The sequence below is a fragment of the Haliotis rufescens genome, unplaced genomic scaffold, assembly GCF_023055435.1.
Source record: "Haliotis rufescens isolate VD_foot unplaced genomic scaffold, xgHalRufe1.0.p SCAF_29, whole genome shotgun sequence".
NCBI lineage: Eukaryota > Metazoa > Mollusca > Gastropoda > Lepetellida > Haliotidae > Haliotis > Haliotis rufescens.
This window is the reverse complement of record NW_025963990.1, coordinates 2,731,305-3,019,662: the sequence shown is the minus strand read 5'-3', so window position 1 is coordinate 3,019,662 and position 288,358 is coordinate 2,731,305. Positions and strand designations below refer to the sequence as shown.

Sequence of the window (288,358 nt, the reverse complement as noted above, 5' to 3'; positions counted from 1 at the left end):
TATTAGTGAAGTAAACATCCAAGGGAGACAACTCTTGTGGTTTTTTTATTCCGTCAGCCCAGGAAAATGCAGTGAAAAAGATGAGCGAGCAGTACACAAGACACAGCCTACCCCCCTTTCAGAATGTAATATTCTTACATATATATTCAATTTGAAAAATATAGTTCACCTTTACTCTAAAATTCATGAATAAATCGGAACTGCAATGTAGAGCTTCACATATACCCTGTCGAAATATTAGTCCGCTGAGCCGTTTTAACTTAATTTTACAGGATATTATCATCAGGATAATTCTAGGGTTGGTCCTTTTGCCCCTAAATTTGAAAAAAGTCCCGCATTTTTAAATACAATGGGGCATTTTAACATTGTGCTGTATGGGCAAGTGTGGTTGTACCTCTGGAAAATTTGAAATTTTCACATAAAGGGTCCATGTCAGAAAATTCCTGGAGTGAACCATGTATCATTATTTTTTTAATTCAATACGATGAACAAATCCAAGACACATTCAGTCCTCCTACACATTTCCATAATGATTAAGCCCTCCAAGCCTTGTGGTTATACTGAAGAAGATTCTTAAATAATCAAACTGTGAATTTTTACCACTTAAAAAAGTGTTGTTTTTTCTATTCTACTGGCATGAATTTGAATTCTATTATGCAATTAACACACATCATATTTCAGATTTCTAGACGTAGTGGTACTTTTTAAAAACTGTTTATTTCTAGACGTAGTGGTACTTTTTAAAAACTGTTTATTTCTAGACGTAGTGGTACTTTTTAAAAACTGTTTATTTCTAGACGTAGTGGTACTTTTTAAAAACTGTTTATTTCTAGACGTAGTGGTACTTTTTAAAAACTGTTTATGCAGTTAAAAGTACATAGACGAAAGGACACAAACCAAGGGATAAAAAAAAACTTTATTTCTTTTATTTCCGTATGTACATATGTCCAAATATTGCTATTTACAACGTCGATCTAAACACATCTTTTATATAGATACTCGTGTTGATCTCTCCGACTTAGTATTATTAGGTCAAATGTATGTGATCATATCTACGTATTTCTCAGGAACATGATGCGATGACGGTTATCAATGTAACGGTCGAATATTAAGAGTTCTAAATACAATGTAAACTAGAGAGTAAAGTAAAATGACATTCAGAAAAATAAGAATAAAAGCAAGAAAAATATGGCAACACAGGCCAGGCTAAAATAAGTGATTATTTTAGATTTAAATTGTGTGTACATATTTTCATTTGCCGATTTTATTAAAAGATTAGAAAGATTATTTATCCAAGGCAAGAAAAATCCAACCCAACCCAACCCAGTAAAATGTTTGCTTATTTTCATTATGCTTTGTTAATATATTAAGTTTTGTTTCAATGAGGAATGTGTTATTTCAAAAGAGGAAAGTCCTCTTCGCCAAATATACCCGATGAACACAATTGATTTGTAGTGAGGTTGTGTATTTGTATACACAGGAATGGATACACGTATTATAAATGGAAATATGAACATAAATTAAACATAAATAGTGAAGTTTTGTGTGCATTTGTGCGAGTGTGCGTATATGCATATGTATGTTTGTTTTCCTAAAACAATTTAAACACTTACATTAAACAACAAAACTTATAGTACAGGTAACAACAAATATGAAAATGAGACAACCACCTGATTCTACTGAGGCGCTAAGAAAGCAGTATTTCAGGCAGGAAAATATCAGTTGAGTTCCGATCCTTCTATTTCCATACTTCCTTTGTTCTCGGTACGTTTGGCATTCAGAGTTCTAATTAATCAGGCCACACATACTTCTGTTTTGTTTCACGTCGCGGTAGAAGTATTCCAGTTAAATCATTTCGTGATTCGTCATTTTGGACCAATCGTGTTGACCATTATCTTTCCTCACAGAGACACGTGGCTATCTCTGCATGCACATTTCAACAAAGTGAGTGAGTGAGTATGGTTTTACGCCGCTTTTAGCAATATTCCAGCAATATCACGGCGGGGGACGCCAGAAATGGGCTTCACACATTGTACCCATGTCGGGAATCGAACCCGGGTCTTCGGCGTGACGAGTTAACGCTTTAACCACTAGGCTACCCGACAGCCCTACATTCCAACATACGTAGAAATAGGCACGGCAACTGTTAACCGAGCTAAACATATAATTGCACTACAAAGGTAGAGAAGCTTCCGGTTCCATCATGAGCCATCACAAGTCACAGCACCATCTATGTACACATGTCTACACTTGACTTCGTCACAGGACACGTGACTTAATAGTGACATCCGGTCTTCGTGATGCTTGTTTTTGCCAGCTTGACGTGCACTATGATAATTTCACTGTTGACCGACGATTCAAGTTCAAGTGTTGCTATTAACAAGGTCGTGAGTAATGTTCTATCCTGTTAGATGAAAGTGTTTCTCTGCGTCCACCATCATCCACGAGACGTCTATTTAGCAAGAACTGTCCATGTGATACCCCTATCACAGAATGACACACTTTCTACCGGAAGGTTTCCGCTTTGGTGGGTCCAAGGCGGTCAGGATCGCCTCGTCAAAAACATTCTTCAATCCACGCTGCCAGAATAAAAAAAGTAATGATAAATCTCAAATGATGGGACAGCAGAAGAATCTATTTTTCAACGCTGATTAAATTTCATTTTTTAACAATACAAATGCGAATATTATTGCAACGGACTGGTTCGCCTATCATGCGCTCCCTGCACTGAACAAGAGGTGAGCAAGTAGCCCAGTCGTATACGCCGCCGGATTGCGCTGTTTTGGATTGCGTCGATGTAGCACGCCAGAAACCTGAGATCGTGGGTTCGAATCCCGGTTCGCAAGTTTCACCACTGGTAAATGGGACCGGACTAATAGTTTGGTATGAATCAGATAGCTTCCACCAGAACATAACTAGAATCACGCTAATTGTTCCCGTATGTTGTATAGTGAGTGAGTTGGGTTTAACTCCGCCTTTAACAGTATTCGAGTTATTTCACCTCGTGTTAGCTTAATGTGGTAGGAAAGCCCGAAGTGATGCAGGTCTCAGACGTTTACCACTTCGGTGAAACCCACGAGCACGGGTATGGTGCTGACAAACCTAGAAACATAATCGGGGCGAACCGGGATTCGAACCCACAATCATAGGTTTCTGGCGTGCCTAAGGGACGCAACTCTGCACAGCGAATCGCGGCGCCTTAGACGACTGGGCGACCCGTGCCCCCTTATGTTTTATAATGATATGGAGGCGCACAGATCATGTTTCTAGGTTTGTCAGCACCATACCCGTGCTCGCGGGTTTCACCAAAGTTGTAAACGTCTGAGACCTGCATTATTTTGGGCTTTCCTCCCACATCACGCTGACACGTGACATATCTCAAACTATTATGCAAAGCAGTGTTTAAACAAACCCCCTCGCTGACTAATATTTCCCCAGCTGACTTTGATATGCACAGTAAGAGGTCTGAACTTTGGTTCACGTCAAACGAGAGACTGTCGTGGATTTTCCGTGTTTTGTACATGACAAGGGTAGGTAACTCTAATAACAACTGACTGACGTGAGATCCGGTTTATCAATAACTGCATGAAGAGCACAGCTATCTGCGCGTACCACCTGTCGAACCAGTACAAGGGAAATGCATTGTTTTATATAACTGAGTGAGTGAGTATGGTTTTACACCGCTTTTAGCAATATTCCAGAAAATATCACGGCGGGGGACACCAGAAATGGGCTTCACACATTGTACCCATGTTGGGAATCGAACCCGGGTCTTCGGTGTGACGAGCGAGCGCTTTAACCACTAGGCTACCCGACCGCCCCAATGGAGTAATATAGGTAATATAGCGCAAAACGTGCAAAATGTGCACACCGAGTTTTATGTTTATAAACTTCCATAAACCAGTGTTCGAAATACCTGCCTGCCCGACCGTCCGAGACGGGTTGATTTCAACTCGGGCTGCCAGATTTTCAAATCCCCCTGCCCGACGGTCGGGTTATATTTCATATGTGAAAATATTCTAAATATTTCCCAATGATAAGCATTAATTCACATGTAAAGATGAATGATAAAATGTAACCAAAAAGAAACCCCGTTAGCTTATCCTGAGAAACATATGATCATAGTGGGCAGACAGGTTTTGGTCAGGGCTGGCAAGTATTTCAGCTAGCAAGTCCTGTGGTCTGGCTGAAAGTTTGGGGAGTTTCATACCCTGCATAAACACAATAAATATTGAAGTTAGAGGAAAATGCATTGCTTTATATAACAAGTTATGTGACCAAGAATGTGTTTTCTCACAAACCAAATTAAACAAAGTCGCAACGATTTCGTTTCCTACACACCACGCTTATCAAATCATAGAAAAAGTTCACCTGTGTAAGGGCAGAGCACTCTACGTATTTGGCAGCCTTCACGTTCTTTGCGAGTTGTCTCCCCTGTTCAAATGTGACGGGTCGCTCCTTCCTCTTGGCTAGTTTGTTGATGGTCTCCAGGTCACCTCGGAGATCTGTCTTTGTCCCCACTATAAGGAACGGCGTTTCCCTAGAGTGGTGCATTATATCGGGGATCCACTGGAATAGAATGAGTGAGTGAGTGAGTTTGGTTTTACGCCGCTTTTAGCAATATTCCAGCAATATCACGGCGGGGGACACCAGAAATGCGCTTCACACATCGTACCCATGTCGGGATTCGAACCCGGGTCTTCGGCGTGACGAGAAAATAGAACGAGGAGACGTTCGTATCATAATGACGTTTCAAGCAGTAAATAGTGTCATATTTAGAAGTAAAGCGAGAATGATTCTCGTTGTAGATATATGTCTTCAGAGTGAAATCCAGGAGCAGGATACTGGTGAATTTAGCTTAGATTCGAACTCACAATCAGCGGATCCTGGTAACTAACAAGGTCACCTGTACGATCTGTTTAGACACTAACCCTGTGATTTCTAGGAACACCGTAGGTATTGTGATTTTTGTTTAGATAAAATAATGTCAATGTGAAAGCATATGGATTCGGGGGCACCCCAAATCAACTTTGTAAGTGGTAGGAGGAAAAAAATGTATGGTGGGTTTAACGTCGAAAGGTAATATGAAACAAGAAACAAAATAAGCTAATTCGTCGTATACAAAAGAAAAGGGCGGTCGGGTAGCCTAGTGGTTAAAGCTCTAGCTCGTCATGCCGAAGACCCGGGTTCGATTCCCGACACGGGTCAAATGCGTGAAGCCCATTTCTGGTGTCCCCCGCCGTGATATTGCTGGAATATTGCTAAAAAGGCGGCGTAAAACCATACTCACTCTCACACACAAAAGGAAAACTCGTCCTCGTGTTAATAATGACAGCTCACCTTTTCTTTGATGTTGGTGTATGATGAAGGGGAGACAACTGAGAAACAGAGTAGGAACACGTCTGTGTTTGTGTAGCTGAGGGGGCGGAGTCGGTCGTAGTCCTCCTGCCCCGCCGTGTCGAACAACCCCAGCGTGTAGGGCTCTCCCCCGATAATCACAGTCACCGCATAGTTGTCAAATACCTGGGAAACAAACAAAGAAAAACACAGTGTCAAACCTGTATTCATTTCAAATGTGTTGTAACTGTAACATAAATCAACAATGATGTGTTTTTTATATTTGTTCAACGCCAAACTCCATATCCCAGCTTAGTGACTGTTGCCTGTAAATAATCGAGTCTGGGACAGACAATCCAGTGAATAATACTTTGAGCAACCTCCCGCGCCGTCGGGGAACGACGACGCGCAATCAACTTTACCACGTAAAACATTCCACCCGTAAAGATCCGGGTTAGATTAAGTCTTCAGCAGTATGGCAAGTATGCTTGTCGTAAGAGGCAACTAACGGGATCGGGTGGTCAGGCTCCCTGACTTGGTTGATGCATGTCATCGTGTCCCAATTGCGTGGATCGATGCTCATGATGTCAATCACTGGATTGTCTGGTCCAGACTCGATTATTTACAGACCGCCGTCATATAGCTGGAATATTGCTGAATGCGGCGTTAAACAACAAACGAAACACAATCCATCCAGTGCCAACGTACAAGCACAAACATATTCTGACCCAAATCCCCGCGGGTATGAATGAAAGCCAATGCGAAACGCTAAGGGAGAGTTCTATGAAGACAATGACCTACAATGACGTAGATATAAGTATGAATACATTTAATCATCTATTGTGCATCTGTATCCCAGGTTATTATTTAAGCCTACAATGAATTGAATATCAATTCAAAAGAATCCATATGTCATACAATAGATTCTATCAACTCAAGAACAGTTAAGACCATGTCTGCACATTATAGGGTAGTCTGTCTCTCAGTCCCTGAAAAACAAAACATATTTGGCTATTCGCCCAGCCCTCAATGTAATGCTATGGCCCGAAATGAAGCAAGTCTAGATTTCCCACATCTCACTGGAGTCCTTTCAATATAAATGGAGTTGTTTGTTTCTATGAAAATTATATATTTTAAGAGACTGCATTTGGGTAAGTATTTGGGGGCATAGTTGGGAAGAGACCACTCACGTATATACAGGAGTACGGGTGTTTTCCACCCCACCCCACCCCACTCACCGTCGCAGGTAATCCTGTTAGATGTATTCGGTGTACAGCATACAAGTATTTCACACCTCATCCCAATCACCTTATAACCCCGCCCAGGGGCACGGGTGGCCCAGTCGTCTAAGGCGCCGCGATTCGCTGTGCAGAGTTGCGTCCCTTGGGCACGCCTGAAACCTTTGATTGTGGGTTCGAATCCCGGTTCGCCCCGATTATGTTTCTAGGTTTGTCAGCACCATACCCGTGCTCGTGGGTTTCACCGAAGTGGTAAACGTCTGAGACATGCATCACTTCGGGCTTCCTCCCACATTAAGCTGACACGCCGCGATATAACTGGAATCCTGTTAAAAGCGGCGTTAAACCCAACACACTCACTCACTGTAACCCCAGCCCACTCACCACGGGCAGGTAATCCTGTGGAGACCTATGTGTAGTACAGAATACAAGTGTTTCCAACCACATCACCCCCACTCCATCCCACCCCACTCACCGTGGGCAGGTAATCAGGGAACGTATGTGTAGTACAGTATACAAGTGTTTCCCACCACGTCACCACCTCCCCACCCCTCCCCCTACCCCCACCCCTCCCCCACCCCTCCCCACTCACCGTGGGCAGGTAATCAGGGAACGTATGTGTAGTACAGCATACAAGTGTTTCCCACCACGTCACCCCCACCCCACCCCACCCCTCCCCACTCATCGTGGGCACGTAATCAGGGAACGTATGTGTAGTACAGTATACAAATGTTTTCCACCACATCACCCCCACCCCACCCCACCCCTCCCCACTCACCGTGGGCAGGTAATCAGGGAACGTATGTGTAGTACAGCATACAAGTGTTTCCCACCACGTCACCCCCACCCCACCCCACCCCTCCCCACTCATCGTGGGCACGTAATCAGGGAACGTATGTGTAGTACAGTATACAAATGTTTTCCACCACATCACCCCCACCCCACCCCACCCCTCCCCACTCATCGTGGGCACGTAATCAGGGAACGTATGTGTAGTACAGCATACAAGTGTTTCCCACCACATCACCCCCTCCCCACCCCTCCCCACTCACCGTGGCCACGTAATCAGGGAACGTATGTGTAGTACAGTATACAAATGTTTCCCACCACATCACCCCACCCCCACCCCTCCCCACTCACCGTGGGCACGTAATCAGGGAACGTATGTGTAGTACAGTATACAAGTGTTTCCCACCACATCACCCCCTCCCCACCCCACCCCTCCCCACTCACCGTGGGCAGGTAATCAGGGAACGTATGTGTAGTACAGTATACAAGCGTTTCCCACCACGTCACCCCCACCCCTCCCCACTCACCGTAGGCACGTAATCAGGGAACGTATTTGTAGTACAGTATACAAGCGTTTCCCACCACGTCACCCCCTCCCCACCCCTCCCCACTCACCGTAGGCACGTAATCAGGGAACGTATTTGTAGTACAGTATACAAGTGTTTCCCACCACATCACCCCCACTCCATCCCACCCCACTCACCGTGGGCACGTAATCAGGGAACGTATGTGTAGTACAGTATACAAGCGTTTCCCACCACGTCACCCCCACCCCACCCCACTCACCGTGGGCACGTAATCAGGGAACGTATGTGTAGTACAGTATACAAGTGTTTCCCACCACGTCACCCCACCCCACCCCCACCCCTCCCCACTCACCGTGGGCACGTAATCCTGAGGGAAGGTGTTTGTGGTATACGAGTACAGCATACAGGTCTTCCCCACGGCCCCGTCCCCTCCCCACTCACCGTGGGCACGTAATCCTGAGGGAAGGTGTTTGTGGTATACGAGTACAGCATACAGGTCTTCCCCACGGCCCCGTCCCCTCCCCACTCACCGTGGGCACGTAATCCTGAGGGAAGGTGTTTGTGGTATACGAGTACAGCATACAGGTCTTCCCCACGGCCCCGTCCCCGATCACAACACACTTCAGGGTCTGCATCGTCATTATCAGTTTTCACTCTGAAACAAAGCAGTTTACTTTTTAAATATATTTCCTTTAATCACAACAAATACTGTTACACAGACTATGATTACTACAGCATAGATACCCGAGCAACAAATAAACTACTTGCTACATGGTAAATTATTAATTTAATAACAGGCTATTTATATTGCGCATATTTCCACACCACTCAGGGGAATGCTCAAAGCGGTATTATTACCCCGGTCACTCGATCATTGTGCTCTCAAGAATCATTCTCAGCTCCCTGGGGAGTATACAGCCTAAGCTGCCTGTTAGGCGCTAGAAGGTTAACATCCTACCGGGTACCCATTCACTGCTGGGTGAACAGAGGCACATTTCGAACAAAGTCACTTGCCTAAGGAGACACCACATGTGGTACATGTGTTTCTGTGTGGGGCAGGACCGAAGCCCTGGAAACTCTCAGGAGTCAAGCTGCCGAAACGCGGACTCCGACGTTGCTTAACTTCATGCGAATTGTGACTTGTGCGCTGTGCACAGGACCACTGGCCACCATATGCCATTGACGTGTATAAACGCTTGCAAATACATTGCAAGTGAATCCGTGGCATTTCATTGGCTCACTAAGCAACGTTTGGCGTGATTTTTTCATAAACCGAAAAGAATAGGCCGGGCCCACTAACAGACTACTGTTTCCTGACTGATTGATGATAGAATGGTCGGGGATTTTGTTGGGTTATTGCGCTGAACGGTGTCATTTACGATGTCACTAACGAAGTTAGTGTTGTTGTCTACGTTAAGCATTGTCTTAATGCTTAAATAAGCAGTAGGTTATTGTTATCGGCGTGTTTATATATAAAAAATAACTTTTTAATGTTTTGTTTGTGTTTTTTTGTTCTGAACAAAACGATACCGGGGTGCACATCGGCTTTAACGTTTATACCTCCATAAGCGAGAAAAAAATATTGATGTCAATTCTTAATTCAAATAGTGCGTAATGTTTAGATTACAAGAACTCTGACTGACCAGGAACGGTCCATTTAGCCTTTCCTGTTCAACCTAAATGTTGGCCTGAAATCTCACATTCAGTCCGGTTATATTACACTGCTATTCCCCGTATCCGTTCTCGTCTTTAAGCTGATCACTGTCTGTGTCGGACCGCCTCCGTGGTCTAGTGGTAGAGCGTCCGCCCGGAGAGCGGAAGTTCCGGGGTTCGAACCCCGGCCGCGTCATACCTAAAGACGTTAAAGGTGAGGTGAAATGGAGTTTAACGTCGCGTCCAAGATTATTGCACTTATATAGCGACGTGCATGCACGTGTGTGTGTGTGTGTGTGTGTGTTTGTGGCTGCTTGTACAAGACCGGACTGATGCCGATTTATAGTGCTAGCCCACTGAGATACCAGTGTTTAACATGAATGCCCAACTCAGACACAGTATACTGACTCCGAGCCGACAAGTCCTTGCTTTAACCCCTTAATGCCGAGCGCCAGACAGGGTAACAACAAGTACCATCTTTTAACGTCTTTTGGTATGACGCGGCCGGGGATCGAACCCCGGACTTTCCGCTCTCCGGGCGGACGCTCTACCACTAGACCACGGAGGCGGTCAAAATACGTTAAAAGATGGTACTTGTTGTTACCCTGTCTGGCGCTCGGCATTAAGAGGCTCGGAGTCAGTATACTGTGTCTGAGTGGGGTGTTCATGTCATGCGGCATGGTTTCCCAGTGAGCTAGCACATGTACTTCAGTCCGGACTAGTACAAGCAGCCACACAAACACACACACACACACGTCGTTATATAAGTGCAATAATCTTGGACGCGACGTTAAACACCATTTCACCTCACCACACTGTCTGTGTCAGCGTAACTCCCTTGACAGCCTGAGCCAAGCCTATACAGCCCACCGTAATTTTAATACAGAGCTCCGACCTGTTACAAGCCTGTCGACGTAACTCACCTTGACTGCTCACACCTCGTTTATGATAAAAAACACATGAGAATAAGTTGCGTAAGTTCATAAGCGGTAATTCATAGCCGAAAAGGTATACATTTTTCACGCCTCACCTGGATATATTAAAAGCAAAATTCAATTAGTACCGTGTTGTCCTGATCGAAAGAATGTAAGACCGTCCACAATGTGTAATGCGCCCTTTCTCCACAGCAAAGACTGAGTCATTGAACAGACATATACGCGTTGAGTATTGTGCAAGTGTTAGCCGAGGCCCGAGCTCTGTTTGCTCAGTGACTAAGCTGCTCTGCGACACGTTGTATATCAATATAAACACAAACCTTGTCGTGCAATAGTCTATATATGTACATGTCCACACGTACAGTGAAACTGTTAACATGAACGTTTCAGACCATGCATGTGGTGAGGGATTGGATGGGTGGTTGAGTGAGCGAGCTCTGTTTAACGACGCTTTGAACAGTACTTAAATGACAACCTTTAGTCCGTTATATCCCTGTCCTGTCTAGCCAACCTCTGCGGTGTAGTGGATATAACCCAGAGCGAAATGGCGGTGTTTCGATTCCCAGCCGGTCATACTAAAAAAACGTTTTCTTTACAGAATTGGAATTTATTTATTTTATTGGAATATTGCTGAGTGCGGCGTTAAACAACCAACAAACAAACTACGATGTGCAGGTTTTTAAAAAATAATAAATATCCTTGGAAATCCAAGACTGAGGAGGTGTTACGTGTGTATCAAGGGTACGAACGCACTAAATTATGCCCCACTTCAGTACAACTTTCAATAGGAACGCTGTAGCCCTTGTACAGAGACGAGGAGGGGCGTACCCCAAACTGCATATCGGAGTTCAGAGGATTCAGCATACAAAGTTACGAACAGTGAAATATGTCATCGCGTGTGTAGAACTATGTACAGTAAAGTACGTTTATAACGAACACGCTTATAACGAACTGACCGATATAACCAACTTATTTTTTAGTCCCGACCATTTGTTGTATAAATGCTGTATATATGCCTATAACGAACTACGGTTATTACGAACTAAAATTAGTGGTCCCTTTGAGTTCGTTATAACCGTAGTTTACGGTAATATGTAAACTACGGTTATAACGAACTCAGAGTTTAAAAGAACATACTGCTACAAAAATATATATTAATAGTCGATAATAGCATTACTGATTAAACAAATTATGCAAGTTGTTGCACAGAATATAAAATATTGTGAAAGTAGGGAAGGTGGAAAGCTCTACGGGTGGAAGACTTCAGTTGTACAAAGGATTCCAATGATTCGAATCCTATATTATATACACGTTTGTCATTTGAAAAGACGTGACATTTATTTCAACTCATCTTATATTGTGAGTGAGTGAGTGTGGTTTAACACCGGTTTTAGTAACAAACAAGCAACATCACGGAGGGGGACACCAGAAATGGGCTTCACAACTATGAGAATCGAACCCGGGTCTTCGGTCTGGCGAGCAAATGATTATCTCTTGCATTAATTTTCTCGATCGAGTCTGCGCCATCCGAATCGAATGATCAAATGATGCCATTCACGCATGAATAGCGATTATATAATACATGTTCAGCTTACGCCCTGAAGCATGGAATAACGCTGAAAAACATGTCTACTCATTATAACTGAGACCCGTGAAGATCCGGGGTAGAAAAGGCCTTCAGCAACCCATGCTTGCCGTAAAAAGCGACTATGCTTGTCATAAAAGGCGACTAACGGGATCGGATGGTCATGCTCGCTGACTTGGTTGATGCATGTCACCGATCCCAATTGTATGGATTGATGCTCATGATGTCCATAACCTGATTGTCTGGTCTGGACTCGATTATTTACAGCTGGAATATTGCTGAGTGCGGTGTTAAACAACAAATAAACAAACAAACAATATAACTGAACAGGCTTAAATCTGAAAGGGAAAGAACCATTCCATCCACGTTACTAACACTGTCATTAAGTGTGAAGTTAAATCACTCTTCAACCAATCAGCATCAAGCATTCTTTAACATCATCGTAGAATACACAATGAATGCTCCCCAGCTGAAGCAGCCAGCAATCACCATATCAAATCTTTAACTCAGAAACGATACCTCTCTGTACTGATTTTCAATTAGAGTGCAGCCTGCAGTTGGGAGCGTTCATTGTATAGTACTCCCCCGTGTTGTCCATTGTAATGCGTGTCCGTCGTCATGTTAGAAATACCAATGGGTGCAGCATGTCGTGTCGTGTCTTTCACAAGGACTGAAGAGGGTGCACAGAATATGTTGTGCTTTCTTTGGCGGATATTGAATTGTTCCTGTTAATCCTAGAGGGTGAGTTGGGCGTTGCTCCGTGGGTAATGCTTCACGAATGTGCGGGGGCGGATCCATGAATTTAAAGGGGGTGGGGGTGGGGGTGGGGGATGGGTGGGGGTTCACTTGGGCCATTTGTAACTTCAGTGGGGATGGGGGTCCACCCAAAAAGCCTACCCCCCAAATCACGAATACTTTATGTAAACTATATTTGTTATTTTTTCTTTAACAACCAAATGAACATGCTATCATGGTAGGCAATGGGTATACAAAATGTATTCAAAATGTCATTAGATGCAAAACAGTGTTGGTCGGGGTTGGGGTGTACATGTGGCCACCCCCTGTGTATGTTCGTCCGTCGCAAGAAGAGGTACACTGTGTATACAAGCCTGGTAAGTGTTGTATAACCGACATCTTAGTAACTCTTACTCTCTCAGTACACATATTGTATCTAATTCTACAGCCGTCCCCGAATATGTCGAATACTCGACCAGAACAAAACCAGTACTTATTCCCCAGGGATTAACTTCTGATATAACGAAATGGAATGTAAAGTTTAATAGTCGACCAGAACAAAACCAATACTTATTCCCCAGGGCTTAACTTCTGATATAACGAAATGGAATGTATAGTTTAATACTCGACCAGAACAAAACCAGTACTTACTACCCAGGGCTTCACTTCTGATATAACGAAATGGAATGTATAATTTAATACTCGACCAGAACAAAACCAGTACTTATTCTCCAGGGCTTAACTTCTGATATAACGAAATGGAATGTATAATTTAATACTCGACCAGAACAAAACCAGTACTTACTACCCAGGGCTTCACTTCTGATATAACGAAATGGAATGTATAGTTTAACAGTCAACAAAACCAGTGCTTATTCCCCAGGGCTTCACTTCTGATATAACGAAATGGAATGTATAGTTTAATAGTCGACCAGAACAAAACCAATACTTATTCCCCAGGGCTTCACTTCTGATATAACGAAATGGAATGTATAATTTAGTACTCGACCAGAACAAAACCAGTACTTATTCTCCAGGGCTTCACTTCTGATATAACGAAATGGAATGTATAGTTTAATAGTCGACCAGAACAAAACCAATACTTATTCCCCAGGGCTTCACTTCTGATATAACGAAATGGAATGTATAGTTTAATACTCGACCAGAACAAAACCAGCGCTTATTCCCCAGGGCTTAACTTCTGATATAACGAAATGGAATGTATAGTTTAATAGTCGACCAGAACAAAACCAATACTTATTCCCCAGGGCTTCACTTCTGATATAACGAAATGGAATGTATAATTTAGTACTCGACCAGAACAAAACCAACACTTACTCCCGAGGAGGGTTGAACTTCGGATAAAACGAAACGAGATACATAGTGAATAGTCGGCTAGAACAAAACCAATACTTACTGCTGCGAAGGGGTAAACCACGTTTATAAGGAGCTACTTTTGAACGTCCATTAGAGTGCGATACTCCCGGCGCTGGTAGTATTTCGAGCTGTCGTTCCTGTGACTTACTATACCGACGCCTAATCGTCATGCAGAAAAACAATTAAAATAAAAGTGATCGGCAGAACAAAGCTATACTGAGCTCGGACGCACCGTAGCAACGGTCCAGTCAGCTGTACTGTTGTTTATGTGTTTGTTTATTTGTATAACGCCGCAATATGACTACATGACGACTGTCTGTAAATAATGAACCAGACAATCCAGTGATTGACTTCATGGGCATAGATCCACGGAATTGGGATACGATGACATGCATCAACCAAGTCAGCGATCCTTACCACCCGTTCTCGTTAGTCGCCTCTTACGATAAGCATAGTCACCTTTTACGGCAAGCATGGGTTGCTGAAGACCTATTCTAACCCGGATCTCCACATCCAGCTGTACTGTATGATATCTTATACAAGTGAGTGAGTATTGTTTTACGACGCGTTTGGCAATATTCCAGCAATATCACGGCGGGGGACACCAGAAATGGGCTTCATACATTGTACACATGTGGGGAATCGAACCGGATCTACGGCGTGACGAGCGAACAGTTTAACCACTAGGCTACCCCACCGCCCCTTATATGAAAGTCACGCGAGTAACGAATTCGCATGATGAATATTAACTGGTATTTCACTCCAAAAGAAACCTAAAAATCAATATAACTTACGTCAGAAACGAACTGGTCAAACTGTTCACTGACATCGGAGTGACACGCAAAATATCACAGGAGCTCCGGGAGGTTGTGGTGGCGGTCTTAAGTCTCTGTTCGAGGTAAACCCCCTACCACCATCTCCATTCCTTTATAAAAACCGTTATACAATGTGGTGCTTATATTTACTCACCTCAAGTCAAACCGAGACCTTCAAGTCACTGTTCCCCCCAGTGTTGTCTTTGTGCGAAGACTGTCGGGGAAGAATTATAGGACTTAAAGCGTAACACTTCCTGATTTAAAACCTGTGTTGCTATGGAAATGATCACAACTAGCGATAACTTCCTTTATCGTGCCAGGCAAGCTGTTAAAGGGTATTTTGAGTTGTCACACGCGGAGGGGAGTGTTGATGAGGTATCAACGGCATATACTAACACTGTAAACACAACATCCAACGACCGTTCCTGTTTCCAAGGTGACGTTTTTCGCATAACATGATTTACGTATATTCTGTTTCCCAGGTTTTCAACTAAGGGAGTTTGCCTAATGAGTGTGTACAACTAACACCGATGTCTTCCCCTCCCCCAACATCGACTATCCAGTGTGATATACCTCAGTTCTATAGTCAGTCGTACCCGGGCCCCGTTCCTCAAAGCGATCTTAGCACTACGATGATCGTAAACCTATGTTAAAGTAAGGGACTTACGATCACCTGAGTGCTAAGATCGCTTTGAGGAACGGGGCCCAGGGAGTCTATATATTTTTGTTTGTTGTTTACCACCAGACTCAGCGATATTCCAGCTATATGACGGCGATCTGTAAATAATCCAGTCTGGACCAGACAATCCAGTGATTGACATCATGAGCATCGATCCACGCAATTGGGATACGATGACATGTATCAACCAAGTCGGCGAGCCTGACCACCCGATTCTGTTAGTCGCCTCTTACGACAAGCAAAGTCACCTTTTGCGGCAAGCATGGGTTGGTGAAGACCTTTTCTACCCCGAATCTTCACGGGTCGAGTCTATATAGACAGTATAGTACAGTCTTTGTATAGTTTCCCTGGTGATACCTTCGCGCACTTCGCTAAAACATCTTAGGTTTGATCCTGATTCGACTGACACGATGCTAAATATAGCCGTCCAACCAAGTTTAACTCATGGGCGAGAGATATTTTGTGCTGAAATATTCATAGGTGAAATTGGGAGGGTGACGTCACGTCTCAAATGAACGTGTGGTAGAGAATAGATCCAGTATATTGAACAGAATGTAGATTTAATACACTGGACAACCGAGGATGTGACTCATCATTGCGAAAACAAATGAAAAAAGAGCATTATGCTTCAGACTGTCGAAACAAATATCTTGTCTGCCAAGACTCAAAGTTTTATTTTAAAAGTATCAAGTTCTGCAGCTATAACTGAAAACATATCGAATCTCGAGACAAAATCAAAGGCCTTATACATATACACTGACGGGCAAAAGAAGGTATAAACCTATGTTTGATGGTTGCTAAAAATGAAACCAAAATAAGAAATAGATATTCCATGGCAATGTATTTGATACGGGTATCTTAGTTGTGCTTTTACCTCAAGTTTGCAAAGTTTCGACGAATGTTTTCAGCTTGTGGTCCTCGGTACTTAAAATAGAATCACGAAATATCGCGATGATTATCTAACGTAGATAGCTGCATGCGTGCTCATGTACTTATAGAGTGAAAACAAGTCTTTCCGTCGATAAAGAATATTACTTACAGTAATGATAAATGTTGCAAAGTGCTCTTTTCAAGAAACGAATATTTTCTTAGCGATAAACATCATCACCAGTTTTGATCACGTGGTTACAATTCGATTGACTTTGGCAGTTTGGTGACTTCGAGCGACTCTATTCAGCAGCCCGAATTGTAACCATGTTATAAAAACTCAATAATGATGATGATGATGACTATAGTGACGTTTTGATAACGTCTGTAATGTTTTGATCAAACCCAATTTCCAAGTTGGTTGGTTTGTTCTATCGTCAGTCGTACCAAAGAGTCTATATATTTTTGTTTGTTGGTTGTTTAACGCCACACTCAGCAATATTCCAGCTATATGACGGCGGTCTGTAAAATAATCGAGTCTGGACCAGACCGTCCAATGATTGATATCATGAGCATCGATCTACGCAACAATTTCCAAGTGTATACTTTCTTTTGCCCAGCTAGAATTCTTCAGACTGTGGCTTTTTAACAACACTCATTTGCACACTACAAATACTGTTTAGGGCGTATTCGGAGGCTGAGCGTCCAAATCTCTAAAACTGAGTTCATACAATTAGAATTTCACAATAGTCTACCGTGTCAGGCAATCGTTTTAAAGATTCGTGACATCTCACCAGTATTATCGTACTACACGAAATAGATATATTAGGATTAACGAAAGGTATTATTATATATGGAGCTAATCTGCCTCGTTTATAAGATTATATTACATCAATAGTATCATTACATTACATCAATCGTATTATTACCTATGTGAGCGTGACTAATTTTAGTTCGTTATAACCGTAGTTCGTTATAAGCATATGTATAGCATATATACACCAGAGGCCGGGCCAAAAAATAAGTTCGTCACATCCGTCAGTTCGTTATAAGCGTGTTCGTTATAAACGTAGTTTACTCTCTCTCTCTGTGTGTGTGTGTGTGTGTGTGTGTGTGTGTGTGTGTGTGTACATATAGTGTCGTAGGAATAAGTTTGATTGTAGTTTGTTTTTCTTACCCATATATATTTACTGTTGTTGTTTATTCTAATAACAATATTAGTAGTTGTAGAATTATTATAAAAATAATAATTATAGTTTTCATTATAATTATATATTTAATGTCATTTGATTCACACTGTTATAAAAGAAACATAGGAAGCCGGTAAAGGAATTCTGGTCTTTGTAAATAATGATTGATGTATTGTTGAGTTGACGTTAAATCACTCACTCGCTGAGTCAAATGACCCAATCCTTTCAACTGCAGTACTACGCTAACGTACATATGCAAATTGAAGTCGTCGATATGCACACGCTAGTCTGCCTTGCGTGTTCTTAACAGATAGCAAAGCTAGAACCATATCTTCCCAAGGCAAGGGAATTAATTGACTATAAAAGTCCAGTTTACACAAGAAAGGCTAGACTCGTATTTGAGGGGGTAAAATGTCAGCCCGTCTTCCAATGAATACCAACTCGAATCACATGACCTACCGCAGCTACAAATCAATGTCGTTTTGTACTCAATATGCATAAGGGGGTGCGACATGAATACACTGAATAGAACTATCTAGCAATATTCAAAACCCTTTCATACGTCTTTAAAGAAAAAGAAATAATTTATTAAATACTGTAAACATTTGTTTCCTTAGCTTTTTTCATCACTTTGAAATAGGCGTGAGAAAAAACATACAACTTTCAAAATGTAATATTTGTTGAACTATTGGACGTTTCTACTAGGGCTGGGACGGGTAACTCGGGTACCCGGGTCGGGTGGGTCCTGAGTAGGACCCGGGTAACCACAGGACTACTCGGACCCGTGGTTTGTCAAGTGATATATATTGTTTGATGACAAAAAATATCTAAAACTCCACTATAAGTCACTAATAAATATCCCATTTCTTTCTGACAATGCACCCTTTCCTTCTGACTTTTATATGTTTGAATAAAGATAAAAATACATACATTAAACTTCAGTTTATGCATGAGCAGATCGTCTTACACGTGTATCTGAAAACATTTTGACAGGGCTAAGGTAAAACTTTTCCAAATCGGACAGTTTGTACTTATTTCTAAATATCTACAGTGAGTACCCGGGTAGGGTCGGGTAATAGGGTGGTGGGTACCCGGGTAGTAAATTTGGACACGTTCCAGCCCTTTAGTTTCTACCTGTTCAGCTGTCGCTATCATCTGCTATGTTAGATTTTAAACTGTTTAACAAACGCCGTTGAGTTTAGGTTTGGGTGGATTAAGCACATACGTCATATCTATGACATCTTATTAGTTCCATAATACCTCTTACCTTTACCGCGCAGTTCAATGTAATCCTGGTCGGCCAACGTGACACCACCTTCGTTAATGTTGCCAAGTCGCCCACAACACAATTTATATACCAAAGCTCCGGTTGTCTATATTTAGAAAAACTATTTTTAGTCGCCGGTACATCTAAGGGAGACAACCCGTACATAGGTTAACGAGGTCGTGCTTATTGAATTGATAAACTGCGTCGATGGGTTTTGAGCGCGATTAAATTTCATGACTAAGATGACGAATAACGAACAGGCATACTACAAAGAAATTGAGCAATTTAGTTGGTTATATTTGTGTCTACACTTGTAGCAGTAGGATGTAACACTTCTTACACACACACACACACACACACACACACACACACACACACACACACACACACACACATATATATATATATATATATATATATATATAATGTTACACTTACTATATATATAATGAATTCGAAATGTGGCTTCTACAAATAACCATGTTATTGATGCAATTGAAATAAGTTGATCCACTTCAGCATTCATACATTTAGCTGTTGGGCCTCTTTTCATAACCCGCACATTCGGTTAGGCAAGTTAAACTATCGTAGCGCTACGACTTTGTAACCGCCATACTTTCACATGGACGAAAATTACGACATGGACGTAAATGCTTTAATTACATAGCTTTCGCCTTCGTAGCTTAAATACACTCTTCGAAAAAAGAAACGCGTAGGTGTTTTGAGAATTTCAATTTTCCCAGCAATCGTCATAAAGACAATTCTTATGTTTTAATCCCGTTAATCATGTCATGTTTGTTGTGCATTGCGCGCAACACATCTTAAATGTTTTTTTTGTAAACGTTTATCAGCAAAAATGCAAAGGATGCACGGAAATCGCTTTCAAAGTTTTCAGCACAATGCACGTGCAAAGTGTTGGAAACAAGAGTAGATACGGTGGCCTATAAGGAACATGGAGTCTGTTTTTCAATATGTTGATGTTTCACTTACTTTTATCGTAACCTTTCGCAAATTAACACGAATTGTCATACAAATATGTGATAAATCATGTATAAAAACAACCAAAAACATGGAAAATGTACTTTCAAGTAGCTATTGAGTTGCTGAAATGTGAAGCGAAAATGTCAAAAACTAAAATGGAAATGTCAAAAACCAAAACGAAAGTGTCAAAAACTAAAATGAAAACACAGAAAACTATTTCCACCGCGGTGTAAATATTATCACCGCGGTGGAAATAGCTTTCTGTATTTTCATTTTAGTTTTTGACATTTTCGCTTTTGTTTTTGACATTTTTATTTTAGTTTTTGACATTTTCGTTTCACTTTTCAGCGATTCAATATCTTCTTTACACATGTTTTATCACATAGTTGTAAGAAAAATCGTGTTAATTTGCAAATTAATTTGCTGACGTGAACGGAGATCGAAAAATGCCAAGATTAACTTCAGCTGACCGAAATATCGCCATTGGACGTTTGGAAGCAGGGGAGTCCCAGTCTGCCGTTGCAAGACACTTCAACGTTCACCAAAGCACCATATCTCGACTATGGGATCGATATACCCGCACTAATTCGACTCAAGATCATCCCAGAAGTGGAAGACCAAGAGTGACCACCCCTGCTCAGGATCGGTACATCCGGTTGCATCACCTTCGGAATCGATTTGCCACAGCAACGGACACTGCAGGACAAGTGCCTGGTATGCGAAGAATTTCCGACCAAACCATCAGAAATCGTCTGTGGGAAGTGGGAATTCGAGCGAGACGAACAAAAGTTGGATCTGTCTTGCGACGTCTACACCGTCAACGACGTGTCCGGTGGTGCAACAGAGTACAGGCATGGGATCTCAGGAGCTGGCGACGCGTCTGGCTCAGCGATGAGTCACGTTGTCTTCTTTAACGACAGGATGGAAGACAACGTGTATACCGACGTCGACATGAACGTTTTGCGCCGAATTGCGTTCGACAGGTGGACCGATTTGGTGGAGGGAGTGTCATGGTGTGGGAAGCCATATCCTACACATATCCTTTGGACCGCCAGAGGGAGCTGTTCCAACATGACAACGCTCGGCCCAACACAGCACGTGCAACAGTTAATTTCCTTGTTAATGAGAACATCAATGTTCTTCCATGGCCGTCCAAATCGCCTGATCTCAACCCGATTGAACATTTGTGAGACGAACTTGATCGACGCGTCCGTCAACGTCACGAGCGTCCCCACACACTAGCACAACTCGCCAACGCCTTACAGGAGGAATGGCGATGTATTCCCCACGAAAAAATCCGACGACTTGTGCAATCTGTGCCAAGGTGTCGAGCAGTGCCGGCTGCAAGAGGTGGTGTGACCAGGTACTGACCATGACGCCCCCTTGTGGCTACACATGTGGAATGACTGAACTGAATTAATGCTGACAATGACGACCATGCTTTTGTCCACCTCTGTGTCTAATTTCATTTGATTGTGTTCACACATATTCTGTGTACATATGAAGATACCTTTACATCCGCTTAATAAATATCCTTAATTTTTAACTATGCGTTTCTTTTTTTGAAAGTGTACTTTAACATGGACTTACGACAGTGGTGACCACTATACTTTAACATGAACTTACGACGTCCTAGCTCCCATTCTTAAACATGGACTTACGACAGTGGTGACCACTATACTTTAACATGGACTTACAACTTCGTAACTCCCATACTTTAACATAGACTTACAACTTCGTAACTCCCATACTTTAACATAGTCCTTAATGCGACTGTTGTAAGCGCCACGATCAACCCCGTGTCCACCAATACGCTGCATGCGTACAAATCATACTGAATCTCAACAAATCATGTCATGTGTCTACCAATCATACCACCTATATATCAATCCTTCCGCGTGTCTATCAATCATACCACCTGTCTACCAATCACACCGCCTGTCTACCAATCATACCGCCTGTCTACCAATCACACCGCCTGTCTACAAATCATACCGCCTGAATACCAATCATACCGCCTGTCTACCAAGCATACCGACTGTCTATCAATCAAACTGACTGTCTACCAATCATACCGACTGTCAATCAATCATACCGGCTGTCTATCAATCATACCGACTGTTAGCCAATCATACCGACTGTCAACCAATCATACCGGCTGTCAACAAATCATACCTACTGTCTACCAATCATACCTCCTGTCTATCAGTCTCACCGCCTGTCTACCAATCATACCTCCTGTCTATCAATCTCGCCGCCTGTCTAGCAATCATACCGCCTGTCTACCAATCATACCTCCTGTCTACCAATCATACCGCCTGTCTAGCAATCTCACTGTCTGTCTACCAATCACACCGCCTGTCTACCAATCATACCTCCTGTCTACCAATCATACCGCCTGTCTAGCAATCTCACTGTCTGTCTACCAATCACACCGCCTGTCTACCAATCATACCGCCTGTCTACCAATCACACCGCCTGTCTACCAATCATACCTCCTGTCTACTAATCTCACCGCCTGTCTACCAATCATACCGCCTGTCTACCAATCTCACCGCCTGTCTACCAATCTCACCGCCTGTCTACCAATCTCACCACCTGTCTAGCAATCTCACCGACTGTCAACCAATCATACCGCCTGTCTATCAATCATACCGACTGTCAACCAATCATACCGCCTATCTATCAATCTCATCGCCTCTCTACCAATATTATCGCGTGTCTATCCATCAGAGGGAATCCGCGGAGGGTAATAAAAAAACAATGCACATATTTGGGGAGTGTCATGTGAAATGGACATTTTATAATATTAAGTGCTTGTACATTTTGTCTTTTCTGGGAGTTTTTTAAAACAAAGTACATGCAAGGACATGGGGAGGGTCATCCAAAAAAATAAAAGCATTAGAGGAGGGTCATTATTTCCAGTACATTAGTTAATTAAAAAACCTATAAATGTCCCTTTTCAACTGTAAATTATGACGTCAAACACTGAGTGCACAAAATCAAAATTATAACCTCCATCACCCCAATCATCTCAGCATCGTATAACCTCATATTTAATGCAGTTTGACGGGTTGCGAAATATGGTGAGGTTAGTAAAGTGGTTGAGGAGTTTTTCGGAATTTTTGTGCCATGTTTCAACATCAAGCGAATTAAGGCAAATTTTGATTACGCACCCATATAGCCATCTTCCCGAGGCAAGGGACTTAACTGTTAAAACTCCAGTTTCCTCTGGACTTTAAAAGTCAGTTAACTCCCTTGCCTCGGGAGGATGCCATGTCACCTACACGTAACTAGTTTAGAATCAGACAGCCAATTTAAAAAAGAAAGAAATCAGGTCAGAGTGGTCAGAGAGATTTACTTTTCCCCACTATACAGTTATTGGCGTAAGACTACTGACGTTTAGTCCGCAACGGAAGTTTTTTGTTCAAGTATTGCAGTATTGCCTATTTTTATCGACCGTGTGTCATGGCGATTTAGCATGGTGCTGGAAACAAAACGGCAGTACAGTTTGTCGTTCTGGTTGTGATGCTGGTTGATTTTTGTATATGAAATGTTTAAGGGTCATGTGTGATTGATAAAACTACCAGCCCGCATATGGATACAAACAACCCTACCTCCAAACCCCCACCATGAACAAACGGATCGGGTTGTCAGGATGGGTGCCTTGGATGATGTCATCGTATCCCTTGGTCTGGATCGTCTGGTCCAGACTCGATTCTTTACAGGCCTCTCTCATTCAGCTGGAATATTGCTGAGTGCGGTGTTCAACAACAAACAAGAGACTAGATGCGAAAACGTAGTTACGTACTGAGACCCGTGAAGATTCCGGGGTAGAATAGGTCTTCAGCAACCCATACTTGCCGTAAAAGGCGACCATGCTTGTCGTAAAAAGGCGACTAACGGGATCGGGTGGTAAGGCTCGCTGAATTGGTTGATGCATGTCATCGATCCCAATTGCGTGGATCGATGCTCATGATATTAATCACTGGATTGTGTGGTCCAGACTCGATTATTTACAGACCGCCGTCATACAGCTGGAATGCGGCGTTAAACAACAAACCAACCAACCAACCAAAAGTTACGTACTGTTCCGTTTTTACTATAGAACATCCCCTGGTCGCCAATACATGGCTACGACTCACGCTTTCCACTAAAGTACGATGTTGATCTTGCGCGACTGAGGGTGTAAATTACAGACATTAGTATACATTTTTCTACCCCCTTCTTCCCAAACCTTTTTACACCTTCAAGTGGCTGCACACACCTTTCAACAGTTTCAGTTGTCACCTAATGTCAGCTTCACCAGTGAGCAACACCGGAACTCAAATGTGAGTGGGTCGGGTTTAACGCGCTTTTAACAGTATTCCAGTTATATCGCGGCGTGTCAGCTTAATGTGGGAGGAAAGCCCGAAGAGTTGCAGGTCTCAGACGTTTACCACTTCGGTGAAACCCACGAGCATGGGTATGGTGCTGACAAACCTAGAAACATAATTGGGGCGAACCGGGATTCGAACCCACAATCATAGGTTTCTGGCGTGCCCAAGGGACGCAACTCTGCACAGCGAATTGCGGCGCCTTAGACGACTGGGCCACCCGCGCCCCCTCCGGAACTAAAAAACAATCAGAGATAATCTGACATTGGAAGCCTGTTCCTCCTAATGTCTGAGAGGGCGCTCGTTACAATTTAAAAACTTCGTTATAGCTACAGACTGAAAATGCTAGAACAGTTAACTACTACAAATCAAAGAATGTATGTGGTTGTGCTGACAATCTTGAAATTTGACTATGGTACCCGTTTCAAATTATCCATTCCCGCCTCGGGTTAGGATGCAGTGATTTAAATGCACACATATATCACAGACATACTCCTGAAGACTATGAACGGCATTTAGAAGCGATGCACATAAGGAAGAGAATGTATTGATGTCTCTTTATTATGAGGATCAGAACATTTCGCAGTATAAACTTACTCTTTCATTAGGCGAATATTCAAGATTCTACTACAGTTGCGTAGATCGATGCTCATAATGTCAATCACTGGATTCTCTGGTCCAGACACGATTATTTACAGACCGCCGTCTTATGGCTGGAATATTGCCGATTGCGGCGTTAAACAACAAACAGCAACATGATTCTACTTCCTGGTCCTACACATTACTTCTTTAGTGCTTTAAACAATATTTTGTTCTCTTCAAATTGGATGGTCAACAGGTGCAATGTCTATTTAAAGACCTCACCGATACAAACATATTTATATAATATATCACAACACACAGTGGATGACAAAAGGTTAAACATCAAATATATATAAATGGAGAAAAACATACTTTAAAGGCTTTCAAAGCGCTTTGTTTTGAAAACATATGCATGATTCTATTAGTCTAATATTTGTATCAGATGACAGAGTTATATTTCCAAACAATACGGTTTTAATAACCTTTTATATAGAAACAATTTACTTCTTTTCATGTCGTAACTATGGCAATCTTCGTAATAATATGTACTACTACATGTGTTTTAAACATATTCATTTCATAATGAAATGGATTTGCAAACAAGCCAATGGCTTATCTTAATGCTGCTCAAATACAAAAAAGTATTAATTACTAAAACATACTCATTCAATACTATCAGTTAAGCAATAAGTAATCATCAGTAGATAATTGAAGTATAAGACCATATTGATTAATTTAATCTACATGGTTCGGAGATAAATGCACGTATTGATTGAATTATATATATGTTTTCCTGTACATAATTTTCAACATTACTATATAAAGCTGTTTTTATATCATATCTATGTGTATAATACATATTATTTCTTATAATTGCTTAATTTGGACACACAAAAAGGTAATGAATACTCTTTTCATAAAAAGCGCCACAAGTGCGGGATGGGCCATTTGAAATGAATCAGTTTTATGTGAATTTAGATCACTTCAACCTAATCTGAGTCATGAAAGGGTATGACTTTGAATTAGTGAAAATGGAATTGCTAACACATCTACCATACCATATCATGCTATTATACATTCGGTTCACTTGCCATGCTATTTTACAATCTGTTCACTTGTTATTGTATCTAAAAGATTTTTGCACATTTACATCAATCGATTAATTGTCTTTAGCATATATAATGGGAGGGTTTCTCGGCAGGATAAAGCCAACGGATAAAAACGATATCCGTTGGGGTCATATGCGGATAGAGATGCAAATATCAAAGGTCAAGTAGGGACTACTTTCACTGTTTATAAACAAACATGGCGTAGCTATTGTCATTCGGCGATCGAGTCAGCATTAACAATCGGGAATCTGGATGAACTACATGGATAATTGCTAAAACACTATGGCTAAATACAATGTTTATTCCAAATGCAGGATATTTACCCTCCCCAAACACACTCGCGTGATAACCCCTATGTACGTGTGATATGCCGGTATGTGGAGGTATAGTACGGTGGCCCATAAGGGACATGGAGTCTGTTTTTCAATATTTTGATGTTTAACTTACTTTTATCGTAACCTTTTGCAAATTAACACAATTTGCCATACAAATATGTGATAAATCATGTATAAAAACATCCGAAAACATGGAAAATGTACTTTTAAGTAGCTATTGAGTCGCTGAAATGTAAAGTGAAAATGTCAAAAACTAAAATGGAAATGTCAAAAACCAAAACGAAAAAGTCAAAAACTAAAATGAAAATGTCAAAAACACAAAACGAAAATGTCAAAAACTAAAATGAATACACAGAAAACTATTTCCACCGCGGTGGAAATAGTTTTCTGTATTTTCATTTTAGTTTTTGACATTTTCGTTTCGTTTTTCAGCGATTCAAAATCTTCTTTACACATGATTTATCACATATTTGTAAGACAAATCGTGTTAATTTGCAAAAGGTTACGATAAATGTAAGTGAAATATCAAAATATGGAAAAACAGACTCCATGTCCCTTATGGGCCACCGTAGTATAGGGAGCTAGGAAACATCCGTAGGAGGTGAGGCTTGGCTCTTGGAATGTGGGAGGATGGGCCACTCAGAACTTGACAATAACTATTTTAGAACTAATGTTGTGACTGGTTTTAACTTTGATATTTTAGCTTTCTGTGAAACCTTGTTAAGGAATAATGAAGTGATTAATATTCCAGGATTTACATGGTATGGGCATAACAGAAAATTACTACATGCTAGGGCTAAAAGGGGGTCTGGTGGAGCGGGGGTACTTGTTAGTAATAAGTTTTTAGTAAACCATCCTCTGACTAAACCATACAGCTGAAGTGATTGATACCAAGACTTGATATAACATGTGGTGTGCTGTAACAAATAAGCTATCTTCACATTGTCTCTTTGTTTGGGTATCTTACCTACCACCCTAGGGTTCAGCTAGATACATAGATCCTGATATATTTTTCACTCATTTACTCGAAGATGTATACACATACCAGGATGAGGGAGTGAGTGAGTGAGTTGGGTTTAACGCCGCTTTTAACATTATTCCAGTTATATCGTGGCGTGTCAGCTTAATGTGGGAGGAAAACCCGAAGAGTTGCAGGTCTTAGACGTTTACCACTTCGGTGAAACCCACGAGCACGGGTACGGCGCTGACAAACCTAGAAACATAATTGGGGCGAACCGGGATTCGAACCCACAATCATAGGTTTCTGGCGTGTCCAAGGGACGCAACTCTGCACAGCGAATCGCGGCGCCTTTGACGACTGGGCCACCCGTGCCCCCCATACCAGGATGATTCAAAACTAGTACTAATAGGAGGTTGGAATGCCCGATGTTCAGATTCCTCTACCTATATAGAAAATGTAGATGTAATCCCTGATCGCGAGGTTGTAGACTTTGTGTCAAACTCTCATAGCGAGACTGTGATAGACTTCCTTGCAGATGGAAATATGTGTATGCTAAATGACAGAGTTAGTGAAAATCAGTTTACATCAGTCTCGAGTAAATCAGCGCAGTGTCGTGTTAATGTCAATAATTACTAAACAGCCCCATTCTCAGTGACTTTAGGTGTGAAATAAGGTTGTAAATTATCTCCAGCTTTGTTTTCTATTGATATCAATGACTTTGTTGAGCAGGTTAATCAACTACAGTGTGGCGTACAAATAGAAGACACAATGTTGTCACTGCTACTATATGCAGGTGATATCGCCTTAATTGCACCAAATGAAGACTCGCTACAGAAAATGTAAAATGTTTTGTCAGAGTGGTGTCATAAAATGGAGATTATCAAATAATCCAAGCAAAACAAAGATCATTCTTTTCAGACTCTTTTGATGATCTGTCAATGATTTTCAGTTTTATAAGTGTGGTGATATTAATTTGTGTCTCACAAACAGCTATAGACATCTTGGACTGTGGATATTTAATTATTTTAATATGAAAAATCAGTTAAGGAACTGTGTAAAGCTGCTAGTAGATCCCTGTCTGCTGTTTACCTGAAGTTTAACAGTGCTGGTGGATCATATGATGTGTATACAACTCTATATTCTGCCCTAGTTGAACCGATACTGTTTTATGCTGCAGGTGTGTGGGGTGTTAATGTACACAGAGAAATTCGGTTCATCCAGAATAAGGCATGTAGCTATTTCCTTGGAACTGGTAAAAATTCAAGTAAAAATCTAGCAACTGGAGGTGACATGGGATGAATAACTCACAGTTTAAAAATCTCTCCAGCGATGATCAACTAAATTACCTGATGCAAGCGGGAATTTTACAACCGCTTCTAGCGAGAACATACTAATATACAAAAGAAGACAAAGTGTAGGTTAATCTATTCACCCTCCACCAGCCCTTAATACCCTACAGTATTTGTATAACTTTATATGCAATTCCTTTGTGCTATTTTATGTTTTATAACATGTTTTATAACTTTGTATATAATATGTCTCATAGGCCTTATGGCCGGACATTTGCACTAAATTGTTTTTTAAATGTATGTTTTATTAAAAAAATGTGCGTGACACATAAATAAACTATCTTCTTCTTTTTCTTCTTTATATGTTCTGATAATACAGGTCCTTGAATGCCTCAGTATTTCATTGATCAATTAGATTTTTTCTTGTATAAAGAAATCAGTCAAGCTTGCAACAATAGATGAAGGGGCTGATAAATTTGAACCGCAATAGAATGAATAATACCGATTTACAACTAAATACAGGGAGTCGATATGTAACCAAAGTCATGGTCCTGTTGTAACAAACTTCAACATTCCCCAGTAACACTATCAAAGACACCATCACCCATTACCGTCCGAGAGACAGTTCTCAGCTTTATCTTGTGGGATCAATCGCTTTTAACATGTATAAGAATAAACTCACTTTAAGGCATTTGGTAAGTCAAAACTGGGCGCCCTGATGTTTTTAGGTCTCACGGCATCATAACTGTGCTCGTGCATTTCAGCGATAAATATGATTTGTTACCTAGATGTTATCAAAATAAGCCAAATAGTACCAAAATAAGTGTGTAAACAATTATCTACGTTTTTTATTGAACACATTATATGCACTGTGAATTGTAAATAATCTACCACACCAAGCGCGAATAAGCGTTATACATGTGTTGATAAACCTCACTGACGCAATTAATCAAATATATATTTGTTATGGGCAAATACCTGACTGTTTGATTGGCAAATACCTATCTTGTATATATTTTTTGTAGATATGAAACATTCTAATTAATTGTGGATACACTGGGAACACATACATAAAGCGAAAACTCGACAGATGAATTGGTGCCTTGATATGCAACAAAAAGGAATCTTGTTTATTTCCAAGCCACCCTGATAATCGTTTACGTCTACTACGCGTACATGCATGGTGGGAGGCAAGATCAAAGACGCCGCCCAGCATTTTATGAGTCAAAATACAGTGTCGTCCGTTTCGCTTTGAACCACCATCCCACCCTGTCGGTAAGAGTTATCTAAGATAACTCTGTAAAGTCTACCGCGGTGACAGTGTCGACTGATTGTGTGATAGATGGGAAAATGTTCATTGTATATCGTATATTGTTATTTTTAACAGTCCTGTTATTTGCGGATATTACCGACAGTAAGTCTACCGTTACATTTCTTATATATGCTAAAGAGTAAGGTTTGTGGAAATATGTACTAGAAACATGTATAAGACATCTCTTGTGTATCAGATGATGGTTGGCCTTTAAATGTTATAACTTTAGATCGCGAGGGCGAAACATTAAAGTGTTTTATGATACACGAGGGTTGGGGGACACTGGCTGGGTTACACCAAAACATGCGGTTTGAAATTTGTTTTTTAACGATATTTATTCCCACTTCGTACAGTGAAAGGGGATTGATAAACAGGCAGAGCCTGTATAAATATCTCTCCCCAACAACATTCAAACAAGCAGCAGTAGTACATATATATGTTATACAGTAGTACAGGCTTGATATTAAGTCACATGTGGTACATCAAGGGTAAACGGTTGTTAGTGAGATATATATAAGGGTGCATGTTTAGACAAATCTTTTGCTTATAGAGAAGATAAGATGTACAGAGTCGACGATATTTAGCAGTATTTCTTTGTCTAGGCTGACGTTACCAAACAGGACGAATCGTAGGTCATGTCCATTAACATATGTCACATAATAATAGCTTTCAGATCTAATCTCAGTATAATTTGGGAAAGTAAATAGGTAGTGCAAAGCACTTTCATTGAAAAAATACACATGAACATTCAGCACTATCGCTAATATTTTTTTCAAATTTGTGACCTTTCGGATCACTACATCCTAGTCTTAACTTACAGTGGATTATCTGATTTACGCGTGCTTCTCTCAAAGTAGAATCTAGTAAATTCCAGGCGGAGCTCGAGACTGCAGAAGGTAAAAATGATTTTTTAAATAATTCATTTCGGCAATTAGGCTCATAGTATTCGTTAGTGTTTCATAATGTGGACGATCCAAGGTTTTTACAGGTACCATATCACATAAATAATTTGGCGCTGTCCCATTTTTCATTTTATAAAAAACGCATAATTTATGAAAGTGTGGTCTTTCAGCCAAGGAGGATAGACCGGTTCCGTTATATAATGTTGTATGCCCCTCACGTCACCACATACGGGCCTCAGTCCATCTAGATGAAACATTTCTAGGGACAATTTTTGACCCTTGGTGCAATATGAAATCAGTCACTGACATGATATACATTTTCTCATTAAATGTCCATTTTATTCCGACTTTAAGATATGATTTATGGTTGAGAATTATAAAGTCTGATCCTACATCTATTTTATTCTCTCCTACGGACCAAACAGTGTTCTTAATGAATTGTAACACGTATATAAAACCTCTTGCCGCACTTATTTAAAAAAATGTTTGCACGTAGGCATTCTGAAAATTGTATTTTTTTTATTGGGTTTCGCAATCCTATAATTTATCATTCTATTATATAAATAATGATTTTCATTGTTCATTGTGTCTCATAGGCCTTTTATGGCCTGATGTTGTTTGTATTTTATGCAAGTTTTTTTATGTCTAATGTGTACACATAAAACATGTCACACATAAATAAAATCTTTTCTTCTTAAAGAACATAATAATGTATAAATAACTGTATAGGAGATCATGGTGAAACAAACTGAATTAGCTTTAAATCATAGCACATGCATTCATAGTGTTTTTTAATAAAGTATTACTTGAACATTACGTTTATAAATTTTCAAATCTTATTAAGTTATTATAAAGAAACCTAACATGCCCATTAAGAGATTTGATGTTAAAACAAACTGTTACAGATTGTAATTTCATCGCTCTTCATTGGAAGGATTAATGGGATGAGTAATGAGTTCAAATATATTCCGATGTAAGAGTTTAAACGTTCTGATTAACAATAATGCTCTAAATTGACTAACCAGGTACAGGCTTTTAGTGGCAACTATTTGCGACTCCAGCTGGAGATGTTGCTATACTGGCAGGAAATATAAGGCATATCTCTGTAATGCCCTGGTCGGACTAGGCGATAAGTCACGGAACGTGATATTTTAGAAAGTGTAGTTCCATGAGTTTTGTACAACACGGGATTTTTAAAGGACGGCCTCAGCTGATTAACTTTTTCACATACTCTTGTCACTATACCGATGCAGTTAAAACACACAACAATGTTTGTGTAGCACTCTTTCAGTATAAAACATTCAGGACACCTGCAAGTTTAGACAGTTGCCAGGCTTTTCACTTCCATTGAAAAGTATTCTTCTGAAAAGAGCTTTTTGAAGCCCAGAGTAAGATCATCCGGACGACCACTGCACAATGTTGATTGTGTACGAGGTACCACGTGGTCTGGCCTTCTTACCTTATTAAGAATATGGTCGACACTTTTAGAAGGTGTATGCATGTTACCCAGTCGCGAGCTGGGCGGTATGGAACTGGGAGTTGAGCACACAGTACCTAGTGAAGAGCCCACAATAAAACGTTGCGACCTTGTGTTTTTAATTCAACACTTATCCGATCGAACACCTACTTCTACGGGGGCGGTCGGGTAGCCTAGTGGTTAAAGCGTTCGCTCGTCACGTCGAAGACCCGGGTTCGATTCCCGACATGGGTACAATGTGTGAAGCTTATTTCTGGTGTCCCCCGCCGTGATATTGCTGGAATATTGCTAAAAGCGGCGTAAAATCAAACTAAAAAAACACCTAGTACTACGGAGGATGTAAGTTGTTGGCTACCTTTTCCTTACTGTAACATTAACTGAACGCAGGTAAAATATATTTAATCGTCGCACATGCATTCATAACGTTTGCTAATAAGGTATTATTAGTGTTCCGTTAATGTTAACAGAATGGAACTCGACGAATTTCCTTACACTTTCTGGACGCTCACCAATTAATCAATTTTAATGAATTTTTAGTCGTTTTTCCGTCCATTGCCCATACACGAAAAAAACGACGTTTTCGTGTTTGCAGTGAAAGACCAACTCATTATATAAAGTGGGCGTCCAAACTGGAGCTGCAACATAAGAGGCAAACTCATTATACCATGAAGTAATTCTACCCAACTGCAGGTAAAACGTTAGAGACTAACTCCTTATAGAAGTGGCGCCTTTCAATTGGCTCTGAAACATTAAAAGATTAACTAATTATAGAAGTGGCGCGTCCCAAATGGATCTGAAACATTAAAAGACAAACTTCTTAAAGAAGTGGCGCGTCTCTCCTGGGGCTTAAACGTTACACACCAACTGATTATACCAGAAGGTGCTCATAAAAAACAGGATTTTGAACGTCTGAATGGGATCTGAAACATTAAAAGACTAAATCATCATCATAGGAGGTGGCGCATTTCAAAATATAGTCTTGATTTTGTTTTCTCAATGATCATTTAGTTTGTTTGTTTGTTTGTTTGTTTCTTAATTTAACGCCGCACTCAGCAACAATCCTCCAGCTAAATATAACGGCGATCTGGACCAGACAATCCAGTGATTGACATCATGAGCATCGATCCACGCAATTGAGAGACGATGACATGAATCAGCCCAGCTAGCGAGCCTGACCACCCGATCCCGTTAGTCGCCTCTTATGACAAATATCGTCGCAAGCATGGGTTGATGAAGATCTATTCTTTTCCCGGATCTTCACGGGTCGATTCTTTGGTAGTGACACGCTTATCTACAAGATTTAATTGCCGGAACGGGTACGCACAACAGATGTCCATAACTCGAAATCTTTGCACTGACTATTGTGCTAAGTTAATGGTCAAACGAAGTTATGAGCTTTATAATGACTGTCAAAGAAGAGCAAAAGCGATCAGACTTCCAGACGACCTCAGCTGACACTACAACTGCCTTTCTACGGTAACTGGGGTATCATTGGGTGTGGACAGCACCCGCAACTCATTCTTACACTTCACCATGAATGCGGAAGGTTATACTTTCCCCACTACTCGGAACATTCTGACCAGCAAAATACACCCCTATATCTACTGACCACATTCTTCACAGAGAAAGTCCAGCATAGCATGGCTTTCTCAGAATGGAGCCCACGTGACCACGGACAGTTGCAATGTGTAACCCATGTCCAGGCACCTTGGTCGTCTGGGTATAACCTACAATTGTAGAAGGACATGTTTACATTCAGTCAAAGTCACCGTCACTACAGAAACTATACGGTGTTAAAGAAGCGCCGAGTTTAAACCGAATTACTGAAAACATAATCTGCTTAGTCTAAGTGATGCGTCTCAAACTGGATATGAATCATAAAAAAAAAAGTTGAACTCATTATAGCAGGAAGTGGTTCGTCTCTTCTGGAGCTCAAACATTAGAGAGTATCACATTAAACTAGGAGGTGGCGCATCTCAACTGGAGCTAAAATATTAGAGTCCAACGCATTGCTACTGGAGATACCTCAACTAGAGCTACAACATTAGAGAACATCACATAATAAGAGATGTCTCAACTGGAGCTGAAACTTCAGAGACCAACCCATTATATGAAGTGGTGTGCCACAACTGGAGCTGAAACATCAGAGAACATCACATAATAACAGATGTCTGAGCTGAAGCTGAAACATGAGAGACTAACTCATTATATGAAGTGGTGCGTCACAACTGAAACTGAAAAATGAGAGACCAACTCATTATTATACAAAGTGATGCGTCTTAGCTGAAGCTAAAAAGGATAGACTCATATAAGAAATGGGGCGTCTCAACTGGTACTGACACATTATAAAAATTCATTTCAATAACCATGAAATTGAAATTGAAAATGATAATGTCTGTGTCTGCATCTTCTGAGATATCTAGATGGATCTGAACTTGAGCTAAAACATAAAAAGTATAACTCATTTTAGTAGGAAGTAGCGTCTAATGGAACTAATACATTAAAAACCTAACTCGTTATTGTAGGAAGTGGAATAACACAACTCAAGCTAAAACTTTGAGGTGAAGTGATCATGATTTCACGCATCTGAGCTGGAGCTAAAACATCAAAAGATGTTCAAGTTATATAGTGATGGTACCAGGTGTTCGCGAAAAATGTCTAAGGCTGATCAAGGTGTGCTGTAGGCTTCACCATCAGTTAAATGTCGCCACCATTTTCCACGGGACCCACGTTTGCTCGAAGGTGATGATTTGCACGAATTTTAGCACTTTTGCACATATGAATATTCAATACGAGTAAATGACAACACGTAGCAAGATATGATTTTACGCATGTTATAAACAAGGATCATGCTTGTAAATACAAAATCACTTTTGAATTATGTATTTTGGCAACATCGGGCATTGAGTTAGCAGGTCATATTGCAGAAATGAGACACGCGAGACGGCCGTGACACACTGTAAACAACTATGACAGTAATCTGATTTCGGTTAGTGCAGAACGAATTCTACCATTATTTACATTGAAGTACAATCTGGTGGAAATTGTTGTCCTCTCTCACAATTTCTGAAATATTTTGACGGATTGAAATTTAAATCTTAATTAATATAAGAAAATTATTGGTTATTCACTGGTAGCGGAAGTTTACTGATATACATTTTAGTGAAAGAATATAACTGTTAAAAACGATTATAAATGACAAGACATTTTAATTAATTTACTTGAAATGATAGCAAGATTTCTTATGAACTCAGACTAAAATGGTCAGGTAATGATATTAATTATAATCTAATCAAGTAATTAATAATTATTCAAAGCAGTTATTTAACTGATGCCGTATAAAAGGCAGATTAATATGATTTAAAAACACGCTATGTTTGATGGTACAAATTCCACCTAGTATAAACGTAGCTTGTTGGCTCTTTCTATAGGACATAATAATATTTCTTTTTAAATAATATATTTAAAAAAGATAGTGTTGAAAGTGATTACCAGTATCATAAGGCATGAAACTTATTTCAAGATACAAAAAAAATGTAAAAACAAAAGCAGTATGTCTTTGTCACACCTGATCAGGCATTATCCAGAGTGCCTGATCAATTCAGATACAGAATAATTTATATAATTCTTAAAACATTTCATATATAACTGTGATGAATATTGAAATGAATTTAACCCAAAATTTAATTCTTTACCATGATTTGAGGAGATTGTCAATATTTGATAATTGAGCAAAATCTAGTGTTTATTAAGAATATTGGTTATTTATATATTGTTCAAGATTTGGTTTTAATTATGAGCTTCATATTTACTTCATGGTGATTTTGTTGGCTTCAGGACATTTTCATTTGGGGCTTTTATTTTTTGAAATGCCTTTACCCAATTTTAGAACATCTTAATTACATAGTAGATGGCAATCAGTCAGTATCCTTAAAAAGGAACTGTTCTGAATCCCTGTCTGTGTGTATTTTCATTATTTAAGGACAAGTCATGTTCACACTATAAATATCTAATGAACTCAAGGTGTCCAGCTACCTAATATTTGCATTTAAATGTATGTTGTTTCATGCATAAGTAATACATGTCACTTCACATGAGATTTGTAAAATGAAATCTATATTATTTGGTGTTATGTCCTATAGGCATGTTGTTTCTGGTGCAATAAAACATTTCATTCTTCCTTATCAGTAACAGGAATGATTTCAACAGGTACTTTAGTTGATTATAGCTTTGAACTCTTTGACATCCAGAAACTCTTCCTTATTTAGATATTTCTTTTACTTGATGTACGTGTTCCGTTGTTAACAGTAATAATTCTTGGATTCATGACAAATCTTTTGAATAAAATACCATATATGAATTTTAATTTGTGTTGTATATTTTATCCATGATGGGAAGTACTGGAGACCCTGTCTTCAGATACTTTTGCCATTGCAGGTTTCCCTTTTCTGGAACATGGATCCGATTGATTTGCCATGGCAGTTACAGGTGCTCATTTATCCTCTCACTGTTTTCCACTGTTCTCACATACATACCTGAATAAAGTTCAATATTCTGGCGTCTAAGGCGCCGCGATTCGCTGTGCAGAGTTGCGTCCCTTGGGCACGCCAGAAACCTATGATTGTGGGTTCGAATCCCGGTTCTCCCCAATTATGTTTCTAGGTTTGTCAGCACCATACCCGTGCTCGTGGGTTTCACCGAAGTGGTAAACGCCTGAGACCTTCATCACTTCGGGCTTTCCTCCCACATTAAGCTGACACGCCGTGATATAACTGGAATAATGTTAAAAGCGGCGTTAAACCCAACTCACCACTCACTCACTCCAATATTCTGGAATATTTAGTGACCTTGGCAAACAGATAGGGAAAAACACTTTTAAAACTCTTGAAGAGGGAAAGTTTACTAACATCTGCTACAGACTTGGGGCTGAATATCAGCCTCTGAGCAGGTCTAGATTATTCCTGGGCCCACTTGCACAAAGCGATCTTAGCACTACAACTATGGTAAGCCTATGTTAAAGGATGGGAGTTACAATCATCTTAGCGCTAAGATCGCTTTGTGCAAGTATGCCCTGGTGACATATGCCCAACCCCATGTTCAAGATGCCCAAATAAAATATATGTTATGATTCATTTTTTATTTAATAAAAACCAATGTAGCAATGAGGGGAAATAATGTACTGCTTTGATTTTATCAACCATTCTTTATGTTTATTCATTTAAAAGACCCACTAACTATCTTTCAGGTTATATTGGTTTACTCAGAGCACCAGACAAAAAACGTGGGCAATGTAACTGTTGACAAGCTATTTATAGATATCCACATGATTTGCAACTTGTGCTTGTGTTTACGGTTTCCAACACTTTCTGTACAATTACGATGGAGAGTAAATACAAAATTTAGTTACCCCGCCCTCGGATGAATAATATATTATTGACATGCTATATATTGATAATATATTATGGTCTACTTGACACGAGTGCTTTGTAGTAGTGCATACTTCTAACTTTCAGCCATGGTGACTTCCTCATTGACCGATAGGCGATACACCATTACATCGGACATATGACTCATTCTCATCTCCCCATATGCAATTTGACAACTAAATTAGAACCTAAAAACAGATAATATATAACCCTCTTAAGATATTTTTGACATACGACTTTTAACAAAACATTCTGAGCCAAATTCATCGTAGCGCAAAGTTTCGCCGCCTGTGACGCCATAGCGAATAGCCAGTGGTTGTTCCCCTAGAACGAGGACGGCAGCTTGGGGCGGGCCTTATCTGTCGGGACTGGATCGGTGTATGGGGATGGAACCACATCTAAACACGGCTACAACCGGCGCTGGTCTCTAAACCTTATAGAAATCAAATTTGACCCAGAAATGACTTAAAAATTTTAATAAGGCTTAGGACTGTTGAAAAAAATTGTCTGCCCCAACAATTTAAAAAAATAAGTTAATCTCAAAGTTTTAAATTTGCTGAAGACCTATTCTTTCCCGGAATGTTCACGGGTCAGCTCAGTTGAGAAAAGGGTGTGTGTGTGGGTGGGGTGGGGGTGGGGGGGGGTGGGGTGGGGGGGGGGGGGGGGGGTCAAAATTCGGTTTCTAAAATCTTTGAATGTATGTAGATGTCGGACAGTTGGTTTAGCAAAATCTCACCTTGTGAACATTTGTAGATAAGGAAAAAGTGACACCAAACCGAACTTCTTCTTATTTAGACACTGGTAATACTTTTGCTGCTGCTAACAACGGACCAAACGACTACCCTCGTCGGAGTACGACTGCTGAATCGGCGGAGCTAAACTCGTTTTATTGCAATTAATACTAAGTTTTATTGACAGAAAAAAACATAGATGGAGCGTCAGTGAATGGTTAAAACGGTCATTTATGTTCTAAATCGTTGGTGTTTTCGACTACAAAATTATTATTAATCACGACAGGAAGACCAATGATGGGTTTCACACATTTGTTTGTTTGTTGTTTAACGCCACGCAAAGCGTTAGTCGCCTCTTACGACAAGCATAGTCGCCTTTGACGACAAGCAGGGGTTGCTGAAGACCTATTCTACCCCGGATTTCCACGGGTCGTTTCACACATTACCCAAATTCGGGTGCAGGAGCCGGATTTTCGTCACAGGAGCGAAAGTTTTAACAATATGGTTTCTCCATACAACACCAGTGATATAAACAACAGAAAACAGTTTCGTTGCCCTTATAACAGCTTCTTCAACACAATTATGTAGTACTTATATATCATTTCTAAAATCCACCCGTACGAACAAGTCGTATATCATTTATCAGTTTCTTTGGGTTAAGGTCAATATATTGAAAATCCTTGTTTCGGATACAGTGCATTTCGCATTGTGGATCATTTGTGATAGCACAACAAATACGGAACTAGAATGTCAGTTGAACTAATAGTGCACTGGCTGTAACTATTTTGTATATGTAAAAATATCAACAGTTTTCCCAAGGTGTACACAGGCACAAACACACACACACACACACACACACACACCGATGATTGTGCTAAAATAAATTAACAACGATAATATTGTCCAACGCCTCCACACATCATCTGCATACAGACAGTATTTGCTGCGAATCTGAATTTAGAATCACTAGTTTTTATGTACATGCTGTATGCTTACATTTAACAGTATGCTTTAAATTCATTGACAACATGGGACAATGACCCCCCTCCACACACACACACACACACACACACACACACACACACACACACAGTGACTGAGAAACGCTCTAGCGGGCCTGGTGCCCATGACATGTGCTGTTTTGTATCTAATATAACATCGCCTCAGCTGTAAAATCGTTACAGCTACAGCGATTATACTTTTACATAGATATATGTTCACCGACATATTGTTTAATTACATATTTCTGCACTTACCTTGTTCAACGTCCTCTCCAGGGTGAAAACATACGGCAGGGCAGGGAAATCTTCATAATTCACATATTATACCAAAGTTTAAAAAGCAGCGTTCACTGCAGAGAGTGATAAAGTAAGCGTCGTCTGCTTCGATCCATTGAGTCTGGTTCACGCGCATGAAAAACTCGTGCAACGGAAGTGTTTTCCGATTGGCTGAACTTGGAACCCTGATATCACGTGACTATTCTGGTGAACACCTGCGTGAAATATACAACACTTCTGACCTGATTTGACATTTGTTGATATAAATAATCTTAACCGACCAAGCCATTGGCGGTGGGGTTTGTCCAGCGAGGTTAAAGCGTTGACTCGTCACACCAATTCACCACCTGGGTACACCATGTTGAGCCGATTTTGACGCTCCTCTCCGCATTATGGCTTGAATTTTGTTCCTCTAAATTTCGTAATTTTACAAGCATTAATCATAACAGAATAGATTTATAATACAATGGATAGTCGAGCATGAGGTGCCGAGCGCCTTAACAATTTAATGCATTTTAATCATTATAGTAATGATGGATAAAAATATTTAAGAATTATGAACAATATGTACAAAGAACTACACGGGCAAAAAAGATATTAACAGGGTCAAAAGAAAGAACACCGAGTTTGTTTTTTTATATAATGTAAAATTAAAACAACGGTTGTTAAATTTGATGATGTCTATTTCACCATCACTCATTCCTGCAACAATTTGTGAAATGTTATCTGTGGCCTGTTAATGCTGTGTAAAATTATATTGGTTCAATGTAGACTTGGGTAGGAAATGAACTTGCAACCCCATGACCCCTAACATGTTTGAAATGTTATTAATTTATGCCGAAAAGAGCAAATTTATTGATACTTCTTAGATACACATCAACAGTTGTGTATTATGCGATTATTTTTTTAAATTTTTAAAAGTTCTAAATCAAATTATATTTGAAAAAATAAAACCATGTATGGATATTTTCATGAATCTGACGAAGCGCCAGTATTTTTGGTATGATATCGTGAACTTGAGATATTTTTGATTGAAAATCAACGATATGCTAAAATCCACTGAGAGGTATAGTTTGTTTTGCTCCTTAGTATATATTTGGAATGCAACAAGTGGTGTAGCTTTTACGTGGCACATCAAGCGCTTTCACTTTGTGTGGAAATAATTTTATGTGTGGAAATAAATTTATGAGTTGACTGGATATCGTTGTGTTTATTTGTTGCTTTAGTTTTTAGGATATATGAGTTTGTTGACAATGATCAAAATGGGATTTTTATCAAAGAAGTTATTAATGTTCCCAGAAAATGCTTGAAAAGAATAATTATGCTTCAGACGTCTTTGTAAAAACCATATTGTCTGCCAAAGCAACTAAAAAAAAACATAATTATAAAGCTCAATTATTTAGCCACCCAGAATTAATTAAAAATATATCTGGTTTTGCAACCAATATCTGGTTTTGTAGCTGAAGAATGAAGAAATATCTAGCCTCCAAACTGAATATTAATATGGTCGGTCCCTAAGGATGTATATAGCATGTGTTTTAAAACTCCTGGAGACAAAACTCCTGGGTTAGTCACTACGTTCCAGTTTCAAGAATCCAATGGATAATGGAGGGGGTTGGCGGTCGGGTAGCCTGATGGTGGTTAAAGCTGTGCACGTCACACCGAAGCCCCGGGTTCGTTTCCCCACATGGGTACAGACCGCAAAGATCCGGGGTAGAATAGGTCTTCAGCAACCCATGTTTGCTGTAAAAGGCGACTATGCTTGTCGTAAGAGGCGACTAACGGGATCGGGTGGTCAGGCTCGTTGATTTGGTTGATGCATGTCATTGTATCCCAATTGCGTAGATCGATGCTCATGATGTCAATCACTTGATTGTCTGGTCCAGCCTCGATTTGTTTCAGACTGCCGTCATGTAGCTGGAATATTGCTGAGTGTAGCGTTAAACAACAAACAAACAAACAAACAAACTCACGTTGGTGCAAAGCCCATTTCTGGTGTACCCCTGTGTGATATTGCTGGAATATTGCTAAAAGCGGCGTAAAACCGAACTCACTCACTCAGAAGATATGGCGAAAAGGAGAATCCAGCTTAAGTTAGGGAACGGTGCCAGTATTGATAAACAGTTTTATAATGATATATGCAAATACTAGTATACTGCCATATGCACAAAGCTCTGAAGCTCGACTGTTTTTGCTGGACTATTTTCAAAATAATAAAACAATAAAAAACAAAATTAACACGAAAATGCCGAACTTAGTAACAGAAGTTCCAATACAACAAAACAACATGCATATTCCTGAGACACACATACTGGGATTATAAGCAGTAACTTTGAGGTCATGATGATGCATTCAAAAATAATGAATAAATAAATCAGGGTTTTACCGGGGGCAAAATATTGCGCACTGTACGCATAACAATTATGAATGGACGCAAATATTACCCATTGGACACACAGGAATGTAGATGTTGGAATGATTAAATTGAAACTATAAGTTTGATTTGTATGACATGTATGTTCTGATAAGAAATACAATCAATGTTCGGATATCTATGTCAGATTTCTTTACTCAGTCATTAAATTTCGTTTCAAACAAGAAAATCCCTTTCCGAAAGAGGCAAAATACACACATAATTTTTTTATATTTATTTTTATTTTTTATTTTTATTTATTTATTTATTTATTTATTTATTTATTTATTTATTTATTTATTTATTTATTTATTTATTTATTTTTTTGGTGGTGGTGGGGGGGGGGGGGGGGGGGGGGGGACTCTCCATAACATAGGCCTCGGTAAGTCCCTGCAACACCATTGCTGGGATGATGGATCAAAGTCGCTGTCTTTCTGCATTACACGTTCATCACTTCAGGGTATTGCATGATATGGATGCCCGTTCCCGTGTTTTGTCAGGTGAACAATTGACTTGCTTTTGCATGCGCCTGTTACGGGTGCCCCCGGTGGGGCAGGATACGATCACCTTTTCGCGAACACCTGGTATCATTACTATTTGATAGTGATTCATGAGTATAGTGATCATGATATTGTCGGAATCGTAAATTGGAATCTGCTTTTAACAGAGAATTCTTATGAATATGGAAAGGATTCTGTCGCCTTTATCTATTATTGATACTTAAAGGATAAAAGTCGTATTCAGATAGATTGTCAGGTGAAGTGGGTCTTCCGGTGAGACTTGATTGATTGAATTATGACTGTTTCTTGATTAACGCTACAATCAGCAATATACAAGCTCTATAACAGTGAGTGAGTGAGTCTGGACCAGACAATCCAGTAATCGAATTTGTGAACACGCCGTCGGAGTACGATGACACGCAATGAACCAAGTAGTCGAGCCTGACCACCCGATCCATTTAGTCGACTATACGACCACCATAGGTAAATGGGGACCTATTCTAACCCGGCAACCCACCGAGCGTTGTGAGGGGTAGGATGAAAGGGGAGGAAACAGCTTCAGGTGTGTGGTTGTTATGGGGTAGCAATGCTACAGGCAAAAACGTTTGGGTGTTTGGGTGTACAGGTATGTATATATGTATACTGTTGTCGTCATTTAAATGTTTGCTGCCGGAGTGAAGAGGTTTTTCCAAAGCGTTCACACACCCTCAACATGTGTGCATGGGGATCTTTACGTAAGGGTGTATAGATAACAGGGTTTATTTGGTGACTGATTGTTGATGCAAATCACAAATTCAACATGGCTGTCATTACGACCATGTATAAAAGAAGATTGGAATTCTCTTTGAGACATTTTTTTCTGTGAATGTTTCAAAGCATACAATTTCCTACTTCGAAAAGGATAAGTAAACACGATACTCGACAAATTGTATAGAGGACATTCAATGGACAATTTACGATTGGAGTTAAAACTTTGGGAAAATCCTCCCCGGTTTTCGGGGGAGGGGGTGGGTGGATTTTCAAATATTTTAAGGTCCTCGGATTCATCAGTTCAAAGAGGAAAGCAGGTCGACCAAAGCCTAATATTGGTCCTCTAGAAGATCCGACAACGACGGGAGTCGCCGGTGGCCCAGTCGTCACAGACGCCGCAATTCGCGTCCATTGGGTACAGAAACCTAAGATCATGGGTTTAATTTGTCAGCACTATACCCGTGGGTTTCACCAAAGTGGTAAACGTCGGAGTCCTGCATTTCTGACCAAGGACGCTACTCTGCGCAGCGAATTGCGGCGTCTAAGAAGACTGGGGCACCCTGCCACCTTATGAAATAGAAGAGTGAGTGAGTGAGTATGGTTTTACCGACCGCCCTGAAATAGAAGAAGAAAATATATATATGATATGAATGATATACAATATACAACAGCATAGAGGAGCTCATTAACTATATGAAGGTGTTACACGATGTTCTAGAGAACCTGTAAAAAAAATCACGAGGTGGTGATATATATCTCCTCTATATCTTCATGGATGGCCGTGAAGATTCCGGGGTAGAATAGGTCTTCAGCAACCCATGCTTGCCGTAAACGGTGACTAGGCTTGTCGTAAAAGGCGACTAACGGGATCGGGTGGTCAGGCTCGCTGACATTGTTGACGCATGTCGTCGATGCTAATTGCGTGGATCGATGCTCATGATATTAATCACTGGATTGTCTGGTCCAGACTCGATTATTTACAGACCGCCGTCATATAGCTGGAATATTGCTGAGTGCGGCGTTAAACAACAAACCAACCAAGCCAAACAACCATGGATGGCATTTCTGTATACCTACGCTAACTGACATGCGAGCCCTTGAGATATAGAGGATGTGATATATGTAAATAATACAGAAACGTTCTCTTATAAATGGCAATCTTGGACACTTTGGGACACAGTGGTAAATGTAATAATATAGTGATCTTTCTTTAAGAATTCAAGAGACAAAAAAAGGAAATCAAATTATTCTCTTATTAATATTTATTAAAAATGTTATGCCACTTCTGGATGGGAATATATTGCAAAAATTCAAAGTTAGTAAAGTGTATATAGAATCGTAGGATGTTTGTGTTATGCTATTCGTGATAGTTAAAAAAGGTAAGATATATGTGGTATGCATGTTTATACTTTACAGAGAATATTTCTTCTGATATTCAGGAGTAGAATACATAGGAAATACATACATATACAGATATACAAACTGTTATAGGAGATTTATGAAAGAATTCTCCTGAGTAGATCCCATGGTGTGTAGTGACACTAGACCACTGATCATACCAAATGACTAGGATTACCAAAAGCAACAAACTGATTAATTAATTAACCCACAACAAATTCAAGATAAGATTAGAGGGAAATAAGTGTTAAGTCAATGTGTAAACCCAGGTTGTACTAGAAAATGTACCACGACGTATCAACTGGATTCCGATGGTGAGTGAGTGAGTGAGTGAGTTTGGTTTTACGCCGCTTTTAGCAATATTCCAGCAATATCATGGCGGGGGACACCAGAAATGGGCTTCACACATTGTACCCATGTCGGGATTCGAACCCGGGTCTTCGGCGTGACGAGCGAACGCTTTAACCACTAGGCTACCAAACCGCCCCTGACATTAGAAAGTGTAGAACAGTGGCGTATTAAGAGGATAGTCTTATCAAACATAAATGCAGATAAACCATTTTAAGATGTGAAAAACACCATGTTTGAATACGCCCATATGCTTGGAATATGTGTTGCCAACAAGAGATGTATGAAAGAACGGACACACTTCGATAGAACAGAGGGGGGCACGGGTGGCCCAGTCGTCTAAGGCGCCGCGATTCGCTGTGTAGAGTTGCGTCCCTTGGGCACGCCAGAAACCTATGATTGTGGCATCGAATCCCGGTTCGCCCCGATTATGTTTCTAGGTTTGTCAGCACCATACCCGTGCTCGTGGGTTTCACCGAAGTGGTAAACGTCTGAGACCTGCATCACTTCGGGCTTTCCTCCCACATTAAGCTGACACGCCGCGATATAACTGGAATACTGTTAAAAGCGGCGTTAAACCCAACTCACTCACTCACTCACTCACTCGTGCCAGAAACCAATGATCATGGGTTCGAATCAATATTCAAACAAATTATGATTCAAAATTTGTCAGCAATAGCTCTGCATAGCGAATACAGGTGCCTTAGGCGACTGGGTCACCTGTGCCTCCTTTTATGGATATAATAGTACTTATACAAAATATGATTTTCAATTTCTAGCACATAGTTATTAGCGACAGCCAGGCTACATGTGTGCCTCTCAACTACACCTTCCTGCCGCAGGAGTTGAAGAAACTCGGCTATGCTACCCACATGGTTGGCAAGTACGTCCACAAAAGCCCCAACAACATGAACACGATACAGCCTGCCCACTGTCCAGATCGACCCGTGAAGATCCGGGGTAGAATAGGTCTTCAGCAACCCATGCTTGTCGTAAAAGGCGACTATAGCTGTCGTTAGAGGTGACTAACGGGATCGTATGGTCAGGCTCATTGAAACCAGATCTGAGTTCTCGCTGCCGCTAAACAAAGATCTGAGGACATCCCATTACGGGTCACGTCAGAACGACCTTTTGCGAACTTGGACCGACTGAAATGACTAACAAGAAGTCGACATCAGCCAATTAGAAAGCAGCTTTCTCGAGCTTTACGACACTCGTTTCAACCTGGCGACTTCCATTTCAGACTACGCTTGAAAAATATGATGACACAGTTTTCGATTAAAATTTTGAAAACTGAACAAACGAACATTCCGGAATGTCTAATATACGGTTGAGATTGTATGGCAGTGCTTCCAACATACTGTTCAACGCCTCCTCCGTTCCAACGTTTATCCCACTGAAGCGAGGGATATACGATAAATTCGACGGAATCAGTCGTACCGGTTGTAACTGTCGTTCGGAATACCCCGTGTTAACGTTTTCGAGGTTGCATGATTAGAAAACATTTTCCGACAGTCATGATCTGGTAAGCGAAGCTCTGATTGGTCGGATGAAAGGTCGTTCTGGCGTGACCCGTAATGGAATGTCCTCAGATCTTTGTTTAGCGATAGCAAGAACTAAGATCTAATTTTAATGAGATTGGGTTGATGCATGTCATCGTATCCCAATAACGTGGATCGATGCTCATGATGCCAATCACTGAATTATCTGGTCTAATCTCGATGATTTAGAGACCGCCGTCATACAGCTGGAATATTCCTGAGTGCGGCGTTAAACAACAAGCAAAGAAAACAATGTTCAGATCTCTGCTTCATGTTTGTCGAAAGAATATCTTAATAAATCCTTTCTGGCAAAAAGGACGTATTCCAGGAGTTTCTACGATTCATACAGTCCAGGACGCCACTGTAAGAATTGGTCACTAGTAAACTGTGCTTGTCGCAAGGGGCGACTTTATGATCGGTGGTGGTGGTGGTGGTGTGTGTGTGTGTGTGTGTGTGTGTGTGTGTGTGTGTGTGTGATTGCGCTTCATTTACCCCGACGGCATCGGTGGTTGCTCACAATTTCAATCACTGGTTTGTCTAGTCCACACTCGCTTATTGACATGATGCCGCCGTATAGCTAGATTATTGCTGAGCGCAGCACACATAAACGCTCACGCACGCACACGCACACACAGACCAAGAAATAGATTTCGATATTGTTACATGCATAATATCAAGGGCTTATAAAGTACATATGATAAGTCAATAAATAAGCCAGCTTGACTGAACACTGATCACGGATGTTACGCTCTTCGCCAAACTACAACACGTTCCAACCCTTAACGCACTGTATGTCCTGTTCCAGATGGCACCTGGGGTTCTGCAAGTGGGAGTGCACACCAACGTACAGAGGGTTTGACACGTTCTTCGGCTACTACAACGCACAGGAGGGCTACTTCAACCACAGCTTAGGCAAGTACACAACTACGTGCACTACAAACCCCGACGTGAGAATACATCCCCAGGAACCTCTGCTTGTCGTAAGAGGCGATTTTATTGATGAGTCGTCAGGCACCTGGATGATACCGGACAAGCGTATCCTGCTTCATTGGTGCTCACAATATCAATCACTGAATTGGCGCTTCGTGAGTGAGTGAGTGAGTTGGGTTTAACGCCGCTTTTAACAGTATTCCAGTCATATCGCGGCGTGTCAGCTTAATGTGGGAGGAAAGCCCGAAGTGATGCAGGTCTCAGTCTTTTACCTCTTCGGTGAAACCCACGAGCATGGGTATGGTGCTGACAAACCTAGAAACATAATTGGGGCGAACCGGGATTCGATCCAACAATCATAGGTTTCTGGCGTGCCCAAGGGACGCAACTCTGCACAGCGAATCGCGGCGCCTTAGACGACTGGGGCACCCGTGCCCACGAATTGGCGCTTCGAGACTCGATTATTATTTACAGGCCGTCGTCATAAAGTTGAAATATCGCTGAGTGGGCATATAACACCAAACAACCAACACATAAACTACAAGGCTGATGATGCAGTAATCACACCTGTTCATCATAGGGCTCAATGTGTAGATGCAACATTTAAAAACTATGTTCATATTTATAATTTGTTTTTGTTCATTTGTTTGTTTACAGGTGGCTATTTAGACTACAGAGACAACAAACTTCCTGCTTGGGACTACAAAGGAGAATATTCAGCTGTAACTTATTTTTGTTATTTTTGTTTCATGACAGCAAACACACCTATTACAAAACATAAACGTTTATTTTTACCAAATGCCTATCTCTGTACAGAAAAACACCAAATAGCATACAAGAACCTGGCTTACCCATAACCTGAAGGGATCGGTGAAGAATAGGTCTTCAGCAAGCCATTCTTGTCGTAAAAGGCGACTATGCGTGTCGTAAGAGACGGGATCAGGTGGTCAGGCTCACTGACTTGGTTGATGCATGTCATCGTATCCCAATTGCGTAGATCGATGCTCATGATGTCTATCACTGGATTGTCGGACTTGATTTTTTTTACAAACCGCTGTCATATAGCTGAAATATTGCTGAGTGCGGCATTGAACAACACACAAACATAACCTGAAGGAACATTAACAAACTGAAGCACCTAACAAAGATAACTTGAGCGATTAAGAATTTGTTCAAGGGGTAGTTGTTCTACTCAGTAGGATACAGTAAACTACGGTTATAACGAACTCAAAGGGACTACTAATTTTAGTTCGTTATAACCGTAGTTCGTTATAAGAACATATACAGCATGACTACAGCAAGTAGTCGGGGCCAAAAAGTAAGTTCGTTATATCCGTAAGTTCGTTATAAGCGTGGTCGTTATAACCGTAGTTTACTGTAGTTTGTAAATTTCCAACGTTTCGAAAGTTGACGCATTTCTGCACAAATCTGAGGCGCCACACTTCCCTCAGGTGTTGTTTGGTTCGGTTTTATATCGTTTCTTGATTTATCAGAACTATACCCCTGCTCGTGAATTTCACCAAAGGGGCAAACGTCTAAGGTCTGCATCACTTTGAGCTTTCCAAGGCGTGTCAGAAACCTATGATTGTGGGTTCGAATCCCGGTTCGCCCCAATTATGTTTCTAGGTTTGTCAGCAAAATACCCGTGGTCGTGGGTTTCACCGATGTGGTAAACGTCTGAGAACTGCATCACTTCGGGCTTTCCTCCCACATTAATCTGACACGCCGTGATATAACTGAAATACGGTTCAAAGCGGCATTAAACCCAACTCACTCACTTCAGGCGAACCACAAACAATTCCCTGTATGCGCACATACATCTTTAAACCGCTATATATTGGAATTCCAGGTTAAAATTGATCCCAGTAACATTTGCTTATTCCAAGAGGCCACTTACAGGATCAGAATCGTGAAGATCCGGGGTAGAATAGGTCTTCAGCAACCCATGCTTGCCGTAAAAGGTGACTATGCTTGTCGTAAGAGGCGACTCACGGGACTGGGTGGTCAGGCTTGCTGACTTGGTTGATGCATGTCATCGCATCCCAATTGCGTGGACCGATGCTCATGATGTCAATCACTGGATTGTCTGGTCCAGACTCGCTTAGTTACAGACCGCGGTCATATAGCTGGAGTATTTCGGAGTGTGGCGTTAAACAACAAACAACAACAACAACAACTTAAAGGATCGGGTGTCCAGACTCGGTGACTTGGCTGATCCTCCCTTGCAAACAGAACGTATTGTAGGAGAACTAGATTGTCGCCTTTCCACCAAGAATCACCTGTGGAGAATCCGAACAAGAATGGTCCCCAGTAACCTGTGCCGAACGTAAGTTTATTTTGTATTTTGTTATTTGACGCCTGAATCAGCAATATTCCAGCTATATGACGGCGATCTGTAAAAAGATCCAGTGTGACCAGACAATCCAGTGATTGACATCATGAGCATCGATCTACGCATTTGGGATACGATGACATGCATCAACCAAGTCAACGAGCCTCCCGTTAGTCGTGTTTTACAAGCATGGGTTGCCGAAGACCAGTTCTAACCCGGATCTTCACGAGGTCTGGTCGTAAGATGCAACTTCAATGAGTGTTTTGTTTGTTTGTTTGTTTGTTGTTTAACGCCGCACTCAGCAGTATTCCAGCTATATGACGGCGGTCTGTAAAATTATCGAGTCTGGACCAGACAATCCAGTGATTGACATCATGAGCATCGATCCACGCAATTGGGATCGATGACATGTATCAACCAAGTCAGCGAGCCTGACCACCCGATCCCGTTGGTCGCCTTTTACGACAAGCATAGTCACCTTTTATGGCAAGTATGGGTTGCTGAAGACCTATTCTACCCCGGCGTCTTCACGGGTCTGCGACTTAGTGGATCGGGTGGTGACATGGTTTGTTGCGTTTCATCGTACCCCGGCGGCGTGATCGTGGCTCATAATAACAACCACTTGATAAATCGAGTGACTGATAGTGTAATCTACTATTACAAGAAACAAATTGCCGTCACTGCATGCCTGTGTTTCAGTATACATTCGCCCAGAAAGCTGTTGACATCATCCACCAACACAATGTCTCCCAGCCGCTGTTTATGTACCTGCCCTATCAGAGCGTACACGATCCAATGGAGGTAGGGTCACCTTTCAAACTATGGAACTGTGTGTGTTTTGTTACAAAAAGAAACGTACATATTTTCATGTACATAAGCAATATATGACAAACATTCATTGACTGTTTTGTTTACACGTTTCTGAAGGCTACAATAGAATATAACTTCCAAATCTAGAATGCTACCATTTTCATTTATATGACAGTTATTTTGAGCATAAGCCCATCGGTATATGAACATCTTTGAATCTAGTATACTATTTGTGTTTAGTTGCAGACATAACGTACATACTATGCGCAATTTATTTGTAATATATTTGACAATTTCATTCAATGATTCATTTCCGAAGGAAACAAATGATTGCTACCCCATCACTGAATATGACAGTTATCTGGAGCATTAAGCACTTAGCCTCGTGACAACGTTCTCGTTCTATTTAGGTTCCCGTAGAGTACTTCAACATGTACCCTAATGTGATGAACCAAGGTCGCAGGACGTACTCAGGTATTTTAGTATCCTTTAAATTGTAGTTCCACATTCATCCACCAGGGGCGGTCGGGTAGCCTGGTGGTTAAAGCGTTCCCTCGTCACGCGGAGACCCGGGTTCGATTCCCGACATGGGTACAATGTGTGAAGCCCATTTCTGGTGTCCCCCGCCGTGATATTGCTGGAATATTGCTAAAAGCGGCGTAAAACCATACTCACTCACTCACTCACCCACCAGCATGATATCATGACGTAACCAAACAGTTGCAGCTAGCTATATATATGTTCTACATTTCCATTTAAAGTTGGCAAAAACATTATGGATAACAACGTCGTTATTACACTGTAATAGCGACCTTTTGGTGTAAACATCCTAATACTCTTATCACGCAATACTGAATAATGAACTTGGTACTGCATTTTATATATGAAGGGGGTGGGGGGCACGGGTGCCCCAGTCGTCTAAGGCGCCGCGATTCGCTGTGCAGAGTTGCGTCCCTTGGGCACGCCAGAAACCTTTGATTGTGGGTTCGAATCCCGGTTCGCCCTGATTATGTTTCTAGGTTTGTCAGCACCATACCCGTGCTCGTGGGTTTCAGCGAAGTGGTAAACGTCTGAGACCTGCATCACTTCGGGCTTTCCTCCCACATTAAGCTGACACGCCGCGATATAACTGGAATACTGTTAAAAGTGGCGTTAAACCCAACTCACTCACTCACTATATGTGAGGGATTAACGGTAACAGCTGTTATCCTACATGGGAGGGATAACATGAGTAGGTGAACCATAACAACATAAGGATACTATTGTAACATCATTATGGACAGAGAACATACATCGAGGAAACCAATAGAACCAGCATGGTATGCATTACACACGTGACAGTAATAATCTGTTAACGAATGCTATTTACTACCTGCAAATCATATATTGTTTAGGTAATGACATGGCTTCTCTCTAGGAATGGTGACGGCCCTCGACGATGCAGTTGGGAACGTGACAATGGCACTTAAAAAGAAGGGCCTGTTTGAAAACACACTCATTCTCTTTACCGCTGACGTAAGGAACGTCATCTTCCTCTGTGACTGAACATTATAAATAAAGACAAATACATGGTCGAGAAAACCATCATAAATCCTCATGATAAGGACATCAAAAGAGTTTTATGGCGACGTAAGTTGGCCAAACATTAATAATAATGACGCGAATTTGATTTTTTCTCAGGTAAGGTTGAATTTTTATATTCTTTGTTTTGAAAACAATACTGACGAGGGAGTAACATTTCTTATTCCTTCCAACCAAGATTACCAGTAAACACAGCTGGGCACACATTGGACTCGGCCCTTTAATTCGATGTAATGGGTCAAGCATGAATTACACAGTCTCAGGGAATTTGGTAATAAAAATGACTGACGCAGGATTTGAAGTAACACGCCGATATCCGAGAAACATGTTGGTAGCCTTAACACGGGTATTATAAGTTACAGTTTGTACAGACCCATCTGATTTAATAACTTTGTTGCATGTTGTTATACCCCAATTATGTGTCACCCCAGAACGGCGGCCCTATAACAAGTTATGCCAACAACTGGCCTCTGAGAGGAGGCAAGCACACGATCTGGGAGGGGGGCACGAGGGGGGCATCCTTCATGTATGGCACCGGCTTGAAAAAAACAAAGACAACTTACAATGGGTTTGTACATGTTTTATCTGATCAGCAGACTTCAAATGTTGGAAATTTGTCATTTTTTTTAAGACGTCTGATGTTGATCTTAACGATTTCTTACCAGTTGACACTCAAAGATATATATGCCTAAAGAAGATCAATCTCATTAAAATCAGACCTCAGTTCTCGCTACCGCTAAACAAAGATCTGAAGACACCCCATTCACGTCTGAACGACCTTTCATCCGACCAATCAGAGCATCGCTTACCAGATTATGAAAATGACAGTCAGAATGTGATTTTTGATCATGCGGCCTCGAAAACTTTAACTCCGAACGATAGTTACGGGTTTAAGGACTGTATCCATACAATCTAGACCATCTGTTAGCCATTCCAGAATGTTCTTTTTGTTCAGGTTTCAAATTTGTAATCGATAATTTGTCAAAATACGTTTCGAAGCGTAGTCGCCAATTTGAATTAGTGCCGTAAAGCACGAGAAAGCTGCTTTCTGATTGGTCATTCCATTGGTCGGTCAAAGTTTGCGCAAGGTCGATCTGACGTGACCCGTAATGAGATGTCCTCAGATCTTTGTTTAGCGGTAGCGAGAACTGAGATCTGATTTTAATGAGATTGAAAGAAGATATAACAAATTTTAAAGAGCACCTGTGTTATTACAGAATGATGCATGCTGTAGACTGGAAGCCAACATTGGTGACAGCAGCTGGTGGCTCTCCTGGTAATAAAGATTGCCTGTTTGGAGAGCGTCTTACCCACCAATACATGTTTAAATTTCCTTGACACCGAATAAGTGCGCAGCCGTATTAGCCTTTTTAATACCCAATAATACTCTTTGTGTTGGTTAAACATGTAACGAGAAAAATGTAATTTCAGTTAAAATATTCAAACCCTTCTTACCAATTATAATATTACGTCATACAAAGGTCAGGACGTCATTTAACAGCTGAAAGATTTTTATAACAATATTGAATGCCACAATGCCGTTTCAGAATCAATGTCGAATAGTAAGACAATATAGTATAACACTATGTTTTCTAGAAATGTCAATTGACGGTATAAGTCACTGGGAATCGATCAGGAATGGGCTTCCTTCGTCAAGGACCGAGTTTATCTACAATCTTGACAACTTTGAGCCAGCAATTGAGGGACATGCTGGAATCAGGTAACTGAGTCTGATATAAGGTCACAGATAAGTTTTAACGACCTGATATATTTTGAGTTTATAAGTCATACTTTGTGGAATTAATTGGGTAAAAACTGAATCAATCACAAGAAACTAGCCAATACTCCTGGATACTGACCATTTTTTGGTTACAAATAGTTATAAACATTCGGACATGACAGGAAGTACTCATGCATGGAACCGACTTTTGGGATTTTTGTTTTCGAAAGGATATGTTTTCAGATTGTGCGTTAAAACCTACACTTTATTTTTCAGAACATCGAGCATGTCCATTGAACGTTGTTGTTGTTTTTTCTTTTTGTACCCCCAAAATCTGAATATATAATGGCCGACTCCTATGGGTTTTTTCACAGGGTTGGAGACTACAAGCTGATAATGGGCTACCCAGGTGGACCCGATGGCTGGCCCGAGCCTATGAACAGAACAGAGAGGGATATTTATATAACCACCATATATGTTGAAGGAGATAGTCCAGTTCATCTGTACAATATACGTGGTGGGTGAAGTAACTATATCTACATATTAAAAATCATACATATTTCAAAAGACTTGTCAAAATATAATTATAATGAAACTTTGCTTAATTGATGTTACAATTTAAGCATACAGATGCACCCATTCTGCACATTCAGTCATAATTAACTATCACACACTTCTCCATCTCAGACGATCCAACTGAGCATAACGACCTGGCACAGAAGATGCCGGACATTGTTAACAAACTAAAAGCCCGGATGGATGACTACCGGAAGCAGATGGTCCCCGCTGATTACCCTCCGCCTGATCCAGCTGCAAATCCAAAGAATTTTGGGAACGCATGGACACCAGGATGGTGCTGAGCTTACATCTACCCTTTTCGCGGTCACCTGGGTCCATTTGCACAAAGCGATCTTAGCGCTACAATTATTGTAAATCCTTAAGATCGCGATCTTAGGCTTCGGCTTCAATCGTCATCCACTTGCACAAAGCGATTGTAGGCTAAGATCATTGTAAGCTACAATCGAAAGTTACAATTGGACCGTCCAATCTTAAGACTTACGATCACCTTAGCGCTAAGATCACTTTGAGGAACGGGGCCCTGGTGTCATCAGTAATTTTCAGTGATCCATTCCTATAATTTTCATAACTATATTGCCGTTTAGGCAGATAATCGAGACTGGTTATTCTCTGGCGTTGACGTTTTGAACTAAGATGTCATTTCATATGTAGGAAACAAATTTGATTTGTGTAATAATGCGTCCATTGAAGTTAGTGGTGCGAAGGAATCCTTTGAACAATAAATTCATCGTCATAAGCAACAGTTTGTTTGATAAGGTTCAAAAGGAAGAGTACACGTATTGCATGTAAGACATTCTTTGGTGTACAAACAAATACACGTAACAATACTATAACGGTAACGCTATTTTTCAGAGCACTATCATTTGCAGAAGCCCGCGGTCTTCCATTAACTGGCCTACATGTTTCGTAGTCGAATTTAATAATAAGGATTGACTCTAGGATTGTTCGGTTCTTTGTCAATCCTTGAATAAATATTCGTCTTTGCTAATCAGTACAAACCATGATAAATTCCAGAATCTGTCCATGTTTATTTATCATGCAATGTTACATAGAAAACATATTACACTTTAGTACAAGTATTATTGTTATGTAATAATGTTTGCAGTGTACTATAAGCCTGTGGCTTCATGGGTACCGAAATAAATAAATATAATATAAGTTGTAATGTTTCACTTGATACCTTTACTAATGTGGGCGGTGGTGTAGCCTATTGGTCTAAGCGTGGGGGCAGTTGGGTAGCCTAGTGGTTAAAGCGTTCGCTCGTCACGCCGAAGACTCAGGTTCGATTCCAGACATGGGTACAATGTGTGAAGCCCATTTCTGGTGTTCCCTGCCGGGATATTGCTGGGATATTGCTAAAAGCGGCGTAAAACCATACTCACTCACTCACTCACTCACTCACTCACTCACACACTCACTCACTCTCGCGTACGTCTCGCCGATGACCCGGGTTCGATTCCCCCATTGGTAGAATGTGTTAAGTCCATTTCTTGTGATATTGCTGGAATATTGCTAAAAGCGGGTTCATTGTTAAAGAAACTACCCTCATGTATGGCAGAGAACCTGCAGGCGACAAGACACACACACACACACACACACACACACAACGCCATTCTCACTGGAACCACGCTGAGGTATGGCTGAAAATCTTTGTTTTAGCTGCAGATGACACGAGAGAGCTGCTCATGTGATGGATGATTGTGTGGCTTTAACTCAATATATCGAATGTATACAGTTGTTAACGGTTATCCTCCTTAAGTGTTCTATGCAGTCAATCGTAGAATGCTGATAGACTGATGTTTTCATTAGAACAGGTTTTTGTGTGATTTCATTACGTAATTTTGGACTGTATGAAAATGCAATTAACATGTAAAATCAGATACTTTGGTCAAAGCGACATAATAAAATATCACCATAAAATATGTCCTTCCTAAGCATTTGTAATAGTTTTCTGTTACATTAATTTTGCCTTTGTTAATAATGTTGTAACACAAAGGAAGGTGACTTTCCTTACATCAGCTATAAACAGAATTAACGTGTTTACAAATAAAAGCAACAACACCCTTTCCATCGTTAATAGAAATCTCCCATCACAAACACATGCAAAGGCAGTTGTTCACCTGAAAAAAACACGGGACCATATGGTACAAGTAGAAATAGGGAATTGCATCGGATATCATTTTCGTCAGTGATTCGTCAAATTTGGAAATGTCCTCCACATACCCTCTACCTTAAAACTTCTTAAAAGCTTTACTGAAGTTCCAGTGTCACTTCCAAACTGCACCATCAAAGAAGGAGTTAATAATTATCATTTAGAAGACAATCATACGGAAGCCTTTTAGGGCCATTTGGTTTTTTTAATTTATTTCGATACAAATTTCAAGATACTAAGTTGAAATTTCAAGATACAGAAGTTAAAATTTCAAGATATTAAGTTGAAATTTTAAGATAATAAGTTGAAATTTCAAGATAATAAATTTCTGTATCTTGAAATTTCAACTTAGTATCTTGAAATTTCAACTTCTGTATCTTGAAATTTCAACTTAGATTCTTGAAATTTCAACTTCTGTATCTTGAAATTTCAACTTCTGTATCTTGAAATTTCGACTTAGATTCTTGAAATTTCAACTTCTTTTTCTTGAAATTTCAAGGTAGTATCTTGAAATTTCAACTTCTGTATCTTAAAATTTCAAGGTAGTATCGGAATTTCTTTCCTTAAAAACAAATGGCCCTAAAAGGCTTCCGTACAAACAAGCTGGGCTTGAGATAGTCTAACTGCAGATTAGATACTTACTATTTATATTTTTAAACGATGGCTTTAGTGCAAATGTAAAAGTTGATGACCTGGTCGCATGTTCATTGTTATCCCACCTATCCCCAACAGCGATTTCACAACTGCTTGTTTTGCTTCACTTTCGTTAATCCCATCTAGTTATCTTCAAACCTTCATACTACACAGTGTAGACATATCAACCTGTTATATATGCTTATATGTATCTGAACTTCCATGAACCTATTCTCTATTTATCTCGAAAAGTAACCTAATCGTTAAAAACGTCCGATTCCCCATATGGGTAAAATGTGTGAAACCCAATTCTGGTGTCCCCAGCCATGATATTGCTAGAATATGGCTAAACGCGACAAGAAGTAGTCTTTAAGTAACGTATCGAGTAATGAAGTAGTTGTAAATAACAGTCCTCATGTTCTACGACATTCTGCCAAATCAAATAAACGCGACAAAACTCCAATGTAGGTGCAAACCCATGGAAGCACCTCTGGCTTCCGACCAATATGGCGGCGGTCACGTGATTTTATTAGATAGTTTATCAACGTAAATAATATACAACTCTTTTCTATCGGTGCCTTTTTAAAAAGTCATTCCGTTGCCGTTTTAATACATGTCATTTAGGAGTTTTTTCAATTCCAAATCTAGTCACACACACTGACGCATTGGGCAGAAAACGTCCTCTAAAGTTGACCAGTTTCCTGGCCGACTCTAACTGCAATTTGACAACGCAAAAGCGTCACTGTCAGCTGTCCCCGGACCAAGGCCAAAGACTTCAAGTACAAAGGTATGACGTCATCATCGCCAGTTCTGACGTCATACGTTTTAAGTCGTCAGGTTAAGCTGTAAGCTGGGCCCCGTCTCTAATATCACAATATACGGTAAGCTGGTTCCCGGCTCCCTATGCGCGTCGTCAACTTGCGCCTAGCTAGGAGCCGGTACAGGCCCAATTTCATTAAAATCAGATCTTAGTTCTCGCTAGCGGTAGCGAGAACTAAGATCTGATTTTAATGAGATTGGTACAGGCCAAAATAAAAAACACTCAGCGTGTTTATTTGACGTCACATCCGGTGATTTGCAAAAATGGCTACGCTAATGCCGATACAGGGGAGGGAGGGACACACCTGTGAAAACACCTGTGAAAAGCGTGTCATCTTGCGTTTGCTGTGGCGGGCAAAATCTGATGGCGGACAATTTTATAGAGTGGAAAATAGACAAACAAAATCAACTGACAACAGTCTCGCTAATCTTTTGGAGCGCTAAGGCAGATTAAAAGTGGTTCATGGGTTGAATTCTAAGTGAAGACAGAAAATATTTTAAAAAATTGTATTTCTGCAATTCGATGATTTTGTTTGCGTTTGTATATTCACATAAAACTAAAACAATTAGATCCTGCCCTCTAAATGGTTAAAAGAGCTGCATTGTTGACATATTTATTTACAAGAATTCACTTCTATATTTTGGAGCACCTTTAGAATACGGTACTGAATTCTAAAGGTAGGCCGAAGATTTTATAGATTTTCGGGCAACGAGGTCCATTTACACCTTGTCCAGAATGAAGGCTTACAAAATTCCTAAAAATGTTATGAAGTAGAGAAACTGACACAGGCTAATTTCCCCTTGGATGATAGAGGGACTTATATGTCCCTCCTCTTCAACCCTCACTTTGAAGTCGAATAAAATTCAAACTGCAGCAGTCACAGAGATACTTCACAGTTTTGAATACGGTGGGAAATTCCCTGTTTGGTCATGTCATCCACTGGCATTTTTGGCCAAGCAAAATTACTGAAAATGAGGTGCATAGTAAATGTCGACATTTTTTTTACACATTTCTAAATTACCACTCACGGCGTTATTTACAGCATGTTTTGAAATAATAAGTTCGGCTATTCACTCGGCGAAATGAATTTCAAAATAGCATAGCATCACCGGTATCTGTCTTTGATCAAATCCTCAATGATCATTCCAAAACGTCGCCGATAGCCTTAGAATCGTTTACTATAGTATGATTTGTAACACTTTGAAACGGAATGTCACCTTCATACTGCTGTCACTCTTGTACAACGTTGTACAAAGTTAGAAGTGATGACTGGGTGAATGAATAGAAACCATCCATTATAATTCTGCCCATGTGTTGAGTAATGGACTTATTTCGTTGGTATTAATAATTGTATTGCATTTGAATGTTGTTTAAAAATATATAGCTAGAAAATATCAACATCGGCCATGGTTAATTGCTATTCTATTCCAATTTCAATATTTTCAACAGAGGTTATATCATTTTAAACTTAATCATCCAATGAATATATTGCAACCACATACGAGTCGTACAACACATTTCTATTTTGTCAGAAGAGTCACATCATATTTATTACGAGTTATTCTTTATTCCTTAAATGGAACACCAACCCTCTTAAAAATAAACTTTTTCGACGTCATGGAATGGACAGACAAAGTTAGGAATATTTTCAATGCGACATTTATACTGTATGGGTGGCTCTACATATGTCGACATATATAAACTTCCTACATGCGTATCTCGTTCAAATACCTGAGAATATTTTATTCGCTCAAAGTTTTCTGACAAGTGTATAATAAATATTTTTCTCGCATAGCACAATTTGGGGGTGTATTCGAAAACCTGCGGAATGTTCATGCACAGAATACGCTAGACTATGTTTACTATCATTTCTCTTACATATCGATATCATGTACGTAAAATATATGAAGAAGATAATTTTGGAAATTTAATTTCCTACAATAAATTACAATTTAAAGTTTGAAGGTCTTTCCTGCACCCGATGATGGCACATCTAACAAAATGACTCGGTTGACTAAATTATTCTGTGCGCTCTTTTATAGACGGATCCAAGTTTAGTGTCTGCGGGTGGAATGACGAAATCGTTCTTTAAATTGGTGGCTCGGATTATGTATGAGCTACAAAGGAAAATGACAATGAATTCGTACCTTTTAAGTGGAAAACATCATATAAATACTTTCCTTTGGTCCCCAGAGGTATGTTACATATTAAATTTTACTTGATTTATATTAGTAGAAAAGTTATCACAGCCTATCAGTGTGGCTGTAAATGCGCTAATCACTTTCCCTCACTACTCAATTAAGTAATTATCACGGAACTGCAAGCGATAATCCCCCCCCCTAAACTAATTGTCCTGTTAATCCCTAATCCACAATGAGTTGACACGGAGGTCATCTCGCTAATGCATGAGCTTTGTGTGGGTAACAAGAAAATATACAACCAAATGCGATCAGAAGAGTGTCATGAAGAACGTGCGGTGGGCACGTGACACGCAAGTGGGATTTGGTTCAATAGAGAATATTTCCTTGTCCCTTCATTTTCTACTGTACGTGAACTGTTCCTTCATTCAGTCATTGCATAATACATACATAATTATGTTTATATTTACCCGGTCTATTTATTAAATCTCTTCACTTTTCACACACGCCCCGTTTGAACATACAAAAATATACTTGCACGTCAGCTTTCACACCAAACATTTTATAAATTCTAGTGATGTTATCCTCAGTATCAGTTTACCAACTCCAAATCTTTGTAAAGAGGAAGCTTCATTTTCCTCTTTGAAAGTGCGTCCTTCATAGTTGTTATCCTTAACAAAATTACAGTTGTTTTTTTAAATGAAAAATGCCATACTCCTTTAGTTTGGGTATTACTTTTTAGTTTGAGAGTTTGTTTAATTACCTTCATATTTTTGGGTTAGTTTATATAAATACATTTTCACATATTAGGGCAACGAGTTTTATTACTTTCCTATTTTAGGGCTAGTTTTATCCAATGTAGGCCTAATATTACCAAACAAGCTTAAGGTGCACGCCGACTAGCAACATGTAGAGTCCCTCTTGTCCAATATCCCGCAGTGAGATGTTTTCAAAACATCCGCAGCATACTGTAACCATTTGATTTCTATTTTGTGTAAAAAAAATAAATCAGCCACCATCTGCTTGAAAAGACATAACTCAGCCTCCATAAAAAGTCTCATACAGAGTATCTAGTGAGCAAAGCCATAATCTTTCACAAAGACATCACCATGAGAGACAATACATATCTGTAAGCCTAATTGATTAATAATCATTTCAAATCTTTCCTGGTCAGACGCTCTACCCATTCCACTAGACCACGGCGGCGGTAAGGACTATGGAGATGTATATGGTATGACGCGACCGGGGATCGCGACCGGGGATCGAACCCCGACCTTCCGCTCTGAGGTCAGACACTCTACCCATTCCACTAGACAACGGCGGCGGTAAGGACTATGGAGATAGACATGTATTTGGTATCACGCGACCGGGGATCGAACCCCGACCTTCCGTTCTGAGGTCAGACGCTCTATCTATTCCACTAGACGACGGCGGCGGTAAGGACCATGGAGATAGACATGTATTTGGTATCACGCGACCGGGGATCGAACCCCGACCTTCCGCTCTGAGGTCAGACGCTCTATCTATCCACTAGACCACGGCGGCGGTAAGGACCATGGAGATAGACATGTATTATGTATGACGCGACCGGCCGGGGATCGAACCCCGACCTTCCGCTCTGAGGTCAGACGCTCTATCTATTCCACTAGACGACGGCGGCGGTAAGGACCATGGAGATAGACATGTATTTGGTATCACGCGACCGGGGATCGAACCCCGACCTTCCGCTCTGAGGTCAGACGCTCTATCTATCCACTAGACCACGGCGGCGGTAAGGTGAGTGAGTGAGTGTGGGGGGGGGGGGGACACCAGAAATGGGCTTCACACATTGTACCCATGTCGGGAATCGAACCCGGGTCTTCGGCGTGACGAGCGAACGCTTTAACCACTAGGCTACCCGACCGCCCCGCGGCGGTAAGGACTATGGAGATAGACATGTATCTGGTATGACGTGACCGGGGATCGAACCCCGACCTTCCGCTCTGAGGTCAGACGCTCTATCTATCCACTAGACGACGGCGGCGGTAAGGACCATGGAGATAGACATGTATTATGTATGACGCGACCGGCCGGGGATCGAACCCCGACCTTCCGCTCTGAGGTCAGACGCTCTATCTATTCCACTAGACGACGGCGGCGGTAAGGACTATGAAGATAGACATGTATCTGGTATGACGTGACCGGGGATCGAACCCCGACCTTTCTCTCTGAGGTCAGACGCTCTATCTATCCACTAGACCACGGCGGCGGTAAGGACTATGGAGATAGACATGTATTATGTATGACGCGACCGGCCGGGGATCGAACCCCGACCTTCCGCTCTGAGGTCAGACGCTCTATCTATTCCACTAGACGACGGCGGCGGTAAGGACTATGAAGATAGACATGTATCTGGTATGACGTGACCGGGGATCGAACCCCGACCTTTCTCTCTGAGGTCAGACGCTCTATCTATCCACTAGACCACGGCGGCGGTAAGGACTATGGAGATAGACATGTATTATGTATGACGCGACCGGCCGGGGATCGAACCCCGACCTTCCGCTCTGAGGTCAGACGCTCTATCTATTCCACTAGACGACGGCGGCGGTAAGGACTATGAAGATAGACATGTATCTGGTATGACGTGACCGGGGATCGAACCCCGACCTTTCTCTCTGAGGTCAGACGCGCTATCTATTCCACTAAACCACGGCGGCAGTAAGGACTATGGAGATAGACATGTATTATGTATGACGCGACCGGCCGGGGATCGAACCCCGACCTTCCGCTCTGCAGTCAGACGCGCTATCCATTCCACTAGACCACGGCAGCAGTAAGGACTATGGAGATAGACATGTATTTGGTATCAGAGGCCTTATGACCAACACTACACATGTTACATACCAGTTCTTGTGCACTTGTTCAGGAGAAACAAATCTATACAATATCACATAACATCTAAGATCCGTGAAGACCCGGGTAAGAATTGGTCTTCATAAGAGGCGACTTACGGGATCCGGTGGTCAGACTAGAGAATTATTTTCAGCAACCCATGCTTGTCGTAAGAGGCGACTAACGGGATCCGGTGGTCAGACTCGCGGACTTAATTGATGCATGTTATCGTATCTTATTTGCCTAGATCCATGCCAGTCACTGGATTGTCTGGTCCAGACTCGATTATTTACAGACCGCCGCCATAGAGCTGGAATATTGCTTACAACTTATTTGAAGAAGAATAACGATTATCTACCCTCCATGAAACAATGTTGAATGTTACAATATTAACTCACGACAGATAATCTGTATTTTTTCATACTTCGTAGGTTATTATCTAAACGTCAGTTTATAGAAAACTATAATACACTGATGGAAATAAGCAAGGGAACGGTATTCAGAGAAGCACCCGTTTGATGTGTCATCCTGTTTACTTCATCCTCAGTTGCGATGGATGCGATGCTGATGAGCATTGTCTTATAGTTGAGTGAGTGAGTGAGTGAGTATGTATGGTTAGTGAGTGAGTGAGTGAGTGAGTGAGTGAGTGAGTGAGTTAGTGAGTGAGTGAGTATGTATGTCGAGTGAGTGAATATGGTTTTACCCCGCTTTTAGCAATATTCCAGCATCATCACGGCGGGGGACACCAGAAATTGGCTTCACACATTGTACCCATGTGGGAATTGAACCCGGGTCTTCGGCGTGACGAGCAAACGGGTTGACCACTGGGATACCCCACCTCGTCTGTAATACAGACCCTGAAACAAATATATCCAACAATGCCCATGCAAGTCTATAATATTGGGCAAGTCTAGAATACTGCAGTATCAGTATCTGAAAATGAAGAAAGCCATGGCTCCTTTTGATTCTATTTTATAACTACAATTTAACAACTATTTTTTATTGTAAAATATGTTCATTTCAGACTAGAGGCGAGCCTACCCACCGCCCTGACGTTATAAGCAGCTGCTTCTACTCATATGATGATGGGGATGGTATGTTTTGTTTGCACACTGTGCTGTCGAGCCAAGTTTGTTTGTTGTTTAATGCCGCTCACAGCAATATTAGAGCTATATGAGGGCCGTCTGTAAATAATCTGGACCAGACAATCCAGAGATTGACATCATGAGCATTACGCAATTGGGGTGCGATGACATGCATCAACCAAGTCAGCGAGCCTGAACACCCGATCCCATTAGTCGCCTCTTATGACAAGCATGTCACCTTTTACGGCAAGCATGGGTTGCTGAAGACCTATTCTGCTATTCACATGCATATGATGATGGGGATGTCATGTTTTATTTGCAGGTTGCACTGTCAAGCCATGAGAATACATTGTATCCATAGTAATAATCTCACTCCAGTTGTGAGCATCTATATATTCATGGTAATGACGCGGTTGAGGATGGTCATGATGTTGCTGTTACTGTTGCTGATGCTGACGATGTCGATGATAACGTGGATGTGCGTTGATGAATAACTAATGAAGTACCCCAGTGTGTTGTGTTGTAGTTTTGTATGGTGTTATGAGAGACTGAGCTTGATTTAACAGGCTTTTAACAGCATTCCAGTTATATCAGCTTAATGTGGGAGGAAAGCCCGAAGTGATGCAGGTCTCAGGCGTTCACCACTTTGGTTAAACCCAAGGTGTTATAAAGCTAGAAACATAATTGGGGCGAACCGGGATTCGAACCCACAATCATAGGTTTCTGGCGTGCCAAAGGGACGCAACTCTGCACAGCCAATCACAGCGCCTTAGATGACTGGGTTACCCGTGCCCGTCTTAATCATGAAATCTCTTTGGAACAGCATTGAACTTCTGAAGAATGTTTTACTGCAAATAATAGTCTAAATCATACTTGCTGGCTGTGAGTTTGTTTATACACACAGAGTAACAAAAACAAAGTCATTTGAAAAATTGGCACTTTATTGCTCAATCATCATGGCAACACATTCAATAATTCAGACAATACACCACCCTCTCTGTTAACATGCATCCATGAGCCTCTCGTTCTTCCACATCCTCACTAACTCACACACGCACATGCAAAGTTCAGAATATCAACAGCAAACTGCAAACTGTCACATTCGGACAAAATAATCTAAAATAGATGACATCCATACAAATATAGAATTGTGGTCAGTTTTATAACATTGTCAAACACAGGCATGGCTGACCAAACCACATCTGATCTCTGGGTTGGGTCAAAGTACTTGTTTACTTGCTGTAGTTAGTTAATGTAACTTCTTTCATTTGTTTGTCCCACTTTCTCAATTCTTTCATGAAGTACCAACACCTCGATGCAGCTCTTCCTCAGCAAAATCCTTGACTGGAACTGAGAGAGATGGTCTAATGCTGTTTGGAACTGTATCTCGGTCACACCTCAGTTGTCAACTTAATGTAAGACATGTCATACTTTGAATCAACACACGAGCACTGGCAAGATACTGAAAACAAAAGCTCCTAATCATGGTGCTTCCTCCTCTTTAGAAAAATAGTTCAAAATTTAAACCAGAAATCAAACATTAGTTATCTTTTAAGTAATGCGTTAAGATCTTAAATAGGCAACTTAATCCAAATATATAACAGATTACGAAACTTGAAGACAAGACATCTGAATGTATAAACAAAGCTTACTATTTTGATAACATGAAGTAATTCTCTATTTTATGATCAATTCCAAAGGCAGGAAGTATTCTATAATCCAAGGCATTGGTACTCCATCAGAAAGACTGGTTCAACACAAACATCATAAATAGGAGACAACCCATACTCACTGTCTAGGACACGTGGTAATGATGTCTGACTGATCAAAACAGACAAAGCTCAGCATGGCGCAAGGGAGATAACTGGCAAAACAGGGGAAGTAACTGGAGCCGATTTTGCATAATGCCGCTACTAACGTTGGATTGTTCATGTTGGGCATCAAAACCTTTTTTACACAGATAACAAAAGTTACCTAACTTTGAGAGAATGAAAATGATATAGATTACAGCTGTAATTCAAAATTACTGCAGGCTTTTCAGACCTACATTTAATGAGCAACACCATCTCAAGACATTAATGAAAAGAAAAAGATGTACATAGGAAAGAAAATGGTGATTAGCAATTTTGAAATTCAGAAAAATTGACTCACAAAGTAATGATAAAGGATGTAAATGAACATCTTGGAGCATTCAACCTGAAAGTATGTATCAACATGTTCACACTTATGTAATCTGACATTTATACTTGACATGGTATTGGTGAACCGAAACGTGCTCAAGTCTGTTTCATACAATAGACATTTCTGCAGTAAAGTACAAGTAGTATTTCAATGAATTAGGATTACAATGAATCAACAAAATAACAGTTCCATCACAGCAGGAAGTAGCTTGTCAAGCCATGAGACTGACATAAACAGGCAATCAAACTAGGAAGTATCCATACTTGGACCTTGTGGCAGCCTGATACAAGTTGCTCCTAGCAACAAGCTGGGGGACCTTGTGGCAGCCTGATACAAGTTGCTCCTAGCAACAAGCTGGGGGACCTTGTGGCAGCCTGATACAAGTTGCTCCTAGCAACAAGCTGGGGGACCTTGTGGCAGCCTGATACAAGTTGCTCCTAGCAACAAGCTGGGGGACCTTGTGGCAGCCTGATACAAGTTGCTCCTAGCAACCAGCTGGGGGACCTTGTGGCAGCCTGATACAAGTTGCTCCTAGCAACAAGCTGGGGGACCTTGTGGCAGCCTGATACAAGTTGCTCCTAGCAACAAGCTGGGGGACCTTGTGGCAGCCTGATACAAGTTGCTCCTAGCAACAAGCTGGGGGACCTTGTGGCAGCCCGATACAAGTTGCTCCTAGCAACCAGCTGGGGGTCCTTGTGGCAGCCTGATACAAGTTGCTCCTAGCAACAAGCTGGGGGACCTTGTGGCAGCCTGATACAAGTTGCTCCTAGCAACAAGCTGGAGGACCTTGTGCAGCCTGATACAAGTTGCTCCTAGCAACAAGCTGGGGGACCTTGTGGCAGCCTGATACAAGTTGCTCCTAGCAACAAGCTGGGGGACCTTGTGGCAGCCTGATACAAGTTGCTCCTAGCAACAAGCTGGGGGTCCTTGTGGCAGCCTGATACAAGTTGCTCCTAGCAACAAGCTGGGGGACCTTGTGGCAGCCTGATACAAGTTGCTCCTAGCAACAAGCTGGGGGACCTTGTGGCAGCCTGATACAAGTTGCTCCCAGCAACAAGCTGGGGGGTCCTCCTGACTGGGGACAGTTCCTACATAGGTAAGAGTGCATGTCTATCGTTTTGCTTAAAGCTTCTTTCCATCTGCATCTCAACTGCAGACTGAGTGAGTGAGTGAGTGAGTTAAAGTTTAACGTCACATCGGCAATATTTCAGCCATATCGTGACGAAACAAAACTGCACACTGAAAACATGACTCTAAATATGCAGAACTTGTTACCGGAATCCTGATTCTTCAAAGGACATAGATTCAGTTACGCCTGTCGTATCATAATCAAAAGCTGTTATCTTACCCATATTATGCACTTCTAAGCAGTACAGCTAAAACCAATTTAATTTAGACTTCAGTGAAACAGACCTAGCTTTTAGCAAATATAAATCACAATGTGTGACAGAAGGCATCAACACAGCAAGGGTTAAAAAATATTTACGCTCTGCAATTCACCCATAGTGTCACATCGATTCAGTATTTTTTCTGATATTAATCCTTGTTCAACATGCTTACAGTATCATGTATTACAGATCATAGATGCTAGTATTCAGGAATACTGGTTAGGTGTTCTTTATCTTCCTAGAGCCAACTATATCAAAAGTATCCATCGTAATGTGACGTCCACTGTTCAGACATTCCAAAATAGAAAAGTAACTCGACTAGTTACATATACACCTGAAAAAAAGTTAAGCACTGCTTACTATACTCCTACTAAAAAAGAGTTAAAGAAAATCCAATGTTTTCAAATGATTATAGCTCATGTCATAGCCATGACACATTAACCATAGTCATATAAAACAATCAGGTGTTCCTTAACTTCTTTTGAGTACTATATATATTTCAACATGAAACAGCCATGTCTGTATATCAGACCCTGTAATAAATTTCCAGAGTTAAATCCTCATATTAGCAAAAGTAAAACTGATTATGTTATGCACTTTGTAGCTATTCCATGGCAACAGATTTACTTAAGTTTGGAATATATGACAAAGACTGGCTGGTGATTAACTTTTTTCAAGGTGTATATTTTTAAAATAAATATTATTGCAATGTTACATAAGACCGCAACCACATCTTTTAACCCTTGCAGTATCAATGGCCGATAACATGACATGTATACTGTGTATGTCATTGAACTCCAACAATACAATCCTGACATCATTCAGGCAAGAGATGCTGTACATTATGCATAGTTTAATTGGAAACATCTTTGTTGGAGATAGGAGTGTTGTGACAGCAGAGATTCTGCTCCTAGCTACTGGGTGAGGTGGAATCTTCATGGAACGTGTGTTGACACACACAGCAGCCCAGGAACTGGCTCAAGGTACTTACAAGCTGGTAGAATGACACCATTAAGAATTAATCAATAACATAATATTTAAGATATGACGGAGTCTTCTAATAAACATTTTGAAAATGTAATTTCCGCTCAAAGTGAATTAATATATGAGCTGCTACAATGATGTACATTTGGCAACATCCTGAGTGGACTACTTTATCTGTTGAATGCTGATTCTATTAAGATGTTTGTGAGATGAGATATTGGCCAAAAGACAGTAAGAATCCATTTAAATAGATACCCTGTAGGCAGTTCTATGTAAATGGACACACACTGCCTTCAATAAATCCATTACCGACATTATCATCCATGAAAGTCTGAACTCTCGATATTCTTGACATCACAAACCAAACAACACGTTCCGAGTCTGTTTGTTTTGCTGTATATTTTGTCTGAGTCAAATGTGTCGTGTCTGGAGACACAGCAGAATTCTTGTCTTCATATTTCAGCGAATGCGTTAAGCTATTACCGATGGGATTTCATTCACGTAACACCCAAATTCATTCAAGTATAACATTGTTACATAAATATCTAGATCGTTAAATTCGGTGCAATATGTTGGATTGAATTAAGTCAAGTTATTGCTATGATAGCAGCTTGATGGAACAGAGAATACTCTCTCTGAATAGCAAAGCCTAAAGTTTAAATTGTGTTTTACTGGTAACTACATAATAATTAAAAAACAACAAATCTCACTTCGGTCAACTTATGTGAAGCAGAGAACCTGTATAAAAGCCATGTATCCGGTTTGGATAATTATGCGATAACAATAAAAGTATGTTAAGAAATGCAGAAACTATTCAGGTTATCCTGGGCTTCATAAAGACTTAACATTGTGATCCCTGACAAATTCAGTTAAAATTCATCGTGCTTAAGTACTTGTTTTCTCTGGAACAATATTTTCACTAAAGAAACCAACACGCAATTAAAATAACAAAGGCACAAGCACCTTCTCAATATTAGATTGAAGAAAGAATGTATTGACTTGGGACACTGGCCGCCTCCAGGACACATGGCAAAGAGAGGCCTCGAGTTGCATCATCGCTGTCATGTTGCATCTCACCAAGCAGCAGAAGCGGTCCATGACGCACCAACGTCGTTTTCAACTATCGACTTTCTTCAGATTTCTTTCCTCTTTGTTACTTTCCCTGTTGTGCAGCACCCTCTGACGATGGAAAATAGTATTTAGTATCACAGATATTTGCTTCAGGTTTGGACTATGTGTTGGCTGGGACGACCCGATCACAGCGTTGGAGGAATCCTGACCGGGTCCATCCTTCACCAAGCATATTCCATCACCAACAGGCAGATAGTCAGTGGTGTCCACCCGATCTACTTTCAATGGGGTACAGAAGTCTGTTGCTGAACAGTCACATCAGCCAATCAGTTGTTGAGGCACCAGCATTGGAGTTGGCGTCATCTGAATCAATCCACTATATACTAGCACACCAGTTAGTCACCATTCTCGTTCAATATCTGTGCCAAGACTGAAATCTGGAGGACAATTTTGCAAGTAACAAGCAATGAGGATATCATCTCAAATCTTGACTGGGCTGTGTCCAGCTTTGCAAACAGCAGGTCCAACATTGCAACAATCTCGGCAACAGAAAGTAAAGGAAAGACCACATTTCATAGCACCAATGTTCAGTCCACATTCTCGATCTCGCCAGCGTTGACCCGTGTGGGGTCAGCATGGACCGTGAAGCCAAGGATGCTCTTGTCAATCTTCTGCATCTTGCCCTTCTTCTTCTTGTTCTTGTTGCGGGCTGCCGACTCAGCATCATTGTTGTTGCTGGACCGGACCTCCTTCGGGTTGACTGCAGGTGCTGGGCCCCAAATACTGTCCTGTAAATAACAGGTATAATACTGTCCTGTAAATAACAGGTATAATACTGTCCTGTCAATAACAGGTATAATACTGTCCTGTAATAAAATGCTCTTCTCTTTATAAATTCAAAGGCCTTTTAGCAGACATTGAAGGCAATCATGTAAACCTAAGCATAAAAGCTCTTCATCCTTACTGGTCATATTGTCATCCCTGTTGTCAGGGTACCCACCCCCTCCCAGTGTCAGGGTACCCACCCCCTCCTGGTGTCAGATACACCCCTGGTGTCAGGGTACCCACCCCCTCCTGGTGTCAGATACATACCTGGTGTCAGTGCTACAAGCCAGGTACCCACCCCCTCCTAGTGTCAGGGTACCCACCCCCTCCTGGTGTCAGATACATCCCTGGTGTCAGTGCTACCCAGCCCCTCCTGGTGTCAGGGTACCCACCCCCTCCTGGTGTCAGGGTACCCACCCCTCCTGGTGTCAGATACATCCCTGGTGTCAGGCTACCCAGCCCCTCCTGGTGTCAGGGTACCCACCCCCTCCTAGTGTCAGGGTACCCACCCCCTCCTAGTGTCAGGGTACCCACCCCTTCTGGTGTCAGATACATCCCTGGTGTCAGGGTACCCACCCCCTCCTAGTGTCAGGGTACCCACCCCTCCTGGTGTCAGATACATCCCTGGTGTCAGGGTACCCACCCCCTCCTGGTGTCAGATACATCCCTGGTGTCAGGGTACCCACCCTCCTGGTGTCAGATACATCCCTGGTGTCAGGGTACCCACCCTCCTGGTGTCAGATACATCCCTGGTGTCAGAGCTACAAGCCAGGTACCCCCCTCCCCCCTCCTGGTGTCAGTGCTACAAGCCAGGTCCAACCCCTCCTGGTGTCAGTGCTACAAGCCAGGTACCCCCCTCCCCTTCCTTGTGTCAGTGCTACAAGTCAGGTACCCCCCCTCCCCTTCCTGGTGTCAGAGCTACAAGCCAGGTACCCCTCCTCCTGGTGTCAGTGCTACAAGCCAGGTACCCACCCCCTCCCTGGTGTCAGTGCTACAAGCCAGGTACCCCCCCTCCTGGTGTCAGTGCTACAAGTCAGGTACCCCCCCTCCCCTTCCTGGTGTCAGAGCTACAAGCCAGGTACCCCCCCTCCTGGTGTCAGAGCTACAAGTCAGGTACCCCCCCTCCCCTTCCTTGTGTCAGTGCTACAAGCCAGGTACCCCCCCTCCCCTTCCTGGTGTCAGTGCTACAAGCCAGGTACCCCCCCTCCTGGTGTCAGAGCTACAAGCCAGGTACCCCTCCTCCCTGGTGTCAGTGCTACGAGCCAGGTACCCCCCTCCCCACCCCTTCCTGGTGTCAGTGCTACAAGCCAGGCCCCCCCCCCTTCCTGGTGTCAGTGCTACAAGCCAGGTAACCCCCCTCCCCACCCCTTCCTGGTGTCAGTGCTACAAGCCCGGTACCACCCCTTCCTGGTGTCAGTGCTACAAGCCAGGTACCCCCCTTCCTGGTGTCAGTGCTACAAGCCAGGTACCCCCCTTCCTGGTGTCAGAGCTACAAGCCAGGTACCCACCCCCTCCTAGTGTCAGATACATCCCTGTTATCAGGGTACCCACCCCCTCCTGTTGTAAGATACATCCCTGTTATCAGGGTACCCACCCCTCCTGTTGTAAGATACATCCCTGTTATCAGGGTACCCACCCCCTCCTGGTGTCAGATACATCCCTGTTATCAGGGTACCCACCCCCTCCTGGTGTCAGTGCTACAAGTCAGGTACCCACCTCCTCCTGTTGTCTCTCTAGTCTGGCCTTCTGCTTATACTGGCTCCGTTTCTCCAGGAACTGCCGACCAAACTCCTTTGCAGCACCAGACTCACCAAGGTACGACCTCACATAATCATGGACCTGTGGCACAAAATATCTAACAGTATATACAAGTGAGTCATTAAGAGACTTAGATCTGTTATAACAGGAGTTGTCTGCCAAATTGAGTCTCATACCAAATCAGACCTTCATTAATGAAACAATAATAGACACACATTGTGAGTGTTTAATGCTGCAATCAGCAATATTTCAGCTATAGACGGGTCTGTAAATAATCAAGTCTGAACCACAGTCCAGTGATTGACATCATGAGCATCAATCCACACAATTGGGATACAATGACATGCATCAACCAAGTCAGCGGGCCTGACCACCCAATTCTAATTGTCGCTTCTTACGACAAGCATGGCTGCCTTTTACTGCAAGCATGGACATTGTGAGTGAGTTGGGTTCAACATCCCCAGGAATACTATTTCAGTCACATGGCATACTTAAACTAATGAATGTCCTTATGTTGTTTAACACACTCAATATACCAGCTCTATCATGGCGGCCTCAAATAATCGAGTCATCGCATCACAATACAGAGATTTGTAGGACCTGGTGGATCCAATCAGCTGATCCCACCATGTACCAGTAACCATGGTAACGGATACAAAGTAGGACTTGTATCAATGTTTATGATAATAGGGAAGAGAATGTATGGATGTCAACTTTTTATCATGAGGAACACAACATTTAGGAGTACATGCTTACTCCTTCATCAGGTGAATGATACTGCATCGTCTCAAGTCTTTGAAAGGCATTTAGAAGTGATACACATAAGGAAGAGAACTTATGGATGTCAACTTCTTTAATATTTATTTATGATAACGGACCACAATTCCTACCTCATATGGAGAATCAACCTCTTGCAGGAAGGCAATGAATGTTGGAACTGAAAAATAGAATTGTTGAATAAACAATTGTAAAAACTGATATTCCAAAACACATCCTTCATTGTAAGCAACAGATCCTACAAGTTGCTCGTTACAAGAACTTCGGAGGGGATCCCAGTCTGGTTTTGTTCATACTTCTCACAATTCAAAACCCGAAATTGAAACTAAGAGAGTGAACATGATTCCAGCCATAATTGAAAGAGGAAGGGAAAGAACAATGAGTGAGTGAGTGAGTTAATATTTAACGCCCCCTCGGCAATATTTCGTTAAGTTATACGTTAAGAATACATATATTTAGATTAAATCGATGTACAGTAAAATAACTGGACTATCACAGATTAATATTTAAAACTAGCATACAACCAAAAACAGATATCACTCTATGTAACGATACACCAGCTGAAGGTGGATCCCCATGCTAGGGTCCATGGGGACTTACAGTACCTTTGCTGCCTGCATGGACCCCAGCCGGATTTACACCATCCTTCAGGCTATTGATCTCCAACAACTGAAGGTAGATCACCATGCTAGGGTCCATGGGGACTTACAGTACCTTTGCTGCCTGCATGGACCCCAGCCGGATTTACACCATCCCTTCAGATATCACTCTATGTAACGATACACCAGCTGAAGGTGGATCCCCTTGCTAGGGTCCATGGGGACTTACAGTACCTTTGCTACCTGCGTGGACCCCAGCCGGATTTACACCATCCCTTCAGATTTCACTACATGTAACGATACACCAGCTGAAGGTGGATCACCATGCTAGGGTCCATGGGGACTTACAGTACCTTTGCTGCCTGCATGGACCCCAGCCGGATTTACACCATCCCTTCAGATATCACTGTATGTAACGATACACCAGCTGAAGGTGGATCCCCGTGCTAGGGTCCATGGGGACTCACAGTACCTTTGCTACCTGCATGGACCCCAGCCGGATTTACATCATCCCTTAAGGTGTTGGCGATTATTGTCAAATTTAGCCACAGTTAAATTAACACATATTCTACGATAAAAATGTGACAGAGAAAAATGACTTTGAATGACAAGATACAGGCAGTAGACATTTATAATCTCAATGAAAGATACCAGCATAGATGATGACTGAGGTGAACCTGGTATATGAACCCTTTATAACATTATCCTGGGCAGACTAAGGTACAGAACTCTACAGTGAATTGCCTTGCTTTATACCACTGAGTGAGTGAGTGAGTGAGTGAGTGAGTGAGTGAGTGAGTGAGTGGTTTAAAGCCCCTTTTAGCAATATTCCAGCAATATCACAGGGGGAGACACCAGAATTGGGCTTCACATATAGTCCCCATGTGGGGAAATCGAACCCGGTTATTCAGTGTGAACAGCGATCGCTTTAACCAGTGGGCTACCTCACCGCCCCATCTTTAAGAGTGAGGTGTATTTTTTATTGCTTTCAGTTTCACCAGCAGTTCACTTAAATAATGTCATGTCAACTGAAAGTGTGAGGAAAAGAGCAAAAGACACAGAAGGTAGATGTGTCCCGCTTCGGTAAATGCCATGAGCAGGGATCAGATTCAAGGTGGACCTGGAATATGAGCCTGCAATTAGCGGATCCTGGCATGACAAAGGGACGTAACTCTCATGTCACTCATTCCCCAGATTAACATAGGCAAGTTTTCACTTGACCTACCATCCACTGATGATGCGAGTCCTGCGAGTGCCTTCTCACACCACTGAGTGAAATCGTCAACAGGCCTTGCTAACTGAAACATCTTGTGCACAGCATCCTGCAACACAAATTATTTCTCATATCAAACAACTATAACAATAACCATAATAAAACCATATCAGGATAAGAATAAAATGCACAAAATATTCAAATTTCTGTGATATCAAATGTAAAGATGTACAAAAACATTTGAAATTTCTTGCACTTCCGGTAAGTACATCAGAAACTAATGTACACTTCGTGGAGAGGGTCAAACTGCTTTCTAATACAGACGCCTTGAGTGAGTGGGTATGGTTTTACGCTACTTTTAGCAATATTCCTGCAGTATCACGGTGGGAGACACCAGAAATGGACTTCATACATTCTACTCCTGTGGGAATTCGAACCCGGGTCTTTAGCGTGACGAGCGCACCCTTTAACCACAAGGCTACCCACTACAGATGTCTTGAGTGAGTGAGTATGGTTTTACGCCGCTTTTAGCAGTATTCCAGCAGTGTCATGGCGGGGGACACCAGGAATGGGCTTCACACATTGTACCCATGTCGGGAATCGAACCAGGGTCTTCGGCGTGATGAGCGAACGCTTTAACCACAAGGCTACCCCACTAGAGAGGCCTGTAGGGTGATTGAGCTATGCTTAAAGTCACTTAGAACACCATGAACACAATGGGTCCTAATATGGATTCCAGCAGAAAATCAGCACAACAAGTTGTGCACCTGTGCCCCACAGATCTCTTGAGTGAGTGAGTGAGTGAGTATGGTTTTACGCCACTTTTAGCAATATTCCAGCAATATCAGGGCTGGAGACACCAGAAATGGGCTTCACACATTGTACCCATGTCAGGAATCGAACCCAGGTCTTCGGCGTGACAAACGAACGCTTTAACCACTAGGCTACCCAACTGCCCCCATATCTCTTGAAGAGAAACTAGACTTTGTGGATCATTATAGACAGGAGAAGATTACAGTGAAGATGTAAATATAAAGTGCTAGCCTTCATACACGTTGTGAATGCTCAAAGTGCTAGTGTTAGCACATATAATACTCAGATTAGCTGAGATTTGAACATGTCCAAAGTTTAATGCTCAGAGGTAGTCAGTTTCACAATTCTGGGGAGGCAACACTGAAAGATTTTTCATATTTTGTGAGTTTGTAGTGTTTAATTGATAAGGGTGTTGATTTTCTGAGCCCCGAGACCCAGGGGCTTGTCCTCAGCCCGGAACTTGATGATCAATGGTGGTGTTAGGCCATGCGGTCTCTTATACATGAGGCGGAGTACTTTGAACACTGTCTGGCCTAACCCTTCAGCCAGAGAAGTGACATCACGACTGGTGTAGTGTGGGAATATTTTGCTTACCTCCTCTTTCTTTGGTTTTGTCTGTCTGTTGCGGTTTGCAGTAGCGGCGGCAGCTGCTGCTGCTGCCGCTGCAGCTGCAGATGCATTAGTCGTTGCATTATTGTTTTGTTGGTTTCGTTTCTTGCCCCCTAACGCAGGAAACTCACCACTGAAAAAGTGTGGACTTGAGTGAGACACATGGAAAGTAAATACACATACCTCCACACACTAAACAACTGAAGAGACCTATCGTCAAAACTGTGCAGGGTCTATGGTTTTGTTATGTTCAAAGAATGAAACAAAAATGTAGAAATAGAGGATTGTTTTGTTGGTCAGATTCACATCAAAATTATTGAATACACTCGCTCACATCACATGAAGTGATCTACACCCCTAGATCAACATACAGGTCCCCAATCCATAGTTGTGAGTCTTTGGTAAATCCTATAGACGTACGATAGTCGATAGTCCTAGCACTACAAACATTGGACTTGGGGCTCAGGTCATTTAGTAAGGAAGGAGTATGGTCTTACGCCGCTTTTAGCAATATTCCAGCAATATTACACCAGGGGACACCAGAAATTGGCTTCACTCATAGTACCCATGTCGGGAATCGAACCAGGGCCTTCGGCGTGACGAGCGAACGCTTTAACCACTAGGCTACCCCACTGCCTCTAGGTCATTAAGTACACATACATTTGTCTTGTGCATCTATCATTCTGTAAGCACGATCAGGAGCTGCTATTTCTCACCAACCTTTCTTTCTCTTTGGTTGCTGCCCTTCCTGAAGATATCACAGCCTCATCCCAGAACCCCAGGCCCCCCCCTGACTTGTCCGTCTTCCACACAGCGTTCCCCCCCCACCCCGTGGACTGAGCACCATTGCTGGCCACGTTGCTCCACATGCTAGGTGTAGCCATGGTGGCAGCTGTATTCTGGGGAGAGAGGAAGCAGGTCTCAGTATCATCTGACAAACAAACTTGTTTAATTTTCTTTGACTTCTCTTCAGTCCTGAGAGTATCATTCAGGGCTCCAGCATTCTTTGGGACATTTTCTTTTCAACATGTTATCATTCACTTTGGGTTCTGATAGTTTTCTTTGGGTTTTCAATATATTTAAACTCCCTTGCAGGGATAGAATTATACTTTGAAAGTCTACTCGCCCAAATAGTGACAACATGGAGGAACATCACCAAAATGTTCGAAATTCTACCAGCCCTTAGGATGCCTTTAACATTAATGAAACTGACCTTGGCTAGTGGGCTAGAGCCAACGTCTATCCCTGCCTTGGGTCCATTTGGGTAATTTAATACTGATGAGTGAACCTTTAAAAAACATCATTCTGATTAAGTCACTAATTTGCATCTGTCTAGAGATTTACCAGGGTTATATATTTTGGGAGTCTAGAGAACTCACAACCTGTCACTGTAGGAGTCCCAGGATAAAAAATGGGGGTACTCGAGAAAAAGTGAAATATCAAATAATGAAATTAGAAGCATTCATTCCCAAACACGCAGACAGTTTGTGTCCCAGTGATGCAGAAGGTTCGTCTCCTGCATCCATTTTCAATAGTTATGCACTTAGGACGAAGAATCACTGTGATTCCATGTGATGCCCCAAGGATGTCACATATTGCATAACCTCATACCAGCGGTACATGTCTGTCTAAGTTACAATAAACCAGACGTAGTATTTCTTGGCGTTATTCACCACAGTAGAGTTCATATATACATGATGTCTGCAGTCAATCAGTAAAAGATATGTAAAGAAAAGGCTACACTGGGGAATTACGCGCAGAGTCGGATCCTATTGAGTTTTTGGCTGATCAACTACTGTATTACAATTGAAGAAACATTTTGATGTAGATTCTGACACTGTTATTAAGCTTGTGGTAAGTTGAGTGTGAAGACCCGGGGTAGAATAGGTCTTCAGCAACCCATGCCTACCGTAAAAGGCAACTATGCTTGTCGTAAGAGGCGACTAACAGGATCAGTTGGTCAGGTTGGTTGATGCATGTCATCGATTGTTTGTTTGCTGTTTAACGCTGCACTCAGCAATATTCCATTTATATGACGGTGGTCTTTTAATAAAAGAGTCTGGACCAGACAACCCAATTTTTTAGATCATGAGCATCAATCTATGCAATTACCATACGATGACATGCATCAACCAAGTCAGCGAGCCTTATCACCTGATCCCATTTGTCACCTCTTACGGCAAGCATGGGTCGCTGAAGACCTATTTTACCCCGGATCTTCACAGGTGCATGTCATCATATCCCAATTGCGCGGATCTGTGTTCATGATATCAATCACTCGATTGTCTGGTCCAGACTCGATTATAGCATGGGTTGCTGAAGACCTATTCAAACCTGGATCTTCACAGATGCATGTCATCATATCCCAATTGCGTGGATCTATGTTAATGATGTTAATCACTGGATTGTCTGGTCCAGACTCCATTATTTACAGACCACCGTCATGTAGCTGGAATATTGTTGAATGAGGCGTTAAACAACACAACAAACAAACAACAAGATATCACAGGACACAAAGCCATGTCACACATCCGATTGTCATCTAAGTCGTCTCTTAGGACAAACAGAGTACTAGTGACCTATTCAGACCTGTCTCTCTAGGAGGTAGTGACCTATTCAGACCTGTCTCTCTAGGAGGTAGTGACCTATTCAGACCTGTCTCTCTAGGAGGTAGTGACCTATTCAGACCTGTCTCTCTAGGAGGTAGTGACCTATTCAGACCTGTCTCTCTAGGAGGTAGTGACCTATTCAGACCTGTCTCTCTAGGAGGTAGTGACCTATTCAGACCTGTCTCTCTAGGAGGTAGTGACCTATTCAGACCTGTCTCTCCAGGAGGTAGTGACCTATTCAGACCAGTCTCTCTAGGAGGTAGTGACCTATTCAGACCTGTCTCTCTAGGAGGTAGTGACCTATTCAGACCTGTCTCTCTAGGAGGTAGTGACCTTTTCAGACCTGCCTCTCTAGGAGGTAGTGACCTATTCAGACCTGTCTCTCTAGGAGGTAGTGACCTTTTCAGACCTGTCTCTCTAGGAGGTAGTGACCTATTCAGACCTGTCTCTCTGGGAGGTAGTGACCTAGTCAGACCTGTCTCTCTAGGAGGTACAGTACCATGTGGATTGTGATGCTGCATACCTTGGGCGGAGTGGGCTGAACTTGTTTGGCTTTCTTCTTGTTTTGGTCTAACTGTTTGGCTTTCTGTTCCTCCTGAATGTCCAGCAGTGACTTCAGTGTGTTCGTTGCAGCCTGGTTCACCGTCCTGTAACAGTGTCATCATACAGTGGAGGATCTCTCAGATACTAAGGCCATGAAATAAGAGACAGACGTAGCAGGAACACTCTGTGGAACCAACGAGAATGGGGATGGTGCTGACAACCCAGGGGTGATGAGATGTAATGTGACTATTAGCCTTGTGCCTAGTGCTGGGGTAGTATACTCCCCAGGGAGATGAGAATGGGGATGGTGCTGACAACCCTGGGGTGATGAGGTGGTGATGAGATGTAATGTGACTATTAGCCTTGTGCCTAGTGCTTGGGTAGTATACTCCCCAGGGAGATGAGAATGACAATCACATGCACACTGATTCACTGACCAGGGGAATAATATAAGGGCAACGCTATTTTCCAGGGCATAATCATTTGCAGAAGCCTGAGGTCTTTTATTAACGGCCCGACGAAGAAGGGCAGGTGAATATGCTGGCTGTGCTGTTTAACAGTGTGGTTTTGCACAATATCTATACATACTGGGTGTTGAGAAGGGGGCGACTTACATTTGTGCTCCCCATGACTTCTGCTGTTGCTGTTGTTGCTGCTGCTGCTGTTGTTGGATGGCGAACATTTGCTGCCTCTGAATCTCAAGTTGGCGCTGAAACATAAAATATATGTCTGAAATAAAATTCATAATTTCCTTACAGTTATGCCACCTAGACAATCAAATCATATCATGAGGTCTTTGTTTAAGACAATATTAAGTCACCAATACTTCAAACATTTCAATCCATCACTATCTCTCACTTCCCCTCAATGTCACTGACTAACACTGTCATCCTTAAATACTGACATCCTACCAATTCCCCACAAATGACACTCCCATTCTATCAGCCACCACTGGTCAACTCACTTCTCTCTCCTGCATGTCTCTCCTCCTCCTGCTGTATCTCTGCCAGGGACTTCCTCACACTGTCATCCTTAAATACTGACATCCTACCAATTCCCCACAAATAACACTCCCATTCTATCAGCCACCACTGGTCAACTCACTTCTCTCTCCTGCATCTGTCTCTCCTCCTCCTGCTGTATCTCTGCCAGGGACTTCCTCACACTGTCATCCTTAAATACTGACATCCTACCAATTCCCCACAAATAACACTCCCATTCTATCAGCCACCACTGGTCAACTCACTTCTCTCTCCTGCATCTGTCTCTCCTCCTCCTGCTGTATCTCTGCCAGGGACTTCCCTTCATTCGCCTCCCTCTGCTGCAGCTGACTTGCCCACTGCGCAGTGGCAGGAAGCTGACACAAAACAGGCAAATCAAAATCAAGTCAATATTTCAAGCAATCTCCAGTGTTTGTCCATCATATTACACTGCAGTCAGTAGCACTCCTACTATAACATGGTAACTTGTATATAATCAGTCTGGACCAGGCAAACCAGTGATTGACAGCATGAGCAACGATCTATATCATCAGGGTGTGGTAACATACAATCCATCAAATCAAAAAGCCTGACAACCTTGTTATTTTTAACAACAAGCATGTGGCACAGGGGATCTTAACCCAGACAGGCTCCACAGAATCCACACAGGGATATTTGTCTGTTTGTTTGTTGTTTAACACCACACTCAGCAATATTCCAGCTAGATGAAGGCGGTCTGTAAATAATCGAGTCTGGACCAGACATTCTAGTGATTGATATCATGACCTTTGATCCACGCAACTGGGATTTGGTGACATGCATCAACCAAGACAGCGAGTATGACCACCCAATCCCGTGAGTCGTCTCTTACAACAAGCATAGTCGCCTCTTACAACAAGCATAGTCGCCTGTTATGACGAGCATGAAGACCTGTTCTACCCCAGATCTTCACGGGTCCACACAGGGATAGCAAGTAAAACTTGCATCCAAATTTCCTGTGAACTAATATGAGCTCTGATCAGTCAGATGACTCCAAAGAATCTTATATGGTATCAGTTCGTGTACCTGCATTCGAGCCAACTGTTCTTGTTGTTGTTGCTGGAGACGTCTTAGTGCCTCTTGTTGAAGTTTCTGTTGTTCCTGACGCTGCATCTCCTACAACAAAAAGTAACCAAATATAAATTATGCTAAAAGACTTTGTCAATACTCCTGATTTTCTAAACATCCAATCTGAAGCTGTCATAATCCTTGCTTATCAACTTACAGGTTTGAAATTTGACTTAAAGTTTTCCAATGCAAAATTTATATTTTATTTATAAATAATAGCAACTATTGAAACTATTGTCTGAAGTATTGACAAGTGAGTGAGTGAGTGAGTGAGTGAGTGAGTGAGTGAGTGCTGTTTAATGCTGCAGCCTGTAAATAATGAGTGAAGGCAGGACAGACCACAGACTTATAGTATGAGCTTCAGCCCAGGGCATCGCATAGTGAGTGAGTGAGTGAGTGAGTGAGTGAGTGAGTGAGTGAGCGAGCGAGCGAGTGGGTGGGTGTGGTATTTTCCACCACTTTTAGCAATATTCCAGCATCACACATTGTACCCATGTGGGGAATTGAACCCGGGTCTTTGGCGTGCAGAACAAACGCTTTAACAACTAGGCTAACCGATCAACCAAGCCACTGAGGCTCCACCTGATCCAATTGTCGCCTCTACAACAAGCACTAGAGAGCAGGCAACCAGTGTTAACCCAGACCCCCAGGAGAGATCTGACACCGAGGTGTACCTGTTGTCTGAGCATCGGGTAAATGACTCCGTCACTATCGACCAAGCCACTGAGGCCCCACCTGATCCAACTGTCGCCTCTACAACAAGCACTAGAGAGCAGGCAACCAGTGTTAACCCAGACCCCCCAGGAGAGATCTAACACCGAGGTGTACCTGTTGTCTGAGCATCGGGTAAATGACGCCGTCACTATCGACCAAGCCACTGAGGCCCCACCTGATCCAATTGTCGCCTCTACAACAAGCACTAGAGAGCAGGCAACCAGTGTAGAGAGCAGGCAACCAGTGTTAACCCAGACCCCCCAGGAGAGATCTAACACCGAGGTGTACCTGTTGTCTGAGCATCTCTCTCTGTCGCTCCTCCTCCCGCTGCTGCTCCTGCTGCATCTCCTCCTGTTGTCTCTGTACTTCCTGCTGCCGCAACATCTCCTGCACACAAGAGTAGCGTCATATAACACACTTTTACTAACTTTTAACACTTATAAGTTGTTTGTTTTGTTTGTTGTTTAACACCACACAATATTCCAGCTATATGATGGCGGTCTGGAACAGACAATCATGTGATCGATATTGGAGCAACTATCAACACCAACGGCATCATGGCAGGCAATCAATCAAGTCACCAAGTCTGACCACACGATCCATTTGGTCGCCTCTTACAATCATCATAGGTTGCTTGGGACCTATCCCAACCAGGAATGCTCATGGGGAAACTATTTTTTGTACTTTCAAGAACATTTTAAGTTTTTAAGAAAATGTCTTACTCTAAAAACTCCATCTGCACCTACATCAAAGATCACGACCAGTCTTCCAGTGTCATCTCCAATTGAAGATAACTTATTCATCAATGGCAACCCATGCGATGATCCATTGGAAAGTAAATCAAAATTGGGAACATTATAATTCTTCTCAAAACAGTTGAAAAAAAAAAGTGAGTGAGTATGGTTTTATGCCGCTTGTAGCAATAATTCAGCAAGATCACGGCTGGGGACACCAGAAATGGGCTTCACATCTCAAACAGTTAAAAACCTGGCCTATTGTGCTGACATATACCACTCAATGTTTGATAGAGATAATCAGATATGTGCCATCTAAATATACACTTGACATATCATGAAAGTGAGTTTTGTGTATCATGGAAAGATAAAGTCCCCAATAAAAGGTGGAGAAGGTTGTCATTACAATACTGTAAGACGACAGATCAGTGCTAAAGTACCCACAAGAAGGTGGAGTAGGTTGTCATGACAATACTGTAAGACGACAGATCAGTGTACCCAATAGAAGGTGGAGTAGGTTGTCATGACAATACTGTAAGAAGACAGATCAGTACTAAAGTCCCCAATAGAAGGTGGAGTAGGTTGTCATGACAATACTGTAAGACGACAGATCAGTGCTAAAGTCCCCAATAGAAGGTGGAGTAGGTTGTCATTACAATACTGTAAGACGACATATCAGTGCTAAAGTACCCACTAAAAGGTGGAGTAGGTTGTCATTACAATACTGTAAGACGACAGATCAGTGCTTGTTGTTTTACCCTGCAGTTTGACAAAGGTACCCACCTGTTTCTTGTGTTCTTCCTCCAGCTGTTGTCTGTGTGTCTCCTCTTGTCGCCTCCTCTCTTCCTCTATCATTCTCTTCCTTTCTTCTTCCTGCTTCCTACGAGCTTCTTCTTCTCTCTGGACAACAAGCTCTTCTTCTCGGCGACGCTGCTCTTCTCGCATTCTCTCTTCTTCTCGTTTACGTTCTTCCTCCATTTGTCGTCTCATTTCTTCTTCCTCCCGACGACGGATTTCTTCCATACGCTATATGGAAAGTAAGGACTCTTTTCAAACCATTTTTATTAAGACATTTTAATTCAGAATTTCGCACAACAGATCTTTTCAATGCTGAGGACATCATTCACACAAAGCAAATACATCTCATTTCATGCCAAATGTTTCCTCAACGTCAAGGACAATATGGACGTGTCTTCACAATCTACATCAAGTTATCAGATCTCTTGGCAAGACCTTGTTCTTGGACACTTCAGTAATTATGGAGCTGGTGATAGCTATTCTAACACAAGGAACCCATATACTTCTTAGCATCTAATGAATGGTGTTCCAAATATTCGCCTGGGCAGTTCAGCATTTATGTCATGTCAGATACATGCTGTGCATGCAAGAAACATCTTCGAGAGGCATTTAGAAGTTGGAGGACTAAATAAGGATAAAATATATGGATGAACAACTTTATTACAATTAGATAACGATGCCTGATAACGGTGTTAGAACCTACACTGAAATGTTGCTCCTAATTGTAATAAAGAAGTTGTTCATCCATATATCTTCTCCTTACTTTGCGCAAGCAAGGCTCGCCTACCTTCAGCTCGACCTGTCTCTGTCTCTCCAGCTCCTTCTTCTCTCGTATCATCTTCTCCCTCTCTATGGCTATCTCCTCCTGCTGTCTCTTCAGCTCTTCCTGAGTTCTCTGCATCTCTATCTGACGACGTCTTTCTTCTTCCTCCTCCTGCTTCCGGCGAATTTCTTCTGCTTTCTGTTGCTGGTTTAGACAGAATAAGGTTACGACACTGGATGATAAGGGAGAACTGTCAGCGAGCCCTTGTGTTACGACACTGGATGATAAGGGAGAACTGTCAGTGAGCCCTTGTGTTACGACACTGGATGATAAGGGAGAACTGTCAGTGAGCCCTTGTGTTACGACACTGGATGATAAGGGAGAACTGTCAGTGAGCCCTTGTGTTACGACACTGGATGATAAGGGAGAACTGTCAGTGAGCCCTTGTGGACAAATAATCGCCACAACAGTGTATGTGAGATGGGTTAACTCACTTTGAACAGTATTTCTGTTCCATCACAGCATGTCAGAGTAATATGGGAGGAATACAGGTCTTCAATGTCTACCACGTTAACCCATGAAACCCAAGTGAGTATGGTTTTACGCCGCTTTTAGCAATATCCCAGCAATATCACGGCGGGGGACACCAGAAATCGGCTTCACGCATTGTACCCATGTCGGGAATCGAACCCGGGTCTTCGGCGTGGTGAGCAAACGCTTTAACCACTAGGCTACCCGACCACCCCATTAAACCCAAGAGCAAGGGTATGGTACGGAGAAACCAAGGTCATAGTCAGGGTGAATCATGGGATACCAGCACACTAAGGGACACAACTCTGCACAGTGACCTGCAGAGCCTTAGACAACTGGGTGCTGTTGTACAAAACAATCTTAGCACTTTGTAAGGCTGTGTTAGGTATGGGAGTTACGATCACCTTAGCGCTAAGATAGCTTTGTACAATGGCACCCTGGACTACCCGTGCCGACTCTGCCATAAGAAATCATTAAACCTGGCTCATGCAAATATGTCTAACTGTCTAGGCGGACATGAGGGGCCACACATTCTACAGTCAGTCGAAACATGAGATAAGTCTGTCAGGCAAAAAAGTGTTAAATACCATTACTTCAACCTGAAACCCAAAGAAAACCAAATTGTCTGAACTGACAGTGGATGGTAGTTTAAACAGAGGCTACTGTAACAACATTCTAAGTCATGCATCAAAGGATGAACATTTTCATAAGCAGTAACCATAGCAGCACTGCAACAGGTCCGGTTTTGATGGCAATTTTGAGCAAGAACTGACTACTTTTGAAAGTTACAAGTTATAACATAGACACAGCATGACCCTTCACACACATGGTGAATACTCACAGCTTGCAGTTTTTCCAGTTGCTGCTGGTTCACAGTGTTGGGTGACATGTCACTGGGCGGCGTCTCCAGGTCCCACACACTGCTGGGCTGAGACCAAGCAACTGCAACATACACAGAGCTACAGATAAGCAGCGTATTGGCGTAAAATACCAAACAAAATATTCAAAAAACGATTACTTTCAATTAACTTGCGTACAGAAACACATGCATTAAAGGAAAAACTCAAAATATAAAAAACAGCACGCGTAAATACCCAAAGAACCGTTTTCAGCATGGGTACAATGGAGCTAATTTCCGAAACACAATTACGAGCTAATTTACTTTCCGAGTCAAGCGTTATTTACATTAATAAATCAAAAATGTTTACTCATTTTGGGAAAAACCCAATAGAGTGATGAATAGATGAGTGAAAAAATATAGATTACCCAGTGAAAAATGTAATAACCCAATTAAAATGGAAACCTTGGAGTCCTTGTGACTTTTACCCTTGATCTTAAATGGCGGGTCAACACCTGGTTTTAGAGGACTTACCTTGTCCTGGAGGGTGCCCCTCCCCTTCTGCAGCAGGGCCAGGCTGGGGCATGTGATATGCTGGGTGGGAGGTAGTAGGGGTGCCCTCTGCTGTCTGCGGCCTGGAACACAGTGGTAGCTTCCACATCATCTCTGCACAGACTCATAGCACTACCCCGTTATTGGGATGGGCAGTCTTTTTGTTTGCTTGTTGTTTAATGACACACTCTATATTCCAGCTTTCTAACGGTCTCCCTAAAGTACCTAAAGTAATCTAGTCTGGGCCAGACAATCAAGTGATTGATATTGTGAGGAGTGATCCATGCCCTCGGGGTACAATAACATCCAATCAACCATATCACCGAGCACCGGATCTCATGGGTGGCCTCTTACAACCAGCAGAAGTTGCAGGGGACCTATTTCACCAGGATTCACCACAGGGTGGATGGTCAGTCAAATCAGCAACAACTTTGTATGCCACCACAGTGCCTAACCTCACAATATCACCGAGCGCCGGATCTCATGGCTGGCCTCTTACCACCAGCAGAAGTTGCAGGGGACCTATTTCACCAGGATTCACCCCAGGGTGGATGGTCAGTCAAATCAGCAACAACTTTGTATGCCACCACAGTGCCTAACCTCACAATATCACCGAGCGCCGGATCTCATGGCTGGCCTCTTACCACCAGCAGAAGTTGCAGGGGACCTATTTCACCAGGATTCACCCCAGGGTGGATGGTCAGTCAAATCAGCAACAACTTTGTATGCCACCAGTGCCTAACCACACAATATTAAATATAAATTGAGAATACAGTAATCTACAATAATAAGGAACTCAAAGGGACCACTAATTTTAGTTCATAATAACCGGTTCGTTATAAGCATATATACAGCATGTATACAACAAATGGCCAGGACTAAAAATAAGTTTGTTATATCCGTCAGTTCGTTATAAGCGTGTTCGTTATAAACGTAGTTTACTGTATACGTTAATAATTGACATAGCGGAACTGGGGGACACTACAAGGTAGGGCTGCTTGAATCAACAAAACAAATGAAAAATGTAGATTGTATTTCGCATGTAACATACATTTCTCTCTGGTACAAAAGGGTTCAAATTCCAATGGCTCATTGGTTAATTTCAAAGTACCACGGACTCAAAGACCTAGGTATACCCCTACTGCCGACAGAGCACTTTTGTATGACTCCATACTTCTGTCTTAAAGCACAAACACTAATTCAACTCACTGTGGGGACAGCCTGTTCTGTTGTTGTTGTTGTTGCTGTTGTTGTTGTTGCTGCTGTAGTTGTTGTAGCTGCTGAAGTTGCTGCATAAACATAGGTTGTGTCTGCATCAACATCTGCATCACCATCTGTTGCTGCTGTGGTGGAGACATGTTCTTGAATGAATCCTGTTCTTGCATCTGTGTCATCATCTGGACCTGCATCTGTCTGCAATAATCAACACTCATCTTGCACTTGAAACACCTCAGGGTCCTTAGACGCAAACTATTGCCTCCTTATACTCCTCTACCAAAACATATTGAGAATGGACATAAATACTTTATACTGCAAGTCCTGGGTTTAGCTGTTTGAATCCTAAAAGAATTTCACAATTGTTGATGGAATGTTACATATAACATTCCTATTCTGGTAAGAAATACTCAAATTTCAGAGTGGCAATAGCTTCTGAGTTGAGCTATGATTTCACATCAGTTTTGTTTGTTTGTTTGTTGTTTAAAGCCGCAATCAGCAATATTCCAGCTATATGACGGCGGTTTGTAAACAAACAAATCTGGACCAGACAATCCAGTGATTGACATCATGAGCATCGATCCACGCAACTGGGATACGATGACATGCATCAACCAAGTCAGCGAGCCTGACCACCCGATGCGGTCAGTCGTCCCTTACAACAGTAGTCACCTTTTACGACAAGCATGGGTTGCTAAGATAATGAAGCCTGGGCCAGTGGTTAATGGGTTGAACAAAGAAGCATGCCGTGAGTGCAGGAATACACACTGCCTATTTGATCCACACAGTTCATCAGCCAGGATGGGGTTCTGCCCTAGAACAAAAACTGTTATTCAAATATTCCTGGTACTCTGTGAGATTTCGGTCTCCCCTTACCTCATGAGCATCTGTTGTTGCATGAGCTGTTGAAGGAGAAACTGTTGAGGTATGATTCCAAGCAGGTCCTGAGGGGGTGGAGGAGTGGGCGTTGGCTGCTGTGGGGGCGGGGTCTGTTTTACGGGGGCTTCAGTATTGGCAGCTGTTACTGGGATGTTCTGGCAATGAAACATGGAGTAACAATGAATGTGGAGGAGGAAATTGATTTATTTTTTAACATATTGTAGCTTGAAAGGGGTTGAATATTTTTCTATTCAAGGAAATATAATTTCTTCCTTCTACATTGTTCAAAGACACTAAAAATTACTAAAATACACCATTTGTTTTGTTCATAGTTTATTCACTGTTTTCGGTAAATAATGACTTTGACATGTACGATCACAGCACAAGGAATGTGAAAGTCCATGTTCATAGTTTATTCACTGTTTTTAGTAAATATTGACTTTCACATGTACGATCACAACACAAGGAATGTGAAAGTCCATCTTACCAGTAATGGAGGTGGTGTTGGGCCAGCTAGGAATGGAACTCGGCCCCATCTCTTGATCAGCTCTCCTGAAATCGTACAAATAACAGTGAGGTGAAATGGGTCCCCAATCAAAATTGCGCAACAAAATCGAAATCCAGTTCATAAACTGTCTTGATAATTGATTTGACTGTCTTGACTGGGTGCTGCCATTTCGTTTGAAGCAAATGCAATTATGAGGACCAATCTGATTGGTCCATAGGAGAGACTTAGAAGGGACATAACTTGTAATAGCCACTGGTGGCGCTACGATCGAGCTTAAGAATTCCACCCTAGTTCGGCAAGATAGGAAACTGGACTTTTAAAGTCAGCAATGTCTCTCTCAGGAAAATGACTTATACAGTGACGCGCATGCATGTGTCAGTGTCTGTGTGTGGCGGCTTGTACCAGTCCGGACTAATACCAGTTTACTAGTGCAAGCCCATTGAGATACGATGCCGGAGTTTTAACATGAATCCCCCACTAGACTACGAGCCGACCAGTCCTTCTTTTATGCCCTTAATACCAAGCATCAGGCATGGTAACAACAAGCACCATCTTTTAACATCCTTGGGCTGTATCCACTAGCCCATGGACGTGCTTCTAACAATAACAGTTTACTGTAAATCTCTCCGTTCATAAAGGAAGTTGAATAAGTTGGATGAATGTTACTTTAGAATGCATTTTTCAGTCTTAGAGCTCGATATGCCGATGACAATGACCTAAATCAAGGTTCCAACTTACTCGGATTTTAGAAAGCAAAACTTGTAATGGCATGGTTAAAAATAGCATGAAATACTCATATCCCCCACCAATATGACATGTCCAGTTGTGTGCAAGGCATTAGACCACAGAAAACGAGCACTACCACCATTTTTAGTCGAAGTCAAAGTCGTTGCTATGGAAGCCTTGAAAAGAATGTTTTTAACAAAAAATATAACTATCAAAAGGCACCAGTTCACCACCAGACCTATTTACGTGCCAAGTTTGGTGAATCATATTGTACGGTTTTCAAGACCTGCTCCGGAAAGCAGCGCTACCGCCATTTTCAGTATAAGTCAAAGTTGTTGCCATGGAAACTCGAAAAATACATTTTAAAAAAATCCCAAACTATCAAAAGGTTCTCCACTAGACCTATCTATGTGACAAGATTGGTTAAGATATATGTCATGTTTTTTTAGTTCTGCTCCGGAAACGAAACGTGACAGACAGACGGAAGGATGGATTGGCGGAAGGACAGATGGACAGCACCCATTCCTATATCCCCCTTCCACTTCATGGCAGGGGTAATAGGTTTGGGGAGCCTCAAGGGCACACAGAAAAAGCCAAACCAGTGATAACTGTACTTTTGCCAAAATAAACATGGCAAACACATGGAAACTTATGAACACATGAACACACTTATTGTAGGATACACAAAGTAAAGGAAGGGGGCAAACATTCTCAATTATAACTGCTTCATATCTAACCTTGGGAAAAAGATATCCACCAAGTTCAAAGATGGATCAATAGTATACATCTCGTTGGCACACTTTCATTCCAAGTGGCACAGTTAAGCGAGGTGAAATGGGGTTTAACGCCGCATCCAAGATTATTGCACTTAAAAAGCAACCTGCATGCATGTGTGCGTGCGTGCGTGCGTCCGTGTTGCTGCTTGTACTGGTTCAGACTGATGCTGATTTTAGAATGCTTGCACACTGAGATACCATGCCGCAGTTTAACATGAATACCCCTCTCAGACACAACATACTGACTCCGAGCCGACCAGCCCTTGCTTTAGCCCTTTAATGCCGAGCGCCAGACAGGGTAACAATTGGTACCATCTTTTAATGTCTTTGGGTATGACACAACCGGGGATCGAACCCAGGACTTCCAGCTCTCCAGGCGGCCGCTCTACCACTAGACCATGGAGGCGGTCCGGCACACCTAAACATCGTTATGAGCATGAACAAAATGGTGATGGAACTTGTACATACCTAGCTGCTGGAATCGTTCATCACATCCCCTTTTAACCAGAAGACTCATTGTAAAGTAACCAGCACTGAACCACTGGGCCATCTCCTCTGGGTTAAAAGGACCTGAAAAAGTGGAGTGCGTGGGTGAGTGGGTGAGTGAGTGAGTGAGTTGATGAGTAAAATCTGATTTCAGGGTCTGCACACAATACATGTTATCTCTTCATCTTACAAACTAGTAATGTACTTAATCTCCAGTGTTTGTGAGCCTGGTAAGTTTAAGTAGAGCTCAGAAACTTCAAGGAAACACTATTGCAGCAGGAAGGCATCTATCTCAAAGAGACAAACCAGCAATGGAGACTCCCATATGTTAGTCAACATGGCGCTAAGATCACTTTGTCAAGCGGAGCCCGACTGATTACTTTGGAAACATTGCGGTAACTTGACTCTGTTTTAGGCACCTTATCTGACAAGCAAGGGTACTAGGATCTTTCCTAATAAAGGAGGCCCCTTATTATATATAACACACTAAAAGTTATTTGAGTCTGTGTCAAAAGCTTTTGAGTATTCAAGCCCTAAACTTTCACTTGACATCATTTTTAGTAGATCTCAGTGTTATTATATGGACTTAAGCAAAGCTTACAGGACCAAAAGACATTTTACTAGAACTATTACTGGAGCTTTGAACTACTGTATTCGACATAATAAGCGCCCCGCTCTAATTAGCGCCCCAGCGATATAAGATAATATATTGGCTAGTGAACAATCCTAATTAGCACCCCTTCCGATTGATCAATGTACATAAGACTTGTTTATTCGCGTATAATACCCAGCCGTGTGTTATATGCACTTTTAATTTTGGGCAATTATATTCTTGAAAAAAATATGTCGTACATAAACATTTCAGGCTGTCTTCATAAATCACAAAATTTATCTTTCAACTCTTTTTTTGTCACCAAAATAATATTCTAATAAGAGCCCCCTATTTCTAATTTTGAGAGCACCCTGGGCGCTTATTACGTTGAATACGGTATTGGCTTAAGTAACAGACTGGCATTACTCCAGTGCTCAAAGTCATGGATTTAACCTGTACCACTCAACATTTGGTAAGGACCACACCTTGGACTTCAGATAACTATTTTAGGCCTTGGCAGGGGAATCTAAATATTCTAACAATGCCTCCTAAGAGATATGTTTCGTGTCATGTCCCTTGTGATGTCCTTGTGGGTATATGTGTACCTTGGACATCTCCTTGGGGATCCCTGTAAAACCACTTGAGGGACTCTTCATGACTAAGTGGGACACCTTGAGTCCGAGGGTCCATGGGACCTCTCTGTAACCTGTTCTCTTCATCCTGATCAGAAAACAGCATTTTTATCTCATGGATATTCTACCTTCCATGATTATCATCAACCTTCTTCCACTCAACAAAGTTTATGGTGAATGTGTTTACCAAGTTTCATAAAGATTTCTCTAATAATTTTCAAGTTCTGCTCCAGACATGAAACCCGCTGCTTTCATTCAGTTTAGGGACCAAGTCCAATTTATAAAATTCATATAAAAGAAAAGACAATTTTGGGGGAATCATAAATAGCTAAAGGCACATATACACCATACGGTGAATGTGTGTACCAAGTTTAGTGAAGTTATGTCTGATGGTTTCCGAGTTCTACTCCGGAACCTCCAGAAACCACACATTTAACCACATCAAATCCACATCAAACCCAGATTACTTTGGCACCAACGCCCACATGGCATCAAACCCACATTACTTTGGCACCAACGGCCACATGGCATCACACCTACATCACATTGGCACAAACGCCCACATGGCATCAAACCCACATCACATTGGCACCAACGGCCACATGGCATCACACCCACATCACATTGGCACCAACGCCCACTTGGCATCATACACACATCACACTGGTATCAACGCCCACATGGCATCACACCCACATCACATTGGCATCAACGCCCACATGGCATCACACCCACATTACACTGGCACCAAAGCCCACATGGCACCAACGCCCACATGGCATCACACCCACATCACATTGGCACCAACGCCCACATGGCATCACACCCACATCACATTGGCACCAACGCCCACTTGGCATCAAACCTACATCACATTGACACCAACGCCCACTTGGCATCAAAAACCGAAATCAACAAGCCAATATATCACCCCTTCTCTCCCACCTGGCACGACAAAGGCCGACACAAGGGCAACACGCTAGGAAGATTCACACACACGTCTCCCCACATATTTTGTACCTCAGCTGTCATTTCGGCTACCATGTTCTCAGCGGCCTCCTTTAATCTATCCAAGGGATCACTGTCCGCTGTTGGCAGGCCACCCTTAACTTTCTTGACAGGTACACTCACTTGGTTCACACTCATAGTGTTTAATGTCTGTTCAACTGGAGCACTGTTTGAGTCATTAAGACTTTGTGACACATCCCCAAACTGCACAGATTTTGAGGGATCTATTCTCTTAGGTTCCTGATTGGATTTGACAGCAGGCTGTGGAGACTGAGACTGGCTGTTGCCATGGTTACTAGCACTTTCTTGTTTGACCTCGGGAGCACTTGTTGAGCGCTGATTCTTCTTATCCTGAAAGTTCAGAAATGTCTGGTGACAATGATGCTAATAAATCATACATCCAGGATCATGTGATTTGAAGTGCCAATATATTCCTTCTAGATCACGAAAGATATTCTTGTCTTTGAATAGCATTAAGAAGTCAAACACATAAGGAAGAGAATTTATGGATGCCAACTTCTTTATTATGAGGAACGGTGAGTTGTGTTTTAATGCCGATTTGAAGAGTATATACGGTAATAATAAGCTGGATAATCAAAGAAGTCAAACAACAGGCGTACCCTTCTCTGTTCTCGAGGTGGTTCCTTGCCCTGAGGAGGCAAGTCTGTGTTAGGCTGTGACGGTGACTGATTGGTGTTCTGTACATCAGAGTGCGGACTCTCTCCATTTCTAAAGCCCTGCAAACAACTGTATCATGACAACCTGACATGCACAAATATCAACAAGGTCAGTTTTGTTGGTTTGTTTTTTAATTCCACACTCAGCAATAGTCCAGCTATATAACATTGGTCTTTAAATAATAGAGTCTGGACCAGACAATCCAGTGATTGACATCATGAGCATCGATCTTGCAATTGGGATATGACATACATCAACCAAGTCAGCGAGTCTGACCACCCAACCATTAAGTCGCCTCTTAGGACAAGCATAGTCGCTTTTTACGGCAAGCATGGGTTGCTGAAGACCTGTTCTAACCCGAATCTTCATGGGTCAACAAGGTCAGCGGTCAAACTTAATGGTGGTCAAGAGACCCTTTAAATATTGCAAAATTTATACATATAAATATTTAACCTGTTCAAAGAAACTCATAAAACAGCGTGACTGCAGTAAGCTTAATAATCTGAGGAAAATGAAATTGAATTGACATCCTACCTTCGGATGAGAAGTAACAAATGCCCCACTGGCATCGAACGTTCCCAGCTCTTCCATATCATCATCACCAGGAACACTCCATTCAGGCAAATCTACATGAACAAGTCCGCATAAACACAACTCTGTGAAAGTGCCATGGTAATATACATGTGGGGGATGTTTGATGGGTGGGTGGGTGTGTGGGTGGGTGAGTGAGTGAGTGGGTGAGATGAACACCACGAGTTATGTAACAGTATGTTGGCTTTCTGAGGAGGGTAATGCAGATCTTCAATGTATACTGAACAAAAAAAGTAAAGGATCATGAATATTTTCATGAAATGTTCATGAAATTGTGTGCTCAGATTTCACTACAAAAAGCACTATATCCCAAAACATATTCATGATCCACAACTTTTCTTGCTCAGTATATTCAGACAGGGTTTGAGTAAGATATGGCTTAGGTATTTGAACAACTGGCTTTCAACCCTCCAAGCAGACCGTTTTCAGACCAGTGTCCTAATCCTTATTTTAAACTAATCCTCACTCTAATCATTTATTTCAGCACGACTGAGTCATGAGGGACCTATACTGTTAAAGAGTCCTTCATCATGCTGATTGGTAGGAGTCTAAATATTCCGATTTTCAGAATATGTAGAATTATTACCAAGACACACACAAGTCTACAATGTCTATCTCACACTTCCATGTTCTGATACTGACAAATGAATACTTATGAGTGTGTTCAGAATGTTCTGCAACTTGCAGACCTTACCCAACACAATTAACGACAAGCTCATGATGCATGACAAGAGATTATGTGGGCAACACCACATCGAAGCAACTCTTGAAAACTCAATGGGAAAACTGATGGGAGTCAGGACAAGTTCATGTGGACTCTCCCCCTGTTTCTGCAGCAGGGTACAACTTTGTACAAGACATCAAACAACCATACTTTCATAAGGTCTAACATTCTTTGTGCTTGCTTTACGGATCTGCCAAACAAAGAGGGAGGGAGGGAGAAACTAACGGTCAAGATCACTTTGACAACAAAATTTGTACAGGACTAAAACAGAAAAAATGTTTAACGACATACATCTCCACTGGTGCTATAAACTGTCCTCAGTGCATATGGTTGTCATGGTAATGATAAACCCTAATCAACTGTCAGCCCATCCAAAACCAAAATCAAAATCTGGAAAAAAAAGAAGAAAGAATTCTTGCCTAATGGACATGTGACCAACTATCAATAACCGGTACTGACGTAAAAGTAGTGGTGTCCACGGCTCCGGTCCATAAACCAATGCTACCACAAGCTACAACAGTCATACATCTAAGGTCAAGTGTGGGTTTTCTGATGAGTGGTGTGCTCAGGTCACTTTGAGTCACAGGCCAGTTGCAGAACCTTCTGAACACGATGATGTGCAACAGGGTAACTCATACAAACACAGAAAGTGAAACAGACACTTTCCTGGTATATTGCCTAAAAGTATAAATGCCTCACAGATTACACCGATATTTCAAAGTAAATATTACATCTATTTATTTCATCATATACAACTCAAAAGAAGTAAAAGAACACCTGATTCTTTTATATTACTATCTGAAACTGCCAGTCCATCACAGATTAACCATAGCAACATGAAAGAATCGTGTGTTGCTTAACTTCTTTTGAGTAGTATATAAGGAAAATCCAATTAAACGAAGTTGTCCTTGCATTACCAAAGTAGAATTGAGAAGAACGTGTAATCTGAACATTTATAAGTTTGGGCATGACCATGTTTGGTTGGTTGAGTGTTGACTGTACCATCCGTGTCCCATGATTCACTACTCCTACTGCGTCTGTACAGCTGGTGCTTAACATCGGCATCCGAAAGTGTTCGGTCTTTATTGGGACCATTTTGTCTCCGCTCACCATCAAATCCACCTCGACCAATAGGTTCTCTCCAGTTGGTCCGTGTGCCTAAAAACATAAAATGCCAACTCAAAAGAACTGTCAGGACTGATTTTTCTTAAGTCTTTTTTGTTGTTTAATGCCACACTCAGCAATATTCCAGCTATATGATGGCAGTCTATAAATAATCAAGTCTACACCAAACAATCCAGTGATTGACATTATGAGCATGGATCCACACAATTGGGATACGATGACATGCATCAACCAAGTCAGCGAGCCTGACCACCCGATGCTGTTAGTCACCTCTTACAAAAAGCATAGTCGACTTTTGTGGCAATGATGGGTTGCTGAAGACCTATTTTACCCGACCTTCAGTGTTCGAGTTTCGTTAGGAAAAAGCATTCTTGATCATCCAGTGTATTTTATCGATACTACTCTAGGAAGAAGTTAAAGTACACCCACTTTTGTCACGACAGATTACCTATAATCATAGGAAATATTCAGGTGAAATTTAACTTCGAGTAGAATATATTCTATTATGAAAAAAACAATCAAATCATTTGAGGTGAAATGGGTTTTTTTTCAAAATAATTGCATGGAGGTGGTCCGTTCTAATATAAGAGCATATTCATCTGTTGGCCAACTTACTCCATCTTTCTTTCTGTGGCCCTGCCCTTCGCCAGTCTCCTGCATCATCTTCATGTGTCTCTTCTTTCTCTCGCCAATTATCACTGCTCAGCGATCGAGAGAACTGAGGGTGTCGCCCCCCTGCTTGGACGTCCTCAATAGTACGGGTGGAGAAGCTTCGGTCATACTTTTTACCACTGGAAAACGCAATGCACATGAAATAGATATTTTACAGTTGCTGATGTTAATTTCCGTGATAGCGTGACACTGTGTCATCAGTTTTCTACGACAACCTTACCAAACAGGTCACACGGAAAGGAAACTTGAACAAAAGTTTCCTCATCATGAAACCTGAGAAGCAACAGTCAGAGAAGGTAGTCACCTTTATTGTATGACTAAGGTAGTAGGGATGAGTAAAACTGGCAGTTTTTGTGACGACTCGGTTGACTTATGGAATTCAACTTCTTTATTATTTCAATGCGACACTTCGGTAGGTGCTGAAACCGTTATCACTTGGTGGATAAAGGTACCTAAACCTGCGAGTAGATTTTTTGTGTATTTCGTTTTCAATGGCGTCACCAGTAGTCTGATGGCAAATGGCAGTAAAGTCAATCTTCCTAATGGTAAAAGTTGTAGACAATACGGAAATGTCACGATTCTTTCCTGAATCTTACTATGTTCGGACAAGCTGACTCAAGGTAATTTCAATTCCTGAAGAATATGTTGGTGAAGGTGTCAATGATTCAGCAGTAATTACTGATTATGATCTTGTTGCTAGGTACTCTGAAATAATCTTAATGTTCACAACATGTTTGATATTTGGATTACTAGTGACCTTGACGAAATTATCCCAAAATATATTCCAACTAAGTCTGGCCAAGAGATAATATCCCAAGTTCAGTAACAACTATCCAAAAGTCAAATCAAAAATGGCCTTAACCATTTCTACATATAGAACATTTTGACACTTCCAACTTGGCAACCATAACGGCTGTTCTTAAAATGTCATCATCTGCATCAAAAACACAGTCAGCTGTCGGCATCAGGCTTACACTTCTTCCCATCCATCTTTGTTCTGACCCCGCGATCTCCCAAAACCACCGCCGTTCTCTGCTTGGTCAAAGGGCTGAGTTCTTGGAGGGAAACCATCGCCTCGTCCCCGCCCTGAAAAAGTGCCATCTTCGTAAGAATGACACAACCATCATGAATTACTTCACACTTATATCTACAGTATCTGGTGATGGATATTTGAACACTGTACATGGAGATGAATTTCTGAAGTACTTTAAACACATCATGGAAAATCTCAAAGTAAGGTCTTAATTCCAGCCTTGAGTGAGTGAGTGAGTTGGGTTTAACACCGCTTTTAATATTATTCCAGTTATGTCACGGTGTGTCAGCTTAAAGTGGGAGGAAATCCTGAAGTGATGCAGGTCTCGGACGTTTACCACTTCAGTAAAACCCACAAGCACGGGTATGATGCCGACAAACCTAGAAACATAATCGGGGCGAACCAGGATTCCAACCCACAATCATAGGTTTCTGACATGCCCAAGGGACGCAACTCTGCACAGTGAATCGCAGAGCCTTAGACGACTGGGCCACTCGTGCCCCTTCCAGTCTTAAATAACACAGAATTCATAAACAGGTATTCTCACTAACTGAAGCCAAACAGTTCTCACAGAGGGCTGAAACGATACACCAAGGCACTGCCATATCAAGCTCGGGATCATGATGTCTCTCATTCTAGATCGATATATCTAGTCTTCGATAAATGGTTTCAATAATATCTGCACATCAGATGGTTCACAAACTACTTCTGACTAACATTTCAGCAATATTCATTATTCAATCTGATCATGTATTTGTGTTGTCATAAAACCTATCTAAAAAAGATCCTGTGAAAAGATTTGACCTTTGTTTGCCTTGTTCGGTCACGAGTATGTCATCTTAGCCAAGGGTACTCTGGCAAGGATCACGTTGTTCACAACACAGTGATACATATATTGCGACGTTAGTGCATTGTTTCAACCCCTGTGGTCACCAGGTGATTGTTGGGTGCCTACCTCTGCCTCTCCCCCGGTCTCCACCCCCTCTGCCCCCTCGGACTGGCTGCCCCCCTCGACCCATGGACCGGAGCACTGTTGTACTGTTCACAGACTGAGACATCAACCTCTGTAAAAGGAAACAGAAACTTGTGATAATTCATGTCCAGGGTGACCAAGGGTTCTCATAATAGCTGAGCAGTCAGTTCAAAAAACTCTCCTGAAACAGCCTCATACCAATTTTCAGTTGATCTTTGTTTTAGCATGTGGACAATTATTAGCTGAGGATGCGGGACAAAAGGAAATGTTGCCAGATTCTGACATTGACTAGCATTTTATCCTTAAAGACTTTACATAGAAAAATGTATATTCCTCTTTGATCCTACCTGCAAAATGTCAATGAGAAACTTAGGTGAGGTAAGGTGCAACGAGTATGCACGTCTATGTGTGTTTGTGTGTGTGGCTGCTTGAACTAGTCCGAACTGATGCCCATTTATAGTGCTAGCCCACTAAGATACCATGCCGCAGTATAACATGAATACCCCACTTAGACACAGTTTACTGACTCCGAGCCGACACAGTCCTTGTTTTAGCCCCTAAATGCCGAGCGCCAGACAGGGTAACAACAAGTACCATCTTTTAAAGTCTTTTGGTACGACGCGGCCAGGGATCAAACCCTGGTCCTTCCTTTAGCTCATATCTCTGTACACAATCCGGTGATTGATATTGTGAGCAATGATCCACGACGTCCTGGTACAATGACACACTATTTAACTCACCTAGACTACCCAATCCATCAAGTGGCGTCTTTATGACCAACATAGGTTGCTGGGAACATTCTCACCTGGAATCCACCCATGGCACTTAAAATGAATAATACTAAACAAGTCCTCAAAAGCATTTTAATCCCTTACCTGTTCTTCCTCAGTTAGAGAAATTAGAGCTAGTGGTTTCTGCGCCTCTTCAACGTAGACTGGCGGGAAGTTGACAAGGTCTTCAGGGGCTTTGTAATTACTGTGAAAGAGGGCTAGCATCTCCTCCCGCCCATATCTGTATTCTGCTAGCTTGAATTTGCCCCCTAACCCAGGTGTGGGCGGGGGAGATGCAACACTGTTCCCGCCAGACAGCTGTCGGAGCCTGGGGAACACGAGCAAGGCATTTTAACAATATTCTACATCCATCATTATGAATGGCTCTCAAGAGTAGTGACACGGTGGAAGTTAGTGTGTCAACACTATACACTGGCTGGTTATACACTGGCTATCGATATAGATCATGGAGATCGCTAATCACTAACTATGTATCAATCAATTATCAATAAATATCAGAGAAGTAACTTTTAAGCAAATATGCAAGAAAAAAAGGGGTGGGGTGGGGTGGGGTGGTGAAACAGCATTTAAGTCATATCACCTGGACTTTTACGCTTAATTTCACACATTGTAATATACAGCCTCAGCTATATCACACAATACACATCTACAGTGAGGAATTGAGTCTTATTTTGACTCTGGTTCAGCAATATTCTGCAGCTGTTTCATAATCTGACAGTGTTGTAGCTAGGTGCTCATTCAAAGTCAGCACACACCATCAAACACCTCGCCCCTCATTAATACGCCATGCATATATTACTTATCTTCAATAAATACTCTTCCTCTTTGTCATTCATATATTAAACATAACAAATTTTGTTTTAGACACTGTTCTTATTTAACGTGTTCAACAATGCATGGTAGCTTGAACACGGTTTAATACAATCGTCATTGTACATATCATGGTTCCAGTAACTTGAAACTTCTGTTTTCAAGGCCACACTTTATTTTTTCAGTTGCTCTACGGATCCGCTAACCCTAACTTTTTGTTGAAATGGACAAAAGAAAAATTCAGAATCTTTTCTATATCCTGCCAATAAGATGAATGTTCCACCATAAAAATATTTTCCAAGCAAGGATCCAAAGAAGTCAACATCAAGGAAACATTGGGAGTGAAAATAAGGTTTGTTGTTCATGACACGATACATCTTCCCTGGCAAGAGCGTCCACTAGCCTTTTAAATCAAAGTCTTGTTTCCACCTTTGCCACATCAAGCCCACTTTCCTGTGCTAAATATGATTGGACTATCGCATATATCGATAGGTTTCTCCTTATTACCGACAGGTATTTTCCCATAAAAATTCCGTAAAGCAATTAAAAAAATGTGGCCTTACAGAGATAAACCCCTTTGTGTATGTACTTACCATTCAGGGCCAAATTTGAGAGTATCTGCCATTTTAATATTTGTTGAATAGCTGAAAAAAATAAAGAAAATAAGACATAATCAAATCATCAGATACAGAAATATTATTTACATAAAATCTGAGGAATTGGGAAAATTTTAATTCAATTTTAACTTTCATTTGCTGCTGACATGGGGCCAAATATCGGCCTCTGAACAGATCTAAATAAATCAATGTAACCTTCAACCCAACACAAACAATATATCTGTGCACTGAATTTGAAATAAATGGAGACCCCTGGCATCTGAAAATGACAGATAATACTTGTAACATGATATACAGGGGATATACCAGCATTTTTCTATTGATTTGGTTGTTTAAAGTGACAACTGTACCAACAACAAATAAGATAAATAAGCATTATTATGGATGGGGATTTCCTTGATTGAGTGAAGTAAATTGGATGTGTAAAGTACATTCCATATGTATGCAACCACAACTACAGCCGAATTGTACTTAATTATTCAAACAGCCATACTTTTTGAGCATCCCATGGGATATGCAGGGTACATTATGTGCGTAAATTTTCGATTTTTATGTCAAGGACATGATATTATGCATCTGGTAAAACCCTGAATAAACCTACATCAGTAAAGCAGGGGTTTATCTACATCAGCTCAGTGGCGACAGTAAAAATTCTCCATTCCTCAGTCCAATCTTTTAACAATATCACACTGTTTTCCCAAGTTGCCTGCCAAAGGCCCTCAAGTTTGGAATCCTAGATAAATCTGTATAGAGTGAGGTATCGCTGCCTCCACAACAATCTTTAGTAATAGTATTTCATTATTGCCTCTAGTTTCAGTCTTTACATGGGGAATGGGTCCATACCAAATGTTAAGTTTCATGGAAAACAAAGCATTGCAGTTTTACAACACATTTTCACAATGAACCAATATCAAAATGAACTAGAAAATGAGTAATGAATGACTTGAATTTTACACAATGAATCAAAATCCAGTCTGACGAGAAAACATTTTAATCACTGAGCTACTTAACACCCCAGAAAATATAAGGAAGTAATACTGGTTTACTGCCTAGCCAACAAGTCAGAACATGATATTTTAAGAGACAAAAGCTGAGTTCAGTACACCAAAACTGGGTTTGTATTAAAAGTAACAAGAAAAGAGCGTTATCACTATCCCCCGCCATGGGGCACATTGGAGTATTGTTTGTTCATACAGTACTTATAGAAGTGATTAATATGGAAGTAAATCCTAACTATCATAAAAAAAAACAGGAGTCCTAAGTTTTTGAGAAAATGTGTCCCCATTGAGAAGCGGACGGCCAAACATTCCTTTATCACCCATCCCACTTCGGATAATAAAAGCAATCAAAGAGGTTGAGTGATATTGTTTGTCTTTTGTCTGTTGTTTAATGCCGCACTCAGAAATGTTACAGCCATATGGCGGCTTTCTGTAACTAATCAAGTCTGGACGAGACAATCTGGTGATTGACATCATGAGCATCAATCTTCACAATTGGGATAAAATGACATGCATCAACCAGGTCAGCAAGCCTGACCACCAACCATGTTAGTCGCCTTAAGTCATACAACAAGCAGTGTCGCCTCTTATGGCAAGCATGGGTTGCTGAAGACCTCTTTTCCACCCGGATCTTCACGGGTGTTGATGGGTATTCACATGATGTAGCCACTAGTATGACACGGCTACTTCACGTAATTGTTCATAGTGAATCGTTTGTGTCAAATATAGGACTTTGTCCCAATGGTAGATTTTTTTCAGAAACAGAATAAACATGAGAGAATATAAGATGCCTTTACACATATATCATTCATATATTCACAGCAAGATACACATGAAAAAGGGCATTACTACCTGTCATTGATAAACACTCAATTATTCATGATATAGAACATGAGAAACCTAAACAAGTGTTTAACATGATAGATCTTATTCTCATGGGGTTATCAATGCAAATGAAATTATTTCCTTCGTTAATCAAATACCTTATCATTAAAGTGACTTACAAAGAAGTACATGAAGAAGCTTATCTTTAAATCTAAATAAAATTTGGAGAAATAGTTGAATATGATTATTATATTCTTCATAACAAATCAATATCTTTGAGAAGCAACACCATCCTTGTGTCTGTATGGAAATAAGTTCATCATTATAGTAGTTTTGTTTGTTTGTTGTTTTAACGCCGCTCTCAGCAATATTCCAGTTATATGACGGTGGTTTGTAAACAATCGTGTCTCGACCAGACAATCCAGTGATTGACATCATGAGCATCGATCCACGCAATTAGGATACGATGACATGCATCAACCAAGTCAGGGAGCCTGACCACCTGATCCCGTTAGTTGTCTCTTACGACAAGCATAGTCGCCTTTCACGGCAAGCATGGGTTGCTCTAGACCTATTCTACCCCGGATCTTCACGGGTACATTGAAGTAGTCCTTCCCTCTTTATCAACAATTGTAAACTGATACTGAAACAAACATAAAAGTGTGGTCACATTTGCCAGGCTTCAGGAAGATGGATCACAGTGTTTCCTTCCCTGTAATATTATCAACATATTTTCTCTCTTCAAAAGGTGGGATTTTTTTTTAAGTTCTTATTTTCTTAAATTCAGAGGCATTTTAATAATTAATGACTAAAACATTGACGTCTTTTCCTTATTGATCCTGTAATGAGGAAGTCATATTAGTAATAAATACTAAGGAATACTGCAGTCTTGGCGTCAAAATGTCAGCCTCTCTGCAGGTCTAGATATATTCCTGATAGGATATTTTGTATCATGTTGATAAGACCTTCTATTATATTATGACCAAATACTTTTTAAAGAATCTTCAGGAGAAAATCAGTCAATGTCCTGGAAAATAAATCCCATGAGAAAACTGCAACATTGCCAATATTGCCCAAAAGGCCGAGTCAGATGGTCTCATAGTAAAGCTGTCCTAAGGGCTAGTAGAATTTCAGACCATGGAGGTGTGGGTGGGGGGCATCCTTTCACGTTATCACTTTTCAAGCTGGTAATATGTCTCAAGTTGCATCACTTATAACATACAGCAATGCTGCAAAGTCAACACAAATCTTTTACAAACATCTAGGCTAACAGACGACCATGTGGTCAGTCATTTCATCTCATCTTGAACATTATTGAACCCTATAGCTAACAAGTCACATCAAAATAAGTTGCATTGCTTGGATTTGTATCTGATACTCGATGAAAGTACTTTGACATCAGTGTTCAACAAATATGCTAACCCACAAAACAAACAACTTGTAACTGTAAGTGCAGGACTATCTCAAATGCTCCCATTAATTCATGATATTTGCATAACTTGATAAAATTTAGTATGTTAGATTGACAACATAATATTAATCAATATTTGACTTCAAGTGTTCAAGCTATAGTGGGATTATTTCAACTTAATGTGATATTATTAGCTCATTGGGAATGCATCTTACTTTTCCTTTCTTAGGACTAGTTTGTTGGTTTAAATATACATACAACACATACATGACATATGCCGTAGATAAGAAAATCTTTTACATTTTCTTACAGTAACACAAAGGCTTGTAACTTACAACGGACTCCAGTGTCCTTATATAGTACAGGTTCAGACTACTCCACTGTGTATGTCCACATTAAATGTGAATCTATTTATCTTAATTGACATGACTGTGGGTTTGAAGTACTCAGTGTATTTAGCTGTACACTGTACTGTGGTTAATCGGTGACATACATGCAATAAAACCCATCGACATGATTAAGTGAATCATTTCTTTACTTAACAGATACCTGATCAGATATTATGAGGCAGGTTCTCTTAATGCGGTCATTTGACCCAAACACAGCTGACAACAGCCATTAACACAAACAAAACATTCAAAATTACATGGAACCATCTCCTGAAGGCTGAGGTGATATCGTGTGGTGATGTCGTGTCTGACAACTATGCCATCCATTATCCTACAGCAGTCTCTTTAGAAGACAGATTATTGGAAAGGTAAGTTTTGTAAGTAATTGTGTCATTTTGTCATTGAATTGCAAAACAATTAACTTATTCACAAGTAAATATTCAGTATTCATAGTCTGTCACACTACATCACAAATATAACAATACTTTACATAGGTACTTTGAAACTGGATGTGAGTTAAATGCACCAATAACATGTCAGTATGCAACCTTGCGAGATTATTGTTTCGCGTGCATGGCAAATTCTTAGGGAGTGAAATTGTGAAGACACATGATGCGCAAAAATATTCATATTACTACATCAATACCCTATTCATGTGTCATAGAGCATCGGTGCATAAGGTGGAAAGACCAACATAATTTGACATTTACAATGAGCAATAACTGTCAATCGATAAGGATGTGCAATAAGTAAAATATTTACACTTACAGATGGTAAGTAGGCCTATGCAAATCGTCGTGGTTTGTAACGGTACCAGATGTCAAGCGACAAACGGGCATAAAACATTGATGGAATGCGGTTATACGGTGTTTAATTAATAAATTGATATTGTCAGACATAGAAACAATGATTATAAGACCCCAAGATTGTGCCAGCAAAGTTACCTTGCCAATTTTACCAGCTTGCACACGAAAGCACACAACCAGATTATTGGAAACGTAAGTTTTGTAAATAATTGTGTCATTTGTCAAGTAAATATTCAGTATTCATAGTCTGTCACACTACACCACACGTAAACCATCAAGGAAACTGGGAGCCTGTCATGTTAGACCATCAAGGAAACTGGCAGCCTGTCATGTTAGACCATCAAGGAAACTGGGAGCTTGTCATGTTAGACCATCAAGGAAACTAGGAGCCTGTCATGTTAGACCATCAAGGAAACTGGGAGCCTGTCATGTTAGACCATCAGGGAAACAAGAAGCCTGTCATGTTAGACCATCAAGGAAACTAGGAGCCTGTCATGTTAGACCATCAGGGAAACAAGAAGCCTGTCATGTTAGACCATCAAGGAAACTGGGAGCCTATCATGTTAGACCATCAAGGAAACTGGGAGCCTGTCATGTTAGACCATCAGGGAAACAAGAAGCCTGTCATGTTAGACCATCAAGGAAACTGGGAGCCTATCATGTTAGACCATCAAGGAAACTGGGAGCCTATCATGTTAGACCATCAAGGAAACTGGGAGCCTATCATGTTAGACCATCAAGGAAACTGGGAGCCTATCATGTTAGACCATCAAGGAAACTGGGAACCTGTAATGTTAGACCATCAAGGAAACTTGGAGCCTATCATGTTAGACCATCAAGGAAACTGGGAGCCTATCATGTTAGACCATCAAGGAAACTGGGAACCTGTCACGTTAGACCATCAAGGAAACTGGGAGCCTGTAATGTTAGACCATCAAGGAAACTGGGAGCCTATCATGTTAGACCATCAAGGAAACTGGGAACCTGTCACGTTAGACCATCAAGGAAACTGGGAACCTGTCATGTTAGACCATCTCATGTTAGACCATCAAGGAAACTTGAAGCCTGTCATGTTAGACCATCAAGGAAACTGGGAGCCCATCATGTTAGACCATCAAGGAAACGGGGAACCTGTCACGTAAACTATCACAACTCCCCTACTGTAACATAAAATTACTACAGTCACGGGGTTAAGATTGCTTTGTGGAACACCCTGCTAGGTTAGACCCTAGAGAACAAATTAAAAAATGAATCCAACTCAAGTCTGGAGTGCTTTGGCAAGTCTAGATTGCCTCAGCTCCGGACATTCAGCATTGTTCTGGGCTCCATTTGGATTATATTTTGTATTTTGTAGATATATATTTTTGAAAAAGATCTCTGGGACTAAATGTTAGACGACTGCAAGGCTTACCCCGTAATATCCCCACCAAAACTTGAGTAGTATGTGGTATTACTAAAAACACTGTATCAGAAGGAAATCCACTGATTGACATCATGAGCATTGATCCACGCAACTGGGATATGAACTGGGATTTGATGACCTGCATCCACCAAGTCAGCGAGCCTGACCACCCGACCATGCTTGGCCACCTATTGTACTGCATCGTGCACCCACTGACCTCAGCCCATGTCCTTATTTCTGATTTGTTTGTTTGTTTGTTTACTCTGCACTCAGCTACATGACCACAACCTGAAGATAATCAAGTCAGGACCAGACAATCCAATGATTGATATTGTAAGCAATAGGGCTGGGACGAGTCCAAATTTACTACCCGGGTACCCACATCCCTATTACCCGACCCTACCCGGGTACCCGCTGTTGGTGTCAAGAGATAGGTACAAAATGTCCGATTTGGAATAGTTTGACAGTAGCCCTGGCAGAATATATTTAGATACACATATAAAATGATGTGGTCAAGCATACACTGAAGTTGCCTGAAGTTTTAGCTTTGTTCAAACATGTATAAGTCAGAAGGGACGTGCTCATAGTCATGAAGAAATGCGAACATTAGAGACTTAAAATTGTTGTGTAACCATGTAGTTATAAAGTGAAATTTTGTCAATAAACAATATATCACAGGGCTAACTACAGGTCCGGGTAGTCCTGCGGGTACCCGGGTCCTACTCGGTACCCACCCGACCCGAGTACCCGAGTTACCCATCCCTGCCCTATAACAACAGGTCCGGGTAGTCTTGTGGGTACTCGGGTCCTACTCAGTACCCACCCGACCCGAGTACCCGAGTTACCTGTCCCAGCCCTAGTAAGCAACAATACACATGGCCGGTGTATAATGAAACACAATCAACTAAACCACCAAGTATGACCACCCATCCCGTGTGCTCGCCTCTTACGAACAGTTCTAACCCAGTAACCCCAGATAATGATTGATATTATGAGCAGCGATCCATGCAGGCTTGGTACATGGGAAGTACATCAGTTTAATGAGTGAGGAAAGCCTGAAGTGATGCAAGTCATAGACCTGTTCAACAAGCATTGCTGGAAAGCATCTTGATCAACCAAGTCTTATTGTTGGGATCAATTACATAGATAACACAAATAATCACATATACCGGCAATGACAAGAAATCTCTACTAGTAGCCGAGTCCATTGTACGATTCCGACCATATCTTAAGCATGTGTATATGAGTCACTATCAAATAGTGATGAATCCAGGTTTATCCACTGGCACCCATCACAAACACATGAAAAGGCAAGTCAATTGTACGATTCCGACCATATCTTAAGCATGTGTATATGAGTCACTATCAAATAGTGATGAATCCAGGTTTATCCACTGGCACCCATCACAAACACACGAAAAGGCAAGTCCATTGTACGATTCCGACTATATCTTAAGCATTTGTATATGAGTCACTATCAAATAGTGATGAATCCAGGTTTATCCACTGGCACCCATCACAAACACACGAAAAGGCAAGTCCATTGTACAATTCCGACCATATCTTAAGCATTTGTATATGAGTCACTATCAAATAGTGATGAATCCAGGTTTATCCACTGGCACCCATCACAAACACACGAAAAGGCAAGTCCATTGTACAATTCCGACCATATCTTAAGCATTTGTATATGAGTCACTATCAAATAGTGATGAATCCAGGTTTATCCACTGGCACCCATCACAAACACACGAAAAGGCAAGTCCATTGTACGATTCCGACCATATCTTAAGCATTTGTATATGAGTCACTATCAAATAGTGATGAATCCAGGTTTATCCACTGGCACCCATCACAAACACACGAAAAGGCAAGTCCATTGTACAATTCCGACCATATCTTAAGCATTTGTATATGAGTCACTATCAAATAGTGATGAATCCAGGTTTATCCACTGGCACCCATCACAAACACACGAAAAGGTAAGTCAATTGTACGATTCCGACCATATCTTAAGCATTTGTATATGAGTCACTATCAAATAGTGATGAATCCAGGTTTATCCACTGGCACCCATCACAAACACACGAAAAGGCAAGTCAATTGACAAAACACGCAAACATATGGTACAAGTCAAATACATAAAATATCGTGTGTTTCAGGAACAGTTCATCATGTGGATGCTAATAAAATCTCCAGCATAACCCCTTTCTTTATCCCATCGATATGTTAACATGCCATTGAAATACTCACAGACAATCCAGTGACTGATACAAATAATGACTTATGCAATCAGTGTTTGTTTTTTAATGACGCACTCAGCAATATTCCAGCTGTATGATGGGAGTCTGTAAATAATCCAGTTTGAACCAGACAATCCAGTGATTGATATGAATAACGACCCATGCCATCATTGTTTGTTGTTTAACACCGCACTCAGCAGTATTCCACTATATGACAGCATGCCTTGAAATAGTTGCCTCTGGACCAGACAATCCAGTGATTGATATGAATAACGACCCATGCCATCATTGTTTGTTGTTTAACACCGCACTCAGCAGTATTCCACTATATGACAGCATGCCTTGAAATAGTTGCCTCTGGACCAGACAATCCAGTGATTGATATGAATAATGACTTATGCAATCATTGTTTGTTGTTTAACGCCACACTCAGCAATATTCCAGCTGTATGATGGGAGTCTGTAAATAATCCAGTTTGGACCAGATAATCCAGTGACTGATATGAATAACGACCCATGCAATCATTGTTTGTAGTTTAACGCATATAATATAATAATTAGATGCACAGCAAGGGCTTTTATAAGTTATCATTGTGTAACATTTATATAACATTTCATATAATTATAGTTTAGCAAGTAAAAATACCCCAAGGGTCAAGAAATAAACAGGACTCTTTATGTGCCAGTCAGTTAATCACAGGATGTACGGTATTATCACCCGTGTATACATACTGACAACACTGATTTGACACGTCTCGAAGGAAATGATTATTAGTTTAAAAGATCATTCCTAGATTTTAAAAATAGTAACAACAAGTTGTTCCTAAGAGTACTGTCTGCTTATCTAGACTTGCCTATCCAAAGTAAACAATGACTATACATACATGGACTTATCATTCAGTACAGACTTGGAGCAAGGCTATGTTAACCCCAACAACAATGGGTTGATACAGCAATATACACATGGGTATACATGGTATACGGACATGTAATACTGAAACAGATGCAAAGACCCAACCCTACTTTCACATGAAAAACATGGTTAGTTTCTCGTATGACACTGCATTGAAACATAAATATGGAAAACATCCCGAGCAAGTCTATAATGCCCTGCCAAATGTAGATTTCTCCTGACAAATGATGAGATTCTATGCATTCCTTTGTATGATATATTACAAGACAATTCAAACAAAAAATCTAAACACACTTTTATGTCAGAGACAAAATGTTAGCACCGTATTAGCCGTAATAAGTGTCCTAGGTCTAGCCACAACAACTTAAACCTGTTGTCAGGCATATAGCGGTAGAGAAGGAACTTAGTTTAGACATTGGTGACACCAAAGCTTGTTTGATAATAGTTATACATTGATGGACAATATACACAAGAAAATAGGACCTTATCATGTAAATGTAATATTGGACTGGGGTGGTTTTATGGCGAATACGGTGGCTACCATTGGTATAAAATCACCTACCTTAAACAATCTTCCATCTAGAAGTGAATATCAGGAGGCTGTGTCAGGAGGCTGTGTCAGGAGGTTGTGTCAGGAGGCTGTGTCAGGAGGTTGTGTCAGGAGGATGTGTCAGGAGGATGTGTCAGGAGGCTGTCAGGAGGTTGTGTCAGGAGGATGTGTCAGGAGGTTGTGTCAGGAGGCTGTGTCAGGAGGCTGTGTCAGGAGGTTGTGTCAGGAGGCTGTGTGGAGAGGTTGTGTCAGGAGGTTGTGTCAGGAGGTTGTGTGGAGAGGTTGTGTCGGTGACGGCACAGACATGTTGGTCCGGGTCTGCAACAATGTCCAACACAATGAACACAACTAATTGACAGCCAAAGGAAGAAAGATAAACCATAATTACTATGCAAATGTAAATGTTTATGCCCTGATATCATGGAAATAAAATACAAAATGAATTTCATGAAATTTTTTAAGTAAGGTAGATCTGTGTGATTTTTCGTGGGAGGGAGACGTGGTTATGTGACATCAGCAGGTCTTTACAGCAGCAATGGAATAAAGACAAAGAACTTGGTCAATGAATGGATCATAATGAATAAATACTCATCATAAAGAGAGGTGTTTTTGTTGGAAATACGGTAGTTGAATACTTCGGTTTGTTTACACTGTTCGGGCATGGTCAGTGTGTGAAGGTACGCACTTATATTACATGTACATACAAGAATACAGGAAGCGCGCTGCCTGCTTCCTCGCCACACAAACACTTGGGATGTGCAGCAGAGAGCAGCAAAGACAGGTGACAATGTCTTGGAATGACCTGTGAATGGCAAAGGCACATGCCATAGTTTTGAGCATCCTCGTCCCTATTTGACAGAATGGCAGCTCCATGCGAGGAATATAAACTGTCAAGTGAAATATATACATGAACTTACAACTGTCCCTGACCAGCGATGGAGATGCGACCAGACAGAACGAGCAGGAGCAGAGCAGTTGGAGTAGTGATGCCAGCCACAAGTAACGTGCCGTGCCCGCCATGGCCAGCTGATAGAGGTAAACAAGGCCCCTTGTGATCTCGCCTGTGATTGGAGCTTGCTGCTTCCGGTTAAGGAAAGGCGGGTGATTGGTTAGACTTGCTCCAAGTCTCTACTGAATTATAAGTACATGGGTGTACAGTAATTCTATCATGATTATAATGGACTGGTCTACAAGGGGGCCAGTCTTTTACAGGGACAATGTGTTCTTATTATTTATATATTTAAGGAACTATGATTGGAACTGATAACCATATTCTAAGAGACTTGTGCCAGTGTAGTGGTCGGTGAAATGGAGACCATGAGCAGGGTGGATGTTCACAAGTTGTGGGTTTGTGCGAAAAGTGGAAATGAGTAGAAAAGAGAAGAACTATGAGGAAGAAGATATATTTGAGCCATTGGTTGATGTGAAAAAAATAAAGCAAAATTATGCAATAATGTGGTGTTGTTTTTTTCAGAAAACATAAGACATGAAGGTAAATGCCGACATCATCATTTTTCTGTCAAATCTTACTGAAATTACATCATAAACAGGCTATTTATGCATTTGCATGAAGGAGTGCACTTGGGTTCAACGATGAGATGTAGGTCTTAGACATTTACCACTTAGGCAAAACCCATGAGCATGGGTATGGTGCTGAATGACCTAGAAACATAATAGGGTCAAACCAGGATTCAAACCTAGGATCACTGGTTTCTTGGATTCATTTTTAGATCAACATATTGTCTCTTCAAGTTTCCTAATTCCAGACTAGATTCAAGAATGGAATGGGATGGGATGGGATGGGATGGGATGGGATAGCATGAGTCAGTGAGTGAGTGAGTGAGTGAGTGAGTGAGTTTTAATGCCACTTTGAACAGTATTCCAGTTTCATCAGGGCATACAGGCTGATAGAGCTGATTAAGGGACAAGTATAGGATGAGTGAGTGAGTGAGTGAGTGAGTGAGTGAGTGAGTGAGTGAGTGAGTGAGTGAGTGAGTTTTAATGCCACTTTGAACAGTATTCCAGTTACATTACAGCGTACAGGCTGATAGAGCTGATTAAGGAACAAGTGTAGGATGAGTGAGTGAGTGAGTGAGTGAGTGAGTGAGTTTTAATGCCACTTTGAACAGTATTCCAGTTACATTACAGCGTACAGGCTGATGGTGTCTAAGATGTATAGAGCTGACAATGGGATGAGTGTTGGCAGATGCAGCTCTCAAGGGGATGTGAGGTGGAACAGAATGGGGGTCATTGTTTTATATCATTTAGGTCTTAACGAGAGACAAGGTTATTTCAAACCATCAACTTTCCTTTCCCTGGGCAGACATGCTTAAGGGACACAACTCTGCACAGCAAAATTGAAATAAACAAAAACAAGTGTGCCACCCATACCACAAAGGCACGCAACAAGAGAGAAAGCATCCACAAACAAGTTCTTGGTGAACTGGACCTTGGTATGTAACCAAGATAACAAAGCTACAAAAACCATTGATGAGGTTTCCCTAACCCAACCCTCATCTTAACAACAAGTACCATCTTACTGTCTTTCAGTTTGAGACGGCCACCAGGGGATTGAACCACCGACCTTACACTCTCCCAGTCGTATAAGCATGTGTGTGAGTGAGTGATTGAAAGTTGCAGCAATATTCCAGCATCACCATGGCAGTAAATCATCAAGCCTGGGACATGGTATGGACATGGTATGAACATGGTATATGGACATGGTATACGGACATGTAGTGCTGAAACACTTCCAGATGTTTTGACCCAATTAGTTTAACTTGTACTTATTTTTGTCCGAATTCTCCTACTGAGGTGAGGTGAGGTGAGGTGAGGTGAGGTGAAATTGTGTGTAACACCTGCATGCATATGTGTGTGTTTGTGTGTGTCTACAAAACTATGGCAAATCTAGATTTCTCATGAAAATGAGAAATTCTAAGTAATCCCGTGTCTGAAATATTGCCATGGTTACAAGACAATTGTACCAAAAACCTGCTACATAGGACTAAATGTTTGCTGTAGTAAGCACCCGGGAGCTTGACAAAAGAGGGGGGGGGGGGGGGGAGGGGGGGGGGAGGGGATTGACACCAAGCACTAGTTACATTTGTTGTTAGAGACATGGCGGTGCTCGAAACTTGATAAAATGGTATGGATTTTCCAGAAATTACTATGGATCAAGTAAAAGAGATAGCTAACCCATGCCCTTCTACATAAACTAACCCTAATGATCGTAAAGGGGTGCTTGATCGAAAATGGGTACCTAACCCTAATGATCGTAAAGGGGTGCTTGATCGGAAAGGGGTACCTAACCCTAATGATCGTAAAGGGGTGCTTGATCGGAAAGGGGTACCAAACCCTAATGATCGTAAAGGGGTGCTTGATCGGAAAGGGGTACCTAACCCTAATGATCGTAAAGGGGTACCTAACCCTAATGATCGTAATGGGGTGCTTGATCGTAAAGAGGTAGTAACCCTAATGATTGTAAAGGGGTGCTTGATCGAAAATGGGTACCTAACCCCAATGATCGTAAAGGGGTGCTTGATCGTAAAGGGGTACCTAACCCTAATGATCGTAAAGGGGTGTTTGATCGTAAAGGGGTACTAACCCTAATGATTGTAAAGGGGTACCTAACCCTAATGATCGTAAAGGGGTACCTAACCCTAATGATCGTAAAGGGGTACCTAACCCTAATGATCGTAAAGGGGTGCTTGATCGTAAAGGGGTAGTAACCCTAATGATCCTAAAGGGGTGCTTGATCAGAAAGGGCTAAATAGAAAGTTGTGGTTAGCCTATGTTGGGATTGGAACACAGACCTGTGAAGTGAGAGCCACAATCCACAGCCTGAGCCAATTAGTGCGAAATCAGCTGGTCCCAGTAAAGTGCATTGATGAGTTACTCCTTCACCATTGCTGTAATATACACAAAAAAGGACTTGTCGATGAATCTATTTTGGGATTATCTAGACTTGCTTGGAGGCCCATATTCAGCCACAAGTCTGCAGCAAATGATTGTACAAATTCCCAATTTGAATCTAAAATTTCCGAATTCCTCAGAAAAAACGAAAATTTTATTTACAAAATTCAAATTTAGAACTATATCCCAATTTTAACCCAATTTGCCTGCCAATTCTAGATACATCCTTGCTATTATAGAGCGGTGAGCTTGATACCACAAATACAGCACACCACATGACAAATATTATTGAGAACAATGAGACCAAGGTAAAATCACCTACCTTTCACAATCTTCCATTAAGCAGAAATATCAGGGGCTGTGGTAAGTTGTGTCAGGAGATTGTGTCGGTGGCCATGGAGGCATCTTGGAGAGGGTCTGCAACAATGTCCAACACAATGAGCACAAGTGATTCACAGACCACTCTCAATGCTCTGATATTTTGGAAACCAACAGAACCATCAATTTCTTTGAAATTTAGATATAAAGGTTTTAATAAAGATGTCACTTTTCCTGGTTCATGATACTGGCACAAATGGAATAAAGAACCTGATCAATCAAAGGAGCATAATGAATGCATACTCATCATAAAGGGATGTGTGTGTTTTAAGGAAATACGGTAGTTGAATACTTAGGTTTGTTTACACTGAGGGACGTGATGAATGGCGCAAGTTGATTAATGATAATAAATTGCAGTTCTTCTGTCGGATGAAATACGGTAGCTGTATAGGGCGTGGTTAGTGCGTAAAGGTACTCATTTATCATATATACAAGAATACAGAAAGCACGGTGCCTGCTTCTTTGCCACGAAAACACTTGCAATGTGCACCAGAGAGCGGCAAAAACAGGTGACATTTACTGAGATGAAAATGCAAATAGCCAAGGGAGGACAAGGTTTGGAACATGCTTCGTCCCTGGTTGACAGAATGGCCGCTCTGTGCGGGAAATTAAAGATGTGGAGTGAAATATATGAATGAACTTACCTTCAGATGCATGTGCATAATCGTCATCTCCGTCGATGGAGATGCGACAAGACCCAGCGAGCACCTTTGGTGTGTTGATGCCAGCCAGCCAGCCAGCCAGCCAGCCACAATCAGATACGTTCGCCGCCATGGTCAGCGATTGCGGAAATGACGGCCTTGGCATTCGTGATCTCGCTTGTGATTGGTGCTTTGCCGCTTCCTTCCGGGTGGCTTGGTGCCGGCTTTCTAAACTGCGTCTTTTGGCGGTCGGTGCAATGCCCAGATGCTCTCGGTGTAGCCGGTGGCCTTTGAGTGGCTTGGTACCGTCTGGCTAAACTGCGTTTCTTGGCGGTCGGTGCAGTGGCCAGATGCTCTCCGTGTAGCCGGTGTAGTCACGTGGTGGATTTGCGTGAAAAGTGGAACTACATGTACGATGAATAAAAGCTATTCCCAATATTAGAAAAATAAAGTATAATTATGCAATAATTTGTTTTACAGACAACAGAAGATGTAAAGTAATGAAGAATATAAAACCTGCAGACGAGGTGTAAGATGTATAAATGGTGACAATCGGAAAGAGAGTTAAAACTGCATTGAAGGGCAACAACGGGAAATTGCAAGCAAGAGAGACAAGAAACAAATTATGCCACACAGTGAAGGAAGTAAAATAATCACTTAAAAATTGTATTTTTTGTTTTGAATTTGTAGTGAATTTTTCTGTAAAAAATGTGATGAAATGAAAGACAAGAGAAGTTAATTGACAATATTGTGTTTGAAAGCGAAGCCGTGGGTAAAACGAACACTTTAAAATTCTATCTTATTTTTTTTTTTAAAATTATAGTGAATTTCCGATCAAAAGCGCGTTAAAAGCGGGGAAGAAGCGGGGTGAAAGCGGGGCGTGGATAATCGAGGCAAAAGAAGGGAAAGGGAGAAAAGCGATTAGTCGGCCGATGAAAAGAGAGCGATTGGATTGGCTCGGGTCGAAGGGTGAGAGTTGAGCGTGGGGTTCATGCAATTAGTAAATAGTTCTTTTAAAAAAGAGTTCCTTCCAGAAACGGGGTTTGCACCCACTCAGGGTGCCCCTGGGCCAAAGCAAGCGGTGCCAAGAGACTGGCGACTAAACCTGGAGACACAAGCACTTTCGAAAGGACCCACAAGTACCCCGAAGTCGATTTACAGACGGGTGTGAATTGTCTGGAAAAACCCCTTTCTATTTATAAACGTTCGGATATAGCGCGAGATTAACAAGATGACTGGTGGCCCCATTAGCGCTGTGAAATAACACATACTGGCCATGGGTTATGGGAGTACAGGATGGATGGTTTTTCTGGCCCTGGGATGTTTTATTTGTAGGTTCTAAGCTCGCGGCATACCCCGTTAACCACAAGTGCAGGTTTTTTTCCTGGGGCCCAAAATTGAATACCATACGTGTGTTGCACGTTGCATGATATTTCAAGTTTTGTAAATACGCCAAAAATGCTTAAACCACAAAGACATATGCTATTGGTACATTCTGAAACAGAAAGATCAACACTATTCGTTGGATATGAATAATATTTGTGGACCATTATATGTTATATTGATATAGATCTTACTATTTCCCAGCGCACTTTTTGAAATATGAATTAAGAAATATGCAGCAGTCGGGAAGCGCACGTAAAATCTCCAATATGAGTAATTACAAGGGGCCAACATGACAAACGTTTTACTCGGGCTATAGGTAAGAAGAAGCGATGGTTTGTTGAGTGTCAACCGAAGCAGCACTATGAATTGTGTTAATATTGTACCGAACTGATGACAGACGCATTCATCTGAAAATGTTCAATTTAAACGCACTGTTGTGTGGTCTCTCTTCGTTTGTCGCTTGTATTGATGGAAGAGAGGACTAAAACTCATTGAGTATGGGGTTGGGACGCTGAATGGCCGATTTGCTCTGGATAATGTTGCACAACGTTGGACATTATGTACATGGTATCGTAGCCTGTCCAGTTTCATTCCTTTTCTGATCATTCGGCAGAATATGTATTAATAGGCTTAATGTATAGATATCTGGTTCCGAAATGGGAAGGGACATGTTGTTTCTGTTAAAGTACCAGGTGTTTCCATGCAAACACAAATATCAATGATGATGTTATGATGAGCCTATGACTTTGTTCTGAAAGTGGATGTGCGACTTTAATGGTCACGACACAAGCATAATGCAGGTACTTTTTTCTCCCCTCCCCTCCCCTCCCCTCCCCTCCCCTCCGACGCACCGGAAGTGTGCATCGGGCAAACCGGAAGGGGGCATACCGGAAGTGGATATACCGGAAGTGGACATCGGGCTAACCGGAAGTGGACATCGGGCAAACAGGAAGTGGACATCGGGCAAACCAGAGGCGGGCACATCTGGAGTTGACAAACTGGAAGTGGACATCGGGCACACCGGAAGCGGGCAAACCGGAAGTGGACATGTGGTACACCGGAAGTGGACAAACCGGAAGTGGGCATCGGGCACCGGAAATGGACTTTGGGCACATCGGAAGAGTGCACTCCGGGAGTGGACATCGGACACACCGGAAGCGGGCAAACCGGAAGTGGGCATCGGACAAACCGGAAGCGGGCACACCTGGAGTGGACAAACTGGAAGTGGACATGGGGCACACCGGAAGTGAACAAACCGGAAGGGGATATGGGACAAACCGGAAGCGGACAAACCGGAAGTGAACATCGGGCAAAGCGGAAGTGGGCTTCGGGCAAACCGGAAGCGGGCACACCGGAAGTAGACAAACTGGAAGTGGACATCGGGCAAACCGGAAGTGGGCCTCGGACAAACCGGAAGTGGACATCGGCACACCGGAAGTGGACATCAGTTACGCCAAAAGCGGACACACTGGAAGGGGACATGAGGCACATCGGAACCGGATATCAGGCAAGAATTGAAACTGAAACGAAAATTTGAAATTTACACCTGGACAAACTTTTTGCTTTTCTTCAACACCTACTGTGCATAACCAACTCATTCTTATAAAATACAAAAGTATCAGTATGGGAAAAACATATCTGTCAATTCTTATTTCGTCCATTCGTATTGACTTTAACATTGATGTGTTGACAGTGTCTTATGTATACGGGAACATCTAGAATGACCTCAGTATTTTTCTATTTTATAGCAATGATTTATGTCACCCAATTGAGATATGGCCAGGCTCTTAACCCTTTCCCTGTTCACCTCACACAGTGTATTGCCAAAAGTAGTGGCGAGGCTCCTAACCCTGAACCTGTTCACCTCACACAGTGTATTGCCAAAAGTAGTGGCGAGGCTCCTAACCCTGAACCTGTTCACACAGTGTATTGCCAATAGTAGTGGCGAGGCTCTTAACCCTGAACCTGTTCACCTCACGCAGTGTATTGCCAAAAGTAGTGGCGAGGCTCTTAACCCTGAACCTGTTCACCTCACACAGTGTAATGCAAAAAATGGCGGTGAGGCTCTCAAGGGGTCCTGGGGTCCTGAAGGTTTGCTCCTGTAGTATTTCAATCGGGGGATTTGAATCTAATTCAACTTTCAATATTGTGCTTATGACAAAGACAAACATTTCAGCAATGTTCCAACAATGTTCTAGCAATAGTCCAGCAATATCCAGCAGTGTCCCAACAATGTTTCAGCAATATCCAGTAATAGTCCAGTAATATCCAGCAGTGTCCCAACAATGTTTCAGTAATATCCAGCAGTGTCCCAACAATGTTTCAGCAATATCCAGTAATAGTCCAGTAATAGTCCAGCAATATCCAGCAGTGTCCAACCAAAGTTCCAGGATTGTCACGATATCCCAGTAAAGTTCAACCAATGTCTCAACTTGTTTTAGAAATTGGAGCACTGCCAGGAATCCACTGTGTTGTGACCAGTGCATACCATCTGGCCCTATTTCCAAGTTGTTTAAGTTACATGACCCAAACATTTTACATGAGTACAATAAGGACCATGGAACTATACGTTACAATGCAGATACATTCCAAGCTAAGGAAAATTAGCAGTGTGCAACTTTAGCCACTTGTCCAAAGCCAGTGTCTAGCAAGGTGCTGTTCGGCCTAGTAAGCTCAGCTAATAAAAGTCCATAGGATGACACTAAAATGTACAAAACATGATACTAGATTCAAGTTAGTGCTAATGAGTCAAAGTATCGGCACACACTGAATGCAGTAACATTTTTCAGCAAACAAGTAAAGTTCATGTGAGAGTACAGCATGACATCAATGGAATAGTAAAAGGAAATTTATTATGACAAAATAAGACATGAAATCCGTCACCATATTTGATAAAAATTATTAACTTAGTGTTAGGCTCAGCCATATTCCAGCTATATGACGGCAGTCTGTCAATAATCGAGTCTGGACCACACAATCCAGTGATTGATATCATGCGCATCGATCTACTCAATAAGGATACGATGACGTGCATCAACCAAGTCAGTGAGCCTGACCACCCTATCTGTCTTTATCTGCAATTTCCCACGATGCAGGAATAGAATGAAGGAAGGAAATAGTATTTGGTGATTTCAGTACGGAAAATGTCCTTGGACGCCCACGCTACTGAGGCACTTTATACACCACTCTAATCAAATTCGTATTTTGCTTGTCAAACTTTTTCAACCGGCATCGGTGTTATATCCATACAGGCTTATGCACCTGTCTACAGTCTGTCCAAGTTTTATAACCTGGCTAGGGCCGCTTCACCGAAGGCTTCTCGTCCGCCATTAGTTGGTGCGACTGTATTGCACGTGCATCACATGAGGGATACACTGGACAGCGGAAACTTTGCAATATACACTCATGTGTATATAATAAAACAAGCCAGAGAAAATGGATAAAATACTCTTGCATGTTTGTTTGTTTGTTTGTTTGTTTGTTTGTTTGTTTGTTGTTTAACGCCGCACTCAGCAATATTCAAGCTATATGACGGCAGTCTGTAAATAATCGAGTCTGAACCAGACAATCTAGTGATTGATGAGCACCGATCTACACAATTGGTATACGATGACATACATCAACCAAGTCAGCAAGCCTGACACCCGATCCAGTTCGTCGCCTCTTATGACAAACATAGTCACCGTTTGGCGGGTACAGATACATGGTGGTGAGGGGTGGGAGGGTACAGATACATGGTGGGGAGTGTTTGGCGGGTACAGATACATGGTGGTGAGGGGTGGGAGGGTACAGATACATGGTGGTGAGGGGTGGGCGGGTACAGATACATGGTGGTGAGTGTTTGGCGGGTACAGACACATGGCGATGAGGGTTGGGCGTATGCGCTGTGTAAGACTTGCCTTGAAAAAGCGTAGAATTGTCTTGTTTGGTGATTTATGAAGGACGCGTAATAATCGACACACAATATTTGTACTTGGAATATCTCCTAATAAGCCATCATACTATCATTGGGGTAAATATGATGTATACGATACACTTATCCTCACAGGAGAAATAGGCTTCACGTTGTAGTGCTGTTGCGTATGCGCTGTGTACGACTTGCCTTGAAATGGCGTAGAATTGTCTCGTTTGGTGATTTACGAAGGACGCGTGATAATAGACACACAACATTCGTATTTGGAAATATCTCCTAATAAACCATCATTCTATCATTGAGGTAAATATGTATTCGATACACTTATTCTCATGGGAGAAATAGCTCGTGTCATAGCGCTGTTGCCTATGCGCTGTGCACGACTTGCCTTGAAATGGCATAGAATTGTCTCGTTTGGGGATTTACTATTCTAAATATAAATTAATAATTGCTTCTCTTCTTTCAGGATATGGAACGGACATGAAAATGTCATTTCACATAATGCAAAGATATCGAGACGTTAGTTGAGGATCTTTGCATATTCTGTGTGACAGGAAAATGGATGATTGTTTTACTCAATGCTGTTGGAAGTCACACCATATGTAGGTTATCATTAGAAACTACACACTATTTCTCAAAGAATAACGTACAAAAGTACATGCGACTAGATAGGTTGTATTTTTACTTTCTGTATGACACAAGTTGCACTATGTAGGGACTTTCCTCTTGTGAAACACAAAGTGCAGGAGCTGGTAGATAATATGGCAAGACTGCAGTTTACCGGGCACAGCATGTCAAACTCCCCTACAGTAAAAATACTGAAGGAAGCGCCCCACAAATATACAAATAATCCCCATTCACTGGCTCAGCATTGACCCAAGAGCATTACACGTGCACAGTCATCAGTATTTCTAATGACATATTTACATTTGGGTTAACCACTTATGGATACCATGTGCTGTATAGTTCGATTTGGAATTGGTTTTCCTTTCATTGAAACTGTAATGATGGCGCTATGATTGGTTTGCTGAAATAGAATTTTCCGTGAGTCTAATGTACATTGTACATGCTGTGATTGCACAAGATAAAACATAACTAATTATGTATGTCTATATATTATCAAATACACATACTACATCTCCTCAGAAAATGGAAAGTATTATCATAACACGATAGGTTTTGTATTTCCAACATTCTGCAATAGATATGATATTTAATTAATTTTAGATTTTCAAATTATAAATGTCGAGCCTACTCTCGATTATAATAATCTATCACAAGTCTTTAACTTTTATTTGATATGTTATATGCAGTGTCTGAGTAAAACGCTTTAAGATTAAGCACTTTCATTTTTCGTTCAATGATGTTACAATGTGCAATTGTATTTGTGTTGGCAAACAGACGGGCGGTGATTTCCCACGGCTGTATCGTCTGGACAGGTGCGAGTGGTTTGACTTCACGTGTTGTGGATGACGTCACGTCAAACAGCTGATTTCATGTTGTGGTCATATGATGGATGCGCGTGGTTTCAGTTTCTATATACTAATATTCTCTTTGACAGAATTGATCTGAACTAAAAGTAGATCTAGTACATCGTCATTGGGAAGATTTCCACAGCAACCATTGAGAAAATGAGATGTTTTTCGCTTGACTAACACCGTCCGAATTTGGTGCAGTTTACTAATATTGGTATGTTGACATGTGCTTTTTACATCAAGGCCTGATATTCCAAAAACAATAATGAGCATATAGTTCAGTAAGTGAAAAGAGTGTTTTACAGACAGAAAGCTGTCAAAATGGATCCAAGGTTAAACAGCCTTTTTAATATTTATTCATACACATTAGAATCTCCAATGGTTGACTAAATAAAACAAGTAACACAAAATTTATAGATAATCGATTTCTGACTTACAAAATGTTGTAAATTGAAAATGTGAGTTCGTTTTCGATGTTTGAAACAGTTTTCATTATATATTTTTTTATCCTGCATTATCTAAATTATCAGATACTTCGATCAATGCCATGTGATTTACATGTTTTCAGTGATATTTAATTATTCCACGCCACGAGTTGGGCGGGGTATATATGAACAGGGTTCGTTCTTCCATTCCTTCTGGGGACAAATTTTCTCTTAAACTATTTGAGTTAGAGAAATGAAATTGTACACACTGATGTTACTGGTCACCATCTCAAATGAGTTCGAAATATGGTGTCAACAAATAAATTTTCTACAGACTTACGGCCCTCGTATACCACTGAGTGCATACTATGTGAAATAGGGACAAGTCTTCTCAGAAACTACTGAGGTTACATGAATAAAAGCTTGCATGCCCATGTAAGAGATACTTGTTCAGACTGAGTTTGTACTGATGACATGAAGCGACTCTATAGTCCCCCTCTTTCCTTAAGGCTTTATAGGACTGGGTTAACATTAGTTAACATTAACTTCCTTATTGGTCACTAGTATACACAATTCTTATGTGAGCCATTATGGGGAAAGTTATAATGATGTTTTCTTGTTTATTTTGTATCTTTAACAAAAAATGAATTTGTAAAAGAAACATCAAGGAGCAAGATGCATTCTTGTGTTTATATAGATTGTTGTTTTTTCAGAAGTTCAATCCTACATGTTCCTTCCATGCTGTAGTAAGGCCAAATGAAAAAAAGGAAAGATATAATTACTGAAACCAGTTATATAAACGATGTTGCTGGTTATATTAACGATGTTGCTGGTTATATTAACGATGTTGCTGGTTATATTAACGATGTTGCTGGTTATATTTTCGTAATTCAATTTCATATTCTGTCATCTCTTTTATGACCAAAAAATATCCATTAGTTTCATTGATCTACGATCACTATCTATTTCAAACTTTTCCTTCTGTAGAATGGGATGAAATATCTGTAAATGTACATGCATATAACAAGGTGTAAATAAATCCTAAAGTCGCGTTTAAAAAACAAGCAAAATTATTAATTAAAGAAAATAATTAACAATAATTTAATCCAAGTAATTAATATTTTCGTAATGTTCTCTTTCACTTAATCTAGATACTTCTTATGATTGTACTGTAAATACAATATTTCCTTCGTTCAATTGTGAAGGTTATTAACCTATCGTTTCCTTGTATTAACTATAGCCTATTCCACACTTCTTGAGCTTTCAAATTCAAGTATTAAAACTGTCCAATTATATCACGTTTAAAGCTTTTTTATAAAGTAGATTTAAAACATTAACTACACATCATAACACCCGATGTATAAATAAGGGTCTGCGTGATTGCACAAGGAATTGGTGCTTGTATGACACAGCGCCTGATCGAGCGATCGAAAATAGGTTTGTTGAATAAATTTGCTGCCAATGAAAACTTTTCAACGTTTTTTATTAAACCCACATGTACTTAATCTTGGGTGATAGTACTTAGTATATTCTTGTTAATTATTAGGAAATGATAATGTTGTCCGATATTGAGAGATGTCAATTTAAGGATTGTTTTAGCTGTTTATATAGCCAGCCATCTTTTATATTTTGTCCTTTGAAAATGTCCGATGTCAGTTTCCACTAATGAAAGAGCACTGACACTGAAACATATACCAAGGATTTTGTCAAGATACATAATCGAAACTGTCGTTCATATTGTAACATAATCTTTGAAACAGTCTGCGAATGAGCCAATCACGATCACTTTCGTCACATTTGTTTTGACATAAAAAAACACAGACAATTTCAGTGGGATTGTTGATCCGTAAATTAAACTCAAGACAATTCTCAATGAATGTATACTTTGACACAAATGTCATATGTCTATCATCGTTACAATATGTATTTTACAATGATATAAATTATTGGAGATCTAGATTTCGAACAAGGGAGCTCGCTAGGCTTTACTTGCCACATTCAAGTGCTTCAATATAACAGTTAGAATACCGGCACTTTCATCGTTGGTTAGGCCACGCATACTAGTATGCCTTTTGGATGTGTTGAGTTTAGATGCTGTTGGAGAGACAAATCAACTCCAGTTGAATGTTATACAATTTGGTTACACTGTGAACCTTGTAAGACTTGTATACAATGTATACGTTTTTGAAACCTTGACGTCATCACAGTACGGCACTGAGCGTGTACAAAGCAAGCTGACGGCCAGGCACCATGTGGGTTAACTCGAATGGTTATCTCAAAGTAAGGAGTAACTTCGTGTCTGGGGACAGGGATCGCGAACGCTGGGTTGCTGGTGTAATAGAGAGAGAGAGACTGTTTCTAGCAGTTTCAAGAGGGCGTGGTGTGACATACGACATCTCGCAGTTCATCGTCAGATAACTATACTACTATCCAGCAGCCAGGTGCGGTCTCTAAACACCATTTCTTTGTGTAAGACAATATTATAAATGTAATATTTCAGAGAAAAAATACACACCAAAAAAATACACAACTATTATGAATATTTCCAAAGATATCCCACTTCTGACAACATAAACTGTTATTGTTGACAAAGATATGCTGTTCTGTCTTTATTTGATTGATTTACAGACTGTGACACCATGTCTTGTCAATGCAAAACCCGAGATCTGTCACACTACAAGGCCGTAGTTAACTGGTTTTTTACAGGAGGGGGGGGGGGGGGGGGGGGGGGGGGGGGCAAATATGTGTACAAGTATCACTTGCCCCTCAAATAAAACTGTTTTCTATAAAAAAAAATCTAGGGGGGCAACTGCAAAACCACCCACCCCCCCACACACCCACCCCCAGTATTTTCGTTTCCGCTTTCCTTATACTACTTTACCCGAATACACATTTCTGTATATCATTAGAAAGCCCTCATGAATGCCGTTACACAAGTATAAACATATTTAACTTATCTCTTTAATCAGAGTATGTGTTTCCAAACTAGTTTTAGAAATTCCGACAATTTTGTTGATACTGCTTCAGGAAGCCATAAATAACGTCCGTATCTTTCTGAATTCATATTTGCTGACGTCCCAAGAACGCCCTTTAAGATTTGGCTATTTTGGTGTAAACAACGTTTCTATTCACATTTGAATCGGCATGGCTATTTCAAGATAAACGTTAATATTCCCGTGTATTGGTAGTTGTTCCCATGTTGTTGCACCTGTGAAGATGCGTGTTAGAATAGGTCTTCAATAACTCATGCTTGTTGAAGGAGGCAACTAACGGGATCGGCTGGTCAGGCTGTTGACTTGGTTAATGCATGTCATCATATCTCAATTGCGTGGATTGATGCTCATGATATTAATCACTGGATTGTCTGGTCCAGACTCGATTATTACAGACCGCCGTCATATAGATGGAATATTACTGAGTGCAGCGTTAAACAAACAAACAGACAAACAAACATTGTTCACGGACTGACTGAAGGGCGGACAAACTCCTGAAAAATAGCCGTTTACCGCTTGCCAAGTCAATATTATGATTGAACTGACTGAAGCGGCAGAGAAATATTTGAAAACCGACGTTCACAGAAACCAAGTTGGCTTCAGTGGCTCCAAGCCTGATCCTCAGTATGAGGTGTCGCAAACAAATGCTTTTGCTTTCCACGTGCTGGAATAATGTCGCTACAAAACATTAAAGCCACGGTAAAAGATTAATTGATCTATATGCATTTATAATATATACAAAAGATAATTACAAGGATAACTTAATGTCTCTGATTTCAAAACAGTGGGTTGCTGCCGACTGCGCTACAAAGACACATACAAGTAAGGATGTAATTTTCCTAGTAATAGCTAAACGTTCCTAGAGGTTCTCGCAAAGAATAGAACATGACAGATTTAATATGAATATATACGGGGATATACAAATTATGGCTCGGTCGCTCATTCATGACCACTGGTGTTGGAGAAAATGCAGATCATCTAAAGATGCAAAAGTCAGACTATGAAATAGCAGAATGCTGGGTGGATGTTTTTAAACCATGGGTGATTTTATGATTGAACAGCCCTGTAGGAGCGTTTCTCAGAGTGGGCGTGGCCGAAACATACATCGGGGGGGGACAAAGAGGCCCAGGCACCGATTCAGAATATAAATATAAACATATGTAGTTCCAGTTTATGCATTTATACTGATTCTAAATTCGGTTCTGTAATTAAAAAAGTCGCTAATTGATCAGGGTTTTAAGGATACACTTCTTTACAGAGCGAAAAAGGAAACTTTTGGAAAGGTTTACTGATGGAATTATACCTATCATATTATATCAAAGCTAGGCACAGGAGCTGCAGGTAATGCATTCTTTTTGATAATAGGGACGTGTGTGTGAAAAAACAGATTCAATAGAGTGAGTAAAAATTAAAATAATATGCAGATGTGTGTGTATCTGTATGCATTAATTTTATAAAAAAAAGAATGAACAACGCACACAGCTTTCTATATATGGTACATGTCATTCCAAATGTAGCTGGTCTATAATGCAAACCAAAATTATATAACGATTTCGTCTTTCCGCCCAAAGGCACTGAACTTGGATACGTCTACATAAGAGCGCACAGCATAGTTTAATCAAAACCAGTCTGCTTGAACTTGTTTTCCTCTCTCCCAGCGCAATATTTGGGACGTTAAGAGACGGTACCAAGCTTACACGAAAGTCTTCTCGACAACCTAAAGCCGAGTTGAAACCTGTGACGTCAGAACTGGCGATGCTGACGTCACAGTCTCTGTACTTGAACTCTGTGACCTTGGTCCTGAGGCAGCTGAATGACGCTTTATGTGGTCAAATTTCTGTTGCATTCGGCCAAAATCTGGGTCAACTTAAAGATGACGTTTGCTGCCCAATGCGTCAGTGTATGAGGCCATATATTGAATTGAAAAAATGTCATAATTTTACCCCTAATTGATATGTATTAATAAGGCGACGGATTGCTTTTTTAAAGGAGCTACAAAAAGAAATTGACCTATATTACGTTGATAAATTATCTATAACGTCACGTGACCACCGCCATACTAGTCTGAAGCTGGACCCAGCAGCGAGACGACAGTGACAAAGTACAAACATAGGATGAGGGTAGTCGGCACCGTTTTCAGTTCTCCCTTCCAATTTAGAAGATTGACATGGAGTACCAAGTACATTGTTATTGCCTTGTCTTTTAATACATACACAAGCAATGAGCGGTGTGTGAATAGAACTTCAGATGCACATCCACTAATCTGCCAGTTCTAAGTATTTTCCCTGAGTGTATTTGTTCACCAAATTTAACTAATAATTGAAAATAAGTGGAATGAATATGTGTAATTTTCATCACCTCAGCAGTAAATGTACAGGGAAATTCGTAACCCTATTCACCACCATTCAATGAAATGCCAGGGCGGACTCTGTGTGTTCACTGCTCGAAATTTGTAGTCTTCATTCACGGCCTAGATTATCTGTTATCTTTATTACAAAGGTGTGAATGTAAGGAGAAATTGTTAAGTTTTACCAGCTAATTTGCAACTGCTGGGGAACGAATGTTTACACACGTGTTCGCGGTGGCCACGCAGACAAGTCAACAACAAATAATCCAAATGCTTTTATTTCATTAACATATTTAATAAACAAAGTCGCAACAAAACTCGCAGACGAGGCCCTCCCGCGAGTTTGTTATTATTATTATTAGTTACATGGTCCTGTAGTCAGACAGGCAGTCAGTAAGGCAGTCAGTAAGGCAGTCAGACAGTCAGTCAGTAAGGCAGTCAGACGCGCACAGGCAGGTGTTTGGTTGAGGTTCTCATGACGAAGTTTAGAGACGATAAAACTTAAGAATATAGCCTCATATATGTTAATGATGCAATATGCAAACACAGAGTGCACTCTTTGGAGACATATTTGAATGAAAGGCCAACAGATAATGTAATCTGGAGTAATGAACATTATTTTTATTACCCAGCTGTTATCATATTAGGTGAGACATCTCCCAATACTTCCTGATTCACCAGGGTCAACATTACCGTACACACACGAAAAACAACACTACTGTGGATATATACATCACTCTATGTTACTTCAATAAAAACACAACTTTACTTTTATGGTGAGTAGGTTCATGGTTTGTTTGTATTGTCTCAAAATTCACTCAGCAATATTAAACTATATGAGGGCGGTCTGTATGTAAATACTCGATTCTGGACCAGACAATCCAGTGATTGATATGATGAGCATCCATCCACGCAATATTGAGGTACAATGACATGCATCAAGCAGGTCAGCGAGCCTGACCACTTGTAGGCGCCTCTGTGACAATTATAAGCAGGGTAGCCGGTGTGCTCTGCTGTGCTGTGCTGTGCTGTGCTGTGCTGTGCGTGCGTGCGTGCGTGCGTGCGTGCGTTGGTTCAGGAGTGGCCATACCCCTCCCCTTTTTTTTAATAAACGACTCTCCCCTACCAGAAACTAAGTAAATATATAACATGATGGTCGTTAAATGGTGTTTATTGCGTTTGTGATACTTTCAGTGGAGTCAACTTTGACAACTTGGCTATTCCACCGCCCTGCTTTAACTGGAAGACTGTTCCATTATTTTCTGGGCAACTTGTGTCACACATAACAGATCCAGTGTGGTTGACTATATGCTTGCCTCTACTGATTTATTCCAAAATTTTGTGATTTTTAAATTCTTGAAAGGGCTGACTATAACCATTGTTCCAGTTGTTTGTGCATCAAATTGGAAACAATAAAAACAGATGAGTGGCTAGAGGGTGGATGGTCTTGCCTCGGGAAGATGGGTGGGACTGTGTCTAAAACAGAAGAAATCTGCAGCCCTGAGGGCTCATAGAGCTACCGGTACTAGCTTTGATACTTACGGGAGGCTGCACAATGTTTCCAAGAAGCTGTTTAGGGGGGCAACAAAGAACTGTGTTAATAAATTCAAGAAAGGAATCCAGGGGTTTTCGGAAAACCCTTAAAAGAGGGAGAAGCAGTCGTACAATCACCATGACTACATCACTCGGACAGTGGTGTAACGATTTTAGAAATCTTCCTGTCTGTTAGTGACACCATGGATTTGGTGTGGTGTGGTTGGATCAGGATATTGGTATCGTAAAAATGTTTATGTACCTATTTAACAGAGATTATAACTGTCTTCGCCAAGACTGGCATAATGCTTCTGACGTATCCTCCAAATGTAAATCATATGGACAATTCAAATCAATGCTTGTTTCTTTGTTTCTTTGTTTGTTTGTTGTTTAACGCCGCACTCAGCATTATTCCAGCTATATGACGGCGGTCTGTAAATAATCGAGTCTGGACCAGACAATCCAGTGATTGACATCATGAGCATCGATCCACGCAATTGGGATGCGATGACATGCATCAAACAAGTCACCGAGCCTGACCACCCGATCCCGTTAGTCGCCTTTTAGGGCAAGGATGGGTTGAAGATCCATTCTATCCAAGATCTTCACGGGTCCAAATTAATGCTTGATGCTTAAAGTGGAAATGTTCCTTCTGAAATTCCAGTATTTAATAAACAAGTTATATGTAGGTTTAGATATAATAATCTTAGATTGGCTGTGGAGGCAAGAAATACATTGTAACACTCCCTTTGTGAACAATATTGATGAACTTCTGAAACATACTGTTCCACAGCTAGTATACAGTAGTATACAAAATGGTCTGTAAATCTTATAAATCTGTACTGCTATTTGGGGATTTTAAATTTTTTTATTTACAACTGTTTCCATGGAAATAATTTAGACTTAGCTGAGACGGAGGAAGGTATCGTTTCCCGGGAAGAACTAAAAAAAACTATATAACATTTTTTTTTATCCAAACTTGTTACATGTATTGACCAATGACTGAAATGATGCCTTTTTCTATTTAGGAATGTAAAAACAATTATATATTTCCCGTTTCTATGGCAGCAAGTTTGAATTTGACTCGGTTCATGGTGGTGTTCGTAGGTAATCTTTCATGACACTTTGCACACACAGCTAGAGACCAGGTTGTCAAATGGTGCATTTTGCTACTTGAGCGTGATTAGAATTAATATTTTTGGTGTTTCTATGGCAACAAGTTTGATTTTGACACTGTTCATACTGGTGTGTACCCGGCATAGAAATATAAAGTTCCGAATCCCAATTCCATTGTATTGTTTTAATAGCTCAATACCTACTCTTGTATAAGGACAGACAGATTAGATAGAAATTCTCTCATCAAGTTGGGGGGTGGGATAGCCTAATGCTTGAAGCTTTCGCTGGTCATGCAGAAGACCCGGGTTCGATTCCCGACATGGGTATAATGTGTGAAGCCCATTTCTGGAGTCACCCGCCGTGATATTCCTGGAATAGTGCTAAAAGCGGCTTAAAACTAAACTCACTCACTCATCAAGTTGGTCTTAAAATAACAGTCACATGATTTGTACTTTCGAAATTGTGGGGGCCTGGGGGATTTGTCATCTTCTGATGACTCTTGTTGTAACAGCTTTCGTGAACATGATTACACATAACATTCCAAGACCGTTTACAGTTTGAGCTACATTATGTGTTATGATTTTTACATATTCATTAACCACGGTATAATTAAAGAACATGCTTGTACAAAGTTGTTATATTCTTAAGCTGCCATTTCCCATGATGTAGGTGTAGAGTGAAGGAAATAGTATCTCGGTACATTCAAATTCTGAAATTTCACAGGACACCCTAACTTCTGTGTCACTCTACAGCCCCTGGCGATCAAATTCGTGTATTGCTTGTCAAACTTTCCAATCTGTCTCTCACAGTCTCACGCACCTGTCTACAGTCTGTCCAAGTTTTATAACCTGGCCAAGGCGGCTTTACCATAGACTTCTCGTCCGCTGTGAGTCGGAGCGACAGTAGCGCACGTGCTGCGCGAAATTCACGTCGTTGAAACTGACACAATTGCAATATATACACACAAGTCGTCTGAAGATATTACAGCCAGCCAGAGAAATGGAAAAGAATACTCTTGCTTGTCCACATAATCGCCATATATATATTAATACTCTGGCACTCAAATTTGTGAAGGCTTTCAAACTTTAAATTCTAATCCACATCTACCACACCCCAGCAACGCGCCTGTACATTCAGTTCGACCATACTTTAAAATGAAAAAATCTTGTTTAGTTTTTGAAAAAATTCTATTGAACTTTCAGTAAGGCTAAATGAAATATTTAAAATATGGTCAAACCTACAAATTTAGGATTAGTAGATTTTATTGAATTAGGCCCAGAACACCTCAGCTAGTTTAACAAAATCTGCAAACTTACAGCCAATACGCACCATCTGCAAATAATCGCATCTGTACAAGGCGATCCAGTGATTGATGTTACTAGTTTTACGACCCACGCCGCTGACTTGGTTGATGCATGTCATCGTATCCCAATTGCGTGGATCGAGGCGCATGATGTCAATCACTGGATTGTCTGGTTCAGACTCGATTATTTACAGACCGCCGTCATATAGCTGGAATATTAGTGAGGTGAGGTGAGGTAAGGTGAGGTGAGGTGAGGTGAGGTGAAATGTCCTGAACACACGACATTTTAACCTGCATGATAACTAGATTAAGACACAAGGACAGCACAATCTATTTTTAGTGAAATGAGACTCACAAATAATAAAAACGTTTATCTATAAAGAAAAGTAAATAATTAATACATTCGTTGGTGTGCGTGCCTCTCTGCAGTAGACACATACTGTCTTGTTATAGTTATTTCATGGTGGTTTTCTTGTTGGTTAACACCGCACTTAGTAATATTCCATCTGTATGACAAATCGAATCTGGATCAGACATTCCAGTGATTGACACCGCGATCATCTGTTTACGCAACTGAGATTCATGGGTATGCATTCAACCAAGTCACTGAGTCTGACCACCCGATCCGCTTACGACAAGCATGGGTTACCGAGGATCTGTTATAACCCGGAACCCAGACGGGCTGCCAGCAGTTATAACATTGAACATCCATCTATAACTGTTATTTGGTCACACGCACTCTCCAAAGACAAACACACTTGTTATCACGGGTTATTAGACCCGTGAAGATCCGGGGTAGAATAGGTCTTCAGCAACCCATGCTTGCCGTAAAAGGCGACTTTGCAGACTTAGTTGATGCATGTCATCGAATCCAATTGCGTGGATGGATGCTCATGATATCAATCACTGGATTGTGTGGTCCAGACTCGATTATTTACAGAACGCCGTCATATAGCTTGAATATTGCTGAATGCGGCGTTAGACAACAAATAAACAAAGGCGTTAGACAACAAATAAACAAACTCCGATCTCCATATTGTGTTTTCATTTGGAGACTGTACCCTACAACATTGTATACATGGGAAAGGGAAAATGCTGTTCGCAAACCATAAATGCTGTCGCCCAAATAGGCCTCACAGCCAATTCCTGATGTAAATATTGTCAGTAACTTGATTAGGCCTAAAGCAAAGCATTTCTTGTTTCTTAGATATTTCTTGTTTCCTTTATTTTTATTTCGGGTATTTGAATAAGAATTTTTAAAGATTGATTCACTGGGTTATTTATTTATAAGACAAAACTCCTGCATTGCAATAAATAGTTATATCTAACTGGTACACCAGGGACCCACTATGTAAAATTTAGTATGGGGTGAATTCTGTATTCAAATAAATATAAATATCAGAGATCTGCCTGGGAAAATACTCACAGAGTATATCACTAAGTTTGAACCAAGTGTATGAATTTTGTTTGATCAGAACAGAACAGAACAGAACAGATATTTATTCATGAAAAAGACTTTGGCTTCTGCCCCTCATCTAGCAGTGTCAACAACACACATGCACGTTCACGTGATCTTGGTTTGATCTTGTTATGTTTCAAGCAGTGACAAGGACGTACCTTGACTTAACACATTTTCAACATTTCAAATCATTCATATCTATACATTTCTCAAGAATAATCAGCGAATAGGCATAACGTCTCAACACACTGTTTGCCAACCGGTTTTTGGAGCCTCTTGCGACAAGTATAGTCGCCTTTTACCCCAGACTTGGGTTGCTGAAGACCAATTCTATCCTAGATCTTCACGGTCGGGATCGGAGTGTAGTCACGCTCAGATTTATCGGAGTATAAGCATGGGCACTTTTAAAACTGAAATAAAGATTTCAATATGGGTCTTAGTGTTAGACACAGTAGGCATGGAGAACGATTCTGTTAGGTTAATCAACTCCCAGGAATCATTATGCACCTGGTGTATAAATCTCACACTATAGCACATGGCATTGTTTGGGCAAACTCGGTACGCAAACTTATAAACACACAGGAAGAGCCCCAAACACAGCCATGAAGTTGATCAGGCAACACTGTTTCAAAGTGATGTCTGGCGGTTCCTATACATCGCATATGTTATAATGGGGGCCTCGCTATTAGGACTACAGTCGGAGCAGTTGTTATTTCACTTATAGTGACACGTTTTTTTAAGTTTTGTTTTGATTTAGGGAGTTTATAACTGTGGTAAATGGTCTACTTAAATCAGTTTCACTTTAAACAGTGAAACAATGTCTCTTTTTATTTCGGAGAGAAACTGCGTAGTCTCTGTGAATTTGATTAGAGGAATGACTGAAGCACTAAGATGAATAATTTAATTATTGAATATTAATATACACTTTGGGGGAACTTTTGTAACTGGAGACATATATGCATGTCTAAGAAGTCAGTGGCCTCCTATATACAGTGAAGGAAGGAATTTGAATCAGACTGGCCAAGAGGATGAATATAATTAAATAGATGTATGAACTTCCAAAAACGCAATTTCCTGCTATGTGAGACAAAACCGTGTAAAAAATTCAGCTATGTATGAAGTAAAATATCTACTTTGCTGAAATGTTTATGCCGACATTTTGAAAAGTGATCACGTGACAAAGTTCCTCTGTGTCGTTCAGTGGCATGTTACAGTGATATGTCCACGTGAAGTGCAGCTGGTCCAAATGTCAGCTGGTAAACCTGCTGCCGAGAGTAAATCTCATCACACTTTCTAGAACTCTTTGTTTCTTCATAATGCATGGACATCAAGTATAAGCCTACATTATGTTTATTGGTTTGATTGAGTCACTGTACGGGGATTGAGGGACACCTTTCCTTCAACAACTGACAAGGGAAGAAAGTATAGGTGTTCTGTGTGTGGTAACCAGCTCGACTATTAGTATGTGCAACAAGCCATGCGCGTTTGCAGACAACACAACTGTATTGAAAGGATATTTGTACCTCCACTGTTGAAGATTTTGATCTTAGCTAACATTGCTATTTTAAATTCAAGCTGCTAAGATCAGTTTGTGCAAGTGGAATAGGACAGTTGTAGGGTGATTGTAAACTTGACTGTAGCGCCAAGGATCGATTGTAATTAACATTGTTCTATGCAAGTGGAATAGGACAGTTGTAGGGTGATTGTAAACTTGACTGTAGCGCCAAGGATCGATTGTAATTAACATTGTTCTATGCAAGTGGAATAGGACAGTTGTAGGGTGATTGTAAACTTGACTGTAGCGCCAAGGATCGATTGTAATTAACATTGTTCTATGCAAGTGGAATAGGACAGTTGTAGGGTGATTGTAAACTTGACTGTAGCGCCAAGGATCGATTGTAATTAACATTGTTCTATGCAAGTGGAATAGGACAGTTGTAGGGTGATTGTAAACTTGACTGTAGCGCCAAGGATCGATTGTAAATAACATTGTTCTATGCACGTGGGCCCTGGTCTCAAATACTGTGATATGTGGGTGATTTATAATGACCGTTTCCTACAAATGTAGGCGTTGTATGACTGTAGAATTTGGGATTCGGTGAGGTAGCAAGGCCGTAGTTAACATCTTTTTACTTTGGGGGGGGGGGGGGGGCAAATATTTGCTAAAATCAAGGGGGCAACTGGTAGTGAATTGCCACTGTGTCAGCAATGAACAGAAATGATGCGGGCCTCTGAAACACGCCCGTCTCTAATACAGGCGGTGTCAACTGCATGCATGAAACTAATAGACGCATGAAACTCCTAGGCGCGTGGACGCCAAATAGAGGAAATAGGGTACCTTAGGGCTTACAGTCGGTTTGGTACATTGTGACTGTATGTGGTTTAGTTTGCACATTAGATAATACTCCGGCTTATTGATGGCGTACTTATGATGATTTTTGCAATATAAGATTGACCATTACGTCCATACGTGACGTTGTCATCCATAGCGAAAACTCATGTGCGCCAAGGGAGATAACTCCCCCAAGTACTCGAGGACTAGCTCACTCGAGTGATGGATCTACCTGAATCGTACGATTACCCGCGTACCCTATTTCAAACCTATGTATGAATACACTATGAAATAGTTTGATAAAGGAATACATTTGATACATTAAAATCCATGTGAGGAATCGATCTCACACACTTGACAGAATTTCTGCTCCATAAAATTTTTGATCGGTCTGTTTATACAAAGTTCAATATCTGGTTGCCATTTACTCAAGTTGACATGGTCACTGGTTTTCATGTGCAAAACATACTTTTCCTTAGTAGGATAATAAAGCTCCCAGAAACTGAATAACTTGCCGTCTATCATAAATTATCTCTGCAGATGGTGGCCGATGGGTATCTATTGCCAAAGAACATTTGAACATGAGAAGTGATACATTTAATTGTTCTTTCCCTTTTGAAATGTCTCGTTTGGTGAATTACGAAGGTCCCGGAATAATACACACAAAATATTCATGCTTGGAATATAACCTTAAAAGTCATAATACTATTATTAAGGTAAGTATGTATATGATACACTTATTTCCATGGGAGAAAGACCCTTTCAAGTGATACTACTATTGGGCAGGATCACGGCTTGGCTTTAAATGGCGTAGAATTGTCTCGTTTGGTGAATTACGAAGGACGCGTAATAAAAGACATAAAATATTCATGCTTGGAAAATATCCTTAGAAGCCATAATGCAATTATTAAGGTAAGTATGTATATGATACACTTATTTCCATGGGAGAAAGACCCTTTGAAGTGATACTACTATTGCGTAGATGCTATGTACGGCTTGCCTTGAAATGGCGTAGAATTGTCTCATTTGGTGAATTACGAAGGACGCATAATAAAAGACACAAAATATTCATGCTTGGAATATATCCTTAGAAGCCATAATGCAATTATTAAGGTAAGTATGTATATGATACACTTATTTCCATGGGAGAAAGACCCTTTGAAGCGATACTACTATTGCGTAGATGCTATGTACGGCTTGCCTTGAAATGGCGTAGAATTGTCTCATTTGGTGAATTACGAAGGACGCATAATAAAAGACACAAAATATTCATGCTTGGAATATATCCTTAGAAGCCATTATGCAATTATTAAGGTAAGTATGTATATGATACACTTATTTCCGTGGGAGAAAGACCCTTTCAAGTGATACTACTATTGCGTAGGTGCTATGCATACGGCTTGCCTTGAAATGGCGTAGAATTGTCTCGTATGGTGAATTACGAAGGACGCGTAATAAAAGACATAAAATATTCATGCTTGGAATATATCCTTAGAAGCCATAATGCAATTATTAAGGTAAGTATGTATATGATACACTTATTTCCGTGGGAGAAAGACCCTTTCAAGTGATACTACTATTGGGCAGGATCACGGCTTGGCTTTAAATGGCGTAGAATTGTCTCATTTGGTGAATTACGAAGGACGCGTAATAAAAGACACAAAATATTCATGCTTGGAATATATCCTTAGAAGCCATTATGCAATTATTAAGGTAAGTATGTATATGATACACTTATTTCCGTGGGAGAAAGACCCTTTCAAGTGATACTACTATTGCGTAGGTGCTATGCATACGGCTTGCCTTGAAATGGCGTAGAATTGTCTCGTATGGTGAATTACGAAGGACGCGTAATAAAAGACATAAAATATTCATGCTTGGAATATATCCTTAGAAGCCATAATGCAATTATTAAGGTAAGTATGTATATGATACACTTATTTCCATGGGAGAAAGACCCTTTCAAGTGATACTACTATTGCATAGACGCTATGTACGGCTTGCCTTGAAATGGCGTAGAATTGTCTCATTTGGTGAATTACGAAGGACGCGTAATAAAAGACACAAAATAATCATGCTTCGAATATATCCTTAGAAGCAATAATGCAATTATTAAGGTAAGTATGTATATGATACACTTATTTCCATGGGAGAAAGACCCTTTCAAGTGATACTACTATTGGGCAGGATCACGGCTTGGCTTTAAATGGCGTAGAATTGTCTCATTTGGTGAATTACGAAAGACGCGTAATAAAAGACACAAAATATTCATGCTTGGAATATATCCTTAGAAGCCATAATGCAATTATTAAGGTAAGTATGTATATGATACACTTATTTCCGTGGGAGAAAGACCCTTTCAAGTGATACTACTATTGGGCAGGATCACAGCTTGGCTTTAAATGGCGTAGAATTGTCTCATTTGGTGAATTACGAAGGACGCGTAATAAAAGACACAAAATATTCACGCTTGGAAAATATCCTTAGAAGCCATAATGCAATTATTAAGGTAAGTATGTATATGATACACTTATTTCCGTGGGAGAAAGACCCTTTCAAGCGATACTACTATTGGGCAGGATCAAGGCTTTCTCGCATGTTCATGAATGTGTAACAGACAAATGTACTAATGTTTACCCTCTCCCCCCATTTCACACACAAAATATTGTTGATTTTACATTCAAATGGGTCGAACTTTCGCAGCTATAGACTCGGGAGTGAAACACTAAATAAATCACAATGATTTAAGAATCTCATTTTCTAGTACAAAATAATACGCCAGCCAGAAATATTTTACGTCCGTTTCCTAAGATTCACGGAAAGTGTTGAAATAATTTCGATTTATAAATAAGATAAAACATCTTAGGTCATGTACAGGAGAATTGTGTCTGGTTGTTCCATGATCTTTCACCATCAGTTTGTCATAGTGGAAACAGAACTCGTATGTACCTCGAATGCTCCACTGATAATATTTGTGTCATTTTTTGGAACCGGACTGTAATGTATGAACACACAATACCATTTAAAGAGTGGTCAAATGTAACATGTTATGTTTGGGGTTAACGCTTTCTTAGTAAAGTACAGATTCTAGTTTTTTGGGGGGCTGAGTTCCATCCGGATCCGGGATTCGAACCAACACTGCCAGAGTGAGGCACCTAATCGCCAGCACACAAAGTCAGTGACCTAACCCACTCAGCCACCGAGGCTTCCACAAAAATGAAAGTCCGACAACTAGAATATGTACTTAACTAAGAAAGTGTTATCCCAAATATAACATTTATTACATACTGTAATATAGCTCTAATGGTTATCTTGCATTAAAAATCACGAACAAGCTTTTACTTTTGTTATGTAGTTAGTTCCAAATGAAACGCAAGATCAATGAATAATTAACAAATCTCATTGAAACACGTGGAAGCTCGCATCACAACAGCAGCCCAGGGTCGCTACCTTCAGGTCTTCAACACAGGACACTAACTGCAACGTCCTGTGCAACACCAATTCTTGGTCTACGTCCCATACGTCCACGGCCATAACCATTAACGAGCAATATCCGAGCCATAAGGCCCTACCACTGCCAACGCGAAGACGTCGGGGTTTTCTTTCCCTATGTGGTCCTTGAGAGAGAAGCGAAGAAACATTCATTACAGCTGATTAAATGGTGAACATCCAGAAAGTGTCCGGCGTTGGGTTTTTTAAGCAAAAGATAGACGAAATAACCCCATGCCTGTTGCTCTGCCAATTTCGTTAAGCAAACAAAAATCATCTGGGAAGTGGAATTTACGGAAGCCTTTTAGGGCCATTTGTTTTTTATATTCTTTTCGATACTATCTTGAAATTTCAAGATGCTAAGTTGAAATTTCAAGATACTAGTTGATATTTCAAGACATAGAAGTTGAAATTTCAAGATATAAGTTGAAATTTCAAGATAGTATCTTGAAATTTCAACTTAGTTTCTTTAAATTACAACTTAGTATCTTGAAATTTCAAGATAGTATCGAAAAAAATCTAAAAATCTAAGGCCCTAAAAGGCTTCCGTAGTAATTTATATCAAGATCCCCGTAAGTATTTTAAACAGCTGTGAAAAAACTAGTTTTCTTTTTCTGTTTAGCGTCAATACGTTTTAGTTCACATTCTGTTGCCTGTTGAATGTCTGACCACGCCCGCATTCACGTCACGTGACGTTGTATATAATTTCTCTTCATTATGAAGAACCCTTTTCCTTAAAGGTAAAGGTTTTGTAACACAAATCCATTCTTCCTTTAAAAGAAAATTATGGTATTAGTGCTAGTCCGGCAAAGCGAGTCTGTGAAACATTGGCCTTTTGATTGTAAACATTTCTTAAAACTTACGGGTTTTTACGCCAAGCTGAAAATTTGACTTGATACCATTGATAGCTGAGTCACTGCCAAGTTTATAACATGCAAGCACAAAGGTAATGACGTCATGTGTTTGAGCTCTGACGTCACCAGTTTCAGACCGTCTGTGAAAATCTATTAGATTTACTATATGGGAGATTTCAACCAGACTGGTCTCCTTCTGTGTGTTGCGCAACTGGCATAATTATAAAGAGACGGACTCCAAATCTAATATTTGTGTAAGCCTGACAGGTACAGATAGTAGTTAAAATAAACTCGAAAAATATCTTTTGACATTATTTTAAAAAGAAAATGCATATTGGTGGAATAATGCAACTGCATCCCCAACTTGATCTATGGTATAAACTCGATCTATGGTATACAACTGTAAATGAAAACGATGAAAATAGAGATAATGACAAAACTAGCATTATTTGTATGTGTGGGTCAGAGGGCGTTCCTCCAATGTCTCACAGTGCCTGGACCATATTTTATTCCCTTCCGCCCGGCCCTTTCTGCAATGCAACAGCCCGAAATGAAGCAAATCTAGATTTTCCTCACATTCTCAATGGGGCTCCTTTTTTAAATTAAATGGAGCTGTTTCTTTTAAAATATTATATTTTCAGAGACGAAGCGTAAGTCTAGCACCATCCAACACGACCTTGAACTTTCTTGAACAAAATGGCGGCCAGGAAGCGATTTTTATGAATGATAACCACAATGTTTGCTGTTTTATAAGCAAAATATGATATGTCAGGGGATGTCTTGTCAGCCCGTGGATACATAAGGTAGTATCTTTCCTTATCAATACTTTTTAAAATATTTTGCATATATAGATAAAGTTGTAGCCACGGATATAGCAAGACTTGCATTCGACTGCACCAACAGGCACTGCTGGGTGCGGTCGAGGCAAGACGTGCTCCTTGGTGTCAATTAAGGGAAATAATGGAGCAATGTTCATTAATAGTATGACCGCTAATTGTAAATGAACAGCATTCTTGTATACACAGATGCGTTGTAAGTGTATCCAGTGTGAATTTGGATTGTTTTTACCTTTTCTCTTAAAAACTAACTCGCATGATATCTCTCTCATATTGTCAGCCTAAAGTTTGTTAAAAAGCTCTCTTGCCAAAGTATCGTTTGGTTTAAATGGCAACCACACAATCGTTGGCCATTACCTGTGTGTTATTTGTTCAGATAATTTAAAATATTTGAAGTGGCCACTGACTATGGTATTTAATTGAATCTAGCATGCTTTGACCGTTACTTTGCCTCAATTGCGTGGATCGATGTTCATGATATCAATCACTGGATTGTCTGGTCCAGACTCGATTAGCTGGAATGTTGCTGAGTGCGGGGTTAAACAACAAACCAACCTACCAACCAGTACAATTATGTGTAATCTACAGGGCACTGCAAGCAGTAACCTTGATTTTCTGTTTAGAAACACATTTTGACTCAGAGCAGTTCATGCTTGAAGAATGAAAAAAATAGTCTAGTCACTTGATAAAAAAATGGTTAAATATCTTTAAAAAACTTTCAGACTTAATTCCTCAGAGACCACAGGCTGAAAGACTTTGCTATGATGTGTAATAAACAATGGGAATTATAATATAACTTATTTTTATGAATTGATTTTTACCTAAATTAAGTTAACTTTTTCAAACCTTGCAAGAAACTACAGGGCTGAGGAAGCTGCAGTGGTATGGTGCTCAAAGCTGTACATGCCAGTTGTTGTTGTTGTTGTTACAGTGGTATGGTGCTCAAAGCTGTACATGCCAGTTGTTGTTGTTGCTGTTGCAGTGGTATGGTGCTCAAAGCTGTACATGCCAGTTGTTGTTGTTGTTGCTGCAGTGGTATGGTGCTCAAAGCTGTACATGCCAGTTGTTGTTGTTGCAGTGGTATGGTGCTCAAAGCTGTACATGCCAGTTGTTGTTGTTGTTGCAGTGGTATGGTGCTCAAAGCTGTACATGCCAGTTGTTGTTGTTGTTGCAGTGGTATGGTGCTCAAAGCTGTACATGCCAGTTGTTGTTGTTGTTGCAGTGGTATGGTGCTCAAAGCTGTACATGCCAGTTGTTGTTGTTGTTGTTACAGTGGTATGGTGCTCAAAGCTGTACATGCCAGTTGTTGTTGTTGTTGTTACAGTGGTATGGTGCTCAAAGCTGTACATGCCAGTTGTTGTTGTTGCTGTTGCAGTGGTATGGTGCTCAAAGCTGTACATGCCAGTTGTTGTTGTTGTTGCTGCAGTGGTATGGTGCTCAAAGCTGTACATGCCAGTTGTTGTTGTTGCAGTGGTATGGTGCTCAAAGCTGTACATGCCAGTTGTTGTTGTTGTTGCAGTGGTATGGTGCTCAAAGCTGTACATGCCAGTTGTTGTTGTTGTTGCAGTGGTATGGTGCTCAAAGCTGTACATGCCAGTTGTTGTTGTTGTTGCAGTGGTATGGTGCTCAAAGCTGTACATGCCAGTTGTTGTTGTTGCAGTGGTATGGTGCTCAAAGCTGTACATGCCAGTTGTTGTTGTTGCAGTGGTATGGTGCTCAAAGCTGTACATGCCAGTTGTTGTTGTTGTTGTTACAGTGGTATGGTGCTCAAAGCTGTGCATGCCAGTTGTTGTTGTTGTTGTTGCAGTGGTATGGTGCTCAAAGCTGTACATGCCAGTTGTTGTTGTTGTTGCAGTGGTATGGTGCTCAAAGCTGTACATGCCAGTTGTTGTTGCTGCAGTGGTATTGTGCTCAAAGCTGTACATGCCAGTTGTTGCTGTTGCAGTGGTATGGTGCTCAAAGCTGTACATGCCAGTTGTTGTTGCTGCAGTGGTATGGTGCTCAAAGCTGTACATGCCAGTTGTTGTTGTTACAGTGGTATGGTGCTCAAAGCTGTACATGCCAGTTGTTGTTGTTGTTGCAGTGGTATGGTGCTCAAAGCTGTACATGCCAGTTGTTGCTGTTGCAGTGGTATGGTGCTCAAAGCTGTACATGCCAGTTGTTGCTGTTGCAGTGGTATGGTGCTCAAAGCTGTACATGCCAGTTGTTGCTGTTGCAGTGGTATGGTGCTCAAAGCTGTACATGCCAGTTGTTGTTGTTGTTGTTGTTGTTGTTGTTTGTTGTGTAACGCCACATTCAGCAGTATTCCAGCTATATGACAGCATATATGTAAATAATCAGGCTGGACCAGACATCCGGTGCTTTAAAATCATGACAATCAATTGATCTATGCAAGTAGGATGCAACAACATGCATCAACCAAGTCAGCAAGCCTGACCACCCAATCCCATTAGCCGCTTCTTACGACAAGCATGGATTGCTGAAGATCAATTGTAACCCATGTCTTCACTGATTGTTCATGCCAGTCAAATGTCTTTTTGAAAATTAAAAACAACAACACTTTTTCTGAGATAGGGCCCGGCATGGAGAGATGATACCTTAAATCATACAAAGTTTCTCATGCCAGTCAAATATAAAAAGTACCTTTCTCATAAGAAATGGCAAAAATCTTTTGCAGGTTTGAAATTAACAGAAATCCTTAATATAATGAATTGTTCTTTTATATGTTTGAAAATAAGGTGGTCCTGGGTTCCTTCAGGTTTGTTGCTATAGTATTTGATTCAAGGAAGCTCCTGAAATTTTGAACTTTTCACATTAGGGCTATGACAAGTACTCTTTGAGTCTCATGCTTAATTTCGAACCCTGTTTTAGGTCTCAGAAGATTTGTTTCATTTGTTTGACATCGTCCACTCAGCATGCTCAGGTTCATCCGGAGAATTTCATTCAGGATCATGTTTATCATTGTTATCCAATTTGAAATGAGTAATTTTGTTGCAGCTGAGGACCACTGCCACCAGCTGTTGGTCACACCATCACCACCACCCACAACAGAGAACTGGGCACAGAGTACACAGTCGCTAATGTAGAGTCTTTAGGCTAAGCCAGGAGAGACACACAAACACAACCGGACACATTGATGGTAGGGACAAGACAAGGTTTTATTATTATGTTGAGTAGAGACAAGCACCTGACAGCCCCTGTTGAATAGACACATGCATCTGACAGCCCCTGTTGAGTAGAGACATGCACCTGACAGCCCCTGTTGAGTAGAGACATGCACCTGACAGCCTCTGTTGAGTAGAGACGAGCACCTGACAGCCCCTGTTGAGTAGAGACATGCACCTGACAGCCCCTGTTGAGTAGAGACGAGCACCTGACAGCCCCTGTTGAGTAGAGACATGCACCTGACAGCCCCTGTTGAGTAGAGACATGCACCTGACAGCCCCTGTTGAGTAGAGACAAGCACCTGACAGCCCCTGTTGAGTAGAGGGGTGCACCTGACAGCCCCTGTTGAGTAGAGACATGCACCTGACAGCCCCTGTTGAGAAGAGACTTGCATCTGACAGCCCCTGTTGAATAGAGACATGCACCTGACAGCCCCTGTTGAGAAGAGACTTGCATCTGACAGCCCCTGTTGAGTAGAGACATGCACCTGACAGCCCCTGTTCAGTAGAGACATGCACCTAACAGCCCCTGTTGAATAGAGACATGCACCTGACAGCCCCTGTTGAGTAGAGACATGCACCTGACAGCCCCTGTTGAGTAGAGACTTGCATCTGACAGCCCCTGTTGAGTAGAGGAGTGCACCCGACAGCCCCTGTTGAGAAGAGACATGCACCTGACAGCCCCTATTGAGTAGAGACATGTACCTGACAGCCACTGATCTGACATTCCTTCACTTGTTCACCTGTTCACTGATCTCACATGCCTTCTCTTGTTCACCTGTTCACTGATTCACATGCCTTCGCTTGTTCACTGATTCACATGCCTTCTATTGTTCACCTGTTCACTGATCTCACATGCCTTCACTTGTTCACCTGTTCACTGATCTCACATGCCTTCTCTTGTTCACTGATTCACATGCCTTCACTTGTTCACCTGTTCACTGATCTCACATGCCTTCACTTGTTCACCTGTTCACTGATCTCACATGCCTTCACTTGTTCACCTGTTCACTGATCTCACATGCCTTCTCTTGTTCACTGATTCACATGCCTTCACTTGTTCACCTGTTCACTGATCTCACATGCCTTCACTTGTTCACTGATTCACATGCCTTCACTTGTTCACCTGTTCACTGATCTCACATGCCTTCACTTGTTCACTGATTCACGTGCCTTCACTTGTTCACCTGTTCACTGATCTCACATGCCTTCACTTGTTCACCTGTTCACTGATCTCACATGCCTTCTCTTGTTCACTGATTCACATGCCTTCACTTGTTCACCTGTTCACTGATCTCACATGCCTTCACTTGTTCACCTGTTCACTGATCTCACATGCCTTCACTTGTTCACCTGTTCACTGATCTCACATGCCTTCACTTGTTCACCTGTTCACTGATCTCACATGCCTTCTCTTGTTCACTGATTCACATGCCTTCACTTGTTCACCTGTTCACTGATCTCACATGCCTTCACTTGTTCACTGATTCACATGCCTTCACTTGTTCACCTGTTCACTGATCTCACATGCCTTCACTTGTTCACTGATTCACATGCCTTCACTTGTTCACCTGTTCACTGATCTCACATGCCTTCACTTGTTCACTGATTCACATGCCTTCACTTGTTCACCTGTTCACTGATCTCACATGCCTTTACTTGTTCACCTGTTCACTGATCTCACATGCCTTCTCTTGTTCACTGATTCACATGCCTTCACTTGTTCACCTGTTCACTGATCTCACATGCCTTCACCTGTTCACTGATCTCACATGCCTTCTCTTGTTCACTGATCTCACATGCCTTCACCTGTTCACTGATCTCACATGCCTTCAGGTGTTCACTGATTCACATGCCTTCACTTGTTCACCTGTTCACTGATCTCACATGCCTTCTCTTGTTCACTGATTCACATGCCTTCTCTGGTTCACCTGTTCACTGATCTCACATGCCTTCAGGTGTTCACTGATTCACAGGCCTTCACTTGTTCACCTGTTCACTGATCTCACATGCCTTAACTTGTTCACTGATTCACATGCCTTCACTTGTTCACCTGTTCACTGATCTCACATGCCTTCACTTGTTCACCTGTTCACTGATCTCACATGCCTTCTCTTGTTCACTGATTCACATGCCTTCTCTGGTTCACCTGTTCACTGATCTCACATGCCTTCACTTGTTCACTGATCTCACATGCCTTCACCTGTTCACCCGTTCACTGACCTCACATGCCTTCACTTGTTCACCTGTTCACTGATTCACATGCCTTCACTTGTTCTCCTGTTCACTGATCTCACATGCCTTCACTTGTTCTCCTGTTCACTGATCTCACATGCCTTCACCTGTTCACTGATCTCACATGCCTTCAGGTGTTCACCTGTTCACTGATCTCACATGCCTTCACTTGTTCACCTGTTCACTGATCTCACATGCCTTCAGGTGTTCACCTGTTCACTGATCTCAAATGCCTTCACTTGTTCACCTGTTCACTGATCTCACATGCCTTCTCTGGTTCACTGATCTCACATGCCTTCTCTTGTTCACTGATCTCACATGCCTTCACTTGTTCACCTGTTCACTGATCTCACATGCCTCCACCTGTTCACTGATCTCACATGCCTTCTCTTGTTCACTGATCTCACATGCCTTCATGTGTTCACCTGTTCACTGATCTCACATGCCTTCACTTGTTCACTGATCTCACATGCCTTCACTTGTTGTGTGGTTAACGAAGGTTACCCCGACACACACACACCCACACACACACACACCCAAAACCCCACCCACAACCCACTTTCACAATACACTGTTTGAGGTAAACAGGGACAGGGTAGAGAGCCTCACCACTAATACACAGGTGTGAACACCTCAGTCATAAAGTCAATACTAATAAACAAACACGAATTGATTGTAAACAAACAAATATCTTTTTCAATACTGATAATTTTGTGTATCATAAGGATGTCTTGATTATGACAGGTCCAGTTCTAAATTTTTAAATTCTTGTTTCAGTTCCAGTCTGCCTGGTGTCCGCCGCCACGCCACACCACTTTTGGTGTCTCAGGGTTAGGGGACCAGCGCAAGGGTGGGGCTCCCCTGTTAGGGTCTTAGGGTCAGGGAACTAGGGCAAGGGTGGGGGCCCCTTGTTAGGGTCTTAGGGTTAGGGAACCAGGGTAAGGGTGGGACTCCCCTGTTGGGTCTTAGGGTTAGGGAGCCAGGGCAAGGGTGGTGCTCCCCTGTTAGGGTCTTAGGGTCAGGGAACTAGGGCAAGGGTGGGGGCCCCTTGTTAGGGTCTTAGGGTTAGGGAACCAGGGTAAGGGTGGGACTCCCCTGTTGGGTCTTAGGGTTAGGGAGCCAGGGCAAGGGTGGTGCTCCCCTGTTAGGGTCTTAGGGTTAGGGAGCCAGGGTAAGAGTTGGGCTCCCCTGTTAGGGTCTTAGGGTTAGGGAACTAGGGCAAGGGTGGGGGCCCCTTGTTAGGGTCTTAGGGTTAGGGAGCCAGGGTAAGGGTGGGGCTCCCCTGTTAGGGTCTTAGGGTTAGGGAACTAGGGCAAGGGTGGGGGCCCCTTGTTAGGGTCTTAGGGTTAGGGAGCCAGGGCAAGGGTGGTGCTCCCCTGTTAGGGTCTAAGGGTTAGGGGACCAGGGCAAGGGTGGGGCTCCCCTGTTAGGGTCTTAGGGTTAGGGAGCCAGGGTAAGGGTGGGAACTCCCCTGTTAGGGTCTTAGGGTTAGGGGACCAGGGCAAGGGTGGGGCTCCCCTGTTAGGGTCTTAGGGTAAGGAAACCAGAGCAAGGGTTGGGCTCCCCTGTTAGGGTCTTAGGGTTAGGGAACCAGGGCAAGGGTGGGGCTTCCCTGTTAGGGTCTTAGGGTTAGGGAGCCAGGGCAAGGGTGGTGCTCCCCTGTTGGGTCTTAGGGTTAGGGAGCCAGGGCAAGGGTGGGACTCCCCTGTTAGGATCTAAGGGTTAGGGGACTAGGGCAAGGGTGGGGCTCCCCTGTTAGGGTCTTAGGGTTAGGGAGCCAGGGCAAGGGTGGTGCTCCCCTGTTGGGTCTTAGGGTTAGGGAGCCAGGGCAAGGGTGGTGCTCCCCTGTTGGGTCTTAGGGTTAGGGGACCAGGTCAAGGGTGGGGCTCCCCTGTTAGGGTCTTAGGGTTAAGGAGCTAGGGCAAGGGTTGGGCTCCCCTGTTAGGGTCTTAGGGTTAGGGAACCAGGGCAAGGGTGGGGCTCCCCTGTTGGGTCTTAGGGTTAGGGGACCAGGTCAAGGGTGGGGCTCCCCTGTTAGGGTCTTAGGGTTAAGGAGCTAGGGCAAGGGTTGGGCTCCCCTGTTAGGGTCTTAGGATTGGAACCAGGGCAAGGGTGGGGCTCCCCTGTTAGGGTCTTAGGGTTAAGGAGCTAGGGCAAGGGTTGGGCTCCCCTGTAAGGGTCTTAGGGTTAGGGAACCAGGGCAAGGGTGGGGCTCCCCTGTTAGGGTCTTAGGGTTAAGGAGCTAGGGCAAGGGTTGGGCTCCCCTGTTAGGGTCTTAGGGTTAGGGAACCAGGGCAAGGGTGGGGCTCCCCTGTTAGGGTCTTAGGGTTAGGGAGCCTGGGCAAGGGTGGGGCTCCCCTGTTAGGGTCTTAGGGTTAAGGAGCTAGGGCAAGGGTTGGGCTCCCCTGTTAGGGTCTTAGTGTTAGGGAGCTAGGGCAAGGGTGGGGCTCCCCTGTTAGGGTCTTAGGGTTAGGGAACCAGGGCAAGGGTTGGGCTCCCCTGTTAGGGTCTTAGGGTCAGGGAACCAGGGTAAGGGTGGGGCTCCCCTGTTAGGGTCTTAGGGTCAGGGAGCCAGGGCAAGGGTGGGGCTCCCCTGTTAGGGTCTTAGGGTCAGGGAGCCAGGGCAAGGGTGGGGCTCCCCTGTTAGGGTCTTAGGGTCAGGGAGCCAGGGCAAGGGTGGGGCTCCCCTGTTAGGGTCTTAGGGTCAGGGAGCCAGGGCAAGGGTTGGGCTCCCCTGTTAGGGTCTTAGGGTTGGGGAACCAGGGCAAGGGTTGGGCTCCCCTGTTAGGGTCTTAGGGTTAGGGAGTCAGGGTAAGGGTGCGGCTCCCCTGTTAGGGTCTTAGGGTTAGGGAACCAGGGTAAGGGTGGGCCTCCCCTGTTAGGGTCTTATGGTTAGGGAGCCAGGGCAAGGGTTGGGCTCCCCTGTTAGGGTCTTAGGGTTAGAGAACCTAGATAAGAGCTTGGCACCCTTTTGTGTGTCTAAGGGAAACACTGCTAACAGGGAAAGGTGTCCTGGAATTGATGCTTGACCACTTCCCAAAACTTTAGGGATAGCTGTTTTGGGGGGGATGTCAACCTCAGAAGCAGAACAAACAGCACATATGCATGCTTACAAATTGTGACACAGTCTACTTGGCTAGTCTTTATCTATAACATGGTGAGGTGTGGTTGGTAGGGTATATAACATGGTGAGTGGATGTTAGTGATATATATAACCTGGGGAGGTGTGGTTAGCAGGGGATATAACATGGAGAGTGGAGGATATAACATGGGGAGTGGGGCATATAACATGGGGAGTGGGGGATATGACATGGGGAGTTGGGGATATGACATCGGGAGTGTGGTATATGGCATGGGGAGAAGGGGACAACATGGGGAGTGGGGAATATAACATGGGGAGTGGGGGATATAACATGGGGAGTGGGGAATATAACATGAGGAGCGGGGGATATAACATGGGGAGTAGGGGACATAACATGGGGAGTGGGGAATATAACATGGGAGTGGGGGATATGACATGGGAGTGGGGGATATGACATGGGGAGTGGGGAATATAACATGGGGAGTAGAGGACATAACATGGGGAGTGGGGCATATAACATGGGGAGTGGGGGATATAACATGGGGAGTGGGGGACATAACATGGGGAGTGGGGTATATGACATGGGGAGTGGGGCATTTTTAACATGGGGAGTGGAGGATATAACATGGGGAGTGGGGGACATAACATGGGGAGTGGGGTATATGACATGGGGAGTGGGGCATATAACATGGGGAGCGGGGGATATAACATGGGGAGTGGGGGACATAACATGGGGAGTGGGGTATATGACATGGGGAGTGGGGCATATAACATGGGGAATGGAGGATATAACATGGGGAGTGGGGGACATAACATGGGGAGTGGGGGATATAACATGGGGAGTGGGGGATATAACATAGGGAGTGGGGGATATGACATGGGGAGAGGGGGATAGAACATGGGGAGTGGGGTATATGACATGGGGAGTGGGGTATATGACATGGGGATTGGGGGATATAACAGGGGTGTGTGGTTGGTGGGGGACAGAACATTGGGAGCGGGGGATATAACATGGGGAGATGTGGTTGATGAAGGATAGAACATGGGGAGTGGAGGATATAACATGGGGAATGAAGGATATAACATGGGAGTGGAGGATATTACATTGGGAGGTGTGGTTGGTGGGGATATAACATGGGGAGTGGAGGATATAACATGGGAGTGGGGGGTATAACATGGGGAGGTGTGGTTGGTGGGGATATAACATGGGGAGTGGGGGATATAACATGGGAGTGGAGGATATTACATTGGGAGGTGTGGTTGGTGGGGATATGACATGGGGAGTGGAGTATATAACATGGGGAGTGGAGTATATAACATGGGAGTGGGGGGTATAACATGGGGAGGTGTGGTTGGTGGGGATATGACATGGGGAGTGGAGTATATAACATGGGGAGTGGAGTATATAACATGGGAGTGGGGGGTATAACATGGGGAGATGTGGTTGATGAAGGATATAACATGGGGAGTGGAGTATATAACATGGGGAATGGAGGATATAACATGGGAGTGGGGGGTATAACATGGGGAGGTGTGGTTGGTGGGGATATAACATGGGGAGTGGAGTATATAACATGGGGAGTGGAGGATATAACATGGGAGTGGGGGGTGTAACATTGGGAGTGGGGGGTATAACACGGGGAGGTGTGGTTGGTGGGGATATAACATGGGAAATGGAGGATATAACATGGGAGTGGGGGGTATAACATGGGGAGGTGTGGTTGGTGGGGATATGACATGGGGAGTGGAGTATATAACATGGGGAATGGAGGATATAACATGGGAGTCGGGCGTATAACATGGGGAGGTGTGGTTAGATGGGGGTTGAACATGGGGAGTGAGAAAGTGAATCAATGCATGTATAGATGTGAATCTCTGTTCACAAGGAGGATCGATTGAGTCACCAGAGTGTTTGACTGAATGAATCATTGAGTGAGAGTAAGTGAGTGTTTGTTCCTTCATTAGTTCTTTCTTTTCATGGTCGCTATCTGCCTGAAATAATGCTGATGCAACATTAATTTTTAACTCACTCACTCCTTCTTTTCATGGGTCTATTCACACTAAGGTAGTTCTCACTGAATAGTTCTGCCAATGAATAAAAAAGACCTAGTAAGCATATGGCAGTGCACCATTTTGGAATCTGATCCGATTGTTAACCTGAGTTACAAAAGTCGGATCAAACCAATTTAGTTTTCCTATTTTCTTCTGAATCAATGTACAAATGGGCAGGAGGCCAAAGTAAAATGCTGTGGACGTCCATTGGAGTCTCATTCCTTGACAATTAAAGCTTTTAATAAAGAAAGTGAACAAATATGTTTGTTTGTTTGTTTGTTTTAATGCCAATATTCCAGCTATATGTCGGTGGTCCGTAAATAATCGAGTCTGGACCAGACAATGTAGTGATTGACATCATGAACACCAATCCACGCTCTATGATGACATGCATCAACCAGGTCAGCAAGTCTGACCACCGGACCCCATTAGACACCCTTAGTCGCCTTTTACGGCAAGCATGGGTTTCTGAAGACCTATTCTGACCTGGATCTTAATGAAAAAATGCATGAAACTCACTCACTCACTCACTCAAGACATTTCCTGAATGGGTGGGTAACAGAAAATGAAAAACTATAATATTTTCTACAAGTAAATAACAATATTAAATTCTCTTGAAAGGACTTTACAAGGTATAGTATCTTTGGCAAAATTCATTGAGTGTACAGACAAATAATGCACTAGGTCTACGGGGCAGGTAAACTACAGTTAGTTTGTTATTTCACAGGACAGGTAAACTACCGTTAGTTTGTTATTTCACAGGGCAGGACACAACGAACATGGTCTGTCAGCAATTCTTCACAAGATCTGTGATTACAAAACAACATGTTTTCTGTCGGCCTTCCGTCTGTTGTATTGTGTACAGGTCGTCTAGTGTCATTGCGTGCACCCCAAGAGAGACTAATCCAACACAAAGAGAGGGGAGGGGAGGGAATGCTTATGTCTAATAGCTGTTTACAGGTAATACACACCATCTTTTCACAGATCACAGATACTCTTTCCACCCGTTTCACAATCACGGATCATGTAAATTAGTTCATATTTCATAGAGATAAGAAACCATCCATTCTTCCTTATTAATCTGATAGTGACTCAAACCTTGTCATCGTCAGGTTTATGTTTTTGCATGTATAAACTAGGACTGCACATCATATTGTAACATGTAAACTTGGTAGCAACTTGTCAGACTATCTTGGGCGTTTCTTGATAGTTTTTAACTGCTCCAAATTTAATACATCGTTTTCCCAGTTTCGATATGAAAATGATGACGAATAATAACAATTCACTGAAAAAAGGCTCTTCACAGACATCGTTTAATAATTGGAAAATTCAGAAAGCGGGACTGTGGAGAATAACATCGCAGTTTATTCCTAACGTGAAATATCTAATCACGGCAAATAAGAGCCAAAAAAAGGTATTCCCTACCCACATAAATGTGCGTGCGTGCGTGCGTGCAAGCTACGAAATAGACGACCAAGAGAATCCCCACTTCGTTTCCCCCTTCAGGTTACAACAAATAGATCTATATTTTTTGCTTGACAAATTCTTTATCAATGTTATTTCCAATGGCCATCTTTTCAGATCTTACCTATCTACTGAATGTCAAATGTCGCCTTATTTACCAGTGAGTGCATTGATGTGTGAAAACGACTCAACCTAACAATAAATCAACAAAGTGAATTATTTGTTAATATTTGGGAATAAATAGACTGTGGAAGAATTGATTGCCCTTCACTGAAATTACTCGGAACTGGCAGATCAGTACGTGTAGTGTTTTTGAATTTTTCACACACTGTTCATTGATTATGCTTGAAATAAAAGACAACTATTCAAGGCAAACGACAATGTACGTTGCAGCCCACATCAATATCAAATAGGAGAGCGAATTGAAAAAAGAATTTTACCACATCATGTTGTATCACAGCCTATATCAGTCTGGCTGTAAATAATTGTTGTATATTTACCTGGTCTATTTATTAAATCTCTTCACTTTTCACACATTCCCATTTGAACATACAAAAATATACTTGTAGCTCAGCTTTCACACCAAACATTTGATTAATTTCAGTGATGTAATTAATCCTCAGTATCAGTTTACAAACTCCAAATCTTTCCAGAGAGGAAGCTTCATTTTTCTCTTTCATAAATATGCGTCCTTCATAGTTCTTATCCTTAAAAAAATTACAGTTGGTTTTTTTTTAAATATAAAATGCCATACTCCTTTAGTTTTAGTATTACTTTTTTAATTTAAGGGTTTGTTTAATTACCTTCCTATGTTCGGGTTAGTTTATATAAATACATTCCACATATTAGGGCTACGACTTTTATTTCTTTCCTATATTACCAAACAAGGTGCACGCCAACTAGCAACATGTAGAGTCCCTCTTGTCCAATATCCCGCAGTGAGATGTTTTCAAAACATCCGCAGCACACTGACACCATTTGATTTCTATTTTGTGTAAATAAAAAAAAATCAGCCACCATCTGCTTGAAAAGACATAACTCAGCCTCCTTAAAAAGTCTCATCAACACAGAGTATTTAGTGAGCAAAGCCATAATCTTTCACAGTGATACATCACCATGAGAGACAATATATGTCTGTAACCCTAATTGATTGTTAATCATTTCAAATCTTCCCTTGGTCAGACGCTCTATCTATTCCACTAGACCACGGCGGTAATAAGTACCATGGAGATAGAGATGTATTTGGTATGACGTGACCGGCCGGGGCTCGAACCCCGACCTTTCTCTCTGAGGTCAGACGCTCAATCCATTCCACTAGACCACGGCGGTGGTAAGGACTATGGAGATAGAGATGTATTTGGTATGACGTGACCGGGGATCGAACCCCGACCTTTCTCTCTGAGGTCAGACGCGCTATCTATTCCACTAAACCACGGCGGTGGTAAGGACTAAGGAGATAGACATGTATGTGGTATGACGTGACTACACGTTACACACCAGAACTTGTGCACTTGTTGAGGAGGAACAAATCTAGACGATATCACATAACATCTAAGATCCGTGAAGATGCGGGAAAGAATTGGTCTTCATAAGAGGCGACTTACGGGATCGGTGGTCAGACTAGAGAATTATTTTCAGCAACCTATGCTTGTCGTAAGAGGTGACTAACGGGATCGGGTGGTCAGACTCGCTGACCTAATTGATGCATGTTATCGTATCCTATTTGCCTAGATCCATGCCAGTCACTGGATTGTCTGGTCCAGACTCGATTATTTACAGACCGCCGCCATAGAGCTGGAATATTGCTTACAACTTATTTGAAGAAGAATAACGATTATCTACCTCCCATGAAACAATGTTGAATGTTACAATATTAACTCGCGACAGATAATCTGTATTTTTTCATAGTTCGTAGGTTATTATCTAAACGTCTGTTTTTAGAGGTGAGGTGAAATGGGGTTTAACGTCGCGTCCAAGATTATTGCACTTATATAGCGACGTGGTCTGTTTTTAGAAAACTGTAATATACTGATGGAAATAAACAAGGGAACGGTATTCAGAGAAGCACCTGTTTGATGTGTCATCCTGTTTACTTCATCCTCAGTTGCGGTGGATGCCATGATGGTGGGCATTGTCTTATGGTTGATCAGCTGAGTGAGTGAGTGAGTGAGTTAGGCTTTACCCTGCTTTTAGCAATATTCCAGCAGCATCACGGTGTAGGGGGGGGGGGACACCAGAAATGGGCTTCACACATTGTACCCATGTGGGAATTGAACCCCACCTCGTCTGTAATACAGACCCTGAAACAAATATATCCAACAAAGCCCATGCACGTCTATAATATTGGGCAAGTCTAGAGTACTGCAGTATCAGTATCTGAAAATGAAGAAAGCCATGGCTCCTTTTGATTCTAATTTATAACTACAATTTAACAACTATTTTTATTGTAAAATATGTCCATTTCAGACTAGAGGCGAGTCTACCCACCACCCTGACATTATCAGTATCTGCTTCTACTCATATGATAGGGATGGTATGTTTTGTTTGCACGCTGTGCTGTCGAGCCATGTTTGTTTGTTGTTTAACGCTGCTCACAGCAATATTAGAGCTATATGAGGGCCGTCTGTAAATAATCTGGACCAGACAATCCAGAGAATGACATCATGAGCATTACGCAATTGTATCTATAGTAATAATCTCACTCCAGTTGTGAGCATGTATATTCATGGTAATGACGCTGTTGAGGATGGTCATGATGTTGCTGATGCTGCTGATGTCGATGATAACGTGGATGTGCGTTGATGAATAATTAATAAAGTACCCCAGTGTTTTGTGTTGTAGTTTTGTATGGTGTTGTGAGTGACTGAGCTGGTTTTACAGGCTTTTAACAGCATTCCAGTTATATCAGCTTAATGTGGGAGGAAAGCCCGAAGTGATGCAGGTCTCAGGCGTTCACAACTTTGGTTAAACCCAAGGTGTTATAAAGCTAGAAACAAAATTGGGGCGAACCGGGATTCGAACCCACAATCATAGGTTTCTGGCGTGCCAAAGGGACGCAACTCTGCACATCAAATCGCGGCGCCTTAGACAACTGGGTTACCCGTGCCCCCTCTTAATCATGAAATCTCTTTGGAACAGTTTTGAACTTCTGAAGAATGTTTTACTGCAAATAATAGTCTAAATCATACTTGCTGGCTGTGAGTTTGTTTATACACACAGAGTAACCAAAACAAAGTCATTTGAAAAATTGGCACTTTATTGCTCAATCATCATGGCAACACATTCAATAATTCAGACAATACACCACCCTCTCTATTAACATGCATCCATGAGCCTCTCGTTCTTCCACATCCTCACTAACTCACACACACACATGCAAAGTTCAGAATATCAACAGCAAACTGCAAACTGTCACATTCGATCAAAATAATCTAAAATAGATGACATCCATACAAATATAGAATTGTGGTCAGTTTTATAACATTGTCAAACACAGGCATGGCTGACCAAACCACATCTGATCTCTGGGTTGGGTCAAAGTACTTGTTTACTTGCTGTAGTTAGTTAATGTAACTTCGTTCATTTGTTTGTCCCACTTTCTCAATTCTTTGATGAAGTACCAACACCTCGATGCAGCTCTTCCTCAGCAAAATCCTTGACTGGAACTGAGAGAGATGGTCTAATGCTGTTTGGAACTGTATCTCGGTCACACCTCAGTTGTCAACTTAATGTAAGACATGTCGTACTTTGAATCAACACACGAGCACTGGCAAGATACTGAAAACAAAAGCTCCTAATCATGGTGCTTCCTCCTCTTTAGAAAAATATTTCAAAATTAAAAACCAGAAATCAAACAATAGTTATCTTTTAAGTAATGCGTTAAGATCTTAAATAGGCAACTTAATCCAAATATATAACAGATTACGAACTTGAAGACAAGACATCTGAATGTATAAACAAAGCTTACTATTTTACTCTATTTTATGATCAATTCCAAAGGCAGGAAGTATTCTATAATCCAAGGCATTGGTACTCCATCAGAAAGACTGGTTCAACACAAACATCATAAATAGGAGACAACCCATACTCACTGTCTAGGACACGTGGTAATGATGTCTGACTGATCAAAACAGACAAAGCTCAGCATGGCGCAAGGGAGATAACTGGCAAAACAGGGGAAGTAACTGGAGCCGATTTTGCATAATGCCGCTACTAACGTTGGATTGTTCATGTTGGGCATCAAAACCTTTTTTACACAGATAACAAAAGTTACCTAACTTTGAGAGAATGAAAATGATATAGATTACAGCTGTAATTCAAAATTACTGCAGGCTTTTCAGACCTACATTTAATGAGCAACACCATCTTAAGACATTAATGAAAAGAAACAGATGTACATAGGAAAGAAATAGGTGATTAGCAATTTTGAAATTCAGAAAAATTGACTCACAAAGTAATGATAAAGGATGTAAATGAACATCTTGGAACATTCAACCTGAAAGTATGTATCAACATGTTCACACTTATGTAATCTGACATTTATACTTGACATGGTATTGGTGAACCAAAACGTGCTCAAGTCTGTTTCATACAATAGACATTTCTGCAGTAGAGTACAAGTAGTATTTTCAATGAATTAGGATTACAATGAATCAACAAAATAACAGTTCCATCACAGCAGGAAGTCGCTTGTCAAGCCATGAGACTGACATAAACAGGCAATCAAACTAGGAAGTATCCATACTTGGACCTTGTGGCAGCCTGATACAAGTTGCTCCTAGCAACAAGCTGGGGGACCTTGTGGCAGCCTGATACAAGTTGCTCCTAGCAACAAGCTGGGGGACCTTGTGGCAGCCTGATACAAGTTGCTCCTAGCAACAAGCTGGGAGCCCTTGTGGCAGCCTGATACAAGTTGCTCCTAGCAACAAGCTGGGGGGACCTTGTGGCAGCCTGATACAAGTTGCTCCTAGCAACAAGCTGGGGGACCTTGTGCAGCCTGATACAAGTTGCTCCTAGCAACAAGCTGGGGGACCTTGTGGCAGCCTGATACAAGTTGCTCCTAGCAACAAGCTGGGGGTCCTTGTGGCAGCCTGATACAAGTTGCTCCTAGCAACCAGCTGGGGGACCTTGTGGCAGCCCGATACAAGTTGCTCCTAGCAACCAGCTGGGGGACCTTGTGGCAGCCTGATACAAGTTGCTCCTAGCAACAAGCTGGGGGACCTTGTGGCAGCCTGATACAAGTTGCTCCTAGCAACAAGCTGGGGGACCTTGTGGCAGCCTGATACAAGTTGCTCCTAGCAACAAGCTGGAGGACCTTGTGCAGCCTGATACAAGTTGCTCCTAGCAACAAGCTGGGGGACATTGTGGCAGCCTGATACAAGTTGCTCCTAGCAACAAGCTGGGGGTCCTTGTGGCAGCCTGATACAAGTTGCTCCTAGCAACCAGCTGGGGGACCTTGTGGCAGCCTGATACAAGTTGCTCCTAGCAACAAGCTGGGGGACCTTGTGGCAGCCTGATACAAGTTGCTCCTAGCAACAAGCTGGGGGGTCCTCCTGACTGGGGACAGTTCCTACATAGGTAAGAGTGCATGTCTATCGTTTTGCTTAAAGCTTCTCTCCATCTGCATCTCAACTGCAGACTGAGTGAGTGAGTGAGTGAGTTAAAGTTTAACGTCACATTGGCAATATTTCAGCCATATCGTGACGAAACAAAACTGCACACTGAAAACATGACTCTAAATATGCAGAACTTGTTACCGGAATCCTGATTGTTCAAAGGACATAGATTCAGTTACGCCTGTCGTATCATAGTCAAAAGCTGTGATCTTACCCATATTATGCACTTCTAAGCAGTACAGCTAAAACCAATTTAATTTAGACTTCAGTGAAACAGACCTAGCTTTTAGAAATATAAATCACAATGTGTGACAGAAGGCATCAACACAGCAAGGGTTAAAAAATATTTACGCTCTGCAATTCACCCATGAGAACAATCAGAGATAAGCCAAAATAGTGTCACATCGATTCAGTATTTTTTCTGATATTAATCCTTGTTCAACATGCTTACAGTATCATGTATTACAGATCATAGATGCTAGTATTCAGGAATACTGGTTAGGTGTTCTTTATCTTCCTAGAGCCAACTATATCAAAAGTATCTATCGTAATGTGACGTCCACTGTTCAGACATTCCAACATAGAACAGTAACTCCACTAGTTACATATACACCTGAAAAAAAGTTAAGCACTGCTTACTATACTCCTACTAAAAAAGAGTTAAAGAACATCCAATGTTTTCAAATGACTATAGCTCATGTCTGGCCCATGACACATTAACCATAGTCATATAAAACAATCAGGTGTTCCTTAACTTCTTTTGAGTACTATATATATTTCAACATGAAACAGCCATGTCTGTTTATCAGACCCTGTAATAAATTTCCAAAGTTAAATCCTCACATTAGCAAAACTAAAACTGATTATGTAATGCACTTTGTAGCTATTCCATGGCAACAGATGCACTTAAGTTCGGAATATAGGACAAGAAAGACTGGGTGGTGATTAACTTTTTTCAAGGTGTACATTTTTAAAATAAATATTGCAATGTTACATAAGACCGGAAGCACATTTTTTAACCCTTGCAGTATCAATGGCTGATAACATGACATGTATACTGTGTATGTCATTGAACTCCAACAATACAATCCTGACATCATTCAGGCAAGAGATGCTGTACATTATGCATAGTTTAATTGGAAACATCTTTGTTGGAGATAGGAGTGTTGTGACAGCAGAGATTCTGCTCCTAGCTACTGGGTGAGGTGGAATCTTCATGGAACGTGTGTTGACACACACAGCAGCCCAGGAACTGGCTCAAGGTACTTACAAGCTGGTAGAATGACACCATTAAGAATTAATCAATAACATAATATTTAAGATATGACGGAGTCTTCTAATAAACATTTTGAAAATGTAATTTCCGCTCAAAGTGAATTAATATATGAGCTGCTACAATGATGTACATTTGGCAACATCCTGAGTGGACTACTTTATCTGTTGAACGCTGATTCTATTAAGATGTTTGTGAGATGAGATATTGGCCAAAAGACAGTAAGAATCCATTTAAATAGATGCCATGTAGGCAGTTCTATGTAAATGGACACACACTGCCTTCAATAAATCCATTACCGACATTATCATCCATGGAAGTCTGAACTCTCGATATTCTTGACATCACAAACCAAACAACACGTTCCGAGTCTGTTTGTTTTGCTGTATATTTTGTCTGAGTCAACTGTGTCGTGTCTGAGTCAACTGTGTCGTGTCTGGAGACACAGCAGAATTCTTGTCTTCATATTTCAGCGACTGCGTTAAGCTATTACCGATGGGATTTCATTCATGGAACACCCAAATTCATTCAAGTATAACATCGTTACATAAATATCTAGATCGTTAAATTCGGTGCAATATGTTGGATTGAATTAAGTCAGGTTATTGCTATGATAGCAGCTTGATGGAACAGAGAATAATCTCTCTGAATAGCAAAGCCTAAAGTTTAAATTGTGTTTTACTGGTAACTACATAATAATTAAAAAACAACAAATCTCACTTCTGTCAACTTATGTGAAGCAGAGAACCTGTATAAAAGCCATGTATCCGGTTTGGATAATTATGCGATAACAATAAAAGTATGTTAAGAAATGCAGAAACTATTCAGGTTATCCTGGGCTTCATAAAGACTTAACATTGTGATCCCTGACAAATTCAGTTAAAATTCATCGTGCTTAAGTACTTGTTTTCTCTGGAACAATATTTTCACTAAAGAAACCAACACGCAATTAAAATAACAAAGGCACAAGCACCTTCTCAATATTAGATTGAAGAAAGAATGTATTGACATGGGACACTGGCCGCCTCCAGGACACATGGCAAAGAGAGGCCTCGAGTTGCATCATCGCTGTCATGTTGCATCTCACCAAGCAGCAGAAGCGGTCCATGACGCACCAACGTCGTTTTCAACTATCGACTTTCTTCAGATTTCTTTCCTCTTTGTTACTTTCCCTGTTGTGCAGCACCCTCTGACGATGGAAAATAGTATTTAGTATCACAGATATTTGCTTCAGGTTTGGACTATGTGTTGGCTGGGACGACCCGATCACAGCGTTGGAGGAATCCTGACCGGGTCCATCCTTCACCAAGCATATTCCATCACCAACAGGCAGATAGTCAGTGGTGTCCACCCGATCTACTTTCAATGGGGTACAGAAGTCTGTTGCTGAACAGTCACATCAGCCAATCAGTTGTTGAGGCACCAGCATTGGAGTTGGCGTCATCTGAATCAATCCACTATATACTAGCACACCAGTTAGTCACCATTCTCGTTCAATATCTGTGCCAAGACTGAAATCTGGAGGACAATTTTGCAAGTAACAAGCAATGAGGATATCATCTCAAATCTTGACGGGGCTGTGTCCAGCTTTGCAAACAGCAGGTCCAACATTGCAACAATCTCGGCAACAGAAAGTAAAGGAAAGACCACATTTCATAGCACCAATGTTCAGTCCACATTCTCGATCTCGCCAGCGTTGACCCGTGTGGGGTCAGCATGGACCGTGAAGCCAAGGATGCTCTTGTCAATCTTCTGCATCTTGCCCTTCTTCTTCTTGTTCTTGTTGCGGGCTGCCGACTCAGCATCATTGTTGTTGCTGGACCGGACCTCCTTCGGGTTGACTGCAGGTGCTGGGCCCCAAATACTGTCCTGTAAATAACAGGTATAATACTGTCCTGTAAATAACAGGTATAATACTGTCCTGTAAATAACAGGTATAATACTGTCCTGTAAAAAACCGGTATAATACTGTCCTGTAAATAACAGGTATAATACTGTCCTGTAATAAAATGCTCTTCTCTTTATAAATTCAAAGGCCTTTTAGCAGACATTGAAGGCAATCATGTAAACCTAAGCATAAAAGCTCTTCATCCTTACTGGTCATATTGTCATCCCTGTTGTCAGGGTACCCACCCCCTCCCAGTGTCAGGGTACCCACCCCCTCCTGGTGTCAGATACACCCCTGGTGTCAGGGTACCCACCCCCTCCTGGTGTCAGATACATCCCTTGTGTCAGTGCTACAAGCCAGGTACCCACCCCCTCCTGGTGTCAGATACATCCCTGGTGTCAGGCTACCCACCCCCTCCTGGTGTCAGGGTACCCACCCCCTCCTAGTGTCAGGGTACCCACCCCTCCTGGTGTCAGATACATCCCTGGTGTCAGGCTACCCAGCCCCTCCTGGTGTCAGGGTACCCACCCCCTCCTAGTGTCAGGGTACCCACCCCCTCCTAGTGTCAGGGTACCCACCCCTTCTGGTGTCAGATACATCCCTGGTGTCAGGCTACCCACCCCCTCCTGGTGTCAGATACATCCCTGGTGTCAGGCTACCCACCCCCTCCTGGTGTCAGATACATCCCTGGTGTCAGGGTACCCACCCTCCTGGTGTCAGATACATCCCTGTTATCAGGGTACCCACCCCCTCCTGTTGTAAGATACATCCCTGTTATCAGGGTACCCACCCCTCCTGTTGTAAGATACATCCCTGTTATCAGGGTACCCACCCCCTCCTGTTGTAAGATACATCCCTGTTATCAGGGTACCCACCCCCTCCTGTTGTAAGATACATCCCTGTTATCAGGGTACCCACCCCTCCTAGTGTCAGATACATCCCTGTTATCAGGGTACCCACCCCTCCTGTTGTAAGATACATCCCTGTTATCAGGGTACCCACCCCCTCCTGTTGTAAGATACATCCCTGGTGTCAGGGTACCCACCCCCTCCTGTTGTAAGATACATCCCTGTTATCAGGGTACCCACCCCCTCCTGTTGTAAGATACATCCCTGTTATCAGGGTACCCACCCCCTCCTGGTGTCAGATACATCCCTGTTATCAGGGTACCCACCCCCTCCTGGTGTCAGTGCTACAAGTCAGGTACTCCCCCTCCCCACCCCCTCCTGGTGTCAGTGCTACAAGTCAGGTACCCACCTCCTCCTGTTGTCTCTCTAGTCTGGCCTTCTGCTTATACTGGCTCCGTTTCTCCAGGAACTGCCGACCAAACTCCTTTGCAGCACCAGACTCACCAAGGTACGACCTCACATAATCATGGACCTGTGGCACAAAATATCTAACAGTATATACAAGTGAGTCATTAAGAGACTTAGATCTGTTATAACAGGAGTTGTCTGCCAAATTGAGTCTCATACCAAATCAGACCTTCATTAATGAAACAATAATAGACACACATTGTGAGTGTTTAATGCTGCAATCAGCAATATTTCAGCTATAGACGGGTCTGTAAATAATCAAGTCTGAACCACAGTCCAGTGATTGACATCATGAGCATCAATCCACACAATTGGGATACAATGACATGCATCAACCAAGTCAGCGGGCCTGACCACCCAATCCTAATTGTCGCTTCTTACGACAAGCATGGCTGCCTTTTACTGCAAGCATGGACATTGTGAGTGAGTTGGGTTCAACATCCCAAGGAATACTATTTCAGTCACATGGCATACTTAAACTAATGAATGTCCTTATGTTGTTTAACACACTCAATATACCAGCTCTATCATGGCGGCCTCAAATAATCGAGTCATCGCATCACAATACAGAGATTTGTAGGACCTGGTGGATCCAATCAGCTGATCCCACCATGTACCAGTAACCATGGTAACGGATACAAAGTAGGACTTGTATCAATGTTTATGATAATAGGGAAGAGAATGTATGGATGTCAACTTTTTATCATGAGGAACACAACATTTAGGAGTACATGCTTACTCCTTCATCAGGTGAATGATACTGCATCGTCTCCATCTTGATGTTGTATCAAGTCTTTGAAAGGCATTTAGAAGTGATACACATAAGGAAGAGAACTTATGGATGTCAACTTCTTTAATATTTATTTATGATAACGGACCACAATTCCTACCTCATATGGAGAATCAACCTCTTGCAGGAAGGCAATGAATGTTGGAACTGAAAAATAGAATTGTTGAATAAACATCTGTAACAACATGAACAAAGTGATATTCCAAAACACATCCTTCATTGTAAGCAACAGATCTCTACAAGTTGCTCGTTACAAGAACTTTCGGAGGGGATCCCAGTCTGGTTTTGTTCATACTTCTCACAATTCAAAACCCGAAATTGAAACTAAGAGAGTGAACATGATTCCAGCCATAATTGAAAGAGGAAGGGAAAGAACAATGAGTGAGTGAGTGAGTTAATATTTAACGCCCCCTCGGCAATATTTCAGCCATATCGTGAAGAGAAGTTATACGTTAAGAATACATATATTTAGATTAAATCGATGTACAGTAAAATAACTGGACTATCACAGATTAATATTTAAAACTAGCATACAACCAAAAACAGATATCACTCTATGTAACGATACACCAGCTGAAGGTGGATCCCCATGCTAGGGTCCATGGGGACTTACAGTACCTTTGCTGCCTGCATGGACCCCAGCCGGATTTACACCATGCTTCAGGCTATTGATCTCCAACAACTGAAGGTAGATCACCATGCTAGGGTCCATGGGGACTTACAGTACCTTTGCTGCCTGCATGGACCCCAGCCGGATTTACACCATCCCTTCAGATATCACTATATGTAACGATACACCAGCTGAAGGTAGATCACCATGCTAGGGTCCATGGGGACTTACAGTACCTTTGCTGCCTGCATGGACCCCAGCCGGATTTACACCATCCCTTCAGATATCACTGTATGTAACGATACACCAGCTGAAGGTGGATCCCCGTGCTAGGGTCCATGGGGACTCACAGTACCTTTGCTACCTGCATGGACCCCCCGCCAGATTTACACCATCCCTTCAGGCGTTGGCAATTAGTGTCAAATTTAGCCACGGTTAAATTAACACATATTCTACGTTAAAAAATGTGACAGAGAAAAATGACTTTGAATGACAAGATACAGGCAGCAGACATTTATAATCTCAATGAAAGATACCAGCATAGATGATGACTGAGGTGAACCTGGTATATGAACCCTGTATAACATTATTCTGGGCAGACTAAGGTACAGAACTCTACAGTGAATTGCCTTGCTTTATACCAGAGTGAGTGAGTGAGTGAGTGAGTGAGTGAGTGAGTGAGTGAGTGAGTGGTTTAAAGCCCCTTTTAGCAATATTCCAGCAATATCACAGGGGGATATACCAGAATTGGGCTTCACATATAGTCCCCATGTGGGGAAATCGAACCCTGTTATTCAGTGTGAAGAGCGATCGCTTTAACCAGTGGGCTACCCCACCACCCCATCTTTAAGAGTGAGGTGTATTTTTTATTGCTTTCAGTTTCACCAGCAGTTCACTTAAATAATGTCAAGTCAACTGAAAGCGTGAGGAAAAGAGCAAAAGACACAGAAAGTAGACGTGTCCCGCTTCGGTAAAAGCCATGAGCAGGGATCAGATTCAAGGTGGACCTGGAATATGAGCCTGCAATTAGCGGATCCTGTCATGACAAAGGGACGTAACTCTCATGTCACTCATTCCCCAGATTAACATAGGCAAGTTTTCACATGACCTACCATCCACTGATGATGCGAGTCCTGCGAGTGCCTTCTCACACCACTGAGTGAAATCGTCAACAGGCCTTGCTAACTGAAACATCTTGTGCACAGCATCCTGCAACACAAATTATTTCTCATATCAAACAACTATAACAATAACCATAAGAAAACCATATCAGGATAAGAAGAAAATGCACAAAATATTCAAACTTCTGTGATATCAAATGTATAGATGTACAAAAACATTTGAAATTTCTTGCACTTCCGCTAAGTACATCAGAAACTAATGTACACTTACTTCGTGGAGAGGGTCAAACTGCTTTCTAATACAGACGCCTTGGGTGAGTGGGTATGGTTTTACGCCACTTTTAGCAGTATTCCAGCAATATCATGGCGGGGGACACCAGAAATGGGCTTCACACATTGTACCCATGTCGGGAATCGAACCAGGGTCTTCAGCATGATGAGGGAACACTTTAACCACAAGGCTACCCCACTAGAGAGGCCTGTAGGGTGATTGAGCTATGCTTAAAGTCACTTAGAACACCATGAACACAATGGGTCCTAATATGGATTCCAGCAGACAATCAGCACAACAGATCTCTTGAGTGAGTGAGTGAGTGGGTATGTTTTTACGCCACTTTTAGCAATATTCCAGCAATATCAGGGCTGGAAACACCAGAAATGGGCTTCACACATTGTACCCATGTCGGGAATCGAACCCAGGTCTTCGGCGTGACAAACGAACACTTTAACCACTAGGCTACCCGCCTGCCCCATATCTCTTGAAGAGAAACTAGACTTTGTTGATCATTATAGACAGGAGAAAATTACAGTGAAGATGTAAATATAAAGTGCTAGCCTTCATACACGTTGTGCATGCTCAAAGTGCTTGTGTTAGCACATATAATGCTCAGATTAGCTGAGATTTGAACATGTCCAAAGTTTAATGCTCAGAGATAGTCGGTTTCACAATTCTGGGGAGGCAACACTGAAAGATTTTTCATATTTTGTGAGTTTGTAGTGTTTAATTGATAAGGGTGTTGATTTTCTGAGCCCCGAGACCCAGGGGCTTGTCCTCAGCCAGGAACTTGATGATCAATGGTGGTGTTAGGCCATGCGGTCTCTTACATGTGAGGCGGAGCCAGGAACTTGATGATCAATGGTGGTGTTAGGCCATGCGGTCTCTTATACATGAGGCAGAGTACTATGATCACTGTCTGGCCTAAACCTTCAGCCAGGAACTTGATGATCAATGGTGGTGTTAGGCCATGCGGTCTCTTACATGTGAGGCGGAGCCTGGAACTTGATGATCAAAGGTGGTGTTAGGCCATGCGGTCTCTTATATGTGAGGCGGAGTACTTTGAACACTGTCTGGCCTAAACCTTCAGCCAGAGAAGTGACATCACGACTGGTGTAGTGTGGGAATATTTTGCTTACCTCCTCTTTCTTTGGTTTTGTCTGTCTGTTGCGGTTTGCAGTAGCGGCGGCAGCTGCTGCTGCTGCCGCTGCAGCTGCAGATGCATTAGTCGTTGCATTATTGTTTTGTTGGTTTCGTTTCTTGCCCCCTAACGCAGGAAACTCACCACTGAAAAAGTGTGGACTTGAGTGAGACACATGGAAAATGAATACACATACCTCCACACACTGAACAACTGAAGAGACCTATCGTCAAAACTGTGCAGGGTTTATGGTTTTGTTATGTTCAAAGAATGAAACAAAAATGTAGAAATAGAGGATTGTTTTGTTGGTCAGATTCACATCCAAATTATTGAATACACTCGCTCACATCACATGAAGTGATCTACACCCCTAGATCAACATCCAGGTCCCCAATCCACAGTTGTGAGTCTTTGGTAAATCCTATAGACGTACGATAGTCGATAGTCGTAGCACTACAAACATTGGACTTGGGGCTCAGGTCATTAAGTAAGGAAGGAGTATGGTCTTACGCCGCTTTTAGCAATATTCCAGCAATATCACGGCAGGGGACACCAGAAATGGGCTTCACACATTGTACCCATGTGGGGAATCAAACAGGGGCCTTCGGCGAGACGAGCAAACGCTTTAACCACTAGGCTACCCCACTGCCTCTAGGTCATTAAGTACACATACATTTGTCTTGTGCTTCTATCATTCTGTAAGCACGATCAGGAGCTGCTATTTCTCACCAACCTTTCTTTCTCTTTGGTTGCTGCCCTTCCTGAAGATATCACAGCCTCATCCCAGAACCCCAGGCCCCCCCCTGACTTGTCCGTCTTCCACACAGCGTTCCCCCCCCACCCCGTGGACTGAGCACCATTGCTGGCCACGTTGCTCCACATGCTAGGTGTAGCCATGGTGGCAGCTGTATTCTGGGGAGAGAGGAAGCAGGTCTCAGTATCATCTGACAAACAAACTCGTTTAATTTTCTTTAACTTCTCTTCAGTCCTGAGAGTATTATTCAGGGCTCCAGCATTCTTTGGGACATTTTCTTTTCGACATGTTATCATTCACTTTGGGTTCTGATAGTTATCTTTGGGTTTGCAAAATATTTAAACTCCCTTGCAGGGATAGAGTGAGTGAGTGTGTATGGTTTTACGCCGCTTTTAGCAATATTCCAGCAATATCATGGCGGGGGACACCAGAAATGGGCTTCACACATTATACCCATGTCGGGAATCGAACCCGGGTCTTCGGCGTGACGAGCAAACGCTTTAACCACTAGGCTACCCGACCACCCCTTTGCAGGGATAGAGTTATACTTTAAAAGTCTACCAGCCCAAATAGTGACAACATGGAGGAACATCCCCAAAATGTTCGAAATTCTACCAGCCCTAAGGATGCCTTTAGCATTAATGTAACTGACCATGGCTACAGGGCTAGAGCTAACGTCTATCCCTGCCTCGGGGCCCTTTGGTTAATTTAATACTGATGAGTGAACCTTCAGCAACCCATGCCTACCGTAAAAGGCGACTATGCTTGTCGTAAGAGGCGACTAACGGGATCAGTTGGTCAGGTTGGTTGATGCATGTCATCGTTTGTTTGTTTGTTGTTTAATGCTGCACTCAGCAATATTCCAGTTATATAATGGTGGTCTGTTAATAATCGAGTCTGGACCAGACAATCCATTTTTTTATATCATGAGCATCAATCTACGCAATTACCATACGATCAACCAAGTCAGTGAGCCTTATCACCCGATCCCATTTGTCGCCTCTTATGGCAAGAAAGGGTCGCTGAAGACCTATTCCACCCCGGATCTTCACAGGTGCATGTCACCATATATAAGTTGCCTGGATCTATGTTAATGATGTTAATCACTGGATTGTCTGGCCCAGACTCCCATTATTTACAGACCACCGTCATGTAGCTGGAATATTGTTGAATGAGGCGTTAAACAACACAACAAACAAACAACAAGATATCACAGGACACAAAGCCATGTCACACATCCGATTGTCATCTAAGTCGTCTCTTAGGACAAACAGAGTACTAGTGATCTATTCAGACCTGTCTCTCTAGGAGGTAGTGACCTATTCAGACCTGTCTCTCTAGGAGGTAGTGACCTATTCAGACCTGTCTCTCTAGGAGGTAGTGACCTATTCAGACCTGTCTCTCTAGGAGGTAGTGACCTATTCAGACCTGTCTCTCTAGGAGGTAGTGACCTATTCAGACCTGTCTCTCTAGGAGGTACAGGACCATGTGGATTGTGATGGTGCATACCTTGGGCGGAGTGGGCTGAACTTGTTTGGCTTTCTTCTTGTTTTGGTCTAACTGTTTGGCTTTCTGTTCCTCCTGTATGTCCAGCAGTGACTTCAGTGTGTTCGTTGCAGCCTGGTTCACCGTCCTGTAACAGTGTCATCATACAGTGGAGGATCTCTCCTATACTCATGCCATGAAACAAGAGACAGACGTAGCAGGAACACTCTGCGGAACCAACGAGAATGGGGATGGTGCTGACAACCCAGGGGTGATGAGGGGGTGATGAGGTGGTGATGAGATGTAATGTGACTATAAGCCTAATGCCTCAGACAGCTTAGGTCGTATACTCCCCAGGGAGATGAGAATGGGGATGGTGCTGACAACCCAAGGGGTGATGAGATGTAATGTTACTATTAGCCTTGAGCCTAGTGCTTGGGTAGTATACTCCCCAGGGAGATGAGAATGAAAATCACATGCACACGGATTCACTGACCAGGGGAATAATATAAGGGTAGCTCTATTTTCCAGGGCATAATCATTTGCAGAAGCCTGAGGTCTTTTATTAACGGCCCGACAAAGGAGCATTATAAATCAACTTATTTTTATTGTTATGATGATCACAGCTTGCTAACTTGTCTTCAATCTGGAACAGGTTGAAGTGTGCAATCAATCTAATAACCTTACACCGACTACCCCCATTGTGACCACCTGCAAGGTTCCAACTTAAATGGGCAACAATGACAGTGAATGTATCAGGGAACATTTCTTTTACCACAATTGATTGGAGTGATGAGTGAGTGAATTTTGTAGAATTTTCCTATTCGGAATATTCTATAAGTAATACGTTACCACTGTTATACCGAGGCTGTTGTCTCCCACAACTGCTGCTATAGCGAAATCTACCACAGAGATCTCAATTACCTCATGCAGCACGTGCGTAGCCACCTAGCTGCCATGTGACACCCTTCACTCTTGTCTCCTGCGAGAGCAAGTGCTCGGGGGACGGACGGGCGGGCAGCAGCCCAGTGGTAACGTATTACTTATAGAATATTCCGAATAGGAAAATTCTACAAATTACATTAAGTAATACGTTACCACTGTTATACCGAGGCTGACTACCACAGTAGGCGGTGGGGAGCACCTACAACCCGAATCCTGACTGCTAGCGTTCCTTCCGACCAGCGGAAGTAAACACCAAGGCGGAAGCACTCGATGCGCATGCACCTAGCTAGGCGTTACCCTATAGGAATACCAAAGCACTGTCAAGCGCATACCGTAAGGCTCAATCGTCATTGCCAAAACGATTGGTGACTCCAAACGGCCCCACTGGATAGGTATTTCATCGCCGCAGCGGATGAGAACACTGTATCCGCGTGAGCTTAATCTTAGATCAGGTTAAACAGTCGAAAAGAGGGAAATTAATTTCATTCAGACCGTATATCCCAGAGCAAGCCTACTTAAAGTATGCATTAGGCGCGTGACCTAATTCCAGTATTTGTAAGCATGCATCACAAGGTTGGGATACACGACAGACAATTAAAGACATAATTGTCAAAATACAAATAAGGACAAAGCACACAAAAAGCCGCCCTCACCTGTGGTGTGAGTGCGCTGGTTTGCGGGACCCCAACTCCTGTACCCACGGCAGTGGGAACATTGGAGTAGACCCAGATTGACCACCGTGCAAGGTCAGACGCCTGAGGAGTTCGGAATTGCGCTGGGCACACCCCTTAGGTGCCCGCTTGCGCCGCGATCCGCGGGCCAAGACGGTGCACACTCTCCACGACGGCATCAGCGACCTGTTTGAGGTAATGATTGGCAAAAACCGAGTCAGAACGCCAGTAACAACCTCGTAATATTCTGCGAACAGAGATATTCGAGTGTAGGGCAAATGTTGCCGCTAGCGCCCTGATCTCGTGCGGGGTTGACCCCGCTACCGGTAACCCCCGAGACCGGTACGCCAGATTGATGACAGAACGAAGCCACAACGCAATCGAGTTGCGAGGTATGTCAACCGTGCGATTAGGGTTACACGATATGAACAGACGGTCACGCCCTTGTCTACGTTCATTCGAAGCCTTAAGATAATACTTAAGGGCCCTAACCGGACACAGCGCTCTGTCCTCAGTATCAGCAGGATGTAAGATTTCTTTGAGTGATCTTACAGTGAATTCTCTCTCCGTTTGCCCGACTCTCTGATTCTTGGCGACGAAGCCCATGAGCAGGCCCAGGCGGACCGCTCCTTCGTCACCCCTATCGAATCGTACCTTGGCGACATCGAGTGCATGAATTTCGGATACACGTGCCGCCGTGGCAAAGGAGAGGAGAAATGCTGTTTTCCAAGTCACATGCCGGAACGAAGCACTATGCAAGGGTTCATACGGAGCTTCCGTAAGTGATTGCAACACTAGGGAAAGATCCCAGGCCGGTGCCCGAAGGCGGCCCTTCTTAAGATCGTGCTGTTTGAAACCCTTGATAATACCCCGTATCACCGGCTCTTTGGAGAGACTGGTACCCATAGCAACGTCCCGTACCGTAGCAACGGACGAGACATAGTTGGCAATGGAACCCCCGAGAGTTTCCGGGTCTCTCGCAAGTGAGACATGAAACGAGCAATATCCTGCACAGATACCTTATCTGGCGAATGAATGTGATGTTTACAACACCACTTCGTGAAAATAACCCAACGTGCATTATACACCTTCTGGGTAGAATCACGATGCATACTAACGTATGCCCGAGACGCCCGGCGAGAAAAAACTTTACTCCTCAGACGCTCGGTGACAACATCCACGCGTGCAGATTGAACTGCCCTGCGTTTGGATGAAGCTGACGGGTGTGAGGGTGGATCAAGAGATCCGGTCTCACAGGCAGTGGAAGTGGCGACTGCGTGACCTGGGTCAGCAAGTCGGGGTACCACGATCTGTTCGGCCACATGGGCGCGATCAGTAACATTCGACAGCGAACTCCTCGGAGCCGGCTTAGAATGTGTGGTATCAACGCTGTCGGCGGGTAAGCATAAGCGACCAAGCCCGTCCAGTCTAACGCGAGAGCATCGTGATCGATGGCCCTCGGGACCGGGACTGGTGATACAAACAACGGGAGTTGATTGTTGAACCGCGTTGCGAACAGGTCGACCATCGGACGACCCAAACGTTCGCACAGCCACTGAAACACTACTGGGTTCAGCATCCACTCTGTGGGGCTCGGATCCTGAGGCCTCGATAGAGCATCGGCCAGTACGTTCCGCACACCTGGGATGTGACGGGCGCGTATCTGGCACGGGACACTGTCCACCAGAGCGTAAAACTCGAACGTGAGATCGAGTAGCGAGTGACTGTGGGTTCCCCCCAGTTTGTTCACATAGGACACTACCGTCGTGTTGTCGGTCGCCAGCATGAGCCGGGCGTCGACGAGACGATGCTTCCAGTGATTGACTGCGTTGATCACTGCCTTGAACTCGAGACAAGTGATGTGAAGACCTAGTTCGTCTAAGCACCACAGCCCCGAGCTCACCTCCCCCTTTAGATGGGCGCCCCAGCCCACTAGAGAGGCGTCTGTATACAGGGTCAACGTGGCCCGGTAGGGCCGCATAGAGACTCCTGATAAGACAATGTAAGGGACCGTCCACCACTCCAGATGCGGTCGGAGCCGATCCGGGAGGGCGACGGTCGCACTGTTCACCTCCGTTGCTAACAACTGGATTAAAAACCGTTGCAGCGGGCGGAGTTGGAGACGACCCCGTGCGGTGCAGTCCTGGGCTGATACAAGTAGCCCGAACAGCTGTTCCCAAAAGTGAACAGTCTGTTGCACCGCTAAGACTTTGGCAATCATCGCCTGAATTTTGTGCCACCGGTCTGGGGGGACAAAGAGGCGATGGGACACCGTGTTGAACCGACCTCCGATGAACAGCAAGTTCTGAGAAGGGGTTAACTCGCTCTTGGGGAGATTGATAATCCACCCAAATTGCTCCAAGAGCCGACGTGCGAAATCGAGATGGCGTGACAGGGTGTCCGTCATTCGATTTGCTACTAGCGAGTCGTCCAGGTACGCGAAGTACCGGACACCCCTCCTGTGGAGGAACCCCACTATGGGGGTGGTTAACCGGGTGAACAGCCAGGGAGCGGACGTGTGAATCATTCTGAGTTCGGCACTGTCCTACTTGGGAACGAGAAATATCCTGGAGTAAAACCCCGGTGTTATTTCTGGTAGAGCTAACTCCCGTACTGCCCCTTCTCCACCAACCTGCCGATGGCATCGGCGAGGATGGGAAGATCGGTTTCCGAATCGAAACCTGCCAACGGGGCAACGGTGAGCGGCGGATTCGCTTTGAGATCAAGCCGATAGCCGTACCGAATCGTGTTGACCACCCACGGGTCGTCGAACACTTGTTCCCAATTCTCCCAGTAAGTCTGGAGTCTGGCTCCCACTGGGGAAGGAGAGGGGGCCCTGACAGGTTGCGACAGGCGCAACTGTCCAGGGCCAAGTGACTCGGGTTCGCCTAAGGGCCAACCGAAGTTGGCGCTGTCGGCATACGAACCCCTCCAATGAGAGTCACCTGGAGGGGCCCTTGCCGTCCGTCGACGACTTGGGCTTCCCCCAGTTCCCCGTTTTCCCGCGAAAGGGCAGCTGATTGCCCATACCGGAGCCCTCAGGGCGGGGCTACTTCCCAGAGGAAGAAGAACCCGACCCCTTAGACCTACCGGCCGCAGCAGCCTGGGGCGCGCTCCGGTTAGGAGCGGCACCCAGGCGCCTATGCAGGGACCCAACAAGAGCAAGTGTGTGCCGAGAGTCCTCGGCAACGTACTCCAGGCAAGCATTTAAACTGAGCAGGCAGTTGTAAATGCGCTGGTCACGGTCCGTGGGAGAACCTTCGACCAGACGGGCCGCTTCAGCCAAGTAAGTGTCTCCGTGAGACATGGAGTGCCGAGCGAGGGCGTCCAGCTGGTGCAAGGTAGCTTGCGTTACCGTAGCAGCCGGTGGGGCACGGACACCCAACCGCTCAACATGGGCCTCCGCGGTAGGACCAGCCTCGGGAAAGGCAAGGTCATGTACCGGGAATAAACCCTTTCTCCACGACGTCGGAGGCAACGGGAGACCCCGACCGGAGGCCGCCGCGAAGGCGTTCTCCAAGGAAGGCTTGAAACCGCGCAGCAAGGTTGATGCGGGGAAAGCCGAGTCGGAAGACTCATCGTATACCTCGGAGGAACCCACAGTCGTGGATTCCCCGCGGTACCGGCCGGGGCATGTCCTCAAAGAGGTCATAAACCATGGCCACGCGGTCCTAAACCGATAGCGGGAGCAACGGTTCGGGGGAAGGACCGGTGACCACGGGAGCCGCCGCCGTACCGGTGGACCCCGCGTCCGACCCCGCGGCCACCGAAGTGGCCGGGGACGGAACAGCCAGCGGCCTATCCTGAGATAAGGCCGCCAGCTTGGAGTCCACAAGTTATGCAAGTAATGCAGCGACGGAATCCCCGGACAGCACACGGGCCGCCAAGAGATCCGCCGCTTTACCGGTGGACCCCGCGTCCGACCCCGCGGCCACCGAAGAGGCCGGGGACGGAACAGCCAGCGGCCTATCTTGCGATAAGGCCGCCAGCATGGAATCCACAAGTTTCGACAACAATGCGGCGACGGAATCCCCAGACAGCCCGAGGGCCGCAAGGGGATCCGCCGCAGCCGAGGAGGTGGTACCCGCACGGGGACCCCGACCGGACGAACCGGCCACCACAGGGGTGGAGACGGACTGTACGTACAGCCGGTACCGCTCAAAATCCGCAGGCCCCAGACCTTCGCACAGGATGCACCGGGTGTCCCCGCAAGGAACCCTGCACCGCGGGCAACGAACGTGGGGATCCCGGGACGACAAAAACTTTCTGCACACCCCATAACTCCGAGGAGCAGGGGTAGAGGGGGTGGATACTGGGGACATATCCATGTCAGACATTGATTGTTTGCTATAAACAAAGAACAAAACATGGTTACAACGCACGCACCACAATGATTCACAAACGAACATTTTCACAAGAAAATAAACGAGCAATGTGAACATATAACATACACATATAACTTTTATTAAAGAAATAAGTTATGTTAACCCCCAAAACATACAAGAACAGGGGAAACGTAAAACACAACGTGCATACGCGAACCCCGCAAGTATATAGAAAAAAGGGCGGGAAAAATTTTCCGTTTGGCGGGAAAATTATAACCAAGCGTAGCTACCGCAACGCCCCATAAAAGCACAGTTTATTAGAAAATAAACTATAATAAATATCACCAAATCTTCAAGGAACGCTTCAGCAGGAGAAAACACGTCTTGCTAAGCAGACGAAGGAGACAAGAGTGAAGGGTGTCACATGGCAGCTAGGTGGCTACGCACGTGCTGCATGAGGTAATTGAGATCTCTGTGGTAGATTTCGCTATAGCAGCAGTTGTGGGAGACAACAGCCTCGGTATAACAGTGGTAACGTATTACTTAATGTAATTTGTCTTCAGCTGTTGTTAGCAATATTCCAGCGATATCGCAACAGCCTGTAAATAATCAAGTCTGAGTTAGGAAAACCTGAGCTTGATTGGATGGGCATCAAAACGCTGCTGTTGAGATACCATGTTGTTATTGTCTGAATATGCTGGCTGTGATTTTTAACAGTGTGGTTTTGCACAATTTCTATACATACTGGGTGTTGAGAAGGGGGCGACTTACATTTGTGCTCCCCATGACTTCTGCTGTTGCTGTTGTTGCTGCTGCTGCTGTTGTTGGATGGCAAACATTTGCTGCCTCTGAATCTCAAGTTGGCGCTGAAACATAAAATAAATGTCATAAAATAAAATTCATAATTTCCTTACAGTTATGCCACCTAGACAATCAAATTATATCATGATGTCTTAGTTTGAGACAATATTAAGTCACCATTACTTTAAACATTTCAATCCATCACTATCTCTCACTTCCCCTCAATGCCATTGACTAATTTCCAGTCCTTCCTCACACTGTCATCCTTAAATACTGACATCCTACCAATTCCCCACAAATAACACTCCCATTCTATCAGCCACCACTGGTCAACTCACTTCTCTCTCCTGCATCTGTCTCTCCTCCTCCTGCTGTATCTCTGCCAGGGACTTCCCTTCGTTTGCCTCCCTCTGCTGCAGCTGACTCGCCCACTGCGCAGTGGCAGGAAGCTGACACAAAACAGGCAAATCAAAATCAAGTCAACATTTCAAGCAATCTCCAGTGTTTGTCCATCATATTACACTGCAGTCAGTAGCACTCCTACTATAACATGGCAACTTGTATATTATCAGTCTGGACCAGGCAAACCAGTGACTGAAAGCATGAGCAACGATCTATACCATCAGGGTGTGGTAACATACAATCCATCAAATCAAAAAGCCTGACAACCTTGTTATTTTTAACAACAAGCATGTGGCACAGGGGATCTTAACCCAGGCAGGCTCCACAGAATCCACACAGGGATATTTGTCTGTTTGTTTGTTGTTTAACGCCGCACTCAGCATTATTCCAGCTAGATGAAGGCGGTCTGTAAATAATCGAGTCTGGACCAGACATTCTAGTGAGTGATATCATGAGCATCGATCCACGCAACTGGGATTTGGTGACATGCATCAACCAAGACAGCGAGTCTGACCACCCAATCCCGTGAGTCGTCTCTTACAACAAGCATAGTCGCCTCTTACAACAAGCATAGTCGCCTGTTATGACGAGCATGAAGACCTATTCTAACCCGCATCTTCACGGGTCTACACAGGGATAGCAAGTAAAACTTGCATCCAAATTTCCTGTGAATTACTATGAGCTCTGATCAGTCAGGTGACTCCAAAGTATCTTATATAGCATCAGTTCGTGTACCTGCATTCGAGCCAACTGTTCTTGTTGTTGTTGCTGGAGACGTCTTAGCGCCTCTTGCTGAAGTTTCTGTTGTTCCTGACGCTGCATCTCCTACAACAAAAAGTAACCAAATATAAATTATGCTAAAAGACTTTGTCAATACTCCTGATTTTCTAAACATCCAATCTGAAGCTGTCATAATCCTTGCTTATCAACTTATAGGTTTGAAATTTGACTTAAAGGTTTCCAATGCAAATTTTTTATTTTATTTATAAATAATAGCAACTATTGAAACTATTGTCTGAAGTATTGACAAGTGAGTGAGGGAGTGAGTGAGTGAGTGAGTGAGTGAGTGCTGTTTAATGCTGCAGCCTGTAAATAATGAGTGAAGGCAGGACAGACCACAGACTTATAGTATGAGCTTCAGCCCAGGGCATCGTATAGTGAGTGAGTGAGTGAGTGAGTGAGTGAGTGAGTGAGTGAGTGAGTGAGTGAGTGAGTGAGCGAGTGAGCGAGCGAGTGGGTGGGGGTGGTATTTTCCACCACTTTTAGCAATATTCCAGCATCACCACGGCAGGGGCTTCACACATTGTACCCATGTGGGGAATTGAACCCGGGTCTTTGGCGTGCAGAACAAACGCTTTAACAACTAGGCTACCCGATCAACCAAGCCACTGAGGCCCCACCTGATCCAATTGTCGCCTCTACAACAAGCACTACAGAGCAGGTAGCCAGTGTTAACCCAGACCCACCAGGAGAGATCTGACACCGAGGTGTACCTGTTGTCTGAGTATCGGGTAAATGACTCCGTCACTATTGACCAAGCCACTGAGGCCCCACCTGATCCAATTGTCGCCTCTACAACAAGCACTACAGAGCAGGCAGCCAGTGTTAACCCAGACCCCCAAGGAGAGATCTAACACCGAGGTGTACCTGTTGTCTGAGCATCTCTCTCTGTCGCTCCTCCTCCCGCTGCTGCTCCTGCTGCATCTCCTCCTGTTGTCTCTGTACTTCCTGCTGCCGCAACATCTCCTGCACACAAGAGTAGCGTCATATAACACACTTTTACTAACTTTGAACACTTATAAGTTGTTTGTTTCGTTTGTTGTTTAACACCACACAATATTCCAGCGAAATGATGGTGGTCTGGAAGAGTCAATCATGTGATCGATATTGGAGCAACTATCAACACCAACGTCATCATGGCAGGCAATCAATCAAGTCACCAAGTCTGACCACCCGATCCATTTGGTCGCCTCTTACAATCATCATAGGTTGCTTGGGGCCTATCCCAACCAGGAATGCTCACGGGGAAACTATTTTTTGTACTTTCAAGAACATTCAAAGTTTTTAAGAAAATGTCTTACTCTAAAAACTCCATCTGCACCTACATCAAAGATCACGATCAGTCTTCCAGTGTCATCTCCAATTATTTCAACCAATAAACCCTAAGAGCAGATATTTATTCATAAATGGCAACCCATGCGATGGTCCATTGGAAAGTAAATCAAAATTGGGAACTAACATATTCTTCTAAAAACAGTTAAAGTGAGTGAGTATGGTTTTATGCCGCTTGTAGCAATAATTCAGCAAGATCACGGCGGGGGACACCAGAAATGGGCTTCACATCTCAAACAGTTAAAAACCTGGTCTATTGTGCTGACATATACCACTCAATGTTTGATAGAGATAATCAGATATGTGCCATCTAAATATACACTTGACATATCATGAAAGTGAGTTTTGTGTATCATGGAAAGATAAAGTCCCCAATAAAAGGTGGAGTAGCATGTCATTACAATACTGTAAGACGACAGATCAGTGCTTGTTTTACACTGCAGTTGGACAAAGGTACCCACCTGTTTCTTGTGTTCTTCCTCCAGCTGTTGTCTGTGCGTCTCCTCTTGTCGCCTCCTCTCTTCCTCTATCATTCTCTTCCTTTCTTCTTCCTGCTTCCTACGAGCTTCTTCTTCTCTCTGGACAACAAGCTCTTCTTCTCGGCGACGCTGCTCTTCTCGCATTCTCTCTTCTTCTCGTTTACGTTCTTCCTCCATTTGTCGTCTCATTTCTTCTTCCTCCCGACGACGGATTTCTTCCATACGCTATATGGAAAGTAAGGACTCTTTTCAAACCATTTTTATTAAGACATTTTAATTCAGAATTTCGCACAACAGATCTTTTCAATGCTGAGGACATCATTCACACAAAGCAAATATATCTCATCTCATGCCAAATGAATCCTCAACGTCAAGGACAATATGGACATGTCTTCACAATCTGCATCAAGTTATCAGATCTCTCGGCAAGACCTTGTTCTTGGACACTTCAGTAATTATGGAGCTGGTGATAGCTATTCTAACACAAGGAGCCCATATACTTCTTAGCATCTAATGAATGGTGTTCCAAGTATTCTCCTGGGCAGTTCAGCTTTTATGTCATGTCAGATACATGCTGTGCATGCAAGAAACATCTTCGAGAGGCATTGAGAAGTTGGAGGACTAAATAAGGATAAAATATATGGATGAACAACTTTATTCCATTAGATAACGATGCTTGATAACGGTGTTAGTACCTACACTGAAATGTTGCTCCTTATTGTAATAAAGAAGTTGTTCATCCATATATCTTCTCCTTACTTTGTGCAAGCAAGGCTCGCCTACCTTCAGCTCGACCTGTCTCTGTCTCTCCAGCTCCTTCTTCTCTCGTATCATCTTCTCCCTCTCTATGGCTATCTCCTCCTGCTGTCTCTTCAGCTCTTCCTGAGTTCTCTGCATCTCTATCTGACGACGTCTTTCTTCTTCCTCCTCCTGCTTCCGGCGAATTTCTTCTGCTTTCTGTTGCTGGTTTAGACAGAATAAGGTTACGACACTGGATGATAAGGGAGAACTGTCAGCGAGCCCTTGTGTTACGACACTGGATGATAAGGGAGAACTGTCAGTGAGCCCTTGTGTTACGACACTGGATGATAAGGGAGAACTGTCAGCGAGCCCTTGTGTTACGACACTGGATGATAAGGGAGAACTGTCAGTGAGCCCTTGTGTTACGACACTGGATGATAAGGGAGAACTGTCAGTGAGCCCTTGTGTTACGACACTGGATGATAAGGGAGAACTGTCAGCGAGCCCTTGTGTTACGACACTGGATGGTAAGGGAGAACTGTCAGCGAGCCCTTGTGTTACGACACTGGATGATAAGGGAGAACTGTCAGTGAGCCCTTGTGTTACGACACTGGATGATAAGGGAGAACTGTCAGCGAGCCCTTGTGTTACGACACTGGATGGTAAGGGAGAACTGTCAGCGAGCCCTTGTGTTACGACACTGGATGATAAGGGAGAACTGTCAGCGAGCCCTTGTGTTACGACACTGGATGGTAAGGGAGACCTGTCAGTGAGCCCTTGTGTTACGACACTGGATGATAAGGGAGAACTGTCAGCGAGCCCTTGTGTTACGACACTGGATGATAAGGGAGAACTGTCAGCGAGCCCTTGTGGACAAATAATCGCCACAACAGTGTATGTGAGATGGGTTAACACACTTTGAACAGTATTTCTGTTCCATCACAGCATGTCAGTGTAATATGGGAGGAATACAGGTCTTCAATGTCTACCACGTTAACCCATGAAACCCAAGTGAGTGAGTATGGTTTTACGCCGCTTTTAGCAATATCCCAGCAATATCACGGCGGGGGACACCAGAAATCGGCTTCACGCATTGTACCCATGTCAGGAATCGAACCCGGGTCTTCGGCGTGGTGAGCAAACGCTTTAACCACTAGGCTACCCGACCACCCCATGAAACTCAAGAGCAAGGGTATGGTACGGAGAAACCAAGGTCATAGTCAGGGTGAATCATGGGATACCAGCACACTAAGGGACATAACTCTGCACAGTGACCTGCAGAGCCTTAGACAACTGGGTGCCGTTGTACAAAACAATCTTAGCACTTCGTAAGGCTGTGTTAGGTATGGGAGTTACGATCACCTTAGCGCTAAGATAGCTTTGTACAACGGCACCCTGGACTACCCGTGCCCACTCTGCCATAAGAAATCATTAAACCTGGCTCATGCAAATATGTCTAACTGTCTAGGCTGACATGAGTGGCCACACATTCTACATTCAGTCTAAACATGAGAAAAGTCTGTCAGGCAAAAAAGTGTTAAATACCATTACTTCAACCTGAACCAAATTGTCTAAACTGACAGTGGATGGTAGTTTAAACAGAGGCTACTGTAACAACATTCTTGCATCAAAGGATGAACATTTTCATAAGCAGTAACCATAGCAGCACTGCAACAGGTCCGATTTTGATGGCAATTTTGAGCAAGAACTGACAATTTTGAAAGTTATAAGTTATAAGATAGACACAGCATGACCCTTCACACATATGGGGAATACTCACAGCTTGCAGTTTTTCCAGTTGCTGCTGGTTCACAGTGTTGGGTGACATGTCACTGGGCGGGGTCTCCAGGTCCCACACACTGCTGGGCTGAGACCAAGCAACTGCAACATACACAGAGCTACAGATAAGCAGCGTATTGGCGTAAAATACCAAACAAAATATTCAAAAAACAATTACTTTCAATTAACTTGCGTACAGAAACGCATGCATTAAAGGAAAAACTCAAATTATAAAAACAGCATGTGTAAATACCCAAAGAACCGTTTTCAGCATGCGTACAATGGAGCTAATTTCCGAAACACAATTACGAGCTAATTTACTTTCCAAGTCAAACCTATATATTTAGAACCGTTATTTACATTAATAAATCAAAAATGTTTACTCATTTTGGGAAAAAACCAATAGAGTGATGAATAGATGAGTGAAAAAATATAGGTTACCCAATGAAAAATGTAATAACCCAATTAAAATGGAAACCTTGGAGTCCTTGTGACTTTTGCCCTTGACCTTAAATGGCGGGTCAACACCTGGTTTTAGAGGACTTACCTTGTCCTGGAGGGTGCCCCTCCCCTTCTGCAGCAGGGCCAGGCTGGGGCATGTGATATGCTGGGTGGGAGGTAGTAGGGGTGCCCTCTGCTGTCTGCGGCCTGGAACACAGTGGTAGCTTCCACATCATCTCTGCACAGACTCATAGCACTACCCCGTTATTGGGATGGGCAGTCTTTTTGTTTGTTTGTTGTTTAATGACACACTCTATATTCCAGCTTTCTAACGCTCTCCCTAAAGTAATCTAGTCTGGGCCAGACAATCAAGTGATTGATATTGTGAGGAATGATCCATACCCTCGGGGTACAATAACATCCAATCAACCATATCACCGAGCACCGGATCTCATGGCTGGCCTCTTACCACCAGCAGAAGTTGCAGGGGACCTATTTCACCAGGATTCACCCCAGGGTGGATGGTCAGTCAAATCAGCAACAACTTTGTATGCCACCAGTGCCTAACCACACAATATCACCGAGCGCCGGATCTCATGGGTGGCCTCTTACAACCAGCAGAAGTTGCAGGGGACCTATTTCACCAGGATTCACCCCAGGGTGGATGGTCAGTCAAATCAGCAACAACTTTGTATGCCACCAGTGCCTAACCACACAATATCACCGAGCACCGGATCTCATGGGTGGCCTCTTACCACCAGCAGAAGTTGCAGGGGACCTATTTCACCAGGATTCACCCCAGGGTGGATGGTCAGTCAAATCAGCAACAACTTTGTATGCCACCAGTGCCTAACCACACAATATCACCGAGCACCGGATCTCATGGGTGGCCTCTTACCACCAGCAGAAGTTGCAGGGGACCTATTTCACCAGGATTCACCCCAGGGTGGATGGTCAGTCAAATCAGCAACAACTTTGTATGTCACCACAGTGCCTAACCACACAATATCACCGAGCACCGGATCTCATGGCTGGCCTCTTACAACCAGCAGAAGTTGCAGGGGACCTATTTCACCAGGATTCACCCCAGGGTGGATGGTCAGTCAAATCAGCAACAACTTTGTATGTCACCACAGTGCCTAACCACACAATATTAAATATAAATTGAGAATACAGTAAACTACAATAATAACGAACTCAAAGGGACCACTAATTTTAGTTCATAATAACCGTAGTTCGTTATAAGCATATATACAGCATGTATACAACAAAAGGCCGGGACTAAAAATAAGTTTGTTATATCGGTCAGTTCGTTATAAGCGTGTTCGTTATAAACGTAGTTTACTGTATATGTTAATAATTGACATTGCAGACCTGGGGGACACTACAAGCTAGGGCTGCTTGAATCAACAGAACAAATGAAAAATGTAGATTGTATTTCGCATGTAACATACATTTCTCTCTGGTACAAAAGGGTTCAAATTCCAATGGCTGATTGGTTAATTTCAAAGTACCACAGTCTCAAAGACCTAGGTATACCCCTACTGCCGACATAGCACTTCTGTATGACTCCAGACTTCTGTCTTAAAGCACAAATACTAATTCAACTCACTGTGGGGACAGCCTGTTCTGTTGTTGTTGTTGTTGCTGTTGTTGTTGTTGCTGCTGTAGTTGTTGTAGCTGCTGAAGTTGCTGCATAAACATAGGTTGTGTCTGCATCAACATCTGCATCACCATCTGTTGCTGCTGTGGTGGAGACATGTTCTTGAATGAATCCTGTTCTTGCATCTGTGTCATCATCTGGACCTGCATCTGTCTGCAATAATCAACACTCATCTTGCACTTGAAACACCTCAGGGTCCTTAGACGCAAACTATTGCCTCCTTATACTCCTCTACCAAAACATATTGAGAATGGACATAAATACTTTATACTGCAAGTCCTGGGTTTAGCTGTTTGAATCCTAAAAGAATTTCACAATTGTTCATGGAATGTTACATATAACATTCCTATTCTGGTAAGAAATACTCAAATTTCAGAGTGGCAATAGCTTATAGGCTTAAGGCTTCTGAGCATGAGCTATGATATCACATCAGTTTTGTTTGTTTGTTTGTTGTTTAAAGCCGCAATCAGCAATATTCCAGCTATATGAGAGCGGTTTGTAAACAAACAAATCTGGACCAGACAATCCAGTGACTGACATCATGAGCATCGATCCACGCAACTGGGATACAATGACATGCATCAACCAAGTCAGCGAGCCTGACCACCCGATGCGGTCAGTCGTCCCTTACAACAGTAGTCACCTTTTACGGCAAGCATGCTAAGATAATGAAGCCTGGGACAGTGGTTAATGGGCTGAACAAAGAAGCATGCCGTGAGTGCAGGAATACACACTGCCTATTTGATCCACACAGTTCATCAGCCAGGATAGGGTTCTGCCCTAGAACAAAAACTGTTATTCAAATATTCCTGGTACTCTGTGAGATTTCGGTCTCCCCTTACCTCATGAGCATCTGTTGTTGCATGAGCTGTTGAAGGAGAAACTGTTGAGGTATGATTCCAAGCAGGTCCTGAGGGGGTGGAGGAGTGGGCGTTGGCTGCTGTGGGGGTGGGGTCTGTTTAACGGGGGCTTCAGTATTGGCAGCTGTTACTGGGATGTTCTGGCAATGAAACAAGGAGTAACAATGAATGTGGAGGAAGAAATTGATTTATTTTTTAACATATTGTAGCTTGAAATGGGTTGAATACTTTTCTTTTCAAGGAAACATAATTTCTTCCTTCTACAAAGATACTAAAAATTACTAAAATACACCATTTGTTTTGTTCATAGTTTATTCACTGTTTTCAGTAAATATTGACTTTGACATGTAGCATCACAACACAAGGAACGTGAAAGTCCATGTTCATAGTTTATTCACTGTTTTTAGTAAATATTGACTTTGACATGTACGATCACAGCACAAGGAATGTGAAAGTCCATGTTCATAGTTTATTCACTGTTTTTAGTAAATATTGACTTTGACATGTAGCATCACAACACAAGGAATGTGAAAGTCCATCTTACCAGTAATGGAGGTGGTGTTGGGCCAGCTAGGAATGGAACTCGGCCCCATCTCTTGATCAGCTCTCCTGGAATCGTACAAATAACAGTGAGGTGAAATGGGTCCCAAATCAAAATTGCGCAACAAAATCGAAATCCAGTTCATAAACTGTCTTGATAATCGATTTGACTGTCTTGACTGGGTGCTGCCATTTTGTTTGAAGCAAATGCAATTAATACGACCAATCTGATTGGTCCATAGGAGAGGCTTAGAAGGGATATAACTCGTAATAGCCACTGGTGGTTCTACGATCGAGACAAGGAATTCCAGCCTAGTTCGGCAAGGTTGGAAACTGGACTTTTAAAGTCAGCAATGTCTCTTGTCTCGGGAAAATGACTTATACAGTGACGTGCATGCATGTGTCAGTGTCTGTGTGTGGCGGCTTGTACCAGTCCAGACTAATACCAGTTTACTAGTGCAAGCCCATTGAGATATGATGCCGGAGTTTTAACATGAATCCCCCACTAGACTCCGAGCCGACCAGTCCTTCTTTTATGCCCTTAATACCAAGCATCAGGCATGGTAACAACAAGCACCATCTTTTAACGTCCTTGGGCTGTATCCACTAGCCCATGGACGTGCTTCTAACAATAACAGTTTACTGTAAATCTCTCCGTTCATAAAGGAAGTTGAATAAGTTGGATGAATGTTACTTTAGAATGCATTTTTCAGTCTTAGAGCTCGATATGCCGATGACAATGACCTAAAACAAGGTTCCAACTTACTCGGATTTTAGAAGGCAAAACTTGTAATGGCATGGTTAAAACAAGCATGAAATACTCATATCCCCCACCAATATGAAATGTCCAGTTGTGTGCAAGGCATTAGACCACAGAAAACGAGCACTACTGCCATTTTTAGTCGAAGTCAAAGTCATTGCTATGGAAGCCTTGAAAAGAATGTTTTTAACAAAAAATAAAACTATCAAAAGGCACCAGTTCACCACCAGACCTATTTACGTGCCAAGTTTGGTGAATCATATTGTACGGTTTTCAAGACCTGCTCCGGAAAGCAGCGCTACCGCCATTTTCAGTCTAAGTCCAAGTTGTTGCCATGGAAACTCGAAAAATACATTTTTAAAAAATCCCAAACTATCAAAAGGTTCTCCACTAGACCTATCTATGTGACAAGATTGGTTAAGATATATGTCATGTTTTTTTAGTTCTGCTCCGGAAACGAAACGTGACAGACAGACGGAAGGATGGATGGGCGGAAGGACAGATGGACAGCACCCATTCCTATATCCCCCTTCCACTTCATGGCAGGGGTAATAGGTTTGGGGAGCCTCAAGGGCACACAGAAAAAGCCAAACCAGTGATAACTGTACTTTTGCCAAAATAAACATGGCAAACACATGGAAACTTATGAACACATGAACACACTTATTGTAGGATACACAAAGTAAAGGAAGGGGGCAAACATTCTCAATTATAACTGCTTCATATCTAACCTTGGCAAAAAGATATCCACCAAGTTCAAAGATGGATCAATAGTATACATCTCGTTGGCACACTTTCATTCCAAGTGGCACAGTTAAGGCGAGGTGAAATGGGGTTTAACGTCGCATCCAAGATTATTGCACTTAAAAAGCGACCTGCATGCACGCGTGTGTCTGCGTGCGTGCGTGCGTGCGTGTGTGCATTGCTGCTTGTACTAGTTCAGACTGATGCTGATTTTAGAATGCTTGCACACTGAAATACCATGCCACAGTTTAACATAAATACCCCTCTCAGACACAACATACTGACTCCGAGCCGACCAGCCCTTGCTTTAGCCCTTTAATGCCGAGTGCCAGACAGGGTAACAATTGGTACCATCTTTTAATGTCTTTGGGTATGACACAACCGGTTATCGAACCTAGGACTTCCAGCTCTCCAGGCGGCCGCTCTACCACTAGACCATGGAGGCAGTCTGGCACACCTAAACATCGTTATGAGCATGAACAACATGGTGATGGAACATACCTAGCTGCTGGAATCGTTCATCACATCCCCTTTTAACCAGAAGACTCATTGTAAAGTAACCAGCACTGAACCACTGGGCCATCTCCTCTGGGTTAAAAGGACCTGAAAAAGTGGAGTGAGTGAGTGGGTGAGTGAGTGAGTTGATGAGTAAAATCTGATTTCAGCATCTGCACACAATACATGTTATCTCTTCATCTTACAAACTAGTAATATACTTAATCTCCGGTGTTTGTGAGCCTGGTAAGTTTAGGTAGAGCTCAGAAACTTCAAGGAAACACTTTTGCAGCAGGAAGGCATCTATCTCAAAGAGACAAACCAGCAATGGAGACTCCCATATGTTAGTCAACATGGCGCTAAGATCACTTTGTCAAGCGGAGCCCGACTGGTTACTTTGGAGACATTGCGGTAACTTGACACTGCTTTAGGCACCTTATCTGACAAGCAAGGGTACTAGGATCTTTCCTGATAAAGGAGACCCCTTTGTATATATAACACACTAAAAGTTATTTGAGTCTGTGTCAAAAGCTTTTGAGTATTCAAGCCCTAAACTTTCACTTGACATCATTTTTAGTAGATCTCAGTGTTATTAAATGGACTTAAGCAAAGCTTACAGGACCAAAAGACATTTTACTAGAACTATTACTGGAGCTTTGAACTACTGTATTCGACATAATAAGCGCCCCGGCGATATTTGCTAATATATTGGCTAGTGAACAATCCTAATTAGCACCCCTTCCGATTGATCAATGTACACAAGACTTATTTATTCGCGTATAATACGCACTTGTGTGTTATATACACCTTTAATTATGAGCAATTAAATTCTTGAAAAATATATCTGTCGTACATAGACATTTCAGGCTGTCAGCATAAACCACAAAATTTATCTTTCAACTCGTTTTTTGTCACCAAAATAATATTCTAATAAGAGCCCCCTATTTCTAATTTTGAAAGCGCCCTGGGCGCTTATAACGTCAAATACGGTATTGGCTAAAGTAACAGACTGGCATTCCTCCTGTGCTCAAAGTCATGGATTTAACCTGTACCACTCAACATTTACTAAGGACCACACCTTGGACTTCAGATAACTATATTTTAGGCCTTGGCAGGAGAATCTAAATATTCTAACAATGCCTCCTAAGAGATATGTTTCATGCCATGTCCCTTGTGATGTCCTTGTGGGTATATGTGTACCTTGGACATCTCCTTGGGGATCCCTGTAAAACCACTTGAGGGACTCTTCATGACTTAGAGGGACACCTTGAGTCCGAGGGTCCATGGGCCCTCTCTGTAACCTGTTCTCTTCATCCTGATCAGAAAACAGCATTGTTATCTCATGGAAATTCTACCTTCCATGATTATCATCAACCTTCTTCCACTCAACAAAGTTTATGGTGAATGTGTTTACCAAGTTTCATAAAGATTTCTCTAATAATTTTCAAGTTCTGCTCCAGACATGAAACCCGCTGCTTTCATTCAGTTTAGGGACCAAGTCCAATTTATAAAATTCATATAAAAGAAAAGACAATTTTGGGGGAATCATAAATAGCTAAAGGCACATATACACCATACGGTGAATGTGTGTACCAAGTTTAGTAAAGTTATGTCTTATGGCTTCCGAGTTCTACTCCGGAACCTCCAGAAACCACACATTTAACCACATCAAATCCACATCAAACCCAGATTACTTTGGCACCAAAGCCCACATGGCATCAAACCCACATTACTTTGGCACCAACGGCCACATGGCATCATACACACATCACATTGGCACCAACGGCCACATGCCATCAAACCTACATCGCATTGGCACCATCGGCCACATGGCATCAAACCTACATCGCATTGTCACCAACGGCCACATGGCATCATACACACATCACATTGGCATCAACGCCCACATGGCATCACACCTACATCACATTGGCACCAATGCCCACATGGCATCAAACCCACATCACATTGGCACCAACGGCCACATGGCATCAAACCTACATCACATTGGCACCAACGGCTACATGGCATCATACACACATCACACTGGTATCAACGCCCACATGGCATCACACCCACATCACATTGGCATCAACGCCCACATGGCATCACACCCACATTACACTGGCACCAAAGCCCACATGGCACCAACGCCCACATGGCATCACACCCACATAACATCGGCACCAACGCCCACATGGTATCACACCCACATCACATTGGCACCAACGCCCACTTGGCATCAAACCTACATCACATTGACACCAACGCCCACTTGGCATCAAAAACCGAAATCAACAAGCCAATAGATCACCCCTTCTCTCCCACCTGGCGCGACAAAGGCCGACACAAGGGCAACACGCTAGGAAGATTCACACACACCTCTCCCCACATATTTTGTACCTCAGCTGTCATTTCGGCTACCATGTTCTCAGCGGCCTCCTTTAATCTATCCAAGGGATCACTGTCCGCTGTTGGCAGGCCACCCTTAACTTTCTTGACAGGTACACTCACTTGGTTCACACTCATAGTGTTTAATGTCTGTTCAACTGGAGCACTGTTTGAGTCATTAAGACTTTGTGACACATCCCCAAACTGCACAGATTTTGAGGGATCTATTCTCTTAGGTTCCTGATTGGATTTGACAGCAGGCTGTGGAGACTGAGACTGGCTGTTGCCATGGTTACTAGCACTTTCTTGTTTGACCTCGGGAGCACTTGTTGAGCGCTGATTCTTCTTATCCTGAAAGTTCAGAAATGTCTGGTGACAATGATGCTAATAAATCATACATCCAGGATCATGTGATTTGAAGTGCCAATATATTCCTTCAAGATCACGAAAGATATTCTTGTCTTTGAATAGCATTAAGAAGTCAAACACATAAGGAAGAGAATTTATGGATGCCAACTTCTTTATTATGAGGAACGGTGAGTTGTGTTTTAATGCCGATTTGAAGAGTATATACGGTAATAATAAGCTGGATAATCAAAGAAGTCAAACAACAGGCGTACCCTTCTCTGTTCTCGAGGTGGTTCCTTGCCCTGAGGAGGCAAGTCTGTGTTAGGCTGTGACGGTGACTGATTGGTGTTCTGTACATCAGAGTGCGGACTCTCTCCATTTCTAAAGCCCTGCAAACAACTGTATCATGACAACCTGACATGCACAAACATCAACAAGGTCAGTTTTGTTGGTTTGTTTTTTAATGCCACACTCAGCAATAGTCCAGCTATATAACATTGGTCTTTAAATAATAGAGTCTGGACCATACAATCCAGTGATTGACATCATGAGCATCGATCTTGCAATTGGGATATGACATACATCAACCAAGTCAGCGAGTCTGACCACCTGACCAATTAGTCGCCTCTTAGGACAAGCATAGTCGCTTTTTACGGCAAGCATGGGTTGCTGAAGACCTGTTCTAACCCGAATCTTCATGGGTCAACAAGGTCAGCGGTCAAATTTAATGGTGGTCAAGAGACCCTTTAAACATTGCAAAATTTATACATATAAATATTTAACACGTTCAAAGAAACTCATAAAACAGCGTGACTGCAGTAAGCTTAGTAATCTGAGGGAAATGAAATTGAATTGACATCCTACCTTCGGATGAGAAGTAACAAATGCCCCACTGGCATCGAACGTTCCCAGCTCTTCCATATCATCATCACCAGGAACACTCCATTCAGGCAAATCTACATGAACAAGTCCGCATAAACACAACTCTGTGAAAGTGCCATGGTAATATACATGTGGGGGATGTTCGATGGGTGGGTGGGTGTTTGAGTGAGTGAGTGAGTGAGTGAGTGGGTGAGATGAACACCACGAGTTATGTAACAGTATGTTGGCTTTCTGAGGAGGGTAATGCAGATCTTCAATGTAAACTGAACAAAAAAAGTAAAGGATCATGAATATTTTTGGGGACATGTTCATGAAATTGTGTGCTCAGTTTCAATACAAAAAGCACTATATCCCAAAACATATTCATGATCCACAACTTTTCTTGCTCAGTATATTCAGACAGGGTTTGAGTAAGATATGGCTTAGGGATTTGAACAACTGGCTTTCAACCCTCCAAGCAGACCGTTTTCAGACCAGTGTCCTAATCCTTATCTTAAACTAATCCTCACTCTAATCATTTATTTCAGCACGACTGAGTCACGAGGGACCTATACTGAAAGAGTCCTTCATCATGCTGATTGGTAGGAGTCTAAATATTCCGATTTTCAGAATATGTAGAATTATTACCAAGACACACACAAGTCTACAATGTCTATCTCACACTTCCATGTTCTGATACTGACAAATGAATACTTATGAGTGTGTTCAGAATGTTCTGCAACTTGCAGGCCTTACCCAACACAATTAACGACAAGCTCATGATGCATGACAAGAGATTACGTGGGCAACACCACATCGAAGCAACTCTTGAAAACTCAATGGGAAAACTGATGGGAGTCAGGACAAGTTCATGTGGACTCTCCCCCTGTTTCTGCAGCAGGGTACAACTCTGTACAAGACATCAAACAACCATACTTTCATAAGGTCTAACATCCTTTGTGCTTGCTTTACGGATCTGCCAAACAAAGAGGGAGGGAGGGAGGGAGAAACTAACAGTCAAGATCACTTTGACAACAAAATTTGTACAGGACTAAAACAGAATTTTTTTTAACGACATACATCTCCACTGGTGCTATAAACTGTCCTCAGTGCATATGGTTGTCATGGTAATGATAAACCCTAATCAACTGTCAGCCCATCCAAAACCAAAATCAAAATCTGGAAAAAAAAGAAGAAAGAATTCTTGCCTAATGGACATGTGACCAACTATCAATAACCGGTACTGACGTAAAAGTAGTGGTGTCCACGGCTCCGGTCCATAAACCAATGCTACCACAAGCTACAACAGTCATACATCTAAGTTCAAGTGTGGGTTTTCTGATGAGTGGTGTGCTCAGGTCACTTTGAGTCACAGGCCAGTTGCAGAACCTTCTGAACACGATGATGTGCAACAGGGTAACTCATACAAACACAGAAAGTGAAACAGACACTTTCCTGGTATATTGCCTAAAAGTATAAATGCCTCACAGATTACACCGATATTTCAAAGTAAACATTACATCTATTACTTCAATCAATTTCAACTCAAAAGAAGTAAAAGAACACCTGATTCTTTTATATTACTATCTGAAACTGCCAGTCCATCACAGATTAACCATAGCAACATGAAAGAATCGCGTGTTGCTTAACTTCTTTTGATTAGTATATAAGGAAAATCCAATTAAACGAAGTTGTCCTTGCATTACCAAAGTAGAATTGAGAAGAACGTGTAATCTGAACATTTATAAGTTTGGGCATGACCATGTTTGGTTGGTTGAGTGTTGACTGTACCATCCGTGTCCCATGATTCACTACTCCTACTGCGTCTGTACAGCTGGTGCTTAACATCGGCATCCGAAAGTGTTCGGTCTTTATTGGGACCATTTTGTCTCCGCTCACCATCAAATCCACCTCGACCAATAGGTTCTCTCCAGTTGGTCCGTGTGCCTAAAAACATAGAATGCCAACTCAAAAGAACTGTCAGGACTGATTTTTCTTAAGTCTTTTTTGTTGTTTAATGCCACACTCAGCAATATTCCAGCTATATGATGGCAGTCTATAAATAATCAAGTCTACACCAAACAATCCAGTGATTGACATCATGAGCATGGATCCACACAATTGGGATACGATGACATGCATCAACCAAGTCAGCGAGCCTGTCCACCCGATGCTGTTAGTCACCTCTTACAAAAAGCATAGTCGACTTTTGTGGCAATGATGGATTGCTGAAGACCTATTTTACCCCTGACCTTCAGTGGTCGAGTTTCGTTAGGAAAAAGCATTCTTGATCACCCAGTGTATTTTATCTATACTACTCTAAAGAAGTTAAAGTACACCCACTTTTTTCATGACAGATTACCTATAATCATAGGAAATATTCAGGTGAAATTTAACTTCGAGTAGAATATATTCTATTATGAAAAAAACACTTGAATCACTTGAGGTGAAATGGGTTTTTTCAAAATAATTGCATGGAGGTGGTCCTGACTAACATAAGAGCATATTCATCTGTTGGCCAACTTACTCCATCTTTCTTTCTGTGGCCCTGCCCTTCGCCAGTCTCCTGCATCATCTTCATGTGTCTCTTCTTTCTCTCGCCAATTATCACTGCTCAGCGATCGAGAGAACTGAGGGTGTCGCCCCCCTGCTTGGACGTCCTCAATAGTACGGGTGGAGAAGCTTCGGTCATACTTTTTACCACTGGAAAACGCAATGCACATGAAATAGATATTTTACAGCTGCTGATGTTAATTTCCGTGATAGCGTGACACTGTCATCAGTTTTCTACGACAACCTTACCAAACAGGTCACACGGAAAGGAAACTTGAACAAAAGTTTCCTCATCATGAAACCTGAGAAGCAACAGTCAGAGGTGAGGTGAGGTGAAATTGGGTTTAACGTCGCGTCCAAGATTATTGCACTTATATAGCGACGTGCATGCACGTGTATGTGTGTGTGTGGCTGCTTGTACTAGTCCGAACTGATGCCGATTTATAGTGCTAGCTCACTGAGATACCATGCCGCAGTTTAACATGAATACCCCACTCAGACACAGTATACTGACTCCGAGCCGACCAGTCCTTGTTTTAGCCCCTTAATGCCGAGCGCCAGACAGGGTAACAACAAGTACAATCTTTTAACGTCTTTTTGTATGACGCGGCCCGGGATCGAACCCCGGACCTTCCGCTCTCCGGGCGGACGCTCTACCACAAGACCCCGGAGGCGGTCCCAACAGTCAGAGAAGGTAGTCCCCTTTATTGTAAGACTAAGGTAGTAGGGATGAGTAAAACTGGCAGTTTTTGTGACGACTCGGTTGACTTATGGAATTCAACTTCTTTATTATTTCAATGCGACACTTCGGTAGGTGCTGAAACCGTTATCACTTGGTGGAAAAAGGTACCTAAACCTGCTAGTAGATTTTTTGTGTATTTCGTTTTCAATGGCGTCACCAGTAGTCTGATGGCAAATGGCAGTAAAGTCAACCTTCCTAATGGTAAAAGTTGTAGACAATACGGAAATGTCACGATTCTTTCCTGAATCTTACTATGTTCGGACAAGCTGACTCAAGGTAATTTCAATTCCTGAAGAATATGTTGGTGAAGGTGTCAATGATTCAGCAGTTATTACTGATTATGATCTTGTTGCTAGGTGCTCTGAAATAATCTTAATGTTCACAACATGTTTGATATTTGGATTACTAGTGACCTTGACGAAATTATCCCAAAATATATTCCATCTGAGTCTGGCCAAGAGATAATATCCCAAGTTCAGTAACAACTATCCAAAAGTCAAATCAAAAATGGCCTTAACCATTTCTACATATAGAACATTTTGACACTTCCAACTTGGCAACCATAACAGCTGTGCTTAAAATGTCATCATCTGCATCAGAAACACAGACAGCTGTGAGCATCAGGCTTACACTTCTTCCCATCCATCTTTGTTCTGACCCCGCGATCTCCCAAAACCACCGCCGTTCTCTGCTTGGTCAAAGGGCTGAGTTCTTGGAGGGAAACCATCGCCTCGTCCCCGCCCTGAAAAAGTGCCATCTTCGTAAGAATGACACAACCATCATGAATTACTTCACACTTATATCTACAGTATCTGGTGATGGATATTTGAAGACTGTACATGGAGATGAATTTCTGAAGAACTTTAAACACATCATGGAAAATCTCAAAGTGAGGTCTTAATTCCAGCCTTGAGTGAGTGAGTGAGTGAGTTGGGTTTAACGCCGCTTTTAACAGTATTACAGTTATATCGCGGTGTGTCACCTTAATGTGGGAGGAAATCCCGAAGTGATGCAGGTCTCAGACGTTTACCACTTCAGTAAAACCCACGAGCACGGGTATGATGCCGACAAAGCTAGAAACATAATCGGGGCGTACCGGGATTCCAACCCACAATCATAGGTTTCTGACATGCCCAAGGGACACAACTCTGCACAGTGAATCGCAGGGCCTTAGACGACTGGGCCACCCGTGCCCCTTCCAGTCTTAAAAACCACAGAATTCATAAACAGGTATTCTCACTAACTGAAGCCAAACAGTTCTCACAGAGGGCTGAAACAATACACCAACGCACTGCCATATCAAGCTCGGGATCATGATGTCTCTCATTCAAGATCGATATCTAGTCTTCGATAAATGGTTTCAATAACATCTGCATATCAGATGGTTCACAAACTATTTCTGACTAACATTTCAGCAATATTCATTATTCAATCTGATCATGTATTTGGGTTGTCATAAAACCTAAAAAGATCCTGTGAAAAGATTTGACTTTTGTTTGCCTTGTTCGGTCACGAGTATGTCATCTTAGCCAAGGGTACTCTGGTACATATATTGCGACGTTGGTGCATTGTTTCAACCCCTGTGGTCACCAGGTGATTGTTGGGTGCCTACCTCTGCCTCTCCCCCGGTCTCCACCCCCTCTGCCCCCTCGGACTGGCTGCCCCCCTCGACCCATGGACCGGAGCACTGTTGTACTGTTCACAGACTGAGACATCAACCTCTGTAAAAGGAAACAGAAACTTGTGATAATTCATGTCCAGGGTGACCAAGGGTTCTCATAATAGCTGAGCAGTCAGTTAGAAAACTTTCCTGAAACAACCACACACCAATTTTCAGTTGATCTTTGTTTTATCGTGAGGATAATTATTAGCTGAGGATGCGGGACAAAAAGAAATGTTGCCAGATTCTGACATTGACTAGCATTTTATCCTTTAAAACTTTACATAAAAAATGTACATGCACATTCCTCTTTGATCCTACCTGCAAAATGTCAATGAGAAACTTAGGTGAGGTAAGGTGAAATGGGGTTTAACGTTGTGTCTAAGATTACTGCACTTCTATAGCAACGAACATGCACGTCTATGTGTGTTTGTGTGTGTGGCTGCTTGAACTAGTCCGAACTGATGCCGATTTATAGTGCTAGCCCACTGAGATACCATGCCGCAGTTTAACATGAATACCCCACTCAGACACAGTATACTGACTCCGAGCCGACACAGTCCTTGTTTTAGCCCCTAAATGCCGAGCGCCAGACAGGGTAACAACAAGTACCATCTTTTAAAGTCTTTTGGTACGACGCGGCCAGGGATCAAACCCTGGACCTTCCTTTAGCTCATATCTCAGTACACAATCCGGTGATTGATATTGTGAGCAATGATCCACGACGTCCTGGTACAATGACACACTATTTAACTTACCCAGACTACCCAATCCATCAAGTGGCATCTTTACGACCAACATAGGTTGCTGGGGACATTCTCACCTGGAATCCACCCATGGCACTTAAAATGAATAATACTAAACAAGTCCTCAAAAGCATTTTAATCCCTTACCTGTTCTTCCTCAGTTAGAGAAATTAGAGCTAGTGGTTTCTGCGCCTCTTCAACGTAGACTGGCGGGAAGTTGACAAGGTCTTCAGGGGCTTTGTAATTACTGTGAAAGAGGGCTAGCATCTCCTCCCGCCCATATCTGTATTCTGCTAGCTTGAATTTGCCCCCTAACCCAGGTGTGGGCGGGGGAGATGCAACACTGTTCCCGCCAGACAGCTGTCGGAGCCTGGGGAACACGAGCAAGGCATTTTAACAATATTCTACATCCATCATTATGAATGGCTCTCAAGAGTAGTGACACGGTGGAAGTTAGTGTGTCAACACTATACACTGGCTGGTTATACACTGGCTATCGATATAGATCATGGAGATCGCTAATCACTAACTATGTATCAATCAATTATCAATAAATATCAGAGAAGTAACTTTTAAGCAAATATGCAAGAAAAAAAGGGGTGGGGTGGTGAAACAGCATTTTAGTCATATCACCTGGACTTTTACGCTTAATTTCACACATTGTAATATACAGCCTCAGCTATATCACACGATACACATCTACAGTGAGGAATTGAGTCTGATTTTGACTCTGGTTCAGCAATATTCTGCAGCTGTTTCATAATCTGACAGTGTTGTAGCTAGGTGCTCATTCAAAGTCAACAAACACCATCAAACACCTCGCCCCTCATTAATACGCCATGCATATATTACTTATCTTCAATGAATACTCTTCCTCTTTGTCATTCATATATTAAACATAACAAATTTTGTTTTAGACACTGTTCTTATTTAACGTGTTCAACAATGCATGGTAGCTTGAACACGGTTTAATACAATCGTCATTGTACATATCATGGTTCCAGTAACTTGAAATTTCTGTTTTCAAGACCACACTTTATTTTTTCAGTTGCTCTACGGATTCGCTAACCCTAACTTTTTGTTGAAATGGAAAAAAGAAAAATTCAGAATCTTTTCTATATCCTGCCAATAAGATGAATGTTCCACCATAAAAATATTTTCCAAGCAAGGATCCAAAGAAGTCAACATCAATGAAACATTGGGAGTGAAAATAAGGTTTGTTGTTCATGACACGATACATCTTCCCTGGCAAGAGCGTCCACTAGCCTTTTAAATCAAAGTCTTGTTTCCACCTTTGCCACATCAAGCCCACTTTCCTGTGCTAAATATGATTGGACTATCGCATATATCGATAGGTTTCTCCTTATTACCGACAGGTATTTTCCCATAAAAATTCCATAAAGCAATTAAAATTTGTGCATGTACTTACCATTCAGGGCCAAATTTGAGAGTATCTGCCATTTTAATATTTGTTGAATAGCTGAAAAAAATAAAGCAATTAAAATTTGTGCATGTACTTACCATTCAGGGCCAAATTTGAGAGTATCTGCCATTTTAATATTTGTTGAATAGCTGAAAAAAATAAAGAAAAGTAGACATAATCAAATAATCAGATACAGAAATATTATTTACATAAAATCTGAGGAATTGGGAATATTTTGATTCAATTTTAACTTTCATTTGCTGCTGACATGGGGCCAAATATCGGCCTCTGAACAGATCTAAATAAATCAATGTAACCTTCAACCCAACACAAACAATATATCTGTGCACTGAATTTGAAATAAATGGAGACCCCTGGCATCTGAAAATGACAGATAATACTTGTAACATGATATACAGGGGATATACCAGCATTTTTCTATTGATTTGGTTGTCTAAAGTGACAACTGTACCAACAACAAATAAGATAAATAAGCATTATTATGGATGGGGATTTCCTTGATTGAGTGAAGTAAATTGGATGTGTAAAGTACATTCCATATGTATGCAACCACAACTACAGCCGAATTGTACTTAATTATTCAAACAGCCATACTTTTTGAGCATCCCACGGGATATGCAGGGTACATTATGTGCGTCAATTTTCGATTTTTATGTCAAGGACATGATATTATGCATCTGGTAAAACCCTGCATAAACCTACATCAGTAAAGCAGGGGTTTATCTACATCAGCTCAGTGGCCGACAGTAAAAATTCTCCATTCCTCAGTCCAATCTTTTAACAATATCACACTGTTTTCCCAAGTTGCCTGCCAAAGGCCCTCAAGTTTGGAATCCTAGATAAATCTGTATAGAGTGAGGTATCGCTGCCTCTACAACAATTTTTAGTAATAGTATTTCATTATTGCCTCTAGTTTCAGTCTTTACATGGGGAATGAGTTCATGCCAAATGTTAAGTTTCATGGAAAACAAAGCATTGCAGTTTTACAACACATTTTCACAATGAACCAATATCAAAATGAACTAGAAAATGAGTAATGAATGAGTTGAATTTTACACAACGAATCAAAATCCAGTCTGACGAGAAAACATTTTAATCACTGAGCTACTTAACACCCCAGAAAATATAAGGAAGTAATACTGGTTTACTGCCTAGCCAACAAGTCAGAACATGATATTTTAAGAGACAAAAGCTGAGTTCAGTACACCAAAACTGGGTTTGTATTAAAAGTAACAAGAAAAGAGCGTTATCACTATCCCACGCCATGGGGCACATTGGAGTATTGTTTGTTCATACAGTACTTATAGAAGTGATTAACATGGAAGTAAATCTTAACTATCAAAAAAAAAAACAGGAGTCCTAAGTTTTTGAAAAAATGTGTCCCCATTGAGAAGCGGACGGCCAAACATTCCTTTATCACCCATCCCACTTCGGATAATAAAAGCAATCAAAGAGGATGAGTGATATTGTTTGTCTTTTGTCTGTTGTTTAATGTCGCACTCAGAAATATTACAGCCATATGGCAGCTTTCTGTAACTAATCAAGTCTGGACGAGACAATCTGGTGATTGACATCATGAGCATCAATCTTCACAATTGGGATAAAATGACATGCATCAACCAGGTCAGCGAGCCTGACCACCAACCATGTTAGTCGCCTTAAGTCATACAACAAGCAGTGTCGCCTCTTATGGCAAGCATGGGTTGCTGAAGACCTCTTTTCCACCCGGATCTTCACGGGTGTTGATGGGTATTCCCATGATGTAGCCACTAGTATGACACGGCTACTTCACGTAATTGTTCATAGTGAATCGTTTGTGTCAAATATAGGATTTTGTCCCAATGGTAGATTTTTTTCAGAAACAGAATAAACATGAGAGAATATAAGATGCCTTTACACATATATCATTCATATATTCACAGCAAGATACACATGATAAAGGGCATTACTACCTGTCATTGATAAACACTCAATTATTCATGATATAGAACATGAGAAACCTAAACAAGTGTTTAACATGATAGATCTTATTCTCATGGGGTTATCAATGCAAATGAAATTATTTCCCTCGTTAATCAAATACCTTATCATTAAAGTGACTTACAAAGAAGTACATGAAGAAGCTTATCTTTAAATCTAAATAAAATTTGGAGAAATAGTTGAATATGATTATTATATTCTTCATAACAAATCAATATCTTTGAGAAGCAACACCATCCTTGTGTCTGTATGGAAGTAAGTTCATCATTATAGGAGTTTTGTTTGTTTGTTGTTTAACACCGCTCTCAGCAATATTCCAGCTATATGACGATGGTCTGTAAATAATCGTGTCTCGACCAGACAATCCAGTGATTGACAGCTTGAGCATTGATCCACGCAATTAGGATATGATGACATGCATCAACCAAGTCAGGGAGCCTGACCACCTGATCCTGTTAGTCGTCTCTTACGACAAGCATAGTCGCCTTTCACGGCAAGCATGGGTTGCTCTAGACCTATTCTACCCCGGATCTTCACGGGTACATTGAAGTAGTCCTTCCCTCTTTATCAACAATTGTAAACTGATACTGAAACAAACATAAAAGTGTGGTCACATTTGCCAGGCTTCAGGAAGATGGATCACAGTGTTTCCTTCCCTGTAATATTATCAACATATTTACTCTCTTCAAAAGGTGGGATTTTTTTTAAGTTCTTATTTTCTTAAATTCAGGGGCATTTTAATAATTAATGACTAACACATTGACGTCTTTTCCTCATTGATCCTGTAATGAGGAAGTCATATTAGTAATAAATACTAAGAAATACTAAGGAATACTGCGGTCTTGGCGTCAAAATGTTGGCCTCTCTGCAGGTCTAGATACATTCCTGATAGGATATTTTTTATCATGTTGATAAGACCTTCTATTATATTATGACCAAATACTTTTGAAAGAATCTTCAGGAGAAAATCAGTCAATGTCCTGGAAAATAAATCCCATGAGAAAACTGCAACATTGCCAATATTGCCCAAAAGGCCGAGTCAGATGGTCTCATAGTAAAGCTGTCCTAAGGGCTAGTAGGATTTCAGACCATGGAGGTGTGGGTGGGGGGCATCCTTTCACGTTATCACTTTTCAAGCTGGTAATATGTCTCAAGTTGCATCACTTATAACATACAGCAATGCTGCAAAGTCAACACAATTCTTTTACAAACATCTAGGCTAACAGACGACCATGTGGTCAGTCATTTCATCTCATCTTGAACATTATTGAACCCTATAGCTAACAAGTCACATCAAAATAAGTTGCATTGCTTGGATTTGTATCTGATACTCGATGAAAGAACTTTGACATCAGTGTTCAACAAATACGCTAACCCACAAAACAAACAACTTGTAAGTGCAGGACTATCTCAAATGCTCCCATTAATTCATGATATTTGCATAACTTGGTAAAATTTAGTATGTTAGATTGACAACATAATATTAATCAATATTTGACTTCAAGTGTTCAAGCTATAGTGGGATTATTTCAACTTAATGTGATATTATTAGCTCATTGGGAATGCATCTTACTTCTCCTTTCTTAGGACTAGTTTGTTGGTTTAAATATACACACAACACATACATGACATATGCCGTAGATAAGAAAATCTTTTACATTTTCTTACAGTAACACAAAGGCTTGTAGCTTACAACGGACTCCAGTGTCCTTATATAGTACAGGTTCAGACTACTCCACTGTGTATGTCCACATTAAATGTGAATCTATTTATCTTAATTGACATGACTGTGGGTTTGAAGTACTCAGTGTATTTAGCTGTATACTGTACTGTGGTTAATCGGTGACATACATGCAATAAAACCCATCGACATGATTAAGTGAATCATTTCTTTACTTAACAGATACCTGATCAGATATTATGAGGCAGGTTCTCTTAATGCGGTCATTTGACCCAAACACAGCTGACAACAGCCATTAACACAAACAAAACATTCAAAATTACATGGAACCATCTCCTGAAGGCTGAGGTGATATCGTGTGGTGATGTCGTGTCTGACAACTATGCCATCCATTATCCTACAGCAGTCTCTTTAGAAGACAGATTATTGGAAAGGTAAGTTTTGTAAGTAATTGTGTCATTTTGTCATTGAATTGCAAAACAATTAACTTATTCACAAGTAAATATTCAGTATTCATAGTCTGTCACACTACATCACAAATATAACAATACTTTACATAGGTACTTTGAAACTGGATGTGAGTTAAATGCACCAATAACATGTCAGTATGCAACCTTGCGAGATTATTGTTTCGCGTGCATGGCAAATTCTTAGGGAGTGAAATTGTGAAGACACATGATGCGCAAAAATATTCATATTACTACATCAATACCCTATTCATGTGTCATAGAGCATCGGTGCATAAGGTGGAAAGACCAACATAATTTGACATTTACAATGAGCAATAACTGTCAATCGATAAGGATGTGCAATAAGTAAAATATTTACACTTACAGATGGTAAGTAGGCCTATGCAAATCGTCGTGGTTTGTAACGGTACCAGATGTCAAGCGACAAACGGGCATAAAACATTGATGGAATGCGGTTATACGGTGTTTAATTAATAAATTGATATTGTCAGACATAGAAACAATGATTATAAGACCCCAAGATTGTGCCAGCAAAGTTACCTTGCCAATTTTACCAGCTTGCACACGAAAGCACACAACCAAGATGGCCGTAGAGCAATAAGGTCACGTGACTTGATAACAGGAGTTGTAGCTTCCTAAACACTGCTTCTATCAACTACGTCATTAATGTGTGAAAACGTCTCAAGCGGTGTTCATCTAACAATCTGTCACCGGCGGTAATAAAGTTATACAGAGCATTTAACTACCTACTGAGAATAAACAATTAGTTCGACGGTATATGTTGTAAAGAGGTGCCAAGCTTCTATCATGTGCGAGGTAATGACTAATTAATTGTGGCATATAGTTTATTGGTAAGAACAATAATACGCGGTATTTCTCGCTTAATCAACAATCTTTAGTTCCAACGAAATATACCAACTTCAGGTTTTCATTGAAGTGACTGAAGGGCATGTAGTCCCTCATCGTTGATTATCCAGTGCATTATATCATCATTTTATGTTGATACATATTATCAACCAATATCTAATATTAAACCATATACTGCTCGAAAGAACTTTATGAACATCCCGGGTATTTTTCATATTGCTGTAGTTAATCTGTCATGACAGATTAACTATAGTCACATGTCAGATTTGGGAGTTCTTTAACTTCCTTTGTGTAGTATATGTATGAGAATAGAAGGTTTAAAAACAAGAGAGAGACAGACAGACAGACAGAGACAGAGAGAGAGAGAGCCACAGAGCGAGACAGAGAGAGGGAGGGAGGGACAGAGAGAGAAAGAGGGGGAGGGGGAGGCGGGAGGGACACAGAGAGAGAGAGAGAGAGAGAGAGAGAGAGCCACAGGGAGAGGGAGAGAGACAGACAGACAGAGAGAGACAGAGAGAGAGAGAGCCACAGAGAGAGACAGAGAGAGGGAGGGAGGGACAGAGAGAGAAAGAGGGGGAGGGGGAGGAGGGAGGGACACACACACACAGAGAGCGAGAGAGCCACAGGGAGAGAGAGACAGAGAGAGTAAGTGGAGTTAAATTGAACACATTTTTAATTGGCTAGCGCTGACGTCATAGTTCTCCGAAATGTCATAACGTCACATTATGTCACGAGATGTTTAATCAGACCCAACAACTCCATTTTAAACTGTCCATATGATATAGTTTACAGATGACAACAGCTTCAGTGTTACTCTTGATATAGGTTAGTTCTCATATGACACCGAACTGACATTTCAAGCTGTTAACTTTGTTTTCACGATATCAATATTTTGTTTGTTTGTTGTTTCACGTCGCATTTAGCAATATCCCATCTATATGACGACGGTCTGTGAATAATCGAGTCTGGACCAGACAATCCACTGATTGGGATGAACATCGATCCACGCAGTTGGGGTATGATGACATGTATCAACCAAGTCAGCGAGCCTGACCACCCGATCCCGTTAGTCGCCTCTTACGACAAGCATAGTCGCCTTTTACAGCAAGCATGGGTTCCAGCCCCGTTCCACAAAGCCATCTTAGCGCTAAGGTGATCGTAAGTCCCATACTTTAACGCTGGCTTACGATAATCGTAAGATCTTCACTGGTATATATGTGACCAGTATGGACATGAGTGAATAAACAAAAACAATGAAAAGAAAACAAACAATTAACTATGCCACTGCCAACAGTTTGTGCAATATTTGATGCCATTAATAAGACATTATATATGATGAATTATCTACAGCAATTTAGGCATAGATATCGCGTTCTCTAACTTGTCCGTGATCATGTTCAACAGACGGTTGTTCTTCGTGTATCGTGTATAAGATAGCCTCATGGAATATAGTACATCTTCATTTCAAAGGGTTTGTAAATCGGGCACCGGCTCTGACAGCGGAGGTGCGAGTGTCGAAAGGGAAGGTAACTTAATACTCAGAACGAGATATGCATGCTTGTCCTTTATATTCCGTGAATCTTCCATACATGGTGAGTTGGAGAATAATATGCATGTATGTAATCGCTGAGCTGCATGTGATGACAACAGCTTACATCATTGGATGGACCCCGGAGGAGGATGTTCCGTGCTCTGGGTGACCGTCCCGAGCTCAGCTGTCACCGTCCTCTCTAGACTTGATTAAGTCGCTTTTTCACACATAGGTTATTAGCTGTGATCTAGTCTACAGCGAATTCGGGGTTATATTTACATCGGAAACACATGGCTCATTTAATTTGTGAGTTACTCGCTGCGTTTTATGTTTTGATATTCTTATGATATCCATTTGAAACCTCTTAAATTATATGTCCTTCAGTATTTGTGCAGTCTCTTTAGAATTCAGCAGTACAACTCAGAGCTACAGATATTTGCGTATAATATACCCCCAAAACTATTCAAAATCCAATTACTTTTAATTAACTAGCGCACAGAAACGCATGCATTAAGGAAAAACTCAAAAGTGTAAAAACAGCATGCGTAAATACCCAATGAAGCTTTTTCAGCATGCGTACAATGGAGCTAATTTCCAAAACACAATTACGAGCTAATTCACTTTCCGAGCCAAGCCTATAGTTAGTACTGTTATATACATCTAAAACATTATTTCATTTTGTTTTAAATCTCAAAACCCAATAGAGTGATGAATAGATGAGTAAACAAATATTGGTTACCAAATGAAAAATATAATAACCCATCTAACACATAACATTTTCATTGTAGTTTTTCAAAAACATTGGCAGCTCAGAAATTAACGGTTTGTTATAAACATAAACATTGTTGTTGACAAACTACACATGGGATCACAGTGAGTTCATTATATCCATCAATTTAAGAAAAGAATGCAGCAAATGGCCTGGACCAAGCAATCCAGTTTGTTATATCCGTCATTTCGTTATAAGTGTGTTCGTTATAAACGTAGTTTACTGTACCAGTATTCCATGATGAAACAAAAACCTCTTGAAAACTCTGATCTTCTTCGGACCCAGACAACTCACACAGCTCTACATCTACACCTGTTTCAACTTTTTAGAAATACTGTTACTACAGGTCCACTGAGCCAAGTACTACAGTTAATCTACTTACCTGTATTACTACCTGTAATCCTGTGTTTATATTGTTGTATGTTTTATGTGCCAGCAATCCAAAGCAATAATGTCAACTTGCACATTGTTTAGTGTTACATAATCCCAGTCATGTGACTTGAGCTCTAGAGGCCTTCGTCTAAGCTTGGCTGCTGAGCCTGGATGCAGTTTCTGCCTGAAGCACTCAATAAATCCCCAACTGCCACTGGGAGGAGGGGGGGTGTATGTGGGGAGATCAGATATTTTTCCCCGCTAGTAAACCTATTATTTTCCCCATCAAAACTGAGCCTGAATAATTCTTAAAGAAAAACACCTTGAAACAATGAATTGTTTGACAGGCATTTCTTAGAAGTTGACGGACCACAAAGTAGACACAATTTATGGATAACAACTCCTTTATTTTACTGTAATGGCTACATTACAATAAAATAAAGAAGTTGTTATCCTTACATTGTATCTACTTGACCTTGAAACGATGTTGGGGAACGGGTGGCCCAGTCGTTTAAGGCCATCGTTTTGGTGTGCAGATTTGCGACCATTGGGTGACCATCTTCACGGGTCGGCATTTCTGAATTTTAACACTGTTGTAATTTTGTAATAACTATTATTTCAAGGCTTTTATCTCTGTTTTAACTTTGAACAAGTCGTGACGAAACAAAATAGATTATGCCTCCACTAGGGCTGGGACGGGTAATTCGGGTACTCGGGTCGGGTGGGTCCTGAGTAGGACCCGGGTACCCACAGGACTACCCGGACCCGTGGTTTGTCACGTGATATATATTGTTTAATGACAAAAAATATCTAAAACTCTATGATTACACTATAAGTCACTAATATTCCTATTTCTTTCTGACAATGCACCTATTCCTTCTTACTTTTATATGTTTGAATGAAGATAAAACTTCATACATTAAACTTCAGTGTATGAGTGAGCGGATCATTTTACACGAGTACCGTATCTAAATACATTTTGCCAGGGCTACGGTCAAACTTTTCGAAATTGGACAGTTTGTACCTATCTCTATATATCTGCAGCAGGTACCCGGGTAGGGTCGGGTAATAGGGCGATGGGTACCCGGGTAGGGTCGGGTAATAGGGTGATGGGTACCCGGGTAGGGTCGGGTAATAGGGTGATGGGTACCCGGGTAGGGTCGGGTAATAGGGTGATGGGTACCTGGGTAGGGTCGGGAAAGAGGGTGATGGGTACCCGGGTAGGGTAGGGTAATAGGGTGGTGGGTACCCGGGTAGGGTTGGGTAATAGGGTGATGGGTACCCGGGTAGGGTCGGGGAATAGGGTGATGGGTACCCGGGTAGGGTCGGGTAATAGGGTGGTGGGTACCCGGGTAGGGTTGGGTAATAGGGTGATGGGTACCCGGGTAGGGTCGGGTAATAGGGTGGTGGGTACCCGGGTAGGGTCGGGTATTAGGGTGTTGGGTACCCGGGTAGGGTCGGGTAATAGGGGAATGGGTACCCGGGTAGGGTCGGGTAATAGGGGAATGGGTACCCGGGTAGGGTCGGGTAATAGGGGAATATGTACCCGGGTAGGGTCGGGTAATAGGGGAATATGTACCAGGGTAGGGTCGGGTAATAGGGTGATGGGTACCCGGGTAGGGTCGGGTAATAGGGGAATGGGTACCCGGGTAGGGTCGGGTAATAGGGGAATGGGTACCCGGGTAGGGTCGGGTAATAGGGTGATGGGTACCCGGGTAGGGTCGGGTAATAGGGGAATGGGTACCCAGGTAGGGTCGGGTAATAGGGGAATGGGTACCCGGGTAGGGTCGGGTAATGGGGGAAAGGGTACCCGGGTAGGGTCGGGTAATAGGGTGATGGGTACCCGGGTAGGGTCGGGTAATAGGGGAATGGGTACCCGGGTAGGGTCGGGTAATAGGGGAATGGGTACCCGGGTAAGGTCGGGTAATAGGGGAATGGTCACCCGGGTAGGGTCGGGTAATAGGGTGATGGGTACCCGGGTAGGGTCGGGTAATAGGGGAATGGGTACCCGGGTAGGGTCGGGTAATAGGGGAATGGGTACCTGGGTAGGGTCGGGTAATAGGGGAATGGGTACCCGGGTAGGGTCGGGTAATAGGGTGATGGGTACCCAGGTAGGGTCGGGTAATAGGGGAATGGGTACCCCGGTAGGGTCGGGTAATAGGGGAATGGGTACCCGGGTAGGGTCGGATAATAGGGGAATGGGTACCCAGGTAGGGTCGGGTAATAGGGTGATGTGTACCCGGGTAGGGTCGGGTAATAGGGGAATGGGTACCAGGGTAGGGTCGGGTAATAGGGGAATGGGTACCCGGGTAGGGTCGGGTAATAGGGGAATGGGTACCCGGGTAGGGTCGGGTAATAGGGGAATGGGTACCCGGGTAGGGTCGGGTAATAGGGTGATGGGTACCCGGGTAGGGTCGGGTAATAGGGTGATGGGTACCCGGGTAGTAAATTTGCACCCGTCCCAGTCCTAGCCTCCACTCTCTTGGCATGTCTCAAGAACAGAAAAAAATGGACTGACTTAGGTTTGATTTATGTCTCAGTCAGGTTTGACCGCCTCCGTGGTCTAGTGGTAGAGCGTCCGCCGGAGAGCGGAAGGTCCGGGGTTCGATCCCAGGCCGCGTCATACCAAAAGACGTTAAAAGATGGTACTTGTTGTTACCTTGTCTGGCACTGGGCATTAAGGGGCTAAAACAAGGACTGGTCGGCTCGGAGTCAGTATACTGTGTCTGAGTGGGGTATTCATGTTAAACTCGGCATGGTATCTCAGTGAGCTAGCAGTATAAATCGGCATCAGTCCGGACTAGTACAAGCAGCCACACAAACACACACACGTGCATGCACGTCGCTATATAAGTGCAATAATCTTGGACTCGACGTTAAACCCAATTTCACCTCACCTCACCTCACCTCAGTCAGGTTATGTTGTGTTGTATATAAGACATATGTACACCTAACTAATATACCATATTTACCGTGATATGTGCGCAAGGTGCATAGAAAACCGGGGCACTTTTTTAAAATTATACACACTTGAAATTTGTTGTCAGAGGTCGAGTGCAAAAGAACAGATTTGATTCAAACATTGATGAAACTAAAGCCAGTTTGACATACTTTAATTATTTTCTTTACAAAACAAAATTAGCGGTGTTAAGACAACTAAGTTTAGTTTTAATTTACATTTGAGATAACAGATTTCGAGATAACGAGGTTCGACTATAATTATTTAAAGCACATTTTGTAATACACATTTCTCATTCACTTGGTATATTTCTTTGATATTATTCTTTTCCCATCCCTTTAAAATATAGGATTAAAAATAGAACTTGACCACCATATGTCTGCATGGTCCATATGATGCCATAAGATGTGTATTATTATATCTTCATCCGAACCTGTCACGTCATTATGTTGTCGGGGGCACGGGTGGCCCAGTCGCCTAAGGCGTTGCGATTCGCTGTGCAGAGTTGCATCCCTTGGGCACGCCAGAAACCTATGATTGTGGGTTCGAATCCCGGTTCGCCCCGATTATGTTTCTAGGTTTGTCAGCACCATACCCATGCTCGTGGGTTTCACCGAAGTTGTAAACGTCTAAGACCTGCGTCACTTCGGGCTTTCCTCCCACATTAAGCTGACACGCCGCGATATAACTGGAATACTGTTAAAAGCGGCGTTAAACCCAACTCACTCACTTACTCACTCATTGTGTTGTCTCTAAGCACCTGCAGATGGAGGAAATCTCCACATGCATTGCCTTGTTTCCTTACTTGATGGGGGCGGTGGGATCATCTTCCAGACACAAGGGAGTTAACTGACTGGTAAAGTCCAGTTTCCACCCTTGCCAAACTTGGCCGGAATTTCTTGGTTCCATCGTTGAGCTTTTACAAGTTATGTCCCTCTGTGACCAGATTCCACCTCTCATATCCCGAGGCAAGAGATCTTGCTGACTTTAAAAGTCCAGTTTCCACCCTTGCCGAACTAGGCTGGAATTCCTGGGCTAAATCGAAGCTCCGCCTGTGGCTATTACGAGTTATGTCATTTCAATGCCTCTCCTATGGACCGTTCAGATTCCACCTCTCGTATCACTTGCATTTGCTTTAAACAAAATGGCAGCGCCCAGTGAAGATGATGTGATTGATAATCAAGATCTATACTGCAGTAAAACGGGTCTTTTTTCGCAAAGTGCGTCAAGTCACATGACCACTAGATTAAAAACATGACATTATTTGGAAAAAAATCTGTTGACTCGAAGTTGACTTTACACATACTTTACATAACCGAAATCTGCATGGCAGTTAACAACCTGGATATTGATTTCGTTACACGATATTGATTGGACTACGCATAGACTCGTTAGTCCAGCCAAAATACAACACCATAATTCCAGCCTAGTTGGCAAGGGTGGAAACTGGACTTTTATCATCAGTTAACTCCCTTGCCTCAGGAAGATGCGGTGGGGTAGCCTTGTGGTTAAAGCGTTCGCTCGTCACCCCAAAGACCTGGGTTCCATTCCCCACATAGGTACAATGTGTGAACCCCTTTTCTGGTGTCCAGTCATATTTCTTGAGTATTGCAAGAAGCGGCGTAAAACAATACTCACTCACTCATCCTCTTACTCGATGACATACACCACATATGCAGTGCTACCAAACATTCATGCTTCATGTGGATGAAATCTACCGACAGGTAGTGCACACATGTCCCTTGTTTACAACAATTTATGATAAAATGCCTTCAACCTCACAATTTTGAAATATTTGGATGAAAATGTTATGTTTAATTTAGTATTGCCTAACAGTTGTATAGCTTTCAATGGTTTACCAGAAGGCAAAGTGATTTGTTACTGTAAATTGATACTGATCCTAATCATGTATTATATTGTGATTAGGATCTGGGTCGGCTAAGAGTAATCAATGGGTACTTATGTTAAGCTGCTAAGCTGTGTAAGCTTGTACAGCACTGGGTTCTTGTACAGCACTGCATTCTTGTACAGCACAGCGTTCTTGTACAGCCCAGCGTTCTTGTACAGCACTGCATTCTTGTACAGCACAGCGTTCTTGTACAGCACTGCATTCTTGTACAGCCCAGCGTTCTTGTACAGCACTGCGTTCTTGTACAGCCCAGCGTTCTTGTACAGCCCAGCATTCTTGTACAGCCCAGCATTCTTGTACAGCACTGCGTTCTTGTACAGCCCAGCGTTCTTGTACAGCACTACATTCTTGTACAGCCCAGCATTCTTCTACAGCCCAGCATTCTTGTACAGCCCAGTGTTCCTGTACAGCACTGCATTCTTTTACAGCACTGTGTTCTTGTACAGCACTGGGTTCTTGTACAGCCCAGCGTTCTTGTACAGCACTGCGTTCTTGTACAGCACTGCATTCTTGTACAGCCCAGCGTTCTTGTACAGCACTGCGTTCTTGTACAGCCCAGCGTTCTTGTACAGCCCAACGTTCTTGTACAGCACTGGGTTCTTGTACAGCCAAGCGTTCTTGTACAGCACTGTGTTCTTGTACAGCCCAGCGTTCAACACTGCATTCTTGTACAGCACTGCGTTCTTATACAGCACTGCGTTCTTGTACAGCCAAGCGTTCTTGTACAGCACTGCGTTCTTGTACAGCCCAGCGTTCTTGTACAGCCCCAGCGTTCTTGTACAGCCCAGCGTTCTTGTACAGCCCAGCGTTCTTGTACAGCCCAGCATTCTTGTACAGCACTGCGTTCTTGTACAGCACTGCATTCTTGTACAGCACTACATTCTTGTACAGCACTGCGTTCTTGTACAGCACTGCGTTCTTGTACAGCAATGCGTTCTTGTACAGCCCAGCGTTCTTGTACAGCCCAGTGTTCTTGTACAGCCCAGCATTCTTGTACAGCCCAGCATTCTTGTACAGCACTGCATTCTTGTACAGCCCAGCATTCTTGTACAGCCTAGCGTTCTTGCACAGCCCAGTGTTCTTGTACAGCCCAGTGTTCTTGTACAGCACTGCGTTCTTGTACAGCCCAGCGGTCTTGTACAGCCCAGTGTTCTTGTACAGCACTGCGTTCTTGTACAGCCCAGCGGTCTTGTACAGCCCAGTGTTCTTGTACAGCACTGCGTTCTTGTACAGCCCAGCGTTCTTAAACAGCACCGGTTTTGTCTTGACCTGCTTAGAATCTAATATCTTACAGCAATTCTGTCAAAAAAATCCCAATTTCGATTTAAAACTTTCCCATTTCATTTTATGAAATTTCTATCTCATGGAATGGCTTTGTAGAGGAGTCTTGTATTTCACTGATAACAGGACCAACAAACACGAAGAGGCTTCAATGTTTTCTTTAAAATTATGGCATTGAATGCAACTTGAAAAAAATGCTGATTTTAAGAAAATAAAACTTTTAAAAATCCAATTTTGTTTTAACAAGATAACATTATTTTCCAATTTGTCTGACAAGGGCACCTCGTTTGGAATCGTAGATCAATCCCTGTATGGTGCTGCTGGGATCTTTGAGGTTTAGTGCTTTGAGGTTTCAGGGATTGTACAGGCTTGAAAAAGCGTTGAATTTTAAAGTCACTCTTGAAAAGCCTTGAAAATCACCAAAATAGCTTTAAAAGCCTTGAATTTGTGCAAAATGACATATACTTGTTAATCAAAGTATTAAAGTAGACAGAAATATGTAATAGATGCTTAAGTGAGATTTATCACCGTGATAAATTTGTGTGCCAAAGACCCTGAAGAATTCATGAGAGACTTAATTTATTTTTTGGCTGAGTGAAAAGTATATCTTGTTTGAAAATGTGTGAAGGTCATTCTGCTTTTTAGGTCTAATATATAGTGTGCTGGATTTAATAAAATATTAGCAGACTAAGGCTAATAACCCAGCTAAAGAAAACTTGAAATGACAGTTGGCAGTCTTGAAAATCCTTGAGAAGGCCTTGAATCTTAGTGTTCCATATCTGTATGAAGCTTGGGTTTAGTGCTGTAGTGCTGTAAATCTTGAAATTGATGGGAGCGTGAATTAAATGCGAAAAATGCGAGTGGTCTTTGTTCGCATTAATTAAACTAATTAGACTAAATTAATGTCTCCAAAATGATTATCAAGAAAAAGACTTTGCAACTGCAAACTATGGACAGCGGAAATACCAACTTGATTATAAACACAAACACGGTTTATTGAGCAGCAGTTGTAACAAGTATCTAACAATGTCATTTAAAGAATAGAAATTACACAATGGGCATCCGGTGAGTTATCACTACTGGGGTCAAGAGTTCTACCCACTCGTGTCAAACTAGGCATCATTGAACACTCCAGCAGTCAAGACAGACGCCACCAACGCAACACTATGTCAAAGACCGACACGACCCAACACGCACAGATAGTCTTCATCACATGATTCACACATTTCCACAGATCTACAGCCTTTGTCCTGTCATTTGTTTAAAGTTTGTTGACACCATCTCCGCACACCAATCAGTGAACTGTTGTTGGTTCAATTATTTTATTGCCTTTGAATTCCTTAATGCCAGTCGAAATAAACAGAGTAAACATATAAACTGTGAGTTGTTTTTAGGAAAACACTGCTTGTTGTTTTTACTGAGGTGCTATTTGCTGTTTGATTGGATTAAAGGGCAAGTTCACACGGAAATGAACCTATTTTTCTTGTCCTTTTTCCACATTAAAAGTGTTAACCTAGAAGTGTCATAGACAAAAATATAAAAATATCACAATTAATTAACATATTTTTCGCATTAAAACGATTTATATTTTTCACATTTACCAAGTGTTCTATTTCCATCACAAAAACACCATGGCTTATGCCCCTTGCAATATGACGTCATTGGTGTCAATTGATAAACATTATGACGTCATCATGCTTTGTTAGAGCCGCTTCACGTGGTGTAGGTACAGTTTTGTGATTCTAGCGTCTCAGATGCCAGCCAGCATAGTGTTATGCTGAGTCACCACTGCGCCGGAGTGTGTCGTAGGCCATGTTGTTTTACCGCAAACTGGTACTTGATATCTTTTGCGTTGAGAATAGACAGGGACCCAGTTGAATTGGCACCAATTACGTCATAATCTAAGGGGGATAACTCAGGCCTGTTTAGCTCGAAAAACTAAGGTGAGGTGAGGTGAAATTGGGTTTAACGTCGCGTCCAAGATTATTGCACTTATATAGCGACTTGCATGCACGTGTATGTGTGTGTGTGGCTGCTTGTACTAGTCCGGACTGATGCCGATTTATAGTGCTAGCTCACTGAGATACCATGCCGCAGTTTAACATGAATACCCCACTCAGACACAGTATACTCAGACTCCGAGCCGACCAGTCCTTGTTTTAGCCCCTTAATGCCGAGCGCCAGACAGGGTAACAACAAGTACAATCTTTTAACGTCTTTTTGTATGACGCGGCCCGGGATCGAACCCTGGACCTTCCGCTCTCCGGGCGGACGCTCTACCACAAGACCACGGAGGCGGTCTGAAAAACTAAGGCCTCATAACGGCATATCATTTTCACACTATTGTGAGCTTCCTACTTTCACTGTGAAAAAAATGAATGTATATTTTCAAACACAGATACTAATTAATTCTAAGATTGCGTTTTGTTTAGAAAAAGAAAGAAAGTGATTTTTGCGTGTACACTTCCCCTTTAAGGTATTGGATTTAGATAAGGATATGCATCCAGCATTAGAAATTGGCACTAGTCCTATAGTCCTTACCAAACTGCCCAGTAGTAAAGGTATCCTAAGGACTAGTAGAAATTGGCCCATTTTAAGGGTTTTGCTATATGTTATCATTATAAGGACTAGTGGACAAAAACTGTTAGTTTCTAACCCTGTTGCATCATTCCACGGAGGATGGGGTGGGGGGAGTGGCATTGATATTAAGTCAGCAGTTGTATTAATTTGGTGATGCATTAATTACAAGTGTTACTGTATTTGAACAGGGACGACCTTATCTGTCATTCAACATCAGGTCTGTGACAAAGACTGAGTGAGTATGGTTTTACGCCGCTTTTAGCAATATTCCAGCAATATCACGGCGGGGGACGCCAGAAATGGGCTTTACACATTGTACCCATGTCGGGAATCGAACCCGGGTCTTCGAACGCGAACGCTTTAACCACTAGGCTACCAGACCGCCCCCTGTGACAAAGATCCTTTTACCGTCATCTCAAAGTGGGGACGATGCTTCTGGTTTTAATTTCAGACATTTGATTAATATTGTGTGAAGCGTGAACACTGACTCTGTGTAATTGGGGCGGTATTTAACTGTCAAACTGACAATTTTAATCAAATATAGTGGAACCTGTCTAAACCAGACTTGGGTGTACGGAGAGTTTAATCCAGTGGTGGTCGGGACCTGATAGCTGATGATAAATTAGCGTATGAACTAGAGGTAAAATAGCCCTTTACATGAGCCTGCTATGAACTCGAGGTGAAATAGCCCTTCACATGTGCCCGCTATGAACTCGAGGTGAAATAGCCCTTCACATGTGCCTGCTATGAACTCGAGGTGAAATAGCCCTTCACATGAGCCTGCTATGAACTCGAGGTGAAATAGCCATTCACATGAGCCCGCTATGAACTCGAGGTGAAATAGACATTCACATGAGCCCGCTATGAACTCGAGGTGAAATAGCCATTCACATGAGCCCGCTATGAACTCGAGGTGAAATAGCCCTTTATGTGAGCCTGCTATGAACTCGAGGTGAAATAGCCCTTCACATGAGCCTGCTATGAACTCGAGGTAAAATAGCTCTTCACATGAGCCTGCTATGAACTCGAGGTGAAATAGCCCTTCACATGAGCCTGCTATGAACTCGAGGTGAAATAGCTCTTCACATGAGCCTGCTATGAACTCGAGGTGAAATAGCTCTTCACATGAGCCTGCTATGAACTCGAGGTGAAATAGCCCTTCACATGAGCCTGCTATGAACTTGAGGTGAAATAGCTTTTCACATGTGCCTGCTATGAACTCAAGGTGAAATAGCTTTTCACATGTGCCCGCTATGAACTCGAGGTGAAATAGCCCTTCACATGAGCCTGCTATGAATTTGAGGTAAAATAGCCATTCACATGAGCCTGCTATGAACTCGAGGTGAAATAGCCATTCACATGAGCCTGCTATGAATTTGAGGTAAAATAGCCGTTCACATGAGCCTGCTATGAACTCAAGGTGAAATAGCCCTTCACATGAGCCTGCTATGAATTTGAGGTAAAATAGCCATTCACATGAGCCTGCTATGAATTTGAGGTAAAATAGCCCTTCACATGAGCCTGCTATGAATTTGAGGTAAAATAGCCCTTTATGTGAGCCTGCTATGAACTCGAGGTAAAATAGCCCTTCACATGAGCCTGCTATGAACTCGAGGTGAAATAGCTATTCACTTGAGCCTGCTATGAACTCGAGGTGAAATAGCCCTTCACATGAGCCTGCTATGAATTTGAGGTAAAATAGCCCTTCACATGAGCCCGCTATGAACTCGAGGTAAAATAGCTCTTCACATGAGCCTGCTATGAATTTGAGGTAAAATAGCCCTTCACATGTGCCCGCTATGAACTCGAGGTGAAATAGCCATTCACATGAGCCCGCTATGAACTCGAGGTAAAATAGCTCTTCACATGAGCCTGCTATGAATTTGAGGTAAAATAGCCCTTCACATGTGCCCGCTATGAACTCGAGGTGAAATAGCCATTCACATGAGCCTGCTATGAATTTGAGGTAAAATAGCCATTCACATGTGCCTGCTATGAACTCAAAGTGAAATAGCCCTTCACATGAGCCTGCTATGAATTTGAGGTAAAATAGCCATTCACATGAGCCTGCTATGAATTTGAGGTAAAATAGCCCCTTATGTGAGCCTGCTATGAACTCGAGGTAAAATAGCCCTTCACATGAGCCTGCTATGAATTTGAGGTAAAATAGCCATTCACATGAGCCTGCTATGAATTTGAGGTAAAATAGCCCTTCACATGTGCCTGCTATGAACTCGAGGTGAAATAGCCATTCACATGAGCCTGCTATGAATTTGAGGTAAAATAGCCCTTTATGTGAGCCTGCTATGAACTCGAGGTGAAATAGCCCTTTATGTGAGCTCGCTTTAAGCTCGAGGTAAAATAGCCATTCACATGAGCCTGCTATGAACTCGAGGTAAAATAGCCATTCACATGAGCCTGCTATGAATTTGAGGTAAAATAGCCCTTTATGTGAGCCTGCTATGAACTCGAGGTGAAATAGCCCTTTATGTGAGCTCGCTTTAAGCTCGAGGTAAAATAGCCATTCACATGAGCCTGCTATGAACTCGAGGTAAAATAGCCATTCACATGTGCCTGCTATGAACTCGAGGTGAAATAGCCCTTCACATGAGCCTGCTATGAACTCGAGGTGAAATAGCCCTTCACATGTGCCCGCTATGAACTCGAGGTAAAATAGCCATTCACATGTGCCTGCTATGAACTCGAGGTGAAATAGCCCTTCACATGAGCCTGCTATGAACTTGAGGTGAAATAGCCCTTCACATGAGCCCGCTATGAACTTGAGGTGAAATAGCTCTTCACATGAGCCTGCTATGAACTCGAGGTGAAATAGCCCTTCACATGAGCCTGCTATGAACTCGAGGTGAAATAGCTCTTCACATGAGCCTGCTATGAACTCGAGGTGAAATAGCCCTTTATGTGAGCCTGCTATGAACTCGAGGTGAAATAGCTCTTATACATATACTATGTTAACCTATGTATGTATATATATATGTACCATCTCACATGACAAGGTAGTCCCTGAGTCACCAGGCTCTTTGTAACAGCTGACCTGACTGATTGTGTGTCATCGTACCTACACATCATCAGCCTTGGAAATTGTTGGCTTTTTTAAGACTAGTCCTCAGGGCCCACTTGCACAAAGCGATCTTAGACTATTGTAAGCCTATGTTAAAGTATGGGAGTTACGATTGTCTTAGTACTACGACTATTGTAGGCCTATGTTTAAGTATGGGGGTTACGATTGTCTTAGTACTACGACTATTGTAGGCCTATGTTTAAGTATGGGGGTTACGATCATCTCAGCGCTACGACTATTGTAAGCCTATGTTAAAGTATGGGAGTTACGATCATCTTAGCGCTACGACTATTGTAAGCCTTTTTAAAGTATGGGAGTTACGATCATCTTAGCGCTACGACTATTGTAAGCCTTTTTAAAGTATGGGAGTTACGATCATCTTAGCGCTACGACTATTGTAAGCCTATGTTAAAGTATGGGAGTTACGATCATCTTAGCGCTACGACTATTGTAAGCCTATGTTAAAGTATGGGAGTTACGATTGTCTTAGTACTACGACTATTGTAGGCCTATGTTTAAGTATGGGGGTTACGATCATCTTAGCGCTACGACTATTGTAAGCCTATGTTAAAGTATGGGAGTTACGATCATCTTAGCGCTACGACTATTGTAAGCCTTTTTAAAGTATGGGAGTTACGATCATCTTAGCGCTACGACTATTGTAAGCCTTTTTAAAGTATGGGAGTTACGATCATCTTAGCGCTACGACTATTGTAAGCCTATGTTAAAGTATGGGAGTTACGATCATCTTAGCGCTACGACTATTGTAAGCCTATGTTAAAGTATGGGGGTTACGATCATCTTAGCGCCAAGTGACGACTATTGTAAGCCTATGATAGAGTATGGGAATCACGATCATCTAAGCGCTAAGATCCCTTTGTGCATGTGGCCCCAGAGGACTTGTTGAAACTCTAGTTTGCTTGTCCTCAAAGTTGATCGCTAGTCCGCCTTGAACGGGAAAAACATGTTTACTATGTTTACATTTTCTTTCCGTTATATTCAGCTCCAGTTTGTAGCCATACTGAAGCATTGGCTATAGTTATTGTTTCAGAATTACAGCCCTCAAATGCTACTAGTCAATAAGGACTGCCATCATTGAATTTCTACTTGTCCTCAGCGCAATTTAGTGGTCTCGGGCTAGTGGAGCAGCATGAATTTCAAAGGCTGCGTCATGGATTGTTGCTCAAGATATCAACTACTGGTGGGGTAGCCTAGTGGTTAAAGTGTTCGCTCGTCATGCCGAAGACCCGGGTTCGATTCCCAACATGGGTACGATGTGTGAAGCCCATTTCTGGTGTCCCTCGCCATGATATTGCTGGAATATTGCTAAAAGCGGTATAAAATCAAACTCACTCACTCCTGTGTTTGATAAATGTTTTATGTGTTTTAGAAACAACCTGCTACATGTGGCTTGCAGTTTAATTTCCCTAGCCATGCCCTTCTAATTGTCTAATTTTTGTCCAGAAACGACCTCATGGCAGGAGGCATTGCAGTACACCAAACCTATGGGGAATTGTTACAAAGCAGTGACGGTGAACTGTCATTGTAAATCAAATCACTGACGTCACCTTTCATTTGCCAAGACACAGTTTTCTTGTTAGCTTCTGTGAAGAAGCATTAAATACTAGAACTATTTGTACAGCGCCATAACATTGATATAATCTGCGGGCTGGTAATTAAATATTGTAACCGTGACCTTCCCCAAGGTCGCTGAGGAGATCACTTAAACTGTTATTATTGTTGATTCTGGTGACTATCACAAGCTCAATTTATTGTTAATAAATATTGACAAGTAATTTTATCCTGGATATAAAGTTGATATCAAATTGAAAGTTAGGTTTATTATTGGTTTACTGTGGTGTTATTCCATTCAATCAATTTCTCCATTGTTCGATTCGTTCCAGTTTTCAACCAAGGAATTAGATATGAAAGTTGTGATTGCTTATTTTCCAACTATGTGTATCGGTTAGTGATTTGCATTTTGTGCAATGGTATGCCATGTAAAGAAACACTCTGATAAAGTACAAGGTTCGAGACCTGTTGCGTGGGAAATGTTTGTGTCATTGGGAATAATAAAATATTTTTTAAAACTTTTTTCTTTATTGTGTTTTTCATAAGGATAGAGATTTGTTTTTGTATGTTTTATGTCATAGACGGCAATATTCCAGCTTTATCACATAGCCCTTTGAATTACTGAGTTAAAGCACTGCTCCATGCTGTTAGAGTACGATTAAACGCCCGTCAACTAGAGCTGGGACGATACACCAACTGTGCGATCCGATACGTATCACAATACCTTACTCACGATACGATACGTATCACGATAACTGTATGTGCTCTTTTCTGTGGTGCGTAAGCCATGACAGGATGGCCAAATACCTGGCAAACTAACGATTTACAGTTAGCAGTGTCAAGTGTGGCACAATGGATGAAAATATTTATGTCACCAGTCACCAAACCTGACCACCTGATCCCTTTAGTTGCCTCTTGTAACCCGGGGGGCGGTCGGGTAGCCTAATGGTTAAAGCGTTCGCTCGTCACGCCGAAGACCCGGGTTCGATTCCCGACATGGGTACAATGTGTGAAGCCCATTTCTGGTGTCCCCCGCCGTGATATTGCTGGAATATTGCTAAAAGCGGCGTAAAACCAAACTCACTCACTCACTCTTGTAACCCGGACTCCCTTCAGTTTAGGGCTCTGTGGCTTCAAGGTAACAAAATCCCAGGTTATTAACAAAAGTACTGTAAGTCCCCATGGTCCCTTGTTTAGTGACCTGCCTTCAGTTGCTGGCAATCTGTAGCCCAGAATTTTATAATGTATTGTTATATTGCGATGAATTTTCATGGTTCCATGCAAGTTTTAAGTAGCAGTATGTGATAAGTTTACTTTGTTTACTCTCCGTTTTTTGCAGGCTTTTATAGTTTAATGTTTTTATATATATTGACTTTAAATTATAACTCTCTCTCTCACTCACTCACATCAGGTACCGTATTCGATGTAATAAGCGCCCCGCTCTAATAAGTGCTAATGCATTGGCTAGTGAACAATGTACACAAGATTTATTTCTCTTTTACTACTGCAGTAATTAACACAGTTATTTCAGTCATATTGGAACCCGTATTCGATGTAATAAGCGCCCTGCTCTAATACGCGCCACAGCGATATTTGCTAATATATTGGCTAGTGAACAATCCCAATTAGCACACCTTCCGATTGATCAATGTACAAAAGATTTATTCGCATATAATACGCACTCATGTGTTATATGCACCCTTCATTATGGGCAAATAAATTCTGGAAAAATATATCTGTCGTACACAAACATTATAAACCACGAAATTTATGTTTCAACTGTTTTTTTTCTCCAAAATAATAATAAGAGCCCCCATTTCTAATTTTGAGGGTCTCCTGGGCGCTTATTATGTCGAATACGGTATTTGTGAAGCCTTGTATTTGTTATAAAGTTGTTTACAGTGAAACTTGACAGTGACTGAACCTGAATGTCTGACCTTTGACTGCAGTTCTTATCAGAATATAAGTGTCAGTTAAATTTAATTTATCATCCCAAACAGGCTTCCACAGGAGATAACCTTAGGTGAGATCAAGCATATCTCCTAGGAGATATCTCAACAATGAAATTACATCACAATGCTTTGCAGGCCATTGTAAAGTCATCGGTTACTGTGACATCACTAATCTCTCTGCCAACGAAGCTGTTTAGGTGTACTGTTACGTTTAAAACACTGGTTATAACTGCTTACGAAAAGAAAGTTGGAGAATGATTTTGGATGTAAAATATAGTCTCTGCCAAGGGAAACGTGAACAAAAGAAAAGTATCGAGAAGTACGTTAAAAAGAGATTTTTCCAAATGTGTGCTACTTAATGATAAAACTTACAATCAGCCAAGTGTTAGCAAGCCTTTAGCACAGTGGTTAAAGCGTTCGCTCATCACGCCGAAGACCCAGTTCGATTCCCGACATGGGTATAATGTGTGAAGCCCATTTCTGGTGTCCCCCGCAGTGATATTGCTGGAATATTTCTAAAAACAGCGTAAAACCATACTCACTCACTCAATTATTCTTATCACTATGCTGCACGTGATTTCCAAACTTTCCATGCTAATCCTGCACGAGACAAATGGTGCATCTTGAGTCCTGGATCTATGACATCACATGTGATGTGTTCATGAGCGTTCATTTATGCCATTATGTTCATTTGTGCGTCGAACCAATCTAATATCTCTTGAATATGAGTAATTCTTCATGTATTAACCAACATGTATGGTATTTTCGTTTCTTTTGGCGGTGAGTATAGAATCCAAAGACACATGGGCGTTCCACACTGCTTGCAGTGATTCCAACAACCCAACAACAAATGTGATGTCCATTTCTGGCATCACCTGTCGTGATATTGCTGGAATATTGCTAAAAGGGGTGTAAAACCATACTCACTCACTCACTCACTCTCCAACAACAAATACCTCTGTCCATCCCATGACTGACACACTGTATATACATCCATTCTCAAGTTCTATCTGTCCAAGACATGAATATGTGAGAGAAAAAACGTTTACAGAGTCTCTTGATATTTGGGAGAGGGCTGAGAGTTTTATTTGATTTATACTTTAGTCAGCGTTAAAAAACATTGTTTTCTCTGCAAGGGGAGGCCAAACCATTTTGGGAGACATAAAACATCCAGTCTTGGACAGTTGCCTGCTTTGAGTCAAACATGGAGACAATAAATGTTTTCCCAAAAGAAATCCTACCCCCCAATCTCACAATACTTCACACTGACTGAAAGCCCCCAACATGGCTGAGATACATGGCCTGGCTTGTTAATACCCAAGCCTCCGGTAAGAGTGGGTGAGTGATTATAGTTTTACCCCGCTTTCAACAATATTCCAGCAATATCACGGCGGGGGACACCAGAAATGGGCTTCACACATTGTACCCATGTCAGGATTCGAACCAGGTTTTCGGCGAATGTTTTAACCACTTGACTACCCGACCGCCCCGTCTCCAGTAAGAATGTTGCAAGCAATGCCAATATGAATCTGATACGCAAGTCCTATGTATAATTGATTAAGACTGTGTCATTTACTATGAGCATACCTCACCAGCTCGGAATGTCTCCGGGATTTAGAACTAAGCACCAGTGGCGGACATTATAGTGGACATAATGTTACTTTATTGATCTTGCTATCAGTGAAATGAATGTCATCTTTGCAAAAAATTCTTACTTGGGAATTATTACCAAAAGATTTTTTAAAGGTGAGTCCTGGTTGACCTTGATAAAGTTCCGAGGTTTTTCAGCACCATACCCGTGAGATAACTGAACAACAGCACTCTCTCACCAACCCACCCGCCCACCTGCAAACCCACCCCCTCACTCACTCACCCACCCACCCACCCACCCACTCACTCACTCACTCACTCACTCACTCACTCTCACTCACTTTATTGATTGTTTAGTGATTTTTTCAAACCAATTAGATTTCGTTATTCTAAATATATATATGGAGCTTAGTAAATATGGCATGAAATTGTTTGGGAAAATACATACTGACACTGCAGTACTGGATATTTATTGTGGTATTTTACTATGTTTGCAGAAGTTGTGAGATGTCCTCGTTCTAATACAAGCAGACATGCACACGCAATACATGCATGCATGTCACTATGTACGTGCAATAAACTTGAACGTGACATTAAACCCCTCTTCATCGTCTCGATCTCTCATGCCAGTTTTGCTGTGGGCTATTTACTATATATTTGATCAATTATTGCGTGATAGTTTGGAGGTGTCCAGTTTAAGGTGGGACCTCTGACCCCCCTTCGTGTCACATTGCTGGAGTATTGCTGAGTGCAGACCTATACACAAAAAATAATTATTGAAACAGGTATTTGTTACTTTAATTTTGTATGATATTTTAAAAAAAATAATTTTTTAAACCATTATAGACAGAATAACTGGGGAAATGAAAATAAATTTAAACTGATTTTATTTTATTCAGTGATCATATCTATAAACAATAAACCCCAAAGACTTTGTCATTCATCTTTAAGAGGACAAGGCTTGGCCATTTATATGTTTGTTCAAGTTGTTCAAACATCACTGAGTTTGTCTGCTTACTCAAATTTTATGATGTGTATAAATCTTTGGGATAATAATTATTCTGATTTCAAAGTTCATGTCTACCGTTAACCAGGCTGACACTTACTAAATTGTTGAACTGTAAATCGGCAACAGACATTAAGGAGTAGAGTAACACTTTAAAAGTGAAAATGTATGTTCCAAATTGGAGGGTCTTTTCAGCTGAGTTGTACTTTTGATGGCGCGAAAACAAAGGATCCCTGTTTTTGCATATCATGAAGATGACGCAGGGCAATGCCTACCCAAAACCAGGCTGTGGCAGCATCACAGCCTGACATTTTCTTTATGCTATCAGTAGGGAATGATCTTCAAACTCATTCAAGGTCATTTCACTGTGAACTAGATATTATCTAGTTCAGGGTGAAACAGTTATAATTTAGAAAGATGATCCCTTGGTTTTTATTGAGATTCAGACACTTTCCAATTTCTGAGAACGCAGGTTTTATTGTGAATTATACTGCAACATATTCACACTTTTTCTTGTGTTAGTCCAATTTACTTCCAAAATCACATTTGACTAGAAATACCCCCAACCCTTCCTGCTAATTTAATTATTGATTAAAACAATGTGTTTAATAAGAACTTCAGTGCTTGGTGACCTACACAATAGCATAACAGTACCATGTTGCTATGGTCGGTCACGCTTGAGTGATTGGACCGATGTAGTGCTGAACTGCTCCCCGAGAGGATGAAGAATATGTCAAGAGCCTCTTCTACCATGTCTACAGTCTGTCCCAGGCTAAGATGGTCCTCATCTATTATTGAGACATCCTTATAGATCTGTGTGCCAGCCATACCGCGACACGTCAGCCTTCTTGTTTGGATGTAGTGTTTAGAGAGAAGTGACAGGTTACACGCGACAACCGCGGCCATGTCAGTGTGGGCATGGGTGTAAGTACCCTTGTGTGTGTTTAGCTGTGCAGCTGGCTACACCCAGTGATTGGCTTCCTTCCTGGATCTGTGATATCATCAGGACAGGTAGATGATGCGTGTTCTCTTTGTGCTGTCCAGTTCTATTATTTACAACTGTATAACAACATGTCTGTTATGTGTTTTATGACTGCCAGGGTTGTGCTTATTAAATTGGCCCTTGTCTGCTAGCCCCAGTCAGTCTAGTGATAAGGGTATTGTGAGGGTTAGTTGGGAAATCTGGCAGCTTTTTTTAGGGGCATCTTTTCAATATTACATTATTCAGGGATTATAAGACACATGCTCTTGTCCGTTAGTCTGAGACAAGTAAAAATCTATTGGGGCTAGTTGTTTTTGAATGCTAAATGATAAGGGTATCCTGACGGTTAGTTGGGAAATCTGGCAGCTTTTTTTAGGGGCATCTTTTCAATATTACATTATTCAGGGATTATAAGACACATGCTCTTGTCCGTTAGTCTGAGACAAGTAAAAATCTATTGGGGCTAGATGTTTTTGAATGCTAAATGATAAGGGTATCCTGACGGTTAGTTGGGAAATCTGGCAGCTTTTTTTAGGGGCATCTTTTCAATATTACATTATTCAGGGATTATAAGACACATGCTCTTGTCCGTTAGTCTGAGACAAGTAAAAATCTATTGGGGCTAGTTGTTTTTGAATGCTAAATGATGGGGGTATCCTGAGGGTAGGTTGGGAATTCAGTTTTTTTTAGGGGAATTCTTTCAATATTACCACTGTTCAGGGATAGACATAGGCACTAGTCTGTTAGTCTGAGACAAATAAAAATCTATTGGGGCTAGTTGTTTTATTGTTGGCATCTTTGCTACTACATGTTATACACCATTTGAAAGGTCTAATCTTACCGTTTATACATATGAAAGTTATGTTTATCACATTATTTAAATAATGCATTTACAACTATATTAGTGTGTTGTAAATAAATCTAAGCTAACACATTCATAACGTCCAGATTAAGGACCAAGGAAGCGAAAATTTGACGATTTTCGGCAAATATAAGATTGAATAATATCCACTTTCCTATTTATTTTTTATTTTTATTGTTCACGTAATCGGAAAATTATTTTAAAAAGAATTATAAGTAATATCTGTCATCATCTTTTTCCCTGATAACCTCCGCTGAATAACACGAAGCGTTAAAGACTGCAATTTGACACATCATTATCTGCAAAGCTTATTTTGTCATCTTCCTGATAGTTAACTTGCCTAGAGTCTTTACTTAGCTGTAGCATGAGATTTTATTGCATAAAAATTGGTTTCTAATGACGCTTTCTTCCCGAACACTGCTACAAAGTTCGTAATTGGTCAGATTTGAGCATGTGACCTAAAGCAGCCAATCGAATAACAGCAATGGTACCATCCTTGTGATTGATAAGTTTCAGATTGTGATGAAAGTGTTTTGTTAAATTGTGTTATTATGAACGTTTTAAGCAGGAAATCGCGATCTATATTCAAAATATGAAATTTCGGGATGTATCATGCTAGGGTACAAGCTGTGACAAAGATTTTTAATGTATATATTTTGGCAATGAACATCGTGTCCAAGCCAAGAAATCGAGGTGATGAAAGCTGAGATGTCATTTAACTAACATTACATGTGATCGCACGATAGATGGAAATAGCTTACCCCGGTAGTTTGACAACTTTTAGATATATTTTTGTGGATTTGATTTATTACTTTGTATAATATATTTAAAGTTTGATTGACACATCTTTATTTTGCTCTTTGACTTGTTCGATGTGGACCCATTGTCAAAGTGTGTGTCCGAGAATTTTATTTTTAATAACATTGCGGGAAATAGATCTATCATTTGGTGAATAATCTTTTAGTCTATTGCTAAAAAAATAGAAATTGAAATAGAATATATATATCAGACATTGTGAAAGGTGACAGATTTAATAAATGAATGATAAAAAAATTATATACTATTTTGAAGTGACTTCAGCTTGGGCCTGCGATGTCAAGGGACTCGGTGTTGAAAGAGTTAAATCATGCTGATCATCGTTTTCCAAAAAGGAAATTCAATTTGCTTTGCCATTAATTATGAAAAGATATATTTTAGCATACGAGTCATAATTATCAACAGAAATACTCGTCAGTCACGTTCCTTGCTAAACTAAGTGTGCCATAGGGGCACGCAGGCAAGGAATTCACCGTGCCATTGTGCAACAGTGTTAGGCGTGCCCTCGGCACGATGGCACTAATAATTTCGAACCCTGACAAACAATGTCTCTTTGTCTTTGAAGAGGTTCAGGGCGGTCGGGTAGCCTAGTGGTTAAAGCATTCGTCGTCACGCCGAAAACCTGGGTTCGATTCCCGACATGGGTACAATGTGTGAAGCCCATTTGTGGTGTCCCCAACCGTGATATTGCTGGAATATTGCTAAAAGCGGCGTAAAACCATACTCACTCGCTCACTTGATGAGGTTCAGACTATTAAGAATAACCCCAAATCGTGGTCACTTCCAGCAATTGATGGAAGCTGTCTCTTGGACTGTGAATAAAGGGTACTTACGGCCAGTATTTGTTTTTCACAATGTATTTAAGAATTGACCTTCACTTTGTGTGAATTCATTGGAGTATGAACCTTCATAGAGTGAGGGCCAAGCTGTATGAACGTCGGAGCTTGCAACATTTGCACTTGTGCACATATGATTTTTATTATCCCCCGCCTCGCGAAAGCGCGAAGCGGGGGATATAGTATTCACGACCGTCCGTACGTCCGTCCGTACGTCACACCTGTTTGTTGCCGCGATATCTCAAGAACTAAACACTGGATTGTCTTCATATTTGGAACTATGGTGTATATACAGACTCCGCAGACACCAGTCGGTTTTGGTGACCTTGATCCCATTTTCAAGGTCACAGCAGACAAATCTGCTTTTAGAGTTGGAAAACGGTGTTGCCGCGATATCTCAAGAACTAAACACTGGATTGTCTTCATATTTGGAACTATGGTGTATATACAGACTCCGCAGACACCAGTCGGTTTTGGTGACCTTGATCCCATTTTCAAGGTCACAGCAGACAAATCTGCTTTTAGAGTTGGAAAACGGTGTTGCCGCGATATCTCAAGAACTAAACACTGGATTGTCTTCATATTTGGAACTATGGTGTATATACAGACACCGCAGACACCAGTCGGTTTTGGTGACCTTGACCCCATTTTCAAGGTCACAGCAGGCAAATCTGCTTTTGGAGTTGGAAAACGGTGTTGCCGCGATATCTCAAGAACTAAACACTGGATTGTCTTCATATTTGGAACTATGGTGTATATACAGACTCCGCAGACACCAGTCGGTTTTGGTGACCTTGATCCCATTTTCAAGGTCACAGCAGACAAATCTGCTTTTAGAGTTGGAAAACGGTGTTGCCGCGATATCTCAAGAACTAAACACTGGATTGTCTTCATATTTGGAACTATGGTGTATATACAGACTCCGCAGACACCAGTCGGTTTTGGTGACCTTGATCCCATTTTCAAGGTCACAGCAGACAAATCTGCTTTTAGAGTTGGAAAACGGTGTTGCCGCGATATCTCAAGAACTAAACACTGGATTGTCTTCATATTTGGAACTATGGTGTATATACAGACACCGCAGACACCAGTCGGTTTTGGTGACCTTGACCCCATTTTCAAGGTCACAGCAGGCAAATCTGCTTTTGGAGTTAGAAAACGGTGTTGCCGCGATATCTCAAGAACTAATCGCTGGATTGTCTTCATATTTGGAACTATAGTGTATATACAGACACCGCATACACCTGTCAGATTTGGTGACCTTGACCCCATTTTCAAGGTCACAGCAGGCAAATCTGTTTTTGGAGTTGGAAAACGGTGTTGCCACAATATCTCAAGAACTAATCGCTGGATTGTCTTCATATTTGGTACTATGGTGTATATGGCGGGGGATATTTCGTCACTCTGTGACAAATACTTGTTAACTCTGTTTTTTCGAAGTCTAAGGATAATAAACTTTCTTGTTCCAAATCATGATGTTTTTAAACATCTTGCTTACCTTGAGTGAGTGAGTGAGTGAGTGAGTGAGTGAGTGAGTGAGTGAGTGAGTGTGCAGTGTTGTACCCTGCTTCTGACAATACACCAGCAAAGTCACATGGGGGGAAGCCAGAAATTTCACATTATTGTACCCACATGGGGAATTGAACCACGACCTGCAGTGTGTTGAGTGAACGCTTTAACCACTTGGCTCTCTGCTTACTTGAATAGGTTTGTGATGCTCTAATGTATTGAAAATAATTACCCTTTCTCAATGCCTGTCATATTTTTGGATGACCCTCCCTTTTTCCTTCTTCAGTTTTTCCTGACCCTCCCTGAAAAGAAAAATACAAAAGTATTTTGTATTATTATAAAATGTCCAATGTCCTTTTTTATGACCCACCCCAATTATTTTTTATGACCTGACCCATATGCCAACAATGCCCAAGTGAACCGACCCATTTAATACATATATAGTGTCAAAGGATTCAAATGCTTTAACCACTTAAGGCTCCCTTGCCCCGACAGCTTCTTGCCTTAACATTGATATTAAAGATTCATTCCAAAGGATAGTGTATATTGTGATATTGATGTATTGATAAATTATCTAGCCCTGCTGAGAGGCTGATATTTGTCCCGACTTGGAATTAAGACATTCTAACTAATCACTTATTTATGGTTTGTTGACATAACTTGTGTTTCACTTATAATAGGACAATATAGAAGATGTTTAATCCTTTGTTTTATATTCATTGCATTCCTTACAATCTCAAAATACAATGTTAAAATATGTACCTCTCTTAAGAAAATAAGAACTTTGAAAAATACCAACTTTAAACAAATTAGGGCTGGGAGTCCAAATATACTACCCGGGTACCCACCACCCTATTACCCGACCCTACCCGGGTACCCGTTGTAGATATTTAGATATAGGTACAAACTGTCCGATATGGAAAAGTTTGACCTAAGCCCTGGCAAAATGTATTTAGATGCCTGTGTAAAACGATCTGGTCATGAATACACTGAAGTTTACTGCATCAAGTTTTGTCTTTTTTCAAACATATAAAAGTCAGAAGGAATGGGTGCATAGTCAGAAAGAAAGTGACTTATAGTGTAACCATAGAGTTTTAGATAATTTTTGTCATTAAACAATATATCACGTGACAAACCACGGGTCTGGGTAGTCCTATGGGTACCCGGGTCCTACTCAGTACCCACCCAACACGAGTACCCGAGTTACCTGTCCCAGCCTTAAAACAAATATATGGATTTTTTTCCCAACTTGCTTGCCAGGGGCACTTAGTGGAGAATCCAGAATAAATCCCTGCTGGTTCGATTCAAATTTATGAATATCTGTACTAAATTGATAATTACGTTGGTTGAAATTCAATTTTAAATATTTCATGGATCAGTTTTATTAATAAGGTCATATTTAGAATTAAGCTGATCAATTACAGGTTTAGATAAGAATTGTTTGTCTATACACACACAGAATAACTAATTTTGTTATTTATTGGTATATCAAGATTCTTTTGAGTCCATTAAACATGCTAAACTAACAAAAAATACTCTCAGGCTATTTTGTACACATATATAAATATAATGTACCAGAACTCTGCATGAGTTTCATAAAAGTGGTATTACACAGGAGAGAGTTTACTATTATTTATTTATTTATTTATTTATTTATTTATTTATTCATTCATTCATTCATTCATTCATTCATTCATTCATTCATTCATTCATTCATTCATTCATTCATTCATTCATTCATTCATTCATTCATTCATTCATTCATTCATGCAACCAACCAACCAACCAATCAATTTATTTAATATTTTTTTTATAATTTATTTATTTATCATTTTTGTTAAATATTTAAAATAAATATTTTTCGTGTGTGAATGGGCAGACATCTACGCAATCCACAGCTTTCTCAAACTGAGTTTAGCAGAATACTAGTAATACTCCAAACTTTAATAACATACGACGGCCCACCTTTAGTATTCAGTTCCACCGAGCTATCATAGCGCTCAAGTTATCGTAGCTCCCATACTTTCACATCGACTCACGACTGTCATTTCGCTACGATCGCCTTGTGGAATGAGGCCCTGCACCACAAAGTTTGCAATGGCGTTTTGTTTTTTTCAATGCCCCATGACGTAATTTGTAGACTTCTTTTGCAAGAACCACCGGCAAAATAATGCCATGTGAAGTTAACCTAGCAACAGCGTTGCTGGGGTCATCGAGTGTGCATGTGCTCCACTAACAGATCCATCATCTCTTCAAGTGAGTTCATTAAAAAAGCATTCCAGGGATGTTTGGAGTTTTCAATATTCATTTGTGAAACTTGTTCCCGCAGTACATAAGCAAGTAATAAAATTAGTTACAGCACATTTCACATACTCGCTGACGCGAAACAATGTGAATTATTTATTGATACAACTGAATTCTTCAGTGAAAGCAAGATGCCCTGGTCTCAAGGGACCTCCAGAGTACTGACACCCTATCAGGGATTGTCAGGCAGTTTGCTCTTCCAGGTTGAACTTTAAAGTCTTTTATGCAACTAAAACTTGCTGCGTTAAACAACAAACTAAACTAAACTATTATTACTACTATTACTACTATTATTACTATTATTACTATTACTACTACTATTATTACTACTATTACTACTACTATTATTACTACTATTACTACTACTATTACTACTACTATTATTACTACTATTACTACTACTATTATTACTACTATTATTACTACTATTACTACTACTATTATTACTACTATTACTACTACTATTACTACTACTATTATTACTACTATTACTACTACTATTATTACTACTATTACTACTACTATTATTACTACTACTACTACTACTATTATTACTACTATTACTACTACTATTATTACTACTACTACTACTACTATTATTACTACTATTACTACTACTATTATTACTACTACTACTACTACTATTATTACTACTATTACTACTACTATTATTACTACTATTATTACTACTATTATTACTACTATTATTACTACTATTACTACTACTATTACTACTACTATTATTACTACTATTACTACTACTATTACTACTACTATTATTACTACTATTACTACTACTATTATTACTACTATTATTACTACTATTACTACTACTATTACTACTACTATTATTACTACTATTACTACTACTATTACTACTACTATTATTACTACTGTTATTACTGCTATTGTTATCCCCCGTCATCAAGTTGAAGGGGTACATAGGAATGGATGCATTCCATCTGTCCGTCCATCCGTCACATTTCGTTTCTGGAGCAGAACTAAAAAAACATGAGCGACGACTTGACCAAACTCACATTAGGTGAGCGGATCTTCCAGCTCAGACATACATGAGGTGAGCGGACCTTCCAGCTCAGACATACATGAGGTGAGTGGACCTTCTAGCTCAGACATACATGAGGTGAGCGGACCTTCCAGCTCAGACATACATGAGGTGAGGGGATCTTCCAGCTCAGACATACATGAGGTGAGCGGATCTTCCAGCTCAGGCATACATGAGGTGAGCGGATCTTCCAGCTCAGACATACATGAGGTGAGGGGACCTTCCAGCTCAGGCATACATGAGGTGAGCGGACCTTCCAGCTCAGACATACATGAGGTGAGTGGACCTTCCAGCTCAGGCATACATTAGGTGAGCGGATCTTCCAGCTCAGACATACATGAGGTGAGCGGACCTTCCAGCTCAGACATACATGAGGTGAGTGGACCTTCTAGCTCAGATATACATGAGGTGAGAGGACCTTCCAGCTCAGATAACATGAGGTGAGAGGACCTTCCAGCTCAGACATACATGAGGTGAGTGGACCTTCTAGCTCAGACATACATGAGGTGAGAGGACCTTCCAGCTCAGATAACATGAGGTGAGCGGACCTTCCAGCTCAGACATACATGAGGTGAGCGGACCTTCCAGCTCAGGCATACATGAGGTGAGCGGACCTTCCAGCTCAGGCATACATGAGGTGAGCGGAGTTCCAGCTATACCTCAGGATGTTTCCTAAGAGCGGCATATCCTGCTCAAGATTGTCCCTAGATTGTAATTGTAAAACATATATAATAATGAACAACAATGGACAGACGAAGAGACAATGACGTTGCTCCGGTCATGGGCCATATGGGCATGATGAACCGACACAGCTCAGGGGACGATCAATTAAGGCTATTAATGTCATAATATAAATAACAGTAAATAATGGGGAGTGATATAGTCGCCCAAAGTGGCTGACAGTCAATATACAATGAAATGTTGGTGAGGATCAACAACAGGGATTTGCGTCTTATAAATAATGGCAATTAAGTTTTGGAGACATATACATGTCATGGCTACAGGGTAATTAGCTTTTGGAATTAAATGTTCTTCAGACAATGGTTGTCCCAACTCAGTCGCTCTGACAGTATATTCAAATAGAAAGACATATGTGGATACTTCTATTAACAGTGGAGTGTTATAATGGACATAGCGCAAGGTGTCAGTTAATGCATATATCGATCAGAGCCTGGGCAGTCGGCTACCCTCGTGGTTAAAGCGTTTGCTCGTCACGCCGAAGAACAAGGATCAATTTCCGACATGGGTACAATGTGTGAAGCCTATTTCTGGTTTTCCCTGCTGTGATATAGCTGGAATATTGCTAAAAGCAGCGTAAATGCATACTCACTCACTCACACGATCAGAGCTTGACAGTGAAGCTCCGCAGCAATTGTACAGGAATCAATGTGCAAGTGACCAATCATAGTTCAGTGTCACATCTTATGGTTTGATACATAGAGATTACTACACGAGTGTCTGCTATCTTGCGAGCTGTTTCAAAAGGTATCTAACAAGGGAAAGCGAGTTGTAAAATAAATGATATCTGACGGGCACAAGTGCAGTAATCTGTTTCTTACAAACCCTAAACTTGCACCATTTTAGCATCGAATCAATGCATCTTCTGTCAATTTTCAATTGACATCATGAGCATCGATCCACACAGTTGGGATACGATGACATATATCAACCAAGTCAGCGAGTCTGACCACCCAATCCTGTTAGTCGCCTCTTACGACAAGCATGACTTGGTTAGAGAATATAATCGATCCCAATTGCATGGATCGATGTTCATGATATCAATCACTGGATTGTCTGGTCCAGATTCGATTATTTACAGACCGCAGTTATATATCAGGAATATTGCTGAGTTTGGCGTAAAACAACCTAACAACCAAACAACCAATCTTACTAAGCCCCATATGAGAGGAACTTGTATCACAGACATTTTCTTTTCCCTTGAATACTCTACAATGTGGTCGAAGTTGTCCTGGTCTCTAATGAACTGTGACATGCACTGACTGTGTTTGTTTGACAGGGCGAGGTAAGGCAGGGGTATTAGGTTACTTGAGTTTCATGAAAGGACCATGTAACTAATAATAACAACAAACAACCTCGCAGACGAGGTCGGCCTTCGTACGCGTCTGCAAATTGTTTGCGAGTTTGTTCTTTATTGTTATAGTTATATGGTTATGTGGTTTTACATACAATATGATCGTGTTTGCTGTAAATAACGGTGAGTCGGTGACCTTACGGAACGGGGCAAACAGAAGTCGTAAGTACCAGATGGACACCGAAATTAATGTAAATATTATAGAATGAAAGTTTGATTATAATTAATAAAACAGATTACGTCGATTACAAACATGAGTCCAGATATACAATTAAACAATTTTTAGTAGTGATGGTGTAACGACATGATTAACTTGCGTAATTCAATACGGACTTGTTCATTTTCTATTTCCGATGACAGTTCATGATGAGATGTAGTTTTAGGTTGGGGGTCCGGTTTATCTACCACAAATAACATTTTGATACAGATTTCAAGTACCAAGTTAATACCTCAGCTTATCTATGAGATTGCCATATACGGTGCATCTTTTTCATAGGAGTGGATATCAGCTTCTTCTGCAATAAGAGGTTAGGTGGGGTGTCAGGTGCCAAGGCACAAGAGATAAAATCTAAACATTAATTTATTATGGCCATAAGCAGATCTATGACAGTATAGCTTATGGTGATATGTTCAGAGGTATATTGTTCAGTAGTCTATTTCTGTCTAAGGGCAGATCCAGCATTTTTAAAGGGTGGGGTCCAAAATATCTAAATCCACTCACAGAGAATTTTACTGTCTATGACATACTACAATGGTTTGCAAAAGGTGGTATACGGACCCCTGGATCCCTCTGGATCCCTCTGGATCTGCAAATGCTGTCAGATGATATTGATGGTTGCTGGTGTTCCTGAACTGAGTCTAATCAATAAAATGTACGACTCTGGAACATTAGACCCAGGTTTGATGTTGCTACATTGTCCTCCGATGGTGTTGATGTTGATGTTGATGTTGCTGTGAAGATCCATGTTGTGTAAATAGCGGGGTGCTGTAGAAGTGCTCTGGAAATACGTCCATTATTAGACAAAGGAAATGTCAGCAATGTAAACATGGACAGTCTTGCAGTCAATCAATATGCATATGTATGAATGATTTAAAGCATGTAAGGCTTGATGAAGTTTGCAGTTACATATAAGAACTTTAGTTTCAAAAATAGATTAATCGTTATTACGAATAGTAGCTTGTGTAAGAGGAGGTTGCGACACACATTACTTTGGAGGGTGGATGCATTGATTTCACGAGGATTCTGTCAATTCATGTATCGCAGCGTTGCTCCAGGTAATCAATTTCTTCGGTGTGAGTTTCCAACTTGCTTGTGCATCAGTGTTAAGCTATCATTATCTTTGTTGTTATTGACAGATACTGCCAAACACTGCTGGGATGGTCATGATTTGTTTATTCTTGTTCATGTCTGATCCTTCATTCCCGGGTCACGGGTGGCCCAGTTGTCTGAGGCGCCGCAATTCGATGTGCAGAGTTGCGTCCCTTGCGCATGCCAGAAACCTATGATTGTGGGTTCGAATCCCGGTTCGCCCCGATTATGTTTCTAGGTTTCACCAAAGTGGTAAACGTCTGAGACCTGCATCACTTCGGGCTTTCCTCCCACATGAAGCTGACACGCCGTGATATAACTGGAATACTGTTAAAACTGGCGTTTAACCCAACTCACTCACTCACTCACTCACTCACTCACTCACTCACTCACTCACTCACATAATTGACATTGTAATTTTGATAAGATTTAAGTACATTTAAGACATGGGGTGCATGTGGTTTTATGTTCCCCCGAACGTATGAAACCTCAGACCTAACACGGGACGCATAAAACGTAACGTGGGGTTCATGGGGTTTTATGTTCCCCCAGTAGGTATGAAACCTCAGACCTAACACGGGACGCATAAAATGTAACGTGGGGTTCATGGGGTTTTATGTTCCCCCGGACGTATGAAACCTCAGACCTAACACGGGACGCATAAAACGTAACGTGGGGTGCATAAGACCCCATGTGCATCGAGTGATCATAACTGCTACAACAAATTTATGTATTAATATAACCCCACCGTAATCTAGACTTGCCGCAGGGTAGGGAGAGTCTAGTGGTTAAACCTATGTGGTAAACATTTAAGCCCTGCATCACTTCCGGCTTTCCTCCCACATAAAGCTGACATGCTGCGATATACCAGAAATAATGTTCAAAGCAGTGTTAAGACAGACTTAATAACAGACTTCTTACAGACTACTTACCAACAGAAAAAGAGTTTGATGAAAGTGTAACTTACCGTATTCGACGTAATAAGCGCACAGGGCGCTCTCAAAATTAGAAATAGGGGGCTTTTATTTGAATATTATTTTGGTGGTAAGAAACAGACTTGAAAGATACATTTCGTGGTTTATGCTGACGGCCTGAACTGTTTATATACGACAGATATATTTTTCCAGAATTTAATTGCCCATAATTAAGGGTGCATATAACATACGAGTGCATATCATACACGAATAAATAAGTCTTGTGTACATTGATCAATCGGAAGGAGTGCTAATTGGGATTGTTCACTTGCCAATATATTAGCAAATATCGCTGTGGGCGCTTATTAGAGCGGGGCGCTTATTACGTCGAATATGGTATACATAAACCGACCCCTTTCTACAGAATCTTTTTTCTGGTCCTCAAAATTTGGCTTATCTACGGTCAAATACGGTACTCATTCCCCAGGGCCCACTTGCACAAAGCGATCTTAGCGCTTAGACCATCGTAAGCCTATGTTAAAGTATGGGAGTTACAATCATCCTAGCACTAAAATCGCTTTGTGCAAGTGGGCCCAGGTCAGAAGCTTCTAATGCAAGTTTAGATTGCTAGTAACAGATGGTAAGATTGCAAGATGGTCAGACAAAGGTAATCAGGAAGAACTGGGGGCGTCCTACGTTCTAATGACGACACCTGTGACAGGCTGCTGTTGCAAGGGAGACGTAGCTATCTGTCCATCACATCGTGGACGGGTTAATTGTGTCAGTCTGTGAACACATCATCAAGGGGTAGCAGATTACGTGTTGGTGTTCTGATCTCTGAGCAGCAATATGGCCAAGAAAGAGAAGAAACGTACGTTGTCTCTCTATCAGTTTCTGATGTGGTTTACTTGTTGTTAATGATCTGTTTAATAGAGGAGATCTTATGCTTGGAAGGGGTATAGAGAATCATACCTGTGATTTTTATATCAAATATATCAACATGAGTTGATAAACATTTAAAACTCTTTGGCTTGCAGTGTAGATTTAAAGTTTTATTGATGATTGTTGATGTATTTGATATCAAAAGACACAGTGTGTGATTCTATTTATCGTCCAAATCATCCCTCCAACTTTTTCAGTTTGTATACTCACAGTGTTCTTAGCATGTTCGATGACTCACTGAAAGATCCAAGGTGTAGACTGAACCTTTTCTTGCGAAAAAGTAAACTGATGAGTAACATCTTATTGGGCTGAAGTGATGACGCTGTTCGAAATTACCTTCTCCGCAATCTTTCATATCCTTGGCAACATTGTTAAATCATCCTGACCCGTGAAGACCCGGGGTAGAATAGGTCTTCAGGAACCCATTCTTGTCGTAAGAGGCGACTAACGGGAGTGGGTGGTAAGGCTCGCTAACTTGGTTGATACATGTCATTGTATCCCAATTGTGTGGATCGATGCTCATGATGTCAATCACTGGATTGTCTCGTCCAGACTTGATTATTTACAGATCGCCGTCATATAGCTGGAATATGGCTGAGTGCGGCCTTAAACAACAAACAAACTTAATAATTCCTGTCAAGCAAGATGGCACATCCACATCAATTATCAATTGGTAAAAAAGTTTCTGTAAGCTTTTCAGATAACTTGTTACCTTGGAAGAGATATGTCAGGATGATGTCAACAATCTCTAAGGCCACAGGGATTTGCCAAACATTAAAAAAACACAGTCCATGTTGCTGCCACAAAGTTGTCTGAGGCGGGCTTTGGTTCACTAGGAATTATGCCTGTCCCTGAAGACGAGGGTTGCGACGGGTACTCGAGTACCCGATAACGGGTCGGGTAGCCTAGGACTCGAGTCCAATTTTCAGGACTCGAGTACCCGTTCAGGGCAGATAACTCGTAAGTCACTTCAAAATGGACGACAAAGCGGACAAACGTTCAAATGTTTGGGCGTATTTTGACCTTGATGACACAAAGAAGAAGACCAAATGCCGTCTCTGTGGCATATGTATCAGCTACGCAGGTAGTTCGACGAGTTCCATAAAAAAAAATCACAAGTTTTAACCACAAGAGCATTTACTTTGATATTCTGCGTCACTTGTGGTTTTAGGTAAGCCATGCAGGAATTTAATAAAAAAACATAATACCTTAGAATAGATCAATAGATGTTTGATGACCTTTTTTTCGCAAAAGCATTACAAACAAGTGGGACAACATTGAACTACGGGTACTCGAGTCCGGTTCGGTTATTGTCTGCCGGGTACTCGAGTCCAGTTTTCGTACCCGGTCGCAACATTACTGAACTCAGGCATGATCAATCCTTAAACAGTTTCATAACCATATTTACGCGTCTTGCTGTCTGTAGGGCATTGGGCAATACACTGCAGTCAAACAAAACGACTACTGTTGCTCTTGCTCCGCCATCTCACACCCAGGCCGTCAATTCACGTCGGTTATTGTATCATATAGAGCACTCAACTCAGTAAGGACGGTATTTCCTGGCTTGCAGTTGCTGCCGTCTGCTAACGGGCGGAAACAAAGTTGCAACTTTCACAAACATCTCAACTCACTATAACTGGTGACACTGGGCCCCGTTCCACAAAGCGATCGTAGCGCTAAGATGATCGTAACTCCCATACTTTAACATAGACTTAGCACTAAGATCGCTTTGTGGAATGGGGCCCTGGACTTCAGCTATGTTTACATGTGTTAGCTCGGTCCACCATGCATTGGTGGAATGTTTCAAGTCACGTGAGGCAAATTTTTATAAAACCTAAATTTAAACCCTTTTTAATGCTGCATAGAGTTATGGATAGTCCATGTTCCCGAGGCCAGAGAGTTAACTGACTATAAAAGCCCAGTTTCCACCCTTGCCGAACTAGGCTGGTATTATGGAGTTACATTTAGGCTGAACTAACGAGTTTGCATTGTCCAATCAAAATCGCACAACATATTGAAATCCAGTTCGTAAACTGGTGCTACGATCAAGCCCAGGAATTTGGGAAGATGTGGATAATCATACACTGAACAGATAATACAGAAGGATGTATTGAACCATAACCTACCCATTTTAGTGGTGTTTCATAATGATAAAAACATACTTTGTCGCTCAGTGCAAGGATTTATGGCACCGCTTACAGATTTCATTTCAAACCTGTCTCCAATAAAAAGGTTGGACTTAAATTGGGCAACTTAGAAAAGTAATACATTTTGCTTCACTCCCAGTTGTATTGTAACATAGTATAGCCTTGCCCTAAAGCTCGTAAATTTGGCATCATAGTAGGGTACGCTTATGAATATTACTACGGATTGTCCTAGAATTTGATCGCTTAAGTCTTATTGGTGCAGTTCGCTCGTTACGCCGAAGACCTGTGTTCGATTCCCGACATGGGTACAATGTGTGAAGCCCATTTCTGGTGTCCCCCGCCATGATATTGCTGGAATATTGCTAAAAGCGGCGTAAAATCAAACTCCCTCACTCACTCACTCACTTATTGGTGCAGGTGCTTAATATGGTGATTACAATAACCTGAATGCTTTGTCCAAAAGTTTAAAAATTATGTTTCAGGTAGGGACAAAATGAGTCGAACAAAAAAAGCAGCCATGCCTCCTGGGAAACTGAACAGTTCGGGCAAGAGTTCTGTTCAGACTTGGGGACCGTTCTGCGGTATCCTGGCAACCGTTATGGGAATCTGTCTGCACATACAGTGGCCGGAACTGCTGCAGGAGAAACATACCGAGACACAAGTGAATCTGTCCACAAGTCCCTATGTGTTCGACTTTCAAGCAGCGTTTGCTACTCGAGACGAAAGCATGGAGAAGTATGATTTTAAATACAACGACGCTGGTATTGACCGGCGATCAGGTCTGAAGTTGGAGGAATTCTGGGATGTTTATGATGGAAAATGGTAGGTTGTTGACTCGTTTCATAAACAAATGTCCCCATGGGATTCTGGTAAGAATAGCATATGTTTGTCGTAAGAGGCGACTATGTTTGTCGTAAGAGGCGACTATGTTTGTCGTAAGAGGCGACTATGTTTGTCAGAAGAGTCGACTATGTTTGTCAGAAGAGGCGACTATGTTTGTCGTAAGAGGCGACTATGTTTGTCAGAAGAGGCGACTATGTTTGTCGTAAGAGGCGACTATGTTTGTCGTAAGAGGCGACTATGTTTGTCGTAAGATGCGACTATGTTTGTCATAAGAGGCGACTATGTTTGTCGTCATACACTGATGGCGTGGAGAGACAATTGGTCTTCAGCAACCCATGCTTGCCATAAAAGGCGACTATGCTTGTCGTAAGAGGCGACTAACGGGATCGGGTGGTTAGCCTCGCTGACTTGGTTGAAGCATGTCATTGATCCCAAGTGCATTGATCGATGCTCATGATATTAATCACTTGATTGTCTGGTCCAGACTCGATTATTTACAGACCGCCATCATTTAGCTGGAATATTGAGTGCGGCGTAAAACAACAAACCAACCAACCAAACCCTCGCTGGAACTGGATCGTGTTTGGTTGATTGAAATAGCGTAGTTGTACATTGCAAGGCCGTTATGTATTTACAGGTGATGGATCCAAAAGATTTTTGTCAGTTTTTCAATGTTGAATTTCCAAAAACATCCAAAAGATTTTTTCCATTTTTCAATGTTGAATTTCTCCCCAACTCGATCATAATCAATGGGACTGGCTGCCATGTTGTTGACATTGCCAACCCAACACTGAGGCTGGTTCGTAAATTCACATTCTGATTGGTCAATTAGACCTCGTAGCGTAGCCAATCAGATTGGCAAATTGAGATCAAGGGCGGGTAATTTGGGTTTGCGAGAACCACGGGAATGGATCCAGAGGCTGGTGCAGGTTTACCGCAATGTGACCCCGGAGATACGGAGAATGGAATCATGGTGCATGAAGCCTCACATCTTCTTGTTTTTTGTTTAGGCCTGTGCTTATTACTGACATCATACCCAAATGGGAAGCCTGCAATTGGACCAAAGAGTTCTTTGTCAACCATTACGGTGAAGAAAGAGTCGTCATGAAAGCTGTCCATGTGAGTAAAGGGATGAACTGTTTAAATCCTTGTAAGCTAGCTGAAGGCTGTGGACAGATACCTTCACGAGTGGCCATGACATTTGGCTGTGCACAGACCCATCTCTCAGGATGATCAGACAATCTCCGTAGTGGCACGCGGTCCCGTACATAGCACACAGGTCACAAATCAGATGAAGTTAAGCAACATTGGTCGCGGAGAGTCCTTGGATGGGTGACCCTGTTTCGGTAGCTTGGCTCCTGAGAGTTTCTTGGCAGGCAGCTTGGGTTGTATACTGCCCAGGGAGCTGAGAATGATTGCTGAGTATACACTGATCCAGTGACCAGAGTAATAATAGCGCTTTGAGCATGCTCCTGTGTGGAATATATGTGCAATCTATATAGCCTAAATGGCCAATAACAAAACCCTATATTCCCCAAGATCATGTTTCTATGTTTGTGTAATTCACCTAAGTGGAGGGGCGGCTGGGTAGCCCAGTGGTTAAAGCATTCACTCATCACGCCGAAGACCGGGGTTCGATTCCCGACATGGGTACAATGAGTGAAGCCCATTTCTGGTGTCCCCCTGCTGTGATATTGATGGAATATTGCTAAAAGCGGCATTAAACCATCCTCAGTCACTCCCTCACCTAAGTGGAGATATCTAAGACCTGCATCACTTCATGCTTTCCTCCCATATCAAGCTGACATGCTGAAATATCAGGGGTGGACACTGTGGGTCAAATCCAACTTGTCTGCAGCTCATTTCAAACTTGTGGTTTATGTAAAATTTAAAGATTTGGGAAGAGGACAACTGTTCCCTCTGGATTTTCCCTTGTCTAAGACTAAAGGACAAGCTGTGACATAGAATAATAGTCACTCCCTCATGCACTATGATATTGCGGGGCGGTTGGGTAGCCCAGTGGTTATAACATTTGCTTGACACACCAAAGACCTAGGTTCGATTCCCCACATGGGTACAATGTGTGAAGCCCATTTCTGGTTTCCCCTGCCGTGATATTGCTGGAATATTGCTAAAAGCGGCGTAAAACCATACACGCTCACTCACACTATTATATTGATGACTATTGCAATCATCTAAGGCGCCGCGATTCGCTGTGCAGAGTTGCGTCCCTTGGGCACGCCAGAAACCTATGATTCAGGGTTCGAATCCCGGTTTGCCCCGATTATGTTTCTAGGTTTGTCAGCACCATACCCGTGCTCGTGGGTTTCACCGAAGTGGTAAACGTCTGGGATCTGCATCACTTCGGGCTTTCCTCCCACAATAAGCTGACACGTCGTGATATAACTGTAATACTGTTAATAGGGGCGTTAAAACCAACTTACTCACTCACTCTGTTTATTATAATTTCTTTCCAGGGAAAACTTAACCAGGCTTCGAGTCTTGCACTGCCACTAAAGTTATTTCTACAGCACATTGAGGAGAGTTCACCGACCACCTGGACATACCTGGAGGACGAACTGTTCATCCCTCTCCGACCTCAGCTCTACAAACAAGTGCAGACAAGTGTGAGAAAGCAGTTTTTAATAATAATAAAAAATGTATTTACTCACCACCAAACACAATGCGAACCATGTACAGTCAAGTCCCGTTAATCCGACATTGATGGTTGCATATGATTATGTCAGATTAACGAGTATGTCGGATAAACAAAGTTAAGTAGTATCAACATTTGTGATCAAATCGGATAAATACATGATAGATAACGATTCAAACACGTAATAAAAAAAATATATAATAAATATTCATATTGTTATGCTACATTTGTTTTCTAATCATGCAACCGCTAAAGTTTAACACAAAACAACTGTTACGGACTGTATGACTTATTCAAAATACTTTAAAAAGCATAGTCTAGAATGGAAGTCGCAACTTTGAAACTGGTATCGCAAAGCTTAAGAAAGCTGCTTTCTAAGTGGCTAACGTTGACTTCCTGTTAGTCATTTCATTGGTAGGTCATTGTTCGCGAAAGGTTGTTCAGACATGACCTGGGAATGACGTGTAATGGGAAGTCCTCGCCGATAGCGAGAACTTGGATAAAAATTTTAATGAAATGGAGGTAATCTTAACATGTAATTAATCCTGTTTTCTTTATTTAAAGCATTAATTGTTTATTGTTAAGCAAGTTTATCTCTGCAGCCGTTGTAATATACAGCTACCAGAAGAATCGTCTTGCATCAAAACGCGGGCAGATGACCACAGAGTACGCTGATCACTGTGTCGGATTAACGAGACTGATTAATGAGTGATTTTGGTAATTCGTTGCAAATTAGGTGTGTCAGAGTCGGAGTGCAAGACTGTCGGATTAACAGGTCTAAATAGCACTGATTTAATCAGTTCCCGACTGGCGGATTAACGAGTGTCGGATTAACGAGACTGTATATATGTTAAGAAGAGATGTTTCCAATGTGTACCACTTAATGACAAAACTAACAATCAGTCAAGTGTTACCACATACCTTCTTTAAGAAGCCTTTAGAAGTTGGAGTACAAAGTAAAGATATATCACATATCTCATCCTTACCGAGGGTTACCACAGTGTCTTTATTCTTATCACGATATGCTTCACGTGATAATCCTGCACGAGACAAATTGTGCATCTCGAGTCATGGATCTATGACATCACATATGTGATGCGTTCATGAGTGTCCATTCAAGCTACTTAACAGTATGTTCATTTGTGCATCGAACCAGTGTAATATCTCTTGAATATGAGTAAGTCATCATTTTTTAACCAAGATGTATGGTATTCACGTTTCTTTTGGTGGTGAGTATATTTACTTTATACTTTCACCAAGCAGGTCCAGGGATGGCCCAGTCATCTAATGTGCCAGAAAATATCTGTAGACAGTAGGGCTGGGATGCGTCCTAATTTACGACCCGGGTACTCGACCCCCTATTACTGACACTATCCGGGAACCTACTGTAGGGCTCAGGGGCGGTCAGGTAGCCTAGTGGTTAAAGCGTTCGCTCATCACGCAGAATACCCGGGTTCGATTCCCAACATGGGTACAATGTGTGAAGCCCATTTCTGGTGTCCCCCGCCGTGATATTGCTGGAATATTGCTAAAAGCGCTGAAAAACCATACTCACTCACTCACTACTGTAGGGCTCAAGAGTTAGGAACATAATGTAATATCCCTGAATTTCCTACTTTCTCATATCTCTGCTATTACCAGAACAAGGGAGCCATACAAGGCTTCATAGAGACTGCTTTCAGGAGACTTTCAGTCTGGTATTGAGTGAGTGAGTGAGTGAGTGGGTGGGTGGGTGGGAGGACGAGTGAGTGAGTGGTCGGGGTGGGTGGGTGGGTGAGTGAGTGAGTGAGTGAGTATGGTTTTAAGCTGCTTTTACCAATATCACAGCGGGGGACACCAGAAATGGGCTTCACACATAGTACCCATATCGGGAATCGAACCCGGGTCTTCGGCGTGACGAGTGAACACTTTAACCACTAGGCTACCCGACCGCCCCTACTCCAGGTATGAACATTGTGCAACCCCACCATTGCCCAACTTTGAGGTGATGCAAAAAACAGACGGCTGCAAGGCAATGACACATGCTGCGAAAATTCTCATGGGAGAAACACCGACGTTTGGCACTTATTGGTCGGAGAACTCTTTGGTTAAAAAAGCAACTATTATGTTCATGAGTAATACGCATGGTGTATACAAACCTGTGAAGTACTGACGATGAAATCCCACAACAGTTTGTTTCATGTAAGGATCAATAGGACTCGTAGATATTTTTGCAGTTTTATTCAAATTTGTTTTGCAGACGTACACAACCGAGAACTTTTTCAACCTATTTCCTCAAGAAATCCGTCCCTGGGACTGTATGCTGTTGTGGGGAACAGCCTACTCTCGCTCCTCCCTCCATATCGACCCCTACAACTGGACGGGCACCAACGCAGTCATCAAAGGCAAGAAGAGGTGGAAGGTAGGATGTCATCACGATATCGAAGTGTCGGTAAATTTATGAATAGTGATACAAAATTATGCATTCAATGCCACAGAAACGTTTACATTTATTGAAATTCTGATAGTCAAGATGGACCGTGAGAAGGGAGATAATTCAAATTTTAACATTTAATTGGTTCTCAGAGGGCATATGTATATCCAGAGTGCTGGGCATAGCTGTATATCAGATTCATAAAAGATATCGTCCTTTGTATAAGTCTTGAAGCTCATTAAAATCAGATCGTAGTTCTCACTTCCGCCAAACAAAGATCTGAGGACATCCCATTACGGGTCACGTCAGACTGACCTTTCGCGACCTTTGAGTAACCAATGGAATGACTAACAAAAAGCAACAATAGTCAATCAGAAGGCAGCTTAATCGAGCTTTACGGCACGAGTTTCAAACTGGTGACTACACTTTGAAACATATATTGACATATACTCGATTAAAAAAATAAAAACTGAATAAAAGAGCATTCTGGAATGGCTAATAGATGGTCTAGATTGTGTGAATACAGACATAAAGCCCATAACTATCGTTCTGAATACCCTGTGTGGTTTTTTTTTCGAGATTACACAATCAAAAATCACATTCCAACTGTCACTTTCATGATCTGATAAGCGATTCTCTGATTGGTCAGATGAAAAGGTCGTTCTGACATGACCCGCAATGGGATGTCCTCAGAATTTTGTTTAGCTGTAGCAAACATTATTGAGTTTGGTGATGAGATATGGCCAAGAATCATGGTATTGTAAGCATGGATTTAGTGTTTCAAACAAGTCCTGGTAGCAAACACTTGAATACTGTCACACCATCAGCCAGTAGAGCTCTAGATGAGTTCCTGCATCTACCCTGGAGGTTTCTGAGCCATTTGCTGTGTCAAGATGTATACTTGAAATAACCAACCACTTCAAAAGTTTTAAGATTTTAGGACAATGACAGACTCTATGTCACTCTTTACTTTTTGGGCAGTGGGGTGCCTAGTGGTTGAAGCATTTGCTCATCACGCCAAAGACCCAGGTTCGATACCCCGAAGACCAAGATTCAATTCCCAATATGGGTACAATGTGTGAAGCCCATTTCTGATTTCTGGTGGTCCCCGCCCCCCTTCATATTGCTGGAATATTGCTAAAAGCGGTATAAAACAATACTCACTCATGACTAGGCAGGTTTGATTGATGACATCAGAGGTAAAATACTACGCATGAATGCCGAGTTCTAGACGTAATTATTAACTTAATGCCATGTGTCAGACTGAGACATTGTCTTTGTGTAATTAAGGTACGCATTAACTGCAAAATTCATTAAGAAAACGTACAACTTAATGCATAACAACTTTTGATATTTTTAGAGGGACAGTCATCTAAGGCACCACAATTTGCTGTGCAGAGTTGCGTCCCTTGGGCACACCAGAAACCTATTGTTGTGGGTTTGAATCCCGATTCGCCCCGATTATGTTTCTAGGTATGTCAGCATCATACCCGTGCTTGTGGGTTTCACCGAAGTGGTAAACATCTGAGACCTGCATCGCTTCAGGCTTTCCTCCCACATTAAGCTGACACGCCGGGATATAACTGGAATACTGTAAAAAGCGGATTTAAACACAACTCACTCTGATATTTTGCATGTAGCGATGTTTCGATGTGGAATCATATACCGTCATCAAGCTGGAGTTGATCTTCATCAACCTACATTGAAACGTCACTATATACAATAAACCAGAAGTTGTTATCCGTGAAGTTGTATGTTTTCTTACTCACCAACTTCTAGAATGCCATTCAAACATTTAAATTCATATACAGTAAATTACGTTTATAACAAACACGCTTATAATGAACTGACCGCTATAACAAACTTATTTTTAGTCCCGGCCATTTGTTGTATACATGCTCATGGGCGGATGCAGAGGGGGGGTAATTCGAATTCGAAAAAAATCTTTATTTCTGTATAAATTACCACCAAAGACAATAAATAGATCTTAATTGTGCACCCCCCCTTTTCAAAAAAGCTGTATCCGCCCATGATGCTGTATATATGCTTATAACGAACTATGGTTATTATGAACTAAAATTAGTGGTTCCTTTGAGTTCGTTAAAACCGTAGTTTACTGTACATCGTAAAAGTTGATTGAAGACAAACAGTGTGGTTCTTAATGACTTAAATTGAGCTTGCCAGGGCTTCAAACTGATTTGAAACTCAAGCCCCAGTGACATGTATGGAAATCTCTACACAGCAAATGACTTTGAAGCATGAGGGATATATAAGATGATGTGGAGCATATGTACACACAATGCCATTTAGAAAGCAGTCAGATGTAACACGTTATATTTGGGATAACACTTTCTTAGTAAGGTACAGATTCTCGTACTTTTGGGGGTTGAGTCCCGTCTGGGATTCGAGCACACACTGCCAGAGTGAGGCACCTAATTGCCAGCACACAAAGTGAGCTAACCCACTCAGCCACCGAGGCTTCCAAAAAAATGAAAGTCTGACAACTGGTAGTCTAGATCACGTATTTTGTGTACCCCTCTGACTCATAATAGAGTAATAGAATAATTACTTTACTCAGAAAGTTTTATCCAAAATATTACATTTGTTACATGTGGCGTATACATTCTCCGGTTTGGTTTAAGATGGTGTTTCAGTCTTAAATGTTTGAATGTTTCCCATCTTCCTGAGGCAAGGGACTTTTATAGTCAGTTGACACCCTTGCCTCAGGAAGATGGTCCTGTACCAAGGAATCCTTTGTGCATGAGGTGAAATGGGGTTTAACATCGCGTTCAAGATTTGTGGTTGCATGTGTGTGTGTGTGTGTGGCTGCTTGTACTAGCCCGAACTTGTTTTAGCCCCTTAATGCAGAGTGTCAGGCAGGGAAACAACAAGTACCATCTTTTACGTCTTTCGGTACAACACAGCCACTCACCGGACAGATCATTTACCCACTAGACTACGGCTGCGGTCCTTTGTGAATGAATAATTGAGAACCTTGATTGGTACTTGGAAATACGAGGGAATACTTTTAGGTTAAAGGACTGCCTTTATTGGAACAAGAACTGTTTAAACAAGAACTCATTTAGTCAGTGGAGAAAATAAATCATTTAAGCAGGGATTGAAATGTGTGTATGTAATTTGAATTGTTTTCTTAAATACATTTAATGGTTTTCAATGTTTATTGTTTTCTTGAAAGATGGAGACCTGTGAAGATCTGGGGTAGAATAGGTCTTCAGCAACCATTGCCGTAAAAGGCGACTAAGCTTGTCCTAAGAGGTGACTAACAGGATCGGGTGGTCAGACTCGCTGAATTGGTTGATGCATGTCATTGTATCCCAATTGCTTAGATCGATGCTCATGATGTCCATCACTGGATTGTCTAGTCACATAGCTGGAATATTGTTGAGTGCGGCGTTAAACAACAAACCAAAACAAAAATTGAAAGATGGAAATGACTAGGTAGGATGGTGGTTAAAGTGTTCGCTTGTGACGCCTAAGACCCAGGTTTGGTTCCCTGCTTGGTGTCTTCAGGAAATGCCAGAAACTTACGATTGTGGGTTCAAATCTCAGATTTGTCCTGATAATGTTTCTAGGTTTGTCAGCACCACGCCATGATTGTGGGTTTCACCAATGTCTGTGATATAACTGGAATACTGATCATGGCAGTGTTAAACCCATCTGGCTCATTGTGACTCACTGCAGCGTTAGAAACTGGCACTAGTCCTGTAGTCCTTGCCAAACTGCCCAATAGTTAAAGCATCATAAGGACTAGCAGAAATTTGCTTTTTTAAGGGTTTTGCTATATGTTATCATTTGTTAAGGACCAGTGGACTAAAAAGCTTAGTTTCTGCCGCTGACTCTATGGTATTAATGGAAACTGGTCTTATTTTTTTTTTTCAAGCTGTTTCCTCCCGGGCAGGACCATCTTTTGTCGGTAAAATCCAACAAAATGTGCGGGTTTCCGCTAGAGTGTAGGAAATACAATAGGTACTGTGACCGTGGTGTTGTGCATCGTGTTGTGCATCGTGTTGTGCATCGTGTTGTGGGTAGCTGTGAGCACGACTGTGCAGCATGACTTGTATATTTTGCTGTCAAGTATCACAACACATACATGTCTATTGTCCTTTTTATTATAGGAGTGTTTTGGGTGTGAAAAAGCAGGATGTTTGGTGTCATTGTCTGTGAACATTTGATGATTCTATGTTCAAGAATTGACTGATATTTTCGCATTTATTTAAGTATACCGTATTCGACGTAAAAAGCGCCTAGGGTGCTCTCAAAATTAGAAATAGGGGGCTCTTATTAGAATATAAATTTGGTGAGATTAAAAAAGAGGTTGAAAGATTGTAAATTTTGTGGTTTATGCTGACAGCCTGAAATGATATAAAAGAAGAATGTGTGTATTATACACGATAGATATATTTTCGAGAATTGAATTGCCCATAATTAAGAGTGCATATAACAAACGAGTGCGTATTATACACGAATAAATAAGTCTTGTGTACATTGATCAGTCGGAACGGGTGCTAACTGGGATTGTTCACTAGCCAATATATTAGCAAATATCGCCGTGGGCGCTTATAAGAACAGGGCGCTTATTACGTCGAATACGGTAAGTGTAGAAACCTATGTTCACTCATTTTGGAGTCGTTTATCACACACTGCAGGGTGCAGCCCTCATGGTTTATCTTCCCTGCATTGTTTTATTGTACGATAAACAATGACCATGAGTGGTTTATTTCTTATATGAGATATCAACATTTCGAACAGCCCTTTTTGAGGGTGTCAATAAATTGTACAAGCTTTTAAAATATTATCCCATATTTAAATAATGTTGACTCCCTAAATACAATCCGACCACAGCACTATTGGACAATTCCATTTTATGTACAGGGGGTTAAGTTTGGTATTCTCATTATTTGAACGTCAGTGATCTGTATCTTTTTTCCCAATACCAATTGCCATATCTATCCCAATTTTGGATGCAATTGTTCGAGCATTGCATTCATCTGCGTTGTCCAGCCACATCCACAGGTAACAACTCACTCTAGACACTTCCCTTGTAAAAATAATGTCGTCCAGTTTACGACATCATCAAATTGCAAGCACATGTTTGAATCTCCAGATATGACTTCATAATAGAATCATGTTTTATCATGAAATAAACCACACTTTATTCTTTATTGTTCTTTGCGATTTATCACGTAGCTATCTTATATATCTCCATAAACACCAAAATATATTGAAGTCATATTCTATATAGATAAATAAGTCCACAATAATAACTTCACGGATTGTTTATTTAATCAGTAATGAAAAAAACCGTGAACCACTTGCAAGGAAGTGACAGTCAAGTGTTTGAAACTTAACTCGCAACCAGTTCTCATTTGGTTAAAGTACCCACTGGACTAGTTGGAAAGTGTTACCATGGGTACAGGAAGTTAGCTCTGATTTTCAATTGGAATTACTTGTCTGTGTCTGGCAAAAAAAGCATCCAGATGTCCAAATTGTGTTGTAAGTTTTGTCAAATTCAGTTGTAGTTTAGCAATGACTTCAGAGCAATATAATATTAAAGATTTCAGCAGTTGTGGATGTATGAAACAGCTATTAAGAAGATTTATTGATATAATAAATGGTTTGGTTATTGGTTTAAAAAATATCGATTGACTCAAGTGAATAAATATATGCTCAAAGAAAGTATTTTGCGTGTAAGGTAAAACATATGTTGAGGTGCTAAATCTCTGTCCCATGTGGCCCACATGGTTGACCTCATTTTTATATAAAAATATTATTTTAAATTTTAAATTTTTTTTTTTTAATCTGATAGGACAGGAATGTGTTGTGTTACATGTATATGTGTAGTGAGGACTTGACATGCAATGATTCGCTAATTTCTTGGTTTCTGTGAACGTACTCTGCACAAAATATTCCTGAGTAACAACTCACAATCCTGTTTACAAACTCAAACGTTGATAAAAAGAGATGTCTTTCTGTCTACTAGTGGGATGATACATGGACACATCGCGACTTTTTACTTCTTGATAAGACCCGTGAAGATCTGTGGTAGAATAGGTCTTCGCCAACCCATGCTTGCCGTAAAAGGCGACTATGCTTGTCGTAAGAGGCGACTAATGGGATCGGGTGGTCAGGCTTGCTGACTTGGTTGATGCATGTCATCGATCCCAATTGCGTGGATCGATGCTCATGACATCAATCACTGGATTGTCTGGTCCAGATTATTTACAGACCGCCATCATATAGCTGGAATATTGCTGAGTGCGGCATTAAACAACAAACAAACAAACAAACTAAAACTTCTTGATACAAGTGTCTATCACAATCACACACTTAGTAAAAAGTATTGATTCTCACCCTAAATGTATTCTTTAATAAATGTTACACCAAACATTAAATACTAGTGAAAATGAGTTGTGAAAACATACATATTTTCATCCATGACACTTCCAACTGTAAATCATCAGTGTGCAGGTATCTGGCCATCCTGTCTATGAAAAAGATGGCTTACGCACCACAGATAAGAGCACATGCAACTATCGTGATACGTATCGGATCGCACTTTCTGTGTATCGTCCCAGCCCTAGTTTACAACACTTGTGTTTGGTTCCAAGGATAAGCTGATAAACATATGGTTTAAAGACCACAGATAAGAGCACATACAAGTATCATGATAAGTGTCGGATTGTGAACAAGGTATCGTGAACAAGGTATCGTGAACAAGGTATCGTGAACAAGGTATCGTGAACAAGGTATCGTGACACGTATCAGATCGCACAGTTGGTGTCTCGTCCCGGCCCTACATCCGTTAGGACCCTTTGGTCAAGAAACCAGAGCCCCATTCCACGAAGAAATCGTAGCGCTACAACAGTCGTAAGTATTTGTTAAGTCATGGGAGTTACGATCACCTTAGCACTGAGATGGCTTTGTGGAATGGGGCCCTGGCCCCTGGATGATTGCTGTTTCAAGGGACATCACTCAGTGTCCATGGTTCAGTAATCCAGAAACTGAAGTACAATGTCACAGGGTCAACTGGGGTCGACTGGGGTCGACTGGGGTCAATTGGGGTCTACTGGGATTCACTGTATCCCCCTGAGATGGTCCCTTGTTGAACCAGTCCTGAGCTCCTTTCCTCAATGCGATCTTAGCGCTAAGATGATCGTAAGTCCTATACTTTAACAAAGGTTTACGATCATCGTAGTGCTAAGATCGCTTTGAGGAACGCGGCTCTGGTTAATGTTCAGTTATCTGAAGCTCACACTATTGACCATTGGTTTTCTTGTCCAAACTCTGAAATCAGAAAACTGAGTCTGACGCATACAGGTTACCATCATATAGCATTATATTATCAGAATTCTGAAGGTCAGTAGGGGCCGTCAGGTAGCCTAGTGGTAAAAGTGTTCGCTCGTCACGACGAAGACCCGGGTTCGATTCCCGACATGGTTACAATGTGTGAAGCCCATTTCTGGTGTCCCCCTGCCGTGATATTGCTGGAATATTGCTAAAAGCGGAGTAAAACCATACTCACTCACTCACTCACTCACTGATGGTCAGCACAATTCAATTATCGATTTGTTTTAACGTTGACTTTATGGTTGATATTTATGATTGTGAGTATATTGCTGAACTTTTTGTGCAGGGTATGTTTTAAATTGGTGTTAATGTATTGACCATATATTTCTGTATTTTCCTGCTGTACTTCTCTGGAAGGAATATCTGTTATGAACATGTTCTCTCTGTCTGCTTCTGGTGTTGTATGAGTGAGGAACCATCTGTTGTATGTTCTTGCTATTTGCTCCTTGGGATCTAGACTCTCTCTCTTGCTGTCCGTTTGCATGATACGATACTTGTTCCTAGTTTTTATCTATATGTGCAATCTAGATTATTTATGTTGTTTGATTGAGACTCTACAAGAGAAATGGTAAGTGCCAAGGCACTGTTGGTTCCTAATGAGAAAATATTACTCACCTGCCCAAACAGTGATAGAATATTAACTAACTACTAAAGTAATTTGTGTTTGCGCAAAGGTTACCATGAATAGGAGAAAATTCCGGGGTAGAATAGGTCTTCAGCAACCCATGCTTGCTGTAAAAGGTGACTTTGCTTGTCGTAAAAGGCGACTAACGGGATCGGGTGGTCAGGCTCGCTGACTTGGTTGATGCATGTCATCGATCCCAATGTGGTGGATCGATGCTCATGATATCAATCACTGGATTGTCTGGTCCAGACTCGATTATTTACAGACCGCCGTCATATAGCTGGAATATTGCTGAGTGTGCCGTTAAACAACAAACAAACAAACCAACTTTGGGCGAGTGATTAACATTTCAACCATAAGGACAACTAAAATACAAAAATAGGATTTCTTCCTTAATTCATACAAATAATATGCCAATTTATGAAAAAAAGTCACAAGAACTAAATTTTCCGTTAAGGAGGTGTCTGTTACGAACGTGTCATGTTTTTTAACCGAAATCTATTTTCATGTTGCATCAATCAAATCAAGACACTCATTTCGTAGTGTCAGAAGTTGTTTTTCAACTGAGTTTCAGAATCACGTGGTACTGTAGACGATTCATATCATATGTCTTTGGCATCCGATTCAGAAGATAAAGACAACACTTGTTGAAATTTGGGAAAGTCAGCCACATGTTTTGTTTTCATAGCTTGAGTTTGCTGACTGGCATAAAACAAGACACACATCAGGGATGGTGCTTCCTCTATTAATCAAATAAACTGGGAAAAAACTCATGGAGCAAAAAACTAGTACTGACATTTTGAAGCACTGGTCAAGCCAGGGCTGTTTGTTTTTTTGTATTTTGATTGTGTTGTTTTCGGGGCTATTGTACAGAACCCTGCTGCATCCAGTGAATCGAGACACCGCCTGGATGTGTTTAGTTGCACTGAATATGAAGCATTTCTGGAAATAGCTTTTCTTGTTGTCCATACATTGTGTTTTCATCTGTCTGTCCCTAAATGCACATCTTTGCATTTTCTCGCCTTAAAATTTTAATTTGCGTGAGGTTTTGCTAACTTAGGCCACACCAATGTAGATTACTCTCATGCATCAATATGACAGAAGGAAGATGGGAAAATGAAATAAATACCATTCTAAATACTGGTAAATAAATTTGATTTGAGGTACTTTTGCAAGAAAGTAACATTAAAAATTTGAACAAAAAATGTTATAGATTGGCAAATTTCAATATTTTTCTTTTTCACTCTTGATCCATCCAGGATAAGCCTGTTGGTGAAATTATTAATAAATTGGCTTGGCCTTGATCTTAGATATTATAAAACTATGAATTAGGTTGTGAAATTACCTGGTAATTTTTTTTACGCTCAGAATAGGGAGTTTATGGCATTAATTATTATTTCACATGAGCCAATTTCAGCAATTTGCTGAAGATTCTCAGTGCATTACTGTTATATCTATTCTATCTTAAATACAACATTACTACCTCGGTGCCAATTTACTTAATTTATTGATTTAAACATGGATGCAACATGTCAACCTTATTACTGGTGTCCCCTGCCATGATCTTAGCATTGCCAAAAGTGGCAGAAAAGCCAACTCCTTCACACACTATATACAGACATTTTATTCAGGCGACGCAAAGCCGAAATGGGGTTCCACGTCGCGTTCATGATTATTGCACATATACAGCAATGTGCATTTTATTCAGTTTACCATAGGCAAGAGGTTTTCCATAATGTATGTAAAAACAGCATTCAATTTAGGCAGCATTTTAGTGTTCAAGTAAGTTTCTGACACTCCTAGAAACAATTTTGTCATAATCTCTTTTCAGAGAGTATTTTAGGTATCAGAATTAAGACACGTGAACTCCACATTACACCTTTATTGAGCTCTCGAAATAGACTGTGTAGGAAGCAAATCATTGCTGTGAGGAGCTTGGGGAGTTATAAGTGCTCATGAAAAATCATTTGTTTGCTACATCATGATGGGTTTGAGGTTACATTAAACATGGTGTGCAGCTTCATACAGGATCTTTCACCTAAATACGACTTATATTTGTGACCGATTTCAAATACCTTACAATTATTGTAACCAGATTTTGAGGACCTACCTTTCATGTTAAAATGATTCAGATATGGATAGTGATTTATTTTTGTGGCAGGACAAAGTTGTGTGTGATCAGTTGATTTGAACCACTTCTCTGATTGTGGTCTGTGTCAATGTTTCAGCCCGATTGACACATTTGACAGTGAGGACTACAACAAGTATCCCCTGTACAAGAGGGCGCACTACATAGAGTTTGATCAGAATCCCGGCGAGTTCCTGGTCATCCCGGCAGGCTGGTTCCACCAGGTAGGTCACACTTCGGGTTCATGTAGAAGTTTGTTTTGTTTGTTTGTTGTTGAACGCCAAACACAATAATATTCCAGCTATGTGGCGGCGGTGTGCAAATAATTCGGTGAAGGCCAGAATTTAAGAATTTCTATTGTAACTGTTATATTTGTACCCTTTCTCTCCCCCTCCCTCCCTCAATCGAAGGACCCTCCGTCCGTCCATCCATCAATCAGTCCGTCCGTCCGTCCTTCATTTTGTTCATCCATCCGTCCATCCATCCATCAATCTTTCCATCCATCCATTCATCCATCAATCTGTCCATCCATCAGTCCATCCATCCATCCATAAATCTTTCCATCCATCCATCCCTCTGTATTGCAGGCCTACAATGTAGAGGAGACCATCGCTGTGTCTGGTCAGTTCATGAACAGGAACAACTACCTGGTGATTCTGGAGGAGATCCTCAAGGCGGAGAACCTGAAGCGTTCCCGTCTGCCAGCCCACTTCCACACCCTGCTGCCCCCCGACCAGGTCAGTGGGAGTTATACGGAGAATCTCACCCGAGTGTCTTTTGATATCAAATTTATCAACATGAGTTGATAAAAGTGGAAAAACTCTGTGGCTTGTCGAGCTGTTTTTTTCCACTTTTATCAACAAGTGTTGATATATATTTGATGTCAAAAGACACAAGGGCGAGATTTTATTTATCATCCAACATCATTCTTCAAACTTTTTCAGTTTGTAGACAGTAATAAGCAGTGTCTTAAGTGTAAAAAGTACTGCTAACAGCTTCAGTAGCAGAGCCATTAGTGATGTCATTTGATTGTGACGTCATGGTAACCAATGACATCACAATGGTCTGCAAAGCATTGTGAAGCAATTTCATTGCAGCGATACCGACAATGTTGATATCGCTTGATCCCGCCCAAGCGATATATCTCATGTGCCTCCTGTTTTGGATGATAAACAGTGTTATTTCCTCTGTTTAAGTACTTATCTCCCTTTGTATATTATCACTCCCCTTGTTGTCTCCTTGTACAAACTGATAAAAAAATTAATAATCTCTGGATGTATAGTTACCATGCAGTGATGAATAGGAAATTTGAGTTCACCTGAAAACATATTTGTATTCCATTCTATGCCCATTTAGTGCTTCTCAGTCTGTAGGTCGGGAATTGAAGACGTACACCAGGTGGAGACGAACTGTTCAACTTTTAAAAGTAAACTGTAACTGAATCCAAACAGAAAAATCACCTGTCTTACCTGGACTAGCAACACTTTACGTCCCATCAATGTTTACAAAAAACAATAATGTTGAATACTTTTTTCTTTTTTTTTAGTTTAACGCCACACGGAGCAATATTCCAGTTTTATGACAGCGTTCTGTACATAATCGAGTCTGGACCAGACAATCTAACTATTGAGCATGCACTGGTGTGGTGTGGAAATATGCACATAAATATAAATGGATGATGATGATGATGATGATGATGATGATGATGATGATGATGATGATGAAGACACCAAAACACAAAATGCCATATCGTGCTGCAATATGTATAGTCTGGAAGGTAATTTAAGGTACTGACATTTACTACAATATCTGAAAAACTATCGGACCTACTCCAGTCAAAGTTGGTATGAGATTATTAAACAGTCTTACATAACTGGATATTACACAGTTGAACAAATCAACTCAACTCGAAAGGGTGCACGGGAATCACGCACGCACGATTACGGTGTCAACGTGCGTGATTCCCGTGCACCCTTTTGTGTTGAGTTGATTGGTTCAACTGTGTCATATGGCCCTGTGACGCAGGGGTAGCATTATGTAGATGGCTGTTTCAGTGCATGCTCGTTCCACCCGTGACGAACAGGTCTGGTTGTTGATGAAATATAGTGATAGCTAAATAGACAGATTTTTTATTCATGCACCGATTGTCTTTAAATGTAATATCCAGTTATGTATGACTGTTTAATAATCTCATACCAACTTTGACTGGAGTAGGTTCGATAGTTTTTCAGATATTGTAGTAAACGTCGGTACCTTAAATTACCTTCCAGACTATACAACACAGTTAAATTTGGTTTATTCCACTGTTTATATGGTAAATAGTACTACATACATGTGATGCACTACAAATTATAAAGATGTATTCATTTATCACAGTATGGAATGCTCAGTCATGACATGTGACTATTATTTCACACTGATGACCTTTATTTTTAATGATGTATTTTTAAGCCGAATGAACACCCATACTGTCCCCAGTTTTGAGAAAAGGTTTGTAAATAAACTGCTAAAAAAAGTCCATATTTAATTTTGATGCAATTATCGTCTGTCTGCCGTAGGTTAAAGTGTTCATGTCACTGCTGCCCCAGAAGCTCTTGACTCATGGGAAGGAGGTCACATCCAAGATCATCAAGCAAGTCGAGAATGTCGACAAGAAGGAGTAGACACTAGGGGGCGCTGTTATACCTGTGGACACATGCCTCATTCATTCTGTTTTTTTATGTTCCATATTTGGACATATCTTTGTTTGCGTCTTGCAACATTTGAATGTCACTGTATGTATTTGTGTTCTTGAGGGTTTTTTTGTCTGCGTGTTCTAACACTGCAGTTTGTGTCTGTGTGACAAACCGATATTCGTGACCGACCATGAGACAAAGGGCCATATGGGTGAAAAATCACGTTTTGACTTTTCATTATATTTTAGAACTACGGCATCTTTGGAACACAAAAATACAATTCACAAGCTTCAATTTATATTTATTACAGAGACACATGACATCACACATATCAATCTTCACTGAAGTAAGTTGACGTCAAACGTCTTTATGACATCATAGCATACCGTATTCGACGTAATAAGCGCCCCGCTCTAATAAGCGCCCCGCTCTAATAAGCGCCCACGGCGATATTTGCTAATATATTGGCTAGTGAACAATCTCAAATAGCACCCCTTCCGATTGATCAATGTACACAAGACTTATTTATTCGTGTATAAAACTCACTCGTGTGTTATATGTACCCTTAATTATGGGCATTTAAGTCCTGGAAAAATATATCTGTTGTATATAAACATTTCAAGCTGTCAGCATAAACCACGAAATCTACGATCTTTTAACTCTGATTTTTTTCACCAAAATAATATTCTTATAAGAGCCCCCTATTTCTAATTTTGAGAGCGCCCTGGGCGCTTATTACGTCAAATACGGTAATTGTATTCTCGCATCCCTTTTCTCCTGATTGGTCACATTTAGAGAATCTCACACGTGTCTTTTGATATCAAATAGACATAAGTCATAAAAGTTGAAAGTCCGAGGGTGAGATTCTAATCACCATCTCAAATCATGCCAAAGTTTGTGGACAGTGATAACCTTATCATGAGTGTAAAAGAGTGAAAAGTACAGCTCACGAGCTTCAGTGGCAGAGAGATTAATGATGTCATTTGATAATGATGTCATGTTAACCGATGACATCACAATGGCCTGCTCAGTATTGTGATGCAATTTCATTGTACTGATATCTCCTGGGAGATATTATGATCTCACCAAAGCAATATCTCAGGTAGAAGCCTGTTTGAAGTATTGTTTTGTTAAACTCAATTGGATTATGCTGTGGATCACGTAGATGTCTGCCTATATTTATGCACGACTTTGAAATTCTAAAAAAAGGTTTAAACGGCAAGCAATAAATATAATACTAAACTCGCCCCCGTGTAATAACAAGTTTATGCAACTCGTGAATAGCTCGTCAGATACCAGAACTGTTCACTTGTTTCTTAAAATTGGTATTACACGGGAGCGAGTTTATTATTTTATATGTCTCTGGTAACCCGTTAATTTTTCACTTGACATGCTGCTTTGTCACAATACTGCACCTGAGCAAAGCCAGGATCTGCTAGTCTGGGTTTGAATTTTTTACTTGGCAATAGAAGGTTTGGAGGTACCAGTGAATTAATCTGACATTCCAAGGTTTACATGTGTTGAAATCTGTGTGATTTAATTGTGTTTTCATTGTGTGTTTTTAGTCACTTGTTATTGTTAATTGGAAATCAAAAACATCTTGTTTATGATAATCGTTCCCTAGGAATAGAGGTCTGCAAAAATATTGATTCATCAATAAGCAATATTTTTATATTGATTGACTTAGTGGCTGACCGATTGATATTTGTGGGCAGATGGAAAACTGGAAAGAGATAATTTGTCCTTGTATGCCTAATGGTGTGGGAGTTATCATCATTTTTAAGAACCGTTTGTAGAACGGAGCCCCGGGCACTGTTCCACAAAGTGATATTAGCACTAAGAGGATCATATCTCCCATACGTTAACACAGACATACAACAGTCACAGTGCTAAGATTGCTTTGTGGAACAATACCACAAAGTGATCTTAGTGCTAAGAGGATCATATCTCCCATACTTTAACACAGACATACAATAGTCATAGTGCTAAGATTGCTTTGTGGAACCATTCTACAAAGTGATCTTAGTGCTAAGCTGATCGTAACTCCCACACTTCAATATAGACCTACGATCATTGTAGCGCTGATCGCTTTGTGGAATGGGCCTCCGAGCATTAGTAAAATTGAATTGTTTCTTTGGAGGGGTAGCCAACTGGTTAAAGCGTTTGGTCGTCATGCCGACGACCAGATTCGATTCCCCACACGGGTACAATGAAGCCCATTTCTGGTGTCCCCCGCCGTGATATTGCTGGAATATTGCTAAAAGCGGCGTAAAACCATACTCACTCACTCACCCATCCATGGGGGTCAGGGTTAAAGGGGTAATACCAAAGACTCAGGTTCTGTTCCAAGCAAAGTTTCAGTGTGATGCCAATTCTTGGCAGTATACTCTGGGGCGATCAGGTAGCCTTGTGGTTAAAGCGTTCGCTCGTCACGCCGAAGTCCCGGGTTCGATTCCCGACATGGGTACGATGTGTGAAGCCCATTTCTGGTGTCCCCTGCCATGATATTGCTGGAATATTGCTAAAAGCGGCGTAAAACTCACCGCAATATAATCCAACAGTACAAACCTCACAATATCCATTTTTACTAATATTATACAAGGGTAAGAACTCACAGTCTTCAGCTGGAACTGTTAAAGAGCAATATTGATTTGTTCATCAAATGCAGCTCTTGCATACGATGGCATCTGTTGTTAGATGTGATTGTCAAGTATGTAATTACTTGTTAGTCGTTAAATTGTAGTTTTAGTTGTTATTGGTGTTACCTTGCCCTGATTTGATATGTACATTTCACAGACCTGAATATCACATGCCGTATTACCAGTGATCTGAGGGGTTGTGGGTCGCTGCTCAGTTGTGTCCCTTTGGTGTGCCAGGAACTGCTGATCATTGGCTTAAAGCCAAAGTGGCCCCAATGGGGATTTTTAGTATGTCAGCAGAATACTCGTGTTCTTGGTTTCGTAACTTTTGGTTACCTATGTCAATTCGTGTTTTCCTAGCTATGAAACCAGTGAAATTATGTGATGATCTGTTGCAGAACTTCTCAGTGTGACGTTGACAATACTCGTTTGTATACCTGGCACAATTGATGTACAACGAATAATAGACTCACTGTCAGTATGCAAATCCGTCTGTGTAAATGTTATAAGGGCGTGTCTGCACAAAGTGCATGAATTGAACCCTGTTCAATGAGTTGTGTCCCTTAGCGCATACAGGATCTATATCATGGCTTCGAATCCAAGAATCGCCCTGTTGATGTTTCGAGGTTTGTCACCAAAGTGGATGTAAAACGAATTCAGGAATACCATGAAAGGAAGTGTTTTGTACCACACTGTCCAAATAGAAGGTCAAGGTCATATCAAAGCTTTTTACCCTAATAACGCAATAAACAAAATATATTTATACCAGTGTTCAAAATTGACATCGGCCCATAGGCCCGAGTTTGTTCTCAGGCTGATAGTTTTATATTTCAGCAGGCCCTTACAGCCTGCAGTGTATTAAAGTAATTATTCATAAGCATTTTTTAAGTAATGTAATAAACATAACTCTCATATTTATAAACGGTAGGATTAGACCTTTGAAATGGTGTATGATATGTAGTTGCAAAGATGTTTTACAGGCTGATAATTTCCTGATAAATGTAGGCTTCATCTATCACCACTGCGTCTGTGGGAACTCGGTGTGATAGCAGTAACTGGTTGACTGGTTGTGTTTTGCAGTTTATATTGCCAGAGCATGTCTCTGTTTCATCACAGGGCCTAAGGTTTCTTAAATGTGCTGGCCTTTACGGTTCTCAGTTTACTCTGCTGAGTTTCAGACACTGAAGTTGAACTTTAGAAACTTGATGTTTATCACTGATCAAGTTGATGTAACAATCTGCAAAAACTGCATCCGCATCTGTACCTTCTTCATATGAAGATGGGGTCACGGGTGGCTCAGTCACCAAAGGCGCCGCGATTCGCTGTGCAGAGTTGCGTCCCTTGGGCACGCCAGAAACCTATGATTGTGGGTTCAAATCCCAGTTCGCCCCGATTATGTTTCTAGGTTTGTCAGCACCATACCCGTGCTCCTGGGTTTCACCGAAGTGGTAAACGTCTGAGACCTGCATCACTTCGGGCTTTCCTCCCAAATTAAGCTGACGGCCGTGATATAACTGGAATACTGTTAAAAGCAACGTTAAACCCAACTAACTCACTCAAATGAAGATATTATCAGGAATCTAAGGGAGCCAACTCTTTTTCACCAGCTGATATGAATCGTTCATAACAGCAGTTATCACCTGCATGTGCCTTCATATTTTCAATACTGTTCAACTGAACAGTCCTACAGTCTGTGTATGATGGATAATGGCCGTTCTACATATTTTGTTGGTTTCACAAAATAAACATTTAGCCGTGAGAGCAATTTGAATTCATGAATTTTCATTATTGTAGTTGTAGATCTTGTCTGTTTGTATCTGGATGAAAACCAGTATAAACTTGATCAAATATTTTCTTTATTGCCCTTGTGGTTACAGCATTTCTCAGCAATAAAAATAGATTTTGAAATAACTGTTCACAGGCGGATCAAGAGAGGGGTCCTGAAAACCGAATGTCGTGTGTTGTAGACAGTTAAATTGACTGAGAGAGGATTTTGATATTTTAGACCCCTCTCTTCTGAAAATGCTGGATCCACCCTTGGTTTTAAGTAGTGATGATTTTCTTATGCAAGTGATTATGCAAATGTCAGTTTGAATTTTTGAATATCAATACGTGTTTGATTTGTTTAGAAGTTTTAATTTATTGAGTTATTTAATAGTATTTGTAATATCAAATCTTACATCTTATTTGTGTAGGCTTTTTCTATGAAAATCATCCTGAGACCGATGAGTTCAAGAGAATATGTAGCTATGTTATGTAATTTAATCTGTCTTGATGACAACTTTTCTGTAAAATCTTTAATGTATCCCTTTGATTTTCAGAGATTTCTAATAAACTGTTAATAATTATGTTGTGTTTTGCCGTCTCATTGTTGAATTATTATGAAATGATGGACAAACCTCTAACCAGATCTGAGGTCTGTGGTCTTGTTGTCTGAGACACTGCAACTTGCTGTGCAGAGTTGTGTCCCTTAGCTGACAGGATCCTCCTGGGTTCAGATGCACTGATTATGATCCTTGGTTTGGCAGCACCATATCCGTGCTCCTTGCTTTCATCATGGACGTACATCTCCGACCAACATTACTTTGAACTTCCCTAGGTGAGGTGAAATGGGGTTTAACGTCGCGTCTAAGATTATTGCATTTATATAGCGATGTGCATGTACGTGTGTGTGTTTGTGTGGCTGCTTGTACTAGTCCGGACTGATGCCGATTTATAGTGCTAGTTCACTGAGATACCATGCCTCAGTTTAACATGAATACCCCACTCAGACACAGTATACTGACCAGTCCTTGTTTTAGCCCCTTAATGCCGAGCGCCAGACAGGGTAACAACAAGTACCATCTTTTAACATCTTTTGGTATGACGCGGCCGGGGATCGAACCACGGACCTTCCGCTCTCCGGGCGGACGCTCTACCTCTAGACCACAGAGGCGGTTGAACTTCCCTAGGCCAAGTTGACTATAAACATGATAAATTAACTAGATCTGAGCCACCTCCGGGGTCTAGCATCTCACTGGATGGCAGGAGGATCAATGCCCGGCCATGTTATACCAAAAGACGTTAAAAGATGGTACTTGTTGCCCTGTCTGGCAGTTGGGGGACAAAACTTATACGTGTTGGAGTGGGGTACTCCAATGTTAAACTGCAGAATGGTTTCTGGGTGGGCAATCACTATTAAACCGGCATTAGTCCAGACTTGTACATGAACGCACACACACATGCAATAATCTTGAACAAGACATGAAAGCCCATTTGAACAATTGTAGCAAATTTGATGTACATGCTTGTTTGTAGGTCATGTCTGAATACGCAGTGCACAGCACACAAATTGAATCCGGGTTACAATTGGTTGCTGAAGGATGTTGCTATGGAGACCGGTGTTAAATGGTTGTCCTCTCCAGGTGTCAACAGCAGCCCTGTCTACTCCATCAGCAGAGACCTGGACAGCATCTTCAAAGCCAAACAGATGTTGAGACAGCTTTGATTCTGATAGATCTTGATCAGTCAGAATTCCAGTCATATGTTGTTTGTTGTTGTTTAACACCACAATCAGCAATATTCCAGCTATATGATGGCGGTTTGTAAATAATCAAGCCTGGACCAGACAATCCAGTGATTGACATAATGAGCATCAATCTGGGCAATTGGGATACGATGAAATGCATCAACCAAGTAAGTGAGCTTGTCCACCCTTACGACGCTCATAGTCGCCTTTTACGGCAAGCATGGGTTGCTGAAGAATTATTCTGCCCCGGATCTTCTCATGTGTGAACAGTCAGTGAATTCATTTGGCGAGAATTATTTGTGCGCAGACAAGTGATGTATGGCACTAAAGTTTCTGTGCAGAGTTGTGTCCCTTTGCGATTCCAGGCTCCACTAAATGTGGACCCTGTATGAACTGGTTGCAGGAAGCTAGTGTGGCAGGAGTGTGGCGTTAAAGAAACAAAATTATTAATGTCATGAACAATTCCTAATCTTGACTCATTGTCTGCTTTTGATGGATAGTTGCTCATCATCAGCCTCTGGTTCAAGAATTAACAATTTCTTTGGTAACAAGTTTATTCAATACATGAGGATGAAGAATTACTTTGTAACAAGAATTTAGACATTTTACCCAAAGCACAAGATATGATCTGAGATGGTCGATATAAAGGTGACCCTCTTCAACAATAAATATCAACAAGGAACATTTTCATTAAATGTCAGAGATATTTACAATTAACCATGTGAAACAACTGGACAAAATTATCCGACATGCCTTCAGAAACAAACAAATTATTTCTGTGCTCAACTAATTAATGTTAACATAATTGCAGTTTGGGGTCATGTGGGCACAGGTTACACTGCAATGCAACTGTTTATTTGTTTTGTTTATTTGATGTTTAATGCCGCACTCAGCAAAATTCCAGCTATATGACGTCGGTCTGTAAATAATCGAATCTGGACGAGACAATCCAGTGATTGACATCTTGAGCAGCGATCCACACAACAGGGGTACGATGACATGCATCAACCAAGTCAGCGAGCCTGAGCACCCGATCCCGTTAGTCGCCTCTTACGACAAGCAGTCGCCTTTTACAGCAAGCATGGGTTGCTGAACACCTATTCTACCCCGGAACTTCATGGGTCACAATGCAACCTGGATGATTGTAGTGAGTGAGTGAGTATGGTTTTACACCGCTTTTAGCAATATTCCAGCAATATCACGGCGGGGGACACCAGAAATGGGCTTCACACATTGTACCCATGTCGGGAATCGATCCCGGGTCTTCGGCGTGACGAGGGAACGCTTTAACCACTAGGCTACCCGACCGTCCCTGGATGATTGTAACACACTCATGTGTATACTGGGATCATCTCAAGTCTAGACAATGCACTTGAGTATCTGTGAATTACCCACATGTTGCTGAGTTAGCAGTCTGAACAAACATCCTTGCAGTTAATGGATGAGCAATGAGAGGAGGATGCATGGGGCTTTGATAACGGCACCGGATCACATGACCGGGTTACGAGACGGTACCATCTTCCTGAGGTTAACTGACCACAAAAGTCCGGTCTCCACGCTTGCCGAACCCTGCTGGAATATTGTGGTTCGATCATAGTGCCACTAGTGGCTATTACGATTTATGTCCCTTCTCTGTCCCTCCTATTGACCAATCAGATTTCACCTGTTATATCGCTTGCAAATGCTTGAAACAAAATAGCGACAACCAGTCAAGATGATCTGATCAATAATGAAGATCTATATTGTCATAAAACAGGTCTTACCTCACAAAGTACAATCAAATCACTTTAACACTGTGACTAAAACATGAAGAGATTTGGCAAATATCAGTCAACACCCAGTTGACAGAAAACATGCTTTGCAAGCTCTGCAAATCGGCACAGTAGTCACCATCTTGTTTACACACCGGATGTCGATTTTGTTGCACGATTTTTATTGGACTATGCATAGATTGATCAGTCCAGCCAAAAAATAACTCTGAAATTCCAGTCTAGTTTGGCAAGGTTGGAAACTGGACTGTTATAGTCAGTAAACTCCCTTGCCTTAGATGGTATATACAAGTGCAGACTCGATATACTTGGGTATACTTGAATGTACAGCGTTTTCATTTTAGTTTCATAATGGTAAAATATGACAGGAATCAAGAATATATCATATGATTGCTAGTGTTATCAATGCAATAAATGAAATTTTAGAGCGTTTAGATGGGCAGGGGTTAATCTTCCTAATTTTGCCACCTCAAACAGACAAATCCAGGGGTTCCAAGAAGTTCCATCCCATTCATGACCTATACCCTTGCCAGAGAGTGTGCCATCACATAGAATAATATGCACGGATTACTGCTACATATGGACACATCACCTCATCACCTATTCATGAATATCTAATAATTCACTAAGGCCTTACACATTCACTGACCCCAAATTATGACTAATTCTGATAGACAACATGACTTGTGTTTGTTTCAGACATCGTGTCTGCTGCTGCCAAGTTTATCTCGGTCAGTTGTATTGTCGGATCCACCATGACATCCTCTTGAATGCTCTCCTCCTCCACCATAACAACACTCTCTTCCTCCTCTCCCATCTCCTCGTGCTCGGTGTTGATATGATGCTCTGCGTCCTCGAACCTCGAAAACCCGATCTGACACACGCTACACAGATAGATCTCCGTCTGCTGCTCCTGGCTACTACAGTCCAACTGGGGGTCAAGGTCACTGCTGGAGTTGTTCATGACAACAAAGGAATTCATGACCGCCATGTGAACCTCCGATTCAGACACTGCAATGACATTGGGCTCTAACGAAACTTGAGAAGCCAATGGCCGTTTTTTCACGACTGCTCCTCGACACTTCTGTTGATGGATCCTCAGTGTTGCGGATGAACAATATGCCTGATTGCATCTGTGACACATGTGTTTGCTGGTTCCAGTGTGGCCAATCATATGCTGCTGCAGCTTCGAAGCCAGTTTAAACCCTTTGTTGCATTCTTTACATTTGAAAGGTCGGTCAGTGGAATGCACAAAGATCTTGTGTTGGGCAAGCTGGCTACGGAACCCGAATGATTTGTCACATTGGGTGCATTTATGTGGCTTTTCCCCAGTGTGTTTGTTTAAGTGATCATTGAAGTTGCTTTTGCTTGTGTAACGATTGCCGCAAAATGGACACACGAATCGGTACTCCCTATCGCTAGATTCCAGGTGAATCTGCTCATGGGCCTTGAGGGTGCATTTCTCGTAAAAGGCTTTTCCACATTCATTACAGTTGAAATTCTTGGTTCCAAAATGACGTTTACGGTGACCAATGAGATATCGTTTATGTTTGAACACCTTCCCACAAATATCACAAGAGGCAGTATGAGATTTCTTATGGTGTAGCTGCATATGAAACTGAAGGTTAGAGGTCGAGTTGAAGGTCATATTACATTCTTTACACTCGAGAACTCCTAATTTGTGCTGCAAGCGGTGTTCTCGGATTTCCTCGACAGTCTTTGCAATGAAGTAGCAAGTCTTACACTCCAAACAGGCTGATTGTCTTGACTTTTTGAACTTCTTTCTGTGGATGTACACTTGGTGTTGAATTAAGGATGTCTTACTTTTACATACCAGTCCACATTCAGAGCATCTGTTGGAAATTAACCCTTCCTCAAAAGGTCCATGGTGACTGTTTAGATGAGACTCAAGATGTGAATCACTGTCAAATACTCTTTCACAGACGTCACAACGCAATGGATTGGTGACATGATGTTCTGACATCAGATGAGAAGACAGTGCCTGGAAGTTGCCTTCATCAACTGAACACAGTGGGCACTTGGTTAAAGGTTTTTCAAACTGAGAACTTGTCCTTTGACGAGGGCCGTGTTTCAGGGACAGGTGAATGTCCATCGCTTTGTGCTGGCTGAACACTCTCTCGCAGACATCACATCGAAGACGCTCAACGTCATGCTCGGAAATTATATGGTCCGAGACATCTACAAAGTCCCGAGACGTGTAATGACACTGTGGACACCTCTGGAGTTTGCTCTCAGAATCAGTCTGCTTCCCTTTTTGGCAGGATTCCCCATGAGCAGACTTGGTCTCTTCGTCCAGACACAGGACCATGCAGTCATCACAGTGAAGACCCTCGTCAATCCCGTGCTTTTCGGAACAATGGCCCACAACGCTGAGGAAGGAATCAGATTGAAACTCACACACAGGACATCCAAACCCTTTCAAGTCCTTGCCCTTCTCTCTCACAGCTGCAGCCTCTGTGTTACAGGACTTCTTGACACTGCTTCCAATGAGTTGCTTGGACATGCTCTGAGACTGCATGTTGAAGGTTACCACAGGCACGACCGCCATGCTGCTGTACACCAGTTTATAAGAAGCTCGAGATGAAGTCGCTTCCTGGTCATCAGGATCGTCATCGCCAGATTCTCCTTCATCATCAGACACTTCCATCTCCTCTACTGTCTGTGTCCAAGACTCTGAAGAACAGACAGATGGAGAGGTGTCATGTTCAAGCCTAGCCTGAAGACAATCCTCCCTCCCTTCCATACCCTCTTTCCTTTGTATCATAGCATCTGATGAACAGACAGATGAAGAGGTCTCCTGTTCAACCCTTGGCTCGTGAATAGTCTCTCTCCCTTCTTCCTCCTCCTCCCTCTCGCCTCCCTCTTTCTCCTGCATCCTAAATTTTGATGAAATGACAGACGAGCAGGTTTCTGAGGAACAGACGGAATGGGAGGTCTCATTTTCCATTCTGGACGGATGCAAATCCTTTTCTCTCTCTCTCCCCTTTGTCCTGGACCCTTCCTGCTCTTGTACAGCGATTTCCTGAGCTTCTGGAATCCCCTTCTTTTTCCTCTTCTGTGTCTGGGTCTGAGAACAGCCTGGTGATGGAATCTGTGGTTTAGGTTTCTCTTCCTTCCTTTTCTTTCCTGTAGCGAGAAGCGAGAAGTCTACTTTATGTCCCCGCGTAGAATATCTTTTTACGACTGGTGCGCTGACTTTATCCTGTTTCTCGATAGTCTTGCCTTTGCTTCCTCTGGGTCTTCCTCTGGGTCTTCCACCAGATTTCCTGACAGTCTCCGCAGTAGGTTCCCGAATTGATTCAGGAGATATTTGTTTGTCTGAGCCTGAAGTATGGGGAGCTTCAGCAAAAGGGGGAGGGGATTCACGTCTCATTCCTCCCCTGTTTTCCCGAGCAGAAGAAGAGCGTTTTCTTTTACTTGTTCTGGTCACTGTCTCTGAAGAAGAAATGTCACCATGTCCTCTCTTCCTTGTCCTCCGAGTTTCAATCACATCAACATCCTGATTGCCGGCAGAGTTAGCCTCCTGCATCGTCTGAACTTTCCCTTGTGCCATCTGACCCTGTTCCTCTTGTGCCGTCTGACCCTGTTCCTCTTGTGCCGTCTGACCGTGTTCCTCTTGTGCCGTCTGACCGTGTTCCTCTTGTGCTGTCTGACCGTGTTCCTCGCTTGCCATCTGACACTCTTCCTCTTGTGCCATCTCACTCTCCTCCTTCTTCTTCACAATCTCCACAGCTGAAGACAACATTTCCAAAGCATTAATCAGCAGCTCCTTCCTGGGAATCTCTTGCTTGACGACCACTTGATCCCCAAAGTCACTGTAGAGGTCTTTGATGTCAGCCTGAGTGCTCCTCGAGGATCTGTGATGGGGATTGGTAGCATGTAGGGTTCCAGTCGCACTTGAAGGGGCTCCTGATGAATGTTCTGCTTGAATGTACTGTAGCTCACTTGAGGTGGCACTGTGGGCGCCAATGGACACAGGAGGGGCGCCTTGGTTACGTGGCGTGTCACTCTGTGAATGACGCCTGTGTTCTGACTCACTTGGGTGTGAGGCCGTATCAGGAATGCTTGGTGATATAGCTGGAATGTTGGCTGATGTATCTGTAAAGAATGGATTTGATTGTTTTAGAATTAGATTTTTCCAAAAATGGCCAAATGTTTTTTCACATCAGCTCAAGCAACTTACAACAGTATAAGGATCTATACCGAAACGTCGCCTTTACAGAAAATAAAGTAGTTGTTATCCATAAATATACTTTGTCATCTGCCAACTTCAAAGTAATGCCTATCAAACAATTCAAGTTACAATAAACCTTCATATTACATCCCAATGTTTATGAGGCTGGGTCGTTTGGCCTCGCCATCACTGATATCAATATTTCGTTTCAACAAAATTCAAATTCCACAAAATGTATCATTACAAACAAACATTTTCCACCCATACAACACATATAAAATTGGTAACTCTCAACCCTATCAATTCAAAAGCCTGTCATGTTATACAGTTTTGTTTGTAGGAACCTTTCTGAAAACGAAATAAATTCATTTTGGCGCCACATTTAAGACAATTAAATATCTCCATGTCGTTGTCGGTTTCTAAAGCAGGCAGGCAGTGGGGTGACCTGGTGGCTAAATGATTCAGTCATCACACTGAAGACTTGGGTTCAGTTTCAAACACCGTCCATTCATGTCAGATGGTATATCGCTGGAATATTGCTAAAAGCGCAAGAGGCGACTAAAGGCTCACTGACTTGGTTGATACATGTCATCGTATCCCAATTGCATGGATCGATGCTCATGATGTCAATCACTGGATTCTCTGGTACAGACTTGATTATTTACAGAATGCCATCATATAGCTGGAATATTGCTGGGTGCGACGTTTAACAACAAAGAAACAAATGACTATAGTTAATCTATGTCCTTAACATAGAGTAGTATATTTTCTATATTATGTGGAGCTTAGGTTGCAAAGCATCAGTTTCAGCTTAAGATATAAAACCTTATCCGTCACAAGTGTCTTACTAGAAAAAGGATTAAGGTTAATAATTCTGCTCATTGATATACATTGTTTGAAATGACAGTGTAGTGAGTGAGTGAGTATGGTTTTACGCCGCTTTTAGCAATATTCCACAGGGACACAAGAAATGGGCTTCACACATTGTACCCAAGTGGAGAATCGAACCCGGGTCTTCGGCATGACGAGCATCCGCTTTAACCACTAGGCTACCCCAAACAAACCAGGGACCTTAGTCTGAGCAGTAATAGGACACTTCCTACATTTAGTGTGTGTGTATTTCATGTTTAACGCCCAACAGTATTCCAGCTATATGACAGTGGCTCGCAAAAACTATGTGTCTGGACCAGACAAAACAGTGATTGATATTCTGAACAACGATCCTAACCATCGTGATATGACAACATGCTATCAGCCAAGTCACTGAGACTGCCCAAATCCACAAAGTCGCCATGTACGACAAGCATAGGTCGCTGGGGACCAACTATATCCTTAAATCCCTACAGGGTCCGCATTCATCCATATTCCGGAATTGGAAAGGGACACAACTCTGGACAGAAAACTCCAGTGCCTTAACCCACAGTGCCACCATACCTCTCCCCTAAAGAACTACTTACCATTTACACTGTATGTCGGGGTCCCTTGGAGCGACTTCAGTAGAGACTCGGGTAGATTCTGTAAACAAAATCAAAATTATGAATGAGTGAGTGAGTGAGTGAGTGAGTGAGTGAGTGAGTGAGTGAGTGAGTGAGTGAGTGAGTGAGTGAGTGAGTGAGTGAGTGAGTGAGTTTGGTTTTACGCCGCTTTTAGCAATATTTCAGCAATATCATGGCGGGGTCACCAGAAATGGGCTTCACACATTGTACCCATGTCGGGAATCGAACCAGGTCTTCTGCTTGACAAGCGAACACGTTAACCGCAAGGCTACCCGACCGCCCCCAGACATGATTAAGTTACAAGTCTAAAAGACTGCAATTCTTAAGAACATTATCTCACTATTCTCCGTTCAGGTACAACAAACTTCATAACATTTTGAGATGTTTTTGACCTACAGTCATACACTGCAATGATTCTTTGTTAACCATGTGTATACCACTACAGTTGTCCGTGAACTCACTCACTCATGGACTGAGGAAGAGCAAATGACATTCAAACCTGTCTCAACATCTGTTTGGCTTTGAAGATGCTGTCCAGGTCTCCGCTGATGGAGTAGACAGGGCTGCTGTTGACACCTGGAGAGGACAACCATTCCACACCGGTCTCCATAGCAACAGCCCTCAGCAAGTCGTCCACAGGCCCATCATGCACCAGGGACGTGATGAACTCCGGTGACAAGATGGCCAACACTGTGTTGAAGACCTGACAACGAATACAATGGTTGAGTGAGTGAGTGAACGAGTGAATGAGGTTTTCAGTGTCTCTGTTTGTTTGTTGTTCAATGCCACACTCAGCAATATTCCAGCCATATGACAGTAGTCTGTAAATAATCAAGTCTGGACCAGACAATCCAGTGATTGATATCATGAACATCGATCCACGCAATTGGGATACGATGACATGCATCAACCAAGTCAGCGTGCCTGACCACCTGATCACATTAGTCGCCTCTTACGACAAGCATGGGTTGCTGAAGACCTATTCCTCCCTGGAATCTTCATGGGTCTCATGGTATGGCTATTTTGTGGTGTGATACGTGTGGATTATGTGGTTTACATCACTTCCTGTTTTGGAATATGGATAATCAGTGCCCATACGACTTAGGTTGGGTCAAGGACAAAGAAATTGGTTCTTTTCTAATTATTTTCGAATGGAGATAGGGGTAATTCCACTTCAAAATCATTCCAGAAACTATCATAAAAATGTGACATATGGCACAATTGGGATACAATGACATACATCGATCAAGTCAGCGTGCCTGACCACCTGATCACATTAGTCGCCTCTTACGACAAGCATAGTCACCTTTCATGGCAAGCATTTATTGGGTCTTCATGATCACTGATATACATCGATTTGAGTTAGCGACAAATAAAATTTGTTTTAAATAACTTCATTAAAACTTGCTTGGACTGCAAAGTTGCTGGAGCTTACTCTCCATATAAGTGAGTGAGTGAGTGAGTTGGGTTTAACGCCGCTTTTAACAGTATTCCAGTTATATCGCGACGTGTCAGCTTAATGTGGGAGGAAAGCCCGAGGTGATGCAGATCTCAGACGTTTACCACTTCGGTGAAACTCACGAGCACGGTTATGGTGCTGACAAACCTAGCTCTCCATTTAACCATGCGGTCGGCATCCGTGGTCTTTAAGGTAGAGCACCAAAAATATCAATAGAAAATATACTTGTTGTTACCCTGCCTGGCGCTTGACATTAAGGGGCTAAAACAAGGACTGGTCGACTCAGAGTCAGTATACTATGTCTGTGTGGGGTATCCATGTTAAACTGCGGCATGGTATCTCTTGTGGCCAACACTATGAAACTGGCATAAGCACCCTACCCAACCACCCCCAACACACACACATCGCTATATAAATATAATAATCTTGAGTGCAACGTAAATCCCATGTCATCACCTCATTTATGACAAAAATCATCTGGAACAAAGTAATCAAATCACACCTCCAATGCTTTCTTCTGATCATTGTTTGTCTTCTGCTCACTTGTTTCCATGGAAACATCCTCATTCCCATCATCCTCTGTTACAGCAGGCTCTTCTACTGAATGTGAAACAGTTTTCTCCAGTGAAGAGTTATCTTCCCCCTCTCCATAGTCAGCTTCACCAGGACCTTCAAAATCCTGGTGAGGATCCTCAGTTTCTTCTTTCTCATCACCTCCGTGGATGTCTGTCTCCGTGGATTCTGACAGAAGACAACATCATATAATATGAGCGAGTGAGTGAGTTGGGCTTGACGATTTGTTTGTTTCTTGTTTAACGCTGCACTCAGCAATATTCCAGCTAATTGACGACGGTCTGTAAATAATCAAGTCTGGACCAGACAATCCAGTGATTGACACCATGAGCATCCATCTACGCAAATGGGATACGATGACATGCATCAACCAAGTCAGCGAGCCTGAACACCCGATCCCCTTAGTCGCCTTTTACGACAAGCATGGGTTGCTGAAGACCTATTCCACTCTGGATCTTCATGGGTAACGCTACTGTAACAGTATTCCAGTTATATCATGGCATGTCAGCTTAATGTGGGAGGAAAGCCCGAAGTGATGCAGGTCTCAGACGTTTACCACTTGGGTAAAACCAACGAGCATGGGGATGGTGCTGACAAACCTAGAAACATAATCGGGGCGAAACAGGATTCGAACCCACAATCATAGTTTTCTGGCGTGCCCAAGGGATGCAATTCTGCACAGGGAATCGCGGTGCCTTAAACGACTGGGCCACCGGTGCCCCCCATAATAAGATGGCTCCCTCAATTATCCCGGGCATTAACTGTTAGATTAGCATTCGAGACGTTGGTGAACAACTTAGAAAACGTACAACTTTATGGATAACAATTTCTGGGCCCTGTTCCACAAAGCGATTGTAGCGCTAAGACCATATTAACTCCCATACTATAACATAGACTTGACTGTCGTAGTGCTAGCATCGCTTTGTGGAATGGGGCCTGGCATATAAATCCAATAAACCAGAAGTTGTTATCCATAAAGTTTTACGTTTTCTTATCCAGGGTATTATATCTCAATTCCATTTTGATAAATACTGTGGATTTGTTTGCCAAAACACCTGCAAGCCAAGTTGAAATGCTAAAACACCAGACATCCAGTCAATATACCATGTTCTTTCATGACTGAAATCATTAGTGCTCGACTCGTCTTTGTTGCATACCACCTCCAATACAACTGGGTGTGCGAGTGAGTGAGTAATATTTCGGCAATATCACGGCAGGAGACACCAGAAATGGGCCTCGCAGATTCTACCCATGTTGATAACCACTAGGCTACCCCAGCACACAACTTGCAACAAAAGATGGCATAGGACTTTCCTCCCTATACACAGGAAACAGCTGAACGATCATTAATGACAGTCTCCTGATTTGATCAAATGTATCAGTTTTTAAATTAGATCTATGTGGATGTTGATTTCACATCTACATGGATGTTGATTTCACATCTACATGTGAGAGTGAGTGAGTGAGTGAGTGAGTGAGTGAGTGAGTGAGTTGGGTTTAACGTTCTAACAGTATTACAGTTATATCGCTGCGTGTCAGCTTAATGTGGGAGGAAAGCCTGAAGTGATGCAGCTCTCAGACGTTTCCCAATTCGGTGAAACCCACAAGCACGGGTATGCTGCTGACAAACCTAGAAACATAATCGGGGCGAACCGGGATTCGAACCCACAATCTCTACATGTGAGAGAATTCTGTACTTGGTGATAGGAAAGATGAAGATGGCACTATGGGATAAATTGTGTAACTGCGGTTCACTGAAACATTGTCGTCATTTGGGGAAGTTAAGTCTTCACATAGATCATATCAACAAAGGCTTGTATAATACAACTTTTATTACATGATACATATGATATTTATGATACAGAAACTGTCAGCTAATAATCTCTCTATATGTTATATGTGTCTTAGTAAGAGACAGATTCTCATACTTTTTTGGGTTGAGTCCCATCCGGGATTGGAACCAACACTGCCAGAGTGAGGCACCTAATCGCCAGCACACAAAGTCAGCGATCTAAACCTACTCAGCCACCGAGGCTTCCACAAAAATGAAAGTCTGACAACTAGAATATGTACTTAACTAAGAAAGTGTTATCCCAAATGTAACATTTGTTACATACTGTAATGTAGCTCTAATGGTTATCTAGCATTAAAATCACTAACAAGCTTTTACTTTTGTTATGCAGTTATTTCCAAAAGAAACGCAAGATCAATGAATAATTAACAAATCTCATTGAAACACTGGGAAGCTCGCATCACAACAGCAGCCCAGGGTCGCTACATTCAGGTCTTCAACAATGATTTAAGAATCCCAATTTCAAGTACATAATAATACGCTAGCCAGAAATATTTTACGTCCGTTTCCTAAGATTCACGGAAAGTGTTGAAATAATTTCGATTTATAAATAAGATAAAACATCTTACGTCATGTAGGGGAGAATTGTGTCTGTTTGTTCCACTGCCTTTCACCATCAGTTTGTCATAGTGGAAACAGAACTCGTATGTACCTCGAATGCTCCACTGATAATATTTGTGTCATTTTTTTTAACTGGACTGTAATGTATGAACACACAATGCCATTTAAAGAGTGGTCAAATGTAACATGTTATGTTTGGGGTTAACACTTTCTTAGTAAAGTACAGATTCTAGTACTTTTGGGGGCTGAGTTCCATCTTGGATCCGGGATTCGAACCAACACTGCCAGAGTGAGGCACCTAATCGCCAGCACACAAAGTCAGCGACCTAACCCACTCAGCCACCGAGGTTTCACAAAATGAAAGCCTGACAACTGGTAGTCTGGTAGTCTGGATCACATACTTTGTGTACCCCTCTGACAAGCCTCAGTTTTTTTTGTAAATTGGCACGGCTCCCATGGCCGAAAGCTGTAACAAATGTTATATTTGAGATAACACTTTCTTCTTTCTTTCTAAATGGCATTGTGTATTCCTACCTGAAACCTACCTGTCTTGATACTGGGTCCCAAACACTCCCTCAAGTGGTTCATGAACTGTATTTTCCGCCTGCGAGACTGCCCACACACTGGGCAGTGGTAGTGGTACACAGACGAGCCGTAGCGGGGAAGGCAAGGCTGATAGCACACCAGACAGCTGTAGGCTGCAGCCAAAACAATAGTGTGACCTCAAGTGACCTTGACCTTATACAAGTGACCTTGACCTACAGAGCCATGCCAAAAACTTACATATTTTCGGAAACCTGATCAGGAGATGATTTTTGTCAACTCCAAAATACTCATGATGTAGTCGACAGACTTTTCATGCCTTGTTCTTTCATACCTTCACTGTCCCTCAGTGACAATTCTGATATGAGCAAAAAATTCATGCTACTGAATGGTAGGCTGTTGTTTTACGCCACACACAGCAATACTCCAGCTATATGACGGCGGTCTGTAAATAATCGAGTCTGGACCAGACAATCCAGTGATTGACATCATGAGCATCGATCCACGCAATTGGGATCGATGACATGCATCAACCAAGTCAGCAAGTGTGACCACCTGATCCTGTGAGTCGCCTCTTACGACAAGCAAAGTCGCCTCTTACAACAAGCTGGGTTCCCTGGTTCATGCTACTGAATATTTTTTTTAACCTTGATCGATTGATTAACTTTTGCTCAAAGCATATTTTCAAAACTAATTTTTCAAGGCTTTTCAAATGAACATGATTATTCAATGGCATTGTTTATGTTACATCTGTTGTCAAACCTGCGACCCCTAAAAAGACATCTCCTTAACCAAGTTTAGTCCTCACCTCCGCAAACAGCACGGCTGTTCCAGTGACTCAGGTAGTGTTCCTGGATGTGGCTGAGGAACGCTGGCTTGAATTTCGATGAAGGACAGAGATTACAGTGAAAACGATTTCGACAACAGCCTTGGTCTTTGCACCTCTCAAAGGGGAGATCACTCAAGTTCCTCACTACAGACATGTGACACTGAAACATGAGAACAGTAAACTCAAAAAGGGTCTAACTCTGACAACAGTCAAGCTCCTTACACTGTTACAAGGGGAGACCACTCATATGACATACACTAGACATGACACTGAAACATCTTATTACCGTAATGGTAAACCCAGTAAGGGTTTTACTCTTTGATAGTCAAGCTCCTTACACTGCGAGCTCCTTCCCAGCGCATGACACCTTCGTTACACTCTCGGTAACATTGCTTCCACCAGTGTTGGCGTGGCCATTACAAGAATCTTGAAATTTGCCCTCTAACCCCAAATGTAGTAACGTTTATATTTTTGTTTATGTCTTTGGGAATGCAATCATATTTCAGTTTGAAAAGGTTTACGACTGACCATGTTTTCCAAATGAATTTACTTTGTTGTTTTAATAATCAGATTGGTTCGAGATTGCAGACTAACAGAAAATCAACCAACTTCTCCCTTACATTCTTACTATACCAATTACATGATAGTTGTAATGAAACAGAAATTCAAATTGACAAAGAAAGAAAGCAATTTAGCAGCGATAAGTGTATTCGGCGTCACGACAGTCGTCATTTGTTTGTAAACATAACGGTCAGTCGGTTGCGAGTTCAACTCCCAAGCATGGTTGTGGCCACCTATCACAGTGGGGAGTTATGACTGGTGGCAGCGATAGTATAGAGAGCTCCGCGAACGGGCTATCGCTGTGAGGAGCTTGCTTACACTGTTGCAAGGGGAGATTACTCACATGACACACACCAGACATGACACTGAAACATCCAATTGAAAATCATTCCAAAACCTCCCATCTCAGTTTATGTAGACTGCGACTACCTCAAAGACCATGTGACTTGCTGTGCAGAGTTGCATCCCTTAGACAAGCCAGAAACCTATGATTGTGGGTTCAAATCCCGGTTTGCCACGATTTTGTTTCTAGGTTTGTCACCCGCGCTCGTGGGTTTCACAGAAGTGGTAAATGTCTGAGACCTGCATAAAAAATATATCATAATCTAAGCCAATCTAACACTTGTCTGAGAATATGTAGATTGAATTAATCATAAAAAATTTGAGGTGATACTAAATACATCAGACAATCACCATTTTGAATTCTTGAACATTTTGCTAAATCTCTTTAAAATCAGATCTGATACCTCCCTGCATGAAGATCTGATGATACGATGGTCACGGCAAGTAAATCTAAATGAAGAACATCTGGGTTCTTGAGCCAATCAGATTTCAGATTTCTGAAACCATTTGTAACCACCTAAACTAAAATCCCACGTAGAACATAAATATTACTTCGATGGAGCTCCAGTCTAGATGCCAAGGGGCTCAGAAACAACATGGTTTATAACATATCCACAACCATGTAACCTTAATTATTTACATACAGAACTCGTCTTTTAATTTCGTTTTTGAGATTCAGAAATCTGAAATGCCGGTCCAAATGTTTCACTCTCATACCAAAACTTTAGCAGTCTGATAAGAAAGTTTACCTGATGCGACCTCCTCTGGAGGTATTGTCACATGTTCATGCAGAGAGGTATCGTATCAGCGCAAATGATCTGATATCAATGGGATTGTTAGTTGCTTAGATGTACCTTATCCCCGAATCTCTCTTTGGGCGGAGGCACATTAGTGTTTACAGCCATATTGGCCTTCCACGATTCATCCACGTTCTTCTTTGCTGGCAGGTTCACAGATGTCTTCTCCGTCAAGCCACTGATCTCCCGACATCGCCACAAGTGACCTGACAATGACCCCATCTCTTCAAACTTCTTCTCCTCACACAGAGGACAGTGGTAATGTCGGCCAAGGGTTCCTTCACACTGATTGGAGCAGAGCTGGATCACATGACCTGCATCATACATATTCATGATTAGAGTCAGATTGCCATAATGTATTGTATAGGAATAATGAGCAATAGGGTTGAAAGATTGAGTGTTAGGCTAAAAAAAATAACAGTCTTGGTTCTCAGGCACTGCCTGCATTATCATAAAGTTCGCCGCATGTTTCGTTTTTATTTCCTTTTTTAAAAAATCATTAATAATTCAAAGTTCAACGGTAGTCAAATACTGTATTCCAGTATTTTACTCATCAAGGAATACATTTATGTAGGGAGGCCCATTCCTAGGTTCATCGTACACAGCTTGTTTTTTGGTTACACAACTATTTGTTGGTTTGTTGGTTTTACATACCAGTTTGAACAACCAATAGAAGAAAAAAAGAAACCGCACACCCGCACTATGTTTTCAAACACCATTGCCTGAGAACAAATTCTTTAATTTTTTTAAGCCTTATTGGAAGAATTTCCTGGATGACCCGGGCCCTGATGTTTGCTCCTTTATATTACTTAATCTTAACTTCTAACTTTTTAAGATTAGGGTCATGGCAAGGCCTTCTTGAACTTCATTCTTAAATGTGTCTGTGTGTACAACCACCCCTTTTAAAAGTAAAATACGAGGTAAAGGGGGCAGACCCCCTTTTTTCAAACAAATCGCATGACAGTATAAGTTCATTCATGAATACATATGAATATTCATAGGAGAATGATTATTGATACTTTCTCATTCAAACAAGTCATGTGAGACGATGAATTCGTCTTTACTGTCAAATAGGTATGTGGATCCATCTAGACCTAGTTCAATTTCTTTTTCTGCTTCTCTTTCATCATTTTTTTAAACGATCATTTTGCTTCTAAGTTCTACAGATTGTAAACACTGCTGATGAACTAAGAAACGGAATAAAGGCATCAACTGAACAACTGAAATATTTCTTTTCTGATAATGTATTCAGCAAAATAACTGTCATACATTCCCCTATTCATCCCATACCTATGCAAAGATGCCTTCACTGCTCTCCAAGATTTATTTGTACAAAAGGGGCACGGGTGGCCCAGTCGTCTAAGGCAACCCAAATCGCTCTGCAGAGTTGCGTCCCTTGGGCACGCCAGAAACCTGTGATTTTGGGTTCGAATCCCGGTTTGCCCCAATTATGTTTCTAGGTTTGTCAGCACCATACCCGTGCTCGTGGGTTTCACTGAAGTGGTAAATGTCTGAGACCTGCATCACTTCGGGCTTTCCTCCCACATTAAGGTGACGCGCCGCGATATAACTGGAATACTGTTAAAAGCGGCGTTAAACCCAACTCACTCACTCACTCACTATTTGTACAAGCCCCAGCATCTGAACATTTACAAGTTCAACACTCTGAGCATAGTTGCTTTCGTAGAAACAAGACCATATAAGGAAAATCACATGATTAGACATGTGACGTCTAACGTCATTTGTGTCCCGCCCATATACAACACAAAGTCAACACCACAAGAATTTGGCTTCACTTTCTATCGTAAAACTCTCGGTCAACATAGAGGTGGAGCTTTAGACCAAACTTTTCTCATCCAGCTCTTTTCTGGGGTCCTTTTGGCTCAAAAATGCCTCCTGACGGATTTCGGCATGCTGGTGCGTGCACACTTATATCTAAACAAAGCTGCTGAAGGCAGTTGTTTCCGCCCAAAGTGCGGACCCAAATACTGCAGTTGACCTCAATGTGGTGTAACACTGCTGCATTGCTAAAAACAATATGATTGACAGGCCTCAAAGTTTAATTTTTTACCCAGTAGCCATATCACTACAAGTATTTTTTTCAAGGTAGCCAGTGGTAAAATCAAGAAGTCAAGCCAATAAATTATTGTAGGTAGCCAAAGCATTTTAAATTATCTTTTATCAAATAACTATTATAATATGTACAAGTCATTACACTTGTCTTAGAATTGCATATTTGTTGAAACTGTACTTGATTTTTTTTATTTGTGGCACGAACAATGATGCAATTTATGTTACTACATTATATAGATATATCCTTGCTTATCCAATAAGCATTGTCAACTACAATAAAATACTAATTACATTAATATTTTGAGAAAAATAGCTGAAAATACCTTTAAACTTATGAAAAATATTATAACTATACTGAAATAAGAAGTAAGTCAATGGAAGAATGGGAGAGTGGGCAAGCTCTTGGCCTGGAAGTGTGTGTCCACTGCGTTCAACTCACCATCAAACAGGACCTTCTGAGGGTGTTTGAAGTTCGGGGCCTGGACCAGAGACTCTGCCTTACCCTACAACACAGGAGGGAAACCACATCAAACTGAAGGCTGAAACCAGTGTAGACCTTATTTTAAACACAATTCAGCCAAAAATGTTTAAAATAGTCTGTGCCATAATCTTTTAAGTCCACTAGCCCAAACTCGTCGCATCATTTTCATTACAATTTAACATCATATGGTGTCGTATTAGGTGATCATTTTAGACCAAACAGAATTTTAATAGACTACTGGCTAAAGTGTGTGACATGTTGCGTAAGCTCCATCTTCCCTATTCAAGGGAGTTGACTGACTGTTAAAGTCCAGTTTCCACCCTTGCCGAACTAGGCTGGAATTACTGGGCTTGTTCGTAGCGCCTCCAGTGGCTATTACGAGTTATATCCCTTCTACGTCCCTCCTACTGACCAATCAGATTCATCCTCTCATATCACTTGCATTTGTTTAAAAAAAAATTGCGTTGCCCAGTCAAGACAACATCTATTTTGTAATAAAACTAGTCTTACTTCGCGAAGTGCATCAAATTATATGAGCACCTTGATAAAAAACATGAAAAGATTTGGAAACATCTGTTAACACTGAGTTGTCGGTACACCAAATACACATGCTTTGCAAATCCTGCAATTGACCAAAATCGAGCAAAAGTTTTCTCTGGAAGATGCATAAGCTCACAATAGTGATATATGTCTACTATGAAAAGTGGGAATCCTTCAAACTGAATTACAGAGTCCATGTATAGGCTGCATTCAATTAGTTTATAAGATGTTTTAGCTGAAAAGACTACACTGGGTATTGTCACACATTTTACGCAAGTAACTCAAAATTAATTCGATAATGGTCAATTTAATCGCGCATTTTACTAGCTTATCTGGGGAATCAAGCACAAGTAATGGCATGGAACCTGATTTTCACATGCCTGTGAACTAGGGCTGGGACGATACACCAACAGCTCGATCCGATACGCATCATGATACCTTACTCGCGATCTGCTATGTATCCCGATACTTGCATGTGCTCTTATCTGTGGTGCATAAACCATCGTTTTCAGAGAGAGAGGATGGACAAATACCTGGCACACTGATGATTTACAGTTGGCAGTGTCGTATGGCGGAGCGGATGAAAATATTTATGTTTTCACTTTTAACTTTCACTACTTATTAGTGCTTAGTGTAACAGTTATAAAAGCAAACATTTAAGGTCAGAATCTATATCTAGATTTTGACAATGGTCTGTAAATAATCGAGCTTGGACCAGACAATCCAGCGATTGATATTTTGAGCACTGATCCATGCAACTGGGTTGGTTGGTTTGTTGTTTAATGCCAGCAATATTCCAGCTATATGACAGCGGTCTGTAAATAATCGAGGCTGGACCAGACAATCCAGTGATTGATATCATGAGCATCAATCCATGCAAATGGGTTCGATGACATGCATCAACCAAGTCAGCGAGCCTGACCACCCGATCCAGTTAGAAGCCTCTTACGACAAGCATAGGCGCCTTTAACGGCAAGCATGGGTTGCTGAGGTACGATAGCATGCATCAACCAAGACAGTGAGCCTGACCACCCGATCCCGTTAGTCGCCTCTTACGACAAGCATGGCCGCCTTTTACGACAAGCATGGGTTGCTGAGGTACGATAGCATGCATCAACCAAGTCAGTGAGCCTGACCACCCGATCCCGTTAGTCACCACTTACGACAAGCATGGCCGCCTTTTACGACAAGCATGGGTTGCTGAGGTATGATGGCATGCATCAACCAAGTCAGTGAGCCTGACCACCCGATCCCGTTAGTCACCCTTACGGCAAGCCAGGCGCATGGATTGCTAAAGACCTATTCATCCCCAGATCTTATCTCGTGTGTCTTATTTCATTGTGATCAAATGAATATCTGAATACATCCCCCTCCGACACATCAGGTTCAATGATTGCAACTAATGACGTACCGCCTTCCGCAGGTGTGTGCGCAGGTGGTAGAGGAAGCCGGCTTTCTTCAGGAGCTGCTTGGGGCAGTGGGGGCAGTGGAAGTGCCCGGGGGCTGCATCACACTGCATGTAGCACTTGACCACGTTCCTACCTGCCAGCACAGACAAGTCCATCACGCAATTTGTCTATTTGTGTTATTGCAAAACTCAATAATATTCCTGTTGTATCACAGCACAATGGCCCGAACACTGAGTACAGGCCAGACAATCCAGTGATTATTGTTTAAAGGGGCACCGTCCAGGTACAATGACATGCAATCAATGAAGTCACAGAGCCTCACCTCACAATCCATCTTGTCGTTTGATCAATGAGTTTTACACTGCTTTTAGCAATATTTCAGCAATATCACAGCGGGGGACACCAGATAGGGGCTTCACGCAATGTACCCATGTCGGAAATTGAACCCGGGTCTTTGGCATGACGAGCCAACGCTTTAACCACTAGGCTACCCCACTGCCCCTCACCTCTTATACAGGAAGGTACAGTTGCTCAACTCTGCATGAAACAGAATGGTGATTCCTCTAAACTGAGTGCCAATCACTGGCAATCAGGTGGCTAGATTTAATCAACAGTAACAACAAACCTCTATACAGCACGGCATGCTTGAAGTGAGTCTGGTTGAGGTGATCTCGGACCCTGGCTGGACGTGAGGGCTTGTAATTGTGGACACTACAGAACGGACAGTGGACCCTCGAGCAGCCACAGCTCTGGTTCTCACAGCGAGACAACTCAAGCTGTGACCCGAACTTCACATAGGTCACATGATTAGTGAATGTCTGGAAACAAGGACAGAGTTGTTTTGTTTGGTTTGATGTGTAAGATACATGGAAAAACATCTTCTTGAATAAAATGAATTCCAGTTTCCATTATCAGGGATAATTCCAGGAAGGGCCCTTGGACTTTAGGGCCATAAATGTAGAAAAAGGCCCACATTTTCCAAAGCAGTGGGTCTTTATAACATTGTATTATATTGGCAACACACAGAAATTGTTCCAAATTTCACTTAACAGTGCTATAAAAATCCTAGGATGATCCCAGCATTATTATTCCTATTCTATTCTTTCATTGAGGACTGATTGGTTTCAGTACCAACCTAGTATACGATATGAATTTTTGCGAAGGATCACAAAGTTTAGTATAAAGTGTTTGACACCAAAAATGTTTTTTTAGTGACTAAAATAAGAAATATATATAGTGGTTTTGTTAACAAATTTGAAAATATATGACTTCCTTCGATGTCCTTTTCTTCTAACAAATATGAAAAATATTGTTTATAACAAATATCGTACGTCCTTCTGCAAGATATTACATGCAAAGACCAAGGTCTTAAAAAGAAAAGTTGCCTGTTCGCAGTTTTACCAACCATTCCTTCCAAGTATATCATACGAAATAAATAATGTTTTGCACACGTTACTGTCAATAACAATTAGTTAAAAGGTTTTATACATATATGTATCGTCTGAACGTACACAATAAACTATTTCAGAGAATGTGTATTCCCAACACATCAGCGTGTAACTAGGCCAACAGAAGTCGGCGTGTAATGTTTGCCTGTTCGCCTCGGTAGGCGTCTCACAACAATGGGAACAATATGGTACAACTAAATCTACCAATGAATCAACTTCTGTCAAGTCGTTTGTCGAAATGTTGTTCTTTCTTGGCATTATTGCTCTGAAATGTTCACAATGTGAGTTAGGTCACATGCATTTCCATCCGAAGATCGTCTGACGAAAAATGGCGGTTTCCAGCGCCATCTTCACGGGTTTTCAAGGGCAGATAACTTCGAATGGTCAAAAAGTGAAATATGTCATTTTACGTCCGAATCATCGAATCGGTCGTAAAATATTTACACAAATACTACGTCTTCGTTTTGTGTGTGTGTGTGTGTGTGTGTGTGCGCGTGCGTGCGGCGTGCGTGTGTGTGTCTTGTTTTATCTTACAACCAGCAATATTCCATCTTTATCGAGAAAATAGCCTGTAAATACTCGAGATTTCATCTTCGTTGGTGATATTAAACTGGAAACTGAAGTGATCAAACAGTGGCACTTGTTCCTGCAAGTTTAAGCGCCACATCCTAAGCCTAAATGTATAATTAACCTGGACCCTGGGGCGGTTGGGTAGTCTAGTGGTTAAGCGTTCACTCTTCACGCCAAAGGCCCGGGTTCGATTCCCGACATGGGTACAATGTGTGAAGCCAATTACTGGTGCCCCCCGCCGTGATATTGCTGGAATATATGGCTAAAAGCGGCGTAAAACCATACACACTCACTCGTCTCGTAACCAACTCCTGATGAAGGAGCAAGAATTAGCTCTGACAAAGAATAAAAGAAGTTGCTATGTTATGTATTCATCTATCGTCCGGAGTTTAGGCATTCTCAAATTTGTGGGAGGCCCGGGTGGGTAAGTCGTCTAAGGCGCCGCGATTCGCTGTGCAGAGTTGCGTCCCTTGGCAACGCCAGAAACCCATGATTGTGGGTTCGAATCCCAGTTCGCCCCGATTATGTTTCTAGGTTTGTCAGCACCATACCCGTGCTCGTGGGTTTCACCGAAGTGGTAAACGTCTGAGACCTGCATCCCACATTAAGTTGACACGCCGTGATATAACTGGAATAATATTAAAAGCGGCTTTAAACCCAACTCACTTTGGGTTTAACTATAAATTTGTAGTCATGTTGTCAAATGTTGAAATAATCCCGGCACAATTTATGATTATATGATTGTATGCTTGATATATGATTATATGATTTATATATGATTGTATGCTTGATATATCATTATATGATTGATATATGATTACATATGATTGACGTGTATACACGGAATCCTTCGAGCTTATATATAGATTCAATCCGTTATGACCCAGTTATAAGGTCACATAAAACTAGACAACTCGTCACAAGCTTTGAAACCCGTGAAGATCCGGAGTAGAATAGGTCTTCAGCAACCCATGCTTGCCGTTAAAGGCGACTATGCTTGTCGTAAAAGGCGACTAACGGGATCGGGTGGTCAGGCTAAGTGACTTGGTTGATGCATGTCATCCTATCCCAATTGTGTGGATCGATGCTCATGATATCAATCACTGGATTGTCTGGTCCAGACTTGATTGTTTACAGACCACCGTCATATAGCTGGAATATTGCTGAGTGCGGCGTTAAACAACAAACAAAAAAAACCCCCAAAACACAAGCTTGTTTTTGTGTGTATGTTTTTGGCGCTTGTTCTAGTTCTGGATTATTTTCCATTCCGTGCTGCGGCTGTTTGTGACAAGTAACAACAAAACAAATAGAAATTGAACCTGCCTACCCATTTCTTGAACCGAGAAACGAAACTATTTGTGTCAGATCGATTGTGCACACACAATAAACCATCAACTATTTTCAACGCTGATAACAAATCACATTAGCGTTGTACAGCTGCCTGTTTCGAAGGGCGGGGCTGATATGGAGTTCTCCGACAGCAGGATATGAAACAACGCGTTTCCTAATGTGTCTGGTTTACGAGAAAACACGGACTTGTAACACACGGACTGCATGATGGTGATTTATGGAAACGGTGGAATTGTTTTGTTGCTAGGGAGTAAATGATGGCGGCCAGTGGATATGTTCTCTATTTCCCGTCCCTCTAAAATACGATATATATCATCCAAAATTGGCTCCAACAGGAGATATCGCTTGCATGAGATCTACTTTGTAGATATCGCTGCAATGAAATTACAGCAATGCTTTGCAGACCATTGTGACGTCACTGGTTACCATGATTACTGTCTACAAATTGAAAAAGTTGGAAGAATGATGTTGGATGATTAGCCTCAGAGCCCCCCCCCCCCGCCTCTCTCCAATATATATATTTAATTAAAAAATTAAATACTTCGAGTGACCCTTCAGTGTTTTCATTTTGACACTTTAATGTGAAAACGGGTTCAGATGTATATCATTCATCTAACTAAACCTTTTAATATATCTGCGTGAACTCGTAACTGAAATAGTTCGTAGACACTCCCAACTCGTAGACAAACATCGAGGGCCACTCGTAGACAAAACCAATAAAGATCGGAAATAGACTTGTATATTGATTTATTCCACATTCATATTGAATTATTATGTGGCAAATGTATTTCAAATCTTAAATGTAAATGAGTGAGTGAGTGAGTTGGGTTTAATGCCGCTTTTAACAGTATTCCAGTCAGCTTAATGTAGGAGGAAAGCCCGAAGATATGCAGCTCTCAGACGTTTACCACTTCTGTGAAACCCACGAGCACGGGTGTGGTGCTGACAAACCTAGAAACATAATCGGGGCGAACCGGGGTTCGAACCCACAATCATTGGTTTATGGC

The 288,358-nt window shown here is 41.8% G+C and overlaps 6 protein-coding genes and 1 long non-coding RNA gene across 10 annotated transcripts; 3 read left to right on the top strand and 4 right to left on the bottom strand.

Annotated features, from left to right (window-relative positions):
- Positions 1-940: 940 nt before the first annotated feature.
- LOC125384225 (cdc42 homolog) lies at positions 941-19,105 on the bottom strand. 3 transcript variants are annotated; one of them, XM_048402777.1, is made up of 5 exons: positions 18,995-19,105; positions 8,422-8,546; positions 5,341-5,523; positions 4,372-4,569; positions 941-2,579 (listed from the first exon to the last, which is right to left on the bottom strand). In XM_048402777.1, the coding sequence occupies exons 2-5, from the start codon at positions 8,530-8,532 to the stop codon at positions 2,487-2,489; spliced, it is 585 nt and encodes a 194-aa protein (XP_048258734.1). In that variant the 5' UTR covers positions 8,533-8,546; positions 18,995-19,105; the 3' UTR covers positions 941-2,486. The 3 variants fall into 3 exon arrangements, with proteins under 3 accessions (XP_048258734.1, XP_048258735.1, XP_048258736.1); XM_048402778.1 differs by lacking the exon at positions 18,995-19,105 and adding an exon at positions 10,608-10,752; XM_048402779.1 differs by lacking the exon at positions 18,995-19,105 and adding an exon at positions 10,575-10,675.
- A 2,140-nt stretch (positions 19,106-21,245) lies between these two features.
- LOC125384203 (arylsulfatase B-like) lies at positions 21,246-55,044 on the top strand. The gene is made up of 12 exons (XM_048402727.1): positions 21,246-21,338; positions 45,941-46,044; positions 47,508-47,614; positions 48,290-48,354; positions 50,664-50,765; positions 51,185-51,248; positions 52,192-52,289; positions 52,787-52,923; positions 53,573-53,631; positions 53,952-54,075; positions 54,450-54,592; positions 54,763-55,044. The coding sequence occupies exons 1-12, from the start codon at positions 21,246-21,248 to the stop codon at positions 54,933-54,935; spliced, it is 1,269 nt and encodes a 422-aa protein (XP_048258684.1). The 3' UTR covers positions 54,936-55,044.
- A 10,232-nt stretch (positions 55,045-65,276) lies between these two features.
- Positions 65,277-111,261, bottom strand: LOC124144402 (GRB10-interacting GYF protein 2-like). Its single transcript, XM_048402773.1, has 30 exons — positions 111,128-111,261; positions 101,556-101,606; positions 100,237-100,459; positions 99,344-99,452; positions 98,330-98,456; positions 97,299-97,474; positions 96,561-96,716; positions 94,778-94,869; positions 94,186-94,302; positions 93,578-93,916; positions 92,531-92,645; positions 91,316-91,417; positions 89,325-89,389; positions 88,835-88,992; positions 87,953-88,156; positions 86,726-86,826; positions 86,195-86,295; positions 84,847-85,026; positions 84,045-84,287; positions 82,816-82,914; positions 81,772-81,861; positions 80,973-81,083; positions 80,341-80,435; positions 79,707-79,830; positions 77,295-77,473; positions 76,560-76,707; positions 75,165-75,261; positions 73,454-73,500; positions 72,522-72,644; positions 65,277-70,768 (listed from the first exon to the last, which is right to left on the bottom strand). The coding sequence occupies exons 1-30, from the start codon at positions 111,142-111,144 to the stop codon at positions 70,568-70,570; spliced, it is 3,990 nt and encodes a 1,329-aa protein (XP_048258730.1). The 5' UTR covers positions 111,145-111,261; the 3' UTR covers positions 65,277-70,567.
- Positions 65,277-203,009, bottom strand: LOC124124640 (GRB10-interacting GYF protein 2-like). 2 transcript variants are annotated; one of them, XM_048402774.1, is made up of 31 exons: positions 202,946-203,009; positions 198,260-198,310; positions 196,978-197,200; positions 196,037-196,145; positions 195,055-195,181; positions 193,657-193,832; positions 192,921-193,076; positions 191,133-191,224; positions 190,541-190,657; positions 189,933-190,271; positions 188,730-188,844; positions 187,536-187,637; positions 185,535-185,599; positions 184,973-185,130; positions 184,080-184,283; positions 182,574-182,674; positions 182,028-182,128; positions 180,290-180,469; positions 179,489-179,731; positions 178,563-178,661; positions 177,651-177,740; positions 176,852-176,962; positions 176,484-176,578; positions 169,796-169,919; positions 168,266-168,444; positions 167,531-167,678; positions 166,109-166,205; positions 164,487-164,533; positions 163,538-163,660; positions 158,255-162,261; positions 65,277-67,557 (listed from the first exon to the last, which is right to left on the bottom strand). In XM_048402774.1, exons 2-30 carry the CDS (start codon positions 198,289-198,291, stop codon positions 162,061-162,063), a joined length of 3,954 nt encoding a protein of 1,317 aa, XP_048258731.1. In that variant the 5' UTR covers positions 198,292-198,310; positions 202,946-203,009; the 3' UTR covers positions 65,277-67,557; positions 158,255-162,060. The 2 variants fall into 2 exon arrangements, with proteins under 2 accessions (XP_048258731.1, XP_048258732.1); XM_048402775.1 differs by having other exon boundaries at positions 195,055-195,166.
- LOC125384224 lies at positions 141,363-147,809 on the top strand. The gene is made up of 3 exons (XR_007223057.1): positions 141,363-141,474; positions 144,505-144,646; positions 147,684-147,809. It is a non-coding gene; the product is annotated as an uncharacterized LOC125384224 (long non-coding RNA).
- Positions 203,010-224,746: 21,737 nt separating the features above from the next.
- LOC124137726 (F-box protein At1g78280-like) lies at positions 224,747-258,693 on the top strand. Its single transcript, XM_046504160.2, has 9 exons — positions 224,747-224,883; positions 240,131-240,470; positions 241,502-241,610; positions 242,969-243,118; positions 245,387-245,548; positions 249,462-249,547; positions 255,782-255,905; positions 256,269-256,418; positions 258,240-258,693. Exons 2-9 carry the CDS (start codon positions 240,142-240,144, stop codon positions 258,342-258,344), a joined length of 1,215 nt encoding a protein of 404 aa, XP_046360116.1. The 5' UTR covers positions 224,747-224,883; positions 240,131-240,141; the 3' UTR covers positions 258,345-258,693.
- A 6,806-nt stretch (positions 258,694-265,499) lies between these two features.
- LOC124137725 lies at positions 265,500-285,768 on the bottom strand. Its single transcript, XM_048402726.1, has 12 exons — positions 285,636-285,768; positions 284,609-284,801; positions 283,986-284,116; positions 281,993-282,056; positions 279,538-279,794; positions 277,760-277,940; positions 276,943-277,106; positions 274,880-274,931; positions 273,925-274,163; positions 272,463-272,666; positions 271,925-271,982; positions 265,500-270,391 (listed from the first exon to the last, which is right to left on the bottom strand). The coding sequence occupies exons 1-12, from the start codon at positions 285,687-285,689 to the stop codon at positions 266,934-266,936; spliced, it is 5,055 nt and encodes a 1,684-aa protein (XP_048258683.1). The 5' UTR covers positions 285,690-285,768; the 3' UTR covers positions 265,500-266,933.
- Positions 285,769-288,358: the final 2,590 nt, after the last annotated feature.

Excerpts from the sequence above, each read along its gene's own strand:
- LOC125384225 (XM_048402777.1), bottom strand. The coding sequence starts at position 8,532 with ATGACGATGCAGACCCTGAAGTGTGTTGTGATCGGGGACGGGGCCGTG. Across the intron at positions 5,524-8,421 it reads CTCAGGATTACGTGCCCACG|GTATTTGACAACTATGCGGT; the intron begins GTGAGTGGGGAG and ends TTTGTTTCCCAG. Across the intron at positions 4,570-5,340 it reads ACACCAACATCAAAGAAAAG|TGGATCCCCGATATAATGCA; the intron begins GTGAGCTGTCAT and ends ATTCTATTCCAG.
- LOC125384203 (XM_048402727.1), top strand. The coding sequence starts at position 21,246 with ATGGCGATGTATTCCCCACGAAAAAATCCGACGACTTGTGCAATCTGT. Across the intron at positions 21,339-45,940 it reads GCAAGAGGTGGTGTGACCAG|CACATAGTTATTAGCGACAG; the intron begins GTACTGACCATG and ends TTCAATTTCTAG. Across the intron at positions 51,249-52,191 it reads AGGTCGCAGGACGTACTCAG|GAATGGTGACGGCCCTCGAC; the intron begins GTATTTTAGTAT and ends GCTTCTCTCTAG.
- LOC124144402 (XM_048402773.1), bottom strand. Across the intron at positions 92,646-93,577 it reads TAGCCGAAATGACAGCTGAG|GATGAAGAGAACAGGTTACA; the intron begins GTACAAAATATG and ends TTTTCTGATCAG. Across the intron at positions 86,827-87,952 it reads CAGAACAGGCTGTCCCCACA|GCCGCAGACAGCAGAGGGCA; the intron begins GTGAGTTGAATT and ends ACTGTGTTCCAG.
- LOC124124640 (XM_048402774.1), bottom strand. The coding sequence starts at position 198,291 with ATGGCAGATACTCTCAAATTTGGCCCTGAATG. Across the intron at positions 195,182-196,036 it reads AGACCGGGGGAGAGGCAGAG|ATGGCACTTTTTCAGGGCGG; the intron begins GTAGGCACCCAA and ends ATTCTTACGAAG. Across the intron at positions 193,833-195,054 it reads AAAGATGGATGGGAAGAAGT|TGGTAAAAAGTATGACCGAA; the intron begins GTAAGCCTGATG and ends TGCGTTTTCCAG.
- LOC124137726 (XM_046504160.2), top strand. The coding sequence starts at position 240,142 with ATGAGTCGAACAAAAAAAGCAGCCATGCCTCCTGGGAAACTGAACAGT. Across the intron at positions 240,471-241,501 it reads GATGTTTATGATGGAAAATG|GCCTGTGCTTATTACTGACA; the intron begins GTAGGTTGTTGA and ends TTTTTTGTTTAG. Across the intron at positions 245,549-249,461 it reads AAGGCAAGAAGAGGTGGAAG|CTGTTTCCTCCCGGGCAGGA; the intron begins GTAGGATGTCAT and ends TTTTTTTTCAAG.
- LOC124137725 (XM_048402726.1), bottom strand. The coding sequence starts at position 285,689 with ATGCCAAGAAAGAACAACATTTCGACAAACGACTTGACAGAAGTTGAT. Across the intron at positions 271,983-272,462 it reads CCAAACAGATGTTGAGACAG|AATCTACCCGAGTCTCTACT; the intron begins GTTTGAATGTCA and ends TTTTGTTTACAG. Across the intron at positions 270,392-271,924 it reads CCCGACATACAGTGTAAATG|ATACATCAGCCAACATTCCA; the intron begins GTAAGTAGTTCT and ends CATTCTTTACAG.